The sequence below is a fragment of the Calypte anna genome, chromosome 10 (genome assembly GCF_003957555.1).
Source record: "Calypte anna isolate BGI_N300 chromosome 10, bCalAnn1_v1.p, whole genome shotgun sequence".
In the NCBI taxonomy this organism is placed as follows: Eukaryota; Metazoa; Chordata; class Aves; order Apodiformes; family Trochilidae; genus Calypte; species Calypte anna.
Genome location: NC_044256.1, coordinates 2,026,273 through 2,309,657, shown reverse-complemented (window position 1 = coordinate 2,309,657; position 283,385 = coordinate 2,026,273). Strand labels below are relative to the sequence as shown.

General features: G+C 43.6%; 14 protein-coding genes and 12 non-coding genes across 27 annotated transcripts; 13 read left to right on the top strand and 13 right to left on the bottom strand.

The window, feature by feature from the left end:
• Positions 1-4,771: 4,771 nt before the first annotated feature.
• Positions 4,772-5,758, bottom strand: LOC103532302 (olfactory receptor 11A1). The gene has a single exon (XM_030457277.1). The coding sequence runs from the start codon at positions 5,756-5,758 to the stop codon at positions 4,772-4,774; it is 987 nt and encodes a 328-aa protein (XP_030313137.1).
• An 8,432-nt stretch (positions 5,759-14,190) lies between these two features.
• Positions 14,191-15,144, top strand: LOC103532303 (olfactory receptor 5B21). Its single transcript, XM_008498037.1, has one exon. The coding sequence runs from the start codon at positions 14,191-14,193 to the stop codon at positions 15,142-15,144; it is 954 nt and encodes a 317-aa protein (XP_008496259.1).
• A 10,153-nt stretch (positions 15,145-25,297) lies between these two features.
• On the bottom strand, positions 25,298-25,369 carry TRNAG-UCC. Its single transcript has one exon. It is a non-coding gene; the product is annotated as a tRNA-Gly (tRNA).
• Positions 25,370-26,526: 1,157 nt separating this feature from the next.
• Positions 26,527-27,468, bottom strand: LOC115598827 (olfactory receptor 12D3-like). The gene has a single exon (XM_030457012.1). It carries the CDS (start codon positions 27,466-27,468, stop codon positions 26,527-26,529), a length of 942 nt encoding a protein of 313 aa, XP_030312872.1.
• Positions 27,469-31,940: 4,472 nt separating this feature from the next.
• Positions 31,941-32,924, bottom strand: LOC103532305 (olfactory receptor 10A2). Its single transcript, XM_008498038.2, has one exon. The coding sequence runs from the start codon at positions 32,922-32,924 to the stop codon at positions 31,941-31,943; it is 984 nt and encodes a 327-aa protein (XP_008496260.2).
• A 6,244-nt stretch (positions 32,925-39,168) lies between these two features.
• LOC103532306 (olfactory receptor 10A2) lies at positions 39,169-40,152 on the top strand. The gene has a single exon (XM_008498039.2). The coding sequence runs from the start codon at positions 39,169-39,171 to the stop codon at positions 40,150-40,152; it is 984 nt and encodes a 327-aa protein (XP_008496261.2).
• Positions 40,153-44,625: 4,473 nt separating this feature from the next.
• On the top strand, positions 44,626-45,567 carry LOC103537657 (olfactory receptor 12D3). The gene has a single exon (XM_008503960.2). It carries the CDS (start codon positions 44,626-44,628, stop codon positions 45,565-45,567), a length of 942 nt encoding a protein of 313 aa, XP_008502182.2.
• Positions 45,568-46,717: 1,150 nt separating this feature from the next.
• TRNAG-UCC lies at positions 46,718-46,789 on the top strand. The gene has a single exon. It is a non-coding gene; the product is annotated as a tRNA-Gly (tRNA).
• Positions 46,790-50,094: 3,305 nt separating this feature from the next.
• On the bottom strand, positions 50,095-54,677 carry LOC115598871 (feather beta keratin-like). Its single transcript, XM_030457276.1, has 2 exons — positions 54,615-54,677; positions 50,095-50,436 (listed from the first exon to the last, which is right to left on the bottom strand). Exons 1-2 carry the CDS (start codon positions 54,675-54,677, stop codon positions 50,095-50,097), a joined length of 405 nt encoding a protein of 134 aa, XP_030313136.1.
• Positions 54,270-54,351, top strand: TRNAS-AGA. The gene has a single exon. It is a non-coding gene; the product is annotated as a tRNA-Ser (tRNA).
• Positions 54,678-55,240: 563 nt separating the features above from the next.
• On the bottom strand, positions 55,241-55,312 carry TRNAQ-CUG. Its single transcript has one exon. It is a non-coding gene; the product is annotated as a tRNA-Gln (tRNA).
• A 1,097-nt stretch (positions 55,313-56,409) lies between these two features.
• TRNAQ-CUG lies at positions 56,410-56,481 on the bottom strand. The gene has a single exon. It is a non-coding gene; the product is annotated as a tRNA-Gln (tRNA).
• A 1,159-nt stretch (positions 56,482-57,640) lies between these two features.
• TRNAG-UCC lies at positions 57,641-57,712 on the bottom strand. The gene has a single exon. It is a non-coding gene; the product is annotated as a tRNA-Gly (tRNA).
• An 830-nt stretch (positions 57,713-58,542) lies between these two features.
• On the bottom strand, positions 58,543-58,624 carry TRNAS-AGA. Its single transcript has one exon. It is a non-coding gene; the product is annotated as a tRNA-Ser (tRNA).
• A 544-nt stretch (positions 58,625-59,168) lies between these two features.
• On the bottom strand, positions 59,169-59,489 carry LOC115598870 (feather beta keratin-like). Its single transcript, XM_030457275.1, has one exon. It carries the CDS (start codon positions 59,487-59,489, stop codon positions 59,169-59,171), a length of 321 nt encoding a protein of 106 aa, XP_030313135.1.
• A 3,999-nt stretch (positions 59,490-63,488) lies between these two features.
• On the top strand, positions 63,489-63,809 carry LOC115598869 (feather beta keratin-like). The gene has a single exon (XM_030457274.1). The coding sequence runs from the start codon at positions 63,489-63,491 to the stop codon at positions 63,807-63,809; it is 321 nt and encodes a 106-aa protein (XP_030313134.1).
• A 544-nt stretch (positions 63,810-64,353) lies between these two features.
• Positions 64,354-64,435, top strand: TRNAS-AGA. Its single transcript has one exon. It is a non-coding gene; the product is annotated as a tRNA-Ser (tRNA).
• Positions 64,436-65,265: 830 nt separating this feature from the next.
• On the top strand, positions 65,266-65,337 carry TRNAG-UCC. The gene has a single exon. It is a non-coding gene; the product is annotated as a tRNA-Gly (tRNA).
• Positions 65,338-66,790: 1,453 nt separating this feature from the next.
• TRNAQ-CUG lies at positions 66,791-66,862 on the top strand. The gene has a single exon. It is a non-coding gene; the product is annotated as a tRNA-Gln (tRNA).
• An 889-nt stretch (positions 66,863-67,751) lies between these two features.
• Positions 67,752-67,833, bottom strand: TRNAS-AGA. Its single transcript has one exon. It is a non-coding gene; the product is annotated as a tRNA-Ser (tRNA).
• A 5,340-nt stretch (positions 67,834-73,173) lies between these two features.
• Positions 73,174-73,255, top strand: TRNAS-AGA. The gene has a single exon. It is a non-coding gene; the product is annotated as a tRNA-Ser (tRNA).
• A 14,501-nt stretch (positions 73,256-87,756) lies between these two features.
• Positions 87,757-88,080, top strand: LOC115598868 (beta-keratin-related protein-like). The gene has a single exon (XM_030457273.1). It carries the CDS (start codon positions 87,757-87,759, stop codon positions 88,078-88,080), a length of 324 nt encoding a protein of 107 aa, XP_030313133.1.
• Positions 88,081-102,944: 14,864 nt separating this feature from the next.
• Positions 102,945-104,023, top strand: LOC103528919 (olfactory receptor 5V1). Its single transcript, XM_008494326.2, has 2 exons — positions 102,945-102,970; positions 103,073-104,023. The coding sequence occupies exon 2, from the start codon at positions 103,085-103,087 to the stop codon at positions 104,021-104,023; it is 939 nt and encodes a 312-aa protein (XP_008492548.1). The 5' UTR covers positions 102,945-102,970; positions 103,073-103,084.
• A 2,820-nt stretch (positions 104,024-106,843) lies between these two features.
• RCN2 (reticulocalbin 2) lies at positions 106,844-118,322 on the bottom strand. 2 transcript variants are annotated; one of them, XM_030457013.1, is made up of 7 exons: positions 118,184-118,312; positions 117,938-118,043; positions 116,342-116,538; positions 113,102-113,215; positions 112,005-112,101; positions 111,000-111,142; positions 106,844-107,648 (listed from the first exon to the last, which is right to left on the bottom strand). In XM_030457013.1, the coding sequence occupies exons 1-7, from the start codon at positions 118,292-118,294 to the stop codon at positions 107,496-107,498; spliced, it is 921 nt and encodes a 306-aa protein (XP_030312873.1). In that variant the 5' UTR covers positions 118,295-118,312; the 3' UTR covers positions 106,844-107,495. The 2 variants fall into 2 exon arrangements, with proteins under 2 accessions (XP_030312873.1, XP_030312874.1); XM_030457014.1 differs by having other exon boundaries at positions 106,846-107,648; positions 113,102-113,203; positions 118,184-118,322.
• Positions 118,323-121,888: 3,566 nt separating this feature from the next.
• Positions 121,889-278,175, top strand: SCAPER (S-phase cyclin A associated protein in the ER). Its single transcript, XM_030456965.1, has 32 exons — positions 121,889-121,918; positions 123,901-123,976; positions 128,868-128,985; positions 136,085-136,155; positions 142,394-142,591; positions 154,872-154,972; positions 156,286-156,402; positions 158,307-158,467; positions 163,732-163,994; positions 164,452-164,670; positions 166,175-166,345; positions 166,641-166,716; positions 167,147-167,264; positions 167,567-167,678; positions 168,163-168,303; positions 171,079-171,234; positions 172,686-172,828; positions 176,822-176,903; positions 178,204-178,356; positions 179,454-179,561; positions 193,058-193,194; positions 197,000-197,065; positions 207,562-207,685; positions 224,536-224,651; positions 232,047-232,170; positions 240,433-240,662; positions 243,395-243,550; positions 252,932-253,169; positions 256,249-256,398; positions 273,238-273,429; positions 276,060-276,111; positions 277,741-278,175. Exons 2-32 carry the CDS (start codon positions 123,914-123,916, stop codon positions 277,833-277,835), a joined length of 4,251 nt encoding a protein of 1,416 aa, XP_030312825.1. The 5' UTR covers positions 121,889-121,918; positions 123,901-123,913; the 3' UTR covers positions 277,836-278,175.
• A 2,210-nt stretch (positions 278,176-280,385) lies between these two features.
• On the bottom strand, positions 280,386-283,179 carry ISL2 (ISL LIM homeobox 2). The gene is made up of 6 exons (XM_030457000.1): positions 283,122-283,179; positions 281,951-282,140; positions 281,483-281,748; positions 281,074-281,357; positions 280,810-280,980; positions 280,386-280,670 (listed from the first exon to the last, which is right to left on the bottom strand). The coding sequence occupies exons 1-6, from the start codon at positions 283,177-283,179 to the stop codon at positions 280,554-280,556; spliced, it is 1,086 nt and encodes a 361-aa protein (XP_030312860.1). The 3' UTR covers positions 280,386-280,553.
• Between the last annotated feature and the right edge of the window lie 206 nt (positions 283,180-283,385).

Below are 283,385 nucleotides of genomic sequence, written 5' to 3'. Positions count from 1 at the left end.
ATAGTTTATCTGTTTCCCTTTTTAATGAAATGAAAATGTTGCCACATCTACTTCATTTTTCAGTTCAACTGTTATTTCTGAAACAGGTTTTCATTATTAATTCACCTATTTTGTGTACATAACATGAAGTAGTTTCCTACAAAATGGAAATCTAATTACATCCTCTGCTCTACTTCTAGAAAAGAAAGTTCTCTCCTGCTTTCACACACATGCACACATTGATGTAGATAAAGATTTTAAATAAAGAAAGAATAAAATCGTTGATGGTAAGACCATACATTTGAAGCTGGAAAGATGTACACAACATATCTTTTGTTTGGTCTCATCAACGATAAGATATAAAATAATGACCTGGTAATGTTATGACTTTTTTTGGACTATCACTGTTCTTTATTCAGTGCCACTGGACAATTGCTTACAGAGCCAGTGTTGTGAGAAACTTTACACTTGTAGATTGCAATCTGTCTGTCCAAATTTAGATATTTGTGATGCAGATGATCACATCTGAGGTGAATTTCCTTCTCATTTTTCCTGCCTTTACACCAGTTACAAAAGTTAATCAGAAACCTAGATTGTATTTCCCAGTTAATCCAGTTATACTCACTGGTGTCACAGTCTGTGGGTGCCATCTGTTAGCAGGGACAGGAGCCACTCCCTGCCTGGCAGAAAGCAGGAGGAGCTGGGAAAGTCCCCCCTGGCAGTTTGCACTTGAGGCACCCTCCAACCTGCACTTTTATTACTGGCACCGGTTGGTTCATCTTGTTCTGTTCCTCCACAGTAAAGTTCCAAGTCTGCACTGTGAATAAACCAAACCTCTTTCAGTAGGTTACCATCTTCAGCTATTTCCTATGAGCATCTTTGCTCCTCTTCTGGACTCTTCTCTGTTTATCAATCTTCTTTGTATAGAAAGATCTCCAAATGGGATTCTTTCCTCCATAGGTAGCCTCAGAAATGCCAAGTAGAAGGGAATGGGTGTGTTCCTTTGGCCAGCTTCCTGGCTCTTGGTAGGACAGGCAGCAATGCAGGGGACACATTGCTGATTCACACTCAGCTTGCCATCCACCTTGCATCCTTTTCTGCAGAGCTGCTCCTCAGATGGCCAGTACCAATCTATATCTTGGCATTTTTTGTGCCATGGCCAGGATCTGGCAATCGCCTTGAACTTCATGAAGTTCCTGTGTATGGTCCTTTTCCCCTGTTCCCAAATTTCTGTCATCTGTAGCCTCCTAAGGATGTTCTCTATCACTGATGAATTCATGAAACAGCATTAGTTGGAGCACAGTCCATGAAGAATGCCTCATAGGCACCTACCAGCCAGACTCAGTTGAAGTCTTCATGGTCCAGACCATCCTAACATCTTCCCATCCTGTTTAGATCTTCCCAATTTGGCTACAAGGCTACTATGTCAAGAACTGCTACTATGGCATCCACCACTCTGCCCTTCCCTGCTCTGGGCTTTTCATCTTACCATCTAAAGGTGGCAGGTTGGTCAGGTATGACATGGTTTTGGTAAATCTGTGCTGTTGCACAATGTTCCATGCCCTTCATGTGCCTGGACATGACTTCCAGAAGGACTGGCTCTGTGTTGCTCCTCGAGGCTGAGGTCAGCCTGACAAGATCTTTCTGCTTGGCCTTCTTGAAGACAGGCACATTTGCTTTTTCTCTGTCACTAGGAACCTACCCCAGTTTGCAAAAGATGACAAATATAAGCCTTGCAATGGCATCAGACATGTCCCCCATCACCTTCTGCTGCACCCAAGGGTTTGGGTGGATGGGTGGGTTCAGTTTACTGAAGCACCCTGTAGCTTGCTTGTCCTTCATTGTGGGATGGTACTTCTCTTTCCCAAGCTGTGGAACTACTTATAAAAAGACCCATTGTAGAGCAGGGAGGAGGTTTGGTTTTTTTTAAGTCTGTATTTATAGCAGTGAAATACCATCCTGAATGAAGAAGAAAACCTTTTGTGTTGTTTCTGCAAACAGTCACAGAGCAACAACCAGCACCTGAGAGACCCACTTACCCTTCCCTTGCAATCGATAGAAACAACAAGTCACATTTTTGTTCATTCTGCAGGAGTCATCTGAAACAAGCTGTTCACTAGAAGTACTTAATTCTCTTACACCTTGAAAGTCTTAACATACAGCTTAGACATCACTGTGTACATTGCAGACATCTGGAGTTCTCAGATAACTTCTTTTCTACCCTTTAAAAGTATTTAATATTTTCTTGAGCCATCTAGACTAAAAAGCACTTTTCTTGCCAATTTCCTTTGCCAAATAGCAGTAAATACTGGTATACCTCAATTGTCATGAGAAGCAATCCAGAGATTCTGATATGATGACTTCATTCATGACTTCAGATACTGGGATACCTTCTTCTGCCTTTTGGACAACACTTCAAGACTGTGAATATTCCTGTAGGATAACCCAGAAAGAGGGAGGTTCAGCTCTTCTGAACCACGTGCTATCTTACATTGCTTCCTGAAGTAGGAACCTCTCTCTGGATTCATTACCAAGTATACTCAGAAGACAAAGCATCTCCCTTGGTACTGTAGCAGACTGAAAACAATTTAAATTAATGAACATTTATTTTTCCTTTCTTTTTTTTTTTTTTTTTTTTTTTTTTTGTCTTAGATGAGTCCATGCAATCAAGTTAGCAATATTAAGTTTAAATTTAAATTTAAAATAAAATTTAAATAGCAAAGTGTGATTCTCCATCTGAAAGCCAGGGGAGGAGAAAAACACCTTTGCTAGATGCCTTGTCTAGATTATTAATCAAGTCTGTCTTGATGGAGAGAAAGAAGCCCCAAACCACTCTGCTTGTTTTAGACATCTCACTGAGAGTGGGGACATCACCTTCTGAAGACAGCTCTCTCTTTCTATAACCAGGCAGGAGCAGCATGTCATTTAGCTAAAAAGGCCACAGTTGAACGGGTAAATTCAGGTCAAATGGATCCTACTTGAACCACAGCTCTTCAGAAAATTAAAAATTCAGCCTGGTGTTTCCAAAACTAATTTTTGAAAAGTGTTCTAGACCCACACTGAACCAAGTATTTTGTGCAAGGGAAGGAAACCTGGTAGCAAGACCAAAAGAGATGAATACCTAACTTCAGCCATCTGCAATCCAGTGGTTTCATTGTTACTGATATATCTATTGGCTTTGAAAACACTGCAGAGTATCCAAAATATCTGCTTAAGACTGGCAAAGAGGATTGAGATCTGCAGAAGAGCTGCCCTACTGGAACATTATGGAGATCATCTACGATGGTCCTGGTTGTCTCAAACAGCACTGCAGGTCTATCTATGTCTCTCAAGTGGTTTAAGTTCTAAAGTTCTACATCTGAGCTTGTCATTAAGTCACTTGCTCTTAATCAGAGGAGAGGAACAGGCACTTTTAAGGTGCAATTCAGCATAGCCTCAAGAAGTCCAAATGGTGCAGGCAAGTCCCAATGGAGAAATGGCTTTTTCCATTTAGTGTGTTGGGAAACTAGTGACAGAGATCACACTGCAGATGTCTTAATGGATGCTCCTTATAGTAAATAAAGCAATCTAGACATTGCTGAGCCTAGTTAATTTGGCCTGTTGTGGATTTATGCTATGGGGCAGGTATATGTGTATTGAGTGCAGTGCAAATTAACTGTCTAAACTTAGACAAGGAATAAGGAAACTTCTCCTGTCCCATACAGCCTTGTGCAGAAAGTGGCACCTATTCTTTCCTATTTTTGCTATCTCCCCCTCCAGTCATTCCCTCCTTCAGCCCCTAGGGTTGTTTCCCATAACCATTTCTGGCTCTGCTCACTGCCCTCAGAAGCTCTGTGGTTTCACTGTGATGACCACCCCTCCCTGTGCCTGCTCATTGTGCTGCTAAACACTTCTGTCAAGTGTGAAGCTTGGCTAAGCACTTTTTTTTTTTTAACCATGTTAAATATAAGAACACACAAAGCAACCATAATTCTATAATCTACAGAATATTTATAACCATCTGTCCTGATTTCTTTATTGTCACCATGGAGAGTAACATTACATATGCAAAATTAGCTGATTTCAGGTTAGTAAAGATGGTCCTTCCCATTTATCACCCCTCCTTCTCCACTAAACACAAGCAGAAGGGGCATTCATCTTTGGAAGGTGTTGCAATGCTGTTGTGGGAGTTTTGCTTTCACTTGGCAGTTTTAATTGTCAGCCCAAATACAGCATTTCATTTTAGACTGGGTGTCTACATTGTCATCTTCTGTATATGTGAGCAGTTTGGGCAGATATTGAACTGAGTCCTTCTAGGGTGTGGTTTATATTAACCAAAACCAGACATCCAAACCAGATCAAGTGAACCCCATTCAAGCAACACAAAGCTTCTCACCTTCTTCATTTGCAACCAAGGGACTAAAGATCTTGGCTACAAACATCTACACCATAGGTGTAAAAACTAAGAGAATCCAGGACACAACATTAACAAAGAAATGTTGTATCTGCTGTAAACTGAGTTTCAGCTTATTCTGAACTGAATTTTGGCTGTGGGGGGGGGGGAAATGTGAGCAGGCAGGAAGGTATCATGTGCAATAATACATATACATTGACATTCATGGATTTACATGACTTGCTTTACAGTGTTCAGTACATATTCATGTTCTTTCTCCATACCACTCCCTGATACCAAGATTTTGTACCTGTTTTGTTTCTCTGCTTATTTACTTTTAAGATGTACAGCTCAATATTTCAAAGCTTTATTCACATTAATTATATTCACATGCCATGTAGTTGTGTCTGAACCTGTAACTCATTGAGGATTATTACCCCCTTTTTTAACAGAAAGCAACCCTCTGAAAGCCATCAATTTACTTGCCTGCTTTCTCAGAGCTTCCTTCACTTCTTTGTTTCTCAGACTGTAGATCAGAGGATTGACCAAGGGAGTAAGGATGGTGTAAAAAACAGAAAAGACTTTGCTTGGAGATACTTGGGTATCTTGATGAGGAAGAACATAGACAACTAATATTGACCAGTAAAAGAGAATCACCACAACCAGATGTGAGGAGCATGTGGAAAAGGTCTTTTTCCTTCCAGTGGCAGAAGGAATTCTCATGACCGTGGTGATGATGCAGAAATAGGAGGAGAAGGTCAGCAGAAAGGGGGGCAGTGAGCACACACCTGCCACGACAGAAGTGACAAGCCCCGTGACTCGAGTGTCACTGCAGGAGAGTTTCATCATGGGGAACGAGTCACAGAAAAAATGTTCAATTTCATTAGGCCCACAGAAATCTAAATTTGTGATCAGGAAGGTGAGGAGAGAATTAGAGAGAAAGCCACTTATCCAGGATGCAGCAGCCAGCTGGAGACAGAGCTTCCTGCCCATGTGGGAGGGGTAGTGCAGGGGTCTGCAGACCGCCAGGTAGCGGTCATAGGACATCGCTGCAAGGAGATAGCACTCTGCAGCTGCCAGGCAGCCAAAGAAATAGTACTGTGTGATACACCCTCTGACTGAAATGCTTCTGTCTCCACCCAGATAGCTAAGCAACAACCTGGGCAAGATATTGGAGCTGTAGCAAATCTCTAAGCAGGCCAAATTGCCCAGGAAGAAGTACATGGGGGTGTGGAGGCGCCGATGGGCCACTGTCAGCACAATGATGGAGGTGTTCCCAGTTATGGTTGCAATGTAGATGGAGAGAAACACCAGGAAGAAAAGAGACTCCGTTTCAGGGCCATTCCCAAATCCCAGGAGGATGAACTCTGTCACAGTGGTTTTGTTTTTCCATTCTTGCTTTGTCATAACTTTTGTTCTAGTGATAAAATAGGAAATTGTTAGCACTAATCAAGGCTTTGGCAGTTCAGACTCAAATAACCAGGTTCTTCACAGAGCAGAGAAGCAAAGAGGAAAAGAAGTCTTTGCATTATTGGACTTGTCACCTGATTTCCATGCAAATTTCTCACATCCTCTAAGTCACATCACTTATCACTCCCCATACTGAGAAAAACACATAAACTGAAGTAATACTCACGCTTCTCCTCCAGCACAAGGGTACTTTCCATTATGTTTCCAGTCTGTGCAAGCAGCTTAAATATCAGCTTCATAAGATGCCATCACAACGTTTACTGTATTCACTGTTGCTGTGAAAAGAAGTATATGGTCTGATAGTTCCTAAGTGAAACAGCCATATTTCCATTGCTACCATAGAACCACAGGATGGTTTGGGTTGGAAGGGACCCTAAAGATCATCCAGTTCCACCCCCGTGATATGGGCAGGGTCACCTATCATTAGATCAGGTTGCTCAAGGCCCCATCCAACCCTGGATATGTATTATTGATATGTATGGACTCATCTTATATATTCCCTATATATAGGTATGTAGCATGAGCTGTAATGCAGACATTTTTATTACTGGAAGTAGGCTGAAAAAGAATCCAAATTCCACAAATGAGTATGAAGAACATCTATGCTATCTTCAATATATGCTTACCCTGCCAAGAAACCCCCAAACCCACAGGGAAGCACCTTCCAGTTGTCTCACCCTGCAGCCCTGTCAGTGGTAGAATGAAGGATTCCAGATTCAAGGAGTTTGATTCACCCTAAAACAGACAGGACAAATCATCTTTTCAAAGTACCTAGTTCTTGTCACTGAGAACTCAGAGAAAGTTCAGTTGCCAGACCCTTAATCTGAAAAATACAGTTTAGATAAATCTTACAGCTTGTCTCAGTGCTCTTTTTTATTTCCCTCTGATGTGTACTGAATCACCTCATTCTCTACACTTCTTTAGAAATTGCTTTTTCCAAAACTCCTGAGGCTTTGACTGATCTTTTCTGGATCTGGTTAGTATAGAAGCACTAAAAAATATATAAAATTATATATATATTCAGTGGCCAAAACTAGACACAATACTTTGTTTAAGGCTATACCAGCAAAGGACCTGAACAGACAATCTATTCTTTCTTTTTCTCCCCCTGCACAGACTCTTGTTGGCAGCTGTTTTCATCAGCATGTGAGAGATACCAGATGGGAGAGGTGCTGGCAATGTATTCAGGGAGTGCATTTTTGTTCAGTTTCATGCACCTGGCAAAACACAAAGTTTTCAGGCCCAGGGTTCCCAACACATATACTGTATTATTGTATTCAGTGAGGTTTTGTCAGCTCACTGTCTTCCCTGATCTAGCACAGCTGTTTGAAGCAGCAGGATTAATGCCACCTAACATAGAACATCTGCATCTAAGGCACTCACCTCAGACTCCTCTTACAGCTGACAGAGAAAAGTAAGCACTCTGGACTGTAATCCATCCAAGATGTATTTACAACGTTTGAGCTGAATCATCTAAGGAAATGATCTATTTCTTTCCCTAGCAGCAGTCCAACTATTAGCTCAGAAATCAGTTTCTGCCCTGCAGACTGCACCTCCTTTTTGATGTTGCCCACCACATTTTCTGCCCCTGTACTCAGCACTGGTGAGGCCACACCTCGAGTCCTGTGTCCAGTTCTGGGCCCCCCAGTTCAGGAAGGATATCGAGGTCCTGGAGCAGGTCCAAAGGAGGGCAACCAGGCTGGTGAAGGGACTCGAGCACAGACCCTATGAGGAGAGGCTGAGGGAGCTGGGGGTGTTCAGCCTAAAGAAGAGGAGGCTCAGGGGAGACCTCATCACTCTCTACAACTCCCTGAAAGGAGGTTGTAACCGGGTGGACGTTGGTCTCTTTTGCCAGACGACTTTCAACAAGACAAGAGGGCAGGGTCTTAAGTTGTGCCAGGGGAAATTTAGGTTAGATATTAGAAAGAATTTCTTTACAGAGAGAGTGATCAAGCATTGGAATGGGCTGCCCGGGGAAGTAGTGGATTCTCCGTCCCTGGAGATATTTCAAAAGAGACTGGATGTGGCACTCAGTGCCATGGTCTAGCAACCGTAACGGTGGTAAAAGGGTTGGACTCGATGATCTCTGAGGTCCCTTCCAACCCAGCCAATTCTATGATTCTATGATTTAGGCAGGTGACCACATCCTATTGCAGTGAAGGCTCTATGAGGACACCCATCCAATAACCTACACCTGGACCACTGCTATCACTTGATAGCAGAACTTTGTGAGACTTATACATTTGACTTATACATTTCTTCCCACAGAGCTAATTTTCGATTTTTCTATAAACTCTTCATCATGCAAAATCCCAGTTTTTAGTCAGCTTACTAACTGAAAATCATGGAAGTGTGTCCCATTTTTGTGTCAACCAACAAACTCTTCAGACAAACAGTTTCTCACCTGAAACCACAAGAATCTTGAAATCCGGTTTAAAAATCTTTCACTTCTCCACGTTTTGAATCCATCTTCATCTTCTCTAGGAGCTTCATTTTCTTATGGGGAAAACAAAAAAAAATAAATTAGAGCTCTTTGTTTGGCAAAGACACCCTCCCCTCAATATTTCCACCTTTCCTTCTTATATTTTGGCTAAGTGAATGTATCAGCTCTTCCTTTCTGTTCTGCCAGGTTGAGTGCTGCTCCCCTCACCTCATTCCTTAAAAAACTTTTCAGAGCTGAAAATACTGAAACACCCCAGAGAATAATCAAGCAAACAAAGACCTTGGAGAGGTTGTTGTCATCAGCCTCACATGCACATAAATAACTATTCTTTCCCTGTACACTCAGACTGGAATTAGCCTTTTCTTAACCTGCTTTTTGAATACTTTTGAGGCTGGATGGAATTATATTGATACAAGGGATGATGACTCAGTGAAAGATGACTATGATGATCATCACTGCTAATGTCACCACCTTGTTCTGGAGACATCTTAAAGCCTAAAACTGACCAGGACCTGGATTCAGTGTCAGTGTCTGTTGTTTCAGTCATCCTGCAGAGATGCTGCTTGATCTTCTTGTTCTGCGGGAAACTGTGCTCCTGTCTGTGGTATCACAGATAAGTAGTGATGGTTGTTCCAAGTCCTGCTTTTTAATCTCAGCTTCCCAGCTTGCATTTAAGAAGGCCACATAAAACATAACTTATTAGTCAGCTTTCAGAATGCTAAGTCTCCAAAACCAAAAAGAAGTAACTTGATGATTACCTATCTCTTGACAAAGCACAACTTTGGAAAGAGCTTAGTGAGCCTCAAAAAGAAAAAAAGTCTTCATAAGAACAGGGGAAAATTCAAAGTCCACATGAAAAAAAGTGAAGACACAAAAAAGCAGAAGGGGAAGTTGCATTATGCAAACACCACTAGGTGGGAGTATGGTCAAAGCAATCTGAGATAATTCATATCTCATTTCTATCACTGAGCAGCAGCAGAGATGATCCTGTCTGAACTGCAGAGACTGAATATCATCCAGTTTGATTGCTGAGATGAGAAGGACTAAATCTATCTCAAAAATACAAACTTTACCTGATGACTTTCACACAGGATACCCCTAGTTTTCCTCAAAGTATTTGTTCTGTCAGTTGCTCCTGAGTGCACCCAGACAATCTCAGCTACTTCATGGCCATGGTCATGTGTCATCATGGCCATGTGTCATCTACAGGCTTCATTTTGGAAGACAAGGCACATGACAAGACAAATCTCTGTTCTTGGTGCCAGAATGCCTTCATATAATAAACTCACAAAATATTAATTTGGACCTAGCCTCAGGTAATTATTTACAAACAGCTACTGGGCTGTGTGAGCCTTCCAATACCAAAATTGTCACCTGAAGAGGCTATGGAAACTCCCAAAGCTTTTATCTCTCTCCACTAAGAGAGTATACAGAGTACCCAGGTATCCATTCCAGGGGATGGAACCTGATGCAAGGTTCATGAGTGCTGAGACTCAGGCAAGGACTGTCCCTACTTGCAGTGATGTTCTGTCCACACAAAGCAAAATCTGCTTCTGGGGAAAATAAGGTAGGGCACCAGGAGGAGATTTTTGCATAAGTCAGGTAAGTACCAACATCTGGGTACTGTGGATGCCTCCATTTTGCTCAAAAAGGAAGCAGGTCTATAGCAAGCATTGTGCCACAACTTCCATCAATCTGCAGAAATCTCAGACTGAGTTACCTACTTTCCAGAAGCTGAATCCTGCACCCAGCTCCAGAATCAAACACTTGACATTGCAGTTTCTCCCCTGTAGGCCTGTACACATGATTGAAATGTCTAAACTGGCCAATGTGGTCTGGAGAACTATTCAGCTCACCTCCCTGCAGTGGAATTCAGGGGCCAAATAGAATCATAGAATCATAGAATTGGCTGGGTTGGAAGGGACCTCAGAGATCATCGAGTCCAACCCTTGATCCACTCCCCCTGTGGTTCCCAGCCCATGGCACTGAGTGCCACATCCAGGCTCTTTCTAAATATCTCCAGGGACGGAGAATCCACCAGTTCAGTGGGCAGCCCATTCCAATGCCTGATCACCCTCTCAGTAAAGAAATTCTTTCTAATATCTAACCTAAACCTCCCCTGGCACAACTTGAGACCCTGCCCTCTTGTCTTGTTGAGAGTCGTTTGGCAAAAGAGCCCAACCCCCCCCGGCTCCAACCTCCTTTCAGGGAGTTGTAGAGAGCGATGAGGTCTCCCCTGAGCCTCCTCTTCTCCAGCCTGAACACCCCCAGCTCTCTCAGCCTCTCCTCATAGGGTCTGTGCTCGAGTCCCTTCACCAACCTGGTTGTCCTCCTCTGGACCTGCTCCAGCACCTCAATCTCCTTCCTGAGCTGAGGGGCCCAGAACTGGACACAGGACTCAAGCTGTGGCCTCACCAGGGCTGAGCACAGGGGCAGAATCCCTTCCCTGGACCTGCTGGCCACGCTGTTCCTGAGCCAGGCCAGGATGCCATTGGCCTTCTTGGCCACCTGGGCACACTGCTGGCTCCTGTTCAGCTTCCTGGCAATCCAGACTCCCAGGTCCCTTTCTGCCACTCTGTGCCCAGCCTGGAGCTCCCCATGGGGTTGTTGTGTTGAACCTCATCCCATTGGGATCAGCCCAACTCTCCAGTCTGTCCAGGTGCCTCTGCAGAGCCCTCCTGCCTTCCAGCTGATCCACACTCCCCCCAGCTTGGTGTCATCTGCAAATTTGCTGATGATGGACTCAATCCCCTCATCTAAATCATCAAGGAAGATATTGAACAGAACTGGGCCCAATAAAGGAGCCAAATACCATTTCACATACTCTAGGGCCCCACAGATAACCCTCATAACAATGTTATAGCAGAGGACCTGTGGAAAATAGCTGGGGCTCTGATATTTTTGAGCACCTGAAATAGTCCTAGATGTCTATATTTAGGTAGTTCAACTGAACTGCTCAGAAGACACCTGTATTGGAGACTTATAAGCTCAGATGTGTGAGTTTGGATGTTATGTACTCTACAGACTCAGTTCATCATTTGCAAGGTTGATTATCTTGGATTTAAAAAAAGTGTGTTAACAGTTATTCACTGGGCAAGAAGGGTCCACTGACCCTCAGCAAGAACAACAAACGTGGGTTTTTCACTTAGATTAGGAAGGTAACACTAATAACTACAGGTTAGTCCCACAAGTGCCCTGATCCCATCACCCTGGATGCTCATGTTAGGTACTGCCTTTTCTCAATCCTAGGTCACTAGCACTGGGTGTTGAAAATATAGCCATTGCTAAAAGGATGCATGTGAACAACTTACTAATTGAAATTATTTCTGTTTAAAAGCATAGAATTGAAGAATGGTTTGGGTTGGAAGTGACCTTAAAGATCAGCCAGCTCCAATCCCCTGCTATGGGCAGGGACACCTCCCACTAGACCAAGTTGCTTCAACCTCACCTTGACCACTTCTGGGGAGAAGACAGCCACAACTTCTCTGGGCACCCTGTTTGTTGTCAGACAAAATCATTGAAGACCAAACTATAGGAAAGCATATGACAAACTTATTTCTGTTTCTACCTCATTTTTATCTCCTCCTAGGTGCTTGCCATGCATTTGACACCGAAGCCAAGTGACAAAGGCACTTGAGAGATCTGTGCTCTGGCCTAGACCATGCTGGACTTCTCCTCCAGTGTAGACTGAGAAGAAAGCACTTGAGGGTTTGGTATCTGTCAGGGCATCCATGCCAATAGTCTGTGAGCACCACTGACTTGGCCTGCTCTGTCTTTCCTTCTGGGGTGTTGGTCCCTCAGGACCCTCACAGGCCACCTCTTCCCATGTTTCTCTTCTTTCTGGAGCTTTGCTTCAGGTCCTCCTGAACTTCAGTTGTGCTGACACATCACTTTTCCTCCTCATCTGCTTCAGATCACACATCAAGCTGTGGAAAGCACCAATTGTGGCTGGCTCAACAGAGCCTGTTCTCTACAGTGCACATCCTCACGCCTTCCCTGTGGTGAAGGAACATTGTAAAGACACCCTTCAAGCAGGCTGTGATGCCCTCACACCAGGTGTAACAGATACCTCAGCTCATGGTTATGCTCACTAGGTGTTTAGATGCCTTTGAAAATGGAACACAAAGGTGTGGGAGATGAAGAAAGCGAAAATTATTAGTAAATTTCAGTGAAGTATTAACGTATTATAGGCTTTAATCAAGAATGCTGTTGGTTCTACCCAGTCAATATATTGTTTAAAATTTCCATTAGTGAAACTATCACAGGAGATTTTGTGTTCATCCTCAAGAGCATATAATCAGTCACCAGGGACTTCTGAGTTCATCTTGGCTCCAGCCCGTAAGGAGATTTATTAAAGGCAAAGCAGGCACTTGGGAAGATCAAGCTTGTGGCTTTCATATAAAGATGATGGGAAACAGAAGACAGCCTGCAGCACCTGCACTGCTTCCTACACCGTGATGTGGGCAGGTGTCCAGGAGCCCCCAGTCTGTCACTGGCTGCCAGGGAGGTAAGCCCAAAGAGAGGACAGTGAGCAGACTGGGAAATAAATGATGAAGTTAATTCCTGACTTGCTGATTTTCTGTCAGTGGAAACAACTGCTCACCAGCTCATGCCATAGTTCAGCTGTAGGTAATTTTTAACACCTTTCCCCATCTTGGCATAGCTGGTGATCTGGAAAGGAGCATAAGTATATAGACATATACCAGGACGTAAAAATTAAAAACTAGGGTATGCCTCTGTGTCCTGGTTGGACAGAACTAATTCTCTTCCTAGTAATTTCACTTTTCAGTGAAGTCCCTTTTAAGTAGCTGCCTGTGCTGCAATGAACAGCATGCTTTTCAGTCAGTGTCTTCTTCTGGGACTGACAACACCTCATGCTTACAGCTACTGCTAGAGAATGGTTTGCAGGACCAAGGCTACTGCTAGGTACTTCTTATGCTCTGGAAACAAAGCAAGTCAAGTGGTTACCCCTATGACCATCCTTTGGGAAGGACTGGGCCAGACAGGTGACCAAAATTGACTAAATTAAATATTCCATGCCATATGCATCATACCTGGTAAAAAATTGAGGGATCAAGAGAGTGTCCATGGCTGGAGTCCTGAAAAGACTCCATCTGATCCTAATCCATGCATTCCTGAACCTGTGTGTTTCTGTACCCAGGTCCCACCTGCCAGCTCCAAGAGTCAAAGAATCACAGAATGGTTTGGGTTAGAAGGGTCCCTAAGGATCACCTGGTCCAAACCCCTGCCACGTGCAGGAACAAATCTTACTAACCCAGTTTGCTAGCAGTCCATGCATTGAACACTTCCAGGGACAGGGCAGCCACAACTTCTCTGGGCACAATGTTCCAGTGTCAGCCCAGTCTGGGACTTTCCCAGGGCCTGCCCTGCAGCCTGGGGGATGATGTGAGCATTACCAGGGGGAAGCACAATAGTGGCTTTGTATATAATTGCATAATTTTTGCATATTTCATGATTTTCCTTTTCATCACTACTGTTTCATTAAAGCTGGGTAGTTTAGTTTCCACCCTGTAAGTTTCCCTTATTCTCCTTCCTTTATGAGAAGGGAAAGGGGTTAATAGAGAGTATCTCCCATTTGTTTAATTGCAGCCCCGGTGTTAAAACTGTGACACTCTACAAGACAGGAAAACAAGCAAAGCAACAAGCCAAAAAATGGCAGGTAACTATTTGTACTTCTTGGAAAAGAAGAAAATTGTCTTGCCCCTGAGGCATACCAGCAGTGACTGAAACAGATAATTTGCTTTTAACTAGAAAACATTGCTGAAATGCCTTAGGAGCTGGAGTTTTAAACAAGATGTCAAGACATAGAGATTGGATCCATGGATTAATCTTTACAGACATGTCTGGAAAGCAAGTTTCTGGCTTTTACATTACATTTCAGTGTTTGCTTTCCCCTAGATTCAGCATGATGTCTGCTACAGAAAAGCAAAACCAAACCAACATTTCCGAGTTCATCCTCCTGGGATTTGGTGATTTACCCAACCTCCAGATTCCTCTCTTCCTGCTCTTTCTCATGATCTACATGGTGACAATGATGGGGAACATCCTCATCCTCGTGTTGGTGGGGGCTAATCAGCATCTCCACACCCCAATGTACTTCTTCCTCAGCAACTTGTCTTGCTTGGAGCTGTGCTACAGTTCCACCATCCTGCCCAAGCTCCTGGCTGCCTTCCTGACGGGTGACAGAAGGATTTCCTACAGCAGCTGCATGACACAGTTTTTTGTATTTGCTTTCCTAGCTTCAGTAGAGTGCTGTCTCCTGGCAGTGATGTCCTATGATCGGTACTTGGCAGTATGCAAACCTTTACATTACACCAGCCTAATGAATCAGCAGCTTTGCACAGCACTGGCTGCAGGAGCCTGGGGAAGTGGGTTCATGATCAGCTTTGTAATTACACTGTTGATGTCACAAATGGTGTACTGCGATCGCAGTGAGATCGACCATTTCTTCTGTGATTTCAACCCTGTGATAAAATGCTCCTGCAGTGACACATTTCTGGTGGAAGCTGTAACCTCTGTGATGGCTGCTGTATGTACAGTGCTGCCCTTTCTTTTCATTGTAGCCTCCTATATTTTAATCATCAGCAGCATCCTGAGAATCTCTTCAGCTACAGGAAGGCAAAAAGCATTTTCCACATGCTCCTCTCACCTCATTGTTGTCACTATTTTCTATACAACCATCATCCTTGTCTATATGTTGCCCAGAACCTACAGCCTCACAGCTTTTAACAAGCTGCTCTCTGTCTTCTACACTGTAGTGACACCCATGATGAATCCACTTATCTACACCTTAAGAAACAAAGACATCAGAGGAGCCCTGTGGAAAAATGTCCATGCATTTATGGATTTCTATAAATGACACATCAAGAGCTATGCTTGAGGAGGCTTTTTTGGGGAAAGGGGGAAGCATACTGATAAAAACACAAAGCATTGGAGGGGACTTGAACAGCAAATATGTGATCACTGATGTAGCAATCAGCCCAGCCAGAGGTGGAGCTGGGTAGTTGCTTTGGGGAGAAAAATTACGTTTCTTTGGACTTCTCTAAAAAAAAGCCTAGTAAAACCAAACTGGAAGCACACCCCAAAATAATCTTAAATACACTCCAAGCATATTTTCCTTGTTCCCATATTACCCGAGTCACACAGAAATCCAAAGCCACAATAAAAACTGTGTCTTACAGCTACAGACACACGGGGCACAGACTGGTCCCATCTACTGACATATGGCTATGTGGGGCACAGAAGAGGCCCCTGGCCAACCATGATCTGGTGGGGCCCTAATTTAGAGACCCAATGACCTTAGGTGCTCTGGGGATGCTTCCCTGGGTTGTGCCTGCTGCTGCTCTGAAAGCATGGAGGTCCCTTCTGCTATATAGGTCACTTCTAACCCCCTTGTCAAGATGTCCTGGACCTCTCAGTGCTTCTCCAGGGTCATGGGATGCTTGAGCTCTGCCTGCTTGTGCCAGAAGGGATCTTGGGGCAGTGCAGGTGAGAGCAAGGATGCTGGCCCTGAGCTGGGGTATTGCTTCCTGAGGAGCCACCCTTAGCACTGTGGATGCTAGGAATGCTGCCCCTGGGACACAGAGAGCAGAAATCCCTCCCATTATAGTGATTTTACAGAGAACAACCCAAAATGCATCTGTTTTCATGGCAGTAGCTCCAGCTACCTTTGAAGCTTGTGGAAGGAAAAGGACTTTGCCAAGCAGTGAGCACTGATCTCACTGGAAGATTGATCATATCAATCAGAATTTCAGGCATCACTTACACTTCTAAAGTAAAGTGACATGAACATTTTCTCACTACGAGTCAAACCTCCCCAAAATCTGACAGCTAAAGATTTGAAATGCAGTCTGTGCCAGGTGTTTTGGCTGCCTTGTGGGCAGACAGGTAGCTTCTCATCCTAACCCCACCAGCAGTGCCACTGTCCCTTCACCAGTTGTTTTGGGATCATGGAAGAAGCTGAGCACTACAGGTACCAGGGGTGGCCACCTCTTCTGCTAAGTAGAACTCTGAGGAAGAAAAGCAGTGATGATGCTGGGAATGTGGGATTCCTCTGAAGGCAGTGGAAAGCCACAAATACCTATTCCATGTGTGATTTTTATCTCATTCCCATCTATGACTCAGTCAGGATGGGCAAATCACTCTCTGGAGGTGATTATTTCTTTCAAAGGGCTACAAAAAGATTCATAGAAACTTAGAAAGCTGACCTGTAAACTCCTTAGGCATGGTAACACTAGCATGAGAAATATTAATTTAAATAGAATTATTGCCCCTTTAGATCACCATTCTTTCTAGCTGCACTGGCTATTTACATCTGAGTTCTGGATGCAGGTGCTTCAGGGGCTGCAGTTTGGCCAGTGTCCAGTCTGAGGGGTTGATCCACTATGAGGCTTCTAAAACATCTTCAAAAGATGAGATAATAGTTTAGCCTAACTTGAAATACTGCTTCTTCATTTCTGTTTTTGCATTTCAAGCCATCTTTTTTTTTCTTAATAGACCAGATTTTACTTGCTTCTGCCTCAGAGGTTGTGATCTGAGGTGTGCATACCTAAGGTGTCTGAAATCAGGCCCAAACACACTGCAGACAGACATTTCTCTTTCAGACAGTGACAGAGGACAGCTTTTTAACACCCATGCCATGAGAACGTGTCCATTTTACCATTAAAACAGATCTCTTCAGTAGAGAGGAGTCATAGAATCATAAAATGGTTTGTGTTGAGGCAAACAGTGGTTTGTGATGTTAAAGAACATCAGTTCCAATCCCCCAGCCATGGACAGGGACACCTCCCACTAGACCAGAGTGGTCCAAGCCCCATCCAGTCTGCTCTTCAACACTCCCAGGGATGGGGCAGCCACAACTTCTCTGGGCAACCGGGGCCAATGTATCAACGCCCTCATAGGAAATAATTTCTTCCCAACATCTTATCTAAATATCTCCTCTTTCAGCTTAAAACCATTCCCCCTCAGCCTATCACTCCAGGGCCTTGAAAAGAGCTCGTCCCCAGCTTTCCTGCAGCCCCTTCAGGTGCTGGAAGGGGTTCCAAGGTCTCCCTGGAGCCTTCTCTTCTCCTGCCTGCACAACCCCAACTCTCTCAGACTGTCTCCATAGCAGAGGTTCTCCAACCCTCCGATCATCTCTGTAGCCTCCTCTGGACTCACTCCAACAACTTTCCTCCTTGTGTTGGGGACCCCAACTCATACGTTCATCTCAGACACACAAAACCTCCAAAATGACTTTTGACAGAATAATTTCCACTGCACATCCCACTGTATGTCCCTTTCTCTGGATATATTCCAAGCCCACCTGGATGCAGTCATGTGTAACACGCTCTAGGTGATCCTGCTTTAGCGGGAGAGCTGAATTAGATGATCTCCAAAGGTTCCTTCCAACTCTGACAATTCTGTGGATGCATCTTGAGAAGAGTGGGGGCCATTCAATGAGGGGCAATGGATGAGCTGGATGAGTGTTGCAGAGCTGGGGGAGACTCAGGAAGAGGCAGAGTTTCAGGGAATTTCTCAAGGTTTGGGATGGGGAAGAGGCTGTGACACTGAGGGTGGGACTCTGGGCATCCACTGAACAGAGCCAGATGGATGGCAGAGCTGAGACAACTGGAACCCCCAAGCTGTCACCACCCCAGAGAAGATGCATGGCTGAACAGCACTCATCCATAGCTGGGTAGCCAGGGGAAGGGGCTGCAGAGAGTGGAAGCCCAGGGCTTGCAGGACCAGGCTACAAGGCAGCCCTGAAATACTGGTGTCTGGCAGGCTGGGGATCTGCTCTGGGGCAGCAGGGACTCTGCTGTGTGGAGAAGCTGGGTGCCATCACTACAAGGCAGAACTGATGGGGGTCTGCAGGCCTGGACAGAGGGGTCCCAGGAAAAGGAGGGTAGTGGGGGCTGTGTTCCAGGACTGAGGAGCAAAATGGAGAGGAGTGAGCCCCAAGGCTGGGGAAGCCATGAGGCACATGTGGGCCAGGCTGACGTGGCTTTGCTCAGGCACCCTGACTGTGTGGCTGCTGCAGCCTCCCAGGAGCCCGGGTGTCTCCTCTGCATCTCCCACACTGAGCAGGAGGAAGCCTGAGGCCTGGAAAGGTTCTGCTGTGGGTCAGCACCTGGCCCTTTCTCTGACAGGACACATCCAAGGGGTTGCTTGGCAAAAGCACTCACTCCCTGCTGGATTTTCCTCTGACCATGCTCTCATCTCCTGCTCTGATCAGACCCCAGGAGGGCCACTTAGACTTCTTCCAAGAACTTCATCTCTAAAGGCCTCAGCAGGCCCCATTAAAGCTGCAGGAAACTTTACCCTGGTGACCTCCCTTCACACTGCCTAATTTTCTCACATGGGCTGTGCAAACTGTAACTAACTTTTTCTGCTAATTCTCTGCAGAGTCACCAGGTGGCTAATAGGAGAGACAAGACTTTGAGAAGTTTTGCCAGGCTTCAAGTTTTAATAAGAAACAGGGGAATTCTTGTTTCTTATTCAAGCCTAACAATGCTAAGTCAATACACTACAAATGAACTTAATAAACACTCTTTGCCAAAAGGGCCCGATGCTGTCAAGGAAACCTGGACAACATCATGCTTGTGGTCAAGCATCTTGTGGTCTGTGTGTCACAAAGGGCAAATGATAAAATCATCCCTGCCTTTGATAAAATCACCCCTCTCAACGTATTCAGAAACAACACTGCCCCACAAAGCCAGTGACAGCTCAAGTTCTCCCTCCAGTTGTTCTTGGAAAATTACCTGCACGCTAAGTTGGGATGAAAAACACCTGCACCAAAAATCCTGACACATCTAGAAATTATTCAGAAAGCAAATAACATTTTGAAGATGGATTTTGAAACTCTTTCTCCTGACTGTAACCTACAGCAACACAACCTCCCCTGGCCACATTGCTAGAGACAGGAACATGGTCAGAAGACACACAAACCAATACAGTATGGGGATAGCTCCATAAGGTGAGAGAAGATGAAAGGAGGGGATTACTGCTGGTAACTTGCCCAAGAATTAGACAAACATCAAGTAGGGCAAATATGAAGCGAATGAAAAAAAAATATATCAGATGCAGGCAAATAAACATTGTATAGATGGAAAAAATGCAGAAGGAAATTCAGTGGATAGTGAGCTCGTTAATATATTAAAGCCAAAAATAAGTGTCATGAACAAAAGGATTTTTTTTTCCTTTCAGCAAATAAAACATTACAGAAGCTTGAAGAATAACAGTTTTCAGGTGATTTCAGAAAAAAACATTTTTGGCAACTAAATTCGTGAACCAATATTGAGGAAAAATGTTGATGTTTACCAGGACTGTATATTTTTAACTTCCAACTAACAACTTTTCCATTAAAAATAGGTGTGTATTTCTAAAGTAAAACATATATTATAAGACATTAACTGGATATGAGCAGGCGAAAATACTTTGCTTCAGGATAAGTGACAGCAACTGTACCAAAAAACTAAAATGGGAAATGATCTGATTTGTCAAGAAACCCAAAGAGGAGCAGGTGGAAAGACCAGATAACCACCACCTATGTCATTGCCATGCTGCTCTCTCTAGCTCTAAGGAGGTAACTTCTGTGAGCTTGCAGTATAGCTGGTTGAGAAAGGAGATTTTCATGTTATTTCCAGGAGGGATGGAACTATTCCTACCTATTCTTCCTCTGACCTGAGGATGAATACGAGACTTTCTTGAAGTGGGAGGAGAATTCAGTGGGTTAAATTCTCTCTCTTCAACTCTCAGTTCTCTCTCTTCAGTTCTTCTCTAACTCTCTCCAGGGTTAAATTTCTCTCTCTTGTTTTGAGGGGAAGGCTGTATCAACATGCACCACAACCAGCAGTTTTCCTGTTTTCTCCATCTCCCAGCATGTTATTTTAGAGGTGTTGGTGCCTAACTAGAAGGCCCCTATATTCTCCTAAAGAGTAACCTGTACAAAGCCTCTGCAGGAAACTAACTGCAAGCTCAGACCACAGGTCTATTACATGAAGTTCCCAGGATTATCATTGAATATTCCTTAGAAAAAGACTTCTCTGACCTAGCTTTTAGCTGCTTACAAGCTGGAAGGTTGGTCTCAGTTCAACACTCTGGATGATGAAGAATAAGTACTCCTGCAACTTCTCTCATCCTCAGAGAAGTGTCAAACACAGCAGGTTCAATCATCCTCAAAAGGATTTCTCAGCCCTTCATGTGACACATGGGGAGAGATAAACTGAGATTTTTGCAGCAAAATCTGTCACCAGAACTCCACTCTTCATCAACACAGAAATGGGAACTTCTGAAGGCCACTCAGCTGATGGCTTTTTGTCTGCAGCATCACAATGAAATCAGACACAAAGTGCCTGTTTCCCTCCACGTAAGGATTTATTTTGGGTGCCTAGATGATGAAATCTGAAACAGAAGTTAATAGTTCCTACAAAGGGAAATGCCTCTGATTCAGGAAGTGATTCCCAGCTTTCATGAGTAGTCACTCACATTTACTGGGGGTGGTGATGTCGTAGGTCAAGCTGAAAGATTCAGAGAGTGGCCATGAGGGGCCAATCTTTATTTTGAAACCATAACAACAGGAATGGAGAGGCCCCGTGGTTGGATTCCCCAGACCAAATTTCATAGTTAATCTGTAGACCTGTAACAAGAGGAAAACTGAGCAAGGCTGGGTAAACCCTTTATTGGTAACTGATTGGATGAAGGCTTAAACTCGTTACCTTAGCTCATTTTAATGCTAAAACCCACTCCCCTTTGTGATTAAGAAGCATACTAGTGGGCTAACCTCCCTAGAAGGGAGGGGCCATAGGTGAATCTTTGGTAACCAATATGGTTTTCCTTTGTTAGAGGAGTTGGATAGCAAAAGAGACCCTAAATACCACTGGGATGCATTTTGTAGTAATAACAGATTAGTAACAACATAATACTTGGGTGAGAGGAGCCAAACTTTGCCTTCACTCAGAGTTCAAGCCTGTCTAGATGCCTTTTATGGCCAGCACCTCTGGAAAGGGGTTCCTCTGCCCATGGACACTGCTCTGTTTTGTTATGCAGAGCAGTGAGTGGGCCCTGCCTGGCTTGAGGCTCAGCTACAAGGACATGGAAAGATGCTAGAGAAGACACGAGGCACTCCTGGACATGGTGCATGCTAAAAGCTGGAAAGCCTCATAAGAAGCAGCTGCAGCTCATGGGGGGTTAAGGAGGAGTGATGGGGGAAATGGCTAAAACATTACAGGCAAAAAAAGGGACTTTTCAGAGCATGGAGGAAGATGACAGGAGACAGGTGACTGTGCCAAGTGATACCCTGTAATCTGAGATGACAGAGTTGAGGATGAAAACAAACAGTGGGTTTGCTTGTAGCTAAAAATTTGGCTGGACTTTTTGCTCAGCATAAGGGGGTGGGATATTGGAGCCTTGAATGCTACTTAAAACATTAGCTGTACATCAAAAGTACTAAAGAAAAGCTTCTCTAGTGAAAAAGTAGCAAAGCAAGCCCCCCATGACAGTAAGACAATACCACATAGCAGGAAGAGGGCCAACTGAAACCAGAATTCCAGATGTCAATGATGGAGAGAGGGACCATTCTACCTAGAAACAGCATTGAATTTCTACCACTGAATTTCAGGTGCAGAGCAAACAAAAGATGAAGTCCAAAGGACATACAGAAGAGACAAGAAACCTCAGTGTCACACTTGTAGCCAATAAGTAGGTGACAGATGCTCTGTTATTCCCCCACTAACATCTCAGGGGAAGATAAAAAGGAGAACAAGGAAGAGGGACTTCAAGGCTGGAAAAAAAGCTAGGCTATGTTTAATGAAGTGGCAATAATGATGGTGAATTACAGACGTAAACAAATATGTAAATAAAGAACCAACAGACCCCAGCTGGTAATCACTTCCCAACCAGCCAAGTCCCAAACTGGACTCAGCAGCAGATGTGGTGCCTGAGTCCAGAGTCCCAGTAACATTCCACAAAAGCCTTGGAGCAGCCAAGCACACTTACAGAGGCAGAAGAAGAGCAATCTTGGTGGATATTATCATTCTCCAGCAATGAACAGCATTGAGTAGCAGCAGGGAGAGCAACGACAAAGAGATCTCCATCCATCCAACCAGCACACCAACCAGAAACAACAGCAGAAAGCTGAGGAGCCATTTTATACTGAGAACCATGGGAAGGAACATTGCAATTGATCCATTTGGGTCACCTGATCCACTTTCCCCTCCCCACAGGAACAACTACTTCCCCCCATTGTAAATGCCACAGCTGGGCAGCTGCTGGTGGGGTCCAAACTACTCTCAGGGCATCTCTCACAGACATCTTTTTTTTTTATCCTTGTCCTTTCAAACCAGGATACTCAGGAGAAGATGTATATTAAATAGATTTAATGGATGAACTGTTGTGTGACTGCAAGAAAAACTGATCAGAGGACTAAAACCACAAAAGAAATAGTTACATCCATTGGGAGAACTGATGTCATTGTCACCACCATGCTGCAAAGTAACCCAGGCATCCCAGTGCTCCTCACAAGTGGAGCCAAAGCTTACCTGTGGTGTGTCTTGTGTAGTGCAGAGGTTCACTTAGGGTTCAGTAATGTTTAGGAAGCACTGATAAGTACTTTGCAGTCACCAAATCACAACACCCATGAAGTTGCACAATACAACTGTTAGCAGAAATGGTGATTACACCTGCACTGATCCAAGCAGCTATGGTCTTGGGCAGGAAGGTGAAGGACCAGGGTGGATCTGCAAGGATTAATTCCAGAATTCCAGTGAATTAGAGTAAATCAAAGGCGCCACTGGGAATTACAAAACAAAAACTTTACTCCATTACTGAGAACAGTAATGAAAATGTTCCCAGTCATATGTGTAACGACAATAAATAGGAATAGAGGAAGAAAGCAGAACCAAATTTCTGTCTCTTTCTAGAGCATCAGGTGGGGACACACAAGTCACTTGTCTGATGCCTAGAGATATCTTTATTTAGGTAACCTAATCACATTCATGCTCTTAGAGCAAGTATTGTCTCAGATGCCTCAATGTCAGATGCTAAATGCTATTGCATGGTGTAAATTGTCAAGCTGGAAAGGATGGAGTCTTGGATTGCAAATTCATAGCAAACTGGGTCATGGTATCATCTCCAGAAATCATACCTGGAGCCAGGAGTTTACGCTCTGTTCCTTGCATCCAGGCCATTATGCTGACAAGTTCCGAGTACCCCTTTGTTCTGCCCTTGGGAATGCAAAAGGCAGACAGAGCAGAGCTGGTGTCTGCAGGAATACCACAGGCTTCTGATCTTACTCAACATGGAACTCCAGCCCAGGATAACACTGAGGGTGCTGAATGTCTCTGTAAAGATCCAAAGCATCTGAAAATGGGACACTTCAAAACAGCTGCACTCCACCTTACAATGTGGACATATTGCCTAAAGGCCTGTAGCTATGCAGGCCCACCAGAAATGTCCATACTTGACAGGCATGAAGTGGCGTTGTTGGCTTTCTCACCTCTCCTGCTCTGTGTCTTGTTGCTGGAGAAGAGCATTGCTCCTCAGGACCCGTCGCCTTCTCCTGCCTCAGTGAGTAGGAGTGGTGTGGCTGCTCCAAGGCTTTTCTGCCGCCTTGGACTTGGGTGCCGCGTCTGCTGCTGGGTCTGGGCTGGCTGGGAAGCACTCACCAGCTGGGGTGTGAGGGTTTCGTCTGGGTGTATTTGTGTTTATTTGAATTTCAGTAGGGAAGTTGGCAGCTGCAATGGTAAACACCCCCCTGCCCCCTCTTCAGAGCTCCCCCTGTTTGTAGCAGCTGCTGGTGGCAGGTTGGGGTATTTAAATCCTGTGCCAGCACAAACCCTCTTTCCTTTTTTTTTTCTGCAAGAGAAATGTGAGCTTTTAACTTCTTAGGTACCAGGTACATTGTTATATTGCATTCCATTGGGATGTTGGGAAGTTTGGAAGTTTCTCAGCTTCCAGTTGGGAAGTCTGCAATGGAGGAGCCTGTACAGGGTAGGTCAGCAGTCCTGCACACTGGGGGCATAGGGTCTCTGAGACAGTTGTGATTGGTAAACAGGATTTCAAAGCTTCAGTGTGCACCAGAGTCTGTTGTTTTTTTTTTAAAAAAAGAGGGCTATAGAGAAAATAAAGCTGTACTCTGAATAGAGACATTGTGCCTACTCTCATCCTATCTGAAGGGAATGAAACATTTGGCCAGATAGCACTGGAGAGATGGAGAGGAATGGAGAGCAAAATCAGCATTGCTTTGAGACACTTTATAAAGAAAAAACACCCTCCCATTGTACATGGAAATTGGGTACCTGGTGCCATGAAGCAGAGTGTGTGTCTTGGTCCCCACTGAAGCATTCTCCATCTGCACCTTTGTCCTGCCATGGCACAATGCTGTTCTTGCCAGGTGCAACAAGCAGCAGCAGTGGGTCCAGCCCTGAGGCAGACCAAGAATCTCTCTCTGTCTCCTGCACCAAGATCACAACTAGGTCCCCAGTGTAGAACCATCTCAGCAGAATGCACTGGACTCAGCAGGGTGTCCTGCAGGGCCCCAAGCAGCTGATGATGGATCAGCATTTCTCACCAGCACCCTTATCTGTCATCCCTGAGAAAGAAAGTGGGGAGAGTCCAGGATGAAGAGAGAGAGGGCCTGCCCAGCAAAAGCAGGTGCCTCATGGTAGGGAATTAGGGGTCAGAATGGAGGCTGCAGCCTCTCACCTGGGGCTACAGTGAGATCACCCTGTCTCTGTGCTGCTCTAAAGCCTGGCTTCATACCAGGAAGCTTGGAGGAAGCTTTTCCCCATTAGAGGCCTGAGAGGAGGCAGAGATGTGCAGGGGGAATGGAGATGTTTCCAAAGGCTGAGGCAGAGTGGGACTGGAAACCAGGAGGAGCAGGGCAGAGCTGTGTGCCTGAGCATGGCTTTTCCATGACGCAGCAGAACTGTTTGCTGAGCATCAAGCAGCTCTGAACTTGTCTCCTGGGAGTGGGGCCAGGGATTTTGGAGCAGGTAAAGGGAGTTTAGAGCACGGATGAAGAAAAGTTTGTCTGCGTTGGCCGGGAATCGAACCCGGGTCAACTGCTTGGAAGGCAGCTATGCTCACCACTATACCACCAACGCAGCTGGGACACCACTGGCACTGCTCCTGCACTGCTCCTTCTGCACTGCACACACTCTGCTGCTCTGGCTCTTCATGGACTCTGGCCTCTGAGCAGCCTTCTCCTTCCAGCCCCTGCACCCCACGGCCACGAGCTGCCCCACAGCCTGTGGGCTTTGGTGATGTGGTCTGGGAAATCTCATGCTGGATTACCCACACACTGGGGAGACAGGCAGCAGAGACTGCCCAGGGTTGGAGAAGGACACTGGACACCAGGACTGAGCTCTGGCCATGGACTCTGCACAGACTTGTGGTGTGCTTTGTATCTCCCTCAACATGGAACTGCAGCCCAGGCTAACACTGAAGGTGCTGAATGTCTCAGTCACATCAGTCCCCAGGGCCATCAAAAATGTCCATACTTGACAGGCATGAAGTGTGGCCATGGACCTGCCACAGACCTGTTCTGTGCTGGATCCACAAACAAAAGCCGGGTAGGAAACTTAAGGAACTGTAACGTGTCTGTAGTAGCCTGTGTAAATGCAAACCAGGTATTGAGGATCAAATCTGGACAATCAAGTAGCTGGACAGATCAGTCCATTGAAGTCTGTGTAAATCTAGACAGGATGAGCCAGATGGCTCAGTCCAGCAGAGGTGAAGCTCACATCCATTTCTGAGTTTCCATTACCAGGGAGCTTCATTGCTAAGGCTTCCCTTACACTGAACAGAACCGAAACTCATCCCTCCAGAGGCCTGGCACAAGGCAAATGGTGACAATGTCATTCTCAGGCTCTGCCCACCCAGAACGCAAGCTCTCTGCAGCTCTGCAGGAAGCCTGAATGACAGGAGAGTCCCTCAGCTGCCTCAGCAGAGCTGTCAAGTAATCCTGTCCTATTTACCCAGGATCCTGCATGGAGCTGTCAGCTCTGCCTCCAGTCCTGCAAGAGACACACAGGCTTCTGTTTTGGAAGGTGGGGGCCAGGTGAGGTACCACAAAACATCTTAAAATGATGGAGGGGACGTCCAGTCCTTGACTATCTCTCCTGACTTGGATCTTTGCAATTAACTTCCAGAGGTGAGATAGTCAGTATTCAGCCTCTTGCAATACAGTGTCCTTTGGAGCTCTTTCCTTGCAAACACCAGAGGTGGGATACGCACATTTCAAGCCTTGTCCTTGTTTTAGTCACTTGGCCCCAGGAAAGAGTTTTCTCCCTAACATTTTTCTCAGGGCAGATTTCACCTCCTGGTTCCTGAGAGTGTAGATCCAGGGGTTGAGAGCTGGGGTGACAGCACTGTAGACGAGAGACACCTGCATATCCCTTTCATGGGAGCTTCCAGAGGAGGGGGTTGTATAACTGAAGAGCACTGGTATGTAAAACAGTGCCACAGTTGTGAGGTGGGAGGTACAGGTGGAGAAGAGCTTCCATCTTCCTTCCTGGGACTGGACTTTCTGGCAGACAAAGGAGAGAATGCAGAGGTAGGAGAGGACTGTGAGAGTGAAGGAGCTCAGTGCTCCAGCTGTGGTGACAGTGTTGAGGAGGATCATGTTGAGGGTGGTGCTACTGCAAGCCAGCTTCAAGAGTGGCTTGACGTCACAGAAGAAGTGATGGATGTGGTTCTGGTGACAGAAAGCCAGCTGAGAGGTCATGACAGAGTGCATCAGGGCATACACAAAGCCAGTGGCCCAGCTGGCCACAGCCAGCAGCAGACAAGCCCGTGGGCTCATGACAAGGGGGTAGCGCAGAGGATTGCAAATGGCCACCCAGCGGTCATAGGCCATGGTGGCCAGGAGCACAGCCTCTGTACTGCCCAGGAAGTGGAAGAAGTGGAGCTGGGCCAAGCAGCCACCAAAAGAGATGGGCTGGTGCCCCAAAAGGAAGACGCTCAGCATCTTGGGAACAGTGACTGTAGAGTAGAAAATGTCCAGGCAGGAAAGGTTCCCCAGGAAGAAGTACATGGGTTTGTGGAGCTGAGGCTCAGAGATCACCGTGGCCACAATGGCCCCATTGCCCAGAAGAACGGTCAAGTAGAGCAGCAGGAAGGAGATGAAGAGTAAGTACTGCAGCCTCTGGACATGGCTGAGGCCCAAAAGGACGAACTCACTGACCTGGGTCTGGTTCCGCATTGCTGGAAGGATGAGAAGACAAAGCGAGGTGTCAGGGTTCCACAGTGGTGCTACCCAGCCACTGGTGGGGAGGAGTGACAGCATTACAAAACTCAGGTTCACCTCTGCTGCCTTCATACAAACCAGTGCAGAAAGGAGCAACACACAGCACACATAAACACGAAAACTGCATAAAAACACAAGCAATTAATTAACAAAGACATAAATAGCATTGCTGTGGTCTTCTGCTCCTTCTGTCTGGAACAGAGAAATCACAGAGAGGACAATACTGAACTAAAAACTTCCATCAGTGCACAGCAGCTGAATCTGGAAGATGTCAAACACTGCTCCTGCACCTTCAGCCACATTCACACACCATGAATGAGGTAAGCTCTGCTCATCTGTAACCTCCTTCTAGAGCTTTCAGTCTCATTAATAAACCTTTGTAACTCATTATGTGAATCAGAGTTTCCTCCTGCTGTGCCTACATGCCACTCAGCTCATTTTACCTTTCACATTTCTAGTGGTCACCATCTCCTCCAGACAGTTCTCTAATATTAAAAATGGTGAAATTTCCCTTCTTTCATCAACAGCCCCCCGAGGGTGCTCCAAAGTACCATTTGGTCATCTGCATTTCCTTTGTATGGTTCTGACAACAAAAGGTCACTTCAGCAGAGGATCACAAACAGGTTTGTTTGTATTGGACTGTATACTCTGCCTGGAGAATGTCTTTTGGTTGAGCAGCAGCTGCAGAGTGGGACAAAACCCAGGACCTCTTCTCCTCCCACACTGGGATGGAGCAAGACTGGATTTGCAGGAGCTGAGTCAGCTTCTGTGAGTTCCACACAAAATGGCCCATCCCACTTGAAGCTAATTGTCCTGCTAGAGAAGCAACATGGCCAGTTCTGCCAGTCTCACTACTCCTGTAAAATGCAAGTCCACATGGGCTTTCAGGAGTTCTTATTTTTAGGGAACTTCCCCTTATTTTACCAGGGAAGTGCTACTGGTAAATCCCAGTCAGAAAATAAACACCCAAGTCTGGAGATTATTTCACTGAAAGAGCTGGGAACAACTTCCTCAACTTTCTCATACTTCTTTAGCTTCTTGTTTCATTATAAAAACAATAAACAAAGAGAAAGCTTCTGAAATGATTTCATTGTAGAAAAATATCAGCACGTAGGCTGAAGGTAACTTACACACCTAGGAATCCCCTGGAACACAGTCATCACATCTCTCTGAAAATACCATCTGAGCTTTCACCAAGCTCTGTTGGGAACAGTAGATTTTCACATGCTGTAGACTTACCAAATTGTAGTCAGTCACCTGTATTCACAGGGCTACAGATGTAATTCTCTGTGAAAGGCTTCAACTCCTTACACACTCTTTTCCAACTTGAGGCATCAGAGTCACTGAAATCCCTCTGTGGAAAGACATCACTCCATTAAATTGTGTCCCACAGCCTCCTCTGATTCTGCCTGGTTTTCTCTGTCAAACACAGGTGATCTAATCCCTTTCACCCAGCCCTTCAAAGCATTTTGCTTCTAATCTGTCTTCAGCTTCTCTTCAGTTTCACAGATGCTGACTTCTCTTGTCTCCAATTAACTAATTAATACACCAGGAAAGGAAAATGGTCCTCACAGTCTTTTCTTTCTTCATTTAACACTCTTGCTTAAATAAATAAAAAAAAAAAAGACTTTGCATGGTGAAGCTTGCCTCTTTTTCCAAGTATATAAATTACTCTACTAAAATCAAAAAGCTACTTCTACACAAACCTCACCTCACTACCAATCAGCATTTTTCTGGCTGTAGCAGGGCTCTAGGAGACTGAGCCAGAAAGCAATGCTGAGGACAAACCCATTTATTTGATGGAATTCAAAGGCCACTTCTGTCCCCCTTTGCTCTTCTCTATCTCCTTGGCATTCTTCTAGCTGAGAAATTAATGCTGCAGCTGTGCTGGGAATGGCTACCACAAGTTCTCAGGGGCTTGTAGTTATTCAGGTAGGAGGCAAGGAGGGAGCTTTTCAAAGTCTACCAGGAATCTCTGATGAGATTTTCATCTGATGAGCCTTTTAATCATGTCTGTGTTGTACAGAGTCCCAACAGCACCACCAGGAAAGTCATTTTGCTGTTGTTTTGATTGATCAGTCTCCTGGGATGGGATTTGTGATTCAGTTGCAGAACAACAAACAAAGTGTTCCCTAAAGGACACAGCTCCATGAGCCACCTGCCCATAGAGCCCAACTTGTAATGACAGCAGAAATCCCAAACATAAAAAACAAAGCAAAAAAATCCCCAAGCACACCCAGAAAAAAATCCAAACCAACCAAGAACCCACAGAGGCACACACCAAAAAATCAAACAGGGCTCTTTCCATCTCAGTGCACAGAGCTTAGGAATGAAATTTCTAGTGGTGATAGAGGCACCCAGAGCTGTGCAACCTCAGCTGAACTGCAGCAGGGTTTGGGCAACCTCTCCTAAATCTCTTTCAGATGCTGGACCTTGTGCAGCCAACTCTGTGCTCTCTTTATTCTCCTGTGCCAGGATTTCTGATGTTCTTGTTTGCATCATGCATCACAGATACAGATGGGTTTCTGGCCTCTTTGAGGTCCAAACCATCCCAACTTTGCATCTGAAGCTTCCTTTTCATTCTGCTGGGAAAACTGCCACGGTTGTTTGCAGAAATAACAGGTTCAGTTCTAGTCCAAGTAGTCCAGATGTTGGTGTGTAAAGCTCTGGAAGCAGAGAGATACCTTTCTGGGAAGGAGGCTTTAACAGCTGCTGGCAGCTCAGCTCCAGGCTGATCCTGGGTGTGAACACCCCCTTTGTTCAGCAGAATTTTAGAGACACAGAGAATAGTGTAGGTTGGGTGAAACCCCTGCAGCCTCCAATCCTGCCCCAGCTCCAAGCAGAGCAGATGGATAGGGTCTTCTCCAGAGAAGTGAAAATGTATTCCCTAGTATCTATTCCAAATTTCCCATATTCTGACCTGTGCCCTTCACCTTGCATCTTCTCACTGTGCTCCTCAGAGAAATATTTGCCCTCATTTTCCCTAAGGAAACACAGCCCCACACTGATCACACTCTGCTCCTCCACATGCCTTAAAATATCTTTAAAGAAACCTCCTCTTGTGAAGAGGGTTGTGACGTTTGCCTTTTTCCAGGCATCAGGACCTCCTTTGGTCCCTGTGACTTTTCAGACACAAAACAGATTAAACTTTCAGGGCCACCAGTCAGTCCCCTCCTCACCACCCGTGGTGCTTCCCCTCCATCCTCCTGCTTTTATTTGTACAAGTGACCCCAGTGCTCTGAGCAGCTCTTACCCTGCTCCTGCTGCTTCACCTCCACAGACTCAGCTAAAAGGCTTAAGGAATGGGGGTCCCTGAAGGCACCTTTCAGTGAAAGGTGAGGCACAAAGCATGGCATATTTCACCCTTTTCAGTGTCCTGGCTGAAGAGGGCTGCTGCCTGCTGACCGGTGGACTTTGACTTTCCTTGGCCTTTATTTGCTGTCAGTGTACACCTAGAAACTCCTCTTGCCCTTCCAATCTCTCCCTAGTCCCAACTCCAGCGCAGCATTTGCTTTCCTGACTGCCTCCTTGCACAGCCTCTATTCCTTCTGCTCTGCCTGCTCTTCCCACCTTCTGTGCACTTCATTTCTTGTTTGAGTGATGGGAGTCAGGAGTCACCCCCAGGGGTTCCTGGTGTCCCTTCTGAAGCAAGGCAGTCACCCATGGGATCTACAGGAGCAAGGTGTGCCCTGTCCCCCCTTTGTTCCTCCCTGCTTCCTCTTCATTGCCTCATTGATGGAGGAGGTTTGGCTCTCCCCCCTGCCTCACCTATCATTTCTTGGTCTGGTTCAGGTTCTTCTATGCTCTTCATCACTTACTTTCTTATCATCCCTTGCTGCAATAAAAAGGGCCCTGGACCAGACAGCCCTAAAGGAGCAGGTGCTGGCTGTCCAGAGGCCCTTACAAAAGTGTTGAATTCTTTCACCCTTTAGGCTGCATGGACACTGCCTTTGCCAGCTCGATGTGATGGCCCCTGACTGCTCCCTGTGTTTGGGGAAGAAATTCTCTGTGTCCAAAGGGGAACCAAAAGGTCAACCACGTGGATGGTCAGGGGGTGTGAGATGTGATGAGTGCCCACCAGCAGACCACCACAAACAGGAGCCTAGGCAGGACGTGTTTCAAAATGACAGTTTAATGAGGACAACAGAAGCTGCAGACCCAAGCACAAAAGGAATCCATACATTCCTTCCCTTTGCCAGGCAGATGTCCAGCGACTGCCTGGGAAGCCAGTGCCCAGCTTGCCCAACTCTTGCTTGTGCAGAGAAACACCTGAACTATGAACATGCCCCTTCCTCCTCCCTTTGCAGAGCTCATCTTGCTGAGGATATCAACTACCCTCCTGGGCAGCTGGGTCACTGTCCTGTCTGTGTCCCCTCCCAGCTCAGTCATTACCCCCACATCCATTCTGTGCAGCTCCAAGGACCCCATCACCTGAGCAGAGCAGATGCAGCCATCTGCTTTCTACGTAAGCACTTGTGCAGGTGTCTCCTCAGGCTTTGCTTGACTTCTCGATTCCTCAGGGTGTAGATGATGGGGTTGAGCATGGGGGTGATAACTGTGTAAGACAGGGAAACCATTTTCCTTGTGCTGGATGAGAGGTTGGACTTGGGTCGCAGGTGAATGATTCCAGCTGTGCTATAGAAAAGAGTCACTACTACAAGGTGACTGGCACAGGTGGAAAATGCTCTTCTCTGGCCTGCAGCAGAGGGTATCTGAAGAACAGCATGGACAATACAGAGGTAAGAGGTGGCTATCAGAGAAAAGGGAATCATCACTATTATGACAGTAGCAATAAAAGCCAGAATTTCAAACAAGGCTGTGTCTGCACACACCAGCTTCAGCAAAGGGGAAACATCACAGAAGAAATGATCAATCCTGTTTCTTCCACAGAAGGGCAGGGTAAATAACCAGGTGGTGAAGCCCAAAGCCACAGGGACACCAGAGAGCCAAGAGCCAAGAGCCATCCTGAAGCAGCGATCGCTGCTCATGACGGTGCCGTAATGCAAGGGGTGGCATATGGCTGCTTGCCTGTCATAAGCCATTGCCCCTAAGAGAAAACACTCACAGGTGACCAGAAGAATGACACAGTTGAGCTGCAAGGCACAAGCTGTGAAGGAAATCATTTTTCTCTCCCCCAGCTGGATCATGAGCATCTTGGGGACAATGCTGAGGCTGTAGCAGATCTCTGTCAAGGCAAGATTCCTCAGGAAGTAGTACATGGGTGTGTGCAGGAGAGGGTCCGTGGCTGTAACCACAGCAATCAGAGAGTTCCCGACCAGGGTGGCCAGGAACATGACAGAAATCAGCGTGGAAAAGAGGAGCTGCATCTTGCCTTGGAAGCCAAACCCCAGAAGTAAGAAGTGAGTGGTGCCCGTTTGGTTTCCTGCCTTCATTTCCTCAGCAGGTCCCATCCTAAAAGAGAAAAAATAGAACCACACTGGAGAAGGATTAGCAGCTTCTGACAGACTTGTGGCCTCTGAAATAGCTACAGCTCCAAGGAAGATGGGCTGGTAAAACACGAGGAGAGGCTTGGACTGGATGTGACAATGACCCCAGTGTAAGAAATCTCACTTGGGGAACCTGTACAAGATCAGTCTGCACAGTCACAGACTGGGATTCAGCTTCCCTAAATGACATCAGCCAAAAGTAGAGACACAAATTTCAATTACCCAATCTGTCCTTATATAGAGAGAGAAACAGGACCCTCCAAAGCACACTTTATTTCCTTTCAAGATGGACACAAAGGCTCCAGAATATTCAGCTGTTGGGTGGTTATTACACAGTTCAGCTGCTGTGTCAGTAGGAAGGGGTAGAGAGACATACACTGTGATTCACTTATTCAGTGTATTTATCACCAAAATAGCCAGCTACCCTTGCCAAAGTTTTCTACAGGCAGCAGAAATAAGGAAACAGATCCTCAATATAATTAATGTTTCTCCACCACAGATGTCTGAATCCCTGATGCCACAGTTTCCTCTTTCTCCAAGGTGTAATTTAGATGGAAAAATCTGCATTGCCAATCTCCTGGATTGTAATAGCAGCTCCAGGGTCCAATTAGAAAAACAAACCATGAAAATGCACTTCCTTTTGGGTTTTGCCTTAGGAACCAACTAAGAAGGAGGAATATAAGTTCAAGTATTACCTTATCTTACTAAAACTGCCAGGATTTTTTCTTGCTCTTCAGGAGGGCCCACAGTTCCAAAAGCAGAGAGGAAGAGGAATTATAAATAGACAGAAAAGAAGAAGAAGAAGGAAAAAAAAAGCCCTTGCTTTCCTCTGGAGCAGGCAGCATCTCCTGTCTGATTCCAGAGGCTCCTACAGCTAATGGGTGGAGGTATTTGTATTGCCATGTGCTCCCAGTAGGATCAGGTCTCCAGACAGCAACTTTCTGGTATGATTAGGTCATACCTGAAGCGACCTTTTTTGATCCACAGTGTCTATAAATATTCAGTAGCTGTTATTCTAAGTGTAGTGCAAGCAAAGTTTCCTTCCACATCTTCAGAGTTGTACCAGTAACTGATAGAATCATTAACACTAATAACACCACGTTCCCTTACTCTTTTTCTTACCTAGTTCTCTAACATTAGGGGGAAAAAGGTGGAACTTGATACACACTCTTTTCCCAGTAGCTGAAGAGGATTTCAAGAGATCTTTACAAATACTTGAGTAACCATGGTGAGTTTAGAGCCTTGCACCTCCACACCAAACAGCCCTAAATATGGCAAGAAATAGTGCAGTACCAATGAAGGATTCTTATCTTTTTGGTGATGTGAATTCAAGACTCAAGTTTTTAACCCTTAACTTCACTGAAATCTGAGGTTGTACCCTGAAAAATCTAGAGATAAAACCCTTAAAACAAGAGTCAAAATTTCTGACATATTTTATCCCAGTTCTTTTACAAATATCTTATGATGACAATTAACAGATTGTTTTACTGAATGATGGTAGCACCAAAACAGTTAAGTTAGACTTTCAAGAGAGCATTAAAAATACTTGAGTAACAGTGGTGAATACAGAGCCTTGCAACATGATGCCAAGTTATTACATAGTTCTAAGTGTGGCAAGAAATAGTAGAACAACAGCTTATCATTTTGACCTTTTTTTAAAATTTTGTCCACTTAATTCTGGAAATGAAACATTCTTTTTTTTTTTTTTTTTTTTGGTATGTGTCTGCTGGTCATCTACATTACTCTCCATGGTGGTGTGGTAACTCAGTGTAAGACACTGGTGAAAAATTAGGTGGTGTGAATCCAAGACTGAAGTGTTTAACTCTAAATCAGCTCCACTGCAGTCTAGGTTTGTATCCTGAGCAATCTGTAAAGACATATAAAACAAGTGGAGCAAGAAGGAAGCAGTTGTAGTAGAGCATTTCTGTTGGGAAATGTCACAGTTTTCAACCCAGCTATTGCCATGCCCACTAAACCATGTCCCAAAGTGCCATATGCACATTCCATGGAATGCCTCCAGGTGTGGTGACCCTACCACTTCTCTGGGCAGCCTGTTCCAATGCCTTACCACCCTTTCAGGAAAGAAAGTTCTCCTAAAATCCAACCTGAACCTCCCCTTGCACAACCTGAGGCTGCAGTGTGGTTCTCTCTGGGGCCTTCAGCCCTTCAGGGTAAACCAGCTCCAATGTGGCCTCTCCTCATACCACAGTTTTTTTCAGGGAACAAGTCCACTTTGGGGACTGGGGTTAGACAGAAGTGTCCCTGATAGGTCAGGGTATCAAACCATGTACCTGGATATCTACCTGTCTGGGGCCTTCAGCTCTTCCTTGCCATGCTGCTGACTCATTGACCAAGTTCTGGGCCTGGCAAGACTTACTTCCACCCAAATCAATACCCAAACTTCGTGTCTTTAACAGTAAGCATAACACCACAATGAATATTGCCCTGCTCTAGGCCTGCATTTCTTCAAGGACAACTGATTGGGGCAGGATTTGGGCATTTATCATAAAAAAAAAAAAAAAAAAGATACCCAAAATTTCCTTTCATATCGAATATATGACATCACCTCATACTGAGATGATTTTGGTTCCTTTGCAACAGTTGTTTCATCATCCTCCTCTGAGCCTCAAAGGTTCCTCATTTGAACTTGTCTTTTCCGAGCGTTCCTCCAGGGTGTGTGCATGTGTGGGGGGATTGATAGGCTATACAGGTATCTTCCCTGGCAGTTTGCATTAAAAAAGTGCATGAGATAATTAAGAATTTCAAATATTCTTGTTCTGTCTGAGCATGCAGAGATCCAGTTTTGAAGGTTGAAGCTGAGATGGAATTGGGTCTGGCCAGGCATGTCCAGAACAGCAAGAAGGGCTTCTCTAGGCACACAGGTGAGGAAAGTCAGACTTAGGAAAATGTGGGCCTGTTGTTGAACCAGGAGGAGGACCTGGTGACACAGCAAGTGGAAAAGGCCAACGTTCTGTATGCAGCCTCTGCACTGACTAGCAAGACCAACCTTTAGGAATCCCAGGCCTAGAGATCCAGGGGAGAGTCTGGAGCAGGGATGTTGTATCCTTGGTGAAAGAAGATGAGGTCAGGGAACAGCAGAAACAAACAAATCCATGAACAGTGATAGCACAGTCCTATGAGTGCTGAAAGAGCTGATGTCACTGTAAGGCCACTATGAATAATCTTTGAATGGTGACTGGGAGAGATGCCTGAGGACTGCTGGAAAGAAAATGTCACTCCAGTCTTTGAAAAGGGCAAGAAAGAGGATCCTGAGAACCACAGGCTGGCCAGCCACACCTTGGTCCCTGGGAAGGTGATGGAGCCACTAATCCTGTGAACCACTTCCAAGTACACAAAGAGCATGAATGCAGTCATCAGGAGCAGTCAGTACAGGTTCGCCAACCTAATAACCTTCTGTAATGAAAGAACTAATTTGGTAGATGAAGGGACATCATTTAGAGGCACCCTTCTTTGTTCTTGCTGCAAGAAAGGGATCTTGGGCTGCATTAGAAGTGTTGCCAGCAAGTCAAGGGAGGTGATCCTTCCCCTCTATTCTGCACTCCTAGGGCTGCATCTGGAGAGCTGTGTACATATGCCCAGTACAAGAGAGACATGGACATACTGGGTAGAGTCCAGCAAACAGCCAGCAAGATGGTGAAGGGACTGGAACACCTCACATGTGAGGACAGGCGAGAAGACCTGGAACTGATCAGCCTGAAGACGAGGATGGAGGAGACCATATTAATGTGTATCAACACCTGATACAGGGTAAAGAAAATGGAACAAGGCTCTTTTCAGGGGTGCATGGTACCAGGACCAGAGGCAATGAGCACAAACTGAAACACAGGAGGTTCTCTCTAAACATCAGGAAATGCCTTTCTTACTGGGAAGGTGAATGTGCACTGGAACACTTCCCAGAGAAGTTGAGAAGGACTGGAGGCTGCAGGGGTTTCTTCCAACCTGCATTATTCTGTGTGTATCCAAAATTCTGCTGAAGAAAGGGGGTGTTGACACACAAGATCAGCTTGGAGCTGAGCTGCCAGCAGCTGTTAAAGCTTCCTTCCCAGAAAGGCATCTCTGTGGTTCCAGAGCTTTACACACCAGCATCTGGACTACTTGGACGAGAACTGAACCTGTTATTTCTGCAAACAGCCATGGCACTTTTCCCAGCAGAATGAAAAGGAAGCTTAAGATGCAAAGTAAGAAAAAGAATAAGGGAATGTGGTGTTATTAGTATTAATGATTCTATCAGTTACTGGTACAACTCTGAAGATGTGGAAGGAAACTTTGCTTGCACTACACTTAGAATAACAGCTACTGAATATTTATAGACACTGTGGATCAAAAAAGGTCGCTTCAGGTATGACCTAATCATACCAGAAAGTTGCTGTCTGGAGACCTGATCCTACTGGGAGCACATGGCAATACAAATACCTCCACCCATTAGCTGTAGGAGCCTCTGGAATCAGACAGGAGATGCTGCCTGTTCCAGAGGAAAGCAAGGGCTTTTTTTTTCCTTCTTCTTCTTCTTTTCTGTCTATTTATAATTCCTCTTCCTCTCTGCTTTTGGAACTGTGGGCCCTCCTGAAGAGCAAGAAAAAATCCTGGCAGTTTTAGTAAGATAAGGTAATACTTGAACTTATATTCCTCCTTCTTAGTTGGTTCCTAAGGCAAAACCCAAAAGGAAGTGCATTTTCATGGTTTGTTTTTCTAATTGGACCCTGGAGCTGCTATTACAATCCAGGAGATTGGCAATGCAGGTTTTTCCATCTAAATTACACCTTGGAGAAAGAGGAAACTGTGGCATCAGGGATTCAGACATCTGTGGTGGAGAAACATTAATTATATTGAGGGTCTGTTTCCTTATTTCTGCTGCCTGTAGAAAACTTTGGCAAGGTTAGCTGGCTATTTTGGTGATAAATACACTGAATAAGTGAATCACAGTGTCTGTCTCTCTACCCCTTCCTACTGACACAGCAGCCGAACTGTGTAATAACCACCCAACAGCTGAGAATTCTGGAGCCTTTGTGTTTTCAGGATTTTTGAAAATGCCTTTTTGTTTTCCTTAGCAATGATGACAGAGGAAATAAGGAGATGAAAATGCTTGGAAGAGTCATCCTTCATCTGGGGATGGGAGGGAAAAACCCACTGGAGATACAGACATCTCTGTGATACTCCAAGCAGTTTATGTCTCATTATTAGTTGGGAATTTTTGTTACATATCTGTAAATATCCTCATCTCATGCATGTGAATCCTGAAGAGAAAATGTTAATCTATAGTTTTCTGGAGCTAGGCTCCAGGTTTCGCATGCTACACTATATCAATCCCAATGGTATAAATACAGAAAAGAAAAAAAAAAAAAAAGAAAAAAAAATCTGTACGTAAAGCATAGTATTCTCCTTATGTGACTTCCAAAAACAAGTTCCAAAAAACTAGAAATCCAAGTTTCCCAACAAATAATTCCATTCATAGACTGGATGAAATAACAAATTCCCAGAAAATGGTAGCAAGGTGCAGCCCACAATATGTGGGCAGCTCACGTGAGAATCTTTTTACTTCCCTGAGCACATCTTAAATTAAAACCAAGAACATGGATTTCCTGTGATGTGATAACAGAAACCTAAGTGCATTATTAACATCCCAATTTAAACCTGTTTAGGTTTGCATTGTACTTTTGCAGGGTTAGCAATGAAAAGTTTGTAGGAAGATGACTTCTGCTTAAGGTAAACCAGGAGGTGTAAAGCCCCAGGATGTCAGAATCACCTAGCTTAGAGCACTCAGAATTAAATGAATTCCAGTTGGTTCCAGCTATCCAAACATTTGGCCATTATAGACCAACTTCATTACCAGTGATACCACCAATCCAATCACACTTAAACATCCACCTTGAAAGGAAATAAAGTGTGCTTTGGAGGGTCCTGTTTCTCTCTCTATATAAGGACAGATTGGGTAATTGAAATTTGTGTCTCTACTTTTGGCTGATGTCATTTAGGGAAGCTGAATCCCAGTCTCTGACTGTGCAGACTGATCTTGTACAGGTTCCCCAGGTGAGATTTCTTACACTGGGGTCATTGTCACATCCAGTCCAAGCCTCTCCTCGTGTTTTACCAGCCCATCTTCCTTGGAGCTGTAGCTATTTCAGAGGCCACAAGTCTGTCAGAAGCTGCTAATCCTTCTCCAGTGTGGTTGTATTTTTTCTCTTTTAGGATGGGACCTGCTGAGGAAATGAAGGCAGGAAACCAAACGGGCACCACTCACTTCTTACTTCTGGGGTTTGGCTTCCAAGGCAAGATGCAGCTCCTCTTTTCCACGCTGATTTCTGTCATGTTCCTGGCCACCCTGGTCGGGAACTCTCTGATTGCTGTGGTTACAGCCACGGACCCTCTCCTGCACACACCCATGTACTACTTCCTGAGGAATCTTGCCTTGACAGAGATCTGCTACAGCCTCAGCATTGTCCCCAAGATGCTCATGATCCAGCTGGGGGAGAGAAAAATGATTTCCTTCACAGCTTGTGCCTTGCAGCTCAACTGTGTCATTCTTCTGGTCACCTGTGAGTGTTTTCTCTTAGGGGCAATGGCTTATGACAGGCAAGCAGCCATATGCCACCCCTTGCATTACGGCACCGTCATGAGCAGCGATCGCTGCTTCAGGATGGCTCTTGGCTCTTGGCTCTCTGGTGTCCCTGTGGCTTTGGGCTTCACCACCTGGTTATTTACCCTGCCCTTCTGTGGAAGAAACAGGATTGATCATTTCTTCTGTGATGTTTCCCCTTTGCTGAAGCTGGTGTGTGCAGACACAGCCTTGTTTGAACTCCTGATTTTTATTGCTATTGTCATAATAGTGATGATTCCCTTTTCTCTGATAGCCACCTCTTACCTCTGCATTGTCCATGCTGTTCTTCAGATACCCTCTGCTGCAGGCCAGAGAAGAGCATTTTCCACCTGTGCCAGTCACCTTGTAGTAGTGACTCTTTTCTATAGCACAGCTGGAATCATTCACCTGCGACCCAAGTCCAACCTCTCATCCAGCACAAGGAAAATGGTTTCCCTGTCTTACACAGTTATCACCCCCATGCTCAACCCCATCATCTACACCCTGAGGAATCGAGAAGTCAAGCAAAGCCTGAGGAGACACCTGCACAAGTGCTTACGTAGAAAGCAGATGGCTGCATCTGCTCTGCTCAGGTGATGGGGTCCTTGGAGCTGCACAGAATGGATGTGGGGGTAATGACTGAGCTGGGAGGGGACACAGACAGGACAGTGACCCAGCTGCCCAGGAGGGTAGTTGATATCCTCAGCAAGATGAGCTCTGCAAAGGGAGGAGGAAGGGGCATGTTCGTGGTTCAGGTGTTTCTCTGCACAAGCAAGAGTTGGGCAAGCTGGGCACTGGCTTCCCAGGCAGTGGCTGGACATCTGCCTGGCAAAGGGAAGGAATGTATGGATTCCTTTTGTGCTTGGGTCTGCAGCTTCTGTTGTCCTCATTAAACTGTCATTTTGAAACACGTCCTGCCTAGGCTCCTGTTTGTGGTGGTCTGCTGGTGGGCACTCATCACATCTCACACCCCCTGACCATCCACGTGGTTGACCTTTTGGTTCCCCTTTGGACACAGGGAATTTCTTCCCCAAACACAGGGAGCAGTCAGGGGCCATCACATCGAGCTGGCAAAGGCAGTGTCCATGCAGCCTAAAGGGTGAAAGAATTCAACACTTTTGTAAGGGCCTCTGGACAGCCAGCACCTGCTCCTTTAGGGCTGTCTGGTCCAGGGCCCTTTTTATTGCAGCAAGGGATGATAAGAAAGTAAGTGATGAAGAGCATAGAAGAACCTGAACCAGACCAAGAAATGATAGGTGAGGCAGGGGGGAGAGCCAAACCTCCTCCATCAATGAGGCAATGAAGAGGAAGCAGGGAGGAACAAAGGGGGGACAGGGCACACCTTGCTCCTGTAGATCCCATGGGTGACTGCCTTGCTTCAGAAGGGACACCAGGAACCCCTGGGGGAGACTCCTGACTCCCATCACTCAAACAAGAAATGAAGTGCACAGAAGGTGGGAAGAGCAGGCAGAGCAGAAGGAATAGAGGCTGTGCAAAGAGGCAGTCAGGAAAGCAAATGCTGCGCTGGAGTTGGGACTAGGGAGAGATTGGAAGGGCAAGAGGAGTTTCTAGGTGTACACTGACAGCAAATAAAGGCCAAGGAAAGTCAAAGTCCACCGGTCAGCAGGCAGCAGCCCTCTTCAGCCAGGACACTGAAAAGGGTGAAATATGCCATGCTTTGTGCCTCACCTTTCACTGAAAGGTGCCTTCAGGGACCCCCATTCCTTAAGCCTTTTAGCTGAGTCTGTGGAGGTGAAGCAGCAGGAGCAGGGTAAGAGCTGCTCAGAGCACTGCGGTCACTTGTACATGGAAAAGCAGGAGGATGGAGGGGAAGCACCAAGGGTGGTGATGAGGGGACTGACTGGTGGCCCTGAAAGTTTAATCTGTTTTGTGTCTGAAAAGTCACAGGGACCAAAGGAGGTCCTGATGCCTGGAAAAAGGCAAACGTCACAACCCTCTTCACAAGAGGAGGTTTCTTTAAAGATATTTTAAGGCATGTGAAGGAGCAGAGTGTGATCAGTGTGGGGCTGTGTTTCCTTAGGGAAAATGAGGGCAAATATTTCTCTGAGGAGCACAGTGAGAAGATGCAAGGTGAAGGGCACAGGTCAGAATATGGGAAATTTGGAATAGAGACTAGGGAATACATTTTCACTTCTCTGGAGAAGACCCTATCCATCTGCTCTGCTTGGAGCTGGGGCAGGATTGGAGGCTGCAGGGGTTTCACCCAACCTACACTATTCTCTGTGTCTCTAAAATTCTGCTGAACAAAGGGGGTGTTCACACCCAGGATCAGCCTGGAGCTGAGCTGCCAGCAGCTGTTAAAGCCACCTTCCCAGAAAGGCATCTCTCTGCTTCCAGAGCTTTACACACCAACATCTGGACTACTTGGACTAGAACTGAACCTGTTATTTCTGCAAACAACCGTGGCAGTTTTCCCAGCAGAATGAAAAGGAAGCTTCAGATGCAAAGTTGGGATGGTTTGGACCTCAAAGAGGCCAGAAACCCATCTGTATCTGTGATGCACGATGCAAACAAGAACATCAGAAATCCTGGCACAGGAGAATAAAGAGAGTACAGAGTTGGCTGCACAAGGTCCAGCATCTGAAAGAGATTTAGGAGAGGTTGCCCAAACCCTGCTGCAGTTCAGCTGAGGTTGCACAGCTCTGGGTGCCTCTATCACCACTAGAAATTTCATTCCTAAGCTCTGTGCACTGAGATGGAAAGAGCCCTGTTTGATTTTTTGGTGTGTGCCTCTGTGGGTTCTTGGTTGGTTTGGATTTTTTTCTGGGTGTGCTTGGGGATTTTTTTGCTTTGTTTTTTATGTTTGGGATTTCTGCTGTCATTACAAGTTGGGCTCTATGGGCAGGTGGCTCATGGAGCTGTGTCCTTTAGGGAACACTTTGTTTGTTGTTCTGCAACTGAATCACAAATCCCATCCCAGGAGACTGATCAATCAAAACAACAGCAAAATGACTTTCCTGGTGGTGCTGTTGGGACTCTGTACAAAACAGACATGATTAAAAGGCTCATCAGATGAAAATCTCCTCAGAGATTCCTGGTAGAGTTTGAAAAGCTCCCTCCTTGCCTCCTACCTGAATAACTACAAGCCCCTGAGAACTTGTGGTAGCCATTCCCAGCACAGCTGCAGCATTAATTTCTCAGCTAGAAGAATGCCAAGGAGATAGAGAAGAGCAAAGGGGGACAGAAGTGGCCTTTGAATTCCATCAAATAAATGGGTTTGTCCTCAGCATTGCTTTCTGGCTCAGTCTCCTAGAGCCCTGCTACAGCCAGAAAAATGCTGATTGGTAGTGAGGTGAGGTTTGTGTAGAAGTAGCTTTTTGATTTTAGTAGAGTAATTTATATACTTGGAAAAATAGGCAAGCTTCACCATGCAAAGTCTTTTTTTTTTTTTTTTTATTTAAGCAAGAGTGTTAAATGAAGAAAGAAAAGACTGTGAGGACCATTTTCCTTTCCTGTTGTATTAATTAGTTAATTGGAGACAAGAGAAGTCAGCATCTGTGAAACTGAAGAGAAGCTGAAGACAGATTAGAAGCAAAATGCTTTGAAGGGCTGGGTGAAAGGGATTAGATCACCTGTGTTTGACAGAGAAAACCAGGCAGAATCAGAGGAGGCTGTGGGACACAATTTAATGGAGTGATGTCTTTCCACAGGGGGATTTCAGTGACTCTGATGCCTCAAGTTGGAAAAGAGTGTGTAAGGAGTTGAAGCCTTTCACAGAGAATTACATCTGTAGCCCTGTGAATACAGGTGACTGACTACAATTTGGTAAGTCTACAGCATGTGAAAATCTACTGTTCCCAACAGAGCTTGGTGAAAGCTCAGATGGTATTTTCAGAGAGATGTGATGACTGTGTTCCAGGGCATTCCTAGGTGTGTAAGTTACCTTCAGCCTACGTGCTGATATTTTTCTACAATGAAATCATTTCAGAAGCTTTCTCTTTGTTTATTGTTTTTATAATGAAACAAGAAGCTAAAGAAGTATGAGAAAGTTGAGGAAGTTGTTCCCAGCTCTTTCAGTGAAATAATCTCCAGACTTGGGTGTTTATTTTCTGACTGGGATTTACCAGTAGCACTTCCCTGGTAAAATAAGGGGAAGTTCCCTAAAAATAAGAACTCCTGAAAGCCCATGTGGACTTGCATTTTACAGGAGTAGTGAGACTGGCAGAACTGGCCATGTTGCTTCTCTAGCAGGACAATTAGCTTCAAGTGGGATGGGCCATTTTGTGTGGAACTCACAGAAGCTGACTCAGCTCCTGCAAATCCAGTCTTGCTCCATCCCAGTGTGGGAGGAGAAGAGGTGCTGGGTTTTGTCCCACTCTGCAGCTGCTGCTCAACCAAAAGACATTCTCCAGGCAGAGTATACAGTCCAATACAAACAAACCTGTTTGTGATCCTCTGCTGAAGTGACCTTTTGTTGTCAGAACCATACAAAGGAAATGCAGATGACCAAATGGTACTTTGGAGCACCCTCGGGGGGCTGTTGATGAAAGAAGGGAAATTTCACCATTTTTAATATTAGAGAACTGTCTGGAGGAGATGGTGACCACTAGAAACGTGAAAGGTAAAATGAGCTGAGTGACATGTAGGCACAGCAGTAGGAAACTCTGATTCACATAATGAGTTACAAAGGTTTATTAATGAGACTGAAAGCTCTAGAAGGAGGTTACAGATGAGCAGAGCTTACCTCATTCATGGTGTGTGAATGTGGCTGAAGGTGCAGGAGCAGTGTTTGACATCTTCCAGATTCAGCTGCTGTGCACTGATGGAAGTTTTTAGTTCAGTATTGTCCTCTCTGTGATTTCTCTGTTCCAGACAGAAGGAGCAGAAGACCACAGCAATGCTATTTATGTCTTTGTTAATTAATTGCTTGTGTTTTTATGCAGTTTTCGTGTTTATGTGTGCTGTGTGTTGCTCCTTTCTGCACTGGTTTGTATGAAGCCAGCAGAGGTGAACCTGAGTTTTGTAATGCTGTCACTCCTCCCCACCAGTGGCTGGGTAGCACCACTGTGGAACCCTGACACCTCGCTTTGTCTTCTCATCCTTCCAGCAATGCGGAACCAGACCCAGGTCAGTGAGTTCGTCCTTTTGGGCCTCAGCCATGTCCAGAGGCTGCAGTACTTACTCTTCATCTCCTTCCTGCTGCTCTACTTGACCGTTCTTCTGGGCAATGGGGCCATTGTGGCCACGGTGATCTCTGAGCCTCAGCTCCACAAACCCATGTACTTCTTCCTGGGGAACCTTTCCTGCCTGGACATTTTCTACTCTACAGTCACTGTTCCCAAGATGCTGAGCGTCTTCCTTTTGGGGCACCAGCCCATCTCTTTTGGTGGCTGCTTGGCCCAGCTCCACTTCTTCCACTTCCTGGGCAGTACAGAGGCTGTGCTCCTGGCCACCATGGCCTATGACCGCTGGGTGGCCATTTGCAATCCTCTGCGCTACCCCCTTGTCATGAGCCCACGGGCTTGTCTGCTGCTGGCTGTGGCCAGCTGGGCCACTGGCTTTGTGTATGCCCTGATGCACTCTGTCATGACCTCTCAGCTGGCTTTCTGTCACCAGAACCACATCCATCACTTCTTCTGTGACGTCAAGCCACTCTTGAAGCTGGCTTGCAGTAGCACCACCCTCAACATGATCCTCCTCAACACTGTCACCACAGCTATTGCACTGGGCTCCTTCATTCTCACAGCCCTCTCCTACCTCTGCATTCTCTCCTTTGTCTGCCAGAAAGTCCAGTCCCAGGAAGGAAGATGGAAGCTCTTCTCCACCTGTACCTCCCACCTCACAACTGTGGCACTGTTTTACATACCAGTGCTCTTCAGTTATACACCCCCCTCCTCTGGAAGCTCCCATGAAAGGGATATGCAGGTGTCTCTCGTCTACAGTGCTGTCACCCCAGCTCTCAACCCCTGGATCTACACTCTCAGGAACCAGGAGGTGAAATCTGCCCTGAGAAAAATGTTAGGGAGAAAACTCTTTCCTGGAGCCAAGTGACTAAAACAAGGACAAGGCTTGAAATGTGCGTATCCCACCTCTGGTGTTTGCAAGGAAAGAGCTCCAAAGGACACTGTATTGCAAGAGGCTGAATACTGACTATCTCACCTCTGGAAGTTAATTGCAAAGATCCAAGTCAGGAGAGATAGTCAAGGACTGGACGTCTCCTCCATCATTTTCATGTGATACCTCACCTGGCCCCCATCTCCCAGAACAGAAGCCTGTGTGTCTCTTGCAGGACTGGAGGCAGAGCTGGCAGCTCCATGCAGGATCCTGGGTAAATAGGACAGGATTACTTGACAGCTCTGCTGAGGCAGCTGAGGGACTCCCCTGTCATTCAGGCTTCCTGCAGAGCTGCAGAGAGCTTGCGTTCTGGGTGGGCAGAGCCTGAGAATGACATTGTCACCATTTGCCTTGTGTCAGCCCTCTGGAGGGATGAGTTTCGGTTCTGTTCAGTGTAAGGGAAGCCTTAGCAATGAAGCTCCCTGGTAATGGAAACTCAGAAATGGATGTGAGCTTCACCTCTGCTGGACTGAGCCATCTGGCTCATCCTGTCTAGATTTACACAGACTTCAATGGACTGATCTGTCCAGCTACTTGATTGTCCAGATTTGATCCTCAATACCTGGTTTGCATTTACACAGGCTACTACAGACACATTACAGTTCCTTAAGTTTCCTACCCAGCTTTTGTTTGTGGATCCAGCACAGAACAGGTCTGTGGCAGGTCCATGGCCACACTTCATGCCTGTCAAGTATGGACATTTTTGATGGCCCTGGGGACTGATGTGACTGAGACATTCAGCACCTTCAGTGTTAGCCTGGGCTGCAGTTCCATGTTGAGGGAGATACAAAGCACACCACAAGTCTGTGCAGAGTCCATGGCCAGAGCTCAGTCCTGGTGTCCAGTGTCCTTCTCCAACCCTGGGCAGTCTCTGCTGCCTGTCTCCCCAGTGTGTGGGTAATCCAGCATGAGATTTCCCAGACCACATCACCAAAGCCCACAGGCTGTGGGGCAGCTCGTGGCCGTGGGGTGCAGGGTCTGGAAGGAGAAGGCTGCTCAGAGGCCAGAGTCCCTGAAGAGCCAGAGCAGCAGAGTGTGTGCAGTGCAGAAGGAGCAGTGCAGGAGCGGTGCCAGGGGTGTCCCAGCTGCGTTGGTGGTATAGTGGTGAGCATAGCTGCCTTCCAAGCAGTTGACCCGGGTTCGATTCCCGGCCAACGCAGACAAACTTTTCTTCATCCGTGCTCTAAACTCCCTTTACCTGCTCCAAAATCCCTGGCCCCACTCCTAGGAGACAAGTTCAGAGCTGCTTGATGCTCAGCAAACAGTTCTGCTGCGTCATGGAAAAGCCATGCTCAGGCACACAGCTCTGCCCTGCTCCTCCTGGTTTCCAGTCCCACTCTGCCTCAGCCTTTGGAAACATCTCCATTCCCCCTGCACATCTCTGCCTCCTCTCAGGCCTGTACTGGGGAAAAGCTTCCTCCAAGCTTCCTGGTATGAAGCCAGGCTTTAGAGCAGCACAGAGACAGGGTGATCTCACTGTAGCCCCAGGTGAGAGGCTACAGCCTCCATTCTGACCCCTAATTCCCTACCATGAGGCACCTGCTTTTGCTGGGCAGGCCCTCTCTCTCTTCATCCTGGACTCTCCCCACTTTCTTTCTCAGGGATGACAGATAAGGGTGCTGGTGAGAAATGCTGATCCATCATCAGCTGCTTGGGGCCCTGCAGGACACCCTGCTGAGTCCAGTGCATTCTGCTGAGATGGTTCTACACTGGGGACCTAGTTGTGATCTTGGTGCAGGAGACAGAGAGAGATTCTTGGTCTGCCTCAGGGCTGGACCCACTGCTGCTGCTTGTTGCACCTGGCAAGAACAGCACTGTGCCATGGCAGGACAAAGGTGCAGATGGAGAATGCTTCAGGGGGGAACAAGACACACACTCTGCTTCATGGCACCAGGTACCCAATTTCCATGTACAATGGGAGGGTGGTTTTTCTTTATAAAGTGTCTCAAAGCAATGCTGATTTTGCTCTCCATTCCTCTCCATCTCTCCAGTGCTATCTGGCCAAATGTTTCATTCCCTTCAGATAGGATGAGAGTAGGCATAATGTGCTATCTGGCCAAATGTTTCATTCCCTTCAGATAGGATGAGAATAGGCACAATGTCTCTAAACAGCTTTATTTTCTCTATAACCCTCTTTTTTTTAAAAAAAACAAACAGACTCTGGTGCACACTGAAGCTTTGAAATCCTGTTTACCAATCACAACTGTCTCAGAGACCCTATGCCCCCAGTGTGCAGGACTGCTGACCTACCCTGTACAGGCTCCTCCATTGCAGACTTCTCAACTGGAAGCTGAGAAACTTCCAAACTTCCCAACATCCCAATGGAATGCAATATAACAATGTACCTGGTACCTAAGAAGTTAAAAGCTCACATTTCTCTTGCAGCTTGTGGGCAAAGGGAAACAAAAGAAGTCCCTCCAAACTTAACTTCTGACTGGAAGGGGGTGAAGTTTCTCAACTATCTGCTTCCAGGGTTGCTTAAGCTGAAAAAAAAATAATAATAAAAAAAGCATCAGTCTACTGTGCTGGCAGTCAGAACCGACAACAGGGGTGGAAGGAGGGTTTGTGCTGGCACAGGATTTAAATACCCCAACCTGCCACCAGCAGCTGCTACAAACAGGGGGAGTTCTGAAGAAGGGGGGGTTTACCATTGCAGCTGCCAACTTCCCTACTGAAATTCAAATAAACACAAACACGCCCAGACGGAACCCTCACACCCCAGCTGGTGAGTGCTTCCCAGCCAGCCCAGACCCAGCAGCAGACGCGGCACCCAAGTCCAAGGCGGCAGATTAGCCTTGGAGCAGCCACACCACTCCTACTCACTGAGGCAGGAGAAGGCGACGGGTCCTGAGGAGCAATGCTCTTCTCCAGCAACAAGACACAGAGCAGGAGAGGTGAGAAAGCCAGCAACGCCACAACCCCCACACCACAGACACCCCCGAGACGCCATGTTCACCAGAGGCCTACGGGCGGAGCGCTCTGATCGTCCCGTTGGGCTCCCCACGGTCCCGCTGCTTCCTCCGCCGTAACGGGAGCGGGCGGCGGGTGGGTCCTGAGCGGGTCCCGGGCGGGCTGGGGCTGCTCTGGCTGTAGGAGATCCCTATCCCAGTTCACTTAAATCAGGACACCCTCCCACTGGCAGCACTGGTGGCTCTCTTCTTGGACCCACCTGACCATTCTCCAGCACCCTCAGCTTTCCCTTCCTTAGGCAAACCAGTCCCAGCCCTCCCAGCCGGTCCTGCGGGGGCAGATGAGCCGCGTCCCGCACCTCACCGGAGCCCTTTGGGTAGGGCTGAGAGAAATGGGAGTCAGCCCCTTAAGAACACACCTGCACACCCTGTATGGGCACCTGGCATGCAGACGTCCAGGTGTCCTGCAGAGGAAGGACACCTTGCAGAACTCTTTCTACTTGCTGGTGGGAGCTGCTAAGATCAAGTGAGAAAAAAGCAACAGCGTTCAGTCACAGGAAGATGTGCATCTGCACCAAGGTTCATGCAATTCAAGAAGCAATGACTGCTGAGAGGTTTTAATGGAGCTGCACTGAGGATAGTAATGCATCATCTGCAAGAAAAATCAGTGACACTGGGTATTCCTTTGTGCTTTTACACACATCTGCATGTAGGAAGCCTTAGTCTGCTGCTGAGCAGCTCAGGTGCTTCTTGCCTCCAGAACACTGGTGAGTAGCAAACTGCATCTGCAAAATGACGCACAAAAAACTGACTTCCAAATGCCATGCAATCAGAGAAAAGGCATTGCCCTTCTGAGCACCCATCAGAGATGCCCTGGGTACACTGGCAGAAGAAATGAGATGAATGCTTTCAGTGGTAGGACTCAAGGCTGACACAGAGAGATATCCCAGGGCTGTGATCATAAGGCTACAGACCAATGCTTCATTTCTCCAAGGCTTTTTTTTCTTTCTCACACCTCCTTGTTTGTTTTTTAAAACCCTCAACTGGTCATAAGCCCAGCACGAATGGAAGTTACTCTTCCTTCCAGAAGAGGTGGCAATGTGAGGGAAGAGGGAAGAAAACTACCAGGACTCTCCTGCAATTCTGCACAAAGTCTTTAATGATAAGGAATAGAGGCAATGGCAGAGACCAGAAACCACAAAAGATATCTAGAGGGTTCAGAGAAGCACAGAGAATGGCCAAGATCCACACAAAACACTAGCCTTTTCCCATTTTGTTCTTCTCCAGAAATTCCAGCCCACAAGAGCAGTCCCTAAGTCCAGCAGCCTTCTCCATCAGCAGGTTGAGCAAAGCAGCAGAGAGGGAGCCCCTTCTGGAGGAGCTGAGAGTAAAGCGGAGGCAGGGGCAGAGCCGCCGTGCAGGGAGGAGCAGTGGCACAGGTCCCTCCTGGCAGGGGGCATGAGGACACCCAGCGAGCCTGCAAGCCGTGGCCACGCTCCCACCGCGGCAGAGTCCCCATCTTCCTTCCTGCTCCAAAGGGGGTGATGGGCCGGCTTCAGCAGTTCATACGGCAGCGGAGGGGAGGCAGACACAGCCCGCAACTCCCCAGACCCCCAAGGGAGCCCCCAGAAGAGATGGGAACCCCCCCAGCGCTGAGGGAGCTGCCCACAGCAGCTGAGAGAGAGGAGCCCACGGCTGTGCTCTGAGGGAAAGAGGTGAGGATGGGGCCCGGCAGGGTCACCACCACCGGGGAGGCCTCGATGGCCACCGTCGAGTCAGCGCAGCGGGCAACACAGGGCTCACTGCAGCTGCTTGCAAGTGGGGTTGGGCCACAGCTGCCGCAGGACTGGGGCAGGCAGGGTCTGAAGCAAGACATCTCTCGCTGACGGAGGCAAAGCTGAAACACAGAGCAGGCAGAACACACAAAGCCCAACATCAGCCTCTCCAGCCTTTACTGGCACCTCTTTGGGCACAGGACCCTGCACAGGGCATTTAAGGCACCTGCAGCCAGACGGCTCCTACCCCAGCTCCAGAGCCAACCCGGCTGCTCTGGAGAAGGCACTGGCTGCACTTGCCCATTTGGTCAGAGCCCTCCTGCTTGAGGCAGAAATTCTGCTGGGCAGACCTCCCTGCAGCTGAGCCCCAGTCATCCCCTGCTGCTTGCAAGAAACCCCTCCTCCCAGCTCTCCCCAGCCACCACCATCCAAAGGGAAGGAGCTCACAGCCCTCCAACCCTTCTGCTGCAGGGCCAGGCTGAGGCAGCCCAAGCACCAAGCTGAGCAGGCAGCAGGAGAGCAGTTCAGCCCACAGGGAGAGATGCAGCGGGCTCAGGCTTACCTCGTTCCTCGAGGAGCGGGAGGCAAGAGAGGAGGATGCTGAGCCTGGAGCAGCACAGGCTTTTATGCTGTGTCGCACAGCCCCGCAGGGCCACAAACATTCCTTGCTCATGAAGCATCTAAACACCGAGTAGGTGCCGCTTGCTGAGGCCCTGCCGGTGATTAAGTCCTTGCCTCTTTCATCTGAGTGTTTTGCTCCTGCTTCTGACCACTCAGTATTGATTACTCTCCATTCCACCCTAACCAGGGCAACAATATCCAAGGTCTGAGGGTAGTGTGCAGGGAGATTTGAAGTGGATTTGCGTGGTACAGATGGCCTTGGTCCCATTGCCTTCTTGATGGTGAGCACAGTCACCTGTCACAGTTGCTGTCACCTCGAGTGAGCTCCCAGGTGCTTTCAGAGAGAACACTGAGGCTCATCCAAGAGACATTTCTCCCCACGGGTCATTGCAGATACACAGGAGACTGTGGGTCCACTCAGGCAAAAGGACAAGGTTGCACCATCCCATGTGGGAGATGAGAGAGACCTCTCCAGGGATGTGGCAAAGCTCAAAGGTCAGGAGAGATCGTTGGGGGCTGGAGGGAAATTCCTTGTGGGCAGGAGTGAGGGCCATGAGGATCTTGCTTATGCTGATGAGGCTCTAACAAGGGTTGGTTTTCTGATCAAAGACACACTTGCGTCCTTCCCCAAAAGAGACCCACACCCACACTGACCTGTTTTGCTCAGCAAGGGCAACCCAGAGGCCAAAGCCTTGGACGGGCTGCTCTTGAGGAGAGGGGCAGGGCAAGGAGCCAAAAGGTTATGCCTCCCTTTCCTGGGTCAGGGTTGTGATGGCCCATTCCATGCATTTCAAACTACAAAGGGACATTGGATCAGTGTCCCAGAGCACCCGGGAGTCATTGTGATGTGGAAGAGTTGGGAAAATCCCAGAGCTGCAGGCAAACCTGAGTCAGCCTGGTGTGCACTCCAGTGCACGTTGTGGGCAGCTGCTGTTGCCCTTCCCTTGGAACTGCTGAGGCCACATCTGGATTGCAGTGCTCTGTTTTGTGTTGCTGGGAATAGGAGTGGTGATGATGAAGTTCTCTCATAAAGAGAGAGGGACTGGGAGAGGACAAGGCAGAACATAAGGACAGGAGCATATGGCTAATGAGTTGAGGCCGTTTTTTGTGGAGACTTCTTGAAAGAAGACAACGTGAGGCAGAGCAAATGGATGCAACTGCAGAAGGGCAAGAGGCCCAGAACTTTCTGAGGTACCAGGGAAGTCTGATATGACTGGAGAAGTGGATTGGACAGGAAGCCCTCCAGAGGTCCATTCCAATCTTCACTATTCTTTGGTGCACCAAGTCACAGGATTTCTTGAGCAATCATCCACAGGCAACGCCTCTGAAGGTGGCAGCAGCAGGAGATGGCATAGAAGGACCATTTTTTTCATCAGCCTTTGAGCTCTGGTATCCTCAGCACGCCTGAGGCCAGGACACAATGTGCACTGGAGTGCACACCAGGCTGACTCAGGTTTGCCTGCAGCTCTGGGATTTTCCCAACTCCCTGCACATCACAATGGCACCCAGGTGTTCTGGGACACTGATCCAACGTCCCTTTGTAGTTTGAAAGACATCCCAGCCCTGACCTTGGAAAAAGAGACATGAGGATTTGTCTCCCTGCCTTGCCCCTCTTTCCTCCAGTTTCTCCACTTCCCAAGGTGAGACCAGAGCCCTGGATGGAACAAGAGTGAAGGGCTGCTCATGTTATCGAGACACATGGCTATAGACACCCCATAGAGAAGTCATTTGAGTGAGACCTCCAGGACAATTGGTCTTAGCAGAGAGTGACACAGATTAATGACACTGATGCTGGAAAGTCCAGAGGAGGAACAAAATATTTGGGATGAAAGAGGCAAGGACTTAATCACCAGCAGGGCCTCGGCAAGCGGCACCTACTCGGTGTTTAGATGCATCATGAGCAAGGAATGTTTGTGGCCCTGCGGGGCTGTGCGACACAGCATAAAAGCCTGTGCTGCTCCAGGCTCAGCATCCTCCTCTCTTGCCTCCCGCTCCTCGAGGAACGAGGTAAGCCTGAGCCCGCTGCATCTCTCCCTGTGGGCTGAACTGCTCTCCTGCTGCCTGCTCAGCTTGGTGCTTGGGCTGCCTCAGCCTGGCCCTGCAGCAGAAGGGTTGGAGGGCTGTGAGCTCCTTCCCTTTGGATGGTGGTGGCTGGGGAGAGCTGGGAGGAGGGGGTTTCTTGCAAGCAGCAGGGGATGACTGGGGCTCAGCTGCAGGGAGGTCTGCCCTGCAGAATTTCTGCCTCAAGCAGGAGGGCTCTGACCAAATGGGCAAGTGCAGCCAGTGCCTTCTCCAGAGCAGCCGGGTTGGCTCTGGAGCTGGGGTAGGAGCCGTCTGGCTGCAGGTGCCTTAAATGCCCTGTGCAGGGTCCTGTGCCCAAAGAGGTGCCAGTAAAGGCTGGAGAGGCTGATGTTGGGCTTTGTGTGTTCTGCCTGCTCTGTGTTTCAGCTTTGCCTCCGTCAGCGAGAGATGTCTTGCTTCAGACCCTGCCTGCCCCAGTCCTGCGGCAGCTGTGGCCCAACCCCACTTGCAAGCAGCTGCAGTGAGCCCTGTGTCGCCCGCTGCGCTGACTCGACGGTGGCCATCGAGGCCTCCCCGGTGGTGGTGACCCTGCCGGGCCCCATCCTCACCTCTTTCCCTCAGAGCACAGCCGTGGGCTCCTCTCTCTCAGCTGCTGTGGGCAGCTCCCTCAGCGCTGGGGGGGTTCCCATCTCTTCTGGGGGCTCCCTTGGGGGTCTGGGGAGCTGCGGGCTGTGTCTGCCTCCCCTCCGCTGCCGTATGAACTGCTGAAGCCGGCCCATCACCCCCTTTGGAGCAGGAAGGAAGACGGGGACTCTGCCGCGGTGGGAGCGTGGCCACGGCTTGCAGGCTCGCTGGGTGTCCTCATGCCCCCTGCCAGGAGGGACCTGTGCCACTGCTCCTCCCTGCACGGCGGCTCTGCCCCTGCCTCCTCTGCCTCTGCTTTGCTTTCAGCTCCTCCAGAAGGAGCTCCCTCTCTGCTGCTTTGCTCAACCTCTGCGCCAATGCCTTTCCTCCTGCTCATTAAAGACTTCATGCAGCATCCTTGGAGACTCCTGGTGGTTTTTATTCTCCCCCTGAGTCCCCCCCTCCAAGGTAGCCACCGTTTCTGCAAGGAGGGTAACCTCAGCATCTTCTGTCCTGAGGTTCCCACCTGCTGGGGCTTCGTCCTCTCTCTCGGAGTCTCTGGACCTCCATCCTGCTCAGTGCAGGTTCCCAGTGCAGAGCTGGGAGTGGAGCATTGCCCCCAAGCTCCGCAGGCGCCAGGTGCCATTGGACAGGTCCTTTGCTCATCAGGCAGAGAGGGCAGGAGCAGGTAGTTGTGGCCGAGTGGTTAAGGCGATGGACTAGAAATCCATTGGGGTTTCCCCGCGCAGGTTCGAATCCTGCCAACTACGGGGTGCTGAGCCCTTTTGGGCTCCCTGCCTGTGACCACACTGCAGCTCTGGGACTCGGCTCCATGCTGGACCCGCTGCCCAGGGAGACGGGAGAATGCCCTTGCCTACAGCACTTGTCCTTGCCCTGGCCCCCAGAATTCCTGGAGCAAACAGAAATCCTGCTCTGGGAGCCAGGTTGGAGGAAGAGAACATGCACAGAAATGAACTTGTAAAGCAGCGCTTGGGTCTCCTGGTGTTTTTTCCCTCCTCCCTCAGTTAGGTACCTGCACATCAAGGAAGGAGAAGACCGTGTACTGTCCCATGGCTGTCAGTATAACCCCTAGCATGACGCATTGCCCATTTTGGGTGCAGCTCTGTTGAGTGATAGCAGAACAACTGAAGTAAGCAAGCAGGGAAGAGTGATACAGAAAACCCCCAGAGAAATGGATGGTACCAGAAGCAATTGTCACATGTGGAATCAGAAGTAATGCCAGACACAGTTTTCCAGTTTAACTCTGAAAGTGGTCAAACAGCTGCCCATGGATTGTTGTACCATCTCCTTCTGTGGAGCTGTCCAACATCCAACCAGACAAGGGCCTGCACAGCCTCCTCTACTTGACTTGCTTTGTGGCAAGGCTGGACTGCATGAGCTCTAGCTGAGGTGGTGTGTGATGTGCTGAACCCCTAGCAGGATCCCCTCAGCTAGGAGCAGCTATGGAAAAGAAAGGAGCAGAGAAGGATCATTGCTCAGGAAAGCTGCAGAGGTTTGTTGGGCCTTGGGCAGCAGAAGGCACACAGGCATCCGTCCAAGGTGTGGGAGCGCAGGAAAGACTGGAAAATGAGAGGGTGTTAAACAAGTGAGCCAACAGCAAAGCAATGTGAAGAGCGTCCTGAGAGAGCCAAAAGGCTGAGGTCCCACTGAGATTTGAACTCAGATCGCTGGATTCAGAGTCCAGAGTGCTCACCATTACACCATGGGACCTGCTGGACATGTCCTGGCTTTCCCTCTGCCTGCCCTCCAGGAGCCAAGCACCCCCGGCTGGGCCTGGCAGTCTCTCCATCTCTGGCTTGTCAAGGCTTGCCATGAGCCAGAAAGGCTTCAGGCAAATCTTTCCAACTTCTGAGATAACTGGGGTTGTTCAGACTGGAAAAGTCACAGTCCCAGGGAGATCTTAGAGTCCCTCCTGGTACCTGAAGGGGCAACACCAAAGCTGCGGAAGAAGTTTTTACAAGTGCCTGGAGTGCTAGGACGGGGGAGGATAGTATCAACTTGAATGATGAGAGATTTAGATTAGATATGAGGAGGAAATCCTTTCCTGTGAGGGTGGTGAGACACTGGCCCCGGCTGCCCATAGAAGCTGTGGCTGTCCCATTCCTGTGAGTGTTCAAGGCCAGGTGGTATGGGTTTTGAAGCCACCAGGTCTAGTGGGAAGTGTCCCTGACCATGTCACAGGGATGGGAGTAGATGGTCCTTAGGGTGCCTGTCAACACAAACCATTCGATCATTCTGTGATTCTGAGGAGAAGAGCAGCCACACTGGTCCCATTTGCAAAGCCAGAACCTGCAGAACGGCCAAAGAGGAAGCAGATAAATGTCTGCACTTGGAAGACAGCCCAAAAGGGCTTGTAGCATCCTGGAGATTTACTGTTCTGTGTAACCCTGCTGTGTACAACCATCCAGGGAGGCAAACCTGATGGAAACCCCCTGGCAGGGGCTGGACCCCTGACAAGGAGACTTGGGAGCATGGGGCAGATCTGGTCTTCAGGGCCAGCTGTAAGTCCAGCTCAGTGCAGGAGTGGAGAGTAACCTGGCCTCCTGTGCAGGCCTGCCTTGCATGAACTGCACCTCCTGTTGCTGGGCAGCTCTGGAAGATCTCTGGTACCCATTGAAGCCTGTAAGGGTGGCACAGTGTCACCTCTGCAGCGTCCCCAAGGGAGGAGCAGCACCAGAGGCTCCTGTGCTAGAACCAGTCACTATGACTTGTGGAAGCAAAATGGGCTGGAGACTGTGGCAGACTAACCAAGCAAAGAGATGAGGTGTAAGCATGGTGAGAGGAGTCCTGAGAGAGCCAAAAGGCTGAGGTCCCACTGAGATTTGAACTCAGATCGCTGGATTCAGAGTCCAGAGTGCTCACCATTACACCATGGGACCTGCTGGACATGTCCTGGCTTTCCCTCTGCCTGCCCTCCAGGAGCCAAGCACTCCCTGTTGAGCCTGGCAGTCTCTCCATCTTCAAAGCCACCACCAATGCAGCCTTCCTGCAGGGCCACCAGGCACTCACTACTCACAGTTCTTTGCACAACCCTGCCATGCCCCCTCTTACAAGACACCCGACCGCACCTCAGCTGTAGCCCAGGGCACTGAGAAAGAGCATGGCCCAAACTGTGAAGGTCCTGCAGAGAGGTGGAGACACCCCCCTTCCAGGGGTTGGAGCACAAGGAAGGGGACAGCCCTTTCCCATGCAGATGCTACAGGAAGGATGTGCCTTCTGGGACTGAGGCATTGTTTATCCAGGCAAGAGAGGGTGTCTCTGCTAATCTGTCTCTGCTCACACACGAGCCAGGCCACTCCTGGCTCCTGCACTCCTGAGGTCTTTCTGGCTGAGGGTTCACCTGGACAAGCCAGAGGGCCACCTTCACACAGCAGAAGCCCCCCCACACCTCTTCCCCAGACTAAACAAACCCAGCTCCTTCAGGATCTCCCCCAATCACATGATGCTCTGGCATGCTCTGATAGCCCCTTGTGCCCCTTGCCTCTTACTCTGGCCATAGGAAGTCTCTTCTGTGGCACCTGAGTCCTGCCTGTGGGAAGAGGCTCGCTTACTGCCCATGGTACGGAGGAAGGAGGAAACAGCTCTAAGAGTGACTTGTTGCTCATGGAAGGAGCTGGACTGCAAACATCTCAGGAGGTCATTAGTCCAAATGCCTGCACAAAGCAGGGCCAGCTGCAAAGACAGGGCATGCTACTCAGTGCCCGAGCCCTGAAACCTGAGAGTAATGATACTGAGGCATGGAGAATCCCAGAGTTGTCTGGACACCAGCTGCAGTCCCCCAGCACTCCCTGAGAATCCCCAAATGGTCCAAGGCAGTGCCAGCAGTCTGCTCTTGCCGAGGAGGGCATTGCTCAAAGCCAAGCCTGTGTCTGCAGGGCCAGGAGGTGCCCAGAGGCACATCTCTGAGTCAAGGCTGCAGGGGAAGTCAAAGGGAGGAGCTGGAGCACCCCGCGGGACCTGAAATTGCTGAGAGAAGCTGACTTGTTTGCGGGAGGAGAGACCAAGGCAGTGTAGAGCCCAGGTGAAGAAAAGTTTGTCTGCGTTGGCCAGGAATCGAACCCGGGTCAACTGCTTGGAAGGCAGCTATGCTCACCACTATACCACCAACGCTCTGCTGGAGCTGCCTTTGGTCCTCCAGCACAGAACCTGGGCTCCTGGACACTGCTCTTCTATTTCCCACTCCCACCTGCCTTCTGCTCTTGCACTTCACACAGTGACCTGGCTCCCTCTCCTCCACTTCTCACACTGGACGGCCTCCTCCTGCCAACACCCTGCTTGGCCTCCAGCTGCTGTGACACGGGGGTGCTGTGTGTGCCTAAGATGTGGATGGGGAAACTCCAGCCACTGGGGTGCTGGTAATGGTGCTGCTCTCAATCTGCCTTCATAAATACAACAGCTGGGCACCTGTATTTCTCTGCAGGTACCTACAGTGGTTTCAACACACAAAATAACACCTCTAGGTGAGGCTCTTCCCCCGTGTGCCTGCTGCTCCACACCACTCTGCCTTTGTGAGACCTACAGCAACGGGCACCTTGTGAGTGAGGGAAAAACCTAAGATCCGTGACCTGTGCCCAGCCTCCATCTTTAGCACTGGAGGCTGTGTTGTGCAAGCTCCTTTGGGAGGTCAGCAGCTGTCGCTCCAGGTGTAGGGCAGCGAGCTGGTGGGGTTGTACTGCCCAGGATGTCAGTTGAGGTCAAGCTCTTCAGTTCTGCTCAAGACCTCTTTCCAAGGCTCATTCAGCACTGGTCTCTTCTCTTCCTCCAACCTGGCTCCCAGAGCAGGATTTCTGTTTGCTCCAGGAATTCTGGGGGCCAGGGCAAGGACAAGTGCTGTAGGCAAGGGCATTCTCCCGTCTCCCTGGGCAGCAGGTCCAGCATGGAGCCGAGTCCCAGAGCTGCAGCGTGGTCACAGGCAGGGAGCCCAAAAGGGCTCAGCACCCCGTAGTTGGCAGGATTCGAACCTGCGCGGGGAAACCCCAATGGATTTCTAGTCCATCGCCTTAACCACTCGGCCACAACTACCTGCTCCTGCCCTCTCTGCCTGCTGAGCAAAGGACCTGTCCAATGGCACCTGGCGCCTGGGGAGCTTGGGGGCAATGCTCCACTCCCAGCTCTGCACTGGGAACCTGCACTGAGCAGGATGGAGGTCCAGAAACTCCGAGAGAGAGGACGAAGCCCCAGCAGGTGGGAACCTCAGGACAGAAGATGCTGAGGTTACCCTCCTTGCAGAAACGGTGGCTACCTTGGAGGGGGGGACTCAGGGGGAGAATAAAAACCACCAGGAGTCTCCAAGGATGCTGCATGAAGTCTTTAATGAGCAGGAGGAAAGGCATTGGCGCAGAGGTTGAGCAAAGCAGCAGAGAGGGAGCTCCTTCTGGAGGAGCTGAAAGCAAAGCAGAGGCAGAGGAGGCAGGGGCAGAGCCGCCGTGCAGGGAGGAGCAGTGGCACAGGTCCCTCCTGGCAGGGGGCATGAGGACACCCAGCGCGCCTGCAAGTCGTGGCCACGCTCCCACCGCGGCAGAGTCCCCGTCTTCCTTCCTGCTCCAAAGGGGGTGATGGGCCGGCTTCAGCAGTTCATACGGCAGCGGAGGGGAGGCAGACACAGCCCGCAACTCCCCAGACCCCCAAGGGAGCCCCCAGAAGAGATGGGAACCCCCCCAGCGCTGAGGGAGCTGCCCACAGCAGCTGAGAGAGAGGAGCCCACGGCTGTGCTCTGAGGGAAAGAGGTGAGGATGGGGCCCGGCAGGGTCACCACCACCGGGGAGGCCTCGATGGCCACCGTCGAGTCAGCGCAGCGGGCGACACAGGGCTCACTGCAGCTGCTTGCAAGTGGGGTTGGGCCACAGCTGCCGCAGGACTGGGGCAGGCAGGGTCTGAAGCAAGACATCTCTCGCTGACGGAGGCAAAGCTGAAACACAGAGCAGGCAGAACACACAAAGCCCAACATCAGCCTCTCCAGCCTTTACTGGCACCTCTTTGGGCACAGGACCCTGCACAGGGCGTTTAAGGCACCTGCAGCCAGACGGCTCCTACCCCAGCTCCAGAGCCAACCCGGCTGCTCTGGAGAAGGCACTGGCTGCACTTGCCCATTTGGTCAGAGCCCTCCTGCTTGAGGCAGAAATTCTGCTGGGCAGACCTCCCTGCAGCTGAGCCCCAGTCATCCCCTGCTGCTTGCAAGAAACCCCCTCCTCCCAGCTCTCCCCAGCCACCACCATCCAAAGGGAAGGAGCTCACAGCCCTCCAACCCTTCTGCTGCAGGGCCAGGCTGAGGCAGCCCAAGCACCAAGCTGAGCAGGCAGCAGGAGAGCAGTTCAGCCCACAGGGAGAGATGCAGCGGGCTCAGGCTTACCTCGTTCCTCGAGGAGCGGGAGGCAAGAGAGGAGGATGCTGAGCCTGGAGCAGCACAGGCTTTTATGCTGTGTCGCACAGCCCCGCAGGGCCACAAACATTCCTTGCTCATGAAGCATCTAAACACCGAGTAGGTGCCGCTTGCCGAGGCCCTGCCGGTGATTAAGTCCTTGCCTCTTTCATCTGAGTGTTTTGCTCCTGCTTCTGACCACTCAGTATTGATTACTCTCCATTCCACCCTAACCAGGGCAACAATATCCGAGGTCTGAGGGTAGTGTGCAGGGAGATTTGAAGTGGATTTGCATGGTACAGGTGGCCTTGGTCCCATTGCCTTCTTGATGGTGAGCACAGTCACCTGTCACAGTTGCTGTCACCTCAAGTGAGCTCCCAGGTGCTTTCAGAGAGAACACTGAGGCTCATCCAAGAGACATTTCTCCCCCCAGGTTGTAGAAGATACACAGGAGACTGTGGGACCACTCAGGCAAAAGGACAAGGTTGCACCATCACATATGGGAGATGAGAGAGACCTCTCCAGGGATGTGGCAAAGCTCAAAGGCCAGGAGAGTTCCTTGGTGGTTGAGGGAAATTCCTTGTGGGCAGGAGTGAGGGCCATGAGGATCTTGCTTATGCTGATGAGGCTCTAACAAGGGTTGGTTTTCTGATCAAAGACACACTTGCGTCCTTCCCCAAAAGAGACCCACACCCACACTGACCTGTTTTGCTCAGCAAGGGCAACCCAGAGGCCAAAGCCCTGGACGGGCTGCTCTTGAGGAGAGGGGCAGGGCAAGGAGCCAAAAGGTTATGCCTCCCTTTCCTGGGTCAGGGTGGGATGGCCTATTCTGTGCATTTCAAACTACAAAGGGAAACTGGATCAATGTCCAGAACACCTGGGTGTCATTGTGATGTGGAAGAGTTGGGAAAATCCCAGAGCTGCAGGCAAACCTGAGTCAGCCTGGTGTGCACTCCAGTGCACATTGTGTCCTGGCCTCAGGCGTGCTGAGGATACCAGAGCTCAAAGGCTGATGAAAAAAATGGTCCTTCTATGCCATCTCCTGCTGCTGCCACCTTCAGAGGCATTACCTGTGGATGACTGCTCAAGAAGTCCTGTGACTTGGTGAACCACAGAACAGTGAAGGTTGGAATGGAGCTCTGGAGGGCTTCCTCTCCAATCAACTTCTCCAGTCATATCAGTCTTCCCTGGTACCTCAAAATGTTCTGGGCCTCTTGCCCTTCTGCAGTTGCATCCATTTGCACTGCCTCATGTTGTCTTCTTTCAAGAAGGCTCCAAAAAAAACGGCCTCAACTCATTAGCCATATGCTCCTGTCCTTATGTTCTGCCTTGTCCTCTCCCAGTCCCTCTCTCCATGGGAGAAATTCACATCACCACTCCTATTCCCAGCAACACAGAACAGGGCACTGCAATCCAGATGTGGCCTCTGCAGTTCCAAGGGAAGGGCAACAGCACCTGCCCTCACAGCATTCATCAACAGCTTGAGTTTGAAAGGACCTATTGAGACCACCCACCTCAACTGTGTATCCAGCACACAGGCACACGTTCACAGGAGTAGGACCTTGAGGCCTGGTCCCCACACTGCCAGCCCAGGACTCTCACAGCTGAACATCCCGAGCCCTCCAGGAGTTGGTGGTGCAGGTACCATCACTGGTGAGACATCCTAGAGTAATGGGCTAAGGTCTGGAGGTGGACTGGCAGTAACGATCAAGTTTAGGAGTAAAGGTACCCTGAGGATTTACTCTGAAAGCTGTGCTGGGACAGACTCTGTTTCAATTCAAGCCCTTTAGCACAAAAAGGGGCTTCCAGTCACACTGGTACGAAAGTGAAATGTACAGCAGGTGCCATTCCATGCACACATCCAGCTCTTTGGCTTCATGGTGCCAGGTTCCAGGGGAGCACTGAGCCACATGACCTTTAGCAGACACTGAAACACAGTGTCTTGGAAGAAAGCAGCAGCTTGAGATTCCATAGAGGCACCAGTTGTTTCAGGTGGTGAAAGGTGTGGAACTGGATTTGAGGAAAGCAGAACTTTCAGAGGAATGAGATAATGATCTGAGGTAGCCCAGGACCGTCTGAGGCCAGGACACAATGTGCACTGGAGTGCACACCAGGCTGACTCAGGTTTGCCTGCAGCTCTGGGATTTTCCCAACTCTTCCACATCACAATGACACCCAGGTGCTCTGGGACATTGATCCAGTGTCTCTTTGTAGTTTGAAATGCATGGAATGAGCCATCCCACCCTGACCCTGGAAAGGGAGACGTGAGCTTTTGGCTCCTTGCCCTGCCCCTCTCCTCAAGAGCAGCCCATCCAGGGCTTTGGCCTCTGGGATGCCCTTGCTGAGCAAAACAGGTCAGTGTGGGTGTGGGTCTCTTTTGGGGAAGGACGCAAGTGTGTCTTTGATCAGAAAACCAACCCTTGTTAGAGCCTCATCAGCATAAGCAAGATCCTCATGGCCCTCACTCCTGCCCACAAGGAATTTCCCTCAACCACCAAGGAACTCTCCTGGCCTTTGAGCTTTGCCACATCCCTGGAGAGGTCTCTCTCATCTCCCATATGTGATGGTGCAACCTTGTCCTTTTGCCTGAGTGGTCCCACAGTCTCCTGTGTATCTTCTACAACCTGGGGGGAGAAATGTCTCTTGGATGAGCCTCAGTGTTCTCTCTGAAAGCACCTGGGAGCTCACTTGAGGTGACAGCAACTGTGACAGGTGACTGTGCTCACCATCAAGAAGGCAATGGGACCAAGGCCACCTGTACCATGCAAATCCACTTCAAATCTCCCTGCACACTACCCTCAGACCTCGGATATTGTTGCCCTGGTTAGGGTGGAATGGAGAGTAATCAATACTGAGTGGTCAGAAGCAGGAGCAAAACACTCAGATGAAAGAGGCAAGGACTTAATCACCGGCAGGGCCTCGGCAAGCGGCACCTACTCGGTGTTTAGATGCTTCATGAGCAAGGAATGTTTGTGGCCCTGCGGGGCTGTGCGACACAGCATAAAAGCCTGTGCTGCTCCAGGCTCAGCATCCTCCTCTCTTGCCTCCCGCTCCTCGAGGAACGAGGTAAGCCTGAGCCCGCTGCATCTCTCCCTGTGGGCTGAACTGCTCTCCTGCTGCCTGCTCAGCTTGGTGCTTGGGCTGCCTCAGCCTGGCCCTGCAGCAGAAGGGTTGGAGGGCTGTGAGCTCCTTCCCTTTGGATGGTGGTGGCTGGGGAGAGCTGGGAGGAGGGGGTTTCTTGCAAGCAGCAGGGGATGACTGGGGCTCAGCTGCAGGGAGGTCTGCCCAGCAGAATTTCTGCCTCAAGCAGGAGGGCTCTGACCAAATGGGCAAGTGCAGCCAGTGCCTTCTCCAGAGCAGCCGGGTTGGCTCTGGAGCTGGGGTAGGAGCCGTCTGGCTGCAGGTGCCTTAAATGCCCTGTGCAGGGTCCTGTGCCCAAAGAGGTGCCAGTAAAGGCTGGAGAGGCTGATGTTGGGCTTTGTGTGTTCTGCCTGCTCTGTGTTTCAGCTTTGCCTCCGTCAGCGAGAGATGTCTTGCTTCAGACCCTGCCTGCCCCAGTCCTGCGGCAGCTGTGGCCCAACCCCACTTGCAAGCAGCTGCAGTGAGCCCTGTGTCGCCCGCTGCGCTGACTCGACGGTGGCCATCGAGGCCTCCCCGGTGGTGGTGACCCTGCCGGGCCCCATCCTCACCTCTTTCCCTCAGAGCACAGCCGTGGGCTCCTCTCTCTCAGCTGCTGTGGGCAGCTCCCTCAGCGCTGGGGGGGTTCCCATCTCTTCTGGGGGCTCCCTTGGGGGTCTGGGGAGTTGCGGGCTGTGTCTGCCTCCCCTCCGCTGCCGTATGAACTGCTGAAGCCGGCCCATCACCCCCTTTGGAGCAGGAAGGAAGACGGGGACTCTGCCGCGGTGGGAGCGTGGCCACGACTTGCAGGCGCGCTGGGTGTCCTCATGCCCCCTGCCAGGAGGGACCTGTGCCACTGCTCCTCCCTGCACGGCGGCTCTGCCCCTGCCTCCTCTGCCTCTGCTTTGCTTTCAGCTCCTCCAGAAGGAGCTCCCTCTCTGCTGCTTTGCTCAACCTCTGCGCCAATGCCTTTCCTCCTGCTCATTAAAGACTTCATGCAGCATCCTTGGAGACTCCTGGTGGTTTTTATTCTCCCCCTGAGTCCCCCCCTCCAAGGTAGCCACCGTTTCTGCAAGGAGGGTAACCTCAGCATCTTCTGTCCTGAGGTTCCCACCTGCTGGGGCTTCGTCCTCTCTCTCGGAGTTTCTGGACCTCCATCCTGCTCAGTGCAGGTTCCCAGTGCAGAGCTGGGAGTGGAGCATTGCCCCCAAGCTCCCCAGGCGCCAGGTGCCATTGGACAGGTCCTTTGCTCAGCAGGCAGAGAGGGCAGGAGCAGGTAGTTGTGGCCGAGTGGTTAAGGCGATGGACTAGAAATCCATTGGGGTTTCCCCGCGCAGGTTCGAATCCTGCCAACTACGGGGTGCTGAGCCCTTTTGGGCTCCCTGCCTGTGACCACGCTGCAGCTCTGGGACTCGGCTCCATGCTGGACCTGCTGCCCAGGGAGACGGGAGAATGCCCTTGCCTACAGCACTTGTCCTTGCCCTGGCCCCCAGAATTCCTGGAGCAAACAGAAATCCTGCTCTGGGAGCCAGGTTGGAGGAAGAGAAGAGACCAGTGCTGAATGAGCCTTGGAAAGAGGTCTTGAGCAGAACTGAAGAGCTTGACCTCAACTGACATCCTGGGCAGTACAACCCCACCAGCTCGCTGCCCTACACCTGGAGCGACAGCTGCTGACCTCCCAAAGGAGCTTGCACAACACAGCCTCCAGTGCTAAAGATGGAGGCTGGGCACAGGTCACGGATCTTAGGTTTTTCCCTCACTCACAAGGTGCCCGTTGCTGTAGGTCTCACAAAGGCAGAGTGGTGTGGAGCAGCAGGCACACGGGGGAAGAGCCTCACCTAGAGGTGTTATTTTGTGTGTTGAAACCACTGTAGGTACCTGCAGAGAAATACAGGTGCCCAGCTGTTGTATTTATGAAGGCAGATTGAGAGCAGCACCATTACCAGCACCCCAGTGGCTGGAGTTTCCCCATCCACATCTTAGGCACACACAGCACCCCCGTGTCACAGCAGCTGGAGGCCAAGCAGGGTGTTGGCAGGAGGAGGCCGTCCAGTGTGAGAAGTGGAGGAGAGGGAGCCAGGTCACTGTGTGAAGTGCAAGAGCAGAAGGCAGGTGGGAGTGGGAAATAGAAGAGCAGTGTCCAGGAGCCCAGGTTCTGTGCTGGAGGACCAAAGGCAGCTCCAGCAGAGCGTTGGTGGTATAGTGGTGAGCATAGCTGCCTTCCAAGCAGTTGACCCGGGTTCGATTCCTGGCCAACGCAGACAAACTTTTCTTCACCTGGGCTCTACACTGCCTTGGTCTCTCCTCCCGCAAACAAGTCAGCTTCTCTCAGCAATTTCAGGTCCCGCGGGGTGCTCCAGCTCCTCCCTTTGACTTCCCCTGCAGCCTTGACTCAGAGATGTGCCTCTGGGCACCTCCTGGCCCTGCAGACACAGGCTTGGCTTTGAGCAATGCCCTCCTCGGCAAGAGCAGACTGCTGGCACTGCCTTGGACCATTTGGGGATTCTCAGGGAGTGCTGGGGGACTGCAGCTGGTGTCCAGACAACTCTGGGATTCTCCATGCCTCAGTATCATTACTCTCAGGTTTCAGGGCTCGGGCACTGAGTAGCATGCCCTGTCTTTGCAGCTGGCCCTGCTTTGTGCAGGCATTTGGACTAATGACCTCCTGAGATGTTTGCAGTCCAGCTCCTTCCATGAGCAACAAGTCACTCTTAGAGCTGTTTCCTCCTTCCTCCGTACCATGGGCAGTAAGCGAGCCTCTTCCCACAGGCAGGACTCAGGTGCCACAGAAGAGACTTCCTATGGCCAGAGTAAGAGGCAAGGGGCACAAGGGGCTATCAGAGCATGCCAGAGCATCATGTGATTGGGGGAGATCCTGAAGGAGCTGGGTTTGTTTAGTCTGGGGAAGAGGTGTGGGGGGGCTTCTGCTGTGTGAAGGTGGCCCTCTGGCTTGTCCAGGTGAACCCTCAGCCAGAAAGACCTCAGGAGTGCAGGAGCCAGGAGTGGCCTGGCTCGTGTGTGAGCAGAGACAGATTAGCAGAGCACTGGGGACACCCTCTCTTGCCTGGATAAACAATGCCTCAGTCCCAGAAGGCACATCCTTCCTGTAGCATCTGCATGGGAAAGGGCTGTCCCCTTCCTTGTGCTCCAACCCCTGGAAGGGGGGTGTCTCCACCTCTCTGCAGGACCTTCACAGGTTGGGCCATGCTCTTTCTGATCACAGACACTTCTCCCAGCCCGATGGGTCCTGCAGATCCCAGGGGTGGATGAGGAAAGCCCTTGGCAATACTGCTTCTCCAGTACATGCTTTCAGAGTTGTGCCTCTGGGGAGATTTAACCTTTCTCCAGTGAGCAGGTGTTTCTCATGTCCGCTCGGAATGTAATCTGCCATTTGACATCATAGGCTTGGTCATAAGAACATGGTCTGTGCTGTGGGCTCAGCAGTAGCAGAGGCCAGCCCAGGGGGTTGTGCAGTGCTGAGGTGGCCCTAGGTTGTTCCCTCAGTGCCCTGGGCTACAGCTGAGGTGCAGTCGGGTGTCTTGTAAGAGGGGGCATGGCAAGGTTGTGCAAAGAACTGTGAGTAGTGAGTGCCTGGTGGCCCTGCAGGAAGGCTGCCTTGGTGGTGGCTGTGAAGATGGAGAGACTGCCAGGCTCAACAGGGAGTGCTTGGCTCCTGGAGGGCAGGCAGAGGGAAAGCCAAGACATGTCCAGCAGGTCCCATGGTGTAATGGTGAGCACTCTGGACTCTGAATCCAGCGATCTGAGTTCAAATCTCAGTGGGACCTCAGCCTTTTGGCTCTCTCAGGACGCTCCTCACATTGCTTTGCTGTTGGCTCACTTGTTTAACACCCTCTCATTTTCCAGTCTTTCCTGCGCTCCCACACCTTGGACGGATGCCCGTGTGCCTTCTGCTGCCCAAGGCCCAACAAACCTCTGCAGCTTTCCTGAGCAATGATCCTTCTCTGCTCCTTTCTTTTCCATAGCTGCTCCTAGCTGAGGGGATCCTGCTAGGGGTTCAGCACATCACACACCACCTCAGCTAGAGCTCATGCAGTCCAGCCTTGCCACAAAGCAAGTCAAGTAGAGGAGGCTGTGCAGGCCCTTGTCTGGTTGGATGTTGGACAGCTCCACAGAAGGAGATGGTACAACAATCCATGGGCAGCTGTTTGACCACTTTCAGAGTTAAACTGGAAAACTGTGTCTGGCATTACTTCTGATTCCACATGTGACAATTGCTTCTGGTACCATCCATTTCTCTGGGGGTTTTCTGTATCACTCTTCCCTGCTTGCTTACTTCAGTTGTTCTGCTATCACTCAACAGAGCTGCACCCAAAATGGGCAATGCGTCATGCTAGGGGTTATACTGACAGCCATGGGACAGTACACGGTCTTCTCCTTCCTTGATGTGCAGGTACCTAACTGAGGGAGGAGGGAAAAAACACCAGGAGACCCAAGCGCTGCTTTACAAGTTCATTTCTGTGCATGTTCTCTTCCTCCAACCTGGCTCCCAGAGCAGGATTTCTGTTTGCTCCAGGAATTCTGGGGGCCAGGGCAAGGACAAGTGCTGTAGGCAAGGGCATTCTCCCGTCTCCCTGGGCAGCGGGTCCAGCATGGAGCCGAGTCCCAGAGCTGCAGTGTGGTCACAGGCAGGGAGCCCAAAAGGGCTCAGCACCCCGTAGTTGGCAGGATTCGAACCTGCGCGGGGAAACCCCAATGGATTTCTAGTCCATCGCCTTAACCACTCGGCCACAACTACCTGCTCCTGCCCTCTCTGCCTGCTGAGCAAAGGACCTGTCCAATGGCACCTGGCGCCTGGGGAGCTTGGGGGCAATGCTCCACTCCCAGCTCTGCACTGGGAACCTGCACTGAGCAGGATGGAGGTCCAGAAACTCCGAGAGAGAGGACGAAGCCCCAGCAGGTGGGAACCTCAGGACAGAAGATGCTGAGGTTACCCTCCTTGCAGAAACGGTGGCTACCTTGAAGGGGGGGACTCAGGGGGAGAATAAAAACCACCAGGAGTCTCCAAGGATGCTGCATGAAGTCTTTAATGAGCAGGAGGAAAGGCATTGGCGCAGAGGTTGAGCAAGCAGCAGAGAGGGAGCTCCTTCTGGAGGAGCTGAAAGCAAAGCAGAGGCAGAGGAGGCAGGGGCAGAGCCGCCGTGCAGGGAGGAGCAGTGGCACAGGTCCCTCCTGGCAGGGGGCATGAGGACACCCAGCGAGCCTGCAAGTCATGGCCACGCTCCCACCGCGGCAGAGTCCCCGTCTTCCTTCCTGCTCCAAAGGGGGTGATGGGCCGGCTTCAGCAGTTCATACGGCAGCGGAGGGGAGGCAGACACAGCCCGCAGCTCCCCAGACCCCCAAGGGAGCCCCCAGAAGAGATGGGAACCCCCCCAGCGCTGAGGGAGCTGCCCACAGCAGCTGAGAGAGAGGAGCCCACGGCTGTGCTCTGAGGGAAAGAGGTGAGGATGGGGCCCGGCAGGGTCACCACCACCGGGGAGGCCTCGATGGCCACCGTCGAGTCAGCGCAGCGGGCGACACAGGGCTCACTGCAGCTGCTTGCAAGTGGGGTTGGGCCACAGCTGCCGCAGGACTGGGGCAGGCAGGGTCTGAAGCAAGACATCTCTCGCTGACGGAGGCAAAGCTGAAACACAGAGCAGGCAGAACACACAAAGCCCAACATCAGCCTCTCCAGCCTTTACTGGCACCTCTTTGGGCACAGGACCCTGCACAGGGCGTTTAAGGCACCTGCAGCCAGACGGCTCCTACCCCAGCTCCAGAGCCAACCCGGCTGCTCTGGAGAAGGCACTGGCTGCACTTGCCCATTTGGTCAGAGCCCTCCTGCTTGAGGCAGAAATTCTGCTGGGCAGACCTCCCTGCAGCTGAGCCCCAGTCATCCCCTGCTGCTTGCAAGAAACCCCCTCCTCCCAGCTCTCCCCAGCCACCACCATCCAAAGGGAAGGAGCTCACAGCCCTCCAACCCTTCTGCTGCAGGGCCAGGCTGAGGCAGCCCAAGCACCAAGCTGAGCAGGCAGCAGGAGAGCAGTTCAGCCCACAGGGAGAGATGCAGCGGGCTCAGGCTTACCTCGTTCCTCGAGGAGCGGGAGGCAAGAGAGGAGGATGCTGAGCCTGGAGCAGCACAGGCTTTTATGCTGTGTCGCACAGCCCCGCAGGGCCACAAACATTCCTTGCTCATGAAGCATCTAAACACCGAGTAGGTGCCGCTTGCTGAGGCCTTGCCGGTGATTAAGTCCTTGCCTCTTTCATCCCAAATATTTTGTTCCTCCTCTGGACTTCCCAGCATCAGTGTCATTAATGTGTGTTACTCTCTGCTAAGACCAATTGTCCTGGAGGTCTCACTCAAATGACTTCTCTATGGGGTGTCTCTAGCCATGTGTCTTGATAACATGAGCAGCCCTTCACTCTTGTTCCATCCAGGGCTCTGGTCTCACCTTGGGAAGTGGAGAAACTGGAGGAAAGAGGGGCAAGGCAGGGAGACAAATCCTCATGTCTCTTTTTCCAAGGTCAGGGCTGGGATGTCTTTCAAACTACAAAGGGACGTTGGATCAGTGTCCCAGAACACCTGGGTGTCATTGTGATGTGCAGGGAGTTGGGAAAATCCCAGAGCTGCAGGCAAACCTGAGTCAGCCTGGTGTGCACTCCAGTGCACATTATGTTCTGGCCTCAGGCGTGCTGAGGATACCAGAGCTCAAAGGCTGATGAAAAAAATGGTCCTTCTATGCCATCTCCTGCTGCTGCCACCTTCAGAGGCATTGCCTGTGGATGACTGCTGAAGAAGTCCTGTGACCTGGTGCACCAAAGAATAGTGAAGATTGGAATGGACCTCTGGAAGGTTTCCTCTCCAATCCACTTCTCCAGTCATATCCGTCTTCCCTGGTACCTCAAAAGGTTCTGGGCCTCTTGCCCTTCTGCAGTTGCATCCATTTGCTCTGCCTCATGTTGTCTTCTCTTCAAGAAGGCTCCAAAAAAAACGGCCTCAACTCATTAGCCATATGCTCCTGTCCTTATGTTCTGCCTTGTCCTCTCCCAGTCCCTCTCTCCATGGGAGAAATTCACATCACCACTCCTATTCCCAGCAACACAAAACAGGGCACTGCAATCCAGATGTGGCCTCTGCAGTTCCAAGGGAAGGGCAACAGCACCTGCCCTCACAGCATTCATCAACAGCTTGAGTTTGAAAGGACCTATTGAGACCACCCACCTCAACTGTGTATCCAGCACACAGGCACACGTTCACAGGAGTAGGACCTTGAGGCCTGGTCCCCACATTGCCAGCCCAGGCCTCTCACAGCTGAACATCCCAAGCCCTCCAGGAGTTGGTGGTGCAGGTGCCATCACTGGTGAGACATCCTAGAGTAATGGGCTAAGGTCTGGAGGTGGACTGGCAGTAACAATCAAGTTTAGGAGTAAAGGTACCCCGAGGATTTACTCTGAAAGCTGTGCTGGGACAGACTCTGTTTCAATTCAAGCCCTTTAGCACAAAAAGGGGCTTCCAGTCACACTGGTACGAAAGTGAAATGTACAGCAGGTGCCATTCCATGCACACATCCAGCTCTTTGGCTTCATGGTGCCAGGTTCCAGGGGAGCACTGAGCCACATGACCTTTAGCAGACACTGAAACACAGTGTCTTGGAAGAAAGCAGCAGCTTGAGATTCCATAGAGGCACCAGTTGTTTCAGGTGGTGAAAGGTGTGGAACTGGATTTGAGGAAAGCAGAACTTTCAGAGGAATGAGATAATGATCTGAGGTAGCCCAGGACTGTCTGAGGCCAGGACACAATGTGCACTGGAGTGCACACCAGGCTGACTCAGGTTTGCCTGCAGCTCTGGGATTTTCCCAACTCTTCCACATCACAATGACACCCAGGTGTTCTGGGACATTGATCCAGTGTCTCTTTGTAGTTTGAAATGCATGGAATGAGCCATCCCACCCTGACCCTGGAAAGGGAGACGTGAGCTTTTGGCTCCTTGCCCTGCCCCTCTCCTCAAGAGCAGCCCATCCAGGGCTTTGGCCTCTGGGTTGCCCTTGCTGAGCAAAACAGGTCAGTGTGGGTGTGGGTCTCTTTTGGGGAAGGACGCAAGTGTGTCTTTGATCAGAAAACCAACCCTTGTTAGAGCCCCATCAGCATAAGCAAGATCCTCATGGCCCTCACTCCTGCCCACAAGGAATTTCCTTCAACCCCCAAGGATCTCTCCTGACCTTTGAGCTTTGCCACATCCCTGGAGAGGTCTCTCTCATCTCCCATATGTGATGGTGCAACCTTGTCCTTTTGCCTGAGGGAACCCACAGTCTCTTGTGTATCTTCAATGACCTGTGGGGAGAAATGTCTCTTGGATGAGCCTCAGTGTTCTCTCTGAGAGCACCTGGGAGCTCACTCGAGGTGACAGCAACTGTGACAGGTGACTGTGCTCACCATCAAGAAGGCAATGGGACCAAGGCCATCTGTACCATGCAAATCCACTTCAAATCTCCCTGCACACTACCCTCAGACCTTGGAGATCGTTGCCCTGGTTAGGGTGGAATGGAGAGTAATCAATACTGAGTGGTCAGAAGCAGGAGCAAAACACTCAGATGAAAGAGGCAAGGACTTAATCACCGGCAGGGCCTCGGCAAGCGGCACCTACTCGGTGTTTAGATGCTTCATGAGCAAGGAATGTTTGTGGCCCTGCGGGGCTGTGCGACACAGCATAAAAGCCTGTGCTGCTCCAGGCTCAGCATCCTCCTCTCTTGCCTCCCGCTCCTCGAGGAACGAGGTAAGCCTGAGCCCGCTGCATCTCTCCCTGTGGGCTGAACTGCTCTCCTGCTGCCTGCTCAGCTTGGTGCTTGGGCTGCCTCAGCCTGGCCCTGCAGCAGAAGGGTTGGAGGGCTGTGAGCTCCTTCCCTTTGGATGGTGGTGGCTGGGGAGAGCTGGGAGGAGGGGGTTTCTTGCAAGCAGCAGGGGATGACTGGGGCTCAGCTGCAGGGAGGTCTGCCCAGCAGAATTTCTGCCTCAAGCAGGAGGGCTCTGACCAAATGGGCAAGTGCAGCCAGTGCCTTCTCCAGAGCAGCTGGGTTGGCTCTGGAGCTGGGGTAGGAGCCGTCTGGCTGCAGGTGCCTTAAACGCCCTGTGCAGGGTCCTGTGCCCAAAGAGGTGCCAGTAAAGGCTGGAGAGGCTGATGTTGGGCTTTGTGTGTTCTGCCTGCTCTGTGTTTCAGCTTTGCCTCCGTCAGCGAGAGATGTCTTGCTTCAGACCCTGCCTGCCCCAGTCCTGCGGCAGCTGTGGCCCAACCCCACTTGCAAGCAGCTGCAGTGAGCCCTGTGTCGCCCGCTGCGCTGACTCGACGGTGGCCATCGAGGCCTCCCCGGTGGTGGTGACCCTGCCGGGCCCCATCCTCACCTCTTTCCCTCAGAGCACAGCCGTGGGCTCCTCTCTCTCAGCTGCTGTGGGCAGCTCCCTCAGCGCTGGGGGGTTCCCATCTCTTCTGGGGGCTCCCTTGGGGGTCTGGGGAGCTGCGGGCTGTGTCTGCCTTCCCTCCGCTGCCGTATGAACTGCTGAAGCCGGCCCATCACCCCCTTTGGAGCAGGAAGGAAGACGGGGACTCTGCCGCGGTGGGAGCGTGGCCACGGCTTGCAGGCTCGCTGGGTGTCCTCATGCCCCCTGCCAGGAGGGACCTGTGCCACTGCTCCTCCCTGCACGGCGGCTCTGCCCCTGCCTCCTCTGCCTCTGCTTTGCTTTCAGCTCCTCCAGAAGGAGCTCCCTCTCTGCTGCTTTGCTCAACCTCTGCGCCAATGCCTTTCCTCCTGCTCATTAAAGACTTCATGCAGCATCCTTGGAGACTCCTGGTGGTTTTTATTCTCCCCTGAGTCCCCCCCTCCAAGGTAGCCACCGTTTCTGCAAGGAGGGTAACCTCAGCATCTTCTGTCCTGAGGTTCCCACCTGCTGGGGCTTCGTCCTCTCTCTCGGAGTTTCTGGACCTCCATCCTGCTCAGTGCAGGTTCCCAGTGCAGAGCTGGGAGTGGAGCATTGCCCCCAAGCTCCCCAGGCGCCAGGTGCCATTGGACAGGTCCTTTGCTCAGCAGGCAGAGAGGGCAGGAGCAGGTAGTTGTGGCCGAGTGGTTAAGGCGATGGACTAGAAATCCATTGGGGTTTCCCCGCGCAGGTTCGAATCCTGCCAACTACGGGGTGCTGAGCCCTTTTGGGCTCCCTGCCTGTGACCACGCTGCAGCTCTGGGACTCAGCTCCATGCTGGACCTGCTGCCCAGGGAGACGGGAGAATGCCCTTGCCTACAGCACTTGTCCTTGCCCTGGCCCCCAGAATTCCTGGAGCAAACAGAAATCCTGCTCTGGGAGCCAGGTTGGAGGAAGAGAAGAGACCAGTGCTGAATGAGCCTTGGAAAGAGGTCTTGAGCAGAACTGAAGGGCCTGACCTCAGCTGACATTCCAGGAAGTATCTCCCTGGGTCTGTGACTTTTTAGGTGTGAACTACCCCAACTCTCTCAGAAGCGTGAAAGACTTCCTTGAATCCTTTCTTGTTCATGGTAAGCCTTGGCAAGTTAATAAAGCTGACAGTGAAGACCAAGGACAAGCTGTCTTACACTCCTGTCTTAATTTTCTCATCCTGTCTTTACTGGGAAAGAGTACAGTGGGACGCATGAACGATTATACACATTTCTTACATCAGAGTGTAAAAACTATGTCTGTTCCCAGATGCTTCTATGGCTGCTACCTCCTGCTCCTAACCCCTCATGCACCATCTCGCTGGGCAGGCAGCCTTTATCCATGGGTCTTTTAGACCCTTCTCATTTGAAAGGGACCTGGGCATAAAGAGAATCAGAATGACACCTTTCATTCTACCGGCATTTTACAGAGGATCCCTAAAAAGACTGCCTATCCTGTTGCATGACACCGTTGAAAAAGAGGTGTTCTGGGGTTAAATGTGGAGCCGTGGGCCTTTTAGGCTTTAGAAGTGGTGGTGAGGTTACAAGAATTATGTAGAGCTTTTGAGTTAACTCTTCAGTCTCCTAACTTATTCACAAACTGCATATGAAAAACAGCCATGGCAGTTGTCTCTCTCTTAGAAGATGTGGGAATAAGCTCCTGGGGATAGGTATGGAGTGGAAGGGAGGGAAGCACTGGTTTTCATCTCTGATCATAGGCAGTGTGAATGCAAGACTAAGGTGGACATTTCAGTAGTAGGGGACAGAACATGCCCAGTAATGGTCATGCTCTCTGTAAATCCACTCACAATGACAGAGTGAGTGGGAGTCTGTAAACTCTGCACAAACCTAATTCCTGCAGATGACTCCCCCACCCAGACTGGTATTTGACTGACAGGACAGCATAGAGAAAAGATTTTCTTCATGCAGCCCTGGACTTGTGAAGCTTTGTCCCATCCAGGTAGCCAGTCTAGTTGAGAAAGGCTCCTTGTGTTTCCCTTGGCCCTCCAGCCATCAGACACAAGAGAATTGAAGGTGTTTTAGTTGCTTCATACTCAAAAGAGAATTGAGGGCACTTTCATACAGTGATAGAAATCATATGTTTTCAGGGTTTCTTCCCTTTTCCTATCCACTCAGAAATTAGAACTCCTTTGGTACTGATGAGGAAATGCCCGGTACAACTAAACTCTCTGTACACAAACTCTTTCCATTTCAACCACCCACATCTGATATTTCTTCTGCATTCCCCCTCTTTTCCTGTGCTGGTTTATCAAGCCTCTGAAGGCAGAGATTAAGGTGGGTTTCAGTTTCGGAAAGGAAGATAACCATTCTATGATTTGTCAGGCTTAGCTGGTGAAAGAGCATCTAGAGAGTCGACAGCGGAGCCAGAATACACGAAAGCTCTACGGATGTTCTCTTGCTGCCATGCCGTGGACATTTTCGGTACTCCCATTGCAATCTGCAACGACTGAACAAGAAAGTCCCAAACCTAAGTAATTCTGCTGCTCCTTGCATCCTGCAAGGCTCCAGGGATTGTCTCTGTCTCTCATAAAGCACTGTTTCATTGTTCAGTAAAGGAAGGAACTGCAGTGGACAGCAAGAAAGGGAAAGGAAGAGGGGAAAGGGAAGGAGAATGGGTAGGGGAAGAGAGATTGGCTCGAGTGCATTTCCAGAACATGCCAGATTAATTAAATGACCATAATTCATTACACTTCTTTATGGTTTTGCCAACTGACCATTCTGAAGATCCCACCCACAATGCTGTGGAAATACCCAGATCTAATGCTGGGACTTCGTGCCACACCAAGAAACCCCAAAGCAAACACACATCATAGGAGAGGGGACCTCAGTCTATTCACCACCTGTACCCATAGGAACAGTCTCACAACCCTGACAGGTAGCAATAAACCTGAAAAATCCTGAAATGTTTCACTTTCCCTGGGAATGTGAAATTCAGCTGCTGCCCTCTCCTTCCGTGGTAACCAGAGACATCTCTTAAAACACTCACAGGGACATTGTGACCATCACCTTCCTCCTTTAGGCAATATTGAAATGCCTTAGCTATTGCTGAGGAGCACTTACACAGCATCAAAGCCTTTTTTTGTTTCTCTGTCACAGAATCACAGAATCATCTGGGTCAGAAAGGACCTCTGAGAACACCAGGTCCAGCCCTGTCCCCTCACAGCAGCACAACATGTAGGGAGAGGACACAGCAAGGAAAGATGAGGTAGAGTATCCCATACCATGTGTCCTCCTCATCATCAGTCCTAAAAGCTGCCAGAAGAAGGAGGAAGGAGAGACTGATTCAGAGCTATGGTGTTTGCCTTCCCAAGTAACCATTAGAAGTGATGAAGCTCTGCTGTCCTGGCAATGGCCAAACATCTGCCTGCCAGGGGGTAGAAGTGAGTACATTCCTTCTTTTGCTTGCTTGAGTGCACAGCTTTTGCTGTACCTACTAAGTGGTCTGTATCTCAACCCACAAGTTTTTGCACTTTCACCCTTCCAGTTCTCTCCCCACATCCCACCAGCAGGGAGTGAGCAAATGGCTTTACAGCCCTGAGCTGCCCACCAGGGTTAAACCACAACAGGACTGTCACTCACTGAAACCCTGACTGTGTTAACAGAGCATTACCAGGAAATTAAGGGGAAAAAAATTCCCCCCCTCTACTCACCACTCCTTAGACCATCACTACAACACTGGGTGGAGCTCTGAACTCCCTTGTACAACACACCAGGGAAGTGAAGGGCACCAAAAGCAGAAGGCCACCAAAAGGGCTCTCCCTGGGCTGGAGCTCTTTTCCTTAGTGGAAAGGCTGAGGGTGCTGGCCTGCTACAGCCTGGGGGAGAAAAGGAGTTGAAGGAATCTAACAGCAGTCTCCACCATCTGAAAAGAGGTCCCTCAGACCCCAGGCCAGGTGCTTCCCAGTGGAGAAGGCACAACAGGCACAAGTGGAAGCAAAGTGAATCAGGCTGGCTATAAGGAAAATGTTTTTCATGACAAGGACAGTCAAGCAGGGCTTGCTCAGAGTGGTTGCCTCTGCTCTGAGAGGCTCCCAACACTGGACAACAAGGCCTGAGCAATCTGGTCTCATCTCCTAGGTGGAGATCAGGTGCTTCTGGTGTGACACTGGCCTGGAGACTTTCTGAGGTGCCTTCCAACCAGAACTATCCTATGAACAAATGTGTATCTATAAATTACCTTTCTGTATTACCTAGAACCAGACAAAGTCTGCCTCACAGCAGTGACTTAGGAGCCAGAAGTGTGGTCACAGCTGAACATTTGAGATCACTTTTCTAGTCATTGGAGAAAGAGAAGGATCCCTGTCATGCATTCCTCCTCACTCTCACAGCTAAGTCAGGCTCAGGAAGATGCATCTTCCTCAATGACAACTTAAAGCAGCAATAACATCACAGGGAATGGGAAAGAGAACGAAATCTCCACAGGAAGTCAGTCACCAGGACTTCTCTTATGATCAACAGAAAGAAACAGCAACTTCTGTAAGTCAGTGCAGTTTACCCATTTTGCACCTCTCCATCAGAATGAGTGAAGCCATGACTTACCATTGCCTGCTTCTCTCCGTGGTGCACCTTGGTGATCAGTCCTGATCCTGTAGAAGCCAACAGATCCTACAAGCATCTCCTCCTCCTGGGCACGACCCCCTGATTCCAGTCCTGGTGTACAGAGTCACTCGTATCTACCCATGCTGGTGGCAAACTTCAAGGTGTTGTGTCCACACTGCACAGCTCTTGGCCTGAGTATCCTTTCGACCGTGCCTATATTTCTGTTTGTCAGACATAAGACCTCTGCCACGCACTCATTTTTCCTTCAAAATGTCTAAAAGAGGATGAAAGGTGGACGCCAGCCCTTCAAGGCAATGTCTGGATGCATCATCTGCTATTCAGGGAACGTGTGTCATTCCCAGGGCTATGGCAGGGGGTTGTGTGCTGGTGTTAGAGAGTAAATGATTAATGAAGTACTTGTGGAAGACTGTAAAAAAAGTAAAAACTGACCTATTCTCATCCCTTCTGCTAACTCAAAAGCAGTTCTTTAAGGGAACTACTTGTAGAATCACAGCCCGATTTAATTCCACTGTGGGACACCTGAGTCACAGAATCACAGGAACAGTGACACGGAAGGGAGTTCAGGGAAGGCAGAAGCAAACTGATTTCCAGTGAGCATCCCCTGGCATTGCCTCCTGTAGCCTTATCCAGGTAATTCCCAGGGCAGGAAAGCCTGCCCATGGTAGTCCCTCCCAGGACTGCTCTGAGCTTAGCCCTGCATGTGGAGAAACACTTTTCCAAGTTCCCTGCCCTCCCTGCTGGTGCTTGGTGCTGCCAGGCTGTCCTCAAGTCTGCACATGGGTCACAGGGCCCTGCTGGATCCTCAACAAGGGCTGGGACCCTGAATGGTCCCATTTAGGGGCTGACACTTCCCCAGCTAAGTGACCCAGGCTTTGGGGTGCACACGGGAACCACCTGCACAAGACAGCAGTAATGACTGCAGGCCTTTAGGGGAAGACACAGAGCTGGAGTCTGTGCCAGAGTGAGCAGGGAATTTCCTTCAGGACTTGAGAAACTCAATGGCAGATGGATACTCCATCATGGCCAGAAGGACAATCTACCCCAAAGGGACTTCTCCAACACCAGGTGGAAGCAAAACACCAAGGTGGTAGGTAAGGAGTCAGGGGCTGGTTCCTGAAAACACACACACCCTTTCTGCACACCTCCTGAGGGGAAGGTGACAAACAGGCAGCCTCTGCCCACAGGGACCCAGCTGAGATGGTGGCAGCTGTCAGCACAACTGCTCAGCAGCCGCCCTCCAAAAGCAAACAGTCTGGAAAAGCAGGACACATCTTGCTGTCTCCATCACCTTGAAGAGGAAGCCAGGAACAAAGCCGGGTCCTGCTGCCCCTTTGCTGGACTCGGGTCCCTCCCCAGAGCAAGTGACGCTGTGGGACCCAGGCAGACGCACAAAACTTCCAGAGCGTTTGGTTTTTTTTTTTCTTTCTGGTGAAGAAGAACCCCGGGAAAACATCAGCTCTCGAGACATGACTTGGGCTGTTGCAGCAGCTTCATGAGCCCCAGGGCTTTCCCTGCAGCACCTTCCTGGGATGAAATGCTGACAGCAGAGCTCTGGAAGCCGAGGCTGCCTCAGGATCCAAGTCCCATCCGCCTTGGGCAGCGAAGGGCAGGCCGGCCTGCCTGCCTGCTCAGAAACGGGCGTTTTCTCTTGCTGGAAAACGGACCGAGGCTGAGATCGGAGAGGGCTAAATACAGAGGGCTAAATATTGGCCGCACGGGTGTTCAGAACAAGGTCCCGACCCCGCTCCCCGCCGCCACCTTCCCGGCCGCCACCTTCCCCCCCTTCCCGCCGCCGCTCCGGTGCAGGTGCAGCCTCCGGCCGGCAGGGGGCGCGCGTCCAGCTGCCGCCCCGCGCTGCCCCGCGCCATCATGGCGGCCCTGAGGGGCGGGCGGGGCCCCGAGGGCCGGGCGGGGTTCCGCGGTTTTTCCGCGCTGCCCGCGCTGCTCTGAAGCGGGAGCTTTGGAACTGAGCACCGCAAAACCCTGCCACACTAACTCAGTTACGCAGTACGCACAAACACTTCAGTTTCGCTCTGCTCCCTCGGCCCCTCCTCCCCGCCTCGGTTGTTGGATTTATTTTTTCCCTTTGTTTTTTGGGGGCTGTCGTTTTATTCCCATCGAGGCGTTTGTGGGCACGGCGTCCCACCGCCCCACCATCCGCACAATTTACATCTCATTGGCTGCCTTTCTGGGTTTCTTGTATCTCTCGGCACGCTGGCAAGATACGGGCCAGAAGTTAACGATGTGAGAAAGCAACTCAGGGACTCCTAAGAACCAAACACGAGATGAAGACAGCTCGGTGAGGCAGGAGAGAGGACAGGGAAAGCGCCCAGAGCTGGCGGAATGACCCAAAGATCCCTGCTGGGGGTTGCACCAGCTGCCATTCGGCTCAGCTCCTGCTTGCATCCTGCTGGATGCTCCAGGACGGCTCAGGGACAGGGATGCTGAGAGCGTCCTCCTGCCCAGCAGGGAGCAGGAGGGGACAACCTGGAGTCACCTCCCAGGTGGTTCCAGCTCAGGGCCTTGGCCTCAGCAGCAGAGGCTGATCTGTTAGCAGGGATGTTTATAAACACTTGTTAATGGCCACCCAGCCTCTCGGGGGCTCATTGTCTGCCCAGCTCTTGCAGTCTTCAGCTGCTCTGAACTATTTCTCTCTGTCACATCCCACAGAAGCCGCTGGCCTCCAGCATCAGTGTGAGGAGAAAAAAAAAAAACATTTTCGCCTTGGGAGACAAAGCTAAAGTCCTTTTCAAATTGACCAGCCTGCACAAGGCTGAGGATGAGATAAAAGCAACATGGAATGGCTGAGCAGGAGTCTGTGCCTCACCCTGTAGAGAAATACACCAGCCCTGAAGAACATATTGCCAAGGAGAAAGCCACATTTTTCCAGAGAAAGTACGACAAGGAGACTCAGGTTGAGATGCAGCAGTTGTTTAATGAGAACAGAGAGTGTGCATTTTGAGGAGAGGAGGGGCACTGAGAAGGGGAGGCCAAGGGCTCCAGGGGGCAAGTGGACATCACCCTTCGCAGTGATGTCTGCAAGGCTCTCCTGTCTCCCCATGGCAGCCACAGCCGAGGAGAATGCTCTGCTGTCTGGAGCAAGGGAGGGTGAAGGATGTTGCCTTGGTCAAGCACAGCAGCTGTGGAGCCCTGGCAGGAGGATGAGGGGGCTACACGGGAGTAGCAAGGAAAGCACAGGAAGCCTAAGAGGAAGAAGGGCAGGATGCCGAGGCACGGCACAGGGCTCCCTTCCATTCAGGTGGCGTTTCTCCATTCCGGGTTGTTCTGTCCCAGGTGAGCGATGCGCTGGCCCTACAAGCAGAGGTTGCAGGAACGCAGGGGCCCACAGAGCCCGCTCCCCAGGCCAGCAAACCCGCCACAGCCAAAGGAGCCCCCGGAAGACAGGGGAACCCCCCCAGCGCTGAGGGTGCTCCCCACAGCAGCTGAGAGAGAGGAGCCCACGGCTGTGCTCTGAGGGAAAGAGGTGAGGATGGGGCCCGGCAGGGTCACCACCACCGGGGAGGGTTCGATCACGGTGGTGGAGTCAGCACAGCGCAGGACACAGGGCTCATTGCAGCTGCTTGCAAGGGGGGCTGCTCCGCAGGCAGAAGGCACGCAGGCTCTGTAGCAAGACATCTCTTGGCAGGGCAGGCGGAGCTGGAACACAGAGCAGGGCGTGAGACCGAGAGCCGAGCCCAGGGCAGAGGATGGCTCAGGACTACCATCTGAGCTGCAGAAAGAGCCCAGGGGGGCTCAGACTTACCGAGCTGACTGAGGAGATGGCAGCGAGGGCAGTGGATGGCCGGCCTGGAGACGCGTGGACTTTTATACCCTGGCTCCCCCCCTCGGGGGACCTGAAGCATCCTTTGTGCATGAAGCACTTGGCCACACGCGGGATGTGCTTGCAAAGCCCTTCTGGATGATTTCATCTTTGCCCCTTTCATCTCCGAGGGTTTGCTCCCATCTGGCACGTGGGCAAGGCTGAAACGTGCCCTTTGAGGCGCAGCAGCCATTACGCTGCTCCTTAAGGCCACGAGATGTTGTTGTCCACCTGTTTCACAGGGTTTCTAGAGCAGCGTGCTGGCCAGGCATATTCCTGGAGCACGGCCACCACCACCACCCCTCCACATCGCACGTGGTCCCTCAGGTATTCAGGAATTCAGCACCTGAAGTCACCTTGCCTCTTGACAGGAGCATTCAGGGAGGCCCGTGATGATCACACTGTTCAGCAGTCCTTGTGCTCACCTGCTCCCCCAGTCGCACGGATGTCAGCAGGACATCAAAGGAGACGCCAAGGAGCTGAGCTGCTCACTCTCATCACCAAGGTCCAGCTCTGGCATTCCTGGATGTGAATGGTGTTGTTGCTAGAGGAGGACACCTTTGCTTTTCTTCTTCCCACTGGGCATGTGAGTTCAGCTCGGAGGGTTTATTGTTTACTGAAAAACAAGTTTATCAAAGGAATGGGCCAATGTTCAAAGACACTGTGACTCCTTGCCTGAGGGTGATCCAGGCCAAAATGGGTTTGTTTTTCTCCACATGCTCATGCTGGAGGCCAGCAGCTTCTGTGGGATGTGGTAAAGGCAGGGAACCAGAGCTCCCAGGTGCATGTGTGGGGAGAGAGACAGAGAGAAATAGTTCCGGAAAGCAGAACACGTCAAGATCTGGACACAGGGTGAGTCCAGAAGGGTCTTGGTGGCCAATGCCAAGTTCCTAAACGTACCTGCTAACAGGATCAGCCTCTCTTGCTGAGGCCAAGGCCCTGAAATGAAACCAATAATGAGATGATTACAGATGCCTCAGTGCTTGAGGGACCACGTGCGATGTGGAGGGGCGGTGGTGGTGGCCGTGCTCCAGGAATGTGCCTGGCCAGCACGCTGCTCTAGAAACCCTGTGAAACAGGTGGACAACAACATCTCGTGGCCTTAGGGAGCAGCGTAATGGCTGCTGCGCCTCAAAGGGCACGTTTCAGCCTTGCCCACGTGTCAGATGGGAGCAAACCCTCGGAGATGAAAGGGGCAAAGATGAAATCATCCCCGAGAGCTTTGCAAGCACATCCCCTGTGTGGCCAAGTGCTTCATGCACAAAGGATGCATCAGGTCCCCCGAGGGAGGGAACCAGGGTATAAAAGTCCACGCGTCTCCAGGCCGGCCATCCACTGCCCTCGCTGCCATCTCCTCAGTCAGCTCGGTAAGTCTGAGCCCCCCTGGGCTCTTTCTGCAGCTCAGATGGTGGTCCTGAGCCATCCTCTGCCCTGGGCTCGGCTCTCGGTCTCACGCCCTGCTCTGTGTTCCAGCTCCGCCTGCCCTGCCAAGAGATGTCTTGCTACAGAGCCTGCGTGCCTTCTGCCTGCGGAGCAGCCCCCCTTGCAAGCAGCTGCAATGAGCCCTGTGTCCTGCGCTGTGCTGACTCCACCACCGTGATCGAACCCTCCCCGGTGGTGGTGACCCTGCCGGGCCCCATCCTCACCTCTTTCCCTCAGAGCACAGCCGTGGGCTCCTCTCTCTCAGCTGCTGTGGGGAGCACCCTCAGCGCTGGGGGGGTTCCCCTCTCTTCCGGGGGCTCCTTTGGCTGTGGCGGGTTCGCAGGCCTGGGGAGCGGGCTCTGTGGGCCCCTGCGTTCCTGCAACCTCTGCTTGTAGGGCCAGCGCATCGCTCACCTGGGACAGAACAACCCAGAATGGAGAAACACCACCTGAATGGATGAGAGCCCTGTGCCGTGCCTCGGCATCCTGCCCTTCTTCCTCTTAGGCTTCCTGTGCTTTCCTTGCTACTCCCATGTTGCCCCCTCATCCTCCTGCCAGGGCTCCACAGCTGCTGTGCTTGACCAAGGCAACATCCTTCACCCTCCCTTGCTCCAGACAGCAGAGCATTCTCCTTGGCTGTGGCTGCCATGGGGAGACAGGAGAGCCTTGCAGACATCACTGCAAAGGGTGATGTCCCCTGGAGCCCTTGGCCTCCCCTGCTCAGTGCCCCCTCCTCTCCTCAAAATGCACACTCTCTGTTCTCATTAAACAACTGCTGCATCTCAACCTGAGTCTCCTTGTCGTACTTCCTCTGGAAAAATGTGGCTTTCTCCTGGGTAACATGCTGCAGGGCTGGTGTATGTCTCTACAGGGTGAGGCACAGACTCCTGCTCAGCCATTCCATGTTGCTTTTATCTTATCCTCAGCCTTGTGCAGGCTGCTCAATTTGAAAAAGACTTTAGCTTTGTCTCCCAAGGCCTTTCTTTGCACTTCTCTGGCTCAGCCTGGAGAGACAACCACAGAATCACGGAATCATTCCCATTGGAAATATCTTCTAACATTATCAGGTCCAACCATTTACCACACTCTCACGTCCAATACTACGCCATGTTTATTATGTCCATATCTACACATCTTTTAAGCATCTCCTGGGATGGTAATTCTACTAACTCCCCAGGCCGCCATTTCCAATATTTAACTACCCTTTAGGAAAGAAGTTTCTTCTACTGGGTCATCTAACCCTCCTTTTGTGCAACTTGATGCCATATCCTCTTGCTATTTTTGCTTTTTACTAAGGAGAAAAGACTGAGATCCACCCCACTACAATCTCCTTTCAGCTAGTTGCAGAGAGCAGGGTCTCCTCAGTCTCCTTTTCTCCAGGCAATAGACCCCCAATTTCTTCACATGCTCATTGTAAAACTTGTTCTCCAGACCCTTCACCTGCGTCATTGCATGTTCCAGCCCTTTGATGTCTTTTTTGTAGTAAGGAGCCCAGAACTGAAGATAGGATGCAGAGTACTGCCTCACCAGTGCCAAGCACAGGGGCACAATCATTTCCCTGAACTTACATCCCTTGGAACAACATCAGAGGGACAGGGAGAACAGGTGGTGTTCTTCTCTATACACCTGGTTGCAGTAGGGGATCCAAAAAAAAGGAGAGGAAAGTCTGTCTGTGTAGCTGGTGCCTTGCTCAGAATCTCAGCTTCTGGATACTGGGCATACTTGCAAGGAACTGGGTCTGCTGACAGCTGCCCAGGCTCATCTGAAAAAGGGAGGCAAGAGTGTCCAGGTTAACAAGCTGGCTGGACTGTTTAATGACCTTTAAAGTAGATTTGATGGGAAAGGTGATGGAATTGTAAGTACAAGGGAAGAGCCTGAGGTTTCTGATGCATTAGGAAGCAACAGAGAAACCCCTGTAAATTGTCTCAAGGGAATTAGGACAAACTCCCCTAAGAAGGTGATGTGTCTGACATCCTCTACGAATACATGAAGCATGGAAAAAACATCTATGTGGATGAAAGATGTGCTCACTGTCTCGATTCCTCTCCTCACCCTATCTTATTAAAACAGCTTTTTATTAAGCCACTTGTAATTGGCACCTATTACTGAGACCCAGGAAAGAAGTCTGCACCATTTCTTTCTGTGTCAGATCCCACCCACTTGGTGCAGAACAGCCCAACTATATTAAAAGTTGTCAGAAGAAAACAGTGCTCCCTGGCCTCTGAATAAACTCACTCTGACAAAATCTACATCTATGAGGAGCACGCAGCAGTCACACAGTATTCAAGTTATGTATTGGCCATGGTGTGATCACTGTCTCCACATGCAATAGTATTCTGGTCTGATGAGTGTATGGCCATGCATGGGAAAAGAGGGGCTTGCCCTGATGGTTTGCTCAACCCTTCCACTCTGTTAAGAAAACTATCACTCTGAATAGGAAACTGTCCAGGTATCACCTCAAGTAATACCTGTGCCAGAAGGACTTCTCTGCTCAGAAAATCTCAATGTACCATTCAGCACACATCATGCCTAAGGCCCACAGGATATTCTTAGGACAGTTCACTGGCATGGACACTGCCAGTGATCATCACCTTCCTCCCACAGGCACAGCAACACCACTTGGATGGGCTCTTCCCCAGGCCAAACTGTCCCTTTGATGGCTCCACCAGAAATGCCTGCACCCATTCTGTACCCAGTTAATACAGAGCAGGGCACAAGGCAGGTGTCAGAAGAAAGAGGTCCGCTGCTCTCCATCAGCATGCCTCTGCCTCCAAATGACCCACCCTGCCTTTCCCCAGGGGGATGTAACACCTCCATGCTCTTTTGGTCACCACAGACTCTTGGGACAAAAAAAAAGTCCATTTGAAATTGAGCAGCCTGCACAAGGCTGAGGATGAGATAAAGGCAACATGGAATGGCTGAGCAGGAGTCTGTGCCTCACCCTGTAGAGACATACACCAGCCCTGAAGCATGTGTTGCCAAGGAGAAACTCAGATTTTTCTAGAAACACGCAGACTCAGGCTGAGATGCAGCAGTTGTTTAATGAGAACAGAGAGTGTGCATTTTGAGGAGAGGAGGGGGCACTGAGCAGGGGAGGCCAAGGGCTCCAGGGGGCAAGTGGACATCACCCTTCGCAGTGATGTCTACAAGGCTCTCCTGTCTCCCCATGGCAGCCACAGCCAAGGAGAATGCTCTGCTGTCTGGAGCAAGGGAGGGTGAAGGATGTTGCCTTGGTCAAGCACAGCAGCTGTGGAGCCCTGGCAGGAGGATGAGGGGGCTACATGGGAGTAGTAAGGAAAGCACAGGAAGTCTAAGAGGAAGAAGGGCAGGATGCTGAGGCACGGCACAGGGCTCCCTTCCATTCAGGTGGCGTTTCTCCATTCCGGGTTGTTCTGTCCCAGGTGAGCGATGCGCTGGCCCTACAAGCAGAGGTTGCAGGAACGCAGGGGCCCACAGAGCCCGCTCCCCAGGCCTGTGAACCCGCCACAGCCAAAGGAGCCCCCAGAAGACAGGGGAACCCCCCCAGCACTGAGGGTGCTCCCCACAGCAGCTAAGAGAGAGGAGCCCAGGGATGTGCTCTGAGGGAAAGAGGTGAGGATGGGTCCCGGGAGGGTCACCACCACCGGGGAGGGTTCGATCACGATGGTGGAGTCAGCACAGCGCAGGACACAGGGCTCATTGCAGCTGCTTGCAAGGGGGGCTGCTCCGCAGGCAGAAGGCACGCAGGCTCTGTAGCAAGACATCTCTTGGCAGGGCAGGCGGAGCTGGAACACAGAGCAGGGCGTGAGACCGAGAGCCGAGCCCAGGGCAGAGGATGGCTCAGGACCACCATCTGAGCTGCAGAAAGAGCCCAGGGGGGCTCAGACTTACCGAGCTGACTGAGGAGATGGCAGCGAGGGCAGTGGATGGCCGGCCTGGAGACGCGTGGACTTTTATACCCTGGTTCCCTCCCTCGGGGGACCTGAAGCATCCTTTGTGCATGAAGCACTTGGCCACACGCGGGATGTGCTTGCAAAGCCCTTCTAGATGATTGCATCTTTGCCCCTTTCATCTCCGAGGGTTTGCTCCCATCTGACACGTGGGCAAGGCTGAAACGTGCCCTTTGAGGCGCAGCAGCCATTACGCTGCTCCCTAAGGCCACGAGATGTTGTTGTCCACCTGTTTCACAGGGTTTCTAGATCAGCTGGCTGGCCATGTACATTCCTGGAGCACGGCGACCACCACCACCCCTCCACATCGCACGTGGTCCCTCAAGCACCGAGGCATCTGTAATCATCTCATTATTGGTTTCATTTCAGGGCCTTGGCCTCAGCAAGAGAGGCTGATCCTGTTAGCAGGTACGTTTAGGAACTTGGCATTGGCCACCAAGACCCTTCTGGACTCACCCTGTGTCCAGATCTTGACGTGTTCTGCTTTCCGGAACTATTTCTCTCTGTCTCTCTCCCCACACATGCACCTGGGAGCTCTGGTTCCCTGCCTTTACCACATCCCACAGAAGCTGCTGGCCTCCAGCATGAGCATGTGGAGAAAAACAAACCCATTTTGGCCTGGATCACCCTCAGGCAAGGAGTCACAGTGTCTTTGAACATTGGCCCATTCCTTTGATAAACTTGTTTTTCAGTAAACAATAAACCCTTCGAGCTGAACTCACATGCCCAGTGGGAAGAAGAAAAGCAAAGCTGTCCTCCTCTAGCAACAACACCATTCACATCCAGGAGTGCCAGAGCTGGACCTTGGTGATGAGAGTGAGCAGCTCAGCTCCTTGGCGTCTCCTTTCATGTCCTGCTGACGTCCGTGTGACTGGGGGAGCAGGTGAGCACAAGGACTGCTGAACAGTGTGATCATCACGGGCCTCACTGAATGCTCCTGTCAAGAGGCAAGGTGACTTCAGGTGCTGAATTCCTGAATACCTGAGGGACCACGTGCGATGTGGAGGGGTGGTGGTGGTGGCCGTGCTCCAGGAATGTACATGGCCAGCCAGCTGCTCTAGAAACCCTGTGAAACAGGTGGACAACAACATCTCGTGGCCTTAGGGAGCAGCGTAATGGCTGCTGCACCTCAAAGGGCACGTTTCAGCCTTGCCCGCGTGTCAGATGGGAGCAAACCCTCGGAGATGAAAGGGGCAAAGATGAAATCATCCAGAAGGGCTTTGCAAGCACATCCCGCGTGTGGCCAAGTGCTTCATGCACAAAGGATGCTTCAGGTCCCCCGAGGGGGGGAGCCAGGGTATAAAAGTCCATGCATCTCCAGGCCGGCCATCCACTGCCCTCGCTGCCATCTCCTCAGTCAGCTCGGTAAGTCTGAGCCCCCCTGGGCTCTTTCTGCAGCTCAGATGGTGGTCCTGAGCCATCCTCTGCCCTGGGCTCGGCTCTCGGTCTCACGCCCTGCTCTGTGTTCCAGCTCTGCCTGCCCTGCCAAGAGATGTCTTGCTACAGAGCCTGCGTGCCTTCTGCCTGCGGAGCAGCCCCCCTTGCAAGCAGCTGCAATGAGCCCTGTGTCCTGCGCTGTGCTGACTCCACCACCGTGATCGAACCCTCCCCGGTGGTGGTGACCCTGCCGGGCCCCATCCTCACCTCTTTCCCTCAGAGCACAGCCGTGGGCTCCTCTCTCTCAGCTGCTGTGGGGAGCACCCTCAGCGCTGGGGGGGTTCCCCTCTCTTCCGGGGGCTCCTTTGGCTGTGGCGGGTTCGCAGGCCTGGGGAGCGGGCTCTGTGGGCCCCTGCGTTCCTGCAACCTCTGCTTGTAGGGCCAGCGCATCGCTCACCTGGGACAGAACAACCCGGAATGGAGAAACGCCACCTGAATGGAAGGGAGCCCTGTGCCGTGCCTCGGCATCCTGCCCTTCTTCCTCTTAGGCTTCCTGTGCTTTCCTTGCTACTCCCGTGTAGCCCCCTCATCCTCCTGCCAGGGCTCCACAGCTGCTGTGCTTGACCAAGGCAACATCCTTCACCCTCCCTTGCTCCAGACAGCAGAGCATTCTCCTCGGCTGTGGCTGCCATGGGGAGACAGGAGAGCCTTGCAGACATCACTGCGAAGGGTGATGTCCACTTGCCCCCTGGAGCCCTTGGCCTCCCCTGCTCAGTGCCCCTCCTCTCCTCAAAATGCACACTCTCTGTTCTCATTAAACAACTGATGCATCACAGCCTGAGTCTCCTTGTCATATTTTCTCTGGTAACTGCAAGTTGCTCCCTGCAGTCAGAAGACATTGTTGTCCACCTGTACTCAGTTGTTCACGGGGTTTCTAGAGCAGCTGGCTGGCCAGGCATATTCCTGGAGCACGGCCACCACCACCACCCCTCCACACTGCACGTGGTCCCTCAGGTATTCAGGAATTCAGCACCTGAAGTCACCTTGCCTCTTGACAGGAGCATTCAGGGAGGCCCGTGATGATCACACTGTTCAGCAGTCCTTGTGCTCACCCGCTCCCCCAGTCACACGGATGTCAGCAGGACATCAAAGGAGACGCCAAGGAGCTGAGCTGCTCACTCTCATCACCAAGGTCCAGCTGTGGCACTCCTGGATGTGAATGGTGTTGTTGCTAGAGGAGGACACCTTTGCTTTTCTTCTTCCCACTGGGCATGTGAGTTCAGCTCGGAGGGTTTATTGTTTACTGAAAAACAACTTTACCAAAGGAATGGGCCAATGTTCAAAGACACTGTGACTCCTTGCCTTAGGGTGATCCAGGCCAAAATGGGTTTGTTTTTCTCCACATACTCATGCTGGAGGCCAGCAGCTTCTGTGGGATGTGACAGAGAGAAATAGTTCAGAGCAGCTGAAGACTGCAAGAGCTGGGCAGACAATGAGCCCCCGAGAGGCTGGGTGGCCATTAACAAGTGTTTATAAACATCCCTGCTAACAGATCAGCCTCTGCTGCTGAGGCCAAGGCCCTGAGCTGGAACCACCTGGGAGGTGACTCCAGGTTGTCCCCTCCTGCTCCCTGCTGGGCAGGAGGACGCTCTCAGCATCCCTGTCCCTGAGCCGTCCTGGAGCATCCAGCAGGATGCAAGCAGGAGCTGAGCCCAATGGCAGCTGGTGCAACCCCCAGCTGGGATCTTTGGGTCATTCCGCCAGCTCTGAGAGCTTTCCCTGTCCTCTCTCCTGCCTCACCGAGCTGTCTTCATCTCGTGTTTGGTTCTTAGGAGTCCCTGAGTTGCTTTCTCACATCGTTAACTTCTGGCCCGTATCTTGCCAGCGTGCCGAGAGATACAAGAAACCCAGAAAGGCAGCCAATGAGATGTAAATTGTGCGGATGGTGGGGCGGTGGGACGCCGTGCCCACAAACGCCTCGATGGGAATAAAACGACAGCCCCCAAAAAACAAAGGGAAAAAATAAATCCAACAACCGAGGCGGGGAGGAGGGGCCGAGGGAGCAGAGCGAAACTGAAGTGTTTGTGCGTACTGCGTAACTGAGTTAGTGTGGCAGGGTTTTGCGGTGCTCAGTTCCAAAGCTCCCGCTTCAGAGCAGCGCGGGCAGCGCGGAAAAACCGCGGAACCCCGCCCGGCCCTCGGGGCCCCGCCCGCCCCTCAGGGCCGCCATGATGGCGCGGGGCAGCGCGGGGCGGCAGCTGGACGAGCGCCCCCTGCCGGCCGGAGGCTGCAGCTGCACCGGAGCGGCGGCGGGAAGGGGGGGAAGGTGGCGGCCGGGAAGGTGGCGGCGGGGAGCGGGGTCGGGACCTTGTTCTGAACACCCGTGCGGCCAATATTTAGCCCTCTGTATTTAGCCCTCTCCGATCTCAGCCTCGGTCCGTTTTCCAGCAAGAGAAAACGCCCGTTTCTGAGCAGGCAGGCAGGCAGGCCTGCCCTTCGGTGCCCAAGGCGGATGGGACTTGGATCCTGAGGCAGCCTCGGCTTCCAGAGCTCTGCTGTCAGCATTTCATCCCAGGAAGGTGCTGCAGGGAAAGCCCTGGGGCTCATGAAGCTGCTGCAACAGCCCAAGTCATGTCTCGAGAGCTGATGTTTTCCCGGGGTTCTTCTTCACCAGAAAGAAAAAAAAAAACCAAACGCTCTGGAAGTTTTGTGCGTCTGCCTGGGTCCCACAGCGTCACTTGCTCTGGGGAGGGACCCGAGTCCAGCAAAGGGGCAGCAGGACCCGGCTTTGTTCCTGGCTTCCTCTTCAAGGTGATGGAGACAGCAAGATGTGTCCTGCTTTTCCAGACTGTTTGCTTTTGGAGGGCGGCTGCTGAGCAGTTGTGCTGACAGCTGCCACCATCTCAGCTGGGTCCCTGTGGGCAGAGGCTGCCTGTTTGTCACCTTCCCCTCAGGAGGTGTGCAGAAAGGGTGTGTGTGTTTTCAGGAACCAGCCCCTGACTCCTTACCTACCACCTTGGTGTTTTGCTTCCACCTGGTGTTGGAGAAGTCCCTTTGGGGTAGATTGTCCTTCTGGCCATGATGGAGTATCCATCTGCCATTGAGTTTCTCAAGTCCTGAAGGAAATTCCCTGCTCACTCTGGCACAGACTCCAGCTCTGTGTCTTCCCCTAAAGGCCTGCAGTCTTTACTGCTGTCTTGTGCAGGTGGTTCCCGTGTGCACCCCAAAGCCTGGGTCACTTAGCTGGGGAAGTGTCAGCCCCTAAATGGGACCATTCAGGGTCCCAGCCCTTGTTGAGGATCCAGCAGGGCCCTGTGACCCATGTGCAGACTTGAGGACAGCCTGGCAGCACCAAGCACCAGCAGGGAGGGCAGGGAACTTGGAAAAGTGTTTCTCCACATGCAGGGCTAAGCTCAGAGCAGTCCTGGGAGGGACTACCATGGGCAGGCTTTCCTGCCCTGGGAATTACCTGGATAAGGCTACAGGAGGCAATGCCAGGGGATGCTCACTGGAAATCAGTTTGCTTCTGCCTTCCCTGAACTCCCTTCCGTGTCACTGTTCCTGTGATTCTGTGACTCTGGGGAGGTGGTGGACTCTTCGTCCCTGGAGACATTTAAAAAGCGACTCGATATGGCACTCAGTGCCATGGTCTAGTGACTGTGGCGGTAGCTGATCAAGGGTTGGACTCGATGATCTCTGAGGTCCCTTCCAACCCAGCCTATTCTATGATTCTATGATTCTATGACTCAGGTGTCCCACAGTGGAATTAAATCGGGCTGTGATTCTACAAGTAGTTCCCTTAAAGAACTGCTTTTGAGTTAGCAGAAGGGATGAGAATAGGTCAGTTTTTATTCTTTTTACAGTCTTCCACAAGTACTTCATTAATCATTTACTCTCTAACACCAGCACACAACCCCCTGCCATAGCCCTGGGAATGACACACGTTCCCTGAATAGCAGATGATGCATCCAGACATTGCCTTGAAGGGCTGGCGTCCACCTTTCATCCTCTTTTAGACATTTTGAAGGAAAAATGAGTGCGTGGCAGAGGTCTTATGTCTGACAAACAGAAATATAGGCACGGTCGAAAGGATACTCAGGCCAAGAGCTGTGCAGTGTGGACACAACACCTTGAAGTTTGCCACCAGCATGGGTAGATACGAGTGACTCTGTACACCAGGACTGGAATCAGGGGGTCGTGCCCAGGAGGAGGAGATGCTTGTAGGATCTGTTGGCTTCTACAGGAACAGGACTGATCACCAAGGTGCACCACGGAGAGAAGCAGGCAATGGTAAGTCATGGCTTCACTCATTCTGATGGAGAGGTGCAAAATGGGTAAACTGCACTGACTTACAGAAGTTGCTGTTTCTTTCTGTTGATCATAAGAGAAGTCCTGGTGACTGACTTCCTGTGGAGATCTCGTTCTCTTTCCCATTCCCTGTGATGTTATTGCTGCTTTAAGTTGTCATTGAGGAAGATGCATCTTCCTGAGCCTGACTTAGCTGTGAGAGTGAGGAGGAATGCATGACAGGGATCCTTCTCTTTCTCCAATGACTAGAAAAGTGATCTCAAATGTTCAGCTGTGACCACACTTCTGGCTCCTAAGTCACTGCTGTGAGGCAGACTTTGTCTGGTTCTAGGTAATACAGAAAGGTAATTTATAGATACACATTTGTTCATAGGATAGTTCTGGTTGGAAGGCACCTCAGAAAGTCTCCAGGCCAGTGTCACACCAGAAGCACCTGATCTCCACCTAGGAGATGAGACCAGATTGCTCAGGCCTTGTTGTCCAGTGTTGGGAGCCTCTCAGAGCAGAGGCAACCACTCTGAGCAAGCCCTGCTTGACTGTCCTTGTCATGAAAAACATTTTCCTTATAGCCAGCCTGATTCACTTTGCTTCCACTTGTGCCTGTTGTGCCTTCTCCACTGGGAAGCACCTGGCCTGGGGTCTGAGGGACCTCTTTTCAGATGGTGGAGACTGCTGTTAGATTCCTTCAACTCCTTTTCTCCCCCAGGCTGTAGCAGGCCAGCACCCTCAGCCTTTCCACTAAGGAAAAGAGCTCCAGCCCAGGGAGAGCCCTTTTGGTGGCCTTCTGCTTTTGGTGCCCTTCACTTCCCTGGTGTGTTGTACAAGGGAGTTCAGAGCTCCACCCAGTGTTGTAGTGATGGTCTAAGGAGTGGTGAGTAGAGGGGGGGAATTTTTTTCCCCTTAATTTCCTGGTAATGCTCTGTTAACACAGTCAGGGTTTCAGTGAGTGACAGTCCTGTTGTGGTTTAACCCTGGTGGGCAGCTCAGGGCTGTAAAGCCATTTGCTCACTCCCTGCTGGTGGGATGTGGGGAGAGAACTGGAAGGGTGAAAGTGCAAAAACTTGTGGGTTGAGATACAGACCACTTAGTAGGTACACCAAAAGCTGTGCACTCAAGCAAGCAAAAGAAGGAATGTACTCACTTCTACCCCCTGGCAGGCAGATGTTTGGCCATTGCCAGGACAGCAGAGCTTCATCACTTCTAATGGTTACTTGGGAAGGCAAACACCATAGCTCTGAATCAGTCTCTCCTTCCTCCTTCTTCTGGCAGCTTTTAGGACTGATGATGAGGAGGACACATGGTATGGGATACTCTACCTCATCTTTCCTTGCTGTGTCCTCTCCCTACATGTTGTGCTGCTGTGAGGGGACAGGGCTGGACCTGATGTTCTCAGAGGTCCTTTCTGACCCAGATGATTCTGTGATTCTGTGACAGAGAAACAGAAAAAGGCTTTGATGCTGTGTAAGTGCTCCTCAGCAATAGTTAAAGCATTTCAATATTGCCAACAGTTTTGACTGCAAGTTCCAAACCCTCCAGCATGGTGTTGTCTGCAGCCCAGAGAAAAGTGACCTCTTCTACTGCCCCTTGGTCACTGGGAAGGGTGTTAAACAAACAGGTCTAAAGATGCAAAAAAGGGTGATGTCCACTTGCCCTCTGGAGCCCTTGGCCTCCCCTGCTCAGTGCTCTCCCTCCTCCCCTCAAAATGCACACTCTCTGTTCTCATTAAACAACTGATGCATCCCAGCCTGAGTCTGCTTGAGCTGCTTTCTCTGGAACAATCTAAGTTTCTCCTTGGCAACACATGCTTCAGGGCTGGTGTATTTCTGTGCAGGTTGAGGCACAGACTCCTGCTCAGCCATTCCATGTTGCCTTTATCTCATCGTCAGCCTTGTGCAGGCTGCTCAATTTCAAATGGACTTTTTTTTTGTCCCAAGAGTCTGTGGTGACCAAAAGAGCATGGAGGTGTTACATCCCCCTGGGGAAAGGCAGAGTGGGTCATTTGGAGGCAGAGGCATGCTGATGAAGAGCAGAGGACCTCTTTCTTCTGACACCTGCCTTGTGCCCTGCTCTGTATTAACTGGGTACAGAATGGGTGCAGGCATTTCTGGTGGAGCCATCAAAGGGACAGTTTGGCCTGGGGAAGAGCCCATCCAAGTGGTGTTGCTGTGCCTGTGGGAGGAAGGTGATGGTCACAATGTGAGTTGTTGTAAGAGATGTCTCTGATTACCATGGGAGGAGAGGGCAGCAGCTGAATTTCACATTCCCAGGGAAAGTGAAACATTTCAGGATTTTTTAGGTTTATTTCTACCTGTCAGGGTTGTGAGACTGTTCCTGTGGGTACAGGTGGCAAATAGACTGAGGTCCCCTCTCCTATGATGTGTGTTTGCTTTGGGGTTTCTTGGTGTGGCACGAAGTCCCAGCATTAGATCTGGATATTTCCACAGCATTGTGGGTGGGATCTTCAGAATGGTCTCAAGATGCTTCCCTGAGCAGTTCAGCTTTTCACCAGACTCCAGCCATACCCATTATCAGCTCATTACAACAACCCTGTTTCCCAAGGAGGTTTTTTTGATGTGTGTCATTGCACCCCTAGCCAGATCCTACTGTCTGAGTATAGATAAATAGCCATTACCTTGTCTCCCAGGGCCAGGCTAGTCAAATATGGAAAAATCAAAACATGTCTGACACTTTCTACCCCTCAGAATCCATGCAATGATGTCAATGTCATTTTCTCATAAATGTTATCAGGATACCTGTGTTGAGTTGATTGCATAACACCATGGTGTCTTATCTGTAAGAGACTAATTTTAATCAAATAATTAGTGTTTGGTGAAGTAATTAACAAATCCTACTTAACAAGGGCTAGCCAACAAAAACCTCTAAAATCCAATGTTTTTTTTTAAACATTTATTTTATAATATTTATTTTTTTCATTAAGTGGTTCTTCAAAATCCATCTGTATCCTGGATATAGTTCCCGTGCTTCTGTAACTATTTTTATTTGTTTATTTTTATTTGTGTACATGATGACTGCTTGTATTCTGAATGTTTTAGCTGGCTAAACAGTGGGTACACCTCTGCCAGATCTTCCTTTTACAAAACAATATCATCATCCGTTTGCTTGTCTACCTGTCAAATATTTTTTCCAGCCATATTTGTCCTACCTTATATTTTTCTTTTCAGTTCTCAGGCAAATACAAGCAAAGGCTGTTGTCATTAACTCCCATCTAATGATCTTTGTCCCCATCTTACACCCATCCCTTGGTGTAACTGATGAGCCCCTACCCATCTCTAGCAAGGTGACCAGTGTCAGTTATGCTGGTACATTTTACAGGTACATCTGCAAAACATTCTGAAATCCTATTAATCTTGTGAATTATTTTATCCATGTTATAACTTTTTCATGGTAGAGCTAAAAGGATCAATCATCCTGACTGCATGGAGTAGTTAATTGCATAAGAAGAGCAGCAGGTGGTATGGGAGCTGACACAGGATCTGTGATGTGGTTTTACTTCTCCTGTTGGGAAGGGTTGGTAAGAAGGAAGGAGAAATGGAGAAATTGGCCCCTCAGTTCAGGAAGGATATCGAGGTCCTGGAGCGGGTCCAAAGGAGGGCAACCAGGCTGGTGAAGGGACTCGAGCACAGACCCTATGAGGAGAGGCTGAGGGAGCTGGGGGTGTTGAGGCTGGAGAAGAGGAGGCTCAGGGGAGACCTCATCACTCTCTACAACTCCCTGAAAGGAGGTTGGAGCCAGGGGGGGGTTGGGCTCTTTTCCCAGGCAACTCTCAGCAAGACAAGAGGGCAGGGTCTCAAGTTGTGCCAGGGGAGGTTTAGGTTGGACATTAGAAAGAATTTCTTTCTGGAGAGGGTGATCAGCCATTGGAATGGGCTGCCCAGGGAAGTAGTGGATTCTCCGTGTCTGGAGATATTTCAAAAGAGACTGGATGTGGCACTGAGTGCCATGGGCTGGGAACTGCAGCAGTAGTGGATCAAGGGTTGGACTCGATCTCTGAGGTCCCTTCCAACCCAGCCCATTCTATGATTCTATGAAGACATCTTAATCCTTGGTGACTAAAGGAAAAAATAGACAGAAGTTGTCCAAAAGGTGTTGTACCACAAGAACTGAAATGTGATACTTGTGAGTTATTTGAAGCAAATTGAATAAATTTAGTTGCTCTTAAAGATGAGAAACAAAAGAAGCCATGTTACACCAAGTTCCCATTGATATTGCATAACCTTGCAAAACTGTTTCCAAAAGGCTGTTTCTCCTATGAGGACCCTGATGACTGCTTGCAGGGTTGTAACTAGCAGTGAACTTCTTACAGTTGACTCTGACAATCCCATGTGAGAAAATTAGGCAGTGTGAAGGGAGGTCACCAGGGTAAAGTTTCCTGCAGTTTTAATGGGGCCTGCTGAGGCCTTTAGAGATGAAGTTGTTGGAAGAAGTCTAAGTGGCCCTCCTGGGGTCTGATCAGAGCAGGAGATGAGAGCATGGTCAGAGGAAAATCCAGCAGGGAGTGAGTGCTTTTGCCAAGCAACCCCTTGGATGTGTCCTGTCAGAGAAAGGGCCAGGTGCTGACCCACAGCAGAACCTTTCCAGGCCTCAGGCTTCCTCCTGCTCAGTGTGGGAGATGCAGAGGAGACACCCGGGCTCCTGGGAGGCTGCAGCAGCCACACAGTCAGGGTGCCTGAGCAAAGCCACGTCAGCCTGGCCCACATGTGCCTCATGGCTTCCCCAGCCTTGGGGCTCACTCCTCCCCACTTTGCTGCTCAGTCCTGGAACACAGCCCCCACCACCCCCCTTTTCCTGGGACCCCTCTGTCCAGGCCTGCAGACCCCCATCAGCTCTGCCTTGTAGTGATGGCACCCAGCTTCTCCACACAGCAGAGTCCCTGCTGCCCCAGAGCAGATCCCCAGCCCACCAGACACCAGTATTTCAGGGGTGCCTTGTAGCCTGGTCCTGCAAGCCCTGGGCTTCCACTCTCTGCAGCCCCTTCCCCTGGCTACCCAGCTATGGATGGGTGCTGTTCAGCCATGCATCTTCTCTGGGGTGGTGACAGCTTGGGGGTTCCAGTTGTCTCAGCTCTGCCATCCATCTGGCTCTGTTCAGTAGATGCCCAGAGTCCCACCCTCAGTGTCACAGCCTCTTCCCCATCCCAAACCTTGAGAACTTCTCTGCTGCAGTCCTGCACCTTACACCTCACCATATCAGCAATGCATCTCCATCTCACAGAGTGTCCCTTACCCCTGAACTGCCATCACCCTTCTGAAGGTATTCCCAAAATTTTTTCACAGAAGGAGTGGTCAGACACCGGAATAGGCTGCTCAGGGAGGTGGTGGAGTCACCATCCCAGGAGGTGTTTAAGGGTGGCTTGGATGTGGTGTTGGGGGATATGGTGATATGGTTTAGGGGAGAACTTTGTAGAGTAGGGGTGATGGTTGGACTCAATGATCCCAAGGGTCTTTTCCAACCTGATTCTATGATTCTAAAAAAAAAAAAAAAAAAAAAGTTTTCAAATTGGCCTTGGCAAAAGACTTGTTATATCCTACCTACCTATGAGTTGGAATTTACTCATCCATGCATCTTGTTGCACCTCATCTCCCAGCCATGTGACTTTCCTATGTTGCTAAAACAGTGATTTCTGTAGGAATGAGTCTGGTTGGGAATTTGTCTGGGGATTTTGGGGGACTCTTTGATGAATGTGTTCACTATGAGAAATGATTCTGTTCCTTTCTCTGGTGAGTTCACCTCGAGTTCACCTTGCCAGAGATCGGAGGCCTCGGTGAGGGTTGGTGTCACTTGTTTTTGTTATCGCTGTGCCTGAATGTGTTCTCGAGGTGCTTCAGCGTTCAATATTTGTGTGGGAAAATTTCCCCCCCTGCCACTCTGATCAGCCCCTTGTCACCCCTGTCACAACCCGCAGAAAGCACCTGAAGAAGTTGGACCGGAGCGCCCGGTGAGGGGTGATGGTGAGGATTCCGAGACAGCAGAAGCCCCTGATCAGCAGGAGAGTCAGCCCGAGGCAGGAAGGACACAAGAGAGTGATTTGGACCCTGAGATAATTGTCCAATCTTTGTCTCTGAAAGAGATGGGAAATTTAAGAAAGGATTATGCTCACAACGAGGGTGAATCAGTGACTGCTTGGGTGCTGCATGTCTGGGACAAGGGAGCGGATGCGGTAGAGCTGGAGGGCAGAGAGGAGACAGCTGGGATTGTTAGCCAGAGATGGAGGCACTGATAAGGTAACTGGGAGAAAAGTGGTACTTGTAGCCTTTGGAAAAGCCGATATCTTTATAAGGAGGGTATCTTGTAGAGAAACAAGACATCCAGGTGCCTCGAGTTGCCAAAGAGTGGGTGTGAGTCCACCTGTGCCTGGTTAGGACAGGCCCCCTATTACCAGGGGGCCAATAAAGGTGGGACACACACCCACAGAGAGAAGCTAAGCTCAGCTCACTCTTGTGTGAGGCAATGGAGAGGCCAGCAGCTTGTCGAGCCTCAGGAGCAAGAAAGGCTCCTCCTGCTACAGTATCTAATGTCCCTGTTAGATGGAACACCATGAAAAGAGGCATCAAATATCTGAGGGAGGTGGCAGTTCTGTGGTGATGGGGAAACACCTGAAGATCCTGACGAGGTGCCATGCAGGAGGCCTCTGTTTAAAAAAGCTGCCCTCTGTACTCCCACATTTATTTTCCCAGGCAACTCTCAGCAAGACAAGAGGGCAGGGTCTCAAGTTGTGCCAGGGGAGGTTTAGGTTGGAGATGAGAAAGAATTTCTTTCTGGAGAGGGTGATCAGGCATTGGAATGGGCTGCCCAGGGAAGTAGTGGATTCTCCGTGTCTGGAGATCTTTCCAAAGAGCCTGGATGTGGCACTGAGTGCCATGGGCTGGGAACTGCAGCGGGAGTGGATCAAGGGTTGGACTTGATGATCTCTGAGGTCCCTTCCAACCCAGCCAATTCTATGATTCTATGATTTTTTGGGGAAGGATCTTTGGGGGAGATGATGAAACACCACCAATCCCCCAGTGAATTTGTTACCCAGCTAAGACAGCATGAAGAAAGTGTCTCTAACCCCTTACAGGCTCTGCTGCTGTTCCAGATATGTTGGATCTTCAATATGACCTGGAGTCTAAGGCAGCCAAGCGGTATGCAGCTACTGACATTGCTGATGTGTTTTTCTCCATTCCCACAGCAGCAGAGTGCAGGCCCCAATTTGCTTTCACCTGAGGGGGCACCTGGAACAGACTGCCTCAGGGGTGAAAGCATTGTCCCAAGTCTATGATCATCAAGATCTAGACAAGATGGAAAAATCCAAAGCATGATGCAGTTTATTTACAACAAAAATCTTTATTCAGCTAGAAAAACATGAAATTTCTGCACTGACAGTAAATCAAAGTTAAGTTGATTTGCTCAGATAATGATCTGTGTTATGATGGTAGGTGGGGACTAATCTAATTCCTGTTTCTTCTGTTCTTTGGCCAAGGAGGGGAGAGTGTTTGAATCCAAACAGAAGTCCATACCTTGCCATATTATCACTTGGGGCAATCCCTGCCTCACTACTGTTCCAAAGGCCTTTCATGCCTCTGCTCCCAGAGGTCCTGCATGCCCTGAACAGTATCCGTCTTTTCTCCACGTCCTGTGTGACCACATTTCTCATTTTGTGCCTTCATATAGGGCACTGTCCATATTTTCATTTTGAGTGATGTTTTTCTCACTTTCATTTTGAGTCTGGTGCTGACTCCAGGAGTCCAGACCAAGACTTGGCCAGGTCCTGCCCTGCAGCCTCTGTGGTGATGTGAATGGGGGAAGCTCAATAGTGGTTTTGTACATATTTGTATATTTTCCATCATTTCCTTTTCATCATTATTTTTTCATTAAAGCTGTGTAGTTTAGTCTCTTTCAATTGCTTTCCTTTCCCTTTCTGGGGAGGAAGAGAGTTTGATAGAGAGCATTAAACCTTTACAGATCCAATGATTTATTTTATTGAGGCTCAGCATTGCTTGGTCAGCATGACTTAGTCTCAGCATTACAGTTTGAGTTTCCAGTATCACAGAGGTGCACAACAGTCTTCAAAACAGAGTGGCTAATGAAAGCAATTATCAAGTGCAACAGTGGGAAGCTAAGAAACTACCTAATAGCCTGTTTTTAATAATTTTTCTAGCCTAGAATAAACTTCTTAGCTTCTGCCTCAAAAGATTCAGAGTTTCATACACAAGGGAGAATGGTCCCAGAAGCAGCCAGGAAACAGGCTTCAAAATAAGGCATGGAATTTAGTTAGGAAGATGAAAGGAGATGAACTTCAAAGGAAGAGGTGTGTAATAGACTCTTCCCCAGTACATCACCAGGACAAAAGCAGAGACCTTCTCTTCTCCTGAGGTAAACTATATTGCACATTTTTACATCCAATGCTTGAGTTAAAGATGCAGAGATTGAGAGTGAGGATTAAAAGGACAAGAGACCTCATCAGAGATGAGAGAGAGCTTCAGCAAAGACTTATTTTGCATTTTTTTGAAACATTGATTTGTGCTTTCTAACAGTTCTGTTAAACTAAAGGGCATTCAGGAAGAGGAATTCTACCATTTTAGCTTGTACACCATGACTGATTCTCCCTTGTCTGTCAAGGTTTCTGTCTATCTATCAGCTCAGTTTTAACTTGTTTCTCATTTTGTTAGAGGTATGTCATTTCACTGTTATGTTTCTCTTTTCTAAGGATTTGAGAGCAGACATGCATAAACATTAGTTTGTTTTCTTTTATTATTATAGTATTTCCTACCAACAAATTCATTGATACAGTTTTGTACTTTTTATCCAGGGAGAGGAGAAAAGAATTGCAAACAAGTAATGACAGCTTCAGAAAAGCTGCAACTTCTTTAGTTTGTTGAGTACACAAAACCCAACCCAAGTAACTCAGTGAATGGATGGTGAATTAGTGTTCCTGTTCATGTTTGTACAGCCAAAGGAAGCAACTTGGCCGTTCCAGGAGAGAGGCAAAGTCTGTGCCTGAGACAGACAGAAGGAATTTGCAATTCAAGGTGTTGGTCTCCACTGATTATCTGCTTCAACTCAGCTCTGGCCTCATTTTAAATTTCACAGGAAAAAAAAAAGCAAACTTTCATAGTATTATGATTTTGGTCAAATTCTTATGTAAATGTGAGGATAACATAAATGTGAGAATAACACTATTAAATTCACTTTAGGACTAGTGAATTACACTATAAAATTTCTCCAAACAGGTATAAAGTGGCAGTCTGCAGTTATCAGTATGCTATAAAAGACTGAAAGGGTGAAAGACATTTAACCTTTGATATCAAATTGCAAGATCAATTCCACTTCAGTGACTTAACTCTCAGCCTATCTCTTATCTCTCTTCATTTTAGCTTCCAAAACTAGAATGGTTGAGCAAAATATAGTTTTAATTTGACATTTGCAAAAAATTAAATTGATGTGTTTTTTTATAACTGCTGGGGGTAATAATACCCACTGCAGACATTTTTTTAATGCCACTTTCTCTTAAATATCAAGGAGTCTCAAGATACAGTCTGCAATGGAGAGAGGACTTCTTAAAAGTACACTGATTTCTCTTACCATAAGTATCAAGTTCTAGAGAGTTTTCTTTGATTGGGTTTTTTTGGGAGGGTTGTTTTTGTGTGTGTGGGGGGGGGGGGTTTCTCCTGATGAACTAACAGGAGGATCTGAGCACCTAGCTTTGATTTTTGTGAATACCTTTTAGATAAATCTATCAGGGAGACAGTATCTTACCAGCTGTTACCTAAGAACTTCTTGATAACTATTTCCTGATGGGGTTTCCACTTGCAGACTCAAGTGCTTAAATGAAGAAACCATGATGTTGGTAATGATTTAAACCAAGAGAATTCATTGTTGTGTTGTAGGACATCATGAGACACATATGAGTAAAGGTCTTTGAGCTCCTCATAGTGTCCTGGTAGCTCTGGGATCAAACTGATACTTGCATTTAATCTCTCTGAGTGGCAAAGACAGGGATTAATTCTGCCTGAGTTAAGGAGTGAAGCATTTGGCTCTTTAGAGAAGGAAACCAAAGAAAAGGGTTGGGGTGGAAAACGTGGAAACTGGCTCATAGTATAGATCTGCTTCTTGAGATGCTAAAGGGACAAACTAGATGGAGATTCTTGGTTCTGAGGGTGGTCTGAGCTCTACAAATTACCAAAGGGAAAGTGAATATAATCTATCACAATCCTTGGTTGGGAGTGCTTTCTAGACTACTTTCTGTGTTGGAAACCCCTGTAGAGTTGAGATGTACTGGATGTTTGTGCATCTGTTGACATCTCAGTTATTTGACTACCAACATAACAATGAGAAGATTGTATTTTGGATTACTGCTCTTCCTGATGAATCTCCACTGATATTGGACAGTGTAATAGGAAGTGTTGTTCAGCAAAATGTTCTGTGTATAGAAAATGTTCCTTGGAAATTTGCTGCTTTAAAATAACAGTTACCTGTTAGCTGGGCAAAAGAATTTTCCCCCAAAATTTCATTCATCCCCATCTTGGAGTGCAGACTTTTAAACATGTCTGTATGTCTGGACCACTGAGCCTGTGAGGGTAGTGTGTGCAGATTTTGGATATATCACTTTTCATTACCAAGTCAAACCAGAAACACACACAACAGACTTCCTAAGAACTGGGACTGCCTTGCACTGAGCAACAAGTTCAGGGCTAAGCTCTGGGATGGGGAGGAACAGACTGATCCAGCTGGAATTGCTGCCATCCTCCCATCTTTGGTGATGAGCACTTCTGGGATAGAAGCCTATTTGTCAGGAAGAAAATGTATCTTAGACAAATCAGAGGATTGTAAGAACTTCTTCTTTCCCAGGCCTCCCCCTCATGTGGCGTTTCAAAGGCATTGTTAAGAGGACACAAAAGAGGAGGAGGAAAAGCCTGGTGGATCCACATCTCACATCTAACCTCGTCTCCAAACCTTTGCTGGAAACTGCTTATCAGCCAGGACTGAAATTGACTGCACCCCACCTCCTGCTCCTGCACAAGGTTGGTTGTTTGGGTGTTGCTGTTACCTGGAAGTCAGCATGTGCAGCTTGAGCATGTCCTGATTCCACGTGCTGATGTGATGGGTTTTTCCTCCTCTTACAGGTCACATGCTGAATGGAAAACCAAACAAGTGCGAGAGAATTTCTTCTTTTGGGTTTTACAGGTGACCCACACCTTCAAACCTTTCTCTTCTTCGTGTTTTCAGTTATTTATTTCATCACTTTGTTTGGAAATATGATGGTCATGGCTGTGATAAGTAGTGACCCCCACCTTCACTCCCCTATGTACTTCTTTGTTTTTCACTTAGCCCTCATAGACATCTGTTATGCCACCACCATTGTCCCTTACATGCTGGTGAATTTCCTAGTGAAGCAGCAAACCATTGCCTTCAGTGCCTGCATTATTCAGATGTCCTTAATCCTTCTCTCAGCAGGCAGTGAAATCCTCATGCTCTCAGCAATGGCATACGACCGATACGTTGCCATCTGCAAACCTCTGCACTATCAAAAGGTGATGACCAAACTTGCCTGTCAGCACCTGGTGGGGGGGGTGTGGGCAATGGGGGCATTGCAGTCTCTGACAAACACCCTGCCAATGCTCAAGGTGCAGTTCTGCAGGAACACAGTAATTCAGCATTTCAGCTGCGAGATGCCCCCTCTGTTAACTTCAGCTTGCGGTGGGACCTTCCTCAATAAGCTTGTTCTTCTCGCTTCTTCTGTGATCTTTGGGTCAAGCTCCTTCCTACTCATTCTCATCTCCTACATTTATATCATCTCTACAATCTTGAAGATACAGTCTGCAAAGGGGAGACACAAAGCCTTTTCCACTTGCAGCTCCCACCTCATCGTAGTGGTTCTGCTGTACGCAACCGCTCTGTTCCAGTACACAAAATCCAGTTCAGTCTCATTCTTCATTCTAGATCAACTGTTTTCCATCCAGTATAGCATTTTTACCCCCATGCTAAATCCCATCATCTACAGCCTGAAAAATAATGATATGAAAGCAGCTTTGGGCAGAATGTTAGGAAAAATCCGAGTTTTGCAATCAGTGTAACTACCTCTAAGCTGTCCTTGTCAAATAAATGCAATTTTAAAAGTTGAAATGCAAAAAACCCACAACTTTTCTGACGAGCTAGGGAATGTTAAGAGTTGCTGTCACCTGCCACAGGTTTGGACTCACAAATCCCTCCTGCCTGCCTGGCTGGTGCCCGGGGAGCCTGGGTTTTTTGCCCAGGATGAGGGTTGTGGCTGCCCCTTTCCAGTCTGCAAATTCAACAAGAAGCAAAGCTGAGCACACGTCCCACTTCCACTTGAAGTGGTTGCATTTCTGCTTTTCACTTGACATGCTCATCAGAAGTGTTGTGGTTTAGGCCCAGCTGGTAACAGGCAGGTGTCACTCACCCCTTCTTCCACTGTGGGATGGGGTGGAGAAAGTCTGACTAAAAGCTCTTGAACTGACAAAGGGACCAGGAGGGTTTTCACTCACCAATTATGGTTATGGGCAAAACAGACTCTACTTGAGGAAAAAATTGATTCATCAGAAAAAAAACCCAATCACAAACCCAGGTCTTACATCTTACCTTTCCCAGACCCCTCCCTTTTCCCCTGCCCAATTTACTTCACTCTTGATTTTTCTACCTCCTCCTCTTCAGCGGCACAGGCAGACAGAGAATGGGGGTTACAGTCAGATGATCACCCTGTGTTTTCTGCCTCTCCTTCCTCCTCAGGGGAGGACTCCTCACAGCCCTCCCCTGCCCCCAGGAGGGGTCCCCCATGCAGACAGTCCCTCAGGAACCCCTCAGGCACAGACTGCTCCAGGGGGGCTGCCCGCAGGGTCACGGCTGCTGCGGGAACAGCACCTGCCCTGGCACGGGGTCCTCCAGGGCTGCAGACCCACAGCTGCTCCTTCCATGGGCTGCAGGGCACAGCTGCCACCTCACCATGGGCTGGGGGGAACTTCAGATAGGGCACCTCCTCCCCTTCCTCCTTCCTCACTGACTTTGATGTCTGCTCCAAACCTTTTCCTGGTATCAAACCTAAACCTTCCCTGATTCAGCTTCCCGCCATTTCCCTGAGTCCTGTCATCAGGCACAGGAGTGAAGAAATCAGTGCCAGCCCCATCCCATTCCCTTGAGAGGGGAAGGTCACCCCTCAGCCTCCTTTTCTCTAAACTGAGCAATCCAAGTGACCTCAGCTGCTCCTCTCCAGACCCTCCAGACCCTTCAGTATCCTCCTGGCTCTCCTTGGGTTGCTCTCCAGGAGTTTGATGTTCTTTCCATACTGCCCAAACCTGCACACAGTACTGGTGTTAAAGGTTGGACTGGGTGATCCTGGAGGTCTCTTCCAACACAAACATTCTGGGATTCTGGCATTGCTCTCACCTACCCCTCTCCTCTGCCCTGCAAAGTCTTATTACACTTTAGGTTTCCCCATCTTAAATTGCAGAGGTGACACCACTTTCACTGGTGGGCTCAGCTTTAGCCAAAGGCAGGTCAGGATTTGGAGCCAGGCTGCCATGCTACCAAAACCCTGACACACCAAACCAACACATTGTGGAGCTTGGTGAACGGGGCTGCATCCAGTTGGCGGCCGGTCACTAGTGGTGTCCCCCAGGGATCAGTGTTGGGCCCAGTTCTGTTCAATATCTTTATCGACGACCTAGACGAAGGGATTGAGTCCATCATCAGCAAATTCGCAGATGACACCAAGCTGGGAGGAAGTGTGGACCAACTCGAAGGTAGGAGGGCTCTGCAGGGGGACCTGGACAGACTAGAGAGCTGGGCCGATTCCAACGGGATGAGGTTCAACACGGCCAAGTGCCGGGTCCTGCACTTTGGCCACAACAACCCCATGCAGCGCTACAGGCTGGGCACAGAGTGGCTGGAGAGCAGCCAGGCAGAAAGGGACCTGGGAGTCTGCATCGACAAGAAACTGAACATGAGCCAGCAGTGTGCCCAGGTGGCCAAGAAGGCCAATGGCATCCTGGCCTGTATCAAAAACAGCGTCACCAGCAGGTCCAGGGAGGTGATTCTTCCCCTGTACTCAGCGCTGGTTAGGCCACACCTCGAGTACTGTGTCCAGTTCTGGGCCCCTCAGTTTAAGAAGGATGTAGAGGTCCTGGAACAGGTCCAAAGGAGGGCAACCAGGCTGGTGAAGGGACTCGAGCACAGGCCCTATGAGGAGAGGCTGAGAGAGCTGGGGCTGTTCAGCCTGAAGAAGAGGAGGCTCAGGGGAGACCTCATTGCTGTCTACAACTCCCTGAAAGGAGGCTGTAGCGAGGTGGGAACTGGACTCTTTTCACAGACGACCTTCAACAAGACAAGAGGACACAGTCTTAAGTTGTGCCAGGGGAGGTTTAGGTTAGATATTAGAAAGAATTTCTTCACGGAGAGGGTGATCAGGCTATGGAATGGACTGCCCGGTGAGGTGGTAGATTCTCCGTCCCTGGAGACATTTAAAAAAAGACTGGATGTGGCACTCAGTGCCATGGTCTAGCAACTGCTCTGGTGGGTCAAGGGTTGGACTAGATGATCTCTGAGGTCCCTTCCAACCCGGCTAATTCTATGATTCTATGATTCTATGATAACTTTTAGAGTTTATTACTACACATATAAATTATCTGGTGTCTTGATACTTCAGAGTTCCATATATCCTCCCCTCCAAAAAAAAAAAAAAAAAGCACATCTGCATTTGCAGACTTGTCCAGAAGGTGCTACATGCACACTTGGCTTTTTTTGAACCTTCTTCAGCATCCAGGTGAGGTGATGTGTCAATTGTTTAGAAAAGCCTGGAATGTTGCCATTGTACATTGTGTGCACCACTGATATTTCAAGGGTGACCCACAATAAGTGATAAAAAGACAAAACACAGAAAGACAGAATATTTTAAGTTTTAATCCAACAAATAACGAGAGTCTTAACACTGGAAAATACCATTGTATTGCTAACGCTGTAGAATTGTACATTAAAAACAATTACTGTCTACTGATGTAAAAATAGCAAGTTTTATGATATGAAAACACAGTATACAAACCATTTAAAAATTAAGTAGAAACCTCTTAAACAATTGAGGCATTAATCTAAGTGTTTCTCCAAACGTATTAAATAAAACACAGTTAATACTGACTGTAAACATCTCCCCATCTTCTTCAACCCCTTCCCTAGTTAAACCAATTAGAAAAAATAGTAGTCTCTCAGTTACTGTTTTGCATTCTTTCAGAATCCTTTAGATTCTTCATTTTCTTCCACGTAGAGTAAAACAACCCTTCACACTGCAGTACTGCACCTTAAGGAATACCTTTCCCAACACTATAGGATTTTGGAAGTCAGTATTTAAGATTAATTTTGAAGGCTAGAAAAGGCCCAGCGAGTCTGCAGGAGGACAACCAATTTTTGAATGCAAATTATTTACACAAACATTAGTGTACCATAGTTACAGAATACAACTTGTGACATAGCCGATGGGTGCTTTTAACAGAAGTTCCAAATGAAAGAAAGGGAAGAAAAACAGATCACAAAATAAATAACCTAAAGTTCTTCATGGTAGAAACGTTCATCATGAAGCTGCCTCCCATAATCCGTCGCCTCACTGTTCAGGAACAAATCCTGGTTCTTAAGAATTTCTGCTTCAGAAAGCTTTTTATCATCATTCAAATCCATTTCTTCAATAAGGTGGAGAGCCTTTAAAATAAACAGAACACCACACACACAGTTAATCATAGAATCATAGAATCATAGAATCCTGGGGGTTGGAAGGGACCTCGAAAGATCATCCAGTCCAACCCCCCCTGCCAGAGCAGGGCCACCTAGAGCACTTCTCATAGGAACGTGTCCAGGCGGGTTTTGAATGTCTCCAGTGAAGGAGACTCCACGACCCCCCTGGGCAGCCTGTTCCAGGGCTCTGTCACCCTTACAGGAAAAAAAATTTTCCGGATATTCAACTTGAACCTCCTGTGCTCCAATTTACACCCATTACCCCTTGTCCTATCACTGGTCACCACTGAGAAGAGCCTAACTCCATCTCCCTGACACTCACCCCTTACATATTTGAACACATTGATGAGGTCACCCCTCAGTCTCCTTTTCTCCAAACTAAAGAGACCCAGCTCCCTCAGCCTTTCCTCATAAGGGAGATGTTCCACTCCCTTAATCATCTTAGTAGCTCTGCGCTGGACTCTTTCAAGCACTTCCCTGTCCTTCTTGAACTGAGGGGCCCAGCATTTAGAAACAGTGCTTTGGGAATGGCTCTGTCAAAGCCCTGCACCAGCACCATTATGTGTCACATCATTTACATTCAGAACAGAGCCCTTCTTTCCTCTGTTTCCCTTTGCCTCTTCTATCTGCTGGCAAAATCATAATATCAAATCTTTACCCTCCCTCTCAATTCTAAAGCAACAAAGCAACATCAAACCCATAGCTTTACTTTCAAGGTGAAAGACAGTATTAAAGCAGCAAGGATTAATCATCTTTCTGGAAACACCTTGAAACCCACAGGTGAGTGCAGTACCCATCTGTGGTGTATGACCTGCAGAAAATGGAAGCTCAGCATGGCAGACCCTGTGTCTTCAGAGGGAGCCCCTGAATGACAGCCACAATAGGCAAGTGCTTGATGTGTGGGATCTCAAGGAGGATTTGAGCCATTACAGCCTTCAAGTTGAGCATCCTCCTTTAGAAGTGTGCACTGGTTCTCTCAGTCACACACTGACCCTGTGTCTGACCAGAGAAACATCATTCCCAGCTCCCAGGTTAGGCTGGAGGTGTGTTTGCTTCCTATCCTGGAGGTGCTAGGACATTTATTTCCTGAACCTGTGGAGACTCACCTTTCCATCACACGTGCATATTAAACAAAAAAACCCACAAAACAACAACAACAAAACACAAAAAAACCCAAATCAAAACAAAAAAAAAGTAGGGATAGAGATTTGCAGCTGGATAGTATTTATCTATTTATGATTTGCATTAAAAAATGTCATTATTAAAATGTAACTGCCAAGTATTTGATATCCACTATGAAAAAAAAAGGTTTTCTGCCATCAGCAGAGGACAAGATAAAACATCAATGTGAAGGAACTTCAGTTGTGGGTAACAAGTCATGTTTTCCCTCATTTCCTGAAAGCAAAAACTTGCTTTTCTGAAAAAAACTTCCAAATACTAAGCCTTGACCATGTCAAACAAAACTGCAAGTTAAAACAATTCTCAGATTTTTTGGTTTATTTATAAATGACACAAGGAGGCAGTAAAACAAAAAATCAGTTGCAGAGTATCTTAGCTGTAGCTTGTTCACATAACTGAAAGCCACCAAGCTAGAACAGCAGCTCTGGTGCACTTATTATTTCTGAGTCAGAGAAGTCCTAGCATTACATGATTTTGGTTTTATTTGCTAAACATCTACAATGATTTAAAGAATCCTTCTCTTCCTACTTTTTCTGATTGGTTTGGCTCAACAGAACAGCTTAGTGGCTTTTAAAATTAAATATTATTTACATTTATGCTGACAATAGCACCAAAAAGAGAGTGAAGAAAATAACAGGGACTAACAGGCAAGTTTTGAAAGCACTCTGCATGCAACAGCTACAAGATTACTAAGGGAAACTTGGTAAATGGAATGCATAGTAATTTTTCTGTGTTTATGTTCTTTAGCTGCCAGGTTATCAACTCGTTTTGAAATGCCAAAATGAAAATAAAATACTCAGCTTTCAAGCAGCAATTTTTGACTTAAGTTAATGCTACTGTCTCTTGAGGACAGGAGACTTTGCCAAGCCCCTACATAAACTGAAAATAAAGAAATAGCACATTAGAGAAACAAGTTTCAAAACCTGACTGCTCACAGAACTGAGCCATTACTATAGCATGGCCTTGCTGTCAGTGAAAATTTGAAGAAGTATCAAAGAACTGCTTTAAAAATAATAAAAAAAACAGAACCAAGAAAACCAATAGAGGTTTGGCCAGATTCAACACCACATAGAGTTCATGTCATTTGGAAGAGCATTTTTATTTTGAAATAAGAAACAACCACCCTCAAGAGCAAGATGTTAAAACAAAGTCTGTGCAAAGGGTTATATATCCCCATTTACATATCCCCATTACAACCAGAGCCATTTCCCAGCTGGGCTTACTGTAAGGTTAGAGGTGAGCACCCAGTGCTGGGTGCTAGCAGCCCATGTTGCTTTTTCTGTCACCAAAGGAGCTGCAAAAAGCAGCATGTTCTGCCTCAGAGCAGATGGGCTATTCTGTTTGACACAAAGCATCTTCTGCTTTACCAGGAATTCTGGAGGTTTGGGAAGACCTTGTTTTTCCTGCCATTCTGGACACTAAAATTCTCCAGTGCACAGGAAAGATCTGGACAAACTGAGGTAAGTAAAGGCAGAAATCCTCTTTACTGTGCTCAAAGATTGTTAAAGTCTGCTTCCTAGAACAGGTTGTTCTGAAACACTCAGCACTTATAATGCCTGCTACCAAAAAATAAAGACAGCTAACCTGAGAATCCTCAATTTAGGCCTTGTAACTGTGATTCAACCATTAATTATCATCATCAGTGTTTGCATTAAGGCATCTTGATTCATGGAATACTTCCATTTCCATGTACTTTCAAAAAGATAATCTGTTAGTTCTAAAAATGATGGTGATTTATCCAGTTAGAAGAATTGGGATAAATTTTTGTTTCAGAATTCTGCTGTCAGTATGTAACAGCTTCTTTTAGTAGTATAACTCACTAGAATTACCTATAAATAAAAAACAGCAGATGAAAATACTGTATTCTTAAGTCAAACCTGATTTAAGTATGTAAAAAAGCCCTTTGTTAATTTACATTCATACAATTAACAGGAACTTGAAAGCTGCATAAAACAATGAAAGAACCTGCATTCTTTGTCAAACTGAAAAAAAGGTTAAAAATACATGCAAGGATCTACTAAACATTCTTTTTCTCAGCTCCTAAGCCATAATAAACCCACATGCATCTCGAATTTTATTGTGATACCTTCAAAATTCTACTCCTTTAATTAAAATCTAACCAGCAGTCAAAGCACATACCTCCTCCTCTGCAATCCCTTGATTATTAGGTACTATCCAAGACAACAGCTCCTGACGGTTGAGTTTTCCATCATTATCCTTGTCATAGTCATTCACAAACCGATCCTTCTCAACAAGTATCCATTCTGGATCTTCCCTTGCAGCTAGGAAGACACATTTGTCAAGTTTAAAGCCATTCTTTTCCTTGAAGCAGATTTCTTCACTCTTTTTCTCCCTAAGCAAGTTCACTTTATCTCATAAAACGTAACATGAAATGCTTTCACTAAACAAAGTCAAGCCTTACAGACCAGTTCCAGGAGATGAAATAAATTCATCTGTCTACATAGGACAAAGTATCTGTATAGATTAAAAGATATTTTAAAGCTAAGTGAAGAAAGTGTGCTTGATACTGCACGCACTGCCAGGTAGAAAGTTTCCTACTTACTGGGACAGCTGATGTATCAGAAGGAAAAAGCTTGAGCTTGATACAGGTACAACATGAGCAATACTCTAGGCTATCTCAGCATTTAAAGGAAAAGCTTTAAATCAACTGTTTCAACAAGTATTTTGGTAACTAGTGTTTGACAGTATATAGGATTATGAAACTTGTAAGGTCATGCAAAGTTTTTAATATTCCACTAACTATTCCCCTGCTTTAACAGCAAGGGAGGTCCATCAGCAACAGCCAACAAAAGGCAAAGCTCCTGTTAAGTACAAGAAAAACTGCATCTTATTTCAGCTGCATCCCTAGTGATGAGGGATGTGCTCCAGCCTTCAGAACAAGAAGTAACTTGCAAGGAAACAGTGGAATGGGCTTTACACAAACTGATGTCAATCACACAGGGCAGACTGAAACAGTCACCCCCTATGGTACCAGGAAATCAAGTTATTCTAAAAGCCAGCACAATCTTACTCAGGATCTGTAGGTGGAGATGTAAAAAGCTGATAATAAAGGGGGCTACAATTCTCCCTATTCCAAAACTTTTGTTCAGTTCCTTATTTGATGGCCCCACCCTTTTTCCTTACTTGGGTCTCTTCTGTAATCACCAAGGAATTCTTCCAGGCTAACAAATCCATCACCATCTTTATCATGCTCTTCTAAAGCCTCCTGAATGACAAAGTCCTTTTGCATACATATGAAAAGCAAAATATCAGTTTGTGAAAAATTAGCAGCTTGTAACCAAGAGAAATAGCAGTAATTAATTTTAGATCATTAAGTAAAGTCTCAGTCATTTAAAATAAGCTTTTCTATTTTATGCAGATTAGTGCAGAACTGGTTCCTGTGCAACAAAACAGATCTGTTCTTAAGAGTTTAGGATGTCAGCTTTTGTGAAAACCAAATCTGGAAGGTGTCTGTGGAGTTGGAATCCTTCAACATGATTCAAAACTACATAATTAATTGAAAACCATGAATTTGTACAAAGCTATATCATCCTATTTAACTTTTTTTTTTTTCATGTGATGTGCATTTTTGCAGCTTGAAGCAACTGTTAAGAAATCTGGATGGTCTTTTAGTCCTGTGTTTCCCAGTGATGCCTGTCCTGGTAGTTCTGTCCTCCAGTGGTACCTTACAGCTGTCTCCCAATACCTTAAGGAAACCTATGGGAAGGCTGGAGAGAGGCTTTTTTTAAGTGTGCAGCCACAGGAAAAGGGGAGATGGATTTAAACTGAGAGAGGACAGGTTTAGAGTGGATATTAGGAAGAAGCTCTTTAATATGAGGGTGGTGAGACTCTGGAACAGTCTACCCAGAGAAGTTGTTGCTGTCCCCTCCCAGGAGGTAGGTGTTCAGGGCCAGGTTAGATGAGGCCTTCAGCAACCTTGTCTAGATAAGAGCTGTCCCTGCCCATGGCAGGGAGGTTGGAGTAGATGATCTCTAAGGTCCCTTCCAACCTAGGACATTTTATGATTCTTGTTTATCCATAATCACCACTTGTGTCAACACTAACAGGGAGCTCTGTTTGCAGGGAGCTCCTCCTGGCAGCTGATTCTTAATTTGGTCTGTAAAAGCAATACACATAACTGCTCAAAAGCACAACTCTGTAGTACTGGGGCTAAACATGGGCAACAAAAAGATGTTGCACCTGTATACTCAGGCTGATAAAAACACCCTCCTCAGCCTTACCGTCATATACTCCACTTCTTCAGGATGTTCAAAAGCAATATATTCCTCCACGTTTAGATACGGATTATCATCTCTGTTAGCTTTTTCAAAACGCTTTTTCTCCTTTAAATGAAGCTTAGAAAAGAGATTTAGTTAGAGCACTTAATGAAAAAAAAAAAAACAACCAACGTTGTAGTAGCTGGCTGTAGCCTCATTAGAAAACTAATTGTTTCCCATGACCTGCTCATGCTGATGTTCTGTTTTAACTAAAAATATCTCATCCAGAGCAAGGAGAACAGCACTTTTAATTGAGGTGGTTTTATTCCAAGAGTTGCATACAACCATCCTTTAATGACTCATTTAAAACACATTCGTAGCCATTCAAAAACACAAAAGGCAGACATGGAAAAACCCAAGAATTCCTGCCTTTTATGTACTTCCTCTTCTAAAGCCACTGATTTCCAGACTGATCTGGTGGAGTACAGTGGCAGCATTGCAAATTCCAAAATTTACACTTTAAGGACATTTAAACTACTGGATCTAGATCTCCTTTTTATCAAGGTTGTTTGTTGTGCTAAGAAGGTCTTGAAATTCAGTTTATGTAAAATGCTCTTTCTGAAGCCAGCTGAAGGATTAGGGAAATTCCTTTAATACAAGACTGTTGTCCATTACATCCAAACATATTTCAAAGCAAAGTCACTGCTCTAATCTGTTTTAAGGATATTAGCATGCCTTTTAAAAATAAATAACACCCACAATAAGCAGGCAAGTTCTTATTTCTGAATTCTTGTACTTCCTGTTTCTGTATTCCAAATGTGCAAAACTCTTGGTATTAATTTTTTGTTTCATTTTGTACTGTACATTCATTTTATTCATTTGTTTAGACAGAACAAAGACCCACACCACCAATAACTGATCTCTACTCAAACCACTATAAAAATTTAGGAATCCCATCATTAGGTGTGTTGTGCTGTCAACGTGACTGGATCTGGATATGATCCAGATATATCTCTGGCCAGCAAACCAGAGATCAGAAATACTTTAAAAAGAACTATTTTGAATTGTACTTTGTAGTTTATATCATACTTACTGGCACCCCCCTTATCATTAGGCTAGCCTGATCAATACAGAGCATTAACATCTCACAAGGTGTAAGATCTCAACAATTCTGCACAATAATTATACTTTTAAAGAACAGCTGACCTTAGCTAAGAGTTTAAATAGGAGGACAATATAGGAGGACTGACAGGAAGTACTAGACTGGAACACAACCTTGAACTATTGATGGGAAAAGTCTTTTACAGTGGGTTTGGTTTTTTTTTGGTGATGTGTAAGGCTGCCACCTTCTGGTAAATTCGTATTGACATAAACAAATTTATGTCATTTCTAAATTGCTGAAGTCTAACTCTTCCATTTTGATTAGAGCAGGATCACTGATTTCCAAAAGCAGGGAAAATGCTGCAGGTGGCTGACATCAGATGCTTGTGCAATGCCACTGCTTTCACTCTTTAAGACACATGTGGAAGTCAGCAAGCAGGAAAATGTAGCAAGCACTCCAAGTATAGCTCAGCTGCCCAGAGGAAAACAGCCTGGGGGCACTGGTCAATAGCTGCTGGATATCAGCCCATGGCTGGCATGCAATATGTCCAGGTGGCCACGATGTCCACCAGTGTCCTGGCTTCTATCAGGAATGATGTGGCCAGCAGGACCAATTCAGGGATCATCACCTCATTGTGAGGTGAGGCCACATCTCTAATTCCTGGATTCAGTTTTGGGCCCCTCACTACAAGGACACTGAAGGGATGGAGAAGGGTCTGGCAGCACAAATCTGACCAGGAGCAGCTGAGATAATTTGGGGTGTTCAGCCTGGAGAGAAGACTGAGAGGAGACCTTGGCAGCTACCTGAAAGGAGGCTGGAGCAAGGTGGAGGTCAGTCTTTCCTCCCAAGGAACAAGTGATAGAACAAGAGAAAATGGTCTCAAGTTGTGCCCCAGGAAGGCTACCCTTGGTATTAGAAGAACTTCTTCACTGAAAGGGTTATTAAACATTGGAAATGGCTGCCCAAGGAGATGGCTGCTGAATCACCACCCCTGGAAGTGTTTAAAAGATGTGTAGACGTGGTGCTTGGGAGTAAGGTTTAGCACTGGACTTGGCACAGTTGGGTTAATGGTTGGACTTGATCTTAAAGGTCTTTTCCAACCAGATTGATTGTGTGATAAGTGTTCAGGAGTTCTAGCTCAGTGTATGTATCTATGGCAGTATCTTAAACATGGGATCAGTATTTTGAGTGGCAGTTCCATTCAAAGTCTTGGTTTATTTAAAACCTGTGTAATTATTCAGTTCAGTAACCTCCCTCCTCAGGGTGTAAAATCCCCTGCCCACTGTCTATTCCAGCTTCACTTCTGCAAACATCCTATATTATCTCCAACTACCTTACTAAAAGCAGCCAAAGCAATCTTCACAGGAAAAAAAAAAAAAAAAAAGGCCAGAGTAGTCTAGAAAAGGTATTCTCTTTTTAGGAAATATTTACATGTCCTTATAAACATACAGCTTGAAAGGAAACAGGTTTTGCTCCATGGTCATTTCTAGTGAACCTTCCCTTCCAAGCTTCTCTTGCCTCTTTCCTTTCTACTCTTAAATATTTCCTTCAATATATTAGATTAATCCTTGACTTTTGTTGTTTATACATCCAGGTTTAGGTCTCAGAGTTGCATTTTGACTGCAAAAAATGTCTGAATTGCTGTTGCTTACTCTGTGGGCTTCCAAAGGACAGGAAGTATTAAAACAGACAATACTGATACTCCACACTGGGTACTTGAGAAACAAGTGAAAAAGTGGATGGAACAGTGTCAGACAGGGGGTTAAAGAGTACAAGGCTTTCCTTTACCTGCAACACCAGTGCTACTGGCCCTTGCTGCAGGCAGGACACTGGTTAAGCTACAGACCTACTCCAATAGATTGTGGTTTTGTTTTAAACCAGTGGATGGAGACTGTGCACTGTGGCAGGAGTGTTGTTAAGACTTAGGAATCCCCTCAGCTAGCAGAGCAGGCTCAGGAGGTAGGATTTCATTCTTTGTTTTGTTGGTAGCAGCTTTAATACTCCATTACTTTTCTTTAATTACTCCCCTACCTCAGACAGATGAAAGTGTTAAAACATGCGCCAGCTGCTCTGGTTTCTCCACCCACCTTGTTCCAGCACAATAAAGAAATATTGCTGCCTTTAGCCAACAACACACAGAAACTGACACTGAAACATTTTACCTGTCGGAATGATTCCTCTTCTTGATCCTCCAGCACAGTCTCCTCATCAAAATCAATTACACGATCATACATTTGCAAATTATACTCCTTCCAAGACACCAATCCATCACCATCTTTGTCATAGTCATTGAAGTGTTGCTTAGCTTCTTGGGTAACATAATGTTTGAAAGATTGCTGTATCCAGGCACTCAGCTCATCTATGGTAGGAAACAATGATGACAGTCACTGTTCATACAGCTGAGGTTTTGTTACCAGAGGAACTGATTTTGATAACAGATTCTGTGAACTGCCATGCGATGACACATCTGGTAACCAGGGAGGCTTCTGCACAAACCCAGCACTGCCTTACAACAAACTGCAACGTGGTTTCTTAAAGATGGGTAGCATGGAATTTATACGGTTTATGGTTTATTGCCCAGCATTTCAGGCAGGAGGCACAGGCAGCTGAGCACATAATGCCCAGTGCCACTCATCACCATCATACTTAATGCTAGGCCATGAGAAAAGTGGCATTAACATATCACATCTTCGCTCACTGCTGGCCTCCCAACAGAGGTGCCACTAATGAGGAAATGGTTCTCAGAGAGTTCTGCAATACAGTGAGAAGTAACTGAGCTGGAAAAGCCTCCATACCCTAAGTTTCTTGGTGTAAAAACACATGCCACTCTGAGTTGTCTTTTAGAAAGTCAGGGGATGGGAAGTTTCCATTAGGCTGAGAACCACATGCAAAATACATATATATATATATATATATATATATATATATAATGAGGGTGGAGTCTGGGTGGAATTTTGACACTTTATAATATTTGCTCTCTTCTCCTATAGCCTTCATGTTGTGAACTGCCCATTTAACAAGGATAATTTAATAATACAACAGGGATAAAATAACAGGGGTAATTTTAACAGGATGTAATAACAGGGATTAGCTATCCTGACAATGTTACCTACTCTCACCTCTACACATTCAGAGCTGGGACTACTGCAGTAAGTGTGCAGATGGATAGTTCCAGTAGGACTCAAAATGGGAAATCAAACAGCACTTCAAACACAGGAACCACTTGGTTCAAAGTGGCTTCAGCCATGCAAGGAGCAGGCACAAGTGCAAAGCTGTGAGTGCTGCTCTCTCATCCGTGTTAACTCGTTCCTGTGTGCTCTTGCTGTCTCACTTCTTTCATCATGTGAAACAAAACTCCAGGGACTGAAATGCCCTCCACCTCTTTTATCTTCCAGGCCCTACCAGGGCAGTGCTGGAGTCACCATCCCCGGAGGGATTTAAGAGCCGTGGAGATGTGGTGCTTGAGGCCGTGGCTTAGCGATAGCCCTGGCAGTGCTGAGTGAAGTGTCAGCCCTGATGACCTTACAGGTCTTCCACCGAAACGCTTCACTGACTCCCATCGGTCCGGACGCACCGTGCGGGAGGGCCGCGCGTTCTGCACGGAGATTCCGCGCACCCCAAGTGCCACCGGCGGGCTCAGGGGCACCGCGTCTGTTCCCTTTCCCGGGGGCTCTGGGCCGGGCCAGGACACCGAGCAAGCCCGGTCCCCGCCCGGGAGATACCAGCTCGGCTCCTCCCGCCCCCCTGCCCGCCGTTACCCGCCGTGAGGAGCCCGTCCGCCTCCGTGTCGATCTTCCTGACGATGGCCCTCAGCCGCCGCTGCTGCTCTTCCGGGCTCAGCCGCGCGTACTCCTCCGCCTCCTCCTGCGGCACAGGGATCCCGGTGTCGAGCCCGCCGCCTCCGGGCGCCTCCGACCCTCTCCGGCCCGGGACTTCTCCCCCCGCGGCCTCGCCGGCGGCCGGTCCAGCCCCGCACCCCCCTCCCGCCCCCGTCACGGCCCCACCTGTCCTCCCAGCAGGGCCTCCCGGTCGTATTCGGCGCGGTGCTCCCCGCCCGCCGCGCCCAGCGCCGCCAGGGCCAGGCCCAGCGCCAGAAGCACCGACCGCCGCCGCATCCCGGCCGCCGAGGAGAGGAGCGGCAGCGAGGGGCGGAGAAAGGGGCGGGCGGGCGGGCCGAGAGGCGGCGGGGGGTCGGGGCCGCCGCCTGCCCTGCGGGAGGGCTCTGGGCAGCGCGGAGGGGCGGGACGGGGCCCCCGGGGGTCACCCGGAGCTGGGTGACCCTGCTCTGGAGCTGGTCCGGAGCAGGAGAGTTCATCCTCTTGCCCGGTCCTTCCTTTTGTGCGGTGTCACAGTGGAGGGCACCCAATGCTATCGAGATTTGTAGGAAACGGCCCAAATTTAAGCTTGGCAGGTTGAAGGGAGGGTTACCCGGACTGGAGCCAAGCGCCAGCCAATCTGTCACGGTTTGATAAAGAGAGAGAGATTAATAGAGAGCGTCTGTTACTCGGTTTAATTGCCGGGCCAGTGTTAAACCCTGACACTTGGCACGAGGGATGGTTACAGGGAAACGAGTGGTGTAAAAGCTGTGTACTGACAATGAAGGTTTCTCTTGCTTGAGGACCCAAGTGACAGACCCCAGTTCCAACACAAAGGCAGAGGGATGCAACGCTTTATAAATGAATTAACAAGGTGGATCGATATCAATTTTCATAACTGTTCAGCACAGATAATAGAAAAGCAAGCTGTAAAATAAATGTAGCCTCATTTAGCACCCGGAGAACCTAAAAATAAGTCAAGTAAATGGGCAGCACCCCCTGCAGGAATACCATTCCGAAGAGCTGTCACATGAAATCAGCATTGCTCTGATCCCAAGCCCACTGAGGTCAAACTCATCACTCTTAATGTATTGAGACTGACGTAAGACCACTGCTAGATTTTTTAATTTCTCCTTTAAATATGAGTGCATTTCTGGAATTCCTCTTTTAAACGGAAAGAGTGACATTACCCTCCTTGGATTTCCAGAAATGCAATTGTTGCCAGGTTTATACAGAGCCTCAGTCAGTGGGGGCTGTCTGCTCTCTGTCCTTTCCTTTCCGTGGTGATAGGGATGTGCTGCTCCCCCATTAACCTCAGATTCTATTAACTGTGGAGAGATAAGACAGTTCATTTTTAAGATCTGAGTGTGAAATATTGCAATAAATTAGAAAACAGGTTATTGCAATTTCCTGCCTATCTAAGAAATGTGTTTCTATTAAAAAATCTAATAGTGAATACAGTCCAATGTCCTTTATTGGTTTAAATGTCAAGCTTCCCATCAGTATTTATATAAATCACTTGCACAAAAAGTGAGTTCAATCATTGCTTGTGGCACGTGTAGACAAAGCAAATCCTATAAAGCAATCAAAACATTTGATTGGTTTCAGAAATAGTTCTGCAGATGCTTTGTCTTGTCTACTGCTAATTACTAAGACCCCCAAACACCTCTTTGCTGCAAATCCCAGGGCTTGACAACTGTATCAGGTTATACATTTCAGTGCCTGAACAACTTCAGTAGCCTCCAAATAACAAATTCAATGTAGATGTGGGAAGAGAAGTTTATTAATGATATGCTCACATGCCAGGATGACTGAAAACAGGAGGAAAAGGAAACACAAATAATTGGAACATTAAAGCAAGCAAAACCAAAAAGTCATTATATCTGATAGATTAGGAAGAAAACTGAAACTCAGCAAAAAGGAAATGGTATTCTTCTCTTGGTAGTTAGCCTGTGTCAAAATAAAATAAAATCCAATTAATCAGCCATCTTACAATATTCAAGATCATTGTGGTATGGATGCAGGGGGAATAAAAGTGAGGGCTCACGTTCCCTCAACATGTTTAACAAAGTGCAGAGCAAATGCAGGGCTATTGCAACTTGTAAGTAAAAAGAGAATATCAATGGAGCTATTTTAAAATCAGACTACAAGTCACGCTGTATAAAAAGCTTTTTATGTGCTGAACTTCCTGACTTTTCTGAAAAATCCCCTCTTCCTTCGAGCCAAACTCCATGCAGCCTTTCACAAGCCTGTTTGGAGCTGTTCCTGCAGGCACAAAGGCACTGATGTTAGAAGGTCATGTGGAACACAGGGCTTCTTCTCTAGGAGATCTGCAACTGTAACTTGGTTCCTGGTAATCTGTCAGCATGAGAACAGTTGTCCAGTCACACAAACTGTAGTTTCTTAACAGTTATTTCTAGCAAATGAAGTTACCCATCTACTATTTACTGTATTTTTCCTATGTTTTAGTTCTACAAATCACTGCCTAAGTCCTGTAATCTATGTTGTTTCCAGGATTAATGGATTTACAGTAGTTTTCTTTAGATAGGCTTCCATTGTGACATCTTCTTGCAATGGTTTTTATCTCATTTTCAGCTGCTTATGACACAGCTAAGTGCAATTAGGGACTGCATGCAAACATTTTCCTTCCATCTTCAGTTCCACAAGCTGTTGGATTTTTGCACGTGGACTAAGTGATGGAAAAAAACTGAGCAATAATTTACTTATAATCAGGTTCACATGTTTGAATTCTGAAATGGCAGTCATTTGCTTTAGCAGCATGATTTTTCTGAGTGTTCCAATTAATTGTTTCGTAACACCTTGCACAAAGTGTCCTGAAGTATTTTAAACTCTGCTGACATCACAGACACGGCTTTCTCCTTCTTTGCATTTAGTTCCATTATTAATATCTGAAGAAACAGGTTATAAATTACACTCCTCTGATGTGGCATCTGACTTGGCACAGCCCTAGAGCAGCAGGATTCCATGCCAGGCCCTGTACAAAGGTGCTCAGCTCAGCTGCAAACCCAAGAGGCAGTGGTGGAAGCTGAGCCTGATAGCTAAGACAAGCTCATTATCAAACAATGACAGTAAAAGGGATTTGGATGGGACCTTAAGGGGCCACCTGGCTCTGAACCAGCTAAATACACATCCCATTTCTGAGAGGTGTTGGCACTGGCTCCTGGAGACTTCAGCTGAAGCACATCTCATCTCCCACACCAATCCTTGCATTATTTCTACTGTTTCAGAGATGGCAACCTGAATTGTCCTGCTTATAACTTAGGCCTCTTACTTCTTGTAATTCTGGCTGTCGGGGGGGTTGGGTGGGTACGCAGTGATTCCTTCTCCCCATGACTTTATGTGCTTTAGCACTCCCGCCCCATCCCTTTTCCCTCCTCGCCTGGCAGCCTCAGCCCCTCCACTCTTCCCCTCACACTCACGTTCCCCGATGGCGGGGCTGCCCTCTCCTCACCAGCCCCACCTTTCTCCGGCTCTGTTTCCCAAGCAGGTCACACCTCCTCCTCCTCACTCCCAACCCCCTGGGCCGGGTCCCTTCGCTGGGTGCCCGTGGGTCGCCCACAGCCATTCACCGCCCTCCAAACCACCCACGGGCTCTTCTCCCGCTCGCCACTGCTCAGAGAAGCGCTGAGGCCGCCGCCCTCCCCACCTCAGCAGCCGGGGCGGCCCGGATTCGGCACCTCGGGGCTCTCTGGAAGGGCTGCACAGCCCGGGGAGCCCGGGGCGCCTTCCCACGCTGTGCGGGCAAAGCGCGGATAAAGCGCGGGCAAAGCGCCTTCCCCGGCAGGCGCGGCGCATGCGCAGAGGGCGGGGCCGGGGTGGGGCGGTCTCTCGAGCGGCCGCTGGCCGGGTGCGGTGACGTCACCGCGGCGGGACGCGCGCGGGCGGGACGGCGCGGCCGAGAGCGTGAGTGGCCGCTCCGCGCGCCCCGGGGCGGGGGAGGGGCGCGGCGCGGGGCGAGGCGGCGGCAGCAGCAGCGGGACAAGATGGCGGCGGGCCAGGAGTCACCTCCTCCCCCCCCCAACCAAACCCCGGGCACGGCCCCTGAGGGACCCCCAGGGGCCTCGGCCTTCGCCGCCGGCCCTGCCCTGCGCAGCGCGGCGCTGAGGGAGGCAGTCCGGCCGGTTGCTACAGGCAACCGGGAAGCCCGCGGCGGCGAGCGGGGCTGGTGGGTGCCGGGCACAGCTGAGGGTGTGGGGGAGCTCGGCCGGGCGCCTTGCTGAGGAGCGGGGCTCGGCAGCCCCCGGTGTGCCCTGCGGCAGCCCGGCGGCGGGAGGGGCCCGTCCCTCCCTGTCAGGCTCCCCCGGCTCTCCCTCCGTCCCGGGAGGACACCGGGATCGCTCTGTCTGAGGAGATCCCCGCGCTGGTCCGGAGCGCCGCGGTTCCTCCGCGTAACACGGGCCCCCTCATGGGGGGTGAAGGTTGAGGGGGGGCGGGAGGGGAGAGGCGCGGATCCTGAGGAAAGGCTCTGTAAACTCTTTATTTAAAAAAGCGCCGGCAGTACCAGTGTTTGCATCCTAAATCCTGCTCTGGATGTTCCTGGTTGGAGCTGATGTTCCCCTTCCCCTGTCAGAGCAAACCCTGCTTACCGAGGCTGACAGGACTCAGGGCTTGCAGCGTGCTGAGGGGTAGGGCTCGCCTTCCCTGCACGTTTTAAGTACAAATTCTGGTTTCAAAATCACTTCCAAATGCCCTGCAGAACTGGGAAGATATTTGGGCCCTCGTTTTTTTTCCTTCCATATGTCAATTTAATGACCTTGTATTACACCTTGGTTATAATGAGGTTCATTTGGTGAGGAAAAGGAGTTTTCTAAGACACTTCAGTGTTCGAAGGCTCCTCATGCTGGGCCTACCTTGGTGTCAGGAGGAATGCTGAAATACAGTAGTATTTTCTTTTCAAAAATTCAACCAGTTGCAGAATGTTTCAGTTCTGGTAAGCTCAGTAGATTGTCTTAAAGCATCCAGACAAGTGTAAATCCTAACAGCTGCCTGATTGTTGACACAAGATTTGGATATTTACCTTTAGAAAGATAAGTAAGGAGGCCAAGATGCTCTATGAGAACAAGTGAACAGTCCACCTAAAACAATAACATTAAAGACCAACAAAAACACTCAACTTGGGTCTGAATCAAGTTTAATCTTGTTCTATTACCTAATTTCTGCTCATTTAAAAGTGTCAAACTTCTAAGTGTCTGAAGAGCCAGAACTGTTGGCCTGCGGGTGTTTGCACCCTAATCAGTAGGCTAGAATTTATTCCAACTTGGAAACTTTAATTTTATTTGTTATCAATGTTCTGGAAATTATTGATAAGCCCATAAGTGTTTAGTCCCGTGCACTGCTGCGTTTGTGGCAATGGTTCTGCAGTTCAAAACTGAATAAAAATATTCACTTCCTCAGAGCTGATGTCCACAGGGATCATCACATCTTTTTTTTTTTTTTAAATCAGAAGCTTTCAATTTATTTTGCTTCACCACTAATTATTTTATACTGATTCTTTAGTATACCTAGGATTTGCTTTTCATTTTGAACAATAAAAAGCCCAGCCCTCTACCACAGGAAGGATTACTCTGCTTGCCATTCACTATTGTAGAGACTATTTTAGAGCAGTCCAAGCAATTCCTTGTTTTAAAGTTTTAATATTCTCTGTACTGCTTACTGTCTTATTCATATACATTTCCATATACATTTCTATAGGTTAAGTCTCTGTTTTCTTCTTGTGCCTTTGCCTGCTTGTAATATGAGCCATGCAGACACTTAACAGATAAAACTATCATCTGAAAACTGCACTGCATTCATCTGATGTCTGGGACATTAATGCTGCTAAGAAGCTAAAATTCATTTTGGAAGTGGCCTAAATGAAATGATGAATTTCATTTGTTTTGACACAGGTATGAAGACTCAATGGGGTCGTCCAAAAATGTAATAAGTGAGCCTGCTGATGTGGAGGAAGGCTATAACATGATGGTAAGACATTCAGCTACTCTAACAGGATAGTAGGATTTTTAGTAATGCAGGAAAAATGAGATTTTCATCTTGAGAGTCTTTGATAAATTGTTTCATTGTACCTTCTGTGAAAGCATCCATTCTAGGAACAGAATCAATTTAATTTATTAGCACCAGGATGAAAAACCTTCAAAAATGTGCTTTTTTAACTGTAGAAATGTGGGTGTTTTTCTGGTATTGCATCCCTGTGTTACTATATAAGTTTTTTTCACTATAAAACGTTTGTTTCAGCTGATTCCTATTTTAAACTGCTTGGATCCAGCCTGTGGTCCAGTGTAAGGCCATAATATTTGATTCCAGTAATAGAATGGTGTTCTTTGAAGTACCTGAGCTTAGAGCTGTAGTAATTTTATTTGACAGTGCAGGGGGTGAAACTGGTGGCTTTGTATACAGCAGTGTATTTCTGTATGTGAAAACCATTAAAACAAGGATCTTTGTAAAAAGTCCTTTAATATTTTAAGATGTGCAAAGCAGGAACATAGACTACATAACAATTACCTGCTACTTAAGGCTAAACTAATTTGTGGTCAGTCCTTTTGCCTCAGAGATGATTGTTACCTACAGCACTGGGAAGAAGTAAATTCTTTAGATAGTTAAGTAGAGATCAGGAAGGGTTCAGGTTGAGGAAGCAGTGAAAAATCTCTGTATCAGTATCACTTCACTGGTCTGAAGGATGGGATTAATATTTGCTGATCTAGACAGATGAAAAGACCATCTTGATACCCCCTGTGCCACAGCAGTTGACACTTCTCTGTGGCTGTACACTTCTTTGTTGCTAACTCTCCTGGTTAAGACCTCCTGTAAGGGTTTGTTGTATTCTCTTGGCTGAGATCTAACTTAGGAAAGACTAGAATTTGAAAGCAGGCTCCAGCTTCATGATGCACACTGCTTGAAAATGTTGAGATACTTCTGCTTTTCATTTAAACCTCTCTGGCTTGTAAAGAAAATGCAAAAAACTTAATGTCAGCTTGGTGTGGACCAGTGCAAAATGTTACACTGACATGGGAGTAATGACCATCAGAATCATAGAATCACAGAATTGGCTGTGTTGGAAGGGACCTCAGAGATCATCAAGTCCAACCCTTGAACCACCGTTGGGGTTGCTAGACCATGGCACTGAGTGCCACATCCAGGCTCTTTTGAAATCTCTCCAGACACGGAGAATCCACTACTTCCCTGGGCAGCCCATTCCAATGCCTGATCACCCTCTCTAGAAAGAAATCTTTCTAATCTCCAACCTAAACCTCCCCTGGCACAACTTGAGACCCTTTGTGCCCTCTTGTCTTGCTGAGAGTTGCCTGGGAAAAGAGCCCAACCCCCCCCTGGCTCCAGCCTCCTTTCAGGGAGTTGGAGAGAGTGATGAGGTCTCCCCTGAGCCTCCTCTTCTCCAGCCTCAACACCCCCAGCTCCCTCAGCCCTTCCTCACAGGACTTGTGCTGGATCCCTTCCCAGCCTCCTTGCTCTTCTCTGGACCTGCTCCAGCACCTCAATCTCCTTCCTGAGCTGAGGGGCCCAGAACTGGACACAGGACTCAAGCTGTGGCCTCACCAGGGCTGAGCACAGGGACAGAATCCCTTCCCTGGACCTGCTGGCCACGCTGGTCCTGATCCAGCCCAGGATGCCATTGGCCTTCTTGGCCACCTGGGCACACTGCTGGCTCATGTTCAGCTTCCTGGCAATCCAATGAACAATTGAAATTGAAGAATGAACAATTGAAAACAGCTGTCTTGGTGGCAGTTGTGCAAAAAAAGGATTATACACAAGGTACAACGAGAGAAATTATGCTTAGATGTTAGGAAGAGGTGGGTCTGCTCTGACCAGTGGACAAGGACTTGGGGACTGGACTAGACCTACAGAGGTTTCGTGGAGGCTTTGTTGTTCTGTGACTTTAAGTTGTGCTAATTTATGTGTGACAAGTCATGACATATATATTGAGATTATATTACAAGTGATGAAAAGATCATATTGTGTTGCAAACACACACAGACACCCTGCATAATTCTGAGATGGTTAAATGGGAATGTCATCTCTAAGATGTGAATAACCTGTGTGCAGCCTTCAGCACTGAGAAGATCTTCAGTGAAGACTTAGTAATTGTGTCTGGGTTTGGACACTGTGTTTCTAAGACAGATGTGATCAGCTGGAGACACCCTAGGTTCTGAGATTCAAAAAACTTGAAATTAGATCTGGAAAACAGGAGAGCCAAGATACAAGGAGTAGGGATGGCAGGCCTAGCAAACAGGGAGACCAGAGAAGAATGGAATGAAATGGAATGTAACAGCATTAAAAAAATAATAGGAAAGAAAAAAGTTCAAATGATTTCCAAGTCCTTTGTGTATGGAAAGAACGAGCAGGTGTCATGGGTTAGCAGTCTGGGTGGTCCAAAAATCTGAGGACAGAACTGCTCTCTATTACTCCCTCTCCACCTTCCCAAGGGAAGATAAAAGGGGAGTAAGGATGAGGGACTTAGAAGTTGGGAATGAAACTGGAACAGGTTTACTAGAACAGGAGAAGGAGATTAACAGATGGGATAATAAAGAAATACACACAAATACATATCCAACCCGATCTGGATGCTGGCAGAATGGGTGCCTGAGGGTCCCTGGGGCAGGGCTGACCCAGGAGAGGGCTCTGGGGTTCTTCCAGCCCCCATGGATGTGTATTCTGAAGAGCAGGGGAGTAGCTGGGGGGAAAGGAGCACAGGGGAAGAGCAGGGAAGAGAGGAGGGGAGGGAAGAGAGGAGGGGCGGGGGTCTGCCTGAGCTTATGGAGTCTGGGCAGGGATGGGAGGGAATGGAGCCCTCTGTGTTCCACCCCCCTGGGATCCCTCAGGGTCCTGAGAACCTCTTTAGTGCCCCATACTCAGACTTCAGTTCCTCCACTCAAACTGTGACAGTGGGCTTAAGGAAAGGCACAGTTAAATATTGTGTAGATTATGCTGAGTGAATATTGTCTATTGGTGGAGGATTTAAAAGAAAAGACAGAATAAATGAGGAAAGATGTATTTGTTTCCTTATTTAATTTTTGGCAGTTGGGAATTCCACAGATTGTCTTTCCTTCCAGCTAAGATGAATGTTTGGTTCTTTTTTTTTTTAAGATTTGAGAACAAAACAGTGCAAAATGCAGTCTGAACATTGTTCTTTTGGTTTAAGACAGACAAGTTTCAGAGACAGAATCATCTGGGTTTCTGAATCAAGCTACCACATGTATCTAGACTGGGGCTTTGTGCAGTAGTTTAAACTGATTTTACACCTGTTATGTGACATATGTGGATCTTTATGCTTAGAGTGGTGGGTGAAAAGTGTACTCTTAAGCTACAAGAGATTAAAACCTCAAACCAAGCTTGATTCAGCAGAAATAGACATTCTTACTAAAAATGCCTAATGAACTGGTAATTATCTGTCTAGAATAAGGACAGACTAGAACCTGTGTAATACAGATTCTGTTTTTTTCATATTTTTGCTTGAGTTTCTTCGGACCAAAAGGTGTAATTTGCCTTGTTCTTTTCATTAGGTTTTCCTAAAGTTCATTTACATGGCAGTGCTGGTTTTTTTTTCCTGGTTTTTCACTGTGTTAACGTGGAGATAGCTCTTAGGTGGGTGTGTGGAGCACTAGGTGGCAGACTGCAGCTTTGAAACAAGCAGTTGAGGACATCTGGATGAGAGAAACCAAAGTTAAATATTGTTATATAGGCACTGAAGTAAAAGCAGTTTCTCGTTTGTGTTGCCTTTCCTACCACCCTAATAAATTATAGCCACCCATCTGCTACATCCATTTTCCTGTATTTTCTTTCTAAAGATATACTAGTGCCAAGAAGCAAAGTGGTTGCAGGCTTGAGTCATACGATGGTAAGAACAGGGAGAAATGCCTTTCCTGATCACTGCTTTAGAAAATCAGTCTGATGGTGCCTAAAATAATGTTTAGCTTTATGTAACTTCTGTGTGGTTCAGTTTGTCTGTGTTTAAAGATGACTTGGTCAGCAGTTTTATGCTATCATTTTTAGATATCTGTGCTATCAGATTTAATATAGTATGTAGATTGGCTTTGTTTCAAATTATTTTTGGAGGAATAACTTGATAGGCTGTAGAAGAGGCAAGATTTTATCAAGAATAGAATAGATTCTTTCAGTTGGAGGGACTTGCAACAATCATCTCATCTAGTCTAATCTATTTGACATCTGTCAGTTAATACAAATATTTCTTAACATACTTAGTTTCAGAGGTCTTGCACTGGTGTGTTTTTAGATGCAAAGAAATAAGTTTATTAGGTAAATGGAGTTCATCCTCAGTGCCTCGAACTCTTCTGTCTTTGAAAAGCTGAAGCTTTCTAGTGGAAACAGCCAACTTCAGTTGCCAGGAAATATTTTCTAGGTTCTTGTCCTCTCAGTGAAAGAAGTGTGGGTTTTATACATTTTATATAGTTCTGATAAATCCTGTGCCTTTCTCCAGGCTCTCATCAATCAGCTAACAAATGTATTTTGGTCTTATGCAGCTTTTATCATGAATCATTAGTTGTAATTAACAAAAGATAACAAAAAGGTTTGTGAAGCCTGCCTGATGTTCTAGCAGCAGTGAAAATCACTTAAATAGAAGTTGAAAGTATGTGGTGTAGACGTAGCCATACTGAGGGCTAAGAAGTAACTCTGATGTCATGTTGATTAATTCATTTACTTATTGTGCAGAAAAATGGCTGGTTGTGAAAATGAATGTGTACACCTGTTTCAGATGGTGGAAGTTCAGTACCTGTGCACCCCACTTTGGATGGTTTAACCACATACAAATGAAACCAGCATACCAAAAAAATAAATAATTCTAAGTGTGCATATTTCCCATCCCTGTATTTCTTGTTTTCAGGCTTCTTTCCAGCGCTCTAACAGCCATGACAAAGTGAGGAAAATAGTTGCAGAAGAGGGACGTACAGCAAGGAACCTGATTGCCTGGAGTGTGCCACTGGAAAACAAAGAAGATGATGGTGTGTGTTCAAGGTTTTTCCTCTTGCATTCCTCTGTCTCCTGGACTTGCTCATACAGAAACAGGTTTCCTATAAAGAACAGCTCTTTAAAGACAGTGGTTACGTTTAGTGTTCATGGTATAATGTAAAGCTGTCTTCCAAAATGCACCCTGCAGTTGACAGATTACTTTATAAAACCCTCACAGTGACAGATTAAAAACTGTTTTAAGTTTTTTCTTTAAGCAAGATCTTAGGCTGTTCTCTCTTGCTGGTATTACCAAGATACTCGTGTAATATAACCACGTTGTCTTAAACCAATCTCTTGTAACTTGGGAATTCAGAATTGTAGGGATAACTTAGAATAGTCCAACAAATTGTTCTCTATGCTCTAAAACAAGTAAAATTGGAATTTTCTTTTTGGTATCACTTCAGTCTGTGGTGAACATCTGTGAAGAGTCTTTAAGGAAGGGGAGGTGTGGGGATGGTTTTCCATAATGCAAATCCTCAGAACAGTTTTGTTACTGTTGTAATATTCTCTTGTGGTATGATGACTTAAGGAGCCAGGAACTTACTTTAATTTTTATACTGCTCAAGCTGTTCCAGATGTCAAAATACTGTTCTTGAGGACTTAATCTCAAGTATTCTTGTACCTATCACGTCCCTGTGGAGGTGCTGCTGCTTTTGAGACGTAGGCAAGAGTATCTAAAAGTAAATTACTTTTTTTTTTTTTGCTGTGGGGGTGGTTGAACAGTGGAAGAATTTTCCTAGAGAAACTGTGAGCAGTCTTTATCCTTGGACATGATCAAAGCTTGACTGGACACAGTCCTGGACAAGCTGCTCTAGTGAACTGTGCTAAAAGCTGAAAAGTTGGATTAGATGATCTCAAGAGGTTCTTTCCAACCTCAGCTGCACAGATTCTGCCAGTGGATAAGTTTTGTCTTAAGTTAAAAGATAATTAACCCTGTGTCTGAAGCTAACTCACACAAAGCTTAAGCTGTCCTTGGCTTCCTTCATGGATTAAGGTGAATCTGGGATTTTTTGTCTTTTTAAAGCTGAAAAGTCTCAAGTGACAGAAGACCATGAGGTGCATGAAAACCTGCTCAGTTGTTTGTATATGGACATTCATCTGAGCTTCATCACAGAAATTACATTCAGTTCAGCATACATAGTGGTGTCTCTGTTTAACAGTATCAAGCAGGATGACAGACAACTTCTATCAGATAAAGATCCTGCACCTAGGTAGAAATGCCCAGATTTACAAGCTTTGTTTTCCAGTTTTGACCTTTTTACTTGAGTGTTGTCCCAGCTATCTTGGTACACTTTGTATAGCAGCAGGAGAAAGACATGTACTGGAAATTTTTGTTGGCTGTGTGTAGGAAGAGAAAATGGAAATAATATAAGATCTGAGCATAATCTGATCAAGTAGAGTGGGAGCCTCCCATCTTTGGATCACATGAGGAGCTGCTCAATTTATTGTCATGAATACCTGGGTTGGTAAGTTGGCCACTTCTGTCTTCTCATGGCAGCTTCAATCACATCTGTGCTCAGAAGGTGCATCTGTTTGCTAGGTTTAACATGAGCTTGCATGTTCTTGAGCACACTGGTAGATCCACTGATGCTCCTGAACTGGTCACATATGTAATTTAAGCAGAATGAGAATTAGGATCTAAATTTTTTGTAGGTGCTGATTTACACTTTAGGAGAAAGTAGTTATATGAATGAGTTTATGCAAAAGGAACATAGAGTATAGTTCTAACAATATTTTTGAGCTACCTGTGAGCTGATTGAGTTTCTGTTCAAGGAGTGAGTTCCCAGTAGGACTTCTTCCTTAAAAATGAATGGGAGTTGTAGGTAAATGCTCCAAGTCTAACATTGCCTGCCAAAACATGAAGAATGAATGTAAAAGTGAGCTTTTAGCTTTCATTAAATAGTTGTTATATGTGATATTTAATATCCAAGTAGCTATATTAATTTCCTTCTTTTGATCATATTAGCTGCATTGTAATTTTTAATTTTTTTGTCACTGGTGCTTTCTACTTGTAAAATCATAGGCTGACCTTTTTGCACAATAGAAGGAATTAAATGATAAGTGCCTGATGAAAAAAATCCCCATGGAGAGGAACTTGTGGCTTAGGAAAATTTGGCAGATCCAGATCCTTTATCTCTTGACCCTTGTCTTGGAGTAGAGAGTATATATGTTTGGTGTCAGTGAGCTCTGATTCTTTTTATGCTGATCTTTCAATATGAGGAGTGATTCAGCAGTATTATTATGATTTAGCAGAGTTCTAACTCATTCAGGGGTTGTGTAAATCAGGCCAAAGGTTTGGGTTGCCTGAGCCAACCCTGCAGCTCTTCTGTACAGAGCAAAGTTTTGTCTTGCTTCAGTCCCTTCTGCTCATGTTGTTCAGAGGTATTGCTTTGGGGTAACTGGGTGATTTAACATTTTATAATATAGACTGTTACTCATGATGGGTTGAGAGTTGTTTTTTTCTGTGGAAACAGGGTCTGGCCTTTGCTATTAATAGTGGTAGTGTTATGGAAGGCTGATAAAAAATACAGGATTCATTTTTTCAATTCATGTTCTTTTTTTTTGCTTTCTTTAAAAATGTGCTTGTGTCCTTCTTGCCATTTCACTTTTCTTGTGAGAGACTTGAGTATTTTATATAGAGGACACAGGTAGAGAGCAATAATGAAAGAAATCAGAATCAAAATCTTCTAATTCCTTAATGGAAATGTATAGTTCCTGTCAATAAGAAGTATTTCTCTAAAAAGGAGAGAGATTTCTGAAACGACAGGTAGCACTTCTGCTAAGTGTTTTGGGACAACATGCACCCTTGTTTTGTCAAGTCTGAAGTTTTAGTTATGAAATAAGATCAATGACACAAGAAAATCTTCCTCCAGCCAAAGGCAGTGGCCATGATCTCACAGAGGTACAATGTTAAGACACTGCAGTTGTTGGCACTTGACAGAATTCATTAGTATGTAGCAGACTCTATTGGCTAGACTAATATGATTGACTTTGTGTTCTAGGAAGATGGACTTAAAATTGTAAAAAATTCTGCAGAAAGTTCTGTAATTTGATATTCTGCCTCTGGAATTCAATTTGCACTCAAACTGATGTCCACCAATTGCATGGTGCAGTCAGTTAGATCTTGCCCACCTTGGAAAGCTGTGATGGTTCTAAGGAAGGACTTAAGAATATTTTCCTTTGTAATTCTTTTTTAAGCCTACCATGGAATTTGGGGCCTTAATGCATAGAAGCATCACACATAAATTTTATCACAAAATCTATGCTGTGGTGTTAGTAACAGATTAAATATCTTAGAGGCTTGACATTGACATTTTAATAAAATCCAAGGTTCCTTTGGCACTCACAGAGATGTGTCAACAACTGGGAAAAATCTTGTATTTGTAACTGTTCCCTTCTTACTTCCTATGATGTTTAAAATCATTTGGGCTCTCAGCATGTAGAATATTTGTAGATGAAGCATTTAAGGGCAAGGAAACACTTTATTGGTTGAAAGGAACCTGGCAGACTCTGGGGGCCCTGCAGTATAAGCTGCTCCTTTAGCAAGAGCCTGATGGAGCAAACAGGTTTTGCAGCATGTGATGAAAGTCATGAAACCTGCATCTCCTTGGCCAAGTCAGGAAGTTTGAGGTGTCATGACTGAAAACATTGTGTGTTAGCCCAAGCAGCACTAGATCTGATTGCTACTGGCACAGTCTAAGATGAAGGGGAAGGGCATTCTTCAAGAATCCTGAGTTTCAGGCCTTGAATTTCTCTGAAATTAATGGGAATGCAGTCTGGTGCTGGGAGGTGAATACAGACAGGGCCATTAACCACAGTGACAGTGCTTTGTAGAAGTCACTTTCTGCAAAGTATATTCCTGTAGTTCAGTGTGGAGGTAAAAAACCTGAAGAAATTTGGTTATGTTAATGCTTGAGAACAGTAATTTCTCTGACCCTTAAACAGACCTTTAGCACTGCATTGTTAGAAAAATCATGTCTGCTACTGGTCTACAAGCTTTTAAAAAGATACAGTTTATATTATAGATAAATATTATCTATTTTATAATATTTTATAGTCTATAATAATATAACATATAATACATATTTTGTATATTATGTATTAATAGTTATGTATTTATAGTTATGTATATTATGGTTATTTGTAGTTATTAAATAGTTATTTATATGCATTTATTATGTATTTATAGTGTATTATATACATTATTATATATTATGTATAATTTAAAATAATGTAATCATTTTTAATAATTGGTAATTTAATAATATTGGAAACTTTAATATGTTTCCTCAATCAAGGGGTCAAAAGAAATTAGTCTCACTGGGTTGCTTCTTCCATGCCTTTGCCTCACTTTAAATGAGTGCTGGGCAACCAGGTCTTGTCCAGACCTCATTTTTGCAAATGAGGGCTGCTGTTAATTACCAAATTGAAGGGCTATTCCCACATTTCTCATATCTGTAAAGAGATGAGAGGGGTGATTGTTGAGATTGTTAGGATAAAAGAGGTTTTGAAAATAGTTTGTCAGTGGCTTTTTTTTTGTAGATAGCAACTGAGAATTCTGAGAATATTCTATTTTGAGAATAGCAACTGAGCTTGTTGTGCCAGGAAGTCTTCACAAATCATGAACTCTGTGTGCTTCAGATTTAGTTACCAAACAGAGAGGAAATGGACTTCCAAGTGTAAAATATGATTGTAGCTTCCTAAATGCTGCAAAAAATTGCTATTTCCTATATTTCCCATTGGCAACTTAATAGCTAATGAGATTATCACCTTTGGTCCCTATTGTTCTTTCTTTAAAATTCAGTGAATTCCTGGCAGGAGTTTTGTTCCTGTGCATCTCACAGCAGTGCTGGGCTTGTGTAGTTACATCCCAGGAGTCACTGAACATGGACATAACCATTGGGCAGTGCTCCTCTGTTGTCATTCTCTGTGAAAATAAACAGACAAAATCAGGAAGGAACTGCTAATAACCAGAGGCATTTATTAGAAGCAAAATGCTAATAAAGCTTAGAAATGTGGCTGCTCCTGAAAGACAGAACTTTGTGGCCTGGATTCCATAAGAAAAAATCAGTCCTTGCTACACACTGCTTGCTTTTAAGTTTTCAGAACCTGGGATTTACTTGAGTTTTGTTTTCTTTGAGTGTCTCCCTTACATAGGAAGTGCCTGAAAACTTGCTTTTCTCTTTACAGGGAACTTGTTCAGACATTTCCCAGTTCTTAGATGATGGATCAGTATTCTGTTTTTTTGTAGGATCTAAAGAGACTGCAGGGTGTTTCAGTGTTCATCTGCCCTTCTAAAATTTCACCATACCTGTATTAATTTGTAAGCCTTTTCATTGTTTAAGTTCTGTATGCCATTGCATTCAGTATCTTTTTTTTGAAGAATATAAATCATCTCAAAAGAGAGACTTTTGTGGATGAAATATTTCTGTTATCATCATTCTGACGTGGAGCTGATCCTCACTTTAATCTTTTTAGTGAATAGGAAGTGTTCATGCATACAGCAGCTGAATAATCTTTTTTTTTTTCCTGCAAGCTGCTGAATTAAATTCAGTCTATTAATTTGTACCTGTTCTTTTGGCTAGGGTAGTATTTTTAAAAGAAATTACCAAGCAAATAATTTTTAATTTGTTTTAAAATTAAAGGCCTTGTTCTCTGGAGTAGCCAGTGATGCAAACCATCTGCACAATGGTTAAGAGAGGTTTGCATCTGCTTTACATAATCAGAGCTATGTCAAACAGATGGACTGGATTAGGGAGTTTGGCCCAAGAACTGTTACAAACTCAACTGGACAGTTCTGAAATTCAAGAATGATCTCCATGGTATAGGATGGAACTGTATTCTACTACTACCTTGGCTTCATTCAGCTAAACAATCACAAAACTTTTCCTTAGATGTAATCACTTCTAGAGACTACTCTTTCTCTTACTTGCTTAAGTTTTTGGTACTTGGATCCTGTGATTTTTATGCTTTGCAATTGTTAGATGCTAAGTTGGAGAAATAAAACTTAAAAAAAAAATAAAAAATTAAAAATTACCCCTGGGCAAAACTCAAATATTAAATGCAGATAGGTAGGTCTGGGGTACCACCAACTTATGCAAAGATAACATTTAGTCAGTTTAGCAATTGCTGCTGCAAGAGCTGACACCTGAAAACATCCTTTCTCACTATAGGAATGCAAACTGATTTTGGAAGCCAAGTTGCTAAAGTAACTTCATATCAGCAGTGGAGGGAGGTGGGTACATTTGAGAAGACATTTCCAACCATAAGGGGGCTGACTTATGCTCTATGAATATTTTTCTGTCATCTTTTGACTGCCTAAGTGTAGGTGAACTAAATCCAGTCCTGATTTCTGTTTTTTCCCATCTTTCTTGGCAGAAAATATGCAAACCTACTGGTAGGTTGTTGGAAGAGTTTGAGAAAAGCATTATTCCATTTGCTTTTCCTAAGAAAGATATTCCTTGTGTTAATACTGTAATAATATCTAATTGAACAGTCATTCAGAAGCAGAATTCAACTTATATAGGAAGTTAATTTTAGATTTGGTATAAGGATATGCACTGAGCAAAACTTACAGGTTGAGTAACTATCTTTACTGAATGAACTCTGTAATCCTTGCCTCCCTTTGTAATTTTTCCCAGTTTCTGTGTGTTTTCTGGCATTATCCACAATCTGAACTCTGGAATATATATTTCAGATATACAGTTTTACAGACCTCCTAGCTCATAAATATTAAGCATTACAGGACATTGCAAGATGGGATATGTGCATTTTTGTAGTCATAGAATGTTTTGGGTTGGAAGGGACCTTAAAGCTCATCCAGTTCCAACCCCCTGCATGGGCAGGGACACCTCCCACCAGCCCAGGGTGCTCCAAGCCCCATCCAACCTGGCCTTGAACACTTCCAGGGATGGGGCAGCCACAACTTCTTTGGGAAACCTGTTCCAGCATCTCACCACCCTCACAGCAAAGAATTTCTTCCTAATGTCTAACCTAAATATACCCTTTTCCAGCTTAAAACCATAACCTCTTGCCCCATATGCTGTGTCTAACTGAAATCATTGTTGCTGTAACCAGTTCTTTCTTCCTCAGGAAAATCAAAATGGCAAGCTAGTGGAAAAACAAAGAGGGTGACTCAAGGAACACACAAGACTGCAAAACAGGTACCTGTTCATTTTTATATTAATAACATTTACAACAAAAAAAAGTTTTGTGATACCACTGATACATTATTAGCTGAATAGTACTAGATAAAACTGTGCATACAATGTATTTTTAAAGCACACAACTTGCAAAGCCAAGTGTTCAGAAGTCAAAAGATGCCAGCATTTTGGTTGTCTTCTTCAGCCTTTACTTCTGGCACTTCTTACCACTGAATGCATGAGTTTTTTGGCATTAAAGGAAAGTGCTGTTGAATAAAATCACACAAGATGTTCTTCCTATAAGCATGCTGCTTATACAAAGGCTACCTTTCTGCCCAGGTTCTAATTTAAGGAAATTCTTTATTTCCTGACCTCATATTTTAATGGCTGAAATATATCCTGTTTTGGAAAAAAGTAGTCCAGGTGGGTAAAATTTCTGAGAGTTATGACTGGAAAGCTAGTCCAAATGAGAAGGGTGAAGAAGAAGCTGCTCTTTAATTCATGTGACCCACAATCTTTACTACATTACTAAAGTAACTGCTCAGTCTTTCCTCATCTTAAATACTTTTTAACTGTTGCCTTTCTTCAGTTAATAGATTGAGCTGTTAGTAAGGCTTTAGTTATTTAGCATTTGAGGTTGTCTTATCCATCTTGGTCATATGGCAGATGAAAGATACAATGTTTTGGGAGAGAAAAAAACCATCTTGCTGCCATAGATCTGTATTTAGGCCTTTAAAAAATAGATGTGCTACTTCCATTATTCTTTTAGCAACTCTTAAGCCTGTGTTCTCTCTTCATGTACTAGTATGTTGCACTGTATATCCTGGTTTTCTTGGCCTGTGAAGGTGGCATTTTGTTGATGTAAGGGGTTATTGTTAGAATCTTTAGGGTGATGCATAAAACATCCCATAATTTGGGTTCTGTCTGTTTCATTTGCTTGGCATTAAGTTACTACAGAGTTGTCAGGTGAATACTTTGTTGTTACTCTGTGGCTCTGTGTGGGATTGCCATACTAAAACTGCAGAAGCATAGTCCTTTCCTAGTGGGAACAGTAAAGGTTTGAAATGGACTCTTGGGTGTCTCTGCACTTCAGTTTGGCTTCAGCACCTTTATTTTTACAGCATTTCAGCCAGGGGCTGCAGCTTTACATTGATGACTTTTTTGTTACTTCTGTTGAGCCCTGAGTTTTAATCCTCTTTCACATAAAAATGAGCCACTGGTATCAAGAAAATAAACTTAAAAGACTTTTCATATGATGTCACCAATAGGGTCTTCCTCTCAGAAGGGTTCTGGCAAATCTAAATACAATAAATTTTGGCATCCTGAGAAAAAGTGTATGCTTCATACTTTCTGAGACTCCAAGTGAGTATATTTTGGAAGAAAAACAACCTTCAGTTCTAAGGTCACTTTCATCACCCACACTGAGCTTCTTGAGATGTAAGCAGGAATATTCCCATGTTTCTTGACTTCAGAGCCACAAAAGCTTTGCATTTTCTGCAGCTGAAGGTTTGAACTGTCACTGTGAGTGAGATAGTATGAACTGGTCCTGCTGAATCTTTGCTGTTTTCAGGTGGATTTTGTTTTTCTAGTGAGGATAAGCTTCAGTGTAGGCTTGCTTGATCACATCTCTATGAGCCATCATCACACTTTGATGAATCATCCATAGATTTGAGGGGGGAAGCCAAGGCAAGGTGGGTTTTGGTGTGTTTGGAAACACTGTGAGTGGACTTTCTGTAGTGTGAGATGGTCTGCAAAGTGGTTGAGCATGGGTTAAATTTTGGTTTGTCAAAGTCTAAGAGATCTGAGAGCACTTAAAAATTCCACAGTGAGTAACTACATCCAGTAAAGAATGATGTGTCAAATTTAGCAGCATTTGAGCTCTGGAACTCTGCTCAGAACAACTCAGTTTTGTATCTGTGTGTCTTGTCCATGGGAAGAGGTGGGGGCCTCAGCTATTGACCAAAGTGAAAAAATCTGCTGCTATTTGGAAGGACACAGGTGGAGTCTCTGTGGATATAGCTCCTCCTTGGTGAAGATGCAGGGTTGTTGCCTGATCTTTCTTCAGACTACACCATTAGAAATACTCTGTCCTCTGCCCACATATTCCCTCTGAATACCAGAAAGATGGAGAGAAGATCATCTCTGGAAAGTGTGTTTTTGCACTGTTGCATAACTCCCAACCTGAGCCTAACACTGAAAAATAAAAGCTGGTCAGAAGTATGTATTTCTAATAAATACTGTTTTCATTAAAACTTAGTTCCCAGAAGAATGAGTGGGAAAAATAAAGCTATAGCCGTACATCAGCACAGAAACTATGGCCTTGAGAAGTCTGTAACTAATACAGCAGTTCTTGCTTTTCACAGTGGAAGGTTAGTTTGGGTCATTTCAAAGAAAATTTACTTAAAACACTTACAGGCAAAGATTCAGTTGAGCAATATAGTGATTAGCTTAGAAATCCTGTGATTTTTTGGGGCTTGCATTAAACATTTGCAGAGCATATAGCACTTCATATAAAGTATTAATACTTATTTATATTAAAAGGAGTCTTTGCTGCAAGTCTTAAATATAAATAAGTACTAGCTTTCATTTCAGTTAGGTTGGTACCAGTCAGAATTGATTGAGTTTGAAAATAGCTTGCTGAGTTTCATCTTTTTTTCATGGAATTTCTGGAGACTGAAGTGCCAAGGATGGAACATGATTTGAGTCATGCTCTGAAAATTGATTTCTGTTTCTTTGGCAGATAGCAGGCTGTGGGAAATTCAGATGTACAGTCAAAAAACCTGACTTGTTTTTGGAAGTTAAAATATTTCTATTAACTAGACACCAACTTAAGGCTTACATGCTTGTGTGACTGTGTCCAAGAAATCTGGTAGTTTAGGGATTTGCATTTGTTCAAGCATGTTCTACTGGAATATGAGTAACTGTAAATGTTGCTTAGGTTTTCCTTGGACAAGATTTCCCACTGGAGATCTGCTTACAGGGATAATACATAGAAATACTACAACTTATAATTCAACAAGATGTTTTCCTAATTAAAATATGCCTGACATATAAGAGAGATGATGAACAGATGCCAAATATAGAAGATGGAATATATTCCATGGCACTGCCTTAAAGATTAATTTGAAAATAAATCTTTCAAGTAATGGGAATAATGCATGGTTCTCATTTCAAAACAACTGATCATTTATATCAACAATATTAGCTGGATGAGTGGAAACCTGATCACTCTACTAAGGTCACATTTTGTAAATACAGGCAGCAGAAGGTAGCAGGGTTCTTTTTATGTAGTTATTTATGATTCTCTAGTTAAGGTTGTGTCATTCTGAACTGCATCTTAAAGGAGCTGTAAATTATCCAGTATAAGGTTTGCTTTTTGCTTAGCTAAGGAGCATCTTCTTTCCAAGTTGGTCTTTCTCATGTTGCAGAAGAAATAATAGGAAAAACTGATATAAGAAACCCTTCTGAAATTCCTGTTCATCCATTGTCTTGTACATACATTAACGGGGGCTCATCTGGAGTACACTTGGAGCACTTCTAGGGCTACATAAAGGCAGCAGAGACTGTGACTGACTCAGATTCCCATTCTTCCCCTTCATGGAATCATAGATTCAACTGGGTTGGAAGGGACCTCAGAGATCAAGTCCAACCCTTGATCCACTCCCCCCGTGGTTCCCAGCCCATGGCACTCAGTGCCACATCCAGGCTCTTTGGAAATATCTCCAGACACGGAGAATCCACTACTTCCCTGGGCAGCCCATTCCAATGTCTGATCACCCTCTCCGTAAAGAAATTCTTTCTAATGTCCAACCTAAACCTCCCCTGGCACAACTTGAGACCCTGCCCTCTTGTCTTGCTGAGAGTTGCCTGGGAAAAGAGCCCAACCCCCCCCTGGCTCCAACCTCCTTTCAGGGAGTTGTAGAGAGTGATGAGGTCTCCCCTGAGCCTCCTCTTCTCCAGCCTCAACACCCCCAGCTCCCTCAGCCTCTCCTCATAGGATCTGTGCTCCTAAAGTTAAATTAGAATCTGAACACAAACATAGATGAGAGCATAACCATATTGACAGCACTGTGGTTACTCCTTAATTAAAAACAGAATTTGCTGTCTTTAATGCTGTGTGGTACAGGCAGGCAGAGGGAAATAAACAGACTGGAACCCAGAGGGAAAGGCTACCCAAAAACCAGAGGTCTGGAATTTAATAGGTTTGCAGGTTCTATCTTGGTGCCATGGTTCAGCTCTCTCAAATAAGTGGCTGTGTTTATGGTGTGGATTTACCAGATAAGGCCCCTAAAATGTAGAGAAGAAAGACATTTTTATTCTTCAGTACAGTGATTGAAAAATCACTTGGTTATTTTCTGTTTTGTAATTCAAGTAGGAGAAATAATGAGTTCATTTCCATTCCATGGAATTCGAGGGGAATACAAACAAGAGAAAGATCCTCTGAAGGAGAATTTTCTCTAGACTTTGTACAGACTTTGGGTCTCTTCTGTATGTTTCTTCATTAAAATATTATAGTCCTTCCTTAAAAATAAGTCCCTCCAAAACTATGCTGCAGTTCCTTATGTTACCTAATGTTGCCTGGGGTCTGAAATGATTTTTCTGTAAGAATTCTGTCTCCAAGTATAAACTTACCTGACATGAAATTCATCTTTTGACACACAGAAATAATGTTTCCCAGGTTCCTCCATACAGGACAGAAAGGCTTGAGTCCTGGACAATTGTTCTGCAATTTACAATATTCCTAATCCATATTCTACTTATAAACTCTGTGTACTGCCTTGTGCAATGTTAGTTTTGGTTGGTTTTAATCAGTCATCAAAAGCAGAGTTTCAGAATGGAATTTTGCTGTAATCCCTATGAGTGTATTTTGATGAGGAGTGATTTTGTGGAGAACCATGCCACAGTGGAGCAAGGTATGAAAGCTGCATTAAAGGGCTATTAATATTGATACATTAATTAAAAAAAAAAAAAAAAAGAGTATTGCAGCATATAGTGAATACCTCCATCACAAAATCACACAGAGCTGGGCATCAGTTTGGGTTTGATGGAAGTGCTTATCCACTTGGCTGCTGTGGAATGCAGAAGCTTATAGAAGTCTGGCATGGCAGCAGTGTTTTTCTGTGTGTTTTTTTGTTGTGGGAGAGAGTTTCAAGTTTAATAAGGACTGTGTCAAGAGGCCAAGTGCTAACTTGGCATTTCCAGCCCAACAGGCATGCTTCAGAATCTTTGGGAATATCCTGTGCAGATCAGTGACAGTTTATCTCTGGCAAAGAGACAGATCCCAGTACCTAAGCTGGATCTGCAGAATCATCAGATGCCCAACACTGAGGTGCCACAGCAGCACTTCCAAGGAGCTACACAGTGATCCCTGTCTGTGCCAGCCATTTGTGAAGACACTTGGATGTTCTCCCTCTGCTCCCAGCACATTGTCAGTCCTCTGCATCTGTACACACCAAAGTAGATTAATTAGTCTGCTTATTAACACCAAAAATCAAACAACAGATTGGTTGTTGGTAAAGCTGTTAAATTACAATTTAAACCAGCATGAGGAGACTTTCAGGCTTGGTGTAAGTAGGATCAAACTTGATTCAGTGCTGCAGCACATACTCTGGGTCGAACTGAGCTTACAATGTTAACAGTATGGTGAGTGGAAATCTGTGTCCAGGCAGTCATCTAACTGTGAAAGCTGCTTTTTGTGACCCATTCAGTGCTTGCTGGAATCTCCTCTGCAGTGGGACCATAACATATTGATCAAAGGGCTTGACACATCAGCATTTCTCTGACATTAATGCTCAGGTATTAGAATGAGGGTTTAAAAATTATAAGGTTTTATGTAATGTCTTGTATTAGAATTTAACTGTGATGGAATATTGCTAGTGTGGTTATTAGTAAAAGGTTACTTTCACCTCTGGACAGACATAGGTCTCAGATTAAGCAATACAGGATATGTAATTAGAAATTTTACATAACCTTCCAGTATGGGAAGAGGCAAACTATCTTGTACTGCATGCAACAGGAATGTTGAGTTATAAATGTCAAAGAAACAGAATCTAGTTCTACAGAGGTGCTGCTTGTATTTATGATAAGAAAGTGTGCTTTAAGAAACTCAAGTCAGGGGGGTAATGTAGATTTCTTCAGTGGAAAATTTATTGTTTACAGATGTTTGAAAATGTTGAAAAAATGTATGTTGCACCGAAGCCCAACCCCTTATCCTGTTTCTGTTTCTTGTTTTCCTTTTCCATCGATCTTGCCTTTTCAGAGCACTACCATAGACTGTAAATTAACAGCAGCAACAGCTGGAGATAAAAACTTTGACAAAAGCCCAACAAAAACAAGGCAGCCTCGAAAAGTTGATCTGCGAGCACGATACTGGGCATTTCTGTTTGACAACCTCAGACGGGCTGTTGATGAGATCTATGTTACCTGTGAGTCGGATCAGAGCGTAGTGGAGTGCAAGGTAAGTCCTCAGATGCTCTTGGCCTCTTGTCACCTGGCTCTTAGCATGCTTTTTCCTTCTTTACAAGAAAGCCAAAGGAGGAGTTAGAGCCGCAGAAACATGTTACTTTTTGGTTCATACTTACTGAAAGCTTGTAAGCAGGGAAGCTGGTGGCATATGTATTCAGATTTTAGAAGATGCTTTCATCTTAGGCAGTGACTTGTTTTTGAAGTTTATAAAACTTGTTGTAATGCACATAATGTCACGTGTCAGGGTTTTTAATGAAATTTCTAAATTAAGCTTAGATTGTATTAATTTTCTGACTGGACATTGATTTTTTTTTTTCCCTGTGGTGTTCTTTACTGTAGGTGGCACTGTTGTGATTCAGCCTTTTTTACATTTGTTTGCTTCCTCTTAAGTGGCTTAATTATACATTGCTCCCTTTTTGCAGTGACAGTTACAGCTCTTTTAATTCTCACAGTGGTGTTAGAAGGAGGTGGTGAAGCATAAACAGTGTCTGGTTGGGAAGTCACAGGGAAGTCTGCTTCCTAATTTTGCATCTCCTGTGTCTGTAATAGTTGTTTTACACTTTATGATAAGTTTCCAGTAGACCCATAGAAAGACCTTTGTCATTTCATCAAAATTTACTCATTCATTAGAAACTTAAGAGAAGCCAGAAGACTACATTTAAAAATAAATGCTACAGATAGGACTTTTTGTTTCCATATTAAACAGGGCTGAAAAGTCAACACACTCTGGAAATGATTATGTAATCACTGTAAAAAATTACATACATAGATGGAAGTAAACTTTTTTTCCTTATCATATACATCAAGTTCTCTGCTGTAATCAGACACTGCCAAATTGACTTTGAGATTAGCATACAAATACATTTCATTGAAAGCAGGTTTGAAAGCTGAACAGTAGCTAGAGGCTTCCAAGTTGCTGGTTGGTCTAACACAATTCAACAGTTTGTTACTCAGCTGTCTTCCTGCTCCGGAAACTTCTCAGGAGAATTTTTTGGTTTAAGAAAACCAGTCAGCCTTGCATTGTAATTAGATTACCATTTTAAACTTTTTTGACTGAAAGAACAGAAGCGTATTTGTATCATTATCACATATTTTGGGGGTTAGATATCATTCAGCATTTTAATCATGCTACTTGATCTGCTCTGGGATGGAGATATTACAGAGCCTAAATGAAAGTCTTCATTTCAGCAGACGACTGACAGTGATGTATGTAGCTGTGTGTCTCAGGCTACTTGTTTGCAAAACAGGAGTGGAAAAAAACCAAAAATGAGTAAGCAGGGGAGTCCAGAGTCATGTGTTGTAAAACTTCTGTAAAGTTCATGTTGCTTTTACCTTTCAAAAGGTCTTTTCTTCTTTGCACAAAAAAGTGCCTTGCCCGAGTAGCTGTAATACGTGTTGGTGCTGTGGTCTTTTGTTTGTAAGATTTTCTTTTAAAAGTTAGTGTTAAATGGGGATTATTACTCTGCTGTTAAATTTTGAATTTTTTTGTCAATTAGGCTATGAATCATAGGACTGTTGAGTCTTGGCTCTTATTTTTACTAACAGTGTTTCACTTTTATCAGTTCTCCTGATTGCCATTATTTATTGTGGGGTGTTGACAAGTACAGTCCAGCTTCTACCAGAGGTGAAGCTGTGTCCTGGTTCATTGCTAGCAGCCAAGTATCTTACCTGCTGTCTTTTGAAGGGAGGGCTTTACAGAACTCTTAATAGATAGGCATGTGGCATTTTTGCTAGTGCATATGTAGGCTTCAACTAGGGAGTGATGAAACTCACTATCAGAGTAGAGGTGTGGTTTAATTTTGGAGGGAATATTAGTGACAGAGACCAGCAGATCCCTATTAAACAGTGACTCTTCCTCACCTCTGATCCTGTGCTTGCTGTGTTCCTTCAAATAAAATACCTTATCTAAGTACAGGTTTCATGTTATGGAAGACAAAGGGTTTACTGTCATACCTCAACATTTAGGAGTTCAATAATAAAAATTATGACTCAGAGTTCAGCAAGTGAATGATATTTGAAAGTACCCCGGGACATTGTTTCAGTATTTGTGTAGCTTAGTATGAGGCCTATGTCCTGTCTTAAAAATAGTTCAGTCTTTAGTTTGATCATTACAGTTTGCCCATGTGTGCCTCAGTTAAGGTAAATAATCATAATGTTTTTATTTAAAGCTGTTTTATTGTCTTGACTTTGGTCATCCTATATATGTTGCTATCATGCTTCTCCAAAGCACCAAGTTTCATCCTTGATATTTACTGTTCCAATCCTGCCAGGCCAGATCTTGCAGGATTTCTGGTTGTGCCTTTTCTTGCTACTTGAAATCCTTAAAACAGTGAAGAGAACCCAGGTGCCCTGATTTGGGCCAGCTGTATTCCTGCTGTTGCTGTGAAGGTGGCTGTAGTGAGGTTCTGCCTGTTCCAGGGACAGCCTCATCTGCTTGGACGTGCAGGACGGGGAGGATGCAGAGGGATTTAATGCCTCTGGTTATGAACTGTGTGTGGTCTCATGAGCTATCTCCCTAAATTGCTCTCATCAGCAAAAGACCTGTAATGAGGATGTGGCATGGCAAAATGTGCTGAGCCTCGTGGGCAGGAAAATAAAATGTGGATGATCCTTTTTGTAGGCTTTTGGGCTCAGGAGGCCAGGCTTAATGCAGTCATATCATGTGTCTTGTCTCTTCTTGTATATCCATGGTTTTCTGTCATCCCTGCCAGAACTTTTAGTATCAGTTGACCATTTTAAATTATTTTAGCTATTACACATTTCATGGGAGATGGAAGATTAGCTTGGAAGAAGACATCCTTTTGAGGTTCACATTGCAGAAAAAACTGCCACTCTTTCTTCACTAGATACCAGGAAATTCAGAGAGATAACAGGAAAACATGAATGTATGCATGGCAGAAGAACAACTGTGTGTTGTGGTTTTTTCTTTTGTTTTGTTTGTTGTTTTTCTAATAAGAATTAATTGAAGTGCATGTCATTCAGTCGTTTTTGGCACCAGAGAAACCAGTGATGGCATCATAGGAGAACAGGCTCCATAACACGTTTGTTGTGGGGTTTATTGGTTCTTGGCTTGCTTGTTGGTTTGCTTTTTTCTTTCTCTTTGGCCAGGAAGAGTTCACCTATTTATTATGCAATTTTATGTATGAATAAATCTGAATATTTTTATTTTAAGATGAAATATTCCATCTATAGTCTGTTATTAAAGTTTATTCTCAAAATGAGACTGGATTATCTGTTGAAAATGGTTTAATAAATTTCTGCCATACCTAAAGAATTGATGCTATAGGAGCATTTCATATTGCTACATTTTTTTTCTTTACTCTCCAGACTCTTTAGATATCTTGTGAGCTCTTTTTATGAAATACTATTTTTATTTACACTGCTAGATGTATGTCAGAAACAATAATAAATAAGGATCCAAAATGGTTGAACAGTTAACTTTTACTTCTTTGTTTTGTTGTTGTTTTGGTTTTTTTTTTAAGTCTGGTTTTGAAAAATCCTTTTTAAGATAAATTGATGTTATTAAGAACTTCCTCAACCCATATTTCAGCTTTTAAAGTGGTATCTCTTTGAACTAAAGTCTCGACCCAATGGGTATATACTGCTTTCTTTAAATATTCTGCTTGTGTAGGGGCTGTAGTAAAAGAAGAGCCATTCCAAATGAAACGTAACAACTTCTGGCTATTGAAACCTTCAGATTTTCTTTTGGATTTTGTACCTTTGCCTCTCTTGCAGTTTTACAAGTTGGAAGAGTTTTATTGATTACACTGTCACAGGAGACAATGTTTGATGCTCCCAAATTGGAAAGGGCTCTAGTGGCTGCTTGTGGTTGAAACTGCACACGAGAGGGTTGTGGCATGGATACAAACAGAGGAAATGTGTGTAAGAGGATCAGTGGTTGTGTACATTTTCTCTCAGCTTTGGGCACTCCTGAAGTTGGTATTTTACTATTGATTTGGAATTGAGAACTCTCAAATCACGTGTATAGATCTATAGATATGGCTTTGATGCTTTGTATATAAAGATGTAATGAACATGGTAGAATTCTTTCGATATTAAAATAAAGTATTCTCAAGTTTAAGCATCATCTTACTGTACAGCACCCAGGTTGTGCAGTAGTGACAGAGATTAGATACAGTCCAAGAGATCTGGCAGTAACCTTTGGCATTTCCAAGTGCAAATTGTATGGATATTCATCAGTAGGTTTCAGGGTGTCTGATAGTAGGATGAATGTTTTATTAGCTGATGCTTTCTGGTTCTGAATGGTGAGCTGAGACAGAAAAGAAATAGTAATGCCTTTAAATGTTTCTCTGTATGCTAAAAGGAATTTAACCCAAAATTATTTCTGGGTGAAGGAAAGCAGGTTCTGGAGCCAAATTTGACCAATACATTTCTGGTTTATGCAGGAGAGAAATGCTTCTGCTGCTGCTGTTGTTTTATGGTCTTCAGGCATCTCAGCAACAGAGTTTATATATATATATATATGTGTGTGATGTGTGTATATATATATAAAAATTTTAAAAATCATACCACACATTTGTGTAAAACTGTTCTTGACAGAGTTGGAGCAACTGAATCCAGCTGCTGGAGCTAGAAGAATCTCAAAGTACTTTAAATTTAATTATTGGCCGTTTTTTTCCCTCCTACCCATGAATTAATGGCTTCAACTGGTTTTGTTTATTCCTTTAAAAAAAAATCTGAACTTTACCATGTGAAAATATTCTTCTATATTCTTCTGAAGTTGCTATTTAGCATTTAATAATGCCAGTGCAAACTTTCCCCTGTCTTTACATATTGATCCATTTCTATAAGGCTTTGGCAAGGGTAGTTTCTCCCTTTGTTTCTAGTGCTTACAGATACATTCTTAAATCAGTCTACCTTGAGAACAGTTCAGTGAAAACAGTTTCATTTTGCTTGGAATTCTTACTGCCTCTTTTAAAATAGAATATTCAGCAATGAAGTTCTGGTTTTCTGATTCTCATAGCATAAGAGACTCTGAAGACTTGGGTAAAGCCTTGCTCTTGAAAGACCTCACATGGTGCCTGATGTCATTTTGGGGTAGAACTGGGTGAAAGAGCTGGTCAAGGCATTCAGTCAGGGTGATACTGGTGAGTTTGAGAGCTGAGGGTGCCTTAAGAGGGCTGCTTTTCTGGCTATGCTAATTTCAAGGATTCCAGTCTGTGCATGCAGACTGAGACCCACTGCCATCCAGGCTGATTACTGCCTTTTAAGTCAGCCAAGAAAATGAAACTGTTTCTAAAAGTGTTGGAGTTGAAGGTAGAAAAACCAGGATTTTCCTAACTTCAGTGAAAAGGAAGTCTACAGTAATTCAGCATAGTGATCAAGTTGATGCAAGCAATTCTTCATCCTACTTTCACTGATGAAAGCCTGTTCAGCTCAGTCCCTTTTACTGTTTTTTGGAGGGTGAGTTTTGATTATTTTGCCTCCCCCATGTCAGTTCAGTGGTCAAGGGAAACCAGAACCATCAAACAGAATTGCTCTCTGCTGCTGCCCTCCACCTTCCCAAGGGGAATAAGGAAGAGAGACTTAAAGGTTGGAAGGTAAAACTAGGAGAGTTTTGCTGGAACAGGCTAGGAATTGTAAGACATGAGATGAGGAACAAATACCCAAATATATACAAACCACAATCTCAGTGGGTGCTGCTAGAAGTGTCCAGAGGTCCCTTGCAGCACAGCTACTTGAGTCCTCCCAGCACCCAGTGGACTCAGATCCTGCAGAGCATCTGGAGAAAGGATGACACAGAGCAGGACTGTCTCTCCAAGACCTCTGAGCACAGTAAAGCAGCAAGTAAGAAGGGATCAGGGCAGGGTGGACTTTGCTGCCCTCCTAGATTTTATAGAGTATGGCAGGAAATGGAATGGAATCCCAGCTCCTCCCTGTTCTGTCCCCAGGATCCCTCAGGGTCCTTATCACTCTCTATCTAGGTCCTTGTAGTAATATAATAAAATTAGCCTGGACCCCCTCATGCCATAACACCTCCAGATTTTTCAGTTTTGCAGGTATGAAAAGTGACTGGTTCCAGGAAGGGAAAAATACAGAATCACTATTTGATACTTAAGGTTCTTTGGGAGAGAGAATTTTTAATATGTGATTTTCATATCTTATAGTGCTACAAACCCAAAAAAAAAAGATCCTGAGAAGGATTATGAAGTAATTTGTTTCCTCAACACAGTCTTCTAAGCATTCTATTTAGGAACTTTATTCTTGTTCTACTATCCTGGACTCTGCTAGGTGAAAAAAAAACAACTTGGCTTTGCAAAGGACTGAAAAAAACCCCACAAACAACTTAATCTACAGATCTGTGGTTTTAATCACTGTTTATTCATTATCTTTTGCTTTCTACACCTCAGTTCTTTTAATTGGTAATTGTTTCCCCACTAGAGTCCCTCTATTAGGTGTATTTCTTTTGATTTCATAACCAGTTTGAGCATTAATACCTTGTTATATCCATGTCTTCATTCTTTCAACTGCAACAGCATTTCCAGTTAAAAGGAGAATTTCAGCATGGAGTGAATTCTGCTCTGTATGGCTGAATTTATTTTCTTTTTATTCAGTAAAACCAGGGTATGAGTTTTCCTGAAAAGGCTGCATGAGAGACTTAGATATTAGAACTTGTATAATTATGCTTGTATGTTTCTCACAAGACAGGTTTTTCACATAACTGGGTTTTACAGAATATATGTTCAAATTGTTCAGAAGATCTAATTCTGCAGTTTTAATGTCTCAGAAGTATGCTAGGCTGCCACTTACCACTCAGTTATAAAAAAATAGGTGTCTTCTGTTTTTTAATTTAGAGTTAATTTTTTAATTTAGAGTTATTTAGGAAGAGCAAGTTTATGTTGCTTTCTAAATAAATACCCTGTGGCTGGACTGAGGCAGTCAGTGCCAAGTGAAAATCTCTTTTGTGAGCATTTCTCCCACCACTTCTTGGACATTTTCCTTGTTGTCATCTTCCACAGGTGAATCAAAATCATTCAGGTTCAGTGAAGGACAGGAAAATGGAGTAATGATGGGGCACTCAGCCTCTCAGATGGAAATGGATGAGGTCTTTCAGAAAGATAATCTCTTCTGAAAAGCTGGATACTGAAATCTGGCATCACTTGTAGTTGGCAGTCTGAATAATCCTATTCCTGCCTGTCCATCCTTTGTGTTAGTTATATATTTACATTTTTTGTGTGTAGATAAATTCTGCCATATAAGTCCTGGCATGTGCCTCCTGACTGCTGTGGTCATTCTTACAGAGCAAATCTCCTTTGGTAGCAGAGTCAGTTCTCAGGAGCACATCCTTGGCAGACAGAGGATTATGACTCTTGTGTTTTCTGTGGATCAGTGAGGAGCAAGCTGAGGCCAGATACAGTGCATTTCTTATTTGGCTTTAGGAGCCCATGTGTCCCTGCACCTTTTACTTCCCTGGGTTTGCTGCTCAGTGGCTTTTGCAGGGCTGGCATGAGAGCTTTTAAAGAGGCACACCAATCAGGAGAGGTGTGGTTACTGGAAAATTATTCTTTTTTCTTCACTATGCATCTGTTTCAGAGTCTTTTTCTATTATCTGCCACATACTGAAGTATAATGAGTCTTCTGGCTGGAGGAGCTGCTTCCTTTCATCCCCTCCCAAAGCTGTAAGGACCATGTTGGCAGTCAGCTTTGTTTAACCCAGCCCCAGAGCTGGCTCTAAGTGTTTCTAATTCATCTGTGTTAAAAAGGCTACAAGGAATTTTTTTAGGCAACTTCTGTGTGAAATTACTGAAGCACCCTGCTAACCTTAAAAACCCAGATTTAAAGAAAAAAAGAAGGAACTTAAGTTTCCTACTAAAAATGCACTCCAGTGTAAGAAAATGGCTTTTACTTTGGTCTAATAAACATAGTCTACAATATTTGGTATAGATAATGAGCCAATATAAAGCATGCATAGTTTGTAAAATAAAGCACACATTTTCTGTCCTTGAGGATAAGCTGAAGTACAGATGTGGTGACTGAGTTAATGCCTCTTCCATGGATTATACCATTTTGAATTTTAGTAACCTTAAAATCCAGCAGTCTTCGTGCTTCCCTGTCTTCCTCTTCTTTGAGATGGGAGAGTAGGTGGAGAAGATGATGTTGCAAAGCTGTTAGAGCATTCCCAAACAAGTGAGCTGCTGTTTCCTTAAGGATTGTAATAGCCCTATCCAGGACCCATGCCAAGATAGTTCTAATTTGGGAATGTAGGATCATTCTGATGTAGCTGGTCTGTATATCAGAGAGCCTTAGGGATCACCTGATGGGAGAGTCTAGAAGTACAAATTCAAGAGGAATACTTAGAAACCAAAGTAATGACTGAGAGCTGTAGAAAAGAAGGGAAAGCAGAAGAACAACCTTTTGATGTGGGGGATTATTGATCAGAATGACAGTAGCTGGTCTGTATATCAGAGAGCCTTAGGGATCACTGATGGGAGAGTCTAGAAGTACAAATTCAAGATGAATACTTAGAAGCCAAAGTAATGACTGAGAGCTGTAGAAAAGAAGGGAAAGCAGAAGAACAACCTTTTGATGTGGGGGATTATTGATCAGAATGACAGAAGGGAGGAAGAAACAGGAGCTCTATTGTGAGTGGGTTTAGTTGTAGAGGTTTTCTAACCATAGAGCTTTCTCTCTTAGTTTGAACCGACCCTTTAAAAATCGTATGGGATGGGGACGACCTTGAAAAATAATGGGATTTAAAATTGTTTTGACTCTTAGCGCAGCTGTAGCCTACCCCATAAAGGTGCCTTTTTGTCAGCACCTTCTCAAGTGGTACAAGTTTCCACTGCTTCAGCACCAGAGGGTATATCTGCTACCCTTGGTCCCCTAGGTGAGCTGGAGAGCGGTATCGATGTCGGAGCCCCCGGAGCCCTGCCCGCCAGGATTGTGTGTCAGCAGGACAAAGGGATGGCGCCGAGCCTCCTGCTCCCTCTGCCAGCAACCAGAATTCATTACAAACCAATCGAATCCGTTGCAGCCAATTGGTAAACTAATTGGTAATTTTAGCTCTGCATCTCTATGGAGTTATCTGGATGCCCGTAGCGGCGCTTTCTGAGCCACTTTTGTTCTGCTTCCTCCTGCTTGACAAAATGGCCCTCATGGCTTTAGGGAGCAAGATGTGCATCAGTGACCATGGGGCAGCTCCAGCTGCTTGTCTTGTTTGTGTTCCCTTGTTCCGAAAACACGACTCGAGTTACAGCTGCATGGTTCTGCTCTGATCATTTCTGATAATGTGGAGCTAAACATTCCTTAAAATAGGTTAATAATTGCATTTTTTCCTCTGCCAACTTACTTCAGAAGTATAGCTCATATTCAGACTTTTTTTTTTTTTTTTTGGTGGAGAATATCTTAGAGACAGACTTGAAAAGTAAATGCTCCAGAATTAAATTTTGCCTTCTGTGCTCTTATTGTTAGTAACAGTCAGCACAACTTAGTGTGGGCTGACCTAAATGGACATGAATTGAATTAGAAAGCTGAAATTTTATTAAGTCAAACTGAAAAAAAGAACTGGCTAAAATACTTGACTTGTTCATTTCATGTAGCAGGCTTGACTTATAAATCATTCTGGTGCTGTAAACCAACTGCCTTGTAAGAAAGATGTTTGTTAGCTTTCTTGTGGAGTATGTCAAAACAAAGAGCAACTTCTACATCAGCAGTGGTATTCTGTCTGATTTCCCTTGTGTTTGACTTTCTTATGACTTTTTCCATCTAACAACCAGCATGTGCTCTGGATCTGTCATAAGTACTAGTTGAAAGGATACTTATGTGAAAACTAAAGCTGAATTAGAAACCCACATTTGTGTTAAACAGAATTAATAATCAACCATATAATCTTACACGAAATAAGTATTTTGCATACAGTAGAGGTCCTTTTTTATGAAAAAGTAAAGATTAATTGGATGGGATGTTACAAAAATGGGTGTGCATTAAGCTGTACTGCAATAGGGTATTTTTAAAAAGTTAAAAGTTTAAAAACTTCTAAAATAAAAAGCTTTTTTTTAAAACTTTTTTTTTTTAAACTTTAAAAAAGTTTAAAAAGCTTTTAAAAAGTTAAAATTTGTAGTAATACACTTAGTAGCCAATATGTTTTCACTTGTAATTGTTCCCAAAATGTATCCAAGTAATATTTGCTTGACCAGAAAATTTCCCTCTATACCAGTGGGGATGATTTTTACACAGTAGGGAATTTACAAGACAGAAATGTTTTGTCATTAGTGTTTTCCCTTATACTCTGAAATTGTGTCTCTGTTTTAAACTCTACGTGTGAAGCTGATGGAAGTTTTCTTACAATTAAACCTTCATTTTTGGATTTTTATTCTTTTCAGTATGTTGTCATCACAGAGTATGGTGTACATTTTTCTTGCCTTTGAAAGAGTAGATGAAAAAAGCTTTTATTTCTGATTGACCTCATCTTGAGCTGTCTCCCTTAGAAATACATTAATTTATGTGCTTTGTTGGGTGAGAGTTAGCTCTGCTGAGAAGGTGCCTGTTGGCTGTGATGTTCTGTGTGGGGTTTGTCACATTCAGCTAATGATTGTTGAGTTTATATGTGAAGTAGAAGTGATTTCCTAGCTTCTTGGATGGCAAAGAATTGTTCCTTTCTCAACTAGTCACAGTTTGCTCAGGGAACTGACAGCTGGTAGTTTAATCCTATGGTCTTTTGCTCTGCTTTGCTGTGAAAAAATGATAGTGTGTCAGGGTGAAGACTGCAGAATCCCACCTTACCTTTTAATTTTTTATTGTTTCTGTATGTAATCTGACTTTACTATGGCTGTTCCACTTTTACATTTGACCAAAGTGGAAATCAGTAAGTAAAGTGAATAATTTCTGAAAGTTAAGGATATTTCTATCAGAAACAAGTATTTTAGTTACCTACTATTCAGCCACTTGGCATTTTATCTGTTAATGTTCTCCTGATAATAGTGTGAAGTAAAATCAATTTTATGTCTTTTCAGAACAGTGAATTTTGTTAGAGAACAACACATAATCTACAAGATTCTAACTTCTTAATCCAGACTTTGCAATATTTTAAATAGAACTCCAGCACATGCACATAATTTCTGACAGAGTTATGTTTAATCCTAGCCAGAATTTATGGGATGGACTGGATGGCTCTTAAGACCCCTCCCAATTGTGTTATTTTATGATAATGCATAGGCTTTCAAGCCATAAAATATGTTCATCAATACAGCTTTCAATGCTTAATTCACATAAGCAAGTTCTTCAGCAACTCCTTATAGTTCTAAAGTAATTTAATTTAAATTGCAAAAAAATAATTGGTTTTTAATGGTCAAGAATTAAAATCTGGGTATTAGAGTTCTAAGGTCTGGACCTGTAATTACTCTGTAGACAAGCGTGCAATTAGTGACATTTTTTCATTTGTTTAAGTGCCCTAATCAGAGGTGACAAACTTTGAATCTTGCAGAGTATCTTGTTTATTTCTCAGTAACTTTATGCCAAACACAATGATTCTATAAAAGGAGAATCACAGAATGCCAGCTTGGAAGGGAGGGACCTCAAGGATCATCTGGTGCAACCCTTCTCATTGTTTATGTGAGAAGCCTCAGCACCTCCTTGAGCAGCAGTCTGTCACTTTGTCTGTCACTCAAAATATCACTATGAGAATCTTTTTGATCAAAAACTGCTTTATTAATACAACAGTGCTGGCACTCCTAGGTGTCATTTATCTGGAGAAGTGCAAGCAGGCAAGCTCTGCCCACTTGAAAGTCTGTAGAAGAGGATACATTTTACTGAACTTCAGAGGTATAAAAACTGGTTTTTTAATAGTGCAGGGATCCCAGATTTTCCAGGAGGAATTCCCTCCTTCTGATGCAGTTGCCTTAGTGTCATTTTGTGTATTTTTTACTTCACAAATAGATTGACTGTGACATTTTTAGTCTCCCACAGGTCTGTCAGGTTTTACAGTTTTGCTTATTTGATCAGTTATATCCACCACATTTTAAAAGATAACTGTCACCAAAAACTCCTGAAATGGTGATACTTACATGTATTTCCTTGCCAAATTTTGCTATTTTGTCCTTAGACAGTAATGCTCTCAGATTGGATACATGTTTTAATGTTTGTTCATAAAGACTGTTCAGTGGATTTCTTTTTTTTCTCATGGTCTTTGTTTTATTTTTTATCAGAGAGCTACAGGCTGGTAAATTTCCTACTTTGTTTTCCATTCCTTTAGTGGGGCTTTTTCAGGGGATTGCTTTTTAAGAACAGAGGTTGATATAACGATTGCTTTTCAGGAAGTCCTGATGATGCTTGATAACTATGTAAGGGACTTCAAAGCATTGATTGACTGGATACAGCTACAGGAGAAGCTAGAAAAAGCTGATGCTCAAAGCAGGTAATTGGATTTTTATTTTTCAAAATCTAAATGTGAATAGTTTCCTGTGGTAAAAGTAATTTTATAGAAGAGATTCAGCAAATAAAGCAGCATCTGCTCTGAGGCATCAAGTAGGTAATAGTCATTCTGGACAGAACTGGTGTGGGTTCACAGATGGGGATTTTTACCTTCCTTGGTGGAATTATCAGGGAAGAGCTCTGCTGAAAATGGTAAGGGGTTTAGAAGTGTAGTATCAGAAAGGTAAAACTGATAACATCATTATAAATTGTGCATACTATTAAATTTGTGCCTTGGTGCCTGAGTTTTAGCTTCAGAGGTAAATGAGGAGAAAGGTTTTGAATTTGTGCTTGTAGGAGATGGAAGCCCTGCAGTGTGTGTGGAGTGACACACCAGTTCTTCCCTTTCCCTTTGTTAAGCAGGGAGCTCAGGCACTCATCTGCCTTGGCAGGGACAAAAAGCAGACCAAAGGTGACAACATGGCTTTATTAGTTGATTATAGGATTGTTGATCCTGCCAATAGCACTGGAACCAGATAAAAATAATACATGTAAATGCTTTCTGAATCCATCTTCATTAGCAGTGGGTTCTACAAGTTTGATTTTGTTTGTAATTGCTAGTTATAATGTTTATGTAATCAGATAGCTTCAGGACCAAGAGTTAAATATATAAAAGAAAATAGTATCAACTTCAATGAGAAGCATAGTGAAACTCTGCCCTGACTTCCATCTCCAGCTGTGTCTGCTTGGATGAGAATGTTTTATGTTAGTGGCAGTGAGCTTAGGTCAACCTGTTAATTATCTTTGCACATTTATCAGTAAATGTTCCTGCTGTCAAAGTTTGGTGTGTCAGTAGTATAGAAGAAGGAGTGGGTGGTGATACATTTTGTTCTGGAGTTCTTTATGTGCTGGAGATACTTGATACCTGTATTAACCAAAACAGTATTTAAACTGTATTGAATGCCCCTTTACACAGGCTGGGAAGACCTCAGGCACCTGAAATGGTTGTGGCCTTTCATCTGCATTGTTGCTGTCACTGGTTTTAGAGAATGTTTCCAGTGCTACCCTGATCCTTTCCTTTTAACTGGTTGATATGATCCCACAGTGACATTTAAAATAAGCATTGTAGTCTTGAGAGTGTGCATCAGTTCTGATATGGGTCTGGTTTATACTGCTTGGAGATTCTAAGCTGCATTATTAGATTCAGCAGTGTTCATGAATACTTTATAGCATTTGTTGGTGTTGGCTTTCCTTTAAGGTGGTAGAGAAATAGTTACAGTCAATTTCATTTTCAAGTTTTCTTTCTGGAACTTGCAGGCCGACTTCATTAGCCTGGGAAGTCAAGAAAATGTCTCCTGGACGCCACGTGATCCCGAGCCCATCAACTGATAGAATTAGTGTGACATCAAATGCTCGAAGAACTTTAAATTTTGGGTATGAAACCACATCCTAAGTTTATTAAAACCAAACCAAGAATTTATTTGAAGCAGAGCTCATGAATAATATATTTTTCTATAGTAATATCAGTAGTAATATCAGTATATTATGGTAATATCAATATAGTAGTGCCAACATACTGGTTTGCTGTTTATTAGGGTATATATATGCAATTATTTGCATTCATGAAACCAAAGCACAAGGTCTGTAAAAGAAAATCCTATCAAGGACTTAATGTTTTGCTTATTTAATTAATTAAGACTAAGTATGTAGAATTTGTTACTATGCAATGCTTTGGATGCCAAAATCATAAAGTACTTCAGAAATTAATATCATAGAATCATCATGGTTGGAAAGGACTTTCAAGATCATTGAGTCCGACTGTCAGTCCTGCACCACCACAACTGCTAAGTCATCTCCTGAAGCACCACATCTGCCTGTTTTTTGGATATCCCTGGGACAGCATCTCCCTGGCCACCCAGTTCCAGTGCTTCGCCACTCTTGGCTGAAGAAATTTTTCCTAATACCAAATCTGAACCTCCCCTGGTGCAACTTGAAATCACTTCCTCTTGTTCCATTGCCAGTCCCTGGGGAGAAGAGGCCAACAACCACCTCACTACAGCCTCCTTTCAGGTGTTTGTAGAGAACAGAGGTTGAAGTCCATCTGTAAACACAAAGATGTGTTTCATAAATCACAACTTTACAGTGTAAACTGCTGCAATCTGAAGAGTGCCAAAGCAAAGCTTGTTCTGCACTGGCCTGTTCTGATGCTCTTTGGTGCATGGAGCTGTCAGAGACAGGGTATGAGGCTTGGTGTCTTCTGTTTTTCTCACATGGAAGTGGTTTTGCATCCCTGTAGGATCAGTGGGGATTATTAAAAAACAATTAACCAACCAGCCAGGTTTTTTATAATTTTTGGAAGGATTCCTGATAGAGTGTTTTGTTTACAAACCTGATAAAAGTACTAGATAATGACAAACTGGCATCTCATTGGGCCTAACATTTAAGTGAGCAGTCCACTTACATGGAGGGTTTTCTACACATTTGTTTGAAACTTGCAAGATCCCCATTTTTTTTTTATCCTTGGTTTGTTTCAGCTAATGAGGCAGCTGGAATTGTTGGGCTGCTTTAATCAGTGTTGTAAAGCTTGGAAGAGAAATCAGTTGTATGATTGCAGATAAAATTACTTTTGTTACCAAAGAGAATTGGACATTTTTTCAACATGTGCTTCTGGAATGCATGTTACGATTTCCCAAATTTAAAATGTTTGCTTGCATTCACTTAAATAAAACTGTATAGTTCTTGTTGAGGTTTTTTTTCTTTTCTGTAAAGCTTCTGCAGGAAATGATTACCTTTTACAAAAAACAAAACAAAGTCATTAAAAAAGCAATACAGCTCTGTGCATCCAGAAATTCAAATTTTAGGCAGTTGTGTGGATCTGTCTGAAAGTTAATAGAATGCTCTTCCAGATCTACAATTTATTTTTGCTAAGCAAATAATAGAAAATAGATGTGTTCTTTTACTTAACGCTGGAACAGAGTGCCTTATACATTTGTGTGACAGACATTTACAGTTAAACCTGCACTTTTTTGGGCTTATTGCAAATGTATTTTGTTTGTGTGAGCAGTCTCTTCAGTTCTTGGGTGCAGTGGAAAAGCTCTTATATTTGGCTGCCAATACTCTCTGTGTTTATTTCCATGGTATGAAAATTCAGCATCAGTGGATGTCTCATGTGGGAACTCATGACTGCAGGGTTCTTCAGCTGCTGGATGTTACAGAATTTTGGAACTAGCTCTCAGCCTGAATATGAACTCCAGGATTAATTTGAGATTCAGTTTTCTAGCAAACCATTCTCTTATTTTTTTTTTTAGTCACTAAAAGGAACTATGCCTTTCATTTAGGAACCCTGCAGTGACAATTTCTGCAACACGCCTGGCTCCTGCTGGTGTAAGTTGGGCTGATAAGGTGAAAGCCAATCAAGGAACTAAAGCTGCCAATCCTGAGCTAGGAACAGCACAAACCTCTCTGTCACCTCCAGTGCAGAAGTCATCTCGGAAAAATGGCAAGTCTCATTAAGTAGCTGAAGTTATTTTCACAAACTGTCTGGTATAATGTTAGTTCAGAGTGTGGTGAGTTACTTTCAAACCAAAATTAAATATAATTTTGCAAAATACAATGTTTAAGTATAATAGAATAAGATATTAGTGCAACCTTAGGTTACTATTGTAACAGTTAAATCTGGGACCAAGTTGTGGTTTTATGTGCAGGCAACATTCCACAGTGTTTCCATTAAGTAGCATTTGTTCTGTTAAAATTCTGTACATAACATGCCAGGAAACGAAAGGCCTTTGTCACAAACTGATAATCTGACTGCAATTTGAAATGCTTTAGCAATATAAAGAATAATATATGGCCAGGAATTTGTAAAAGAGCTCAAGATTTATGTGTCCAATGAGAGGATGTTATCATAACTCTACTGAATTAACAATTGATTTTTTTTTCTTTGAGGACAAGAATAGCTACATTCAGTTACGAATTGTTTCTCTGTGGATTCTCCTTGGAGAATGCTTGATGCCAGGGTCTTTTTATTTCTGCAAAAGGTTTGGTTACTTGCAGAAATAAAAAACTTTGCTTTTTTGTTTTAAAACTAGTTGCTTTGCACACACTGGAACCCTGAGATTGTCTTCAGAGATTCATGTGTAGTCTCATATGACTTTCTGCAAAGTGAACAGGCAGGATGTAGAAATGGTTATTCTAAAAACAATTTACAAGAAATGCTCAGTTTTATTTTTTTAAAGAAAAATTACTCTGAGCAGTTGTGCAAATTTAACATAGCTGTATGTTCAACCTAGTAATGTATAGCTGTTTGGACACTTGTGATATATTATGGAACTAAACCACCTTGTCTAAGTGTCCTGCAGTTTAACACAAGTAAGTTCTGTATCTTGTGGATTGTTCTGCTTTGGAAAGAACAACCAAAGCCCTACTCTGAATGCGTTGGGAATGCACTGATGCTGTCCTCATGTCTTGCTGCATATAGCTGCAATGAGCTGGTTTGAGAACAGTTTGACTGAGTTTTCAACACTGGGACTGAAAGATTAATTCCAGTTTTAGTTTTTGCCAGTAGTCGGAGTTATTCAGACCCAAATCTTTTCTGTTGGTTTATTTATTTGATTGCTGCTTGCATTAAACTGAGACACTCTGTGCTGTTGTTAAAGTATCTTTAGTAGGAGGTTTTGTGCATGTGGAAAATTTTGTTAGCTATGCAAGGAATAAAACTGATCTGCAGCTTCCATAGGGCTAGCATATTTTATAAGGCTAAAAGGATGACAAAAGATGGTATCTGTATGTTACTTTTAGGCATTTAAAGGACTGAAGCATCAGTGTTTCATTGGCCATTATCTGCAGCTGATGAGCTCCAAAAAGAGCAGGACCACTTGGATCCTTTAGTACTGCCCTATAAGTGTTCAGTAATTTTTAAAATCAAGTGTGCCATACAATTCAGACTTGAAACATTTCATTTTAAGAAATAACTAGAGGCTGGAGGTTTTGTTTATTATTAATCTCCTACCACTAACATCGAACATTACAGAATTAAGAATTATTTTCTCTTGGCTTAATTGTAATGTTTTTAACAAATTAAATTCTCTTTTCGACCATGTTTTCCACTGTACACAGGCTAGAATCACTTTGATAAAATCAAATTAACCTCACTGATTGGAGCACAAGAGGGTATGTGAAGTTTACTCAAAGGGAGTCACAAAGGCTCTTTACATGAATTATTGAAGCAGCTCTGAGGCTTGTGTATCATCTGCTCTGCCTGTCCACCAGCTAATGCACTCACAGCTGTTAGGGACATCCAAGCCTTGTGGGAGGGAGGATTCCTCCTGCCACCCTCTTCCTGCTTCTCTAAAGCCCAGCTGGGGAAGATACAGTGGCAAGATTGCCCTGGAACACTTTTTCTCCAGAGATTTCCAGTAGCATTATCATTAAGACTGACAAGGGTTTTGTGAAATGGATGAGTGCTATGATACTGTATCTGTTTCATGCTTTCTGAAATTTAACTGCAAAAGCCCTTGGAGAAAGAAAACACATTATTTTTCCAGATACTTCTTTAAATTATTTTTTGTGGATGCCTCATTAAATGAGGTTTAATCATCTTATCTCATTTCCCTCATTAAACTCACAGTTACCTCAATGTTTTAATGAATTTTTTAGAGTAAGAATTCTGTCTTTCATGCTGGAGTGTTTTCTACAATAGGAAACATGGTGTGGCCTTACTGTCTGACCAGTTTATGGCAAGATAAAAGGTTGCTTAGTAAAGCTAGCACACAGAGGCCATGGCCTGGTGAGAAATTCATTCCCTGGTGTTCATGGTGGTAAGAGGTGAGATAGGTGTTAGAAGTTTATAGCATGTTCTAAGACTGGGAGTGGGTGGAAGTTGTGGGTCTTGTCTTCTGCCCTGTGACTGTGTTTTGTCTGAGTTCATGTTTCTAGATTTGCTTCCAGATTCCCAGGTAATCTTAGTTTTCTGAAGAGCCTCTCACATATAGTGACAATTTAGATTTTCAGAAGAATTGGGGCTGAAGTTTAGTTAGGAGTGGGGAAGGTCAAGTTGGGTTTGGTAACATATTACTTGCAAGTAAATCTTTAAGAAGAGACAGGTGTGTCCTGAGGTAGAACTCTTTTAAGGGTTTTGCACACACTTGCCTAAATGTATTTTATTGATGGTGCCAGTAAGGCACAGTTCTTCCAGATGGAGGGACTTTGAAAGAGGAAGGCCCTGGTGGCTGTGAGGGCCTCGAGGTAACAGATGGCTTCTCACTTCTCTGTGATGCAAGAGCAAGCAGGGCCAGGGAAGTTCCAAGTGAAACTAGAGAAGGAGCAAGGTAGTCAAATGAATTATTCATTAACAAAACTTGAGGAGTAATCAAACCCAGGGTGTGATCCTTAGCATGTGGAGATGGCTACTGGGCTCTACAGAATGAATTCCAGACTTTAGGGAAAAAAGTGAAGAGAAGAAGGGTATACTGACAGAATACAACAATATTACAACAGTATTACAACAGTATTACAACAGTATTACAACAAGCTACCTCATCTGGAGACAGGGCCCACCACTGCTCTGCAAATCCAGCCCTTTGCCCAACCCCAGCTCCAAAAACCATTTCAATAAAATTCAATAAAATTCCATTTCAGTGCAACACTGAGTATTAATTTTGCTTCAGATTAGAAGCTGTGTGATCTAATGTCAGTGAATGTATTAGTTTTGAAAACTAATTGTGTGTTAAAGTCATGCCAGGAAGTGACTGAATACTAAACAGATAAGTGAACAAAAATGGAAAAGTTCATTCCTGTACACAGCTGCTTGTCAGAGAGCATAAACCAAACTGATTGCATTAAAAACTGTATGGTATTTAAAGAATTCACCAAACTACATTTTTAATACAAAAGATGCATTTCTGTGCTGTTAAATAATTGGATGAGATGTGAGTAATAATTATGAATCTGACAAATCTCAACAAATACCAATTAACAAGACAGGTCCTTTTTATGTTGTCTAAATTTCTTTAAAATAAACATACATGTTTTGAAAGGGAGAAAACATATTTTGTCCACTCATATCCCTATGGAGAGAGCTCCATATGGATATTACTGGCAGTCCATAAAGATGATTCACTTCTTGTAACCTGTTCCTGCTGAAAGCAGGTGGTTTCTGTGCAGAGCATTACACTTGCATCCAAGATTTTTTTTAAACCACTTTATATTTTGCATTTAAAGTCACATGTCTAGAAATGCAAGTTTTAAGTCAATACTTAGGTTGGTAATTAGCAGTTCATCATAAGATACAAATTTCTGACCACTTTTGGGTGTTTGAAATTACATTTTTGTGACAACCAATAGACTCAGAGTTATTCCTATTCATATTTACATTAAACTTTAGTGTTTGAACTCTAGTCTCTATGCCAGAGCTACAGGACCATCTTTGCTAGTAAAAGCTTTGGAAGTATCCACAGGGAATTAATTCTGTTATGCAAGTTGTATTGTAGATTTTTCCCTCTATCAAGCAGGTGATTTAGTGTTAGTTTTTCCATGCTTTTCTCTTCCTTTTATGTGCATGTTCCTAAAAAGAGGTTAATTCAAAGCCCTGTTGGAAATAGTGTGCATACTTAGTTCTTGAATTTTTTTGAAGGACTTCTGTTCAGCAAATAGACACATGGAGTTACCTTTCACTCTTAGGAGTTGTACCATCAGGTCTGGAAGGAATGAGTCTGAGTTCTCATGATGCATGGGAAGTTATGTGCTGGCCAAAAATATATATGGAGAAAGGGTTCACCTGGATGCTCTAGAAATCTGACCACACTAAAGAGCTCATACTTCAGGCAGATAAATGTAACTTTGAAGACTTTTTAGGTATGTACAAAGATTAGATAGCAGAAATGTTGCTCAGCAAGTTGTATTTAGCAGCTATTTAGTCATCAGAGTAAACTGACATTAACTACTCTTCCACTTTCTCCTTCAATTTGTATTCTCCATTGTAGCAATGTTTTGCTGTTTCCTGAAACAGCAGAAAAATAAATTTGTTGGAAGGTGACACTGATTAGTGTATTGTTATTACCAGAATGAAATAAATGGAAAAAAACAAAGAAAACATTTCTGGAATAATATTAAGCCACATTCTGAGATGTTCATTTGTGTCAGTTCCTTGCAGATACTTGCACTTTCGCAGAAGGCCTCTAAGCAAGAGTGTGGTTGCTGTGTTGCACCTTACCATTTCATGAAATAGCAACATTGTCTTGAAAGCTAAAGTACATCTTTTCATATGGTTTTATGTCATAGAATCACAGAATGGGCTGGGTTGGAAGGGACCTCAGAGCTCATCAAGTCCAACCCTTGATCCACTCCCCCCGTGGTTCCCAGCCCATGGCACTCAGTGCCACATCCAGGCTCTTTGGAAAGATCTCCAGACACGGAGAATCCACTACTTCCCTGGGCAGCCCATTCCAATGCCTGATCACCCTCTCCAGAAAGAAATTCTTTCTCATCTCCAACCTAAACTTCCCCTGAGTATGTCTGAGTAGCTTAGCTTCTTGAAGTAACAGAGTTGGTCCCAGAAATCGAGTTGGTCAGTGGCTGTGAAACTGAGAGCACTCCTTGAAGTATAAAGCTTTGCTGAAGAAAATATAATTGGGGTTTTTTTTAGGTATTGACTTTTAAAGAGAACATTTTTATCACCCAACTTAGGTACTACTGTAGTGAAACAACTTTGTGTAATGCTTCTAAGGCTCCCTTTCTTAGCGTGGGGTGTTTTGTTTTCTTGTGTAGATCGAAAGGATGCAGAGGGCTGGGAAACAGTTCAGCGGGGAAGGCCAGTTCGATCTCGATTCACAGCTCTGGCAACAAAAGCTCCTGTAGCTGCAGAATCACTGAAGAGCAAAGGTGACAGTGACAAAGAAAATGTCGTTTTGCCACCATCAGAAAATAAGTGTGGGAGTTTGCTTGCTGACAGTGGTGCATCCAAAAGCACAGAACCTACACAGAAAGATCCTTTACATCCATCTGAAGGTCTTCTTGCTGAAAGGACTCAGGTCAGTACAGTTCAGAACCATTTTCTGCCTTAAATATAGCAGTATTTTTAGAGCACTTTCTAAGGCTGATTTTGTCTAGAAATTTTATTTACTAACCATGTTGTAAAGGGATTTAAAAATAATGGCTATTTCAGTGTCATTTATGGAAACACATTAAGGTCTTGACACAGATAGTTAAAAATAATGAAGTGGACCATGTGTTTTACAGTGTTTTGGGTAGGTTTCTCATGTATTCCAAAAATTCAGCATTAAGCAGTCTCATACACATAAAATTTCTGGTGGTAAACTCTTAACTTTTGCAAGCTTACAAGCAATTGAAAATATCTCTGCATGGAGTTATTTGCATTGCTCACTGCCAGGTTGCTAGGTATTCTGTCAGAATCCTTTCAACTATAAAAAAGCATTTTTTATCTGGCTTTAAAAATCAGTATATTGCATTTTGTTCATCTCTTTTTAGTTCACAGCACATACCTCAGAAGACAATGGGAGCAATGAAACACCATTGCAAGAAGATTCCTCACAGACAGTGTCTGAGATGCCTCCAGTTCTCACTAATACTGACTCTGCTTCAGAAACCCTGCAGATTAGTGAAGCTTCCTCCCTGATCACTGCTGATACAAACCAGCATCCAACAGAAACAGCTAAAATTGAAATGGATCCCTCAGATATTTCAAATGTGAGTGCTGCCAGATTGGTAAGAAATCTTCCGTGTACATAATAAATTTAATCCTTAATTCTCTCATTCTGTATTTCACAGTATTTATTGTTACCCTAATGCATAAATCAATGAAAAGCCTCTAAGGTATCTACTGTAGAAAAAATAATTTGTGGCAGAGATACTTTTCATGATAGGATTTAATTCCAGTCAAGTTTCTGAACTTAAACTGGAAAGACATAAATGCATTATTTGGAATAAAGAAGTCTGTGCTCTCATTACTTTTTTTACATATATGTTTGCTGTAATTTTTCATTTCCTTTCACTATCAATCATTTTATGTCAGACTATTATTAAATTCTTACTCCTGTTTTGCTAATTATTCAAACTGTAATCACATGGGATATCAAAATTCATGGGATAACAAATGCAGGCCTTTTACAACTGGCTGAACCACTCTCTTGGGACTTCCAGTCAGCAATTTGGATGAATGCCATTCTTAAGCAACAAATGTGAAATCAGTATTCTGTTTTTATGTGACTTCCCAAAAAGAACATCCTTTCTTTCTAGGATTCTGCAGGCTTCAGGGTGTGTCTGCTTTACTTGCAGTAATGCTGTGTAAAACCCAGGTTATACTTTCAGGCTTTTGGTTTTTTTGTTTTGTGTTGTTTGTAGAAACGAGTTTAAAATTCCAATTTGCAGAACTTTTACTGTGAATTGCTTCTCCTTTATCATCTTTTACAAACTGGACTGCTGCTAGGTGATTTCCAAGTCAAGCATCTATTTGTCTTTAGAGCTAATTTCTAGCACTTCACCCACTAATATTGGTTCAGTTTCTCAATTAACAGTTCAGGTTGCTGACAGTTTGGTGGGATCTGTGTCTCTGGTGAGCATTTTATTACTCCTGACCAGACTGCACTGAACACCAGTTTGTGTTTTGTGACACATAGTTTGGTAGCCAGAGTGAAGCAGTTAAATTCTGACATAAGAGAAGAAGACAATCAGTCAGTATTTTTAGGCTACATTCTTGCCAAAGTGCCTTGTTTGTGTTCAAAACCAGGTATAGCCTGAGATTCTATTCTGTTAGCTACAGAAAAGTTTCCAGACATAGTTCATCAACAGATCCTCTTTCATCTTTAAATAATATTTTGGAGCCTGGTTCCTTTTCTGGAGATAACAGCAGGACACACCATTAATGTCTCAGAGTATGTGATGCTTGGTCCCTAAGACAAGGTAATCAGAACAATTACAAGAGAAGAACAGTCTTTGTTGCTTTTAGTGATACTGTTTGTGTAAGACATTTTGGTAGGTTGTGAATGTGAATTAATTTCATGTTTGATGTAGCTAATAAATTAGTAGTTGCTAACAGTTTCAGTGGAGTTTATATTTCAGTTAGCTCCACAAGGAACTTCAAGTAATTAGAAGTTGAGGGAAATGTTATAAAATTCATATTAGCTATATAGGAAACAATTTCTTCAGTCTGCTTCTGATTTTTTTTTTTTTTTTGCTCCATTTTTTCTTACAGTCTATGGCAGAAGTCCTTGCTAAGAAAGAAGAGTTAGCAGATCGCCTGGAAAAGGCAAATGAAGAAGCCATTGCCAGTGCTATTGCAGAAGAAGAGCAATTAACTAGAGAGATTGAAGCAGAGGAAAACAATGACATTAATATTGAGACTGACAATGAGAGTGATTTCACTGTGAGTGCTTGATTTCTTTTGAAGAGCCCGACTGCAGGCTTTGATGTCAGCAGAGTATGATTATAGAATTGGTTCATGTTCCTTTTATGGCATTAATGCAACTTATTTTACATGCAAATAAAGTAAATAGTGTCATGTACTAATTATACCATACAGAAACAATAGGAGCAGCATCTGGTTTTGAGATGGCTAGTTTGGTTTGGAGGTACCACTGGGTTGGCACTGTTTAATCTGTGTGTGTACACCTGCTCTTTAAAGTTTATGCATTTACTGTCTGGATCATGTCCATTTTCAGGCTAATATGAGCAATGGGAGCATATCTTTCTGTGGTATGTCTATGGACTGGAATGATGTCCTGGCTGATTATGAAGGTAAATTTTTATTTTTATATTACTGGGCTTACATTGAAGTGACAGCAGAATCTAGGAAGATGTGTGTTTTACTCATGGCTAACTAATGTTTTGAAAGAATGCTGTAATGTCTGAATATTATTCCAAGTTATGATATTTTTTATTTTATCTTCTTGGGAAAGATGGACTTGCATGTCTTTGTTCTTTGTTTCTCTTCCCCATCTCTCTACTATAATGTTAAAATGTGTGATCAAGTTTTATGTTAACATCTGGATAAAAACCTAGTAAAATCATTAAGCATTCAAAACACACAGGGATTAGAGATGCTTCAGTCTGTGTTTGTGTTACTTCAGCTCAGGGGAACCCATATGAGAGAGAACTCCAAGAGCAACTAAGCTTTATTAATTCATTTTCCCTGAGAAGTGTGTTGAAGCGTTTTCTTCCTGTACAGCTCGTGAATCCTGGCGCCAGAGTAATTCCTGGGGAGACAGAGTGGAAGAAGAGCCTGCACGTCCACCTGGCCACGGGATACACATGCATGAGAAACTCTCATCTCCATCACGCAAAAGGTCTGAGAGTTGCTTTATGTCTTGATTAGCCAGTGAAAGCAAGCAACCAGATTCTACTTCCCTCAAGTCTGTGGCTGGAAAGTCTTACAAAAATCACCATATTATTTTTGTAACAAACCAGGCTCATGCTTCATTGTCCACTAAATAAAGATTTGAAGACTAGAAGAACAGTATTTACATTTAGGGGAAATTGTTGCCCTCCAATGCCCTGTTTGTTCTGTGTAATTGAAAATAACCTAGAAATGTTTGCAATGCTGTCAGTGTTCTCACTTGCTTTTTTTTTTTTTTTCAACTATTAAAAGAACAATAGCAGAATCCAAAAAGAAACATGAAGAGAAACAAATGAAAGCTCAACAGCTGAGAGAAAAGTTACGTGAAGAAAAGACACTGAAGCTTCAAAAATTAATGGAGAGGGTAAGCTTTCAGTAGTACAAAGGGAGACACTGCTGCCCTTCAGAAAAGCTTTTTTTTCCCCTCATAATCTAGGAAGTATTAGAGATTTGATTCTGTGATTTAAACTAGTGGTGAAATGAAATGTTCTTCTGGGTTCACAAGGTTTTCACAGATGATTCATGCATTCTGGATATTAAAGAAAGCATTATTTTAGATAATTAGCTTTTTTGAGAGTGTTGTTGCCATACTGTAGTGACTCAGGTTCAGGGAAGGCGTGGTGAAAGTAAAAATGTATAAATGCTAAAACTCACCAAACTGAAGCAGTTAGCAAAGCTTTGCTCACCCAAATGTGCTGGGTTAAACTTAGTGCAGGCTCTGTGTAGGGCATTAAAGTGGTTTATAAAGTGGTTTATAAATAAAGCTTCAAATATTAGAAATTTCTGAGGAAAATTCAGGCCTGATTTTCAGTTCCTCAGTTAGTAATGAATTTGCTCATTATATTTAGGAGAAAGATGTCCGGAAATGGAAAGAAGAATTACTGGATCAGAGACGTAGGATGATGGAGGAAAAATTACTTCATGCAGAATTTAAACGTGAAGTGCAGCTACAAGCAATTGTGAAAAAAGCACAAGAGGAAGAAGCTAAGGTAGGTTACTTTATCTTCAAGGGGAACTATCTATTAGTGATGCTTCTGTATGTTTTACACCTCAGAGTGCTCAAGAATAGCTTGTGAAGGATGGTGCAAGCCAGGTACCAACAGGTGTAAACCATAAAACAGCTAATTTCCAGTCTCTGAAATGGACAGTTTTTCTCTGATGTGAACTTCAAACTAATCAGCTGCTATTGGATATCATGGTGTGTTGGACTGGAAGAGAAGTTGGGCTGAAATGAAGAGCTGGTAATCCTCTTGATGCTTTTGTCCTTCACAGAGAGAATGGCAGCATTTTTGGTGATAAGTGTTCCTCCTGGAAGGGTTAGATGATCTGATTAACAGTTCTCTGCTTTCCAGCATATAGTGTGATAACTGGGAAGACCTTACTGCTATTCTCCTTTCTTAATCATCCATTGTAGGTAGATCCAGCATTCTGTGCCCTCAAGCAATGGTTCTGTTGCTTTGTTTTGTACCCCGAATTTTGTCAAACAGTTGGAGATAAATAGAAATCTGTAACACATGCCAGTTATTCTAAAATAAGTGCTAGTGCTCTTCTGGTGTTAATATGTAATTGCATAAGACATGAACTGAATGAATGCTTTTTAGCTTATGTTATTCATACTAATTTGATAAACGTTGTGGTATAACCCCAGCCAGGAGCTAAGCACCACCCCCAGTTCACCACCCCCAGTCCTGGTGGGATGGGAGAGAGAATCAGAGGTTTCAAAATGAGAAGACTAATGGGTGGACATGAAAACAGTTTAATAACTGGAAAAAAAAATTAAAAAAAAAAAGAAAAATTGCAAGGAAAGGAAATAATAGAGAAATAAAACCCAAGAGTGACAAGTCATGGAAATGAAAGCAGTTGTTCACCCCAAACTGACTGATGCCTGTCCCAGTGCCCTGCCAAACTCTCCCTCTAGTTCTGTTGATGAGCACAATGTCATAAGCCATGGGGCATCCCTTTGGTCAGTCTCACAACTGTGTCCTCTCCCCTCCTAGCTTTTTGTGTAGCTCCAGCCAACTTGCTGGCAGGTGGTGTGAGAAAGAGAGAAGGACTCTGGCTCAGTGCTGCTCAGCAGTAAGGAAAACATCCCTGTGTTATCAGCAGTGTTTACAGCACAGATCCAACACGTGGCCCCATATTATCTACTGTGAAGAAAATTAACTCTTTTCTAGCCAAAACCAGCACAGCATAAATGAAATGTTTTAAGACTGCTTTTCCCTAGTAAGGATTCAAGCATCTCCTTAGAAGTAAGATAGAGCATGGAGCTTGTATCCCAGCTGTGACCAGCACAGTTGTTCATTGGTATTGTTTAAGATAAGCACTTCAACACTGATTTAGCTTTTTCACTTGGTCACTGATTCTGTCTCCTGGGTTAAAATGATTTCTAGATTACCCAGCTCAATCTAGCATGCCTTTGTTATTATTTCATTACACCTGTGTGACTTCTGTAATCATATTAACCAAGTCACACTTGCCATAAATCCCCAGCTAAGCAGATGTCTGAGGTCTTGTGTGTGTTTAAATGTGTAAGCTCTGCTCCCTCTTAAGGTTCTCACATTCTGGAAATAAAGGTTAATCAGGCCAGAAGGCTTTAGAGAATTAGCTAATGAGTGGTATAGCTGAAGACCTTGGTAACTGTTGCTGCCCAGTTGGTTTTCTGAAGTCCCAGTGCCTACTTGTTTAATGAACCATGAAATTCATTTTGTAGATGGATTCTAGTCAGTACACAAAGCAAAAAAAAATAATCCTACCACCCTTTATCTGATCTGTTGATGCCTGTCCATCTGTCCTCTCTGTAATCATTTCTCTTGTGGATTCAGACAGAGCATGAACTTTTGAGTACAGCAAAAGAATATCTGTGTCAGTCACAGGTTTGAGTGTGGATATAGCCATTAATGTTTCATGACTTTTCTCAATAACTTTGCTTCTAAAATTTTGATGTTATTAAATCAAAATTAAGTTAAATAAGTTTGGTTTTCCCATCCATGTCCATTTCTAAAGCATTTGCATTTAAAAGCTTAAAGTTTAGAAGAATTTTGTTCAGCAGCCTTGTAGTGAGGACAAATACTGATTACCTTCAGGAACCTAAGTAGAAGAAAAGCATATTACTTGAGATTTTTAATTCACACATTAAAGTACTTTTAAGTAAGCCTTTTTGTATTGTTTTCTTCTTTATTTATTGTGCATTACACTGTCCTGTGTTGGAAAACACCAAAACATTTGTGAAATAAGCTATACTAATGAGAAAAATTAAAACAATGAGCTTGTTTGGTTTTTTTCTTATTCAGAGTTTCACTTCTTCTTTCAGTAATTACCTATATATTAAAAACTTAGATCAGAAATCCTGTTGTATTCTACTGGCACTTAGTATTTTACTGATATATCTAGCTGAGTCTTAGAATTCCACATTTTGTGAATGAGAGGACAGACTAAGGAAGCTGAAAAGGCTTGGAAAGTTTTCCTGGTATTTACCTAAAATTTTTGGCTTTATAATGCATTTAAATTTTTCTTTTATTCCAGGAGCTATCCTGTTTAAACTAACCAAACAAATACAAAGCAAAACCAAAAATTATCAATCCAAATCAACCAACCAAAAAAAAAAAAACCATATTCTCAACTTGGTGGTTTTTAAACCCATTCTGGGCGAAATGTCCCACCACTTGAATTATCAAACGGCTAATTAACAACCAGATGGAATTCACTAAGAATTAACCTTATTCTGACTTCTCATTTCTTTTCTGACACATCCTGCTTATCTGCAGGTAAATGAAATTGCATTTATAAACACCTTGGAAGCTCAGAACAAACGTCATGATGTGCTGAATAAACTCAAAGAGTACGAACAGCGCTTGAATGAGCTGCAGGAAGAGCGACAGCGAAGGCAAGAGGAAAAACAGGCACGAGATGAAGCAGTTCAGGTATGATCTAATGAAATATGTACTTGATTTTCATTTTGGCTGTGCAGTCTTTGTTGCTTTCTGGTTTTACCTTTTGTTCAGCCTTGTAAAAGTCTGCTCCGAAAGGTTTCTCTGTGATGTTTCAGCAGTAGGAAGGAGGAAGGTTAAGTCCTAAAGTCTCTATAAAAGGTATTCGAGATGTTGCACAGGTGATCCTGCCTGTTTCAAGCTTGTTTTAAAACTAAATTGTTACTCTATTGCAAGAAAATGGTGAATTTTTGGTAACTCGAAACATTTTGGGAGAGGAAACAGAAAAACATTCATTATCATATACCTACTGCCATAATTACAGTACTTTTTACAGTGAAAACCCCAATACAAATGTGTTTGTATTCCTGTAATCATGGTGTGGGTTGGTTTTTTTATTTGGTTGGTTTGGGTTTTGTTTTTGTCTTCTTTTTTTTGAGATATTTTTTTGTTTGGGATTTTTTTTTGTGGTTTTGGTGGTTTTGGTTTTTTTAACACAGCATTCCACTAACAAGTTTTCCCATTCTCATGCATTTTTCACACAGTTTGTGCCAATATTAATGTTTTCTGCTTTCAGTATGTCTTAAGTTTTTGTAAAGCCCATATATAAGAGTACAGGTCCCTCATCTAACCATGTAAAACTGTTTCTCATCCCAGCAACTTCTAAGGAGCATAATTTATTTGCTAGTAGAGGGATAATGGTGGAGTTTGTGGCAAGGAGTGTATTTTTAAAATGTATTTAAGTAGCCATTTTTCATTGATTCTGTCACACAAAACAGAGAATTTTTTCAGTAAGATAAGGATTTGGAAAATAAGTCAAAAATGTCTACTCATAAATGTCTTCTTAAAGTAAAAGGTTTCAGAAATGCACTTTTTTTCCTGCATTTGTTGCTGCTGCAAGTATAACGTTCTATTGGAAAGGCTTAAAATAGCATGTGTAGCTTCTTAATTAGTCAGAAACAATTGAGTATGGAGAGAGAAATCGTATTCAGCAATAGCACAAAAAATAAGCTGTCAAAATCCATTTTTTGTTTTATAGTATCATTTGGGTAGTTTTGGCATCATAATTTAAATATGAATACTCTGTGGAATCGTCTGTTATTTCTGCATCATCTCTATCCTGTAGGACACTTCATGTGTTTTCAGAGACTCTTATTAATGAACTAATAATGGATAGAGGTTTTTTATCCTATAGAGCTTATCCTATGGAGTTTTTATATCCTATAATGGATAGAGTTTTTTCAAGATGAACAAAATATATGGCTGAACATATACGTATGTTCATATTACCCTGCTTTCAGTGTATGGTCAAGCTTCTCATATTTGCATATTATTCCTTTAGCTCATAAAACCACAGTTCTCCATCAGGAAAGTCAGACAAACATCCTACAAATGGGTGTTAAAATGTATATTCTGTTAATTCCTTTCTGTTTCCCCCCGGGCAGGAGCGCAAACGAGCCCTGGAAGCGGAGCGCCAAGCTCGGGTTGAGGAGCTGCTGCTGAAGAGGAAGGAGCAGGAAGCAAGGATTGAACAGCAAAGGCAGGAAAAAGAAAAAGCCAGGGAAGATGCTGCCCGGGAGAGGGCCAGGTAATTTAGCTGTAATTCCAGTGCTTCCCTGCACAGTTGTGCTTGCCAGACAACTGCAGCTTCACTGGGCGAACAACAGTCCTTTCTTAGCTCTTCAGGCTTCGTAGCATTAATAAATTGTTTCATAATTTAATTTAATATTAATTTTAAAATAACATTGATAAATATTCTTTATGAAAGAATTTGTTTCAAAGAAAGTTTGAAAGTTGAAAGAATTGCCCCTGTGCTCAGCCCTGGTGAGGCCACAGCTTGAGTCCTGTGTCCAGTTCTGGGCCCCTCAGCTCAGGAAGGAGATTGAGGTGCTGGAGCAGGTCCAGAGAAGAGCAAAGAGGCTCTGAAGGGATCCAGCACAAGTCCTGTGAGGAAGGGCTGAGGGAGCTGGGGGTGTTGAGGCTGGAGAAGAGGAGGCTCAGGGGAGACCTCATCACTCTCTACAACTCCCTGAAAGGAGGTTGGAGCCAGGGGGGGGTTGGGCTCTTTTCCCAGGCAACTCTCAGCAAGACAAGAGGGCAGGGTCTCAAGTTGTGCCAGGGGAGGTTTAGGTTGGAGATGAGAAAGAATTTCTTTCTGGAGAGGGTGATCAGGCATTGGAATGGGCTGCCCAGGGAAGTAGTGGATTCTCCGTGTCTGGAGATCTTTCCAAAGAGCCTGGATGTGGCACTGAGTGCCATGGGCTGGGAACCACGGGGGGAGTGGATCAAGGGTTGGACTTGATGATCTCTGAGGTCCCTTCCAACCCAGCCCATTCCATGATTCTGTAAGAACAAGTTTGAAAGAAATCAGGTGAGTAATAATAAATTCTGTGATAGTTTCCTTAGATACATCTACAATATAACGTGCAACCCCTATTTTATTTATCTTAGCTTTATTGCTAACAGAACATTGTAATAATTTGCCTTTTTCATACTGTATCTTAGATTTCAAAGGAAACAAGGTTAATGTCCCTGTGTTCTCCACTTCCTCCACTCTCCAGAAACTTTTGACTCGCTGACATCAATTTGTGTTTGCCTTTTTATTGATCCAAGAGATGACTTTGTGAAGCACCAAGGGTGGAAATCAGTCTTCATTGATTCTACTGCCAGTGATATACTTGGGTTATGTTTTTGCACATAATCCAAAGTTTATGAAGGCATTTTCATGTGGGCTTTTCTCTCTGTTTTGAGCCAAATTTTGGTTGCAGAGAGAACGAATGTTGTTCTCATGTGAGAAAGTTTTATTTTCAAGTCTGCTTCAGGAAAAAGGCTTTCTATTTATTCTTTAATGTGCCAAATTCTATTTGTGGTCACCACCTACTATCCCCTTTATCCCCTTTATCCCCTTTAATCCAAAACAGAAGTCACATTTCCTATGACAAGAAGTGTTCACTAATGGTTCTTTAAACATTTTTATTGTGACAACAGTTTTAAATCTGCCACTTTCCTTTGTTGCACCCCATTTTTTTCATTCTGAAGTGAAGAACAGCAGTTTCTATTCTAACCTTCTGTTAGTCCTGTGCTTCAGCAAATGTCCTCTCTTTTTGCTACCCTAGCCCTCAGTTTTCACATGCATTGTACTTAATAGTGCTGTGCTGTGCTTGTGTTTGTTTTTCTTTGCCTTATGCTGGTTAAACAAGAGACATATTTTTTGGTTTGGTTTGGGTTGGGTTGGGTTTTTTTGTAAATTATAATTTTGGGAAGGTGTAGGAAAGAATATATCCATGATACCCTACAGTCCAGTGATTCTGTTATGTCAGGATGGCCTCAGGAGACATTACACCTATTACATCTTCTTCAAAACAGTTCTGAGCTTTCTCTAACCTGGCAGAATTAGAGGAGGATTCAAAGTGTCCTGGTGTAGAAGTTCAGGAGAGATGAGCCAGACAGTGAGCTGGCTGTGCTGTCCCTTCCCTGCTGGACCTCAGCAGTTTTTGATGGAACCCCAGGGGTATCATTTGGTGTTTTGTTTTGTTGTTTTTTAGGGTTTTTTCCTACTGCTGGGATTTGACTCTTATGCTGAAGATATAACACTTGCTGGAATGAGTAATTTTTGGAATATCTCCTTAAAGTTTCTTCAGTATAAGATCTATCATGTGCATCTGGTGGTGATTAAAGCATCTGAATGAAAGGAATAGTGTACTTAAAAGTGACTTTAAAACCCCTTCTGCCCTCACGGTGCATTAACTTGATTCCAGTAAAGTTTTAGATGTAATTTCAGGGTTTTTTATGTTCGAGAGGGTTCAAATCCATAATATGGAAAATTTTGTTATTGTCAGTAGAAATCATGAAACTGCATAATATAATCATGCAAAAAGCATGGTTTGCAGAAGGGCTTCTGTAGGAATGATGTCGATGCTCTAAACTTCAGAATGTTGTTCCAAATATTAATCCAAACTATACAATGATATTAATTCCTCATAGTTTGTAGGACTGAACAAATATTTTAACATCTATACTGAAAGAAGTAGCTAAAGTAAGCTTTGGGTACTGGCTACGTGTTGTCATTTGTTTCAGCTCGTGATGTGAACCAAGAGCTCTTTAAAACAAAACCAAAGACTGTAGCTCAGTCTTTCTTTATATACCTCAGGGGAGATAGCAAATAAACTACCAAATGCTTCTCATCCATCATCTCTTCCTTACCCCCCTTCCACAACCATGGTGGCTGGAAGAGTTCACTTAAACTTTCTGAAAGAACAATTGTGTGTGGTGTTTATCCTCAGACTTGCTTCTGCACCCATCATCTTTCCTGCATGCTGTTAAATTTTCTGTGGCTTTTTGTTTTCAAATGTTACTTTATCTGAGCCTTCTACTTCAAGGACTGGTTTTTCTATGAGTTTCCTGTTGAAAAAAAAAAAACAGACAAACAAAAAATCCACACAAAATGGAAACCACTGCAGTTTGGACTCTACTCTTTATGTTATTCTTTCTACTCCCACTGCTTTAATTTTAGAATGGCTTTTAAAATGATGGCTAATGGCTTTGAATGACTTCTTCATTGCTCAGTTTTACTCAAAACTTTTGGTGCTCCTTTTGGCCCTTCCAGCTGCCAGACACCAAGGAGATGTGTTTCTCTCCCATCCTAATTCTTTTTGTACAAACACCATGAGTAGCTGACTTTCTTCCTTCAGGGAGTTCAGTAGCTCCCCTGGCTTGCTGATCACTCCTAACTTGTTACCTGCAGGTTTCTGCTTAATAGGTATTGTAACATACTCTTAAACCTCTTGTTCTATTCTCAGGCAGAAAAAAAGAATCCTCATCTCTTCAGCAGAGTGATGCTTAGGGGATTCACAGGGGCTTCCTGACATCCACATGCATGGCAGCTGATTTCTGCTGGGGAGGGAATGGAGAGCTGATGAAAGTGGCCAGCTGAAGTTTGAGGCATGAGTTTTTGGCAGAGGGGTGTAGGGCAGACAGGTCCAGTGACCAAAACAGCTCCTAAGTGCAGTTATGTACAGAAGAAAAATGCTTAATTTTGCTGTCCTTTGCTATCTTGAACATTTAGAATTGCAATATTCTAGAACATCAGTTTCTCACTCGTATCTCTATCATTTGATGTTATTCAGAGCTTTATCTTGAAGTTCATAAATTCAAACTTTTACTGATTATCATTTTTATATACACACTGCACTCATTGCTGTATGGTTTGTCTTTTAGTTGTCATGGTTCTCCTCCCCTTTGGTTCACTGACTGGAGCCATCGACTAGAGAATGCTAATGTTGACAGGATATCAGAGTCATCACCTTTTTGTACCTTCATGTTGCCCATCATTGCTCTGAGCTAGACTGAGGTGTGACCCAGGTTCTGCTGCACCAGTTCAAGTGTCTGACTTGATGAAACCATCAAAATTAAAGCATCTGTATTCTCTCTTAAGCAAGTTGCTTTTTGTTGACTCTTTTACTGAACTATCTTCAACTTCCTTTTTGGGCTACTTGTTCTCTATGTCAAACATAAATGAGTCAATATTAGGCATGCTTGATTTTATTACAAGTTTTACCTGTATTTATTATCTTTTGGTTAGAGATCGAGAAGAGAGGTTGGCAGCTCTTACTGCAGCTCAACAAGAAGCCATGGAAGAACTGCAGAAGAAGATTCAGCTGAAGGTATTACAGGATACTTTAGTTGAAAAATACATCAGTGATATAGAATTTCTGCAAAATTGTTCTCTGTCTCTATGTTTTATTTGTTGAAGATGTTACAGGGCACTGTACAGTGTCCTGAACTGCAAAACTCTACAAGAAGTTCTTATTTAGGCTTTTGCATGAAGAAAGGACCTTGCTGTACAACACATTGTAGTCTGGAAAGAACAGTACTGAGCTCTTTGGAGTGCATCAACTCCAAAGCTTGGAACAGGACAACAAAACCTGTGCTTTCCAAGAGAAATCAGGGCAATTTTGAATTAAATAATGAGGAAAAAAAAGTGTGTAAAAACTCCCACACTGTTTAATGACTTCAGTTCACCAAACAGTCTCACAGATTGCTCTCTACAAGTACTGGAATTGATGCTGTCAAGTGTGGCATGCTGCTTCCTTTTGTTTCATGAAGGGGTCCAGTTATTTCATAAACTAGGCATAAAAATCTACCCCTTAATACTTCATCTGTTCAGCTGAATTCACTGTCCAGTGCAGAACCAAGATACTGGAAATTCTTAGGGATAACCACCACTTTTCAAAAGATGGAAGACTTCTAAAATGAGAAACTGTATTTTTTTGCTTCTGATTAAAGTGTATTAAAGTGTATTAAAGCTTCAATTAATAATAAATCTTGTAAATTTTTATTCTTGGATGGTTTATGTGTAAATTATGTATAAATAATTTTTCCTTTCAGTGTTATTTTTTGCTCTGATCCCAGTGTAAAGCAGTATATATATATATACATTTTGTTTTGTAAAGCATGGTTTTGTTATTAGATGCTGGTTCATATCCCAGCTTCTGACTTTAAAAAACAGTTGAGAGTTTGTTCAGTTGTCATGAGGATTAGCTATGAAAACCCTCTGAAAGGATCCAGTGAACTGTGCCTGCTACTGCAGATAAATAACAAATAATTTATTTTACTTCCATCTGTACTTCATGATTTCAAGCCTGCTCGTGGAAACAGCACCACTGTTGTTTCATTAATTCAATGGGATGTTTAATAGAACAAAAAGAGTTACATAGGATTTGCAACAGATTATTAATAGAAGATCATGTACAAAACAGAGCAGCACTGATTGATTTTCAGTCAAAGAATAATCTTAAAATATCTGTGATCTGTGGTGCCTTCAGAAATAAAAAATCAGTTTCACTGAAATTCACCTTAACTGTACAATATTTGGTAATTCCCAAGATTTCTCTGCACACTTTATTCCATTCACTGTAACCCAGTATCTTTTTTAATTTGTTGCTTTAATTCTTTTCCATCCAGCATGATGAAAGTATCAGAAGGCACATGGAACAAATTGAACAAAGGAAAGAGAAAGCAGCTGAATTAAGCAGTGGGAGACATGCTAATACTGATTATGCCCCCAAACTTACACCATATGAACGAAAAAAACAGTGCTCATTGTGCAACGTGATGGTAAGTTGGATATTTGACAGAACTGAGAACTGTGGAGTTGCAGGTAGAATGGAGAGTGTGGACAGTACTCAGTTATTAGCTCTCTTCCCAGAGAAACAATAATTGGGGAGCATCAGATGAAGGTAATTAAAAGGTAGATTTGAAAGCTGAGTGAAGAACGTGGTTCTTCACAGAGTGGGTAGATGAGCTGTGAACACCTTGCTACAAGATCCTGTGGCTATTTTAATTTAATGTGAGGTCAAGGACATTGTGAGGGTCATTGGACAAGTTTAATTGGATTGAGGTTCACTGAAGGTTCTTTGGTGCAGAGAAACCACATCAAGAAGTTCTGTAACAGTTTGGATTGAGGTTTAAAAGTGCTGAAGGGGACAAGTAGTGTTCAGTGTGTGTCTCCTCTTACTGTTTCTGAGGAATCCTGTTTCTTGGTTGCTCTTGGAAGCCAAGTTCTTTGCTAGGCAGACCTCCAGTCTCAACAGGGTATCTCCTGCTCACCTTTCCATTTGTCCCAGAAAAGATGGAGAAGAAGCAGCCATACAGAATAGGAGGCAGGGAGAACTGTTCTTATTGATAACTGGGTTTACTGATTTGCAAAGATGATACATCACTGAATGAAGCCTCATATCCTGCTAAGCACTATTTATCTTTTTATTGCTGAATTAAACAAGATTGCATAAGATCATTTCAGGCAGTGCTGGATTAAGGGTTGGACATGATGATCTCAGAGGTTCTTTCCAGCCTGGATGATTCTGTGTGATGCTGTGAATACAAACTCATGGTCAGCAGACTCCACTCTTTGAATTCACTGATCATGAATTTCAGAATGAAAATCCAGTACATATGAAGTAAAAATGAGATGAGAAGCCAAGACATTTTTACACCTCTCTCTTATTCTACTGCTGGGTAGCAAACCATTATGTAGTTTACTCTTTAAGTCCTGCATAAAGGTTTATGGAAATGAGGTTGAGCAATAAAGTATTATACTTGAAATGCTGAATGTACTTCTGACAAATTGGCACATATTATCTTGAAATACTGTTATTCATAGATTACAGACTTATTGAGGAACAAAAACTACTATTAAGTCCTTGTCATTACAGATTTCATCAGAAGTATACCTTTTTAGCCACATCAAAGGGAAAAAACACCAACAAGCTGTGAGAGAAAACAGTAGCATACAAGGACGAGAGCTTTCAGATGAAGAAGTGGTAAGTTTCCTAATATTTGTTTCTCTTCTAGTTTCAAATGTTATCGAGCTGAGGAGACAGAAAAGTCTTGAAAATTTGTATACAGGAATTGAACAGACATATTTGTGTCAGCATGGGAATAGTGCCTTCTTATTATAGATTGCCAATAAAAAGGAACAGAAGAAACATTGGATTCAAATAGTTCAGGCAGTTGCCATCTGAAATAGATTCTGTCTAAAATGTGCCTAATTGCTTTTCTGTTAATACAAAGGCATTTTTCATCTCACTATCATGTAATCATAAAAATCTGAAGTGTTGCAGGTGTCTGCATTTTTTTTTTTGCTTTACAATTTTTTGCTCCTTCCTGTTGCTTAAAATATCCTGGTCCTTTTTTAGCTTATCAGATGTGCTATCTCTGCATCAAGGTCACTGAAGCTCAAAATGTAGTGCTAGATTGCTTTAAAATGCATGATTGGAAACTTTTTACAAGTATTAGCATTCCTAGAAAGAACAATTAGTTTTTCAGTACCATCTTTAGAAGAATTGGCATGATTTTTAGGAAGCACTGAGGACACTTTCTATGGATCAAGGAACTATGCTGTTTTGAAGGAAAGACTTCTGAAAGGTTGTCTGTTTTAATTTCTCATTGCTGCTGCCTGAATTGGAACTACAGTATTAAGTCAGGGCCTTTTCTGTGGGGCATTTCATTTTCATATGAAACAGACTTTGTGTTCTGTCTTACCCAAAAACTTTGTGAAAGCCTCTGTATTGTACCTGTCAGAGGGTAGGAAGAAATACTGGATATCTGATTCCAGCCAAGCTGATTCTAATGATACTGCTCAGTTCTTCTCATTTTTTGCTGTCTCCCTATTTCCTTTGCAGTTCTTTTGTTGTTGAAGTCTTTCCTTAGATTACAGCTTCTTACCTCCAGGACCAGTAACATCTTTCCTTTTTTAAAAAGCTTTCAAAAATAAAATCTCTAAGGCTCTAAAATCCACAGGGGTAGTTATCAATGGAAAAAATAAAAAGAAAATTGGATAGATAAGTAGTCTGGAGGAATACATTTTTGCTGAGTTGCAGTTTGCCTCCCTTCCTAATTGTAATGGAAAATTCATAAACTATCTTTTCAGTTTCTTTTTTCCTCTTTTAATGTGGTTAGTGGGACTTGAGTGGGTTTGGATTTGGTTTTAGGTGCCAGGTTTACCTGACTGGAGGTATGGGAGAAGGCTTCATACTGTATCCTTCTTCCTAGAAATATGAACTTTGAGGTTTCCCAAAATCTTTCATGTTGGCACATGCACCAAAGTGTGGGGGCAATCTATAATCCTGAAACTTTCCCTAGTCTTTCCTTCTGTATGTCTAGCCACTGATAACTGAGCTGTGGTTCTTGCTGGGCAGCTGTGTCAGATGAATATGGAGGAAAACAGTGAGTAAGGTTTTCTTCTGACTTTGTGTTGCACACAATTCACAACATTTCATTTGAGAACTTATCAATGCCTCTGCCTTCAGAAAAAGGGATCATGTTTTAACAGCTGCTTTTGTGCCCAGTTTGTGAAAAGGAAGTTCCACTAGAGGGCACAGATATCTTGATTTCATGGCATCTAGCATTATATGCTTAAATCCAGTGCTTTTCAGCACTGGTGTGAGCTTAAGATCAAGGTTAAGGTTAAATGTTTGGGATGTCTTGAAAGCCTACTTAGCACAGGAGCAAAAGGAGAGAACAGTTTGAACTGAAGGAACAACCTGGTGATTACAATAGCAGATTTAAATATTCTTAATCAAGGTGGTGCATATTATTTGGCATACTGGTAACATATGGATACTTCCACTGTTAGATATTCAGTGCTTTATTTATAGCTATATTTTAATTAGTCCAAGTATACAATTCAGAGCTCTACTAATGTAACCTGAAATTTCTTTGGCCTGAGGCCCCCTCTGGTTTTTGTTTGGGTTTTTTTTTTCTAAAGGGCAGTAAGAAGATGACAGAGATTCAGTTACTGTAAAATAGAAAAGCAATTTTATTTATCAGAGCAATACCTTTTTATTCAGCCAAATTTTTATCTTCCCTACAAGCAAAGCATTCAGAAAACTCAGATAAGTTCTGAAATTATTGAGGAAATATTTTAGTATTATGTAGAAGCAAAACCTTATTCCATGGAAGTGTAATATTCATCACTCTTTTCAATTTCTTAGTCTGTGAAGGTTTCTGTAGTGAGAACACACTTGTACTACTTAAGTTATTGCTTGTCATCTGTGATGTCATGAGATTATATACATCTTGTCTGTGGCTCTTCATCTTTGACATAAAAGATTTTATTTATATCACCCTTGACCTAATAAAATTTCACCTTTAACCTTCTGCACTTGACACCTCAGATAACTTACTATTGATCTTTGACTCGTTTTGTGTGAAGCCTGTAAAGTATAATAGGTAGCTGCCTAGCAAGAAAGGTTTCCTAAAATTGTACTCTGGCTATAGAGTTTCTTTATTATTACTTGAGAATTCACAGAAGGACTTGCAATATGTGTCTTTTGACCATATTAGTATCCCAGAAGTTAGAATTTGTCTCCTTAAGGCATTAGAAACTGATTTCAGTGCCTATCTAGTATTTCTTCATGCAGTAGGGATTTTTGTTGGTTGATTAAAATCCAAGCAAAAAGTTGAAATCTCTGCTGACTGATCACTGACAGGAATTTCTCTGGGCCAGGTGGCTGCTAGTAGTTGGTCTTGCCAGATAAATGGAAACAACTACAATATAGGTTTCTTTCCTTTGCTTATAGCATCTATAGGTCCTGTAATTTAAAAGCTATTTTCAGAGATAAAAGTAGATGTCATGCTGGAGCAGTGTTTTGTTGTTCTGGGAGTAAGTGTATATTGTGCTTAACTCCAGCATATGCTGTGCCAGAGCTGACAGCTAGGATTAGATTAGCAATAAGATTAATTAATTTGTAGATGCAATACATTTGGTGAAACTCACAACTGAGATGATTTTGTAGTGAATGAAAATACTAAAAACAAAAAAGCAGAAAGTTATTTTCAAGTTTATATAACAGTTTCATTTTATCTTAGCTTTTTGGGTTTCCTTCATTTGGGTGTTATCCAGCTGAAAAGGTTGTAGATTTCTCTTAAAGCAAAAATCTATTGATTTTGACACAGTCGTTATTACATGAAAAGAAATTAAGTTCTATTCACATTTTTTACTTCCTTTTTCACTTTTCTTTTTTCCCCATCTCCTATAAATACATTCATTAATGTAGATAGCACAACTCTTCCAGCAGGGTCAGGCTAAAAGGTGACTTCCCTGATGATCTTTCTGAGTCTTGCAGTGCCATAGCCATCCCACATTTATGTTTCACCATTTTTGTCAGTGCAGTAACAATGTTCTTTCTCTGCTTAAATGCAGGTCTTCTTCCATCAAACTTCCAGCTTTACCTTCTGTTTATGTGGCTATTTTCTATACTGTTGCTGTTCCATCCCCTCTCTCAATAGTCACACGACTCTTAGTTCAGAAAAGACGTACCCAATGTGTGCAGTTTGATTTCTGTGACTCCACTGGAAATCAATTAGTGTGTCTGAAGTTAGGACTAATTGTTTGGCTCCATCAAAGCCTCTGTGACATAAGGGGTTTTTAACAGAAAGGCTCCCACTGAAAAGGTGCCTGCTGCAAGTCACAGGATGACACATGGTGGTTTCAGGAGAGTGAGAAGTCTGTGTGAGCACCTCAGAGACATTCACCTCCACCTGTAGCTCCTAGGTTATTAATTCATTTTTATGCCCCTCTGCTTTCCCTCTTTACTTTGTTTTTCATGTCTTTGTTTCCTTTTGAGAAATATATTTAACATCAGCAATCCTTATAGCTTGCTTCCTTTGAACCACTGTCCTATCTCTTGTCTGTATCTCCTGTTAGTTAAATACCATGGTCTAAAGACACTTTTAGAGTATAAATCATGTAATGTCTATGAATGTTTCTAATAAAAGTACTTCTAAAAACCATATGAAATAGATAACTCAGCAGAGGTTTGGTTAATTTATATAAGGTGTACGTTTGAATTTTATGTGTCCCAAAGCATGATGAACCTTTCTTGGCATATGTGAAAAATGTGCCTTTTTTATCAGGAAAGAAAACTGACCCTATTGTCACAATATAAATGGAACAAAGAACTTCTTAGAGGTATATTTAGATCAAATGAAAATATAATCCCATGATGGAGCAAAGAGGTTGTTGTTGCCTGCAGACTGACAGCATTAAAACGGGAGGATTTACAGAAAGACATGGTTGGTCGAGCCCACCCACATTCATTTAAAAAAAAAAACCAGCCCAGATAGTCAGTGACTAAATCTTACTCTGCAGGGTGGGTTGTCAGGTTGGCTGGGGAGGCAGTGCAAGGCTTTTTCTGTCTCTCCTGTGGCAGGGTCTGATTTACAGCCTGCCCTGGCAGAGTCCCCTGGTCCGGCCACGGTTACGCTGCCAGGATGTGGGGAGAGGCTGCCTGAGGAAGCAGAGCTGTGCTGGTACCAGTCCTGTTCCTGTTCCTGCCAGGCAAGGTTTATAGTTAGTACAAGGCACCAGCAAATGCAGTGTTCATAGGAGTTTAAATTTCTTAAAGCTTTTTAGAGACAAGAGGTTGTTTTTCTTCAAGAAATGGAGCTGTTTTCTCAAAGCTGTGTGCTGCTTCTGTTATTCCTGAAGGAAAGGGATGTGGGAATGTCTTCATGCCTGACCTTCCCTTCTTTTCTTTTCTGTGTTTACAAGGAGCTTTCTTGTCTGGAGATCTCTTGTAGTGATGCCTGGACCTTACTAATTTTTATTTTTCATTTACTGTGTTTTCCTTAAAATTATAAAACTTTCTTGCTTCAGGTTTAGCAGTATTGGGAAAAAAATGTCTGTTTTCATTCCTGAATCAGACTGTTCCTAAGTTAAGTTATTTAAATGAAGAATACTATCCTATAGCTCCTTTGTAGCCTATCTAAACATATGATTGAGCAAAGTGGAAGACAGTAACAGTCATGTTGAACATTTTTGTCATTTCATCTGATAGAGGACTTTGGATTTTTCATACCTGTGGGTGTGTGATCTGAAAACTGTTATGCAAATTACTAGGTCTCTTTTTTCTTCTTGAACATTCATTTGTATTTCTTGAATTGTGTTGTCAAGTGTGTTTTTAGCTGCCTTTGTTCCAGCTTTCCCTCTAAGTAATGGAAGTCATCAGCATCCAGTTTTAAGCCCTTCCCTTGTGTTTGATGATTTGGTTAATGGTTGGACTTGATCTGGAAGCTCTTTTCCAACCAAGGTAACACTGTAATTACACAAAGCTCTGAACTTAAACTTTCTTGTGGGCCTGATTGTTTTTCAGCTATGAACTCTGTGTGCCTAAAGTTTGCAGCATTGCTCTCATTTGCACTCCAGTCTCTTCTGAACATTTGAATGATCAGTTATAACCATTCTGGTACAAGGAGATGATCTTGACTCAGCTTTGGGAGTATGTAATACATCAGTAATTTCTGGGTAATAGGGTGGTACATATGGTTTGGTTATGTGCTGAACAAGGTTCCCATTTCTTTCATCCACAGAGTTACAGAATATAGACTTCATTGTAATTTTTTTTTATTCTTTTTTTTTTTCTCTTGGCATCTGATTATAGTTTTCCAACAGCAGATCATTTTTCTTCTCTATTGCTTGGTGGAAGCAATCTGTAAATCACCCACAAACAAGAACTCCCCATCCCAGTAAGGCCCTAGGTTCCAGTTGACTTTGCTTCACTCCATTTTTAATTTTTTTTTTTCTCTGAGGAAGGGAGGGGTTTTTTTAGAGGGATTTTTTTGTTGCCATAGGAATGGAAGTAGACCAAGTGTCTGTGACCCATTTTTATTTGTGGATGTTTCCTATCTGTTGGATACCTGTGGTCCTTTCAGTGCTGGAACTCTGGCCTGGTGATTTTGCTGTAAATATATTTGTCCTACAAGAAGTTATCATGCAGAATCACATCATTCCAGAGTCTAGTCCATGATGCAGCTTGCAGAAAGGCTCTCAGCACTCTCTACATCAATTCTAGTTTTTTGTACTTTGCAGAGCAGTAGCTAAGAAGCTACCTTTAATATATTAAAAAGTGTTGTTTTTCTTGGCAAAAATGTACATGATTAATTGTTTATTGGCCTTGTCTTTAATTGTGGTAGATCATTGCCAGCAGCTGCACCCTTCCTCCTTTTGGCTTGGACATCTTGAGTAGTCACAGCCATAAGAAAAACTGCTCCTGGCAGGGCCAGTTGCACTCTCATTTCCCTCTTCCTTGCCCTTGCAGCCAAGTGATAATTTCAGAGCCTTCCAACCTTCTTCCCTAATCTGCAGAGCAGTGCTGCCCATGTCCAGTGTACAGAATTCTCATTCTCCTGAGAGAAACAGCTTTACTTGGCCTTCCCAAGTGACAAATGGCCAAAGGAATGATATTAAAAATCCCAAGAAATATCTGAACCTACTATTCAGAATATTATTTGCTATTTATCTTAGTGGCTGGCTGCCATACCATTGAATTTCTGGACAAGGAAGTGCAGCTAGTATTAGCAGCAAAAACAGTATTTAGTTTGGACATGTTAAAAAGCAGTATTGGTCCCTCATTTTAAGTATTTAAATCTTAATTAAATTCAACAAGTGAAAGAAAAAATACTTTCACAATGAGAGCTCAGTCTTCAGTTTTGGATGAAAATTTTCTAATGCTCTAACATACAAAGTACATTCCAGCATAAAAATATAATTAGTTAAAATCTTGATTTTGAGAAAATAATATTTTCATATCCTTTGCTTTATTTTCACAACCTGTTCCTTGGCATTTTAAGCACTTACTAATGGTAACAGGTAAATATCTTCATTATCACTTGTCATATTATTACAGTGTTTGATCACAAGGATCTGATCTCTTCATGATTAAGCATTAATTAACATTTGCATTTTAAGCTGTCATGGCCTGTAATGTTGAAAATGCATTTTGCATTTAATGTAAGTCATAGTCTGCTTCAGCATCTGTTTTCCATGTTAAATATTGTCTTAGGCTATGAGGAATAAAATGAAATAGTGAGGAGTTTTGTTGAAACATATAATAAAATAATGAACAAATATTCCTGTGGTAACATGATTTAGAATTGAACCTTAAAAACCTCTTAAAAATTTGGCAAATATGTCCCTTAAGTGACCATATACAAGTAAGAGACCATTATTCCTGACACTGGCAATAAATATTCCAAACATTTCTAAATTATTTTCTGCAGTTACAGGATATTATTTATTTTGAAACAGGTAAAGATACGACTCCAAAAGGATATTTGTAGGTTTCAGAATAGTTACCTATTGATTTATTGGAATATATTCTTTAAATACCTTACATTTACACAAAATGCTCAGTTCTCTGTTAATTGTTTCTGTTACAATGGTAAATGAATTACAGCAATTATTCTGTGATCTACTACTGCAAGTTTTTCTTTGTAATGTTCCTTGTGTTTATTTTTTAGTGCTGATATGAGAGGGCAAGTAAAAAACAAGTGTTTAGAAGTTCTGCATATCAAATTTAGATAAATAACTATAGTCTTGGTCAGCAAAACTGGGCTAGAAAACTTAAGAATGCCTTTTCTTGCCAAACTGAGGGGGTTCAAGGTTGGAAAAAATACAAAAATAATAAGAATAACCAGTCTTAGGGTTTTCTGGCACTTCTACTTCAGTTCTGGCCAGAATCCAGAGATACAGAAGGGAAAGAAAATGAAAAATAAAGGAGAAAAAAACCCACAACTTTTGCCTCTTTAGATTCCAAGAAGGTCATTTTGGCTCGTTTTTTGAGGTGCAAGTCCAGTAGCCAGAAGGGTTTTCCATTTGTATGAGTTGGTTACTTTATTCATCCTGGAACCACAGCTAATGAAGCCCAGGCCTCCACATGCCTCTTGCTAGACAGGAGGATTTCTCTCTCTCCAGGGCTGCTCTGTGGCAGCACAGGGACCCTCCAGAGCTTATGGACAGCGGAAGAAAAGATTTGATATACTGTGTGATGATCCTGGCTGCTCCTGCCAGCCACTGCCTGGCTTCAGACCCAGGGATTTTCAGAATCTTCCTTCCCTGGCTGTTGCCACTGCCTGTGAGGAGCAGTTTTGTGCTGCAGGAGAGGCAGCAAGGCAGAGCAAGAGAGGAGAGAGCAGAGGATCTGGAGTGATGAGTGCCCCAGGGCATGATGTGGTGATCACTGCCAGGCTCTGATTTTCCCCTCAGCTTGAGCAGATACAAATGCTTCACTCCAGTACTGTCCTACCTATGCAATCTTGCCCCAGGCAGAATTCACTAAAAGGCAGTGCTTACTTGAAAAGAAAAGAAAGAAAAATGAGTATTATGCTCACTCCTAAGTTTAGAATGAGGAAACTTTGTTAGGAATTAAGGATTCTGTTGGGCACACTTGACATCACAATTTAATAGTGTTACTTTAAATATTTGCTGAGTAGTCAGATGAATAGTAGCTTATATGTAATACAGACAGCCAAAAGTGTCATTCAGAGGTGGAGTAGGAAAATAATTTTGCAGTTTTGCCCTGGTTTGAGAAATCCTTCCATTTCCAACGTTCTGTCAAGGTCAGATCCATGGATGTTGGTGCTGTAATTAGGACATTAAAGGGGAAGAGCTACTTACTCAGGAGTGTTGGTCTTGTGAATGGGTACTGTATGAAGAGGGTCTCAACTGGGAGATTTATTCTCCAGCTGTTATATTTTGTGTAGATTACTGAGGTCCCAAATCCAGTTTGTGGCACAGTTTTCCTCATCCAAACCAATATGGACCCTATTCAGCTGTATAAGCTTTCAGCATTTTGTAGTATTTGCTATGTTTTTTGTGGAAGGATTCAACATACTGAACTTCAGTGTGACTCGGTGGATTAAAAACACTTGATTTTTTCAGATAAGTAGTAGGGGCTTAATAAAACATGGGAACAAATATTTTTACACTGCTCTGAAGCATAATACAGCAGCATCTATCTTCAGGTGTCAGTTGTCATTCAATACCAAGCTGTGTTATACTTGTTTCACACCTGAGTGGTGTAGATCTGCCTCCTGTGATAATCCTGTGCTTTGATCTGTAACCTCCAAAAAGTGAGTGCTTTTGTGACACAAGGTGTTATTACTCTGGCCTTGCTTGCATGAGCTGTTTGTATGAAGTCTGATATTCATCCCCACTGCCTCACGTGAAAGCTGAGAACTCTGAGAAACATCATTCACAGAGGTGCTTGGGTTCATGTGAACAACATGGTTTGTAACCATCCTGGGTGCTATGGACAGGAAGACCTCTCATGGCCCTCACTGGCTGGGAAGTGAAGGGGCTTGTTGAACCCTGGAGCTCTCTTCCAGTCATCTGCTAAGCCACAGGTAAGATTAGAAAAAGAGATGAGTGTCTGCTTAGGGCATGCAAGGCTTCGTCTCACTCACCAGGAGTCTGATACCACGTTTGCAATTGCCATGGTGCAGCAGGAGGAGAGGAGGCTGACAGCACCTGGCTGGGGATGTTCTGCCCCTCTGCTAAGGTGGTGTCCATTTCACAGCACAGGGTTCACTCCTTATTGCTCTGCTGTCATTTTGAAGGAGGCAGGAAATTGTTTGAAGATCTGATGAACCAAAAGTTTCACTCTTGAGTAAAGATAGGAGTGCTATAGTAACAGGCCTTGTTGGTTTTGTATATTCTAAGTGTATTACCTCGGGACATGAGGTAAACTAATGGTAAATTATAACACTAAGCAGTATTAGTCCAATCTTTAAAGCAGGGATTTACATATTATCCCACCTAAAATATTAATTTATTTTTGTTATTTTAATAACTGGGCATCCACAAAAGTTCACCAGTTGATGACCCTGAAGCTTGGTAGTACAGTGTCAAAGTCTGTTCTTTCCTTAGCATTGAAAAACTTCAAGCTGTCAGTTTCCTGTGAAGTTTGAGCATTATAACCACGTTTTTGGTTTTTACAAGGAAGTTCAAGGGAAAAGCTAATTTTAAGTAGGTGTTCAGGGGTGCATCTCTCTGAGAGGATGTAAATGAATTGTGATTTCATAACCAGCTCTGGGATGGGTTATGTTCTGTGTTACCACAGATTAGCTGAGAACTGACTCATCAAAAATGGGGGTATTTTGATACTCTTGTACTACTGAATCATGCTTGAAGGGGCTTTTTGAGATACCTTAAGAAAGCTTTCCTTTAAGCACTTCTTGACAAAACTAAAGGGATAATGCTGGGGTATGGGGATGCTGAGAAAAGCTGCTAGAATTACTGCTGTTTGAACAACTGGGACAATACTTTGGGGGAAAAAATGTTCAGGTGTGCTGGGAGTCTTGCAGGGTAGGTAGTGTAGCCAAGTTAAAGTCAGTGTTACTTTTACAATTTGCTTAGATTATTACATTTGATTTCTTATGTCTAATATTAATCCAGAGTCATTAAGCATTTGTATGATTTAAGATAGAAATTTCAATTGCTATTTTGACCAAATATATATTGCTAAGTTATATCATGCTGCAGTACTTACAAAAACTAAATGTTCTTTTTCCCAGAAATTTCACAAGAGATTTATCTTGTTTTCAACAAGCATAACGTTTTTCTGAATCAGTGAAAGAAAATATAGGTTGTTGTCTGGAAAATACTATCTATAAATTTTTTGACACTTCACCTTTTGCTTTGAATGTGAAGGATCCATACCAAAACAGAATGAATAACCACATCTGGTTGTGGCACTGATGATTTTCAAGGATACATTATCCTAATAAGTAATGCTGGTCTGTATTTTATGTGTTCAGTATTCTGCAAGAAAGCAAATACAAAACCAGCTGTAGTAAAAATATTCAGTAAATACATTATAGTAGCTGGTGTTAAAACTAGTTCTTTATCTGTGAAAACAGACCTGGTACATTTGGCTTTTATAGCCCAATACTGGGCTACAGATTGATATACCTAAGAATAGTAAGTTGGGGCTTGAATAAAAGCCCAGCAATTTCCTTGCTATAATTGCTGCCTCATTCCTGCCAGCCCTGGTGTGTTTTCACATTTTACACATTTTCACTCTCTTTAAGAGAGTTTTTCTCTTATGTCTTCATGTCTGTACAATCCTTATATAAGGAATCATGTCCACGAATCTGAAAGAAGGGTTTGATTTTATAAACGCACTAAAAACTTTCCTAAAAACTGTAATTTCAATATTGGAAGTACCAGATAAGGGACATAAAGACCCATCTACCAATACCCAGGACTAGAGTCAGCCTTCATGCAGTATGAAGTTGACTTGTTGCAAAGGAGGAGGTGTTTGCAGCAGAGATGTCAACAGTGGGAATGCATCTGGTGGTGTTTTCTTACTGGAGAAAGACACATCAGAACATCAGGGTACAGGTATTTTTTGGCCATAGCAGAGTGGTTGAGAACACTGGAATGGTTTAAAGGGGCCACTTTTAAAATTGTGTTGGTTAATTTTGTGTAACTTGTGCTGACAGGTTTCTGAAGAGCATTGGTAGTTCCAGTGCAAATGCACAAGTAAAGTGAAAAGTAGATTTAGAAGGGGCACTTGAGTAAAAATCTTTCTTCATCATTGAAATCTAACTGCATAGAGTACTGAGAGTAAATTTCTAACTGACAAAAAATAAGGGAGTCAACAGTTAACAGCTCTGGGGTTTTTTTGGGGTTTTGTTTCATAGAATCATAGAACCATAGAATTGGCTGGGTTGGAAGGGACCTCAGAGATCATCAAGTCCAACCCTTGATCCACTCCCCCCGTGGTTCCCAGCCCATGGCACTCAGTGCCACATCCAGGCTCTTTGGAAATCTCTCCAGACACGGAGAATCCACTACTTCCCTGGGCAGCCCATTCCAATGCCTGATCACCCTCTCCACAAAGAAATTCTTTCTCATCTCCAACCTAAACCTCCCCTGGCACAACTTGAGACCCTGCCCTCTTGTCTTGCTGAGAGTTGCCTGGGAAAAGAGCCCAACCCCCCCCTGGCTCCAACCTCCTTTCAGGGAGTTGTAGAGAGTGATGAGGTCTCCCCTGAGCCTCCTCTTCTCCAGCCTCAACACCCCCAGCTCCCTCAGCCCTTCCTCACAGGACTTGTGCTGGATCCCTTCAGAGCCTCCTTGCTCTTCTCTGGACCTGCTCCAGCACCTCAATCTCCTTCCTGAGCTGAGGGGCCCAGAACTGGACACAGGACTCAAGCTGTGGCCTCACCAGGGCTGAGCACAGGGGCAGAATCCCTTCCCCGGACCTGCTGGCCACACTGTTCCTGAGCCAGCCCAGGATGCCATTGGCCTTCTTGGCCACCTGGGCACACTGCTGGCTCCTGTTCAGCTTCCTGGCAATCCAGACTCCCAGGTCCCTCTCTGTCTGGCTGCTCTCAGCCCCTCTGTGCCCAGCCTGGAGCTCCCCATGGGGTTCTTGTGGCCAAAGTGCAGGACCCGGCACTTGGAATGTTGAACCTCATCCTGTTGGAATCATCCCAACTCTCCAGTCTCTCCAGGTCCCTCTGCAGAGTCCTCCTGCCTTCCAGCTGATCCACACTCCCACCCAGCTTGGTGTCATCTGTGAATTTGCTGATGATGGACTCAATCCCCTCATCTAAATCATCAATGAAGATATTGAACAGAACTGGGCCCAACACTGATCCCTGGGGGACACCACTGGTGACTGGCTGCCAACTGGGTGCAGCCCCGTTTGTATCTTTTCTTTGGGAAGGGGGCTTTAGCATAGTAGCTTTAGGATCATGGATAGGTCAGTCAGAACTGATAACAGCTCTAGGGGAATAACTTAATTTGTTATTAAACTTGAAATCATCATTTATTTTAAATTTAGAGCTCAAATTGCATTGAAATTTTCTGCTCTTTAACTGAAAGTACGCCTGAGGAAACAGGAAAATTTTTGTATCATACTTTTAATATCTTGAAACAAAGCATTTATTTGCAATCACCTGGTGTAAAAACATTCCCTTTTCACAATGGGAGCATTTCTTCTGTGGGCAACTGGGATTTTAGCAATATTTTGCTAACATGAGAATTTGTTAATGGGAAAGGAAAAGCAGTTTTCCCGTAACTAAATGGTCAGATGGTAAATAGTGAGTAGTTTTGATGTATTTTAACAAAAGTTAAGACAAGTTTAGGTTTTCTTGAAGAGTTAAAATCATAAACCTGAATAAGTTTGCTTAATATAATGAGTTCTGTTGGTAGGACAGGGCATTTGTTTCACAGAGCTGTAAAAGGCAGCTTGGAGAAGAGGGAGGACGTCAACTTGAAATTTATACCTGTGAAGATGAAGGACAATATTTACTCTCCTTTACTTCTTTCTCATTCTCCATTTTCTTTTTGTAACATCCCTGATGTGGTTACTCCAGTATGAAACAATATTTTTTCCAAAATCTATTCTATCTTTCAGTCTCTTAACCTTTTGTTAAATATTTGCCACTGCAGCTTCCCAGGAAGATAACATATTAGCTTTGTTGCATGCTGTAAGATTAAATATAATTTCTATTTTTTCTGTAGGAGCACCTGTCATTAAAAAAGTACATTGTGGATATTGTGATTGAGAGTTCTGTTCCTGTGGAACCATTAAAAGATGGAGAGGAGAAGCAAAAAACTAAAAAGAAAGCCAAAAAACTGAAGGCACGGATGAACTCCAGGTAACACAAATTTCTTTTTCTTGTTTTTATTTTTTTCCCTTAAGTTTTGTTCTAAACTTTACCTTTTGTCCTTTAGCATGAGTGCAGTGGAAGGCTAGAAAAAAATGTAAAATTATTTGCTTTGGGAGTGTCATGAAAATAACACTGATGAGTCTAATTTATGGCCACTTTCTCTGATGGAGAAAGAAAACCGAATATCGATCCAGAGCCCTGGGTTTCACCTGTTAAGAGCTTTTCTCATAATTGGATGCCAGTGCCCTGCCAAAACTGTAGCCTTTTCCAGCATACAATAGTGTGTTTAAATTTGTGTATACCATGCCTATTTTTCTTTCTAGCTATTGATTTTTAAATGAAGTATCAAAGAAAATCAATAGTAATCAACAAATAGAAGTCAGCTTGCTGTAGTGTCAAATCCCATGGCAAAATTTAATCATTTTTGTTGCCTGTCACAACAAAAAGAAAGTTAAAAATGTCTTAAAATGGAAAGTGAGTTGTCAGGCCTGCAATTTGTTATTGGTCTAAAAACTGACATCTGGAAATCAGTATGATATGCAGGACATCATTATATGATGAAGTGGCAGTGTCAGTCCTTACTGCTGCACAGTCTGCAGCCGAGGCTAATACCTAATATTATAACATTTTTTTGCATTTATCTGTAACAATGCATCTCAAAAGGTAAGAACCATTGTTATGTATTTTTTTGTGCCTTGTTTTTAAGCAGTAAGGTTGGAGAAAAAGACCTGCATGGGCTTTTAAGAGCTACATGCTCTTAAAATCAGTTGTTTTATTAACTCATAGTAGTGCTAATAATGGCACATTAATCTTTAAAACTGCAATACTTTACCAATATATTACTGTTTCTGTTTGGCTTCCTCTTAAGCTAAGAAAATCTGAATACCATGTAAAAAGCCACTTGGAGCTGTGTAACATATTCTGCATTTCTTATTGCTCAGATGCTGTTACTCCAATTACCTGTTGATTTTATGCAGTTACTGAGTCCAATGTTAATTCTTTCCCAAGAGCTCCTTCTGTTGAATTTAGCCAGAGATTTGTCAGACCTAGGAATACAAGCTCAAAAAATAATTTGCTGTTGACTCTGGTAGATGAAAAACTTTTTCAACGTTTTGAATTCTTAAGTGCCAGCTGGTTGAGTTGGCATATTTATCATCAAAAATTGTAATTAAATGCTAAGGAAGGAGCATGGTTTTACAAAGGTGATTACTGTTGGAAACTACAGGGAAACTCAGAATCTAAGAGGATTTTATTGGCAAGACATAAAATTCATGTTCATTAAACTGGTTTTTAGGTTTAAAGGGTGAGTGAACTTTTCAATGGGATTATTGAGAGTTAAACTGAAGATTTCACCAGTTTTCTTATGTCAACACAATAGATGTCCTTATGAAAATGCCTGGCAGCAATATGAAGGAAAGGTTATTCCACAGAATTTCAAACAACAAATTGATGAGGAAAAAAAAAATCTGTTTGGAAAATGAATTGTAGCCATGCAAGTCTTGCCAGTCTTCTCCAGTTGGGATGATTGAAACTTTAGTGATAGCAATAGGTAATGAAAAATACTGCCTGGATGTTCTTGTAAGCTAATTACTGGTGAGGTGGGGAGGTTTTCTGTTCTCAAAATGAAAGAGGACTATCTTAAGTAATGCAATTAAAGCAATAACCTCAGAATTACAATATGAAATACTAAATTAAATCATGTAGGTAATGCCTACTGTTTCTGCCTAACAATCTGGACAGTACTACCACCAGCTGACTGAGAGCCTAATGCTCAAAATAAACTCAAATGTTAGGTGGAATATGTTGTGAAGATAATTAATAATTCATTTATTGGAGACTGCTTGAAGGTGAGGAGCATTTGATACTGATAATCCACGTGTTAGCAGGTTATCTGCCTACCATGGCTTAGTACATATTTGCAATTATTCCTCTTCTCTAGAAAAAGAAATGGTTATAACAAACCCCTTTATACTCAGGACTCAAAATTACACCTTCATTTCTGTTTCTGGGAAACAGTCCTATTTTGAACTTGAAAAAAATAAGTAACTTCATTCAAATATTTCCCTGTCCCTCTCCTGAGTTTCTGCATCTTCCATCACTGTTACAGTATCAAAGTGATGAGGGGCAAAGGTGAATGAGGAGACAAATTGTGATCAATGGCTTGTTAGATACATTGAGAAGTCTTGTTAGTCTTATTAACTATATTTATAACCCTAAGCCATTAAACTGATGCTATAGTAGCACGTGATGTATAGCTGAGTAAATGCTCTCAGATGGACGTGTGTGTGTTGCTAGCAGAAGGCTTTGGTACCCACGTGGCACCAGAAGTGTTGATGAAAGCAACTGAGGTCTGGTTAGTAGCTTGGAAGTGTGTTTAGTGGAGATGCACTGTGCCATGGGTTTTAAACACTCCACTCATGTCCATTTGGTAATAGATATTTCAGGTGATAATTCATGTTTGACAGCCTTGTCTGTCCAAACCTCAAAGCTGAAATGTGTTGTTTCTGGCTAAGAGGCAGGAAAGAAGGCAAAAGGTTAATAAAGGAATCTCACCTTCATGTTTAATATTAAATTCAGTTGTGATTAATAGCTTTATTAATGATCCACAAATCAGAGCTTGTGGTAATGTAACAATATTTGTGTGTAGCTTAGGCTGCACAGGTTAAGCAAACCAAGGGAAAATCTGAGTAGCTTTGGAAAACTTTGTCCACTTGCTTGAATTTAGAACAGAAAAGAACATTTAGCACATGTATCTGAGAGAAAAGGTAGGAATTAAAACTTTACTAAATCCTTTTTTAGTTTTTGCAGTGCAGCAACAACACAAATTCCCTGTGGGAAGCTACTGTCAAAATCTAAGATTTGAATAAAACCAGTTGGACATTTGTTAAGCTGTCAGGAGTGTCAGCTAACAGCAGTTAATATTCAGAATATCTTGAAAGTTAATAGGAAACACCATTTTTATAGGTAAAAGTTGTGCTGAAGCAGATACTTTTTCTGCTTTGGTCCTCGGAGGCTTTTTGGCACTTGGCTCTGAGGTTTGTTTTGGGTGCCCAAACCAGCACATCTTGGTGGAGACATTTCACATACTTAATCACAGATTTAGTCCAGCATGCCAGTTAAATTTCCTTCAAGTGCATGTGAAGTTTGTTTTTGAGAGTTTTCCAAGGCATGAATTATGTTGTCCCACATGGGAAAAAAAAAGTCTTGTCTACCTCTACTGGCACATGGAAAGTGCAAATAATACTTTTATGGGATTAGAGATGTTTGTGTGTCTGTTTCCAGCAGCCATAGGGGTTTTACTTCTATGCTTTATAGCTTGAAAGGTTCAGTACATTACAGTAGTCTTTAGTTACATTAAAAAACATTCCTGAATCTGTAAATGTAACAAATTATTTGTATGTTAATTGTAATCTCTCTGTTGTAGTGATCTTCTGATCTGTACTTCCTGTCTAAATTATTAATATTTTCCATCTCATTAATGTAGTAATTAGATAAGTGGTAGGTAACTGCAGTTGTTGTGTATCACTTGTACCATTTTCTAGCATTTGGAAAGTCAGCACAAATACACCAGGTGTGTACTGCTGTCCTGTAATCCTAATTGTAAATTGCTGCACCACTTAATTGTTAATCACCACATGCTAAGCATCAGCATGGATTCTGACAAGGCAGAAGTGACAGAAATGCCAGGCATTACTGTGAAATAGAAAACCCCAAAGGTTAGAATGATCTTGCTTCTGTTACATACTGTACCCTTTAAACAGTAGTCAATAATAATTAATATTTTTTCCTCCAGGGCAAAGGAGTATGAGAGTTTAATGGAAGCAAAAAATCCCATCTCTGATTCCCCATTTAAAACCAAGTAAGCATTTAACTTTATGTATTTTAGATATATACTGTTTTATTTCTTTCTTTGTAGCAGAAGTGCTTCTGAAATTTCAAGTGCAGCAGGTGTGGTAAGATTGCCTCTCAATCTTGGAATTCCAGATCAGTTTCTCATTTTTATTTCTCCGACCAAAAGGTCAGAGCTTATAAATCCAAGTTTTTCTGAAGGCATTTTGTATCTTAAACCATGTAAGATGCAGTAGTAAAGAGAACACATGCTCATCTTTGTCCTACCTGGAGGCAAGAAGACTCCAACATTGGACTTCAAGACTGGTGGTGAAAATTCAGCACTGGGATTCTGGGACTGAAAATCTTATGTTTGACCTCCATTTGGTCAGAAACAAAGGTTCATATGGTGAAAGTATATATACATATTTTAATGCACAGATACCTGTATCTGGCACTGAGGTTTTTGAACAATAGACCTTATGTCTTGGGTAAGGCTCAGGTTAAAACAGTGGACAGTAAGACTGAAACAAGACTTAATGTCAGAGGCAAATTCCTTCTGAAACTGAAACTGAAAATTGCTCAGCTTTTGCTTTCTGATTCCAGTGAAACTGATTGGCACTATGTGTGGAATATTTGGATTTCCAAATTCATCTGACAAGGTGTCTCACCAGAACTTCTAAAAAGAGGCTATCTAGCTTTAGTATAAGTGGAAATCAGTTAAAAAACTGAAAAGAAGTGGCTTATATCATCAGTCCCTGCAGAACAGGGAGGTTACTGGTAGAGTTCTGCAGTCCAGTGGTGTCCAGCATATTCACAAGTGACCTAGGAAAAGAAGGCAAGCAGTGAGGTGACACAGGTTGATGATGGTGATGATGATGAAGCAAAGATGTTTGGGACAGAGGGGTCAGCAGCTGATACTGAATGATCATTTTAAAGGGAGAGAGACTTGGCAGTAAAATGGTAGGTGAAATCCAGTGTGTATTCTTTCAACTACACACTGGAAGGGGAAGGCAGAAGACATTTGTATCTACACATACAAAGTGGGCTTTGAATTTACAGAAATGATATGTGGTTCCAAGGAAATAACCAGCTCACCAGTCTTAGCAGTTAAAGGAAATCTGTTGTTAAAATTATTTAGAAAGGTGCAAAAAAGAAGAAAGAAGGTTATTATGTATAAATACATGTTGTGAGTACTGTTTGCAGGTTTGGTTCTTCATCTCAAAAGATATGCTAGAATTGTTAAAGACTGTGAGAAGGCAGGCAAGGAAATCAGAATACTCTGTATTAGAGATGAAGTAAACTAGAACTTCCCATTCTGGAGAAAAATGTGATAATGGAAGAAATTTTTAACAGGTATGTTACAGAGATTGACACGGTCATAAGTAGCATGGAAAAATGGGTATCAATGGCTTGCTGACCTTCCTGGTACCAGGGTAGGGGAGAACAGAACACAGATGGAGCCAGATTGAAAAGAAACTCAAAAGAGAATGGTGTCAAGAAGCAGATTAGTAAAGAGGATTGTGTATGCTTGTCCTGTCCTTGATGTTCCTGAGACAGTTCCTGCTTACAGTTTGTTGTTACACAGGATAGTGGGCAGATGGTGTGTCTTTCACAGCTGGACTAAAATGCCTGAATCCTAAAATTACAGGTATTTTCCAGGTTGGAGATACTTGTCTTCACACTGAGGTAATAACCTCTACAGATCACTTATTTTTGTGGTTATTGCTCTTAAATTGCTGCTATGCTTGAAGGCAGCATTTTTATCAGTCACTGTTGGTTAAGGTGTTCAGGTCCTTGCTGCCAGGCTTCCTTGGCTGGATATACAACTAGCCTGTATGCCTTATCCTTCACGTGGTCCTTTCCAGAGTTTGAAAGCCTGTTGCTGAATCTCAGTATGTATTTTAAAACAATCAAAATCCATCACTGAGGTTTGACATAAGGAAATGAAAGATCTCCACCAGATGGCACACCTGCATAAACACATGGGGAAGGAGGTTCTGTTGTAGGCTTCATTTCTTAATCACCAAGCAATTCAATTTGCAGGATATGTTTCATGGGATATTAAGACTTGTAGGTTTCTAGCTTCTGTGTTTTGTTCTTCTTTGCTACTAGACAATAAAAAAAATAGGGTCTAGTTGTCAGAAAGTAGAAATGTGGGGTGTTTGAGTGACTCAGAATGCTGATAAGCTGTGGGTTTTCCACTTCAGTTTCTTTCTGACTTCTGCTGATCAGCACTTGTACTTTGATCACTTGTGTCTCAATTGCAGTGTAACAGAAACACAGATTTATTTATTTTCCTTGTAACCTCTTGACTGATGCTGAGTTTAGCATTTCAGTTTTTCTTCCATTAATAAAATGCTAATGTTCTTTCAGGCAGAATCTTCTGTTCCATCTGCTTTCTCATTTTCCTCCCTCATTGCCTCTGTTAGGGCTGTACTCTTCTACCTGTGAGCCACTGTGACAGCCACTGTGTAGCTCACTTTTATCACAGATCTTCTCAGAGATTTCTTTTGCAGTCTTCATGACTAGTGATCAAGCAGATGCTTTTATCTAAATTTCTAGAGCATAGTTTCAGATGTCATAGCTACTGTTATTTTCAAAATTACACAGCTTTTTACCTACCATCAGGACTCAAATGTTTCCAAACATCTTTGATATCAAGGGGGTAGCAATGGGAACTCAAGTACAAACTGACTGTTTAAGAAGAAATAGAGGACTGGCTGTGAGTCAACCAGGAGCATGGTTCATGTCTATTAAAGTTTGTTTACACAATATATAATACAAAGTGAAAGAAAGCTAGGTAAGGATAATTTTATCTTTTTCTGTAAGGGAGAGAAAGAGAGAGCAAGACATTTCATGAGGCAAGTTTTTTAGCCCAGGCCACATCAGTTCACATGGAGAAACTTACTCTTAATACAGGCAAAATTCATAGGAAAAATGTCTTTGAAATATAACTAAGTAAGAATCCTACTTAACCAAGAACAACAGGAAGAATTAGCTGAAAGAAACAAACAGGAACAGATCTCCACTGGAGCATCACATCAAGAAGCTATGAAAATATTTAACTCTTGGCTTTTAGGTAGAACACAATGTACTGCACTGATATTAACTGCTGCTGTACCTGGCTGAGAAAGAGCAACTTCTTGCCAGTACCAGGAGTCTTAACAGCAATCTGACACAGACACTCTGAGGAGATCTGCAAAGTTACTGAGAAAAGTCATGTCATAGAATGGAATGGGTAAAAACAGAGGGCTAAATGTGTTCTTTGTGTCAAAATAAGTGACAGTGCTTTTTGTTTATTCCAAAAGAAGTCTTGAGGTATTCAGACTGGATTAGAAGAAACATAAAATACTTGTTAACATAAAATACTTGTTAGCTTAGTGGGCTGTGAAATTTCCATTTAAAATGTAAAGCAATTGGTAGATTTATTTATTTGCTTAACGAGCAAATGTGCTTCAGAATGAAATAATTAAATGTAACTTTCACTTATGCTTCTTTCCTTATTCCACATTTCTTTACTCCCTTCTTCTCTCCCAAATCGGTTGTGTCTTTGCAAACAACTAAAACCATTTATGGAATGCAATTTCTTATCTGATTTTAGTCCTTAGTCATGTTGTCAGTTGTTACAGAAGAAAGACAGAACCCAGAATTAGTCTTTGGCAGGTAAAAAGCCTTTTTAGATCACCTTTAAGATTAAACCACCTTAATATTATGAGACCACTGATTTCCTCCTGCTGCTGAGAGATTGTTTCAGGACCTCTTATTAGTTTACAGTTTGCAGATTTATAAAACCTTTTTCATGAAGGAAGCACTGATCCAAGTGCTTTCTTGGCATTACATTGGTAAAACACTAATATCAATAAGCAGACAGGCTTTATCCTGCTTTGATAGACATGGAATGTAGAGTTTTTTCAGTTTCAAAGTACTGAATCTGATTATTAAGTGGAATTGTGAAAGGCTCTGAAAGCTCAGAGTTGTTCTTCTTTGGAAACAAGAGTTTTACTTGTCTATAACAGATTTTTTTTTAATTCTTTTTAGTGTCTTAAAAAAAATTGGGTCCCTTAGTATGTGTGTGGGGAGATAATTAAAAATCTTGCTTTTCTGGTCGATATTTTGTTCTCTGAACTATTTCGTGTGGTGAGAGGGACTTGCAAGAAAAAGGTCTACAGAAATTCTCACCTGGGAGCAGCTGGTCTGTTGCCCCCTGGCCTCTGTCCCCTGTGTGGGGACCCTGGTGGTCACTGGTGACATTTAGGTAATTTTATAAATGGTGGTGAACACTTGATAGACTTACAGTATTAATTCCTATTCTCTGGGAACTGATGTGAATACAATTATTTAGTGTCCAGTCTGTTAAGTTAGGTTGTCAAAATGTCTGTTGATGATGGCTCTTTCTATTTGCACCATTCTCTGGTTTCCATCAGAGCACATTTTTAAAAGAGAAGCACAATGTTTTCACAAAGATGGAGTATTATTTAAACCTATTTATTATCTTCTAATCCAGAATCCATATTTTTCAATGTTAAAACAGTCTGCAGGTGGCAAAATGTAATTTTCATCCTTTAACACAGGCAGGGAGATCAAAGTAAGGAAAGATTGCCCTATGCCTGAAGGGAGGTAGCAGGATTGTGAGGCAGAAAAAACCCAACTCCCTCATCTAATACTTCAGCCAGTCTCTCCTCATGCAAGAAGGAATCAGGTTTTTTCATATTTTTATTTTAATTTACCAATTTAAAAAAAAATAGTGTAAAAGAACACTTCAAATGATATGCAAGTGGAAACTTCTGTTATCCTGAAAAGGCTCTAAAGGACAAGAGAAGAGTTCAGAAATGAAAAATTGTTTCCTGAAAGAGTTTTCTGGAGAAAAGATATGACTGCAATGTGAAGTTCATTCTTGCAGAGAACCAAAGCTAAATTCCTTTTAACTATATAAGGGCCTTTTTTTCATATTTTCTTTGTGATACATCAGTGCATTCACTAAAATAACTTGCAGGTTTTCTTGGTGTAGTAGGCTTGGGAGTCCAGTTGGGCCAGTTATAGGACACTGTACCAAAATACTGATTGGTGGAAAAAAAAAATTCATAATCCCTGAAGCTGGAAGTGTTTGTACAAAGTTGAGTTTCCAAACAACTGTGAACCACAGAAGAGTCAAACTGTAAATAAAATAAGATTCATTTAAGTTAAAAAAACCATAGATACCTACTTTATGACCGGGCAGATGTCATATTTAATCTTCAGAGGTTTGCTAGAGCATTCTTATAGGACTTCCAATAAATTAATTGCCAAAATAATCAGGATAGTAATTTGTCATCATTTTTCAGATAGCTTCACTTTCAAAGATTCAGGAAGGTGTGTGAAGCTTCAGATTTAGGTGTTTTTCTGTCTGGAAGTGCTTGGGGACTACGTTAGGATGTTGAGTGGTGTTTTCCATCACATCCCCAGGGCAGTGGGGCTGTGCCAGGTGTGCCACCATATGGATTCATTTTACTGCAGCTGCAGGTAGCACAGGGGAGTGTGCAGGAGCTGGGCATTGCTGTCAGAGGATACAGCCTGACTGCATTTCAGGCTGGGCAGGAACTGCCACAGACTTTATCCCTTCTCAGGAAGAACTGGGGCCTGTGTCCTGCTGGCATCTGGCCACCCTCTGGAGGAGAAACCACTCCTTCCATACAGGAACTGCAGAGAATCCAGTGCTCTGCCCAGCCCTACTAATCCTGCCTTGCATACAGTCAGAGTGCAGCCAAGAAATCATGGATGTACATGTGGAAGTGCTGAAATACATTGATGTTACTATTTCAAGGCTTTCTTTTCAAGAGATGAAATGTGGCCTATAAATATTAAGAGATCTTTTTCCTTTAGCCTATAAAATACATGAAACCTGCTAAAATATTTAGCCCATGCTAAAAAGAAACCTTTAATTCACATAATACTTTAAGTTTGTATCTCTGTTTGCTGTATAAACATTTAATATCCCTCATTATCCCAATTGCAGTGCAAAAGGATCAGATAGTCTATTTGTATTTACAGAACATAGTATTAATTAGATTTTATGCTATGGTAACATTCCAACACCAATCAGTGCTTTATGTCCTTTCTGATGTTTCTTCTGCATTCTGAGTTATCTGTTTTGGGGCAGTGCTAAAATCTTAATTAGTGAGATGTAAATAACTTTAGATAAAAAGACATTAGCTTTAACTTTCCTTTTTATTTAGCCCAGTAATTTTTCAGTTATTTATCATTCCCTGTATGGCACAGTAAGCATTGGAAGAATGCAAATTGGGAGACAGAAGAAAGATTAAGTAATTTTCTTGAAATGTTTGGATTTGGACTTAACAGTATTTCCAGGTTCTCACTAGATCAGGTGTTGATACCATGCTACATTACCCTACAGTACATACAAAGAGTGTACAAGGAGTACAGTATATACAAAGAGTTCTCTCTTTCCAAATCCATTCATAGCAATGATAAATTCTATACCCAAGCACAAGTCATCTTGCATAGGTTTCACATCCTTTGAAACAGTACTAAAATTATTCCTATTTTTCCGACGCTGCCAAGAAGTCAGCATGAAGGATATTAAATAAAAATAATTTTTCTGAGGTTCACTCGCTGGGAGGAGGGAGCTTTTATTTCCCTTCTGTTCCCCCTGTGATCACATAGCATACGTTTTGGTTTTTTGGCAGGCAACCAACCTTCAGTAGGATGTGAGGTTGTAAGAGGTAATTCTTTAATGCGACAGAACCGAAAATTTATTCTCCATCTTTCTTACTGTATGATGCTGAACACACACTTAGAAAGTTTATATTTTGATAAAAGTGTCCAGAAAGACTTACAGAAGAAATGGAAAGCTGGAAGTTTCACTTGAGAGTTAATGTATTGTACAGCATTTGTTTTTCACCTGAGGAAAGAAACAGAACGTGATGTTTAATTTCCATAGAAGGGGAATCTGTTAGCAGAAGTAACAATGCAATGTGATTATTTTCTATTTGAATCCTTCTGTACAGTGTTCTGATAAACCTTACACATTTTGTGTGCTGATGACTGATGTAGATTGGGATGGTCTCTTTCTCTAGCTGCTGTGCTTAATCCTGGATAAATTCCGTTCCTCTGATGTTAAATGAAGCAAATGGAAACCCGTCTTGCTGTCCTCTTTCACCTGAAGTTAAGATGTTGTGTGGTGGGGATTTTTAGTGCTTTATATGTATGCTTTAATCATGGAATTTGGGTAAATGGTTTGAAGAGAGAAACTTTTTGCTTAATGCACCAGGATATTGCCAAGGCAATAGCCATTCTATGAGCACACCTGAAATACTCCACTACTAGATCACCTTTCTGGACTGCAGAAATTCAGCTTTTCATTGGGGCTGCAATCCAGTCTTTATGCTCAGCAGAATTAGTGATTCACTGTCCGAGTCCTACGGTTATTTGTGTTTTGGCTTTTCATTTTCTTTCCTATTTTAATTCGTGGCTTACTGAGTTACAGAGTTTGCCCCCAACCTCATTTTCCACAGAGGAAATAGCAGTGCAGAAAATCTCATCAGAACATAATCTCCCTTTATTTTTCTTGTCATAAAAAAGTACTGGCTGAATATTAGTGGATTCATCTGACCAGATGATAAGTCCAAGACTCAAAATTCTGCCAATCATTATTTGTGCTTTAAAAACATACATATTTTCAGAGTCTCTTGAAAGCTTTTGAAAAGATCCTAATTTTTTCAAAGGAAAGGTACAGAGTACCTGTTTCCTATCAATTAAGTGGAAACTCGATTCTTGCCCTACATTAATATTCTGAGTTTTATCTTTTCATAACCATGGTGGTACATTGCCCCAGTCATTACATTCCCCATCTCTATACATTTTTATATAGATTATTTTGGTACATTCCCCAGCCACGTCTTTCTCTTATCTTGGAGGCCAGTTAATTTGATTTTCTCTTTTCTCTGTGGTCGCTTTGTGAATGATTCCTGGTCCTTTAACACTTACACTTTCCAATTTAGTGACAAGACCCTGTTTCTCTTGTTTCCTTCCTGTAGAGCTCTTTGCTTCCAGTCACAGCAGAATTTCTCCCACTTATCCTGCTTCATCCACTTTTCAGAGCAGAGTGCTCAGGAGATGAAACCAGAGGCCCAGCAAATGCTGAGCCTGGCTGTGAGAGCAGCCAGCAGCAAGGACTAAGGCAGGGGTTTAAAAAAAAAACGTGTCTTGGGTCAGTGTAGCCGGGATTTGGTACCCAGGGTCAGTGTAGCTGGGATTCGGTATGGAGAGGGCCACAGGTTCCTGTGAGAAGCTGCTGGGAGCTCCCCAGCTCCAGTTCTGGTCCTGCCTGTGTCCGAGGCAGATCTGGACATCTGGATGAGGCTCTGTGAGAAAAGGAAAGGAAAAAGGAAAGGAAAGGAAAGGAAAGGAAAGGAAAGGAAAGGAAAGGAAAGGAAAGGAAAGGAAAGGAAAGGAAAGGAAAGGAAAGGAAAGGAAAGGAAAGGAAAGGAAAGGAAAGGAAAGGAAAGGAAAGGAAAGGAAAGGAAAGGAAAGGAAAGGAAAGGAAAAAGGAAGGGAAAGGGAAAGGGAAAGGGAAAGGAAAAGGAAAAGGAAAAGGAAAAGGAAAAGGAAAAAAAACAGATGGAGGTAAGAGCAATGCCAGAGCAGACACCAAGGTCAGTGAGGAAGGAGGAAGGGGAGGAGGTGCCCTATCTGAAGTTCCCCCCAGCCTGTGGTGAGGTGGCAGCTGTGCCCTGCAGCCCATGGAAGGAGCAGCTGTGGGTCTGCAGCCCACGGAAGGAGCAGCTGTGGGTCTGCAGCCCTGGAGGACCCCGTGCCAGGGCAGGTGCTGTTCCTGCAGCAGCCGTGACCCTGCGGGCAGCCCCCCTGGAGCAGTCTGTGCCTGAGGGGTTCCTGAGGGACTGTCTGCATGGGGGACCCCTCCTGGGGGCAGGGGAGGGCTGTGAGGAGTCCTCCCCTGAGGAGGAAGGAGAGGCAGAAACGCCGTGAGGTGAAGTGACCCTGAACTCGCACTTCCCGCCCTGCGCCCTGAGGGGAGGCGGCCGTGAAGCGATTCGGGCCCGGTACGAAGGGAGGGGCAGGGGGGAGGTGTTAAGGTCGTGTTTTCTTTCTCCCGATAGCCTAAATTAATTTTTTACTCTGTTTTGCCCACGACTGTAGCAGAGGGGTAAAATCCTCCATGTCCTTGCCTTGATTCATGAGGCTTTGGGTGAATTTTCTCCTCGTTGTCCCACAGAGGCCTGGTGGGTACCGGCTGGGCCGAACCCACAACGCGATCTCAAACTCCCGCCCTGCTTCTCTCAGTCTCGAGTTTGACTTTGTTTAGCATTTGTATCATCTGCCTTAATGCAGAAGTCTACATCAGAGTTACTGACTTCACGTTCAAGGCAAAGAAGGGGAGACCTCATCAGTCTCTCCAACTCCCTGAAAGGAGGTTGGAGCCAGGGGGGGGTTGGGCTCTTTTCCCAGGCAACTCTCAGCAAGACAAGAGGGCAGGGTCTCAAGTTGTGCCAGGGGAGGTTTAGGTTGGAGATTAGAAAGAATTTCTTTCTGGAGAGGGTGATCAGCCCTTGGAATGGGCTGCCCAGGGAAGTAGTGGATTCTCTGTGTCTGGAGATATTTCCAAAGAGCCTGGATGTGGCACTGAGTGCCATGGGCTGGGAACCACGGGGGGAGTGGATCAAGGGTTGGACTTGATGATCTCTGAGGTCCCTTCCAACCCAGCCCATTCTGTGATTCTATGAAGGGTAAACTCAGGTGTGTGTTTTGACTGCTTCACTGCGTAGGATGAGATGAATGGTGCCTTGAAACAGTGTTTTTCTCCTCATTGCCTAACAGGAGAGCACAACTGTACATGTGTAAAATGAAATTAATCTTAACCCACATGTATCTGCATCTTTTCCACCTCTGCATTTTGGCTTCATTAGTGACCATCACTGAAAGGGCATTTAATGCCCTTTCTGAGTACTCTGCAGTCACTACTTTTCATATATTCAAATGAGTCTAAAAAGTCATTTCTTTTATGATGCCTATAAGAAATAAGCCAGGTAACCTGCTGTTCTGTTTCCCTTACTCATCTCAAGAGCGAAGTACTCAACTAAGTTGTGAGAAAGTATTGAAGGATGGAGAAAAAGTAGGATGAAATAATGTTGAATATGGCAAAATCTTGCAGGATAAATTGTGGAGGGAGAACAGGGAAATTAACTGTATTGAACAACAACAGAAACGTGCATGTAGCTAACAAGGAGGCACCATTACAGCTGTACTGCTGTTTCTGTGCTATTTCTCTGAACGTGCAGTAAAACCTACTTCTAGGGTAGTCTAAGCTGACTGTATCTCCCTGCTCTGTTGCATATTTTACATGCTGTTCAGTATAGATAATTATGGTACCTTTACACAGATTTCATGCATGATTGCTTATTGAAATGCACATTGAAGCAGCAGAGTTTCATTAAACAAATATGAAATTTTACATCACTAGGAGAGTTCTTACTTTAACTGCTCTGTGTTTTCTGTTTGATGTTAAAGGTTGCAACGATTAGCAAAAGACATTTTAAAACACCTCCAAATGCAGGATAGCTGTTCACTGGGGAACAAGGTTTCTGGTCTGGACAGAACTTTAGGAGAGATCTCTCGGATTCTGGAAAAAGAGGTATTGTGACTACTTCTGTAAAACTCCTGATTAACCTATAAAGTGTGTTGCCCTCAAATGCCATCAGTTTGGGTTGGGAAATGTTTTAAACCCGTGCTGATGAATACATGCCCTTTGTATAACAAGCAGTGTCTGCTATTACATCTTTCTGTGGTGGCTGCAGCAGTGGATCAGGTTTTATATGGGCATTTTTGCAGAAGTGCTGAGAACACATTGGACTAATGCTAGATCATGCAGATTATGACAAGCTGTACTTCACTGTGTTTCCATTAGGATTGTTTTTAAACCTGGGCCATTTCAGTTATCTAGCTCCTAGTGCATACCCACAGTTTTTACATTAAGTGGCCTCAACAATTAGCAAAGAATGGAGGAGAACATTGGAGCCAGCTTGGCTGTCACAGCCACCATGTCGTGGTGTTGTGGCAGAGTTTGAAAGAGCACAAATCTGCTGAGTTTTTGCAGGTTAGAGCAAAGCCATTATGTGTCTGATGGAGGATGAAGGTAAGTTGTACATATATATATATATGAAGCACTTTTGCATCCTATATATAGAATTTTTTTTTAGAAAATTTTTAATTTTTTTAAATTTAGAATTTTTTTATGCTATGTTTGCCATGCATGTTTTGACTTATGGTAAATATTGGATGCTTTTAATCAATAGCATGGCATTTGCATCTTTTTTGCTGTTTCATCATGATCAATCTGCTGCCACTGTGCTTCCTATTGTAATGTGCTTTTTTTTGCCCCATTAGCACCACAGTATTTGAGTTTTCAGATGGAGCATTACATTCTGTTCTTTCTCTAACCATAAGAAAATACTTCTCTTTCATAACAGTAATTAAGAAATCATTAGAATTAGTTCAGAAAGAAACCAAATTACTGTAATCTCGGGAGGAGCTTGCATGATTGTGGTTTAGAGTTGGTATATGTGAAGATGAGAGCTCTGCTTGGTGCTTTTCACAGCTTAGTGTGGAACACAGTTGCAAATAGCATCTGCTTTTAAATAATAAATCATGCCTAAGATGCATGTTTTGGTTTTTTTTTAGTTGCTTTGAGCTGATGAACAAGTTTATTAATGACATTTTCAAGTTTTGCAATGTTTATACTAGTTCCTGAAAAATTAATTGTTACTTATTTCAAAATACAGAAATCCATCTTGTTGCATGAAAAGCATAAAAAGATGTTCCTGTTTTGAAAGCTACTGAAGTAATGCTTGGAAGCAGGATTTGGGAAGTGGCATTGTATACAGCCTCATCAGTAGATGTTTTCTGAGACTTTTAAAAATGAGACATGAATTGCAGCAAAATGTTAGTCATTAATTGTTCACAGCATTTTCCTGGTTGTTGAGTCTGCAGTGGGGAATTAAAAGATTAATCTGAGAGTATTAATAGGCACACAGTATTTTGTCATGGGTTTGGGGTTTTACCCCCCAAACATTACTCTGCCACCGGACAAGTGTTATTATATCCAAGTGTCCTAATCAATAAGGTCAAGAAAGATAGATTTCAGAAGCTGTCAGTGTGTTTACAGCCCAGCTCGGACAGAGTCATTTATAGAAGTGGATGGTAATTCTCTTGTTAACTTGTGAGTCAAGAAATCAGCAGACACATCTTACATGTCAGTGGGCGGTGAAAAGAGTCTTGATGGTGTCAGTCATCGACCGAGAGGAGGAGACTGACACTGTTAATTGAATTTCCCTGGAGAGCACAGAGATATAGCATAATGGGGGGGGAGGAATGAGGGAGTGGGAACCACACAAGCTGTCAGTGTGTGTGAGCTGATAACATTGATTTACCCTTGCTAATGGCCTGGCTTTCGTAAAGAATTGCCCTGAGGGAGGACAGAGTTCACTACAATAGATCCTTGCCACTTACTAGAAATTCTTCAGGCTCAGAAGTCAAGGCAGAAGTACTATAAAGCAAAATTGATCCAAAAATACCTCTTTTCAGTCATACTGTGAAATGCTGGATTTTCTTTTGTTAACAGTTTACACTGATTGAAAAATTTGTTTACACGGTCTCACCACGGAAATAAGGATTTGTTTTACAAACCCTGAAATAAAATGCTGAGCTGCTGTTGGTAAATGTAAATAAGAAAAATAAATACCCTTGAATTTCTCAACAGAAGGAAGGGTTATTCAACACATCAGAAATTCCATGGCTGTGGTAGAGGAACATTAAAGATTGAGAGTGCATTCTTTATGCAAACCTGAATCACAAAAAAGCCACATGTGAAAGATTGGCAGTCCTGCCTTACAGTGGTTTGTGTTCAGGTAGGATCAGATAAAACTAACAGTTCCATTTTGGACTTACCTTTATCTGCTGTGTTTCACAGCAATGACAAAGGACTTTTCTCTCTCCTGAGCTTCTTGTATAACTTGAGAACATTCTAGAATGAGGCATGCCTGCACGATTATTGCAGTCAGACTTGCTTTTGTTTTGCATGCTGGATGTAAGCAGAGTCTGTACTGGGAGCCAAGTGATTTCAGCAAAACAGCAAGAAGAGTTTGTGTAATGTAAACTATTTTAATTTTTTTTATATCTTCTTATCCTCTAGTCAGATTTCAGAAATGTGTCTCTCAGGCAAAGATACATCTTCATGACTGTGTTTTTTTTAAACTCCTCTCTTGTGTTTATTGTAGAACCATACCTGCTTCTCATGGACACAGAATTCATGCACTGCTGCTGGTTCCCCATGCAACCCACTCAAATCCCAGCTTTCATTTTGCATCCAATGCATCATTTGAGTGTTACTAAATGAAAGAGGAGCTGCTTTGCTTCAAGTGGTTGTTAGATCTCCAGACACTTCTTGGTCTGTTCACTTTGGCTGACTTAGATGATGCTCGACAACCACAGGAAGTATTGCATCCTCTGCCAGAAAAGTATTTAGAATAAGCAAGCTGAAGTGTAGGTGCTGAGGATCTGACAAGGAGTATGGCTGTTAATTGCATGCAGTCTGTGATTCACTGTATTTCAGTCAAACACAAAAGGTACTGTAAAGTTAGAAACTGTGTCATTCCAGTTTTAAATGGAGTTGAACCCATCAGGTCCTTGCTTCTGCTAGAAACATCGAGCAGGAGGCACAGATCCAGATGATGTTATATGTGCCTGGTGTGGTGTCCCCAAGACCTATCTGCAACACGTACAGCTAGGGTGCTGCTTTGGGTGTGTGTAGTCTCTCATCCTTTCTGGCAGGAATCCTGGAAGGAAGTTGTATTCACTTTAACCACTTCTTTGCTTAAAAGTATATTTAAAAAAAAAAAAAAAAAAAAAAAAAAGAAAAAGAAACAAAAACCCACACGCAGAGAAGACAGCAGAATGCATGCAAATGTTACCTGAAAGCCCAGCCTGATGTGGGCAGATTGTTATATGGGACCCTTCAAGCTCTTAATAAGATCTGTTAATGCTCAGTTTAAGATCTCCCATGAAAGGGCCTTTGCTGCTAAAGGAATACTCCTGTACCCTCTTAAAGAGAGGCAGGGCTGATGTTTGAAACAGCAGGACTAAAGCAGTTTTTCTGCCAGAGTTCTTTTGATTTTATACCTGTTCATTCTTTGGTGGAGTAATTTTACACACCCATTGCTGAGGGCAGCCCTGTGTTTGAGATGTCTAGGCAATCCTGGATTAACTGCTCAAGTCTGACTGGAACATTCACACAGAAATGTCCTGTAGTGGGGAACAGTTTTAAGTCACTTATGCTTCTGTCATTATTTTCCTTCAATGTCTACAGGAGAGATTTACTGAGGAAAACAAAAAAAGAAACCATTTTGTTGAAGCCATTAATGTGTCTCCTTCTGACCAGGAGTATTACAGAGAGATTCAATATGATCTTGAGGCAGCTGCATGATGTTTGGAATCCAGGTGCAGCAGTTAATCTGCTTAACTGGAATTATTTTTATATAGGATGTTCCTTATCATACTACTAGTGGAAAAAAGATCATCACAGCATAAGTTACAAGATTCTTTTAACTAAGTGATTTGACAGAAAGTATTCCAGAGCAGAGGGCTGCAGCCACAGCATTGGAGGTTTTATCAAGTGTCTCAGCCTAAGCAAATGTTCCAGCTGAATGTTCCCCTTCCCTCACAAGGCACAAAACCCTAACAAACAAGATTTCACAGGTTCTGATGCTTATGAAATTAACCATGATTTTGTGCAGTTTTGAGGACAGCTGTTTCCCTGATTGCCTTCAGGTTCTCTGAGTATTGTAAAATCTCAGTAAGTAACAGCACAAATTGAGTTGTCCAAGCACAGAAGTAAGGTGAAGTCTGGAAGAGGGGGATTTTAATAAATTGGGTTGTATTGCTTATACTTACCAACTCTCTTCATACAAATCTAAAAGTAGCTGTTTTTCAGCAGGCTAAGTTTCAAGATACTTATTTTTATGACTGATTCAGGATAGTTTTCTTACTGGAAATAGATCTCAGGAGGGGAAAAGCATACTTCCTTTGAAAAGGCATTATTGTGTAACTCAAAAATGTATGGATCTGAGCTATTAATTGACTGAAGTGCTTTAATACTTTCCTAAGAGATGGATCTCAATGCTTATGATCTCTAAAATGTGCTTTCTCAGTGACCATTAATGGTTTAGTTTGTGTCAGGCAGTGTTTTGGGGCTTGTGATTTTTTTTTAGATAGATATTTCAGCCTCCTTCTTCAGCAGTTTTGATGTCAGTTATTTACATTTCAGTAAAATGTTTGTTGTAGCTTTCAAATACATGGGGACTGTAGACAGCCAGTGTTTATCCCATTGTAAAGACTGTCAGAAATGGCTGGCTTTAACAACACAGGCAGGCCCAGTATTTATGTTTTTTTCTCTAAACTCTCAGGCCCATTGGGCGTGGTGACCACAGGCAGTGTGAAGATTGATTGACCCGTTTGGGGAAGGGACATTGAATTGCCTGGCTGGCTACTACAGAGGGGTTTTCTCCCCAATAATACAAACTCTGGATCGCTAGCAACCAAAACAATAAAATAAAAAACTGTTGAAGAACTGAAGTATGGAACAAAGGCAGTGTTAAATGGAACATCTCTAAGTTTTTGTAGCATTTGTGATAAATTTCTTCAGAAGTCTCTACGGAGATTTAAAATTGCCTTGTGTGTGTGCAGATGTATCTCTGCATGTGTATATAAATATATATGGCATGTATGCACAGAGAAGATGTATTTTAGAAGCAAATACTGTATGCTATAAATACTCAGTATTTTTATTTATTTAATTAAACTAATGAATACAGTGGGAACTGTGATTCCCAAACTCTTAAGCATATAATTTTGGTGCTGAAGTTTTGTGAAGCTGGCTCAAGCACTTAGGTACCTGCATGCTTCTAGTGCAGCAGAGTAGTGTAGCCATAAAACAGAGAACTGAAAGACACTGAATATAATGGCTAAATTTTATATTCCAAAGAGTACAATTCTGGCAATAATACATGTTTAACCTTTTCTTAACTTGCTTTGATGTTTGAACTGGATGTGGCTTTATTGCTGCACCTAATCATTGCTTTGAATGATTATTAGACAAGATACTGTAGACTGATATCAAACTTTTGAAGGAAGTTGGAGTTCAAAGAGTGGCATAACTAGGTAGTGTATTTTATGTCAGATTGTCACTGGAGAAATCAGACTAAAACACAAAGGACAGAGCTCGAAGTTTGTGGCTTTTATTTCATAACAAAATTCTCAAGGGTGAATTAGAAGCAGTAGATTTTAAACAAATTTTGGCTAAAAACAATTGATCTAAGTTGAACTTGGTTATGTAAATTAGCTCCTTAGAGGCAAGGATGTTCAGTGTCTCTGAAGAAAGCAGGAGCAACGATTCAGTAATCTTTTCAAACTTAATAATTCTTGTTACTGAAGTTTCAGCTGAGAAAAAGACAGTGGCAAAAATCTGTGGTCCTAAAAAACTGTGATGATTTTTTTTCCAAACAACATTATTTTGGTTGACTTTTATGTAGGAAAAGAAAGAAATGGGGTGCAGCAAAAAGACAGTAATAGATGGGTTTGGGAGTTGAGAATAGATTCCTTGTTTCAGTAGCAGAGCATTTCTGTGAGCAAGCTACAGTGACTAGTTAATATTAAGTGTTACGGATATCTACAGCTCTAAAAGAAACCCAGCATAAAGTCTGATACACAGATTCATGGAGGTCTCAGCTTATCTGCTAACCCTCTTACTAAATCAGTAAAAGCATTATAGCACGTTTTGTATGGAAAAAAAGGGGGGGAAATACTGTTTTAGTGAATTTACCTAACTCATGGACTAGTGTCTTTAACCAAATTATAGCCACATAGTCTGTATTTTGTGATCTCATGTATATACATGTATCTGCACACAGGCACACTGTAACACACAGTTATCACATACACAGTTATTACATAACAACTGTTTCATTCCTCAGTTTGACTGAAGCTTTTTAGAGTTATTTATGTTGAAGCTTTATTATGGGAATGCAAATCCGGCTCAAGATTCCCAACTTTACAGCCAAGTTTGTGACTGAGAGAGGTTTGTGTTTTCCTCAGCAGGGTGATTTCTGTGATGCAGCCTGCTTCTGCTCTCTTAATATCTCCCACTTCTCCACTAGAGGACACTACTGGCAGAAACAACAGCGTGTCCTGTTAGTCCGTACAAGTAATACATCTATTTAGAAGTCCAGTTTTCCTTTTGGGAAAAAAAAATGCTTACATAATATCTTTCATTTGCTTCATTCCAATATGACTTGTGAGGCCAAAGATACTACCTGTTAAGTATGTTGTGTGTTAACTCTCAAAGTTCTGTACTTAGTTGCAGCTATGTTCAAAACAGGCTTTAAAATACTGTTGATCTTTGTAATGGACAAACAGGCCCCAGTTTTGCTCAGTGTGTGTATTCCTGTTGGGACTTGGCTTTGTCTTTCTGACACCAGGTTCAGCCAGTTCTGTGGCATCTTACATGCCAGTATGATTAGAAATTACACAGCTTTCTTTCCTCCTGAGCTTCTCACAGCAACTTCTCTCCTGGTTCTGATGCACTAGGCTATTTACATAGGTAATCAGTAAATATTCTATCAAGGCTTAAATGGGCAATTCTGCAGTGTGTTTTGCAGGGAAAAACAGAAGTAGATGCATGCACAGTATTAACTTAAAAAACAAACAAAAAGTAGTCACATGCCCACAGTTGAATAGGTGTATTTATGAGCCAGTCTTGTTTGTGCTCTCTACATTTTATACCAACCTGCTGTGCAGATGGGGGTGGCCTCTCCCCGGTGCTTGAGCAGCATTCTGCTCAGCTGCAGTGGCAAGAGTGTCACAGGGCCAGGAGCAGAGGTGACCTGGGCAGCAGCTGGAAGGGCAGAGTCAGGGCTGTGGATTAAAAGAAGGCAGCAAAGGCCCCCGAGCCCCCATCAGTCCTGTGCCCTTTCCACCTCCACCCTTGCAACAGGGCAGTGGGACCCTGCGGAGTCGTTGGCACTGTCACAGTGTGACCTCCTGCCTTTCTCTTCTGGGTGTGAAATGTGTCTTTTGGCTCTTAGCCATATGAAGATTTTGATACATAGTGTGTTGGTTCACACCCAAAAGCTGTCTTTTGTATTGGGTGGTGGGTGTTTGTGGTGAAGGGCTTAAAATCTCATTATCTTAACTCTACTTTTATCAACATTTTTAGGCTTTGTTCTTTATGAAAGTAGTTCCTACTCTTACTTTTTATAGATAACCAGAAGTTAAAACTTCTGGCTTCATTTTAGCTTAACATATGATGTATTTCTGGACACAGAATGGATTCATTTTTTTTATCCATCCATGAATTTTTCAACTTTGGCTACTCCTGCAGTAGCCAGTTCCAGAGCTACAGTGATCCCACATGAAGGGAAATCATTAGTCAAATGGAAAGCTGAATTATAACAGTTTATAAATGAATTTAAGTCAAAATCCAAACTTTAGAAGTGTGTTAAATTTCAAAACGTAAAAATAAGTATGTTTTATGAGCTAAAACTAGAATTCAGGTCCTTGGAACTCTGTATTTTAGCTCCAGAAATGTAATAATTTTGCTAACATGGAAGGTAACACAGGGAATCCTGTATTTATTGAACACTTTGCCTATGTTGAAAGCATTAATCTAGCATTTAACCTTCCCTAGGAAAATATAGAATATAGGTCCAGAGCTTGAACACAGGAACTGATGAAGCAGTTCTGAGTTTGACAGAAATTCAGAGATGGAAGTATCCCTCCTCAAAATTAATTCCCTTCTTTAAAGCCTTTAACTGTGAGATCAGGGATTTTTGATGTGTACATGTTCAGCACTGGGTGCCAGCAATGCAGAGTGCCAGTAAGACGTGGTTTGAAGCTCAGTATGGTGCATTGTAGTGCATCTACCATCTTAATTGCCTGTGGTCCAAACTGCTACCAGTAGTAGAAACATCACCTGATAAGATCAACTGTGGCAGCAGAGTTGATTGTAACAGCACAGTGGCTGGGAGTTCAAAGAGCAGGGAATGTGCAAACACAGGAGGAGCTCTTTGGACAGCATTTTCTGCCCAACAGCCACTTCCCATCACTGCCAGGAAGAAGTCAATAGGTCAGGTGTGTGTTGTGTGTTGCAGGTTGGACAAGGCAGCTTTTTATCATCAATAATTCGTTTGCCCAAAGTTTCTGTAATCAGTGGATTAACCTTTTTCTCAAGATGAACATGTAAATAGGAACTAGTTACTGGGGGTCAGACACAGACTATTTTTTAACTTGTTTGCTGGAAATGGTATTAAAAGGCAAGCTAAGTTCACAGATAAGCCCTGCAGTGTACTTATTTCAAGATTATTCCAAGGTTAATTTGCTGTGCACAATGGGTATAGTTAAAACTGCTGTATTGATTCCTGGTTCTGTGGGATGCAGTTAGATTTTGTTAGCATCCAGTGCACTTATGCTGTACTCTTTGTGGCCTTTTTGCTCTAGATCTGGCATTTTTTCTTTCTGTGTCAGTTTAGAACTAATACTTTATATCAAAGTGGATATAATGGAGATATATATATACATTCCAAGGTATGCAGAGTTTCTCCACTAAGCATTTACAGGACAAGAGGTATGTTTTAATGTCATTAGTGTACAGGCACTGATTTCTCAGTGATGAGATGTCCTACACACTCACATTTGTGCAAATGAGCAGCTGCCAGTTTAGATACCATGGTTAAGTTGTGATTATGATAGTTTGTAAAGAACTGAAGTTAGCCTGGTGGTTTATGGCACACACGTGGTATAACTACACATGCATTTGCTTGAAAATATTCTTAAAATGCTACATCTGATTTGAGACCATCACTTGTGACTTGAGAACATATCACCCGTGTCCTTTTTGCTGCCTGCTGTCACGCTGGTGAGTGGATCCCCCTGTTACCCCTCTGCCCAGCAGTACTTTGTTGCTCTGCTGTAGCTGGAGGATTGGGCAGGGAGCACCCAAGACAATCCCTGTGAAAGCTGTGTTTAGGATTCAAGTGCTTTTCACTGCACCACAGGTCTTTAAACAACCTTTGATCCCTCTCTATTTGTCTTCTCTCCCATAATTTTAATATCTATAGTTTTGGCTGATTGCACAGGATTTTGTAGTTTCCATCCAGCTGCTTTCTAGTGACTGAGAGCTTTCAGCAGTGAAATGTCAGCCATAGGGGGTTAAGACTCAGTGCTGCAAGAGATCTTTCACTTCCCTACTCACTGGACAATTTCTTGTCCAATAAACTGCTGAGAGACAACAGGACAAGATCATGTAATTGTGCTTGTTTGGGAATTTATATTTATGAAATATTTCAGAAAAAGTTGAATTGGCCTTAGCTGATTGAGTCATCTGCAGAGAACTAGGAGCAGTTCATGGTATTAGAGATTTAAACCATCATCCTTGCTTTCCTCCTTTAATTGGTGTCCCTACTGTATGCCCTGTCATTTATAAATGGAGTAAATATTTATTTTTAATATGCACAAGTGCTGCGATGCTCTGTGCTGTCTTTTACAGTATCTGTAAGCACAAGCAAGATTGGTTGTTTCTAATTATGCTGCTTAGCTTGACTGAAAGCATCTAAGCAGATATCATGGAGTTCACTACTTTACCTTTCTTCCTTTTATGGCTTTCACTGACTCTTGAAACTTCCCAAACAGGCTTGTCCTTGTGAACAGAAGTTTTGATAGGGTGCCTTTTATTTTGTAACTGTTGAACTGAAAAGATGCTGCAGAACTGGGAAGGAGATTGTGTAAATAAGATTTATCTTATTAAGTGAGATAATACAGTAATTCAGTAAGGAGCTCTATCCACTATGGTTTACCTTACAATATGGCCAGGAGTTTGGCAGCAGAAGACTGAATGTGCATAGACAGATGTTAAATTTATGAGCATGTGACATTTAGTGTTTGCAGGACAGGCCTAAGAATCAATTTCTTAGGAGTGGTATTGTCCCTTGGCCTGGGCCAATTTTAACTCACTTTTCAATAATGAACTTCCAGAGTGTATAATAGTAAATATCTCTTTTTAAAATTCTTTTTCATTTAATTAAAAACATTAAGTAAACCTCATTTTTATTGTGAAATTTGGGTGGTGTATTAACTGCTTTCTCTTTCACCCTTTCTTAAATGCTTCTCTTCCTTTACACTAAATGTAAGATATGTGCAGTTAGTAAACCTTACTTATTAAAGTGAAAAAAAAAACCCAAAACAGTATTATCCAAATGGCTGAGATGCTGAAGGCTGAGCTTTACGTGGGAGTGTGCAAGGACTTAACATGACTCAGGGACTGATACCCCTTCTGCAGGATGCAGCCCATCTGTCTCCCTGCCATCTCAGATGCTAGGTAACCATGTCCTCCCAGTGAAGCCACAGAGCTTAGTCTGGATGGAGTGTAAACACAGGAACCAGAGGAGCTGCCTTATCTTGAAGGCTTCAGGATGAGTTTTAAGGCTTCAGAATGGGCACTTTGCTTTGAGAATAAGGTGCAAAGGAACATTTCTTAAGTTCTCTGTGGTCTGTGGCTTTGCATAGTGTTACCTAAAGAGCTTGGGTGCTTTAACTTGTAAGAAATGCACAAGGGAGGAGTTGGTACAAATAGGTGAATGAATGCCTCCCCCCAATGGTATGACACAGCTACTGAGCCAGTTCTGGCTCATGGTTTAGTCCTGAACTAGTTTCACATTGATGTTCAGTGCCTTCAGTTCTATTGCAGGTGAAGTCACTCATATTTGAAAATTACTTTGGGATTCTCAGATAGAATGGGATACTTTTATAATACTGATTTCACTAGAGAGAAGTATTACAGGGAACAAAATTATCTATTTTAATAGAAAATACTATCTTTGGTATGTTCTGCAGTGATTCTCACTTTGCAAAGTTTTATGTCTGGTGTGTGAATCAAAGAGTGTAGATTTTCTACAACCATAGTAAATTATCTATATATGAACTTACCAATATTTTTTCTATGTGCATTTGTAGATAATTGTGTATTTATTTGAAGGGAGAAGTGGAAAAAAAAAAAAAAAAAGGAGCCTGCCTAGGATTCAGTTTGCAAAATCACAGAATGCTAGGGCTTGGAAGGGACCTCAAAAGACCATTTGAGTCCAGTCCAACCCCCCTGCCAGAGCAGTTGTCTGGTTTGTTTTTCCAAGGCAACTTTGAACTGCATTTCTTAGCCCCTGGCATTTTAGATAGAATCTTCAAATAGTAGATAAAAGGAAAGAAGAAAATTCTTAAGATGGATTTCAACGATATTTTACTAATTAGTTGCTTTTTCCTTCAGTGAACTGTTTAGAAAGTGTAGAATATAGTTGCACAAATTCAGTTGTTCTTTCCGAAATAGAAGTCAGAATGTTTCAAAATACTTGGGTTTAGCTCAGAACTATTTTGTTCTGTTAGTTCCTGAGGTCTGTTCAGACAGGCTTTCTAGATCAGCTTCTTACTTAGACATCATAGGCAGGAGTGGCAGAAAGCATTCTTTTGGCTGATGAAGTAAAAGACTCTTTTTAAAGTCTACATCAAAATCGTGGTTGTGGAGGTTTGTCTTAGAGGGAGGGTTTACACCAGAGGATTTGTTAGTTTAAAAAGATTTCAAAAAGGCAAAATGTGAGGTTCTGGAGTTACTGAGAACAGAGATGGTAAAGCTGACATTAAACAATTTCAGCTGTTAAAACTCTGCATTATTTCTGATTCTACTCTACTTATTAACTAAAAATAATACGTTAGCAGGAAAAATATATGGAAGTTAGTACTTTGGTCCAGGACATTGGATTTCACCCAATAATTCCTACACCGAATTAATAAATTATTATTTAAGTAGGTTCATATTTTTATAGGAGATAATCAGGTTTGATTTAAAAACTTCAAATGATTGAGAGTCGACTATATCCTAAATATATTATGCTTGCCATTAATTACTCTTGGCATTAAAAAAGCCCATTTTATTCTTACCTGAACTCACCCAGTTTCAGCTTCAAAATATTAGGTGTTAGTGTGCATTATCAGAAATCTTCTTCCCATTGAGGTAGTTCCACACTGTGATTTACTTTCCCCAGTATAAACTAAATTGCAGTTCTGCAGTGCCTTATGGTGAGACAGTTTTCTCTGACCTTTTATCTTCTGTTTTACAATTCTGCCAGTTTCCCAGATGTCCTGTGTGGAGGAGAGTGGTGGTGTAGGGTGGTGGGTTTGGTCTCCTTATGTCCTGGAATGTTGTACACAGTAACCACAAGCTGTTACTAATTGATGTTCTCTTTATTTCAGCCTGTGGTACTTTGTATCACCCACTGGCTTGTATAAATAAATCAGAGATTTTTCCCCTGATTTGGTTTTGTTTCAGAAGCATACAGTTTACATTATCTGGCTGCTTTAATGAGTCAAACAAAAGCCACCAAAGTAATAGCACAGGTCAGTTGGGCATTTTGTTTACTTCTTGGTTGGCCATGCTAGGTACACTGAGGCATGTGTGCAAACGACTGGTTTTTAGTTGTGTGGATTTTTCTGTACCAAATGTCAGACAATGAGATGAAAACATTGTTTTCAACTTTCTACTTAGTCTGCTCCTTTTCGAATTGGCCAAACGTACTTGGATCATCGGGTAAGTGGTGCTCCTGAAGGTGCCACAGATGCCAAACCCTGATAAAATCCACCCTATATTGTTAATGAGCACACAAACAGTTGTTCCCCATCTGCTGCCTCTGTCTGAAAGGTTAGGAAGCCCCTTCCTTCTTGATCACAAAGGACATAATTATTGTCTGTAGAGGAGTCAAGTACAAAGACAGTTCATCCAGTCTGACCGCTGCTACACTGCAGGCCACCAAAGATTAACAGCTGCTTCTCCTTTGATTAGGTTAGGTAATAACAGTTACTTTAGTTAATAATTGGATGGATTCCCAGCCCGTGTAATTCAGGTTTAGGCTGTCATTTTTTGCTGCATGTAGCTGAGCTGTATTATTGGAACAGAGCCTGTAATCCTATTAGTCAGTTGTCACTCAAGCCATAGGAGAGGAGAGGAGAGAAGGGGAATTCAGATCCATTAAGGTGTTTTAACAGGTAGGTAAATAAGTCAGCCACTTCTGCCCAGTGTGCAGGGAGCTTTATTGATTGTCATAATGTTTTTTCAATAATAATTAGTTTTGAGTTTCCTAAAATGTTTTGTTCATAATTAATCCATTAAATGATAACACGGTTCGTTTCTGTGCATGCACACTCTACTGTAGTTACTTGATTCATGCACTGTTCTGCTGAAATTAGTGCTGGGTGTTCCAAATGACAAGTTTATAATGGTCCAAAGATTAAGAATGTATACTTAGTATCACATCAGTTGCTTTGGCTTTTCTCCTGTACAAACCAGACAACTGTTTCACAATGATACAGACTTGAGAGGAATGAAGAAAAGAGGATTTTTTCCTTGTACTGCTTATGAGTGCTACATCTGATGTTCTGGTTCTGAAGACTCTCTAGTGTTGTTTGAAAGGTGAGGACACACCTAGGTGGCATCTGCAAGGTTGTTGTGCCACCTCTTCTTTCTGTTAAGAATCCCATAGACAGCAGTAGAAATTTTTGCCTCCATGTTCATGTGTCCCTGCTCTCTTGCACAACCAGGTAACTGCAGAGCTTTTATATCCTTCTGTACTTAGAAATCAAACAGTTTAAAAATTTGATTTGTAGTAGTTGTGAATTTCCAAAACTGTGTATAAGCAAGCCAGATTTTCACCTGCTATTTTGAAACCAGATGTACACACATTTTCCTTTGTGCAGCAAAGATGACTCCAGTTACATCAATCACCTTTGCTAAATAACCTTCCTCATCGACATCTGCAGCCACTCAACAAACAGTTTCCACAGTGAGGTTATGAAATGGGTTTCATAAACATCTAGCTAAGTGATTTGGGAGGCTAAGTGAGAAGTCTGGAGTATTATCTTGCAGCAAAAAACATGCCATTCTGGTTTGTTCTCCCTCCAGTTTATTCTCCTTCCAGGGTTTTAATATTTATTCCCTACCATTTGCCATTTTCCATACTTGCATGGTGCCTGATCTGCCCAAAGCCTTGGGTGCTGCCAGAGTACAAGGTGTAGTAACCTGAATGGGTCTTTCAGTCTGACACAGTTTCAGATGGGAACCAATTTAATAAGGGTGTTATGGAAGTCAGAACTTTGCACAACTTACATGCCTTGCTCTAGTTCCTTTGAATGTCTGTTCTGCTTCAATAGGTATCTGCTAATGTAAAGATTTAGCACTAAAGAACATCAGTTGAGCCTAGATCATTTCTTAAGTATAGGGGTTAATTTTGGAAAGAAAGACGAGTTGGATATGACAGCCTGCTCCCTTACATCCATGTTTTAAGAAAAATTTCTTCATATAAATATTGAAATGCTTCAATATTGGAAAATCGTATCAAGTAGGGTCTGATGCAGACATATTTTTAAATAATTTGGTATTATTTGGCTGCCATACTTGGGAGAGAGAATGACAACATTTTTCAGCATTGGGGAGATGTAATACTGCTCTTGATACTCAGCTCATCTTCTCATGAGGAGCTAAGGGAGTTGCCTGTGCACAGTTCCTTTTTTCACTGTTTCTTCTGGTACCACAGTCACACAGTATTGACTCTGAAAATATCAGTAATGCAATATTCAGGTTACTCTTCTGCCCTTCTGTGGATGGCCATGTTTTCCCTTCAGTTCCCATGACTCCCACTGCCACAAGGCCAAGCTCAAGGAGCTGAACCTGGGATTCCTGACAGCAGGATGACCAAGGTCATTCACAGGCTCTGGGTGCCAGCAGCTGATAATCAACATTATTCAAAAGTGGGCTAGAAGCTCTTGAAGCTCTCTGTCTTAGAAGAATCCTTGGAGATAAATATATTAAATATCATGCCACAAGCAGTGTATTCCTACTCCCTTACTGTAAGCACAGTGAACAAATACTCATGTATCTGTCCCAGCTTGCTGCTGATTTGTTTCTGGATTTTATTTAAGGTTATTGTCCTCTCACTGCAAATATTTAGGGATTTCTTTCCCTCACAGCTAAGCATCAAAATGCTGATGAATTTTATGAGTACTCTAGAGAGGAAAATAATAGGACATAAAGCTAAATTACATAAAACTGAGGGGAAGTGGCTTCTGTTTGATAGAAAACTGTTCTTCAAAATGTAAACTTGTATTTTGCAAAGTATACTTGTACTTTAGCAAAGTATTCAACAAAAAGGAAACAGGCACTCTGAAAATAACTGTACCTATAAAAGAAGTGATGCTTCAGATTGAAGTGGAAGGAAGGCATGTAGGATATCAGATAGCTTCAAATAAGTAAGACTCTTTTTAAATAGATAAATGAGGTTCTCCTCCTAGAATAGGAAGGCATTGTAGCTTCTTACAGTGTAGCTTCTTCTGGAGACTGATTTGGGAGGAGGGGGGGTGGACAACAAAATAAAGTTCCTTTCTGGACACTTCATTATTAGGTGTTTTTTTTTTTGAGAAGAGTTCTGGAAAAGGATACAAATATGGAAAGCTTACATTAGAAAATAATAAAAAGGCTGGGTTTAGCATTGACAAATGTATAGAGTTGAGGGAAAAGCCAGATAGGAAAATATAAAAATGTAGGATTTCAGGAACAGAGTTGTTACTAAGGGGAGAAACAAAGTGAGTGCAGTAAAATGGGAAATAACTCAGAGTAATGGGGTGAAATAGAGAAAGGGCATACTTGGTCTAAATGACAAGAAAGACTTCTTCACCACAAGAACTAATAGATAATCTCCCATGAGGAAAGTGAGAAGTGGGAAGTGCTTGGCACATTCAGAACTGGAGTAGCACTAGCAAATATCCTGTAGCAAATAAATCAGAACTGCCACATAAATGTCTGTCCTGTCTGTGTGCTGTGATGCCACACACCAGTCAGATGCAGAAAGTCTCAGTTTCTCCCACTGGTTGTTGTTGATTCCAAAGGAAAACGCATGCTTGAAATGACAAAATATCTCCTTTATGCTTGTGACATTTTAAACTGAAGTGAAAGTCAAGATGTCAGTAAGGCCCCTGGCTGTGTCTGGGTGTCCTGGACCACTCGACAGCATTGATGGAACAGGGGGAGGAAGAGGAGAAAGAAATCCCTGTAACATTACAGTTATGTCATTACAGAAAATATGGTATTCAGCCATATTAGCTATGCAGTATTTGACACATATATATGATCTTCTAAGAAAGTAGCACCTGAGAATTTCAGCTCCTGCTCTAAAGAACACTGCCATGTGCACTGGCATTGAAATGCTCTTTTTCAAAGGTGTTCACTGTAATGCCTGTATTAAGGATTTTCTGTGTTGTCAAAACAGGACAATTGTCCATCAGGTGAATTTTTTATGTAGGATTTTATTTAATTCCTGTTGGTTCTCTTCTGTGTTTGTGTTTATCTAGAACACAGCAGATCAAATAGCATTTCGGGCTGCAGGAGGACTGACTGCCCTGGAAAATGTTCTTCAGGCTGTGACTTCTGCCTCCAATCTGAATGCAGTTTCACGAATTCCTTTTAAGTAAGTATGGCTGGTCCTTCACTTACCACTTAGAATCACTAGAATATTTATTTCAGATCTGCTGCTTCACTGCTTCTTCTTCTCATAATCCTGTGTTGAACAACAAAGAAAAACAGTTGTGCTGTGCTCAACACTGCCATGGAAGGCAAAAGACATTTCCACTCAACGTCTGGTTTTCTAGCATGATGGTTTGATTCCTGGCTATGATATATATTTGGCATCCCTAGTGGCATCCCTAATTGTGCAGAATGAGAAAACTGTATTAAATACAAGAGGAGGTACATACCTTTTGAAGTTAGTCTGCAAAGATCTCTAGTGTTAAGCAGGGAAATATTTTAAAGGGTTGTCATTCACCAGAGCCTGACTGATTTCAAAATGAAACATGCATAAGATACTGCAAGCTGAAAGGGCTTCTGCAAACAGGTAAATCAAAATTCTTGGGGATTAAAGGAGTTTTGCTTTATAGCATGTAAGAATAGAAGGGCTTAAATGTCTAAGCCCCCCAACAAAGGTGATGACTAAACAGAATGCCTGCAAAAACTGGTGACTCAAAAGCATGCTTTTTTCCCCTAATCTCTAACTGTAATTTTTACCCATTGAAAGGCACATGTGTACTTTCAGAGAAGAGCTAGGTATGATTTTAGGACAAGAGGAACCAAGCCCAGGAATATACTGTTGTGTACCATTGTCATAATTTGTTTGTAGAGATACTTTCATGTTGTAACAGTTATATAAGCACCACATTGTGTGGGTTTGGATTTAAACTGTCCATTAAGATGTTATGGGATGAGTGTGAAGTGCTAGGAAAGTACAGCAAGAAAAAATAGGCTTTTAATATCTTAACTTTGCTCTTCAAAGAGACTAAAATTCTTACCCTCCTGCCAAGTCCTGCAGGAGGCACTTGCTGCAAGTCCAGCCAGCACAGCTCCATTGGTGAGCAATCATGAACTGGTCCTACAGTGAGCAGCTCAGCAGCAGCCTTTGGATGTGGTAATTCGTGGTGATTTTGAGCTGTCCTCTTTTAATGTGAGGTAAACTTTGGAAGGGATAAGGCTGTGCTGTGTGGCCATAGAAAGCTCAGCTTAAATTCAGCTTTAAATTCTTAGAGTCTACATCTTCTGTACATCTTGTATTTTTGTTCTTTCACCTTCGGAATAGCCTTTGTTGAGAAGTTTTGAGAATATTATGTTTACATTACTTAAAACATTTTGTTTTAAGTTTGTCAGACAGTGTGAGGATGTATCAGTTCTCAAAGGAAGTTGTGTGCCTGCAGATAAAGCCCCGTGTCAGCTACGTTGTGTAGGTCTGTTGTGTAACAGAAAAAACATCCAAGGAGATTTATTTATCAGTGGCTGTTGCTATGACAGTTACTGCCCATCTCATACCTGCTTCAGACCAGTATAGCTGGTTTCTCAGATTCCTGACCCTCTTCATGGCTGAATTATAAAAAGAATTTTTAAACCTTTCAAAAATTCCTTAAACATTGTTTCATTAGCACAAGCTTACAGCTATCTTTATATCCAAAAGAAATAAGGCAGAAAAGTGATTAATATCAACTATTCTGACAGCCTAAGTACTGAAGAACTTAGCTCCACTACTGAAATACAGTGTTTCATTCAACTTCACAGCAAGTTGCAGTCTCCAGTTTATAGGAATCCAAAAGTTTTTACATTTGGAAGCTATACATCAGGTTGCACATAACTTAGCACAGGATCTTGCTTTCTAAAGCTAACAGGTCTTGCAGGTTTTTTCTGCAAGAGTCTTAACTGCTTGAGTCTAACTTGCAGAGTTTGGAGTCTTCTTGAAGTGGCTGTGCTCTAGCTGAGTGTTGAAACTCAAGTCTTAAAAGCAACCAACTGTTCCAAAGCATGGAGCTTTCTGTGAGGAGTTTGAAACAGTCACAGATGTGACTGGTTTAAAAAAACCCAGTACACTAAGGGATATTATATAGTCTCACTGAAAGTATTTAAGAAATTCTTCAAATGTGTTGCTTTAATTACAGAATGTTTGAGAGTTTCAAAAACAAAGGATAAACATAGAATGTATTCAGTTCTTTAACTGAAGAAAATTTGTATAATATTTCTTCTCATTTAATTTCTGAAATGGGTTTGGAAGTATTTTCCTTTCTTTTGTGCAAATGTAATTTACATCCTGACTTCTCCAACTTTGAATCCAGTAGAGCAGTAATTTTCTATGTTTGAAGACAAAGCAAAACCCTGTGAAAAGAAGTTGAATTAGGACTTTTCGTTGATGGCCCTCCAGTCTTCCCCTAGCCAAATGTGCTTTGCTAAAGGACACTTCTGTACTTCAGATTGTTTGTGTGCTCTTGAAATGTTTAACCATTTGTACTCATCTTAAATTGGGAATCTGTTTTTTTTGTGATGAGGATAAGCTATTTACAAGTAGGTGAGGAGATTACATGGGCTGTTATCTACATCTCTCTTTCTCCAAAATCCTGGCAGTATGGTGCAGCTCAGAACTTTAATCCCATGTCTACAAGATAAAGCTTTATTATCTAAAAGATTTAACAATATGCCTGTTGTTTTGTACTACTGTCCAGATTGGTAGTTAGACCAGCAGGAGGGCAAATGCTGTGAAAAATATGTGACATTTATGAGGCAGATGATACATTTGGTGTTAGGACAGTTTTTCTCCCCTTGATATAAATCATTAAAAAAGGAAAAGAGAAAGGAATGGATTATAGTAGGCTTTATTGTTTGTGTTAACATACAAATTAGTGTCCAGTGGTGTTATTTCTTAAAGCAACATTTTGTAATTCTCCTGAATTCATTTAAGTTCTCCACAAAACAAGACATACTCAACACAGTTTCAACGGGTTTCAGTTTGATATTTTTCTTCTGCTTTTACTGAAAAACAAATGGGAGCTGCACAGCAAAAGAATGTAATGTCTTGAGCTGGAGACCAGCAGATGATTCACATCCCCTGTGTTGGTTTGCATATTTCCTATGGGCAACTCATTCAGCCCCTTTATACCATGACATGTTACTGGCCTTGAAAACTGTAACAAATCTGCCAACAAATTTGGTTTGTAGGATTTGTTTAATTAGCATTTGTGACTTTGCATTCCTTGGCTGGCCAGTATTTTTAAGTACAAGCTAGGAGTAGTTGTGTAAGGAACAGAGGAGGACATTTGTTACAAGTTAATCAGTTTTATTATAATGTATCCTCTCTATTCATACAGGTTGTTTTTTTTCATTTATTTAATGCAAACGCTACCAGGATAAAAAAGCTCAAACTACAATAAGACATGTGTAAAAAGCAGAAAAGAGTGCCCACACAGTCTTATGGATGACACTGATGCCATTACTTTTTTCAGTAAGAATTACTTTGAGCTGAGAACTGGTTTTACATCTTTGTAATTCTTTCCTGGTTTTATGCACGTACATTTCTTAAGCTGTGCAGTTACTGTTCATGCAGTTCTATAGGATTGTTCACAAGGTTTTTTTTTTACATAAAGTGCCAAACAAGCTTTCTTGTTTTCTTGTAAGTTTATACCCTCTAGAGAAACATTCATTGTGAGCTGGCAGTTGGTACCAGGACATAAAGATACTCTGCAGAGAATGACCTCTCTGCCAGTTCAACATCTGAAACCTGCAGCATCTGTCTCTTGCCCTGATGTATTCTTGCAGGCTGGATTTCAAGGTCTCAGAGCTCAAGAATAAAGCAACATTGCTCTCCTGTGCAGTATAGGAACAAATTTTATTGTTGAAAGGAGCTCTGACAACCATTAGGACACTTTTGCATTGAGAGCCACATGTTGCAGTGAAACCAGTGATAAGCCAGAGACTGGAGAATTTCTGCAGAAGACTTCCTGATGCTGTCACATCCTTAAATATTGGGGTAAATTAATTGTTTGAGAGTCACTTGTCATGCAGTATTTTATTCATGAGGACAGTAACATTTCAGAATTGAGCTCCAGTCTCCGGAAGTGTCTTGAAGGAGAATTGGTGCTGAATTTTGTCTTCACTCTACTAGTTGTGAATAGACGTCAGCTGTTTATTCTTTGAGAGTTAAAATTGGTATTTTTACCCTGTATTTTTGGTTGTTTGCTCACTTTCTTAACTACCAGAGTGCTGTGTAGCATTCAAACTGGTTAAAAATCAGCAGATCAGTACTGAATTAAAACATCCTAACTGTGATAATTTTAGTTTTGTATTATTTCACTGCCAAGTTGAGCTTTTTGGGTTATTTACTTCATTGATAACCAAAGCACCTTCTTTTATAATCTTCAGAAGTGGAAAGTAATGTGAACTAGCTTTACACTTGAAGCAAGTTGATTATTATATGTTGATGATGCCCTGATTTTCAGAAAGCAAAAGTTGTGAGTTCTTGCCTGCATATCCTGGTGCACTGTGGTGAGTTAGTTTTGTGTGGCTGGATACTGTTGCTGCCTCAGTATTTTGAATAAAAGTTTATGGTTTGTCAACTTGTTTATGTCAAGTAAATAGAGGAAAGTGGAGACTTGCTAGCATAGAAGAGAATCACACACATATAAACTGTTGAGATCTAGCTTGAAAATGTTTATTAAAATGAATCTTCTTGGGTTTATGTACACACATAAAATAAATACAGCATACAGATGCATATTTTCGTCTCATTTAAAGACATTTCTGTTAGGATCAAAGTTTGTGTGCCATAATGAGTGTTTCTATAATTGGATTTACTCTAGAGGAAAGCCTGACATCAGCAGGCAGACTTATTGTGTGGTTTGAGTATACATGCTGTCTAACACAGCTTTAAAGCTGATTTGCGGGTGTGATACAAAGTTTAGAGCAACATCAGTAATCAATAACCAGCTACTTTATGGGAGGCTCATACTTTACTACTTCAGCTGCTTTTGATATCTCTTGAGATAAAAGTCTTGGAATTAAGAGCAGTTACAGCTTCCAACAGGGAAAAATCGGTAGGAAGTGGACTGGGTTTTTCATCCTGGAGAGTTTAACTGGTGGTTAAATAAAGTTGTGGCTTGCTATTCACAGCACTCTGCTTGTCTCTGAGGCCTCGTGCAGAAATGGTGACAGTTGACAGCTGTTGTTCCCTTAATAAGATTAAAGTAAAGAAATTAGTTGTGCTGTCTTTAATCTGCCATTTAACACAGAGAACCACCTGGGGACAGCTTCTGTGCTGACACTTCCAATTCTGAATTCAACAAAAATCGTGGAACTGAGTGGTAGCTGAGAGTGTGCTGTGATTAGAATGAATTTAGACAAACCCCAGCTAGCAAGCTCATGTTATCAATTAAAAGAAGCCTCTTTATTGTTGTGAAAAATTAATTTGACATCCATTCGCTTACACCACCTTCTCAAGTGTATTATTTGAGTCTCTGAAAATGCAAGTCCTTTTCCTGACATGACATTCATTCAGCTGGGAAATAAAAAGGTGTGGTGCATTGTTACAGTGGAATTTGTTCTGTCTACAAAGTAGGAAGTTTTTGTGTTTTCCAGTGTAAAATAAACAATCCTCTTCGGAATTAGGAATCCCAGATATCAAAAAACATTATTGCAGAAACTCTGAAATGCTGTCAGAATTGTAAGTTGACTTAGCAAGTTTGGGTAAATTATAGTGATCATATTTAAATAAAATTAGTCTTTATTTTAAAATAGCCAATAAAATGACAGGTGCTGATTTAAAGCATCTTCTCAACTGAAAGCAGAAACTACCAGTATAGTTTAATATCTCACAGTCCCTGTAAACACACCTACATGGGGAAATAATCTTCCCTGAAAAGTGAAAGTAATGAAGATTTTTTTCAGCATTACCAAGGAAAGTGAAATAAATACCTTTATGTAGCCAGATTAGGAAAAGAATGCTGTTGAAAGGCAGGTTTTAAACAAGGTGTGTGAAGCAGGTTACTCAGAAAACAAAGGAAAGATAAATGCTCGTTATGTTCTTACAGAACAAGCAAAGCAAGGTGACACTGCTTGGTTAAAATCGAAGTTAAAAGAATCCAGAAATACAAATGAAACAAATTGTACCCCCCATTTTCTGGCCTTGTAGCATTTGCAGCTTTTCTTGGCTCGGGAGGTATAATGTGTGTGCATAAGGTGCTTCATTTCAGCTCTGGGGAGCCACGCTCAGTACTCAGATGCCACAACAAGGAACACAGCAATTGGTAAAGCAGCCTTTCTCATTGTGTGAATTGCTTTGTTCGTTAAAAAAATATTTAGGAGAAAAATAATGCATAAAACTTCACTCTTTGAGTACGTTGCATTAGTCTGCAGCTTGCTCAAATAGGAGCTTGGATGATTTCTGTATAACTTGTTTGTTGCAGTCCCACTTTCATATGACCTTTTGACAGTGGTTCCAATTTATTTTCTTCTGTGTAGCTTATTTGAATTTAACCACATTTTTTCACATGTTAAAAAGCCCCAAGATAGTAAAAGTTATTTTCCTTCTGGTTTACTTTAGACAAACAACTTGAAATTCTAGCCATCTGTATTTATTATTGTGTATACTCATGATGCATTTGTGCTGTGTGTTTGTGTACATATTTGTGTAGTTGCAGTGAGAGCTTTTGTAGTAAGCAAACTTCAAGAAATCAGGACTGTGTGTATTCTGAAATAATAATAATATCCACGGGCTGGGCTGTCCTCCCTGTGAGAATGTTCTGTAGGGCTGGTCCCAGCTTCCCTGCAAATCTGGGTTTAAGAGAACACTTTTATTGGGGCAGATAGGGATTCCTGCACAGAATAATTAGGCATGTTTTGTACATTCTGTGCCTTGTGTTTATGATTTTCTGTTCACACTGCTGCAAAGCTCTTACCTCTTCCTGCAGCCATAGGTGTGGGTCAGTTGATGATACAGTAGCTGTGCAGTAACGCTCCCAGGCTCTGTGTGGTCATAGCTCAAAACACCTCAGTAAGATTTTTTTGGAGAGGAATTTCAGCTGCTCAGGTTTGTCAGCTCAGTAGAAATGATCAGTCCTCTCTGTGTCTCGCACAGCAAACTCTGAAGAGCTGCTCCTGGTATGCTGTGGATTACCATGAATTAGCTTGTGCAGTGTTTGTTCTGAGAAGCTGTGTGAGGAAAGGAACCTTACACCAAAATGACTTGTGTGATATGACTGTAAGCCACGGGGAAAGAATATTACATCCCCCTGTTATGAAATTAACTGAGAGCCTGTGTAAGTTTTGAGTATGGAAGAGTCAAGTAGCCATACAGGACTTCTGTTAAGTATGGCTTTACTTTTTTGAAGTTATCAATTATTTAATTGGTTTCATGTAAATCTCTGGTTCTGTTTGGAATCCCATGTTTAAGAAAACGAATGTCTAATTGCTACGAGGTTGCTTTGTGATGTGTTTGCATTTAATTGCTTTTAGTTTACCAAAGGCAAAAGTCACATTCTTATTTTGTCTTTTTCTTCTCATGTTTTAGATCGCTCTGCAATGCAGTAAATGTTTACAGCCTCACCTGCAGTAACTGCATAGAAAACTGCACCTATATTCTTTTTAGTAATAAAATCACTTTCTTAATGGACCTGCTGATACACCAGTTTACGGTAGGTAAAACAGCTGTTTTCATTTAGACATTTTTGTATGCTTCACAATTACAGTAGTTACACTACAAGAAGACCAAGAGATATATGAGAATAAATGCTCAGAAGAATAAGATTCTCTTGTTGTATGTATTTGGTAACTGTATCTACTATCATTTTATACAAATGGATATACTTCTGCTAATAAATGCAGCAGAACTGTATGTACCAGGAACTCCAGTGAGTGGACCGTGTTCTATCTTCAGCATTTTCTGAGGTTTTTGTCTTTAATTCACCCTGTAGAAATATTTAAAGTATAAGATATCATGAGTTATCTCTGTGTGTTTGATCTTAGATGTTTCAGTATTGGGAATAAGTCAGGCCAGTATGTTCCTGTAGTTTGATTTGTTGAAGGCTTAAATAGCAGGACTGTTTAACTGCAAAAGTTTGAATTTTCCAATGTTTCATTTAATTTGAAATGTCATTAAATATTTTATTTGAAAACTCATTTTTAATTCATAGTGACCTGCTCATCATAAGATATTTAGTCTTGGTTTTCTACTTATAAATTGTGTGTATGTATTTTCATGAGCCAAGCAGTTTGTTAATTGAAAAGTTATGTACATACTTTAAATAATTTAACTGACGCTGTTAGAATCAACAAGCCATAGGACTGTTGATGAACACTTCAAAAAGATAGTCTGAAGGTCCTCCAGACAAAGAAAAAAACCTAAATGCATCCTTTGTATTCTCCTCTAAGTAGCTGCCAGCTCATTGTTCTTCCCCAAATCTTTCCAAGAGGATTCCAGGTATTAGCTTTCAAATATACTTAGTGAAAGGTGGGTGTATTGTGCTGGGCTGGTCACAGCCCTGCTGGTGCTCTGCAGAGAGCTGGAGCACAGGCTCTGGGGGTAATTACACAAGAGATGAAATCCTGCAGCACATTACAAGTGACAAGATTCATTCTGATGCCAAACACCTTCCCTTTTCTCAGTGTAGCACTGTCAAAACAACCTGCACTTTCCCTGAAAAAAATGCAGAGGGTATTTTTAGGAGATGTTGCCCACCTGGAGATCAGAGATGCTACATAAATAAAACTGGCTGTGCTTAGAGCTCTTTTCAGTCTATTGCCCAGTACAACCCTTGAATTGGAGCAAAACTGTAATTAAAGCTTAATGATACCCATGATCCACAGTGGACTTTTCTTTGCTATGCATAAAGTCTTCTATGTTCTCTTCAGGCAAAATTGGCTCTTAATCTTTGTAGTTCCATGAAATACAAATTTAAATAAAAGAAAAAAACAATACAGTGCTGCTTTTGTAGCACTGAGTTTTCGCTCAATCAATCAGATCAAGTTTGATTTTTTTATTTTTGACAGAAAAGAAATGGACACACAGAAAGCACTTTTTAAATTGGCTCAAGCTCCAAAGACCAAAATATATTAAAGCACACCCCTCTAAAGAATTGAACTGCCTGAAATATTCCTAATTTAGGGAGCTGTATGATGCTGTCTTTGCCTGTGTTGTATGTTGTTCCACTTACTGTTGGAAAGTAAACCCCAAGTAATACCAGAAGTAATACAGAAGAACTTAAATTTGCAAGGTTTGACAAATTGTTAAACACATATCCCAATGTTTCCTGCATACAGAAACAAAAATAATCTGGTTCTCAGAAACCTGTAAGTGTGTTCTTGAATATAGCAAGTATGAGCCTAATTTCTGACCAGCCTAATGTCATTAGAAAGTTTTTTTGTTCATCAAAATCAAATGCATTGTCAGCTTCACTTTAGCTAAAATTCAGAGCTATACATTTTAAAGAAGAAACTTTGAAAGAGTTGCTTCTCATAGGTGACACAATTTCTTTTCACAGGTGCAACATTTTTCTCCCAAAAATGTTACTTGAAGGTTTTTTCTCCAGTGAAAGCTGGGGTAAAAATAGGAAATGGTAGAAAAACAAATGTAGTGTATTTATTTTTTGTGACATCAAGCTGCCAAAGTACCTATTAAAGGTGTCCTGTTTAGACCTTCCTTTATCTCCTGTCTAAACAGACTGGTAGGAAACCTTCTCCAGACTTTATTTATCATTTTACCTTTCTTAGCCTCCTGAGCTCAGGTAATGCCTAAGCTGGTGTCTGCTGAGGTCAGTAGTAGCCTGGCTCCTTATTTTGGTGGTTAATGGATCAAACCTTCCCATCTGCATTTGGAGACATTGTGTGCTGATTTTGTAACTTCATTTATGGACAGATGGATAGCTCTGCTTTTTATTGCCTCCTTGTATCTAGAAGGTAATTGTCAAATAATGAAAACTTTTCTAATTGTGTATTTTAAAAGGCTTCACAGTGAGAGAAAGAGATAATTACATGGAGCTGCAAACTTAGAAGGAGAGGTTTTTATTATTTTTGTTTGTTTCTTTCCCACTCAAGTGACAACTTTTGTGCCCTTTTCCATGAAGATACCTGAAAAAAGCCATATATATAACCCATACAAGTCTGTGCCTGCATTTGTAAATCATTGTGTCTGTTTAGTAAACAGATTGGGGCTTGCATTTTTATAAATCTATCTTTTTGTGATCTTGCAATAAGTAAGGCATGACATTTTGTTTTCTAACTATATGTTCTCAGATAGATCAAAGGGAAATTGCAAAAAACTTTTGACAATAACAAGCTGGGCAAGACCACCTTGTCCAGTAAGAAGTCTTAGAAGATTTTGTCCATTCATTCAGATCTTTCCCATCACAGCATGTCTGCTGTTAGCAGTTAAAGTATGATGCAAAACAGTACTCACTCAGAATTCTAAACTGAGGTGCTTTTTTTTTGTTATATTTCTTTGTTCACATAATATGCAGAATCTCCTGGATTCTCTCTTGCTTCATTTTTTAATTTCAGACTACACAGAACTGCAAATGTCTAGCTTCAGATAGTCACTGCTATGTGCTTCATTTATTCATGTGCATTGTTTCTAATAGCCTGAACATGCAATAAAATTTTTAGACTGTTTTTCCTTCTGTTTCAGATGAATTGCTAAAGGCTACAATCAGACTGATTTATTCTTTAAGTAGGTAATTCTATGTGAACATGCAACATAGAGGCTTGATTTCAGAATCAAAAGGAAGAAAACAAATTTTTAAAACACCAAACTCTTGCTGGTCTCCAGCAGTCAGGTGTGCCAGAGCTTAGAGGGCTGGTTCAGATTCTGAAAATCTCAGATTAGATCACTGTGATATTTTTAAGGCAATCTTTAAATGCATAATACCTGAAAATTCTGAATGAAACTTCATTGGTGAACATAAAAACGTGTGAAATGAACATTGCCACGTGAATAGTGATCAAGCAAAAATACAGAGCTCAAAAGTGAGGTCCTGATTATATTTTTCTTCCCTTGAAATACAGTGCTTAAATCTGGACTGGACTGTAGGACTGTAGGTGTATGGCCTTGGAAATTGTACCCATCAAGTAGAAGCACTTTGATTGGGTTGAAGTTGATCTGGCTACCAAGTCACAGTGATGGGATTTTTTTTCTACCATATTTATTTTTTTCTTCACTGGAATATGCAGCCATTTATTTTGGGTGCATCTCAGTGGCAGCATACATCCTACAGGAGCTGCTGGTTTCTTAGCCATTTGTTGTCAGTTTTTGCCTCCTGCTCTGCAGCAGGGAATGCAGCTTCACTTTTATTTGCTGCAATTATGATAAGAGTCAAGTGCTTCTTGGCTGTTGTTGAGTTTATTTGCTTAAGGAAAAAGCTAATGTGTTAATCCTGTAGCAAATCTTGAAAGTTGGACTGGGGCAGGAAAAATAATGATATACTAAAATGTAGGGAATTTAAAAAGTGGAGCCTTCTTCTGCACCATCTTAAGCCCATAGACTTCCCAGGCCAGTTCTGTTTCTCTAGTTCACTAGTTACTCACTTTTGTGGTACTATTTTGAAAGGAGATGTTTTGCAGTGTTTTTGAGGCAAGCCCCATGACTTACATTGTGCAAGAAGCAGAAAATCACCCCAGTTACTGGGAGAAGAAAATGTAAGTGATCAAATGAATAGAAAGTAGGTGCCTCAAAAGGTATGAAGACTTCTCATTTAGACTTAGCAGCTCTATATTTACAGGTCTTCATTGTGAAAGGCTCTGAAGGATTATGCTTTTTATTAGACAAATAAAAACATAAATGAGTTTTCAGTGACAGAGCTCTGAGTTGCTATCTGGAAACTGTTTTGCTTTTTTTTTTATTAGCAGGAAAAGAAGTGCTCTGGTATGCAGAGGCACTTTTGGTGACATGAGGCAGAATGGAGTAATGTTTTCAGCTATATTAAATGTGTGCCTAAGTGCTTTACTGGATTGGGGCCATATTGTTCAGCATCTTGCAGGATTAAGTCCTAGATGCTGGGCAGAGCTGGAGAGCTTATGGCAGCTCTGCACAAGCAAGGGAATCCCTGCACAAGGGGAGATCCCTGCTGAGTGGCTCAGTGGTTCTGTGGAGGCTGTACCAGAGCTGCAAGTCAGGTCATCCAGTTCTGCTTCAAAAACTGGTTTAAAGAGAGCAGGAGTCTTGATTAGGCCCAGCACAGGCAGCCATCTTAAGTGGTAAATTAGTGCTGAGATCTTCAGTGTGTCAAACAATGAAACAGTGGTTCCATTTTCCTTGATTTTCCTTTGTGGTTTAGGAAGGTTTTATACTAATTTACTTGGCAAGTCAAAGTGTGTAATTGTACCTATAGATTTGTTGTCAGTTAACCTATTAAGCCTCAGAAACAAAAATCTGGGTTGTTTGAATGTTTATTCCTCCAAAGCCCATGTTCAACAAGCCAGTTTCTCTGATTATCACTAGCTCCCTGTGTAATCAACACAAAGAAGCCAGAGCTTGAAAGCTTTCATAATTACACTATTAAATCTTAAGATTTCCTACCCCCTTGCCTCATATAATAATCAACAAGCGAAGTAATACATCACTTTTGCAAGCACCCCAATTAATTTTGAACATAAATCTCAACACATTTTCACACTGTCCCATTAATTACTTCTTCAGTACAGGAGCTGATCTTTTGTCACTCATTCGAGTTCATGTAATTGGGAAATCTTAAAGGTAGAAATTAAATTCAAATTTACCCATTTTCTTTAAAACAGCATTTCCTTCTATCTTCTCTTTGACTTATAGTATAAAACCACATTTGTTCTCACTTCATGGCAATCAACACACACACTTTTTGCCAAAATCAAATGTTAAAAATCAGCTCTGGAAAATATGATTGTATTAAGAGTGCCAGATCAATTTATTTTGCAAATTAGAAAGAACAGTTTTATATTAAAGCATGAACTTGTGTAGCCAAGGGATGTATACTTGGAAAATACAGTTCTGATGTGTGCATTCAAGTTCAAGACAAAACCAGACATTATCTGTTTATGGTCCTGTTCATTGCAGCAAATGGAAGCCTTTTCTGCTATGCATTATGAAACCTTTTAAGAAATAAGTTATATCTCTATCTTAGATGAAAAGCCAGTGAATAGCACTTGTTAGCAGTTTTTAAAACTTGGTGCTCCTGCTACATTTAAATTGATTTATCCATTGCAAAGCTTAATCCATCTGTTTCAGTCGGCAATTAGAATCATTAGGCGTGAATTATTTTAGTCAACAGAAGTTACTGAAGCAACATAATATTATTTTTCCTACTGAACTTGAATAAGCAGCTGAAGACTTCTCACTTGCTGCCTTGGCTCCTCACCAGCAGCAGAGTGTTGCAGTGAGCTGTAAGTACTGACACCAGGCTCAGAGCTCGTGAATAATACAGAAATGCGCGTGTCGCTCTTTGTCACTGAGTGTTACCAAATCCCTCCTGATACCTATACAGGCAGCAACGATTTTCTGTGACCTCCCTTGTCCATACCAAGTGTAAATTATTTTACCCACGGGGTGAAAATAAAATTTCAGCTGCTGTTTATTGATCACAGTGGTGAAAGCTTTGAACTGTCCCATGGAAATGCCTCCACACTGCTCTGCTGGTGCCTGGAGCCCGGCGACTGCACCTGGGAGCCCTGCATCTTCATTGATTCCTCTGTGCCCCCAGTGCTCTGCCTGGAAAACTGCAGGACTTCCACACACTGCACTTTCTATTTCATCATAAGAGGGCAGAATTTCAGCTGGTTTAAATTATGTTGGACTTCAGAAATGGAAAAAAAATCAAAAAAACATTATCTTCTCCATGAGGATTTCCGTCCAGATCCGTATCTGCTTATAGGTTTGTCCTCAGACTGATGTGTAGTACATCTGCACTTCTCTGCCTTCTTTAGGGGTGGGCTGTTTAATAATTTAGAAAAACTGGATTCCTTTCCTATGAGATCTTTTCAGAGAGAACTGCTTGTTGTGCTTCACATGGGATTGACAAGTGCCTCACATCTGAGGGATGAGGGCAGCAGTCGTCAGGTGATGTTTTATATTGACCTGCTAGGCCTTATTCAAGGGACATGTTTTTCCTGATGCCCTTAATTGTTAAAACATCAAGGTGTCCATAAACGTGCTTTCTCCATGCCTAATCTGATATTTGTGGGTGGAAAGCATTTTCCACTGCATCCTTTAAAATTGTATTGTTCATGTAATCCTTTACAATGTCCCAGTATGTCAGTTTACACCCTAGAGTTTCTGCAACGTTGCTTTCTTCTCAGATAGTTCCTTAGCTGTTTTTTGGGGTTGTTCTGGGGTTTTTTTGGAGGGTGGAAGTTGGATTTTTCTCATCGGATTTGGTCAGGATAGGATTGGCTTTTTAAACTGCCTCCCTCCCTGCCTGAAATTTCTATTTCCTGGCAGAAATTTCTATTTCAACTGCCTTTTGTTTTCTTACAAAAGCAGGATATCTTACATTTTGTGGTGAAATCTCCTGAAATGGAGATTTTAAAGTTCTATTTCTATTTGAAAAAAAAAAAAAAGAAAAAAAAAAAAGATGAAGAAACATGAATCAAGGAAGGATTTGGAACTTTGCCTTTGAGGAGCACTTAGCACTTTGAAATGCTTAGCTACTTTGGGTTAGCTTTGGAAATAAACTGCTTGACCAAGCATTTTTGACACTAGGAAAAGATAATTCTCTCACAGGGTTTTTCAGGTGTGAAGGGGATCTCCTGTAATTCATCTGTCACAGCCCAGAGGGGGGCTGCCCTCTCGCTGTGTGTTACCCCCTGTTTACCTCAGCAGGTAATGGGACTTGTTCTGAGTTCAGTAATGCAGATGGGCTGCAGCAGAACTGAGGATCTCCTCATAGCCTGGAAAAATGTTGTATTCCCCAGGGTCATTTGCCATTGTCACTGGCTGGCACCTCCCATGGGCTGTCTGCATGTGCTGCTCAGACACTTCAGTGTGCTCTTTCCTAAGGGCAAGCTAACACTGTTCCAGATACAATTGGGGTTTTTTTTTGTAGTTCAGGTTTGAGTTTTGTGACAGCCAATGTTGCTTTTTTTGGTAAAAATTTCTGTGATTTTTCTAACATTATAATTCCACATAGAATCCTTTGGAAGGACACTCATTTCAGGGTAACACTGGACTTTTTGGTATGCTTTTTTTTTTTTTTTTTCTTGCTGTGAAGGAGAAACTCCATCAGGGATTAGGTGTAATTGCAAAGATCACTCCTATTGCCTCCAAAGACTCTTGTCATTTTCTGTGAAGAGCCACAATTGTGCCTGCTATATCACAGGAGCTTTGGCCTTCTAAATGCCCACTTAGTTGGAGTGTTTGTCTGGGACTCAAATGTTGAGTAGCCTTCTAAGGGTACATTGTTTTTTTCCCAAGTCAAGTAGGAGATTACCCTACAACATAAAATGCTGTTCCTTCCATAGAAAGAAATGAGAAAGCAGTTCTTTTTCTTCTGGATTACTAAATGCTTGGAGTATCCTAGATGTTTAATATCTTCAGGGCAATGCAGTAGTCAAAATGAACCACCTCAGCTGTTTATTTGCAGTCAAGTTTTAAAAAAATAGTAATAATTTTTTTTTTCTAGTGACTCATCAAAAATCTTGGGTATGCAGAAGAACACCACAGTCCTATTAATGGAATACTCTGCTGATATAAGGCTTCCTTCACTTCTCATACACTAAATATTGTTTTAACTTAATTTATTGTGTTTCAGCTTGTATTGTCTGCATAAGGGCTATAGACCTTGTATTGGAAATGCCCTGATGTCCATTAGCACTGCTAGAAAATGTTAGTTTATTCTTATTTTTTGTGTACCTCGCATGTAACCTATTTAATAAGTGTTTCTCCACAAGCTTTGATAACTTTTACTGAATTGTGGTTGGTTTTTCTTTTTTCTTAGGTTAGTGTTCCAGATGACCATAATGCTGCTTCAGGCAGAAGTGTGAATAAGCAGGTTTTTGAAGATTTAACAACAGGACTTCTGAGGATAACTGCTGTGATATTTCGATGTCTGATCACCAGCTTCCCAGATGGAAACAGCCACTCTGCTGCACTGAACATATTACAGGAAGTGAAAAGTAAACCCTCACAAGTGGAAGCCTTCAACAGCAGAGTTCAAGACCTGATCAGGTTAAAAAAAAAAAAAAAAAAAAAGAATGAATTTTCTTTAAAGTTTCTTTACTATATCAAACAATGTATGAGGCTTGCTAAAGTTGTGCTGTTTCACTAGTAAATTAAATACATACTCATCAGTACATCTTCAGCCCTCTGAAGAATAATTCTGATTATATGCTACTGAAAACATGTCACGTTGAGCATCTTCAGACTTTTCCAAGTCTGGTCTTAGGCTGATGGATACAAAAAAGACAGCTGGAGGAGGAAAGCAAAACACAGAGTTGTCATAGATACCAGTGACCTCTAAACCAGTGTTGTTCTCATGTAACCCACCTCCTCCCCAAACAGGTTTTGAAAGAGTGTGAAATTTCAGGATGTTGTATTCTCTCCATTTATGAATGGGAGGGTGGGAGGTCTGCTTATTGATATATGTGCTGCACAGACATCTGACACTGACTGGGCCAAGCCCAGGCATACCCTCAAGATAAGAAGATACATGAGAATCCAGCTAGGTCCCTCACCTGAGGCACTTTAGGGGATCTGGTTATAAATGGAGAATGAAAGGCATGATGACAAGGTAATAGTGCAATTAGGGAAAAAAAAGAGAGAGGGCATTTTAAACTAGTCAAAAACAGACAAATTCTATTATTAATGAGAATCTTTCACCTCTGTGTCATTGTATCATATGTCCCTTGGGGAGATGATTAAATGAGAGTTTTAGGAAGATGAGAAAGAAATAGCAAAGCTGAAATTTTGTGGTATTTTGGGGGTTTTTTTCTACTTGGGGCTGCTAGACCTGATGCATGAACAACAATTATCTGCACACCATCTGTGTATCAAAAGTGTAGCCAAATTATTTGAACCATGCTACCATGGGTAAAAAGACTGGGAGATGAAGGCAGTGGATGAGGTAGCTGTGACCTTTTTGCTTGTCTGTGTGCTCAGTTCTTCAAGGAAGGGAGTGCTTCATGCATCTTCTCCCTGTCTCAGGTTGCCATTAAAGAAGAGCCTCAGTAGGCTGAAAACTCTCATCCATTTCTTCTCTGCCAAAAGAGCTTTGTATCCAGGTGTTAGGTGTTGGGACAATGAACATGTTTTGCAGGTGTCAGTCAGACTATAGAGATGCTCCTTGTGAAAAAATAAGAGAATATTGATGACAATGGTGTTTCCTTTTTGAGAGCAATCACTGATCAGTGTTAGCTGGATTTTATTTAGTTTTTCCTCTCCCCTCCTACTTCACAGAGAGGTTTTTAGCACTCATTTCTCTGCGTCTGTGTTGTGTCTGACACCCACCTCTGTTCCTGGAATCATTCTGATAATACAGGAGAGTTTGCTTATCACCTGTGTGACCAGGTGGATGGCTTAGATCAAAATCTGCAAGAAAACCAATGCTGGCAACCTGTCATGGTGCTAAACTGAACAGACAAACTTACCTGAGCAAGGAGTACTCGGTTAATACCTTTATGTGTAGTGAAATGAGGCAACCAGGTGCCACTTTCATGCATCTAAGTATTTTTAGCTGCTATACTTCAGAAGCTTTAAAAACATTTCATACTGTATTTAGACTTCTTGCTTCATACCCAGTGTGGGTTTATTCTTAATTACTTTCATTGCTTCTAAAGGCTTTGTGCCAGCAGGGTAAACTTTGGCAGAAAGTCTGGCTTCTGGCCCTGAAGAGAGATTAGTCTTTGAGCAGCACCATTGTCTGAAAAGCAGGGAGTTTTTCTTCCCTAATCTTAAAAAGCCCTGGTTTTTCAAAATCAGACTGTAAGCCAGCTGAGGCAAAAGTTATTTTTAGTAAGTACTTGTACAGCTGCTGTGGTGAGCATTATCAATACAATATTATATTCACTAGAATCACTGTTATTTACTGATGTTCCATACAAGTCCATAGGGTGGCCTTGCCAGTATGGAAGCATACAGACAGGGATGTTCCCATCCTGAAGAGGCAGTCTCTACCCAATGGACTTGACAAACAGAACAGGTGGTAAGATGGAGTAATATTAGTAACAGTGCATCAGTTTGTAGTGTCTGAAACGACAGACAGCAATGATCTGATCTACTCTGAGGAGGAAAAACAAAGAGGATTTATCAGTTTAAAATAAAAAAGTCACTAGCATACATTTCTGTGCCTCGAGTGTTTGTTGAGCTCCTGAGGAGGCTTTCTGATACTGACCCATCAGGTAGAAGGTTGTTACCTGCAGCTTTATTAGTCTCTGTTGCATGGATTTGCAAAAGGAAAAACCCCAACCCAGCAGCTGGGCAGTAGTTCTCATGGTATAGGGACAGCAATAAAATGTTATCTGGGTATCATCACTGCTGTCTTCAATTAGTGTGTTCTACAAAGTTTATCTCTTCATGCTATGAAGAAATTGTGCTTTTGTAGAGCTATCAAGGTTATTATAAATCATTTAACTATGGCAAAATTCCATTGTCCTCCTAGGAGTATGGTAAAATAAACATTTACACTCATCTTTCTTGTGCAGCATAATAATACAAGTTATCTTATGACAAGACAGATCTCTCAACAAAAACTGAGAGCCAGATCTCTGCTGATATTTACAGAGAGCCAGATCTGAAGTTATTGTGATTTGAATTGCTTTATTGATGAACCCTTTCAGAAGGAGTATTTAAGTAATTACACCTTTATTTGTATGCTTTATTTGTAAGCAGAATTTAAGTCCTTTGCAAAGTTAAAAAAGCCAACATGGGACTATTTTTTAATACAGTTTTTCTTCTTTTTCTAGTTACGTGGTGAACACAGGATTAATAGACAAGCTGTGTTGCTGTTTCCTCTCTGTTCAAGGCCCTGTTGATGAGAATCCCAAAATTGCATCTTTTCTACAAAATGCCACAGCAGTGTTGCATGGAATATGTCAACTGTGTTTTGCCATCAATGGAAGGTAGGTGCACTTGGTCTGTCATCTCAAATACCTTCTTCAGGCAGCAGCTGTTGTAACCCTGTGCTGACCCAGGGTGCTCACAGAGAGTGAGCATTCTGACAGGGCAGAATAAATGGTAAAAATGCAGTGCAGAAAACTCATGTTTGTCACCCTCTCACCACTGAACTGTAATTAGTTACCTGCACTGAGTCTTGATTCTTGTAAGTTGTTTAGCAGAACTTTTATCTCCTTTACTCATCATTACAGAGAAGGTTTTGTCACTATCAATTTTACGTGTCCAGTCCCAGGGACTTCAAGAGGTATTTTATTACCAGCTAACACCAGCTTCTAGTTGATTTGTTTCTAGAGCAGCCTGAGTCTTTAAAATAGCACTGTTAGTAAGGGAATTATTATGTTTTCTGTGAAAAAAAAGTACTGCTGGATTTTTCAGGGAATTTTCCAGTGCAAAATGTTTGTAACCATACCTTACTCAGGGGCTGCCAGCAAATCTGGACTTGTGTCATCTGCAGCACAGGACAGCCTGATGCTGTCAGAGTAAAACTTTTGAGAGCTGTGAGGTTCACATACCAGAACCTACTGCCCTTCAACTGTTACATGTTTCAGGAAAAAATAAGGATGACAGAACTTTACAGTTAATTCCTGAAGGTTAAAATGATGCTAAGGTTGAAAACTAGCTAATAAAACATAAAAAAAGAAACAAACTCCTAAGCAGGGACACAGGCATATGGAAAAAAAATCTTCAAGAAATATGAGCCCAAAGAGACCATCCCAACTAAGTGAAATTTCCCTTTCTGAAGGCTGCCAACTTGGCATTTTACATTCCAGGACAGTGCTGCCAAAAGTCAGATTCATACTGAAAAGAAATAATAATCATTTTTTTCTAAATCACCCTTCTCTTAGTGGAATAGCAGTTCTAGCTATGACTGTCAGTAACACAATATTTGTGATTTCTGAAGCAGGCATATGATTCACCCAAATAATACAGATCTTTTCACCCCAAAATTATACAGCACTGTGCAAGTACTTCTTCTGAGAAGTAGCAAAATCATAATTCTGGAGTGCTGAAATTTTTTCATCACTGTTACACCAAAAACTATCCAGTCTTCCTACCTGCATATAACAGCAATGCTTTGAATTTTATCCAGAGGTGCTGAGTGTTCTTCATCTCCAGGTTGGATTGCTTGTTCGTGTAGGCATGGAAAGAAATGAGAGAAAGGAACTTGGAGATTTCAAAACTGTTGTCTTTCACTTTTAGATCAAAAGCTTTGGTGTAACTGATTAGAAGGGCAGTTTAAATTAAACATCTTTCATCACCTGAGCCCACTCACATTTAGGGAATGAATGGAGAGTGTAATTCTGTCAGGTTACAGAAGTCTTGAGTGTTCAAGGTGATTTAAAGGGAAAAGAATATTGCCAAACACAGATTAAGGTGGCAGAAACAGAGCTCAAATTTATTGAATCCTTAACTATGTCACAATACAGTCATACATATCGTGTGATATATGATCTGCAGCACAAAAGGTGGTCCCTCTCTGGGAGCAATACAGATGCCTCTTTCATTCCTGGTGATCAGACATAGGAGGCAATGCAGACAGTTCAGTCAGAACCCAGCATTTCTCTTTCTCCTGTTCCATACATGCCTGAGCACCCAACATGCTCTGTTACAGTCCTCTGTACATCAGAGTAACCACCCACTCTGATCATAATATTTTGAAGTTGTTTCTAAGAAAATCAAGTACAGTAGGCACTTACAGTAGTGCTCTTACTTTGCAATACAGAAAGAAGTTTATCAGTCTTTCACCATTGTTGCAAGAGCAGTTTTGAACTGTTCTTTTGATATATCCTCCTAAATACAATTTCTCTAGGTGGGAAACTTATTTGTGCTCCTCAGTGATGATCATGGGGGACACAAAATTAATTTTCTTTTGCTGGGTGGCTGACACACCAAGACCTCCTCAAGACTCCCAGACCGTCCAGGGTGCCCGTATCCATTAAATCCTTTATGATCCAGAAAGGGCTGAGTGCTGCCTGGTTATCCTTTGGTTTCAGACCCCACCAGGCTGCTAAGGACTTTACTGCAACTCTAAGTAGTAATATCTCCAGAGGGCCAGAAGTTGAGCACTCTAACTCAGGTTTTAAACAACTAAGAGGTCCTGTCCTGGGTACAGAGGATGTTAGGGCATCCTGGAGCTCTGGTGTAGGAACACCCTGTAGGAATGTTCCTCACAGGAACCTCACATAGAGGTTTCAAATTTAGCACACAGTTCTAAATCAAGCTCTGAATTTATAATCTGTGTTTGTTAGGAATGGAAGGTCACATCCTAAAATACAGTTTTATAGACTGGGAAGACATTTCAGTCAAGTACCTGTCTGCATGTACCTCTGCATCAGGCAAGCTGTCACAGCAACAGTGTTTACTAGAAATGAGCCTCCAACTGACATGCATTGACTTATATGCATGTCAGCTGTAAGTCTGAAATGAGGTGTATGGTTTATATAATGTAACTCATAAAATTTTAAGACACAAACTTAAGATCCTTTTTATTCTCGTGGTAGACTTAAAAAAAAGTCCAGAATCATGGACTTTGATATAATAAAGAAAAGTCTTCCTAATGTAGAAACATAAATTGGAGGATGCTCAATTTTAGCATCATAAAAAGTTACTGAAATGAGGGAATCCATTCTGAACATATGTTATAAATGTACAAGAGAGGGATTATAAATTATTACAAGAGAGGGATTTTTCTCTTCACTAATCATCAAGGCCTTTAAAACGATTTAACTTTTACATTGATCTTAAATCTCAAATGATCATTTTTGGTACTGGCTAATAAATGCTAGATTCCTTTAACTGAAGTTTTGCTATGGATGTAGTAGCTCATTTTCCAAACAATGTGTAATATGTGTAAAAGCTAATTTATTGGAGACATAACTAACTTGTAACCCCACGTGAACGTGGGTTTGATAAATTTTATACCCTTGTGTTCCCCATGAGATCAGTGAGCAGGATTTGAGTCCCAGTTTTGTTCTGCTGTGTTGCCTCTGTTGATAGCCATGGAGGTGAGAGCTCCTGTCTCCCAGAGCAGTGTAAAAAAAGTGTGCAAGCTGAAATTAGGGTATTAATTAATACCCTAATTAACCCTAATACCCTTATTAACTTATAACTTATTATGTAAGTTATTATATATTAACTTATTAACTTATTAATGAGAATTCATAACATGCAGCATGCCTGAATACTGAGCTGTCTCTTTTTGTTGAGCAGAAGATGAACACTTGATACTTAGGCTTGAAAACTGTGGCCGTGATAATGCTTAACTGTGCTCTCCATGAAGGGCAGCTGTAACCAGAATTGAAAACAGAGACATTTTTATTGACCTGAAATAAAGCAGCATGTTAAGCAGACTTCATGCAGAATAGCAGCAGTTTATACAACCATATAAATATGTCTTGAATTTGTGTCCAATTCAGATGTCCAGTAGCAATGTTCAGGACAACAGCCTTGTTTTCCAGAGTTTATTATGGTAACCATGAGAGATATAAGGCCTATTTTGGGCCCTCGAGTCCTGAATACACATGGAACATGCTTGGCTTGTCAACACAAGACAGAAAACAATGAGCAGGCATGCAATGCAAGGAGCATTAATAAAAATAAGCTCCAGCTCACCCTTCCCTAAAAGAAGGAGTGAAGACTAAGTAAGAAAATACACACCAACAGGAACATACATAGCATATCCTTCATCAGCATAGTGAGGGTCTTGCTTATGTTGCTCTCTTTTCCTGTGTGCATCAAATCCATATCCCTTTTTTCACTTTAAGTCTCTGGACCTAAGATTCCTGTCCAAGAAAGTTACTTGTAACACTCTGGGGGACTATTGTTAATGCTTCATTTTGCTTTTGCCCATTAGTATGAGTGAAGAAATCCATATTAACCACAGTTAATGAAGCAGTGGGATGAAGCTGTCAGCAGTAGGGCAGTCTAAAGGGTTAATCACTAAAGGAGAATGTTCTCCCTAAGAGTGGGGCAGTGTGCTAGCAGTAAGAGAGGCATAAGGAGGAAAGCAAGTTGTGCATAGGATGAATATTGCAAAGAATAGCCCTTCAAATCATGCAGCTTCTCGGGACATCCAGTTTTTAAAAAAGTTGCTGTTTTCTTGATGTATGAAATGTCTGTAAGCTCCCTCATTAATCTGGGAAAATAGAATGTCATAGCAGTACAGTAGCTAAATTGTTATCTCAAAACAGTAGTGGAATACATATAAATCTGTGTCGACAGCTAATGAAGCTGTGGATTACAGGCTGCAGCAGTGGAAAGCTGCAGATATATAGGGTTTGATCCAAGAAAATGGTGACTGTCATGTCAGAGATACACAAGGAAGTAGGCTGGTCTGTTTGCAGTTTTATTACAGTAATTAAGATAATGTCTGTTTTGGCTGCTGGATGGTGAATGAGGTGCAAGTCTGCCTGAACACTGGTTGTCCCTCTCACCACTTCCAAAAGGCAGCAGATGTAGCAAAGACTGTAAACAAACTGAAGCTTGTTCTTAAAACTGCTAAAAAGGTTTCAAATTATCACTTCTGCACAGGACTGTGATTCCTAGCTTGACCGTGTGGATTCTAACAAGGTCTGACAGGTGCTAAATACTTGTTTATATTTATTTCATTAGTATTTTGCTTCTTTATGTTGGCATTGCTTTCTAAATAAAATGATTTAGGAGCAAAACTGCAGGTGATAGTTTTTAAATCCTAATAAAATAAAAACCCCCAGATTATATTCTAAGCCTTTTGAAAAGTCACGTTTCCATTTGGCTCCATGGTTCTAATCAGGAGTATATATTTCAAATATACAAACATTACAATGTATACCCTTAGAGAGGCTTGTCTGCCTGTTAGCTCAGTCAGTTTTTATAACAATATATTTTCAGATATAAACAGTTTGCTCTTATTGAAGCTTGGAGAAATAGGAGTTTTATACTTGTTCTGCAGAGTATGCTGTTTCTCATCAAGCTGTATTGAATTCCTGTTTTTAATAAATAGTGGTGTATTTTAAGCAATGAAGTACTACTGTTTAGTATCTTTCTTTCCTGGAAGGATATATCCACATTTTTAAATTCTCAAACCCTTTTTGTAAGTCATAAACCTCAGACCAGTTCCTGAGACTCCTTGATAGCAGAAGCTGAAACTCGTGACAGCCTATCATGAAAATTCCCTGCGTTTCGTTAAACTTTTCTTCATAAGATCCTGCATGGGTTTTGATCATAATATAGCTATTTGCCTATTTTTCTGTGTTAAATACAGAGACTTGGTAAAGTTTGAAAGCCCTTCTGGTTTCCCAGCTCCATAAGCTAACATAAGAAATCCTCTAAGTCTTGCTTCCCTTCTGTGATTAATTGAAGGGGATTTGTCCCTCCTGACTATTTTACTTCAGCAGCTGTTACAGGCACAGAGGAAGTTTCTTTAAATAGGAGAATTAAAAAGAACTAAATCCACAGAATCTCCTCTCTACATCAGCTACCTAAAACTTAGGTTTCTTGTATGGGTACAGTTGTCTTCTGATTCTGTTTCTCCTGGGTTTTTCCTTTAGTCTGTGTCCTGGCAGCCAGCTCTGAGTTTTCCCTGGACTTCACCTTTGATGTGGACTAAAACTCTGCTACATGTCTGAAATACACTGTTGTCCAGACTTGACCAAAATTCCTCCAAGCAGCATACGTAAAGTTTCATACTTGATTTTCCAACATTTTTTTCTGCTTTAAAGCCCACAAGCAGAATGAATTACGTCTTTTACCTTTTTATTGTAAACACTTAGGCTTCAAGTGATTGTAACTGACAGTTAAAACCAAGAGGAGCCAGTGGCCTGTTCAGATACACATTAACTGTAACACAGGCAACATCAAAACCAAACCTTTCTACCAGCTCCTTTAAGCCACCAAACCTAGCAGACAGATTTTTATAGTTACTGTTTTTTAACAGCTTTATCTTATGGTAAAACTCTAAAATTCCTAGTCTTTTCTGTGAAAAAAAAAAATAATGCTTGCATTTTGAGTTATTTTACAATTGACTTTTTTATGTGTATTTTGATTCATTCACTGCTCCAGAGCAGCACAAAATGGTAAAAGGATTTCATCCAGCAATCTAAGCTTTTTCATATGGAATTGTTTAAAAATAATGATGGAGTGAGAGTAGAAAGCAAACTAACTTTAACCTTTGGCAAAATTGGTCAATTTTCTCATCTTATATAGTCACAAAAAATTCTGTAAGGTATCATATACAGTAATTAATTTGGGGCTATCGTTTGACCATGACTGTTGGGGTTTTTTTCTGTTTTGTGCTGTTAAAAAAGCTTGGAAAAGATTGAAATTAAGGAATACTACTTGGCAAAAATAGCTGTGCTCTCATGTGATACTGTGGAAATAAACATTTGAGGTACTTCAGTGTATTTAAGTGACAGCACATTTTGGCTACTGCAGCCTACAAAATAAAAAATTGGGCATAAGAAGATATTTTAAAGTGAGGAGTACTAAGGAGTCCCCAGGCAGAGAATCCAGAGGTGTAGAAGGACACAGAGGAGGTCCCAAAGCTTTGAGCTCATCCTGTTGCAGCCACCCAGGTTTGTACCTCACTTGCAGTCAGTTTCAGATGCCAACACAACTTGAAACCATGCTGCAGGACTGCACATAGAGGTGCAGCTGGCAGAGCCAGGTGATGGTCAGGAAGTGTCTATGCTGACTTTGTTCAAACAAACTCACTTTAGGACCACAGAGCTGTAAAGTGAAGATTTGGGGCACGGATTCCAGCTGTAGGAAAAGGAAAGTAGCATCATCAATTGTTGTGCAGCATAGACCCACCCAAACCACACTTAGAGCTCTAGATTTTTCATTCTCTATGGAGTAAATCTTAGGGTCATTGTGAGTGTTACAAACCACCAGCTGAATGTGTATGGCACTTCTTTTGCAGCAGGTAAGTGGCATTAAATAATAATTTTAATAATCTCTTTACATTCCTTCAGCTTGTCTCTCAAATGTTAAGACCTATTTTCAAAGAGCCCTAGAGTGGTGTTGCTGGTTTTGTGGCACATTTTCCCAGCTATGGCTATGGAATGGCTCTCACAGTGTCAAACAACCACACCAGCTTTGGAATCTGTGCCACATTTATCTCCAGCTGAATCCCTCCAAAAGGCTGACTGCTAACTGGCAGAGTTGTGGAGGTTCAGTGTGACTGGTGGCAATGGTGTCACTTATTTAGTGGGGTAGATACTGGAAAATAGCACAGCTGTGTTGCTTTTGTTCTTGCTGTGCCTTACCTGAAGATCTGCTTGCTTCTTTCAAGTATTTGTGAAGTAATTGTGTTCTTTGTATAGCTTGGGTCTGGCTGAAGTACAGTGGGGACATCATCCTTGCAGTAGCAAATGATGCTGTAGCAGCAGACATTCATAGTCTGTAAAGAGAAGTATCTTGGAAAGAAATGGTACCCACTCATGTGGGTAAGATAGAAAGATAGAATAAGATAAGATAGAAGATAAGATAAGATAAGATAAGATAAGATAAGATAAGATAAGATAAGATAGAAGTTCTCATGGATAGACTTTTGGTTTGGTGGTGCTTTTTTACCTGCTTTTTTTAGCTTCTCTAGAAAATGCAACAATGACTGAACAGGATGATGATCACCCAAACCTGGCAGTTGCTGAATTTGTGGCTGAGTTGCTACAGTGAAGAGAAATATCTGTAACATAAAGAGCAGTCTCAGTCATCCGGTGTTGCCAATGTCACTGGAGCAGAGCGTGTGTGTAACAGAGTAACTTCTGAGAGGCTCTTTAAAGAAGAAAATTTTCTTCTAAGATAATTTACCACCTTTCTAGTCAAGGAAAAGCTACTTATTGGTTCTGGACAACAGGAATATTGTCAGCCTTCTGAGTGCTCAGTCTTTTCTGTGGTCAGCTGAAGTCAGCAAAGTTACAGTTTGGTCTAGAAAGTGGTCCTTGTTCCTACTGATCTCACAGTTCCTTTGCTTTTATTTTTTATAAAAGGGAAAGATACCCCCATCTCATTTGTCATAACTTCAAACACTTCATATACACTTCATGTCTCATAACTTCATACACTTCATATAACTTAATACTTCATGTCTCATAACTTCATGCCACCTATCATATTTTCTTCCAATTATAAAAAACCCACTATGTAAAATCAATCTTTGCAGTCTTTTTTGTTATTATTTCTAAGTGTTATTGGCTCTTAGTGATTTTATTTTTCTTTAGGATGGAAGCACAGTAGGTGAGATAAAGACCAGATAATGCTGTACTGTATTTTCAGTGTTGATGTTTACTGCATCTTATATTTTGGTGTTTCCTTTGATTGCCCATGGATTTCCATAATTAAATCCAGGTGATTTGCCTGATGGGTTTCAATTAGAACTCAGATTGTATTAAGACTAATTGAACAATTTTGTGTGCTTTGTTTTCTATTTGCCTGCCTTCTGCACACTGCTCTTCAGAGTAGTGACAATCTTACTCTTCCATAGTAGTTACTCTCCTGCAACAATTTCTGGGTCATGAATAATGTGAAAAAACCAGGAACAGTACAAATCATGGAGGGATTATGCAGGTTTGAATGTGAGAAGGGAAAGGGCATCCTGATTTATTTGCCTCTCTCTTAGCCAAAAAAACTTCCTCCATTCTTTTATGTGCATACCCAAAAGATACCAAAGAAACCTGATTTCCCTTTGCTCAAGCTCTGCTGGTTTGTCTCGGGCGTTTCATACTGATTTTATTGCTACCGTGCAGTCTCCCGTAATAACATCTGACTGAAATCAGAAGTAGTGTGTTTTGTTAACTGCTCAACCACTTCATTCCTAAATTCCTGCACAACTATTTGATTAAGATCATCTGGTCCTGGTAACTTATTTTGCTACTTAGGTAGGCAGTTTGTTCCAGTGCCTGCAGCCTGTCACTGAGGCAGTGAGAGGCTCCAGGGAGTTCTCCCACCTCTGCTGGCTGCTGTTGCAAGAAAGAAGTATATATGTAGGCTGGTGACCCAAGGCACAGCTTGTGTGGAGCCCCTAAAGTGCCCCCAGGATTCAAACTTTAAAGCTGTTGAATTTCTGCAGGGTCTCACTCAGGTACTGTGAACCCATTTGGGGAGCAAAGATAATGTGAAGAAAGATATTTAAAGATACAGCTGCACTGCAGTCAGAGGGAGTGTGAGATGGTGCCCAGATTACTGGAAGCATTTTCTGGAGACGTTGTGGTTTCTTGACACATTAGGCATCAGGCTTTTTTCCTTTGCTGTTTTTTAACACTTGACTTACTAGAGGTGCTCCATCCTGGGCAAGTGTTCCCACTGAGTGCTGCTCTCCTCCTCAAACGGCTTTAATGTTTCTCTGACAGATCCTGGAACATATTTGACAACACACGTCAGGACCCCACAGGACTAACAGCAGTTCTGCAGGCTACAGATCTGGTTGGAGTCTTGCATATGCTGTACTGTGTTCTTTTCCATGGGACAATTTCTGATCCAAACACAGCAAGTCCTAAAGACAGCTATGCAGCCAACACAGTCCAGGTTGCCATCCACAGTTTACGTTTCTTCAATAGTTTTGCTGTTCTTGATCTCCCTGCCTTTCAGGTAATGGACTCTTTAAAACTTTTGCTTAGTGTGAAGATGGTGATTACTGCATATGCTTTTGGATTAAGTTTTGTCTTTAAGATCTTAGTTACTGAAGGGAGTTTCATTACTCAGTGTTGGGGGGTTTCTCGTGCTTAAATTTATTATTGTTTTTTCCACTGTATAGCTATGGCAAATGAATTGAAGCAAAAAGTGAATATTTGGACTGTGCAAAATGCTGGATCACATCCATTACTGCTTCTACTTAAAAAACCTCACTTTTGCCATGGCACTTTTTATTTCTAGTAAGCCCCAAAACTGTAAAAAAAAAAAACCAACAACAACAACCGTGATCAGAAGCATGAAATAACAGTTTTTCTAGTGGGAAAGAACTTGCTCATGTTATAACCACAGTTTATATTTGTCAGGGCTTTCAGTGGCTACTTGCACTAAGATTGCACAACCAAAACTAAGGATCACTTGATAGCAATTTTTTTTTTTTATCCAAGTAAAATTTTATTGGCCAAAAAGTGGAAATAATACTTCTCATGAAAAAAACTCCAGAAGTATCACGTTGATTGTGGGCAAGGTATTTTCTTACCTTATTCTGCAAACAGATTTCTAGTGTAAATTAATAATTTTGCCATTAAAAAAAAAACCTGATGTATTTCTCAGATAAATTGCCAAAGATGTTGTTAATATAAAACGCCTGTCAAAAAGCATTGCTTAGCAAAACACGTTTAGCAGCATCAGTCTTACACAACTCATCAGAATAGGTTTCTGTTTCATTTAATGTGTGTTTTGTATAGAAGCTGTACCACTCGCTTCATCTGAAATGCATTAAGCTCAGCAGGAGCTTTGTATGGCTAAAGAATTCAGCGTGAGTCTCCTTCAGTTTTTATTTCTTGCCTTGGATTTTTAGTACCTCTACTTGGATTTTTGGTATCTCTAATAGCAGCAGTTTGCAGGCAGCAGCACCCATCCATACAGATGGGGCTGTGTGACCCAGGGGTTGGTGTTCCTGTGGGGCACAGAACCAGTGTATTTACTGAAGTTCCCTGTAGAACAGCTCTTACACCATTAACCCCCATTTCTCTCCCTAGATCAAGGTGTATCAAAGTCATTCTTTTCCACAGCTTGCCCACTAACTCTTGGTTTGGGACTGGCTGATTCCTTGTTGCTGTAGGTACTACAGAAACACACCAGAGAGTGAGAGTTAAAAGGGAACACTTACACCTTGTTGGAGGCCTGTAGCACAGTGCTCCAGCAGAAGGGCTGTCCCACTGATACCTCAAGAAACAACTACTACTTTTTAAAAAACAAGCTTCCACTTAACACTGTGTTTATCCTCCTACCATTGTACCTTAGCATTTCAAACAAACATCATCATTAATTCCCAAATCTGCATTGCTTGGTTCAACATAAAATGGGGCGAGATAGTAATTAGTGTGGAAAGGTGGCAGAAAACTTAACGAGTGTGAATTCATTCATTCAGCTCCTCAGTGCAGGGCTCCCCCACTCAGGAAGTAGCTGCTTAGCTGTCTGGCTGAATTGTTGACATAATATTGTTTGTGATGGAGGGACACACTTCTGTAGCCTCAGCAGCTATCGCTTTCAGGGTATTAATGTGATTTGTTTCTGTAATGGTAAAAAATCAACACAGACCTGAGGCAGTTTGCTGTCCATCCTGACCTTGTGGACTCTAGCAGGCTAGCAAACAGCAGAGGGGAAAAAAAGCATAGTTTATGTACTGTCTGATTATTATCTCTAAGGAATAGTTTTATCACATCATAGTAAGGCTGTCGAATAGGTTTTTTGATTAACAGAAGAGGTCTGGTATTCTGGAGTTTGTATTAGCACAGATGGCTCCTGGGTGTATATTTCATTTAATTTGACAGTCTAAACAATTGAAAGATGGTGGTGAGAAACAACACAGGCTCCTGAGATGATATTAATTCTGGCTAAAAAGGAAGCATAGTTTCCTTGAAAAATTAGTTTAACTTTTATACACAAACTCAGGTGCCCTTTGCCCTGTTATTATCAGGAGAGGTTAAACCCAGAGTGCTAGGTCACTGCATGCATGGACAGCACTAATTAAATAAGGGTGGACCTGAGAACATGGAACTTACATGATGTAAAGCAGTAAATGGTGGCTGCTTTCTGTGTTAAGTTTGGAAAATACAGTAACTTACCAGAACACTTGAGGTTCGAGATGGAACCACAGCTGAGTCTGCTTTAGCTCTCTAGGATTCCACTTTGCTGGATAGATTTGCAGGATGCTAAAACTAAAGTATGCTACAGACTGGGATTTGTTACATGTACTTAACACAGGCTACAAGGTATAAAATCGAGAAAACTCTCAAATGAAAGAGATTTTCTCACAGGCCTGCATTGCAGTTTCATTAGACTTAGTAGACTGTCATGCTCATTCCTTGTGCTTTAGTTTTCCCCTTTGACCTTGTGTCGTTCTGTCTGTTTGACATGTTTATTAAATAGAGGCTGTAGGCTGCACTGATAAAATCTAATTCTGAATCTCCACATTGCAGCAATTTGCCTACTTTTTAAAAAGCTTCCCGGGAAGCTTTGCAGCTGAGGGTTCACCCCTTTTGGATGTTCCAGACTTTTTTTTTTTTTATGTTTGAAAAGTTGTTATTTGTTATTAATCTTTGTATTACATTCAGAGTTATTAATGAGAAATGCATTTTGCTCTTTTGCAGAAATGAAGATGGTTTGGTTTCTTTGGCTTACTACTAAGAAATACTATTACCATTAAGGTTTCCTGGTAGATGTAATGCATGTCAAATAAAATGGTCAACCTAATGCTACACTGAGTGTCAACTAAACAGAATCTTGTTTTTCCTGTGTCCCTTTAAAATCTGCATTTATTCTCATGGTCTAGTTGGATATGCTGAGTTCCTGAAAAAAGGGACCTGATTGCATCATCCTCCAAAAACCATCAAAACAAAGAACATAGTCTGTACTTTGCTAAAAACACCCATAAAAACAAGGGGTGCAGTTGATGTCTATGTAGTTGATACAGTTTCATACAGTTCATACCTACTGCTAGACTGTAATTTCTGTTTCTTGGTTTTTATTCCAGTCCATTGTGGGTGCTGAAGGACTTTCCCTGGCGTTCCGGCACATTCTCAGCTCTCTGCTGTGGTACTGTTCCCAGCACACCTGTGAAGGATTGCTGCATGAAGTCATTATTTGTGTGGGCTATTTCACTGTAAACAACACAGATAATCAGGTAAGGTAAATGGAAAGTGGGATCAGAAGTTACCAGATGCACATTTAGTCGTGGATCCCTCTGGAAAACTTATGCCCTCAGCATTGGTTTTGAAGTACTTGGGGATTCCTATGAGCACAAATCTGTGTCTTGGCAAAGTGTGAGCTGAACGTGCATCTTGACACAAAAACCTGAATATTAGGAGGCTATAAGGAAACTCCATGTTCTTATGCAGACAGTGATGCTGACATGGCAGTGATTTTAGCTGCAAGATACACATAGCAACAGACACTTCTAATTCCAAGTTAACTTCATCTCATCTTGATCAGATGGCTTTGGTAAAACCCTTCTAAAGCCAAGTAAGCTGGTCTGACATGAAGGCACAGCCTCAGGTGCCAGTGTAGCCATCTCCCTGATAGCCAAAGCACTAGTTTAAGTTTAGGCCATTCTTATCTTTGCATCTTTTCAGTAGTAAAACAGAAACTCTGTGGAAATCCTCCTCTAACTTCCTTGATTGTTGTCCACTTTTGCCACTCAGGACCCTCTGACCACTCATAAGAACAACTTATAAAATAACAAACTTCAAAACTATTGCCAACATTTCAGTTTTAAACCTCCCAGTTCCCTCAGTGTATGTGTAGCCTCTCAGGGCATAATGGCCAGAGCAGAAGTTGGCACTTGGTCTTTATTTTTGAGTGAGTGAACCTGACTCTGGGTGTGTAGAAACTGTGTATTATGGTGCCTGTACCTTTGGCATGATTCAGCTGAATGCTATATTTTGTGAAGTTACTTGTTTTCTTCTGTTTTGTTCCCATTTTTCTTCCTTTTGGAAGAAAATATTCCCACTTTTTTGGGTGGGGATTCAGGATTAGGAGCTTAGACCTCTCAGTTAAGACAAAAAGAAGAAGAAAAGTGTTACAACTTGTCAACAAGGTTTTAGAGAAAAGCTGTCCCATAATGTTCTTACAGTTGTTTGCAATAATTGGAGTATTATAATATCTTCAGGCTGTTGTTATTGTCAGAAGTCTTCTATAAAGCCAACCACATCCTGGGCTGCATCAAAAGGAGCACAGACAGCTCTTGTGAGACCCCACCTGGAGTACTCTGTCCAGTTCTGGAGTCCCCAACATGAGAAGGACACAAAGCTCCTTGAGCATGTCCAGAGGAGAGTCACTAAGATGATCAGAGGGCTGGAGCACCTCCCTTGTGAAGCCAGGCTGAGGAAATTGAGGTTGTTCAGTCTGAGGAAGAGGAGGCTCCAAGGTGACCTTATATACAATGTCTGAAGAGGCTACAAGAAAGCTGGGGTAGGGTGTGTAGTGAGAGGGCAAGGGGAAATGGTTTAAAACCTGAAGAGTGGAGATTTAGGTCGGATATTAGGAAAAAAAATAGTTTCCTGTGATACTGGCACTGGTTACCCAGGAAAGTTGTGGCTGCCCCATCCCTGTAAGTGTTCAAAGCCAGGCTGGATGGGACCTTGGGCAATCTGGTCTAGTGGAAGGTGACCATGCCCATGCAGGGGGAGTGGAGCTTCAGGTGATCTTTAAGGTCCTTTCCAAGCCTAGCCAGTCTACAAGTACAACTGGAGGGAGGATCCTGCAGCCTCCCTGCCTGCTGCAATTAAATCCCAATGGGGATCCCAATGGGGATCCCAATGGGGTCTGGAGCTCTCTGTGGGCAACACTTCCTAATCCAGTGGTTCTGCACATGATAACCCTGCTGCTTTCTGATCCCCACTGCCACCCAGCGGGTCGTGCTGGCACCCAGCAGTGCCAGCAAACTCTGTTGTCTTTTCTCTGCACTTCCAAAAATGTCTTTTCTGGCACACAAGTATAAACAGATGTGATTCATTGCACAGAGGCCTCCCAGTGATAAACGTTCCGGGAAGAGGGAGGAAGAGGGATTTGCTACCACGAGCAGTGGGAGCAGCTCAGCCCATGCCCTGGGGCACGGGTCTGACCGTGGCAAGTGGGCTGTGAGTCAGGGCAGCAGCCAGCTCAAGAGGCAAAGTTCTGTGCAAAGTGCATTTTCCTGTGAGCACACTTCCCAGATGGTGATTTTGCTGTGTCTTGAAGTCTTCAGTGCGTGCTCTTGGGGCTCAGGCCATGTGCCATCACTAACCTACCCCCAGACTCAGCTACTATTTTCAATATTAAAAGGTGTCTCCTGCAGCTCTGAGAGTCAAGTTTAGATCTTCAGTGGAACACCTTTAGTGTGTTAGTGCTTTTTGTACACCAAAAGCATCTTTTGCAGTGGTTTGCTTTGGTAGAACTGTCCTGAGGTCTGTCATGAGTTGCTTAGCTTCTTATTTCATTTCTTGTACTCCTACTTGATAAGCTTTAAACTGAGAAGTGATGTTTTGGTTTGGGGTTTTTTGTTGTTTAAAAAAAACATTTTGAAAAACTCAAACATTGCCCACTCAGTACTTGGAAAATGAGGGGAAGGTTGTTGGTTTTTTTTAGTAAAAGCAAGTGTTGTTTCCTTTCACTACAAAACAAAGCAGTAAGACTTGTTTTAGGCATTATTTTCAGGTACTGTTGGTGTTGTGTGGTGTTGTGCCTTTCATGAGTAGGGAAGTGCTTTCTATTTATTCACTTATGGTTTAATTTATTTGTTACATTTTGGGCTTTTACTGTTTTCCTTCCGTGCTGATCAGCTGCAGCATCCTACTAAAAATAAAAAATTGGTCTAGCAGTGAAAGCTTTCAAATAGTAGGCTTGAACTCCTGGAAAGAACAGCATGATAAAAATAGATACACCAGACTTGAGCTGTGAAAACAAGTTTCCATAGAGCCCAGTAGCTCTTTTATTTAGCATTTGAAGAAACTTGAAAGGAGTCAATAACTGGTGGTATTTCAGAGCAGATTTACATTATTCTTGAAGTCAAATGCATATTTGTTTTGAAGTGTTTGTAGGCTAAATACAGGTTTTCCTATCTAAATTGGTATTCCTTGTTACAAACCTTCTTTCCTTTCAGCTCTCAGAAAAAAGAACAAATAGCTCTATGGAGTCAGTGTTCCTTTCTGATTCCTTTGTCTACCCAGATGATCAGCTACATGTCCAAAATGGAGTATTATAATTACGAAAAAAAAAAAAAAATGCATGAATTATTCAAAAAAATCTAAGTTTCCCAGTTTGGAGAATAGATAGATTTCTAAAAAGGAAGTTTTACAGCCTGTCAACCTCAGCATTGACCTTCTGTAGTAGTACTGTGATTTAATAAGTGAATTATTACCACAATGCAGGCAAAATAATAAAAGGGCAATTTCCTAAACATATTCACAGAAGAAAAACTTCCAAGAGCATCATATGCCAGTCACTTAATATAAGTTAGTCTGGGTTTATTAGACCATCTATAAAAAACTCTTTACGTTTGGTTGAGCAGCAAATTGAAAAGGAAAATCTTTCCTCTTGTACAGCTTTGAGATTCATCTTTCCCTGCAGTTTCCAGGAGCCCCCAGTAAGAGGGGGGCCTCACAGTGGGTCCTGCTCACCCGCAGGGGACAGTGGCTGGGGCCTCTCTAAGTTTCCCACCATGGCTGGCTCCTGGTCCAGGCCCAAGTGATCCTGTCGAGGAGCAGTGAGGACAATGGATTCCAAAGGAACACATTCCTAAGTGTTTTGATAGTGCTTGCTCTGTTTATTTTTAAAATAAGATGATTTTGCTGACTCTGCCCACATACAGTATATTAGTAATATTCCTTTCCGTTCTTCCTAGTTTAAGATTCATAAGGCTTTTCCAGGGCAGCTGCTGTCACTGAGGGAATAAATCAGTTATGAGAGTGAAAATTGCAAAAAGCAGAGAGCTTTCCTTTAATATTTTAAAGGCTTTAACATCATTAGTCAAGCCCAAACTGCTCTGTTTTGTATCGGCACGTGAACTTTCTGTTTACTACAGTCAGCCAGCCTCTCTTGCCCCAGCTGGGCTGGGCTGGAGCAGGCATCTGCTCTGTGTGAAGTCTGATCAAGGAAACAGATTCTCTGTGTTGGCCACCATTTAATCTATTACCGTGCAAAAACAGGTCCCATGATGCTAAGGACAGACTTGTAAAACTAAAGTGCCAAATAAAAATAATGTCCAATCTTTTAATAAGCCAAGCATCCTGGAAGATTACAGTTTCTAATTAAACTGTTCTTGTTAATTAAAAATATCCTTCTAATTCATTACATTTTTATTCCCGTTCATTCTTTGGTTTAATTATTATAATGAATATAATTAGCATGTGCTGTCAGCTTGTTTCATTTGCATATTATATTGGCTAATTGAATGTGGTCCTGTAATTAAATTAACATGAATGACAGACGATTTAGCATCTTTCACATGGCTGTTTTGGGAATAAAAACCTTTCCATATTCATAGCAGTCAGTGAATATTTTTCATACATAAAGGCATCACAAATAAGATGATCAGACTCAGGACCTTGCCTGACAGGCTCCAAATGGAGCTGCATTGTTCATTGCTATGCATGTATTTAAAGAAAAGTATTTTTTGTTCTTTGACACACACGGCATCTAGTGTGCTCTGAAAGAATCTCACTGGCTTTGGGGATTTGTGGGATGTGGATTGCAGAACAAAATCTCTGTGAAAAAGCTAAGGAAAAGTACATGCAGCTTTTGAAAAAATAATTACAGCAAGAACTTCCCTCAGAGTAACCAATGCAACTGGAAAAATTCAGGTACACAAACCATTCCTATTCCATCCCCAAACGTTTGTCTTCCTGTAGCATCAGTAACTGCTCTGTCTTGCAAAGCCTTCATGCAAGGCAGTTGTGTCCATAGGAACAGTACATAAATCTTACCATAAACATACAAATGATTGCAGTGTTAGTATCTAATAATCCTTATGTATGAAATAAAAGCTACATTTAATAGTGCCATTCACTTCCTAGAAATTTACCCTTCCTACATGGATGTGGGAAATGCATGATAAAACATGTTCCAGGCATAGCACCTAGCTCCAGTTAAAGGAGAAAGGAGCACTTATAATATAGAATATGTTGGGAAAGGAATTTCTCCTGTCTTAAAAATACAAAATGCCATGCAGCAGTATGCAGGTATAATGTTTAAAGAAATTAAGATATTGTATGGTAGGCACGGTTCTGAAAGGTTCTTGGGATTTATTCCTCATTTCCAGCACAAAGTAAACACAGCAGATAGTCCCCAGGAAAGGCTTCCTACTGAGAGCACAGCACATCTTGCTTCTGTCATAAAATACCCACACACTTTATCCCACAGAAAGTGTTCATCGTGTGGGTATATGCTGTACATCCTAAGCATGGCTGCCAGTGCTGCCAGGTGGTAAGGGACACTTAAAGTCTGAATTAAAAGTTTCCTTCTAGAGGGAACTTGGTGCTTTTGAGTTTCAGTATGCAGCCAGTTTCCTCTAGTGTTAGCCCAAAGAAGGAAAAATACTTTTAAAATGGAAAACTGGTGAGAATCAGAACTTGACAGGAAAACTTGTAAGAATGGTTATAAAAATATTATGTAGAGTTTCCAGGTGGCTTGTTTACTAAAGGCCATCATTAAACCTTCATTATTTATGTTCCTTTTGGGGCTGTGGAGTGACTGGGACAATTGTGATCTGGTAGGTGGAGTTTTTGAAAATACAGATGCTGGAATCAGTAGTTACTGCATAGTTAACATCTGTATTTTTAAGTAAATAGTATTTGAAATTACTTAATTCTGATTCTTTTAGTTTTATCTTCAGAGGAGGGATTTTTAGGAATATTAATTTCATGTTGAAGTTGTGGGTTTAGTTCTTTAAAAAAAAAAGCCAGAAATTCCAAACAAACACAGCCCATAAAAGCTTTGCAGGTTTAAATGAAAAATATGCCTGGCAAAATTTGTGGAATAGCTGATCTCATCTCACTCATCTGAAGTCGTAGTCTTGACTACCATTTAGGAGCACTTCAGTTTGTGAGCAAAAAATCCCCATCAGGTCAAACTCACCAAGTTAAAATGAAGTAAATTAAAACAGATCTGTAATGTATGTTTTGCCTCCATCAGCCTCCTGTACTCAGACCTCAGAAATTCACTTAAGTGACACCTGCATGTCTTGACATTCCTGCCTAGGGAAGTGGTGAGAAGTGGGGAGACCTCTTAGGTAATTTGCCAGACACCTTTGTTTTTATTTGAGGTAACTGATGAACTTTTTAAAGAATCTATCAGAAAGCAAGTAAAATCCAGCAGAAGCACGTGAGATAGCATGTTTCACACATCACATCTCCAGCTGTATATCTAACACTTCAAAACACATCCCGTAATTTGTATTTTTTTTTTATTTTGAGAGGATGTGGGCAAGATAATTTAGAATGGGCAAAGATTTAACATGAAATCAAGTGTATTTAGTTTCAGTTCATGGTGGCGACTGATCCCTGTAGGAAGGGAAGAGTGTGTATAGGAATTAATATGATAAATCAATGCACTTGGTGGATTTATCTTATTGTCTAATTATCAGACACAAAAAGAATAAACTTATCTCCCAACATCATCAAAGCCATAGTTGTGACAGCCCTAAAGCTGAGCTGAAGCTCAGTGATGAAGAGGGAGAGCAATTGGCTGACGCTGCCTCCAGGGAGCGATGGTTCCGGATCTTAGGCCTGGGTCAGGAATTAGAACTATTTGGTGGTCTCCACTCAGTCTCCCTGGACCTTTGTCCACATCAAAAAAGCTCTACAGAGCTTTTCAGAATCCTGCCCAACAAGCAGTTTCTTGTCAGCTAAGAACCTGGGCCTGGAAACCCATGGGTTTGGGCAGCGTGTGGCTCTGCCCCTTCCCCCCCAGCCTGGCGGTCTCTCCTTTTCGTGAGAATAAAATTCCACACAGAGATTTAAAACAAAAATCTCAAGCCTGCAGATATTTAATCAGGCCTCGGGAGCTATTGTCTGTCTCGCTTCATGTGTGAGGGAACTCCCTGTGCTTCTCCCATAAACTCCCAAGTTTTCCAAGCCTGGGCAGAGGCAGAGTGAGTGTCCCCCAGCCTGCCGGCCCCACGCGGAGAGGACACCAGCCTGCTCTGTGTTCACACAGCTCTGGGCTTGGGCAGATGACAGCTCTTCCGAGCACTTGGATGCTGCTCTGAGGGTGGGAGCCTGCAAGAGGCCCAAAAAAAGTCTCCCAACCCCATTTCATCGTGTTCAGCTCAAGTAACACTTGATTGAAGTGATACTGAAACATTAAAAAAAAAACAAGATGCATTAAATCTTGCAGAGTGAGTACCGTGGAAAATCTTACTCATCGTCCTCTCCCCTTAGGAGAAGGTAAATTGTGACACATTTTCATGGCAAAAAAGTACATTTTCTTGCTATCTGTTTGAAGCTTCTCCTCTGCTAGCTCTGTAACATGTCCAGTGGCTCAGTCTTTCACAGTCTTTTTAGTTGGTGATCAGATACGTTCACAAACCCTTCATGTTTACTGTGGAAGACAGAAGAGGAAATGTACTAGTAAGAAAAATTCTTGCAAGCAGGGATTTGGAGAGGGACAGAAAATTCTTGCTTTTGGAGAGACTGCTCTGAGCAACAAAGAGATTTCCTGTGTTTTAGATGGCAATATTTTAATTATTCACACCTTCTGGGAATTCTGACCCAACCTAACTTTTCTCAAGGAGGATGGCAGAGAAACCTCTGTCAATAGCCTGAACTTCTCTTGACTAACATCAAAGCTGCTTCTCTAGCCTTTAAATCAAGAATTCTTCATACACATAAACTGAGTTTCACTTGTGTGAATGAGGAGAGAATCGTGCCCAAAGCAGCAGCTTGAAGTTACAAGTGCTATGTCATCCAAGTTGAAGATGGTCTCTAAATGTGAAAATGATTTCTTAAAAAATAGCACAGGGCTGCAAAAGGTGGTGTAAAAGATCTAATTCTGATCTTTTCAGTTTTCAGAATAATACCCATAGGTCTGAGACATGGTGTGATGGGTTATTCTGTTGGAGCTTGCAGAATGTATGTGTTTCTCTGTATGTTTGATGTATAATAATATTCTCTTCTAATTAAAAATTATTAGGCTGACACTTAAAAGTATAAATCTCCTATCAGATTATTTTGGAAATTAGAAGCTTACCATTTTCTATAAAGCAACAATACCCAACAATTTAATGAGGTATTTAACCCTCTGATTAACATTAAGCAGGAGAGCAACCTCACATGTCTAAACTCTACTTTTATGTCACTGTGTTAAATGCTAAAATACTGTTGGTTTTAAAGTGAGAGTTTGCCTGAATACCTTTTCTAGTTCAGGCATAATTTTACTTATTATCCTGCAGCCTGAGCACACGTGAAGTTCACAAGTAGCCTCAACTGGAGTTTATCTGTTTAATAGCTTTTTTTATTGCTGAATTCAATCTACATAGACTTCATTTATTATCTTGCAACTAAGATGACTTGTTAGTTGTCATTTTGGGTGACCTTTTTGTAAGAGCTTTGTAGAAAGAACTTCTTTATCTACATTTCCCACTAGTATCACTTTTGATAAACATTACTGCATCTTTACTGCATCACTGTGCTTGTATCAGCCACTGCCCTGTCCTAAATGCTTAGAATCACTGCACAAAAACTGCTCTGATGTTTGTTCATTGTTAAATATACACAGGGCAGCACTGAATTAAACCATAGGACAGTACTCATAATGTGGTTTATAGGAAAACTAATGTTATTTTTAAACTGTTCTCTTCTTTCCGAGAGCTGAAATGTGATGTTAAGAAAATAAACCCCAGATTTTTCAAATAGACAAAATTCTTCTTTTTAAATTCGAACGTAGCATTCTGGAACATTGTTTTTGCATTGAAATGGTGCTCTGATTCCTGATAACTGCTAGGAAAAATTTACAACATTCTTTGCTGAGAGCCTTGCCAATAGTGGAGTTTGCAAAAGGGAAAGAAAAGAGCTTGACCTTCAAACAGAGAAGAGCCTAAGTGGTGACATATTCTGCTGATTAAATACTAGCAGTATGAGATCTGTTTATATGGAGGCAAAGAAATAATGCAGATCTAACTTTAAAGGGAAACTCTGGACTACTAGTATAAGGACTTATTTCTTTTAATAAGTTATAAATAACCTGACATCAAACAAAAGGATTTAACTGTTTGATGGAATACCATAGTTACAGAGATGATATGCACAGTTCTTGTTCAATAAAGTTATACACTGTTTGTACAAATTAGAATTGACATTTATATAAATTATACATAAATAGAGAAGAAACATTAATTGTTCCCATACCAACAGTAGAATTTTAGGATCAAGATGTTTATAATGGCCATGTTCAAGTTTGGCACCGCAGGTCAGATGAGATAGTGGAAAAGACAAGGAGTGCCCCTTAGAGAAACATTAGCTTTTTAGTCTGAGTTGTTCTAGGAAAATTGCATCTGAATGTGAAGTACATTGTAGCAGAGGAGCAGTCAAGTAGAAGAGCACATTTTAATGCTTTGTGTCATAAAAATAAAATTCAGTTGAGAAGGATGTTTTTCTAGAAAGGAATTCATCTCCCAGTGACAATGACTGTTTGTTTCTAGATAGCTGTGGCACACACCATTTCATTAGCAGGTTTTTTCTCTCCACGAGCTGAGAAAGGTTTTGGTTCAGAAAGTTTTAAAATTTCAAAAGTTAGGATTCAGCTCCCTTTTCCTCTGTCCACTTCATGCTAGTATATTGTGTCTGATTTGTCATTTGATACAAGATCTGCACTAATACTTGGTCAAAATTACTAATTACTTGGTCAAAGTTACCAGCCTAACTTGGGAGGTGACTTGTAAGGTTTTGTTCATTTGGGTTGTTTGACATCTGGGAGTTTTGTGGCTACAGATTTGGGTTCTCTGCTCGGCAGTCTTCTCTCTTTGCTATCTTTGAGCAGCAAGAAAACAATTTTATTTTCTTCTATAGATGTAAGAAACAGGCTACAGAAAGCACCCACAAGTCACATCATCTCCCTGCTGCAGTTCTCCCTGGAGAACAGTGATGAGATTTATTTTTTTTTTAAATCATTATTTTGGAGGGGGGGAAGCAACCTTTGAGGAAATAATTCAGCAGAATGGTAACATTCTTGTTATCATCTTGTGAAAGTCTTGTAGCTTTCTAAATGTGTGGATAATCTTGAATAAATGGTAATAATTGATAATATTTTGCTCTGGTCTCACACAGTTCAGTCCATTGAGAGTCTGGCTTTCTGACCCAGTTGAATACTCCTCAGTATTTTTTTGCCATTGTGTAGACAAGAAGCTTGCTGCTGGCTTTCTGGTTTTCCTGACCAAAAAAATTAATTCACCGATTTATAAGATAATTCCAGTGTTTTTATGGCATAGATGGGCAGAAATAACTGACATGAATGGTACCCTCGCAGACCTGAAATTGAAACATGTGAAACAAGTAAACCTAAATCCATCAGTAGAATTAGAGTAAATATTGCTCTAAAAATGGGCACTTCCACTCTGCAGTAATCCTGGCCTAACCCTGCTTAGAGCACAAGGAGTGGAAAAGCTCTCAGTCTGAGATGAGCCATTTTTTTGTTACTTGGAATAAAGTATCTGACAATATTTACTACACATCTGTAGAAACATTGAAAACCAATCCGTGATCATAATCTTCTTTAAATCTCTGGGAGGCTGCAAGTGAAGTTTTAAATTGAGTTAGTTTCTCTCTTTTTTAGCACTTTTGTCAGTGCATAGCAGTTTGGGTGGACCAAAAAACCAAAGGACAGAATTATGCTCCATTTACCCCCCCCCACAAAGGGAAGATAAAATGGGAATAAAGACTGGAGACTTGAAGTTGGGCATTAAAAAAATTGTAAACAGATTTTCTAGCACAGGGAGAAGGCAATAACATAAGGGATAAAGAACAAAAATACAAATATATATATAAAGTCTGATCTGGATGCTGGCAGGGACGGGTGCCTGAGGGTCCCTGGGGCAGGGCTGACCCAGGAGAGGGCTCCAGGGCTCTTCCAGCCCCCATGATGTGGATTCTGAAGAGCAGGGGGGTAGCTGGGGGGAAAGGAGCACAGGGGAAGAGCAGGGAAGAGAGGAGGGGAGGGAAGAGAGGAGGGGCAGGGGTCTGCCTGAGCTTATGGAGTCTGGGCAGGGATGGGAGGGAATGGAGCCCTCTGTGTTCCACCCCTCTCCGAGCCTGAAACCCCTTCTGCTGCAGCTCCTCAAACAATACCAACTTTACCTGTGTAAAATGTGTGCAATTACAACTTGGAAACAGATGCTTAGGTTGTCATCAAAGATGCTCCTCTCTGTTCAAGGAAAATGTAAATCATCACAAGGTAATTTGATTGAACTACAGGTTCTTGAAAAATTAGTGGCATGCATCTGTGTTACATATCTAATTAGGGCATATGAATATATAAATGATAGAAATCTGTGAGCTATGTGTTCATATCCTTATAAATCCACACAAATCCATCAGCTTCCTGACTGACGCTTCAGTTTTCTTCATTGGAATTCTGTTGAGTACTTACCAGATGCTTATAAATTCAGTTACCTGATTATGAAGATAGTTTGAAAGACTAGAGGATTCTTGCTTTAATTTTCTTGTAAAATTAACTATCGACTTGGTAAGATTTTACTTCTGATTTTATGTGTAGCTGCTGAAACAATCTGTAATCATTGCATTATTCAAAATATCTGGATCCTGTTAATTATGAAGATTTTCTTACTCTGCTTTGACAAAAAATCCTACTTATGCTTTTAAAAGGTAATTGTAGTTTTGATTTGTGATAAAAGGAATATAGAGAAATATTATAGAGAAAAGATATGTAGAGATATATAAAGATACAGAGCAAGTGAAAGACAAGTATTTACAGTATGTAAATAAATCAGGTGTGCACAAAAACATCTTTCTCCTGCTGGTTCCTATGGGAAGGCTGTCCCTGGTGTATGCCAGCAGTTACATCCCTGCCCTTGAGAGCAAGAAACCAAGTTGCTCTTTTATGATTCTCATTCCTGCAGCATCATCAGGAAGTTATTTCTGGGCCCTTGGTGCTTCACAGAAAAACTAAGTGAGATACAGTATTCCCCTTGCTGCCCAGAGGAAAAACCTACCCAAGTTATTTGGGTTTCATAGGGTTTATTAATTCTCTAGCAAAAGCCTCCAGTCATGGGAGGAGCTCCTCTGCAAGGTGCCAGCAAGCAGTGGCAGGGGAAGGAGCTGGAGCTGCCCTGGTGGGAATGCTTCAGGTCCATGGCCAGACTCCCCATTTAAGTGCCAGGGGAAGCCTTATCACCCCCCCCAAAAAATCATAGAATCATAGAATTGGCTGGGTTGGAAGGGACCTCAGAGATCATCGAGTCCTTGATCCACTCCCGCTGCAGTTCCCAGCCCGTGGCACTGAGTGCCACATCCAGGCTCTTTGGAAAGATCTCCAGACACAGAGAATCCACTACTTCCCTGGGCAGCCCATTCCAATGCCTGATCACCCTCTCCGTAAAGAAATTCTTTCTAATATCCAACCTAAACCTCCCCTGGCACAACTTGAGACCCTGCCCTCTTGTCTTGTTGAAAGTTGTCTGGCAAAAGAGGCCAACCCCCCCCTGGCTCCAACCTCCTTTCAGGGAGTTGGAGAGAGTGATGAGGTCTCCCCTGAGCCTCCTCTTCTCCAGCCTCAACACCCCCAGCTCCCTCAGCCTCTCCTCATAGGGTCTGTGCTCGAGTCCCTTCACCAGCCTGGTTGCCCTCCTTTGGACCTGCTCCAGGACCTCGATATCCTTCCTGAACTGGGGGGCCCAGAACTGGACACAGTACTCAAGGTGTGGCCTCACCAGGGCTGAGTACAGGGGCAGAATCCCTTCCCTGGACCTGCTGGCCACGCTGTTCCTGATCCAGGCCAGGATGCCATTGGCCTTCTTGGCCACCTGGGCACACTGCTGGCTCCTGTTCAGCTTCCTGGCAATCCAGACTCCCAGCTCCCTTTCTGTCTGGCTGCTCTCAGCCACTCTGTCCCCAGCCTGTAGCGCTGCATGGGGTTGTTGTGGCCAAAGTGATGAGTTCTTCTCACAACTTTTATTACTGTTCCATACCACAAGGAGCTTTTAATTTTTTTTGATTGATTGTCCTTTTCTGTTGCTCAAGTGCTGTGTGGCACAGTGCTGGCTTTTGTCACTGTAGTCTGTTTTGAAAGACTGACTTTTTATACTGCTTCAGACTTTCACACCTGGAGGAACTGCAGCAAATGGCCAAGCAGTGTACTCTGCAGGGAATACTGGCCCAAGTAAATCTGAGGAAAAGAATGAGTCTAGCTCATGAGAAATCGTGTTTTCCTAAGTGATAGGCTTCAGATACATCAATATATTGGATCAGATTGGTTGTTCAATATATTGTTCAACCAAAATATATATATATTGGTTGTTCAATCAATATATTGGATCAGATTTGTTGTTCAATATATTGTTCAACCAAGATATATATATATATTGGTTGTTCAATCAATATATTGGCAGATTGGTTGTTCAATATATTGTTCAACCAAGATATATATATATATTGGTTGTTCAATCAATATATTGGCAGATTGGTTGTTGCACTTGGGAGTGCAGTGTGTTTTCCAGAGTCACAGGGGGAGCTTGGATTGCATGGTTGGGCAGAAGACAATGCCTGACCCTCTGGCTATTGGAGATGAAGCACACTAGTGGGACCTGCAGAAGGCTATAAACTGGTGGGAGTGACAAAAAGATACCTGATGTGCAACCACAAAAGGTGTTGCTCAGTAAGAGTCCTCACAGGTCATCATCCCATTCCTCATGGTGCTGCCCAGGAAGCTGAGGAGGCAGAGCATGCAGAGAGCTGGGGATGCAGAGAGCAAGCAGGGGAAATGGCATTCTTGAAGGTGACTTCTAGCAAAGGTCAAAAGTAAACAAAGTCAAATCTTAAAGTGACATATATTGTGCAGCCCTGCAGACTCTCAGCTTACACAGAGCAGAGGTTGCTTCAGTTCAGCCCAGGGAAGGATTTAAGAAGCTCTTCCAGGGGGGGCAGGCAGTGCCCTTGGGCAGTGCTAACCCTGAACTGCAGCTCTGCACCTCTGAAATGTATCAGTCTGGAGTTTGCCTGGTAGCACAAAGGAAAAACTTCATGAATTCATCATAAAATAGCATCAGGTGCTGTTTGGTCCTGTGTTGGGCCAAAAATAAGCTAAGCTAAGGAGGTACACTTTCTTTGGAGTTTATTTAAGCTAAGCATAGGCAAAAACAGTAAAGTTGAATAAATACCTATGAATTTTGAGGCTATTGAATAAAATATAGAAGCCATTTATGTGAGTTGCCTGCTCTGGATTAAAAATTTAAAAAAAAAAACAAAACTGGAGCTTGTAATCATTTGATAGGTCTCAGTTAAAAAAAGAAATAAAACCACAAGCAATTATTAATGGAACCTAGGCACATATCTGAAATTAAGCAGGTGCTGAAATGCTTGGCTGTACAGAAATGCAGTGATACAATTAGGATCTTGTTACATTTGACAGGCATATCTAACTTCCAGGCTAGAGGGCAAGCAATAAGAAAAGCAAATTCTAGGTAAAAGTAAGTGGAATTCCAGTATGTGGCAGGAGGAGTAGTAAGCTTTTTGCACTGGATTTCAGTAGGGAATTGTCTCATATTAGAGTGTTTTGTAAGATGAAGCCTACAGCCAAAAAAAAAAAAAAAGAAAAACCACAAAACACATAACTAAAAAAAAAAAGGGAGGGGGAAGAGAGGAATTAAAAAAAAAAAAGGTCAAGAGAGCCTTTTTCTACCATAGGGAAGTCATAGGTAGGCCAGGTTTTCATTTGTTTTCTTCCTTCTTCATCTGGATGTCAAGTGCTGGACTTCACTTTCTCTACCATTTGACAGTGAAACAAGCAGTATGTTCTCTGCTAGAGGTTTATTTGTTTGGGGTTTTTTTACAGTAAGGGGTGACTCATTTTGGTGGTTTTTTTTCAGAGTACATAATATAATGTATCAGGTTTAGTAGCTGCATTAGTACAATGAGTTGAAATCATTAAATTGATTCCATATGTGATAACTACAGGATGAAAACCACCAGCAGCCCTTGTGTGTATACCTTCCTATCTGTAGTGGTGATAACATCATAGTGGTAAAATGTTGAAAAATACATTGAAATAATAATTCCATGGAAGCTGTTTGAGTATCTGCAGTGTTGGTTTGGCAAGAGTTCAGCAGTTACCCCGGGCATTTTTAGAACAGGTAAAGGAACTGAAGTGTGAGATGAAAAACCAGAAGCCCCAAAACCTTCTTTTCCTCTGCTTGTTCATCAAGCATACAGGGGCCATTAAAAAGAAATCAAGAGTTCTGTTGTTTTCTCTTCAATCAGTAATTGTAGTTACTTTAGTATATTTACAGTTGATTATAAGTCCTTTTCTGATACAATTTTCCACAGATTTGTATAACAAGAGCTCTGGTTAATGTAAAAAGCAAATGGTGAAGCAGGCTGGAAAGGCAGCCTCCTGCTTCCAGGGTGGCAGCTGATAGTTCAGGAGTTTAGAGTCACCCAAATGCCTCCCCTTACAACAGGGTCTGAAGCTGTGCCTGATTGTCACGTATTTGGCTGTCTTTTAAAAATTCCTCCTCTCTTTAAGGGCATTGAAGACGTTTCTAACCAGTATTTTGAAAGGCTTTCAATGTCTTTTGGCTGGTGAACTGAAAAAAAAAAGGAATGATTACTTTGTTGGTCTTGTTTTTAAACTGAACTGCATTATCAACAGAGAGTATACTCTGAAGGTATTGTTAAAAGTGCTTTGGAAACTTGTAAATCCCTGTAATTTATGTTCCTGTGGTCTCAACTGCTTCTTTCTGTCCTTCTGGTTTTAATTTGAATGCAGACTTGTCTGGGTGTGTACCTGTAAAATTGTGTTTTTCCAAGTACAATTTACAGTCGTGACCCTAACTTTTACAGTGTTCTAACCTTATAGGAGCTTCCTCCTATGCTGAAAAGCCAGCTTTGGGTCAAATAGCTCTTTCATATTATAATTGTCTCATCAAGGTTACTTGGAACAGATCCGATTTTGGCATTTTCTGGTTTTATCACAAAGACCTTATAAGAATATCAAATAAATTGGAAAGGTTCCTTTGCAAGAGCCCAGTAATGGCATTGCCTTATTTCTTCAGATGTCCACAAGTTGTAAACTTAGCCTGCTTCATGACAACAGTCCCATTTATCTAAACAATTCTCCTTTTAGAGTCAATGGCACTGATAGAAACTGAGATAAGAAATACAGATGGGAGGATCTTTCACAGTCTCCCCTTACAGCAACTCCTTGCTCTGCAGCTTACAATCACCTTTTCTTTTTGCTGCCTGAGAATGCGTGGCAGACATCTACCCTGAAACAGAGTCCTCTCTAATTGCCAGAGAGCACTCCAGGAAAGGATGAGCGAACTTCGAGAGGGTTTTTACAGTCCTGGTGATCTCTTTCTTGATGTTTTTGGGTTCTGGTTTGTCGTTGTTTTGTTGCTTTTTTTCTCTAAAGCTCTTCCCATGTCTTTAAGTGGCAGAGGCTGGGGGGTTTATTTCGTAGCTCTAACTTACAATCCCCCCCTTCACTGTAAGTCGTTGTCTTTTGAATGAAGATACTAAATTACCAATGTTATAATAATCTGCAGATTAATCCCCTTCTCATTTAACTATTGTTCCCATATCTTTTTGCATGATACAGAAAAAAGTTTCACAGCCTTATATTCTTTGTATTCCTCTGCAATAAAAAGAATACGTACACACTAAACCAGAAGTCCTTTGGACTAAATGTTTTAAGCTTTATTTTTAGCATTTACTCCTCAGCTATGTTCATTTTTCTAGCATGACTTCAACACCCTTGGTAGTTAACAGGAAGAGAAGAGGAGATAGGTTGTGTTTTAATTCTGTTACATTTGTATTTTCAGATCATTGTACAATCCGGCCGCCACCCCACAGTGCTGCAGAAACTCTGCCAGTTGCCTTTCCAGTATTTCAGTGATCCTCGTTTAATCAAAGTGCTCTTCCCTTCACTGATAGCTGCTTGTTACAATAACCCTCAGAACAAGATCATCCTGGAGCAGGAGATGAGTTGTGTGTTGCTGGCCACGTTCATTCAGGTAGCTATTGCAGTAACCTAAAAGCAGGCTCTCTGCAGCAGCTCTTCCTCACCTTTGCTGTGTGTATGGAAATCATTTGACTTCAGTAAAAGAAGTAAACAGCACTGAAGTGCTTTAAGATTCACTGCAGCTCTCCTCAGACCACAGATTATGCCTCTACTTGAGGCATCTTGTAACACTAAAAGGTTACCAAACAGTTCAGGTTCTCACTATCAGATGCAGAATGCTGTTTGCATTAGTTACTGACTGTGCTGGGAAAATCTGATGTAGAGCCTGCTGTTAGAGGACAATTCTTAAAATACATCTTTTTTAAAAATCTACTGCACATACAGCATATCTGGAATTGGTATACTAATGTGTTTACATCTAATGTACAAATGTATACTGTATACAATAGATTTACAGGGAGAACTGGAGAGAAGTGTATACATTTTATGCAGAACATACATGGAACATATGTTACTGGTCTGATCTTGCCATCGTTATTTCTGACAGTGAGTCACTGGGTTCACTACAAATACTGTTCAAATAAGGCTTTACAGCATTTTTGTTCCATTTGTATTAATTGTTATAGTGCCTCATGTATCAGATTTTATGCACACATCATGTTTTCCATACATTTTATTGACTGTTTGCAGTGAAAAAAATTCCAGTTTTGTAAACACTCCACCATTAAAAAATAATATGCTTTTAGGAATCTAATAACTCTGTTATCAGTCACCTGAAAGTTACTGTTGTTGATACAGAAATGTTCATCAGACTCTTTTTCCTGATGCTTCAGAACAAGGACAGGCTACACGGGTTCATGAGAGAAGGCACAAGAATTAAATATTTACTAAAAGTCTTAGCATAGCATCAAGCTTCTGAGTGCAACTAATTTTATCCTTTTAATACTGAAATATACAGCTTAAAAATTTTGAAACAGTATTAGAAGAATTCACCATTTTGCAATGACTTTCTTTTTAAATACAAAGCTGTAAATAAATCATCTTTTACCTTGATTTTCATATATTGAAACTACAGATTTCAGTGTAGCAGTTGCAGTGGCAAAAAATAATTAAGCATTATGAGTAAACAAATACATCAAGTTTAGTTTGGTTTTTTTCAGCCAAAAAACATGTGCCTGAGAGAGTATTCCCTCTCTTAATAGTTGGGGTTGTTTACTTTGATTTTGAGAATGGCATTTAGTGCCCCAGGAGCTCCAGCAAAGCCTCAGTAAGTTTACAGGTGCCAGCATTATTAATTTGGTTTCCAATTAGTGGTGTATCTCAGATGCCAAGTCCACATTCTGTTCTTCCAGGCTATAAGAAATGTTTTATATTGCTACGTGGAAGATGTTTGTGTGCTGTGAAGTGTCACATCATTGCTGACTTTGCTGCTGCTTTAGTATTTTACCTCTTTTCAAGTTGAATCCCCAGTGTTGCACACACACAGAGCCCAATTCTGAAAGGAACCACAGAATGCTCAGATGCCCACACACACAGAGGGGATTTTCCTCTCTACTTTGACTTCAGTTTGCTGCTGTTTGTCAACCAAATCTCTCATTTGCTTCAGTGGAAGGTTTGGGAAAGACACAAATGTTTCCCTCTGACTAGAAAATGAGATTCTTCCTGTGCCAGGGACTGCAAGGATCCGTCCCGTTTACGTAAGACTTGAGTGGTGTGTACAAATATAACACTTAAATACAGTGTGTTAAATGTGTGTGTGCAGCAGCAGTGAAAGGCAAAGGGTTGCTGGATTTTACAGCGACCTGCCTTACACCTCCCTACCAACAGAGTTATTTCCATCGTCAAGTTTGCATCATCCTTTTTATTTTTGTTGCTTCTATCAGTGCTGAAACCATTAAAAAACATTTAGGAGTGCCCAGGGTTTGCTAAATTGTCTCTCTTCTGTCAAATAATACTATGTGACTACTGGCTGAAACGAAAGATAGGATCCTACCAGCCCTGTCCCTGCTGGGGCAGCTGGGTTGCATAACCCTGCATTGTTCTGAGAGAGGTGGGTGGGTGCTGCAGGCTCTGGAGCACCCAGCACCCTGTCCATCCCCTCTGGATGCAGCAGGGATCACACACCACATCATCCAGCACTTTGATCAGCTGCACCTCGGCTGGCTGCACAGCTGGCTGCAGCCCTGGGCAGAGCTCATCCCTCCTGTGGAAGGACTTCAGTTGCCCTCAGATCAAGAGCTCAGCCCCTGGGTCGCTGGGAAGCAAGGGAGGTGAAATTGGGACAATTAAAGAATTTTGTTAAGAGGGTTGTTGGGAGTCAGGAGCATAAATCTAAAGCACAAGGTGTTTTAAAAAACACAGCTACAGTTCTTTACATTAGAAGTCGTGAGGATAACTATTTCCTAAGGAGATACTGATACCCTGGTTTTTCTGTTGTGTATTCATTTTTTTCAAAAAAGATTTTTATAAATAAAGGTTTAAACATCCCCTGAATGTTAGAGAATTGAAGTGCTGGCAGGATTATGATACGTAGCAAGCAAGACAGTTTGTTAATTCAAAGATTTCCTAAAGTATTTAGTATTCTGAGTGACCATGAAGACTTGAAATGTTGTTTTAATTGCTCAGATATAAGATCTGAAAACCTGATGCTGCTTTTTTTTTTTTTTTTTTTCCCCCCTGTAGGATTTTGCACAGAGTTCAGGCCAAATGGATAATCAGTTATCTCAGCAGAAGGGTATGTCTCTAATGAAATACAACAAGATGCTGTTATTTTACTGTCATTTAGATTTTTCAAATCTGCATCACAATGAAAGAAATATAGAAAACTGCAGAATGATTTTACAGTGTGGGGAGAAGCTCTCTATCTTACATTCTGATTTAAATATACGTCTCTTCCAGTCTGCTGCTCACTGAATCAGGAATTCAGGCTTTTAGTCTTTATTAAATGCTATGTGGTATCATGTCTTAAAACGTGATACTGTACGTGTACATATTTAATTAGCTGCCACAAAGGCCACCTTCCTTCAAAGGTTTCAGGTTTCAGAAGCCACCCAGACATGCCAGTACACCTGGGTGCCAAAAATTAGTGAAATACTCTCCTGTAATTATCTGCAGTTTGTCAGTTCACAGAAGAGTTGCCATTATTTTTTTTCCCCTTGTTTGTGGTAAATACCGTGTAAAATGCAGTTTTTAGGCTAAACATTGAAAAGATTCTCAGCTAAGATGGCTTTTGCTTATTAAACAAGTCTGAAATTCAGGTGGGTTGGTGGGTCTTGAGTCACTCGTATTTTGCAGAAAATATGGAGTTGTTTCTCCCTAATAGCAAGCAGAAATCCACCAACATTTAGCTGAAAGCTTTGCAGAAGATGAGCAGTTTTTAGGTCATAACCATAAGCTTTGAAAAATAATTGTGTTGAATAAAATAAAAGAGTTGAAAAATAAATTATAAAAGATAAAATTAATATAGAGATTTTTACTGTCAACATTACACCTCAGTCTGAAGCAGCCTCGTGCAGGCTCTGCAGCACAAATTTCCAGGGTTTTGTTCGCATGAGAATCTGCTTGAGAAACATCTAAAATCCAAGTGGAAAACTGCTTTTTGTTTTCGTTATTCAAACTGAATGAACTTTTAAACAAAGATGACTGTGTGATGACATCTGAGTGTGATTCCTAAACATTCCCCAGTTGCGAAAAAGCTGACTTGATACTAGCGTAAGCAGGGTTATTTTTATCCATGATATCACTTGAATGTGTAGGACAGTGCCCCCAAAAAACAAATGGGAACAATAATGCTGCTCTGACCCAGACCTGAGAGCACAAACTCCGTTGCTGGGTGAAGGGACAGAGGCCACAAACCTGTGCACACACGTGTGGTCTCGCTCACGTCACCAGCAGTACTCGTAGGAGTAAAAGCTGCCTCTGTAATCGTGCTGGGAGCTTTGGGGGGATCAGGGAACACAAACTCCTCCACAACCCCTTGTGGAAAAAGAAGCTGCTAAGCAGAGGGAGCGTCATCAAGGCTGCCCAAACTTCAGCGAGGCCGAATTGGTCCCAGGTGGGTCCAGGGACATAAAGTGTGTAAAGATGTCTCATGTTCCAGTGCAGAAAGCCGAGAGCCTGATCCAGAAGCTTAAAAAGCCAAGCATTTGTTCATCAGAGCCCGCTGCCCCCGTTTTTAAAGCCAAACCTCAACATCCAGGGCTTCTCAGAAGCGTCACCCCACGATTTGAGAAGTTTTTGGTAGGGGAGGGGGAGCTAGTAAAGGACTTGGAAGTATCTCGAATTGGCCGCACGTTCATTATTCCTGTTTTATTGCCATCTTCAGAGAGAATAACTTGGTAATTCTTTGTTTTGTCTTCAACAGAAAAGTTTTTCTGTTCTCGAGATTATCTTGAGCTGTCCAACAGATTCCCCCGCCAGTCTTGGGAAGAAGCTCGACAATTCTTCTTAAAAAAATAAGTGGTGGATTTGGTTTTAAACTCCCTGACATCGTCACGCTGACCGCGTCCTGCTGACTACCTTCTCTAACAGGCTCTTCCAAAAAGTTTTTGATACTCTAAATACTTATGCTGTAGATATATAATTTGCACTATTTATATCCTAAATACTGTAGATACTTTAAAGTTCTGTTTTGTAATTTTGATAATTTGAGTTTATTTCCTTCCCGTATCCGACGTAATGCTTTGGGTATTTTCTGCCCTGTGATGTGGTGGTGCTTGCACTGAAGAACTGCTGAAATAAGGTTGCAAAGAGAGAAACTATGTTCTATATATCTTGTAATAAAATAACTTATTCCGTCTGTAGTGTGATTTCCGAGTTACAAAGGTTGGTGTGGTTGGATTACCCTGAGCAGCACAGGGCTGGAGGGGGGGGAAATGGGGGGGAATGGGGGTTAAGAAGACTGCTAAGTTGTCTTTCTAGTTAATCGAAAATCTAAAGGATTTGTCAGATTTGTCTCTGAGGAAAGTTCGTTTGCAATTTTTTGGTGATTGGGGCAAAGTCACGTAATAGGGATTTTTTTTTTTTTATTTAATTTTTTTTTTAAACCACACGCGTTTTTAACGTTTCAACAAGACTTTAATAAACGCTCATTAAAACCTCGTGGTGTTCTCGTAACCGTGAAGGATGCGTGAAGCAAAATTAAACCCTAAAACCGGCGGCATCTCTCGGCACCCTTTGCTTCTCTCGCCGCTGCCCCGAGGCCCCGGCAGCGGCCCCGGCGCTGAGGGGGCGGCGGGAACGAGGCTGCCGCCAGGCCGCGCCCAGCCCGGGCCGTGAGGGCCGCGGCCACCGGGACCTTTCCCGCTCCTCACACCGAGCCGACGCCTCCTCGCCGGCCCCGGCGGCCCGGCCCGCACCTGAGGCGGCGGCGGCGGGAACCCCGAGCCACCCGCGGAAGCCGGGCCGCTGCCTGAGGAGCAGAGCGGGGCTCCGCGGCGAGTCAGGCCCGGGCCGTCTCCCCTGAGGTGATTTTACGACCCGGGCGGCCCCGCTCCCAAGTGACAGAAACGGAATGCTTCAGGCCCGGGGGAGCGCGGGGAGCTGAGAGCCGGCCCAGCCGGACCCAGGTAACTGCGGGGGCCCCGCGGTTGGGTGGGGGGAGGCCGGGAAACCCCCGTCCCACCTGTCCCCGGGCCAGGGGACCGCCCTCCCCGGAGGCAGCTCTCAGAGTCTCTTTCTAAGGCGGCCCCAGCAGCCGGGGCTGTTCCCTGCGCCCGGACGGCAACTGCGGGGCGACCGCGGCCGGGGGCACACGGTGCCCGCACAACTTCCTCCTCAGCGTCTCGGGAATGGCGGAGCCATCCCTACCCCGGCGCCGCGCTGCACATCCCCTGTCAGCCCGGGGGGCTCCGGTAGGGCCCGGTTCACCTCCCCCCAAGGTCCCGAGGGATGTGGATGTGGGTATGCGGGCGGCTCGCCATGGTGTAAAGCTGCCTCAGAACCTCCGGCAGCCGGCCCTGAGTACGGTCCCGCCGGGTAGCGGGGAGGGAGCGGGCCCCGCCGCACTGCCAGGTGATACCGAAGGCAGATAAGGACCCGCCGCCTGCGTCTAGACGGAGAGATGGATAGAGGAGGGGGACGGCTTGTCTGGCCGCCCCCGCCTCCCCGAGAGAGCCCCCGCTGCCCCCGCCAGGAGGCCAGGCCGCCCCGCACCGCGGCAGGTGCGGGCATGACCCGAGCCGGGCCCGGGGGCTGCTCGGAAAGGGGAACCTGCGCTCCGCTCCGCCTCCCCGGCTATAATTAAGTCGCCTCGGTGCGGAAAGCCGATTACCGCGGTGCGAAGAGGCCGCTCCGGCAAAGCCGGGGCTGTGCCCATCCCGACCCCCATCCCGGTCCGCTCCGTGCCTCCGCGCACGGGGGGTGCCCGCCGCCCCCCTCCCTCCGCTGTTTTCGTTTCGATCGTTTTCTTCCTTTTTTTTTTTTTTTTTTCCTTCTTTTTTATTAAGCCCAAAATATTTAATCCCACTATTCAACCGCTGACTCTGACAATAAATAACAATAACTTACTTTTGTTCGTTAAAGGCTCAAACAATCCGTCCTCCGTCCATTGATAACTTAACATTATTAGTACTGGTTTTCCCGTTAAAAAGTCCCGTTTCCGTGTCCCGTTTTTCCAGCGATCGTGCGGGGCCGGGCGTGGCGGCCCGGGCGAGGCATCGGCGTGAGATGAGGCTGGAGGCGCGGCTCCGCGGAGGGAGGGAGGGCCAGGCCGGCTCCGCGGCCGCGGGAAGGCGCGCACGCCGGGGGAATCTCTCCCCCTGTTGTATTTTTTTTTATTATTTTTATTTTTTCTTTTTTTAATCTCTTTTCCCTTCCGAAAAGGAAAGAAAAGCTGTCCCCGGCGCAAGCGGCGGGCGAGGCAGCTTGTCACCGTGCCGGTGTCCAGCGGGGAAATCCACGTTTCTTTGGGGAAAAGAAACATCGAAATCCGCAAGGAAAAAAAAACAAAAACAACGAAATAACCAGGGCGGGGTCTCTCTCTCCGGTCTGGTGAAGGCAGCGAGGATCCCGGTGCTTTTTTGGCCGTCAGTAAGATATTTTTTGTTTGTTTTTAAATAAGAATAATTAAAAAACAAAGGCGTTTGTCCGGCGCTCTGGGAGCGGCCCGGGGCCGGGTGTCTCATGCAGGGAGCGCAGGCATGCGGAAGTCCCGCGGCGGTGGGTGGCCGGGCCGCCTCACGTCTCGGCCGGGCTGGGCACCATGCTGTTGGGGGTGTCGGGGAGCTGGGAGGACAGCGAGGTCACGTCGCTGCCGGAGGAGGTGCCCAAGGAGCCGGACTCGGAGAAGGAGACCTGGGGGAGCAGCGGCGGTGAGGGCTCAGCGCGGTGTTTCCCCCCGCCCCGCATCCCCTCCGCCTCCGCCCGCATCCCTCCCGCAGCCTCCGGCCCTGCGGCAGGAGCCTGCCGGTCCCCGCGGCCCGACGGGGCTCACCAGCTGCTGGAAGGCGGCGGGCTGCTCCAGGTCGCTCTGCAGGGCGAACTCGCTGAGCGCCTTCCAGGGCGGCTGGTAGGTCTGGACCTCCACGGCGCTGCCCTGCACGGCGCTTTCGTGTCGGATGGGGCTGCCGGCCACCAGCGGCGTCCCGGTGAGGCCCTGCAGGCTCTGCGGGCACACGGGGCTTCAGCACGACCGCCGCGCCCCAGCCCCCCGCGTTTTCCCCCACATCCCTCCCCGTCGGGGCGGGCGGGCGCTCACCGTCTTGTCGCTGTGCTGCTGCTGCTGGAGCTGCTTCATGAGGATGGATTTCTTCTTGTCCTTGCAGCGCTTGTTCTGGAACCAGACGCGGATGACGCGGGGACTGAGCCCTGTCATCTCCACGAGTTGTTCCTTCATCAGGGCGTCGGGGCGCGGGTTGGCGGCGTAGCAGGTCCGCAGCGTGTGCAGCTGCTTCTCGTTCAGCACCGTCCGCACGCGGGTGGTCTTCTCCGCCGCCTTGTGCGCCGGCGGCCGCGGGGCGGGAGGTCGACCGGGCACCGGCTCTGCGGCGGGCGGGGCACCGTCAGCGCCGACCCCTCTCCCGCCGCAGCACACACGAACACAGCCCCCACACACACTCCCTGCATCTCCCCCTCCCCGCCTCCCGTCCCGAGGACGGAGCCGGTACCTGCGAGGTGCGGGGCGGCGGCGGCGGAGGGCGGCAGCGCGGGGCTGCGCGGGCGGCGAGCGGCGGCTCCGTCGTGGGGCGTCCCGTGGTCGGCGCGGCAGAGCAGGTCGCGCTCCCGCAGGCAGAACTGGTCCCCGGGCAGGAGCTGGCGGCCGCAGGCTGCGCAACGAAAGCACTCCAGGTGGTAGACGTGGTCCCGGGCCCGCATCACCAGGTCGCTGCTGCTGAAGGCTGCCCGGCACTGCGCGCACTTGATGCCGAAGAGCCTGCGGGGACACGACGCGCCGTCAGGACCCGCGGCCGCGGCGTCGAGGCGGCTCCGAGCGGCGGCCGAGAGCCAGGATTTCGTTTGGGGGAAATTCAGGGGCTAAAAAGGGCTTGGGATTTATTTTTTTGTTGTTCGTTTTTTTTTTTTTTTCCCCCCCAGTTTAGTTATTTTTTAGCGAGCGCCGACGCGTTGGGGGTCACCTGCTGTAGTCCCGCTTGCAGTAGGCCTTGCCGTCGCGCAGGAAGCATGTGCAGGTCTCGTCCAGGGGTTGCCCGCACTCGGCGCACTTGAGGCAGGCGATGTGCCACTCCAGGTCCGGAGATACCCGCAGCAGAAAGGGGTCCTGGATGCGGCCCCCGCAACCCGCGCACAGGGCCAGCCCCGGCCGCCCTGCCGAGAGTGAGCAGGGCACGGTCAGGGACAGGGACGTGCAAGAGCAGAAGTGCCAGGAATTACGGGAAGACACCTTTATCTTTTTTGGGTTTTTTCCTTTTTTTAATCCTTTTTTCCCCCCTTTTTTTTTGTCTTTTTTTTTTTTTTTTTTTTTTTTTTCTAATAGGGTGAAAGAGAAATAAAGACAGAAACACGAGAGAAAGGATGGATGGAAACATAAAAGGAGATAAACAAATACAGCCAGAAATAAAAAACAAACCAAAACTCAAACTCCAGAAACTTGACTGAGGGAAATAAAGGCATAAAGTCAGAGACATAATTTCGGAAAAGGAAATTAAAGCAGAAACCGGACCGAAACACTAAATCAAAGGGTGAGGAAAACTGAAAGAATGAAAGAAAGAAAGAAAAAAAGAAAAAAAGAAAGAGAAAAAAACAGGGAATGATGGAAGGAGAAAAAAAAATCAGAAATAAAACCCCCAAAACCCCAGACATTTGAAACGGGAACACGGATCTCTGAAAACAGCGAAACACAAGAAATCAAAAAGACAGAAAGAGAAATAAACCTAAACAAAACCAGAAGAACAAAAAGAGAAAGAAAGAAATAAAACCGGGGAAATCAGGGGGGAAAAAAAAAGACAAACCGAAAAACGGAAAGAGAAATAGAAAGAAAAGCGGTTACATGGCAGAGAAAAAGGGAAGGGGAGAAAGAAATAGAAACAGCAGGACGGAAGAGAAGAGCGTGGGGACAGACGGGAGAACGGGCATTCGGTAAGGAACGCGGCCAGCGGGGGACAGGGAGCGCCGGGCACAGACGGGAGTAGCGGCACCGGCGATGCCCCGGGCCGAGCCCGCAGCCGCCCGCGCTCGCCGCGCTGCCGCAGCCCTTCCCGGCGCTGTCACCGCGCCCGACGGCAGCGGTGGCTCCGAGCCCGGCCCCGCATCGCCCCGCATCGCCCGCCCGCCCCGCGGTGCACTTACTCTTGGCGGGCTCTCCCATGGCGCCCGGGAGCGGCCGCGGCAGGAGGATGTCCACCATGCGGGCGGCCGTGCGCACCGGCCGCGATGCGCGGTGCGGGATGCGGCGTCTCCGCTCCACCACTACCGCTCCGCGCGGGGCGGGGGCCGCGCCCGCCCCCCCGGGCCCGCCCCGCCGGGCCGCGCCGTGATGTCAGCGCGCACCGGCCGCGGGGGGGAGAGGAGGGGTAGGGGGGGGCGGCGCTGACCTCACCGCGCGGCCCCCAG

Coding starts and splice junctions, on each gene's coding strand:
- LOC103532306 (XM_008498039.2), top strand. CDS start 39,169: ATGGGACCTGCTGAGGAAATGAAGGCAGGAAACCAAACGGGCACCACT.
- LOC115598868 (XM_030457273.1), top strand. CDS start 87,757: ATGTCTTGCTACAGAGCCTGCGTGCCTTCTGCCTGCGGAGCAGCCCCC.
- LOC103532303 (XM_008498037.1), top strand. CDS start 14,191: ATGATGTCTGCTACAGAAAAGCAAAACCAAACCAACATTTCCGAGTTC.
- ISL2 (XM_030457000.1), bottom strand. CDS start 283,179: ATGGTGGACATCCTCCTGCCGCGGCCGCTCCCGGGCGCCATGGGAGAG. Junction 282,141..283,121: donor CATGGGAGAGCCCGCCAAGA/GTAAGTGCACCG, acceptor CACTCTCGGCAG/GGCGGCCGGGGCTGGCCCTG. Junction 280,981..281,073: donor AGCAGCACAGCGACAAGACG/GTGAGCGCCCGC, acceptor GTGTGCCCGCAG/AGCCTGCAGGGCCTCACCGG.
- LOC115598870 (XM_030457275.1), bottom strand. CDS start 59,489: ATGTCTTGCTTCAGACCCTGCCTGCCCCAGTCCTGCGGCAGCTGTGGC.
- LOC115598869 (XM_030457274.1), top strand. CDS start 63,489: ATGTCTTGCTTCAGACCCTGCCTGCCCCAGTCCTGCGGCAGCTGTGGC.
- LOC115598827 (XM_030457012.1), bottom strand. CDS start 27,468: ATGCGGAACCAGACCCAGGTCAGTGAGTTCGTCCTTTTGGGCCTCAGC.
- LOC103537657 (XM_008503960.2), top strand. CDS start 44,626: ATGCGGAACCAGACCCAGGTCAGTGAGTTCGTCCTTTTGGGCCTCAGC.
- LOC103528919 (XM_008494326.2), top strand. CDS start 103,085: ATGGAAAACCAAACAAGTGCGAGAGAATTTCTTCTTTTGGGTTTTACA.
- LOC103532302 (XM_030457277.1), bottom strand. CDS start 5,758: ATGACAAAGCAAGAATGGAAAAACAAAACCACTGTGACAGAGTTCATC.
- RCN2 (XM_030457013.1), bottom strand. CDS start 118,294: ATGCGGCGGCGGTCGGTGCTTCTGGCGCTGGGCCTGGCCCTGGCGGCG. Junction 112,102..113,101: donor AAGAAGTGGAGTATATGACG/GTAAGGCTGAGG, acceptor TGTATGCAAAAG/GACTTTGTCATTCAGGAGGC. Junction 111,143..112,004: donor TGATTACAGAAGAGACCCAA/GTAAGGAAAAAG, acceptor GTGTCTTCCTAG/CTGCAAGGGAAGATCCAGAA.
- LOC115598871 (XM_030457276.1), bottom strand. CDS start 54,677: ATGCTAGGGGTTATACTGACAGCCATGGGACAGTACACGGTCTTCTCC. Junction 50,437..54,614: donor TCTCCTTCCTTGATGTGCAG/GTACCTAACTGA, acceptor TCTGTGTTTCAG/CTTTGCCTCCGTCAGCGAGA.
- SCAPER (XM_030456965.1), top strand. CDS start 123,914: ATGGGGTCGTCCAAAAATGTAATAAGTGAGCCTGCTGATGTGGAGGAA. Junction 156,403..158,306: donor CGAAGAACTTTAAATTTTGG/GTATGAAACCAC, acceptor CCTTTCATTTAG/GAACCCTGCAGTGACAATTT. Junction 232,171..240,432: donor TGCTGATACACCAGTTTACG/GTAGGTAAAACA, acceptor CTTTTTTCTTAG/GTTAGTGTTCCAGATGACCA.
- LOC103532305 (XM_008498038.2), bottom strand. CDS start 32,924: ATGGGACCTGCTGAGGAAATGAAGGCAGGAAACCAAACGGGCACCACT.